The sequence below is a fragment of the Balaenoptera musculus genome, chromosome 4 (genome assembly GCF_009873245.2).
Source record: "Balaenoptera musculus isolate JJ_BM4_2016_0621 chromosome 4, mBalMus1.pri.v3, whole genome shotgun sequence".
In the NCBI taxonomy this organism is placed as follows: domain Eukaryota; kingdom Metazoa; phylum Chordata; class Mammalia; order Artiodactyla; family Balaenopteridae; genus Balaenoptera; species Balaenoptera musculus.
The window spans coordinates 22,247,233-22,520,358 of NC_045788.1; the positions used below are offsets into that span (position 1 = coordinate 22,247,233).

The 273,126-nt window shown below is 40.0% G+C and overlaps 2 protein-coding genes and 1 pseudogene across 12 annotated transcripts; 2 read left to right on the forward strand and 1 right to left on the reverse strand.

Moving 5' to 3' along the window:
* Nucleotides 1-11,435: 11,435 nt before the first annotated feature.
* On the forward strand, nucleotides 11,436-87,127 carry ZBTB38 (zinc finger and BTB domain containing 38). 8 transcript variants are annotated; one of them, XR_005019688.1, is made up of 5 exons: nucleotides 11,436-11,721; nucleotides 12,932-13,006; nucleotides 30,847-30,912; nucleotides 31,498-31,858; nucleotides 38,557-38,744. XR_005019688.1 is itself a non-coding variant. In XM_036850312.1 (5 exons), exon 5 carries the CDS (start codon nucleotides 80,551-80,553, stop codon nucleotides 84,142-84,144), a length of 3,594 nt encoding a protein of 1,197 aa, XP_036706207.1. In that variant the 5' UTR covers nucleotides 11,457-11,721; nucleotides 12,932-13,006; nucleotides 30,847-30,912; nucleotides 44,883-44,987; the 3' UTR covers nucleotides 84,145-87,127. The 8 variants fall into 8 exon arrangements, 7 of the variants coding, with proteins under 7 accessions (XP_036706207.1, XP_036706209.1, XP_036706212.1 ...); XM_036850312.1 differs by lacking the exons at nucleotides 31,498-31,858; nucleotides 38,557-38,744 and adding exons at nucleotides 44,883-44,987; nucleotides 80,551-87,127 and having other exon boundaries at nucleotides 11,457-11,721; XM_036850314.1 differs by lacking the exons at nucleotides 11,436-11,721; nucleotides 12,932-13,006; nucleotides 38,557-38,744 and adding exons at nucleotides 28,770-28,812; nucleotides 44,883-44,987; nucleotides 80,551-87,127.
* A 37,109-nt stretch (nucleotides 87,128-124,236) lies between these two features.
* On the forward strand, nucleotides 124,237-237,751 carry RASA2 (RAS p21 protein activator 2). 4 transcript variants are annotated; one of them, XM_036850478.1, is made up of 25 exons: nucleotides 124,237-124,390; nucleotides 147,891-148,008; nucleotides 152,329-152,432; nucleotides 161,709-161,803; nucleotides 171,155-171,231; nucleotides 186,885-186,932; nucleotides 187,429-187,512; nucleotides 189,183-189,255; nucleotides 192,528-192,604; nucleotides 194,443-194,544; nucleotides 203,789-203,945; nucleotides 204,317-204,465; nucleotides 205,080-205,194; nucleotides 205,624-205,698; nucleotides 206,145-206,268; nucleotides 208,601-208,707; nucleotides 213,406-213,489; nucleotides 213,923-214,000; nucleotides 217,435-217,508; nucleotides 218,065-218,171; nucleotides 233,404-233,486; nucleotides 234,142-234,350; nucleotides 235,015-235,118; nucleotides 235,481-235,670; nucleotides 237,167-237,751. In XM_036850478.1, the coding sequence occupies exons 1-25, from the start codon at nucleotides 124,261-124,263 to the stop codon at nucleotides 237,195-237,197; spliced, it is 2,595 nt and encodes an 864-aa protein (XP_036706373.1). In that variant the 5' UTR covers nucleotides 124,237-124,260; the 3' UTR covers nucleotides 237,198-237,751. The 4 variants fall into 4 exon arrangements, with proteins under 4 accessions (XP_036706373.1, XP_036706374.1, XP_036706375.1 ...); XM_036850479.1 differs by lacking the exon at nucleotides 186,885-186,932 and adding an exon at nucleotides 220,633-220,644; XM_036850480.1 differs by lacking the exon at nucleotides 186,885-186,932 and having other exon boundaries at nucleotides 218,065-218,174.
* Nucleotides 199,682-200,237, reverse strand: LOC118894331 (annotated as a pseudogene).
* Nucleotides 237,752-273,126: the final 35,375 nt, after the last annotated feature.

The following is a 273,126-nucleotide window of genomic DNA, read 5'->3' on the forward strand; positions in this document are numbered from 1 at the left end:
AGTTTGTGCTTTATTCTCTAGGTAATGGATGACCACTGAAGGTTTTATTTTTTTAAATAGCTTTACTGAGATATAATTTATATACCATACACTTTACCCACTTAAAGTATACAGTTCAATGTTTTTTAGTGTATTCACAAATATGTACAACCATCATCACAGTCAATTTTAGAACATTTTCATCACCTCAGAAAGAAATCTTATACCCTTTGTCTGTTGCCCCCTAACCCTCCATTCCCATCCCAGGCCTAAGAAACTACTAATCTATTTTCTGCCCCTATAGATTTTCCTGTTCTGGACATTTCATATGAAAGGAATCGTATGATATGTGGTCTTCTGTGACTAGCTTCTTTTGCTTGGTATAATATTACCAATGATGGTGTAAGCAACAGAATTCTCCAATCAAAGTGGCTCTAGAGAGAATGTTCTAGATGCAGGATGGTGGAAGGGGGTTGGAAGGCCAAGGAGAGCCATTACGAGGCCATAAAAGTAAGTAGCTGTTATGGGGTCATGTGAGTGCTCAGTAAGGAAGCTTTGGGCTGCAAGTAAGAAGACACTGAACTATAAATGGCTTAAGTAACAGGGACATATTATCTTACTCACAGGAAATCTGGAGATGGGAGTTTCTAGATTTGATCCATGGCTTACCAGTGTTGCCAAGGACCCACATTCTTCCATCTTTCTCTCTATCATCTTAGTGCAGTGGCTTTTGTGCTCTGACTTTTCTCCTCATTGTTGCAAGATGCCTTGTTGCTCTTTAAGGTATCGCCTCTTCATATAGTTGCTTATAAAATATGCATCTTTGTTTTATAAGAGAGCAAACTTTTTCCCTGTAGCCCACCCAACAGACTTCCCCTCATGGACCACTGGTCAGGACCACAGCATATATCCATGCCTTAGCTTAGGTAGGCCGAAAATGTGCCTATGTGACATCGTCATCTTCTGTGATGCGGGGTGGTCTCTGCCAGCAAGAAGGAAGGGAGATGGAGGTGCTCTTGGGTAGGCAAACAACGATGTTTGCTACAAGGGCCAAAGAAGAGTCAGGATAGACCAGCATCTTTAGTCCAACAAAGGACAGTCTTTCCTGAAGATATGAGTGACCAGCAGGGTCAAATGACACAGTGAGGACAAGAAGGATCAAGGCCAAGAAAAAGGTGATGGAATTGGTTCGTAGTTGGTTACTGGTAACCTTTAATTACTATCTTCCAGTAACAGGAACGAAGAAGATAGTAAATTAGAGTTTGAGAAGAGAGGAGATAGATGGCAAAAAACAATGGGACCTTTTATTTTATATTTTTAATTTTTTTAACACTTTTTTTTAATGTTTACTTTTTTTTATTTTAATTTTTATTGATTGATTGATTGATTGATTATTTATGGCTGTGTTGGGTCTTCGTTTCTGTGCGAGGGTTTTCTCTAGTTGCGGCAAGTGGGGGCCACTCTTCATCGCGGTGCGTGGGCCTCTCGTTATCGCGGCCTCTTTTGGTGCGGAGCACAGGCTCCAGACGCGCAGGCTCAGTAATTGTGGCTCACGGGCCTAGTTGCTCCGCGGCATATGGGATCTTCCCAGACCAGGGCTCGAACCTATGTCCTCTGCCTATGTCCTCTGCATTGGCAGGCAGATTCTCAACCACTGCGCCACCAGGGAAGCCCAACAATGGGACCTTTTAAAGAGAAAGCAGGAGAGAAATCGGGCAACAGGATCAAATGAAAAGTGTTTTTCAAGATGGGAAGATTCCTGTGGATAACAAGATAACTTACTGAGATGCTAATTTGTGGTTTTTGTTCTCACTACCATAGGTCATGATCATGGAGATTTAAATAGTGGAGTAAAATAAATAATTAAAAATATATTTCCAAATTAGGAGTACATTTGTTTAACATTAAAAGCAAAAGGGATCTTAGGCAAGACATGAAACACAGAAGCCATAAAGGAAAGTGTTTGACTACATACCGATTTAAATGTGTTGTATATGTAAATATATACAACACACAAAGTCAAAAGACCAGTGATAGAGAAAAGTGCGTATTTGCAACACACAGCTAATATGTGCCTAAAGATACCTATATTAGGTATCAAAGAGCACCTACAAATTGATAAGAAAATGACAAACAAATCAATCGAAAAATAGGCAAAGGCTATGGAAAGGCAATTCACAAAAGAGACATACAAATGGTCAATAAACTTACTAAAAGTTATTCAAACTCACCCGTAATACTAACCCCTATACAGTGCTCATTATAAGCCAGGCACTTTTCATAGAGCTTTACATCTATTTACTCACGTAATCCTTATAGCAACCCTGTAAGGGGGTACTTTGATTATCTCCACTTGACAGATGTGAAAAGTATCTTAAGACTCTTGATTAAGGAAATACAGCCATTAAGTGTCAATATTTGGGCTTCAGACTCTGTGCTTTTAACCACTATACTTAGAGTCAGGGAAATGCAAATTAAAACAAAAGCAAGATGCCAATTTTTACCCATCAGATTGGTAAAACTTAAAAAGAGTGATAACACACAGTGATGGCAAAGACATGAGAGAATGTTCAGTCTCATATATTGCTGGTAGGAGTATGACTTGCTTCAGCTTTTTTGAGAACCATCTGGAAATATCTATAAAATTAAAAATACACACAAAAAATTTGAGTCAACAATCTCACTTTGGACAATCTATTCCATAGGAATAAAATATGAAAGTATAAGTGCAAGAATATTTATTGCAGCATTACTCTAATGGCAAAACAAACAAATGAACAAAAATATCTGGGAAAAAAACCTCTTTGTCTATCAGAATGATTGGGCAACATATGATTGGCCATACCAAGAGTTAGATCACTCTTTCCCAAACTTGAATCAACCTTATACCATTAAAACATTCTTATTTGAGTTGGCTTCAGAGTTCTCCAGAGGAACAGAACTAAAAGGAGTTATATTATCATATATATATATATATATATATATATATAGAGAGAGAGAGAGAGAGAGAGAGAGAGAGAGAGAGGGAGAGAGGGAGAGAGAGGCAGAGAGACAAAGAGAGAGAGAATATGTATTATAAGGAACTGGTCACAGAATTATGGGAGCTGAGAAGTCCCATGTTCCACCATCTGCAAGGTGTAGCCCCAGGAAAGCCAGTGGTACAGTCCTGAGAACCAGGAGAGCCCATAGTATAGGTCTCAGTCCAAGGGCAGGAGAATATCGATGACCCAGCTCAAGCAGAAAGGCAGAGAGAGGCCAAATTCTCCCTGCCTCTGCCTTTGTGTACTATTCAGGCCCTCAACAGATTGTCTGATACTCACCCACACTGGGGAAGGCCATCTGCTTTACTCAGTCTACCAATTCAAATGCTAATGCTAATTTCATCCAGGAACATTCTCACAGACACACCCAGAAATAATGTTTAGCCAGATATCTGGGCACCCTGTGATCCAGTCAAGCTGACACATTAAATTGACCAGTACATGGGAATTTGTTATGAAATGAAGTTTTTATAGCACCATAGTCAATAGGAAACCGATATTACTTGCTGTAACTAGAAAGTATCTATAATAATTAATACGACAACAACAAAAGGATGTTATTCATTTCTAGTTAGATAGCATGGCCTACAGAAGATCTTAATCCTGAGCCAAGCTCTCTGCAAAAAAGTGAACTCTCAAGTGTCAGAGAGATATTAAAGACACACACCACGTGATGCAGTGTCATTTAATGCCTTGTTATAGGCCATCTAATCTCCTTGGAGCCCACAGTACCGAGCAGCCCCAACTTCTGGAAACATACAGGAGATCCTTATCTGAAGGATCTGAAGAGAGATTCACAATTTACTAAATTAAAAAAAAAAGCAAATTGTTGACAATTCCAGCTTTTGTACAACAAGCAAAGTTAAAAGAACCCTCCGTATATGGATTGAAGTTTGTCTTGGTGAGCACGTGGAGAAGTGGATGAATGTCTTTTTTTTAAAATATGATTATTTATTTATTTATTTATTTTGGCCTCTCAGCATGAGGGATCTTAGTTCCCTGACCAGGGATCGAACCTCTGCCCCCTGCAGTGGAGGCATGGAGTCTTAACCACTGGACCACCAGGGAAGTCCCATGAATATCTTAAGTATTACCACAGGACATTGCCATTTTTGTAAGTCAAAAATGATCTAAAGTTGGCATTTTAATATAGTTCCACCTAATAAACCACTAAGGATGTTAACATTGATTATGTGAAGGAGTGATGGAAAATCTTTTATTACGTTGCTTTTAATTATAAGCATGTATTGCTTTTGAATTTTTCTCAATTCTAATAAAAACACTTTAAAAGGAATGAATGAGAGCACTTAGCCTGAGCTGTCAAAAGCTGTGAATAAGCTGCAAGTCTTTGTTTATGTGTCAATTATATCTCAATAAAGCTGGGGCGGCGGGGGGGAGGAAAAAATGCAAGTTCTTGGGAGGGTCACACCATTTCTCTAATCCACCTCAGCACTACTGACATTTGGGGCTGGATAATTCTTTGCTGGGGGTATGGGGGAGCTGTCCTGTGTATTGTAGGGTGTTTAGCAGTATCCCTGGCTTCTACGTATCCCTGACAGTAACATCCCCCCAGCCCCAACCAAAAAACAGCCAAAAATGTCTGCAGACGTTGCCAAATGTCCCCTGGGGGCAGAATGACCCTGGATGAGAACCACTGCTCTAGTCCTCAATTTCTCATCAGTGACGGGAGACCTTGAACCAAGTGCTTTCCACGATCCCTTGAAGCACCAGCATTCCCTGATGGCGTCAACATGGATGGAATCTAGAAATGTGCTTTCCAGAAGCTGTTTTCCTCCATAGCCACTAGGGGGAGCACTCTGCAATACAAAGGCCAAAACAGAGCCCTGGGGGAACTTGTTTGCCCCTCCTCCTTGGACTTTGCTGTCGGTTCCCAACGCCCCAGCCTTTAATAAATAGCCTTTGATGTTGAGTGATGATAACCCTTAACCACGAGGCATGAAGAGCTATTTGTCTTGTGATTTGTGCCATAAAAGTCGTTGTTTTAGATATGGTGGAAGAGCGCAAAATGTTCTTTACTTTTTCAACATTCTTTGTAAGGCAGTTAGATGAATCATACCACAAAAAAGAAGCTGTGCATCTCCATGAGGAGAGTCTGTGGGACAACGAGGCTAAAAGGTGAAAGATCTAGTTCTCTTCCTGGTCCTGCCACTTCCAGGCTGTGTGATGTTGGCCAAGTCTCTTAACCTTTCTGGTTATATATAAGAGAGCTGAGGAGATAGGCTGAGAAGTTACTTACTTAAGGTTAAATACTGAGTTAAATGGTCAAGCATGGATTTGGACCTGATCTGTCAACTTCATGGGATAGTTGTGAGAATCAAATGAGATGGAGTAGGTGAAAGAGTTTTGAAAAATAGAAACCACCATGCAAGTTCAGGGTGTGCATTTGCAGATACTGTGGGAGTGAGAAGAGGTGATAGCTAAGAGATAGCCTGGCAGGGGTGGAGGGTGGGGGGAGGGAACTGGGTGAGGGTAGGTCCAAACAGGTTACAGAAGATATTCCTCCATCAAAGTGTTATAAATTACAGGAAAAGGCCTCAATGTCCCCAAATCTTTTACTACTGACAGGACATAAGGTTTCAATCCCCATCAAAATGAACAGGCCACTTGGAGGGGTGTTACTTTACGCTCTTGTGAGATATTTATACACCTTAATGAAAGTGAAAAATCTATTCCAGGGGACTTCCCTGGTGGCGCAGTGGTTAAGAATCCGCCTGCCAATGCAGGGGACACGGGTTCGAGCCCTGGTCCGGGAAGATCCCACATGCCGTGGAGCAACTAAGCCCGCGTGCCACAGCTACTGAGCCCACGTGCCACAACTACTGAAACCCGTGCGTCTAGAGCTCCGTGCTCCACAGCGAGAGAAGCCTCCTCAGTGAGAAGCCCCCGCACCGCAATGAAGAGTGGCCCCTGCTCCCCACAACTAGGGAAAGCCCGCATGCAGCAACAAAGACCCAATGCAGCCAAAAATTAATTAATTAATTAATTAAAAAAAAATCTACTCCAACACTGATTTTTAAACTTTTTAAAAACCCTGAACCACAGTAAGAAATAGGTTTCACAGAGAGACCCAGCTCACACACGTTATAAAACTGAAACAGAAGTCTTACGTGTAATGCACTTGGAAATTTTCTATTCTGTTTTCTTTTGTTCTGTCACTGGAAACCAATGCTCGTTTTGACACAATAGACAGTGGGTCTTGACTTTCAGTTTTAAAAGCATTGTACCAGAAGTTTTCATGGGAGAAGAGGAGGAAACATAGGGTCCTGGTGCTGGGTAAGGGAAGAAACAGAGATATGACCCCCAAACATGACTCAGGGAGCCTCAAAGATGAACTCTTTACATTTTTCTAGGGGCTGATTCTTTGAGGAGGAAGGAAAAAGAGCAAAAATCCCAAATTCACCTAAATGAGTGAGGATGGGCCACTGAGCAGTAGCCTCCAGGCTCGATTCTCAGAGGTCCTGATCTAAACCCCACACCATTAACGTAAAGTCTGGATGGGCGTGGTGTAATCACCACCACAACAAAAAATAAAAACCCTACCTTTATTGAGCCCTTCTTATACATCAGACATTGCACTAAGCACTTTATATGAGTGATGGGACAAAAATTAAGCTTGAGTGCTCCCTGATTTTCCTTTCTTCCTGCTCACTAAGAAGAGTTCTGGCTTTGCCTGTCCAGTTTCTTTTCCTGCCCCATCAGAAGAAGAACTGGACAGAAGTAGAGGGACTGGAAGAACACTGGTTAGGGCTGGAGAAAGAGCTTTGTAGGGAGCTTGGGAGAAAGAAGGGGAGGCTAAAGCTGTGGGGTATAAAGGGCTTGCATATGAGGGGAAAAGGCTGTGAAGAAGAATTGCAGGGGGCTCTGTATGATGTTTGAGAAATGCAAGTATTGAATATAAGTTAATTTGAAGTTACTTTTTGACGACTGGGCTGGATTTCTCAGACTATAACATCATCCTGACACTGGCCCAGGTGGGTCATGGTCTTAATAGGGTTACATAAGCACTACCTTATTTAATCCACATTACAAACCCATGAGGTGGTGTTGTTTTTTGGTTTTGGGGTTTTTTTTTCAGACTAGAAAAGGAGGCTGGTATAGGCTAAGTAACATTAAACTCATACAGCTAATAAATTTGGAAAAATACTCCCCAAGTTGATCTATAGGTAGAACACGATCTCCGTCAAAATCCCAGCTGGATTTTTTGCAGAAATTGAAAAGATAATCCTGAAAATCATATGGAAATGCAAGGGATCCAGAATAGCCAAAACAACTGTGAAAAAGAATAAAGTTGGTAGACTCATACTTCTGAATTTCCAAACTTTTTATGAAGCTACAGTAATCAAAACAGTGTGGTGCTGGTGTAAGAACAGACATCTAGATCAATGGAATAGAATTAAGAGTCCAGAAATAAACTAATATTTGTGGTCAGTTGAGATTTGACAAAGGGGTCAAGACAATTCGTTGGGGGAAAGAATAGACTATATTTAAATAACTTTTAAAATTCTAGATCAGTTTTAGATGTATAGAATTCTTGTGAGAATAGTCTTTTCAACAAATGGTTCTGGAACAACTGGATATCCATGTGCAAAGAATGAATTTGGATCCTTACCTTACATAAAAATTAACTTCAAGTGAATCATAGACCTAAACGTAAGAACTAAAGCTATAAAACTCTTAGAAAACTCAGGTGTAAATCTTTATGACCTTGGGTTAGACAACAGTTTCTCAGATGTGACACCAAAAGCACAAATGATAAAAGAGAAGATAGATAAGTTGGACTTCATCAAAGTTAAAATTTTTTTCTCCTTCAAAGACTACCATAAAGAAAATGAAACACCTACAGACAGGGAGATGTATCTGTAAAACATATAACTGACAAAAGCTTTGTATCCAGAATATATAAAGAACCCCTACAAGTAAAAAATAAAAAGACAAATAATTTAATTAAAAAATGAATAAAGGATTGAATTGTCTAATTCGCCAAAGAAGGTATACAAATGGCCAATAAGTTCATGGAAAGATACTCAACATCATTAGTCATTAGGGTAATGCAAATCAAAACCAAAATGACATACTACATCACACCTAGTAGGATGGCTAGAATCTAAAACACAGACAATAAGATTGTTGGTGAGGATGTGGAGAAATCAGAGTTCTCACACATCACTGATGGGAATGTGAAATGGTACAGCTCTTTGGAAAACAGTTTGACAGTTCTTCAAAATGTTAAACATAGAGTTACCTTATGACCCAGCAATTCCACTCCTTGGTATCCACCCAAGAGACACGAAAACATTATGTCCACACAAAAACTTGTACTCAAGTGTTCATGGCAACACTATTTGTAACAGCCAAAAATGAAAACAATGTGTTCATCAGCTGATGTATGGATAAACAAAATGTGGTTATAGCTACACAATGGAATATTATTTAGGCATAAAAAGGAATGAAGTACTGATATACTCTACAACATGGGCAAACCTTAAGAACATTATGCTGAATGAAAGAAGCCAGACACAAAAGGCCACATATTGCATGATTCCATTTATACGAAGTGTCCAGAAGAGGCAAATCTACAGAGACAGAGAGAAGATTAATGTTTGCCCAGGACTGTGGGGAGGTGGAGGCAGATGAGGAATGACTGCTAGTGGGCACAAGGTTTCTTTTTGGGGTGATAAAAATGTTCTAACATGAGGTTATGGATCACACACTTCTATAAATAGACTAAAGTCCATTGACTTGTACACTGTAAGTGGGTTAACTTTAGGGCATATAAATTATACCATAATAATAAATTGATTTTTAGAAAGTGATTGAGATGAGAAAAATTGGAGGCAGCAAGTACAGACAAGTCTTCTAAGTCTTTGTTGTTGTTTTTTAAATTTCCAGTATGTAACTGCATTTGTTGTACCAAAGAGGAGGGTTCTCCAGATGGCGTAGAGGTTAGGGGTGTCGCTGTACTTACATCTCTGTGTCCTCAAATAGATGTTTTGCCCAGTTCTCTGATTTTATCCTCACTGTTAGAATCAACCCCAGAGCATACAATGCAAGGAGCTGTGTCTCACTTAAGCTTATTCGTCATTTCTCCTTCTTTGCTTTATCTTTCTCTTCACATTATCCTGGTCCCACAAGGTAGATTGAAAAAAAATCAGCCTCTGTTCATCTAATTAGAGAAATAAATACCCATGTATATGAAGCAAGCAAGGCCATGGAGCCTTTGGGGAAACAGCAGGGAGGTGCCCAGGGGCATTTTCTGCACAGAGAAGAAAAGAATCAACAAGCCTTTGCCAGAATTGCCTGGAACTTAAAGCGCTCTCCTCAGCCCAAGGTCAGGCTCTGTGCAGACGTTGACAGTGACCCGGGTTGCTGCTGCCTTGATCCAAAGCATGTGGCTTTCTCTCTTCTGAAACTCACCTCTGCTAATTCCTCCTGCCTGGGGAGTCAGACCCCACAGCACAAGTGAAAGTCCTCAGAGTGGCAACTGGCAGCAGTTCCAGGAACAAAGCAACGACGTCCCCAACGATCAGAGGGATTGATTTCCTGAGCCCAGGAGAGGGATCCCGTGACCAGACACCCAGCCCCATGGTGGAAAGGAGAGCCGCGGAGTGGCATCACTGAGGAGGCCAGAACCTCTCTGCCCACTGCCACAAGGGGCTGGAAAGTCCTGGCTTTTATCTTCCTCTTGGAATCATGGAAAAGTACAACCACAGAATCATGAACCATAGAGGGAGAAGGTACCTCGAAGGTCATTCTTATCCAGGGCCCGGATACCCCCATAAACGGATGTTCTCCCCTTGCCAGCCCTCCTCACCTTGGCTCGAGCACAGCCACTGACGGGACTCTCACTCCGTCCCAGAAAGGCAGCCGATTCCTGGTAGGGCAGCGCTCAGGGCAGCGACTGCCGTTGTCAGGTCCAGCTCCGTTTCCTGTCACTTCCAGCCCCTCCTGGTGCTTTGAAACCACATGGCAGTTCCAGCTCTTTCTCCAAGTCTCGGGGTCTTTGAGAACGCGCTCGTGTCATTCTTCCCCGTTGTCTTCACGTCTGCCGCAGGCTTGTGCCTTTAGCTGCACTCACCCTCCCACCCACACCCCTGAGGCCAGGGGGCAATGAAGATAAGTCTGGGCCTCTGAGCTGCTCTGTCCACTGTGCCCTCAGACCCTGCATCCGCCACGCACCACCAGACCTCCCTAGCTTTGTCTTCTGGTTCTAGCTCCTCACCGCCCCTTGAACCCGACCAGACTTGCCTGCCCCCTGCCCCACCCCCCGGCCACTCTGAGTATCCAAGCTTCAGACATCGTGTTGACCCATCGAAAGAGCTTGAGGCCTACTACCCTAAACAGATCATCCCTAATTGCTCCACTATTTCCTCATAGGATGTGGTTTCAAGCCCCATCATCACCCTCATTTCCCCTCACCTGGACAGGCTACTCTTGGTCAATATTCATTCGTTCGCTCAACCACTCAGCAACATGGTTGAGAACACAGGGTTTGAGATCAGATGATGCAGACTCTGCCCCTCACTAGCTATGAGACTTTAGAGAAGTGTCTTCATGTCTCTGAGCACCTCATCTGTAGAACTAGGAATAATAATAGTACCTACCTCATAGCTTTGTCATGATAAAAATAAACGAAATAATCTCTAAAGCACTTAGCACAGAGGCTCCAACATTCACTGCAAGTATTCGATACATGTTCTTTACTATTTTATTTTAAAATGATCATTCACTTATACATCATGTGTTTACTGCGCCCCGTGGCAGGCACTGGGATATAAATACCCCTCTTAAAGAGAGGGGCCCCCTTCAATCCAGGATGTGCAAGCTTACACTGGTACCCAGAGAGCAGAGAGCGGAGGCCCAGGGTCATGGTACAAAGGCAGAGAATAGACACTGAGCACTGCTTGCTGCCCAGGGTGGGTGACAAGGGCACTTGCCACCTTTCCAGATCTCTTTGAGTACCACAGCAACTCCCTGGGTAAGGTGGCACCACAGGGAAGCGGGGGGATGCCGGAGGGTGAGGTGAGAAATCCCCAGAGAAATACCCTCCCCTGCTTCTTCTTCAGCAGAAAGTGGCCATGCCTCTACCATGCAGGAGGGCGATGTCCCCTGGGGAGGCCTTGCTGAATCTGCCTGGGACGGTTCCGGAAGTAGGAAGGGCGGCCGGGGGTGGGGAGGCGGCAGGAATGTTCTGGCCTGCTGCTCGTCCAGGCGAGTGTCCCGAGAGGAGGGCCTCTGGACATCAAAGATTCCTTTTGTCCCCTTCCGAGTGGCAGGGCAGACCGGCCACTGGCGATGACTCAGGCCTGGCCCTGACGTCACCCACGCCCGGCCACTGGCCTCCCTCTGCAGCCAGGAAACTGGCTGGGGAGTGGCACTCGCAGACTGCAGCAAATCTCAAAATAAGGAGGCGACTGCCTCTCTCCTCCTCCTCCTCTCCATCGCCCCACAGCACACCTTTCTTTCCTTTTCTGCTGCTGCTTTTTTTCTTTGAAGCCTCACGGAAGGTTTTACTTATAGATCAACTTTCAAAATGTAGGAAGTCAGAATGGGTGACATCATCAGAAAGATATGTGGAGCTGATCTCGACAAGAAGTGAAGAACCCAGAGCAAGAAGGCGGTTATAACTCCTGAGTCCAGGGAGTTGGCAGCGTCTGGGTTTCAGAGGAGCCAGCGCCTCCGAGTAAGTGAAGGCCACCCCCAGACCCCCTCACGCAGCGCCCTTCACTGTGGGGCGCCATCTTGTTCCCTGACACCTGTGCCTGGCAGGCCCCAGCCCGGAGGGAGGGAATGGGGGCTGCATCTGGGAGACCCTCCGAATACGGCACCAAAGGGATCTCTCTGATCTTTTTCTTCTCCACAGGACCAGACAAGAATGCGTTTCCTCTCGAAAAAAAAAAAAAAATATATATATATATATATATATATATATACACACACATATATATATATCTGTGTGTGTGTGTGTGTATCTGTGTATACACACACACACACACACACACACTAAGGCTGAATTCTGGGGAAAATGGCCCATGTCGTGCCTTCCACCCCGTCACTCCTCTTGTTTTGTTTCCTCTTCCTCCTTCTGCCCTAGTGCTCTGTTTTGGACAGCCAGAATGTTTGTTCAGTTCTGAACTATTTGCTTCCTGGATCTTATACCAAGTAATCAGACACAAAAATAAACCCTGTTCTAGGCAAATACGTGCCCTGGGCCGTCAAATGGTATTTTCGCACCTAACCTGTTAAAAGATGGCAGCTCTGGTAAGAAAACAACCACAACCAGCTGCCTTTACCCAGCGTGTTTCTGGTTGCCTGTGGCTGTTCTGGTGTGTACACCTCCACTGTCTCACTGCCCTGTTTACAGAGAGCTTATTTTCATTCCTACGTGTGCCATCACATCTGGGATGATATTAAACACAAAGACAGATTATAATGTATCTTTGGTGTCTGTTTTAATTTCACCTAAAGAAATCTTAAGTTTTTGCATAGCTTGTAATTTTACAAGCTCTGGAAGTTTCTACCCAAGAGAGTTAAATTCCCGAGAGAAAAGTTTTAACGTGTACATAAGAACTGCAGAGCACACAGACATAGAAATCATACCCAGTTCTCCTGGCTTCCAAAGACATCTCCTGAGTCATTATCTAGTCTTTGTACAGCTTACTTAGCAGAGAAGAATTGTTCTTTATAAATTCAGTTTTATAATGATGGGGTGGGAGGGTATTTTAAAATGTATCTTATGTTATGAATGCAATAGGGAAGCTCGTTGCTTACTGAAAAAGAGTGGCAGATTTCTTTATAAACTGAAAACACCCTTTGGAAATTAACCATGGCACACCAATATATCTGTTTTGTAGGTCTTACATTTTACTTTTTGTTTTATTTTCATATATCAGGTTGTCTTGAAGTGAGGCTCTGCTAAACCACTCTTCTTCTGGCTGTAAGAGCTGAATGCTGTGACCATTAATTTGGTGAGTGTCATTTGTCCCTAATGGCTGCTTAAATTTAGTTTACTAAATCTATTTTTTTTGCTTTGCAGTAAGGTTTAAGGAAAGGGGAGAAGGCACAGGGACTTCTGCACACAATGATAACAGCTGTATCAAAGAGGGTAATAGGAATAGTTAAGATAGGCTAATTGCTGTAATAGACCGAAAAATGTATAATGACTCAAACATAATAGAAGTTTATTTCTTGGTCTTGTAACAGTAGAGGTTAGTGGGGCAACTCTCTTTCATGCATTTATTCAGAGACATGGGTTGAGAGAGGCTCCACCTTCTGCAGTATGTGGTTTCCAAGGTCACCTGGGATTGTTTCCACTTCCCAGTGGAGGAGGAAAAACAGAGTGTGAAAAGGTGCACATGGAGACTTTCATGGCCCCTGCCTAGAAGTGGTGCACAACACTTCTACTAATACGCTATTGGCTAAAATGCCGGTCACATGACCACATCTGACTGCAAAGAGGTCTGGGAAATGTAGTCCCTGGGGTGGGGAGCAGCCACTTGCCAGTGACAGCTCAGGAGAGCTTCTGGAGAAAAGAGGTAGTCTTCTCTGGTACAGCATAATAAGGAACTTAGAGATGCTCAAGGATAGGACAGCAGAATGAAGCAGTGGGAGAAATAAACAGTGATCAGATATTTAGAATTCTCTAACAGACACTCTTAGGTAAAGAGTGGGCAAGGAGCAGTGGGTGAGATTTTTCAAGATGCCTCTGTCCATTCTGACCCTAAGCACTTACATGAGCGCCATCAGGCCACCACTGGCCAGTGAACCACGAAGGACATTCTTCCCCCTTCCCCCCGCCCCAAAAGGTCCTCTTGGTCTAGGACCATTCTGGCTCAGTTTCCTGGTCCTGGGTGTAGTCATGGTTGTTGGAATTGTCCAACAGAATTCTGTTCCACCAGTGGTCACTAGGAAAGCTCATAGTTTCTTTAACTCATGGTTCTGTCTGCTCTTGTGGGTGTTGGGAAGCTACCCTCCTCCAGATCTTGGCATACTTTTTAATAGTGGGAGGTAGTGGAGGGAATTCCTGACAAGATGGGATCTTCAAATCAAGTTATTAGAGAAACATGTAAAAGCAGACTAAAATGGCTCTGGCTGGGGAGATTAATGCTCCCCAAAGGATTTGATATACAATTCTAGCTTTTTCTTTTCAGCAAAAGTTGCAAAACATTTACTGAAATAATGAGTGGTAAGGTTATAAGCCCTGTCTGAAGAACCCTGAATTAATTTGATATTTTATGTAACCTTTTCATCATTGTTGGTCTTAGTGCAGTATCCCCCTCGCTGGTAAATATCAGAAACCATATGGTGGTACCTCTATGATGGTCCCAAGGCATCATAAAGACCTCCAATAAAAATGGACTATATGTGCTCACTTCAACAGCACACACACTATAAAAATGGACTCCAGTCCTTGCCTGAGCTGCCTGGTACCTACTTCTCTAGTTTTGTTGTCAATATCTGACTAGACAGTCCGTTTTCTGATTATATTTTACCCCTGGACTTGACATTTCTGGCACTCACACCCACACCCTGAAGAATATACATTGTCCATTGTGTGGGAAGGCCAGCTACTGGCTGGTTTAACACAGCTCTCAGGCTCTCTTGGAGCCTAACATCTGGCCTCATCTCCTCTTACTGCTGCCTCGCCTCTACCCAGCCCCCTCACATCTGGAGTGGGCTAAGGAGGAGTGGAATAGAAGAACAAGTTACTTATTGCAAAAGTGCTTCAACCTTTGAAAGTCCATTTTCTTGGTTTGGTGGGTCCCAGAAGTGTCTACTGGGCGGAGAGAGCTGGCTGGGCTAGTGGCTAGTGGAGTAAACTAAAGATAAGACCAGCTTGAATGGGAGAGTACAGTGCCTGTAACAAGGGAGCAGCCAGGAGGAGTAAGTTGAGAACAAGTACCAGGTTTCAAAAGCTGGAGCCAAGTGGGGACGATCTGTTGCTGCATGTACAAGCCTAAAGGAGTCTGCCAGGAAGGGCAGGGCCAAAGGCCATGGTCAAGGAGGAAAAGGAGTCAGGGTCCATTCACTGGGGAGACTCTTAGTCATAGCTTGTTAATTTCAACTGCCATGTGATAATGACTCCTCAAAGCACTAAGTATGCAGGAATTGGCAAATGAGTGTGTGTAGAAGGGGTTAGCTGGGGTCAACCTGCTGATTTTTAATGTCTAGCTGCCTAGCATGGCAGAGAGAGGAGTGCGGCCGCCAAATCAAAATTTCATTGCCACCAGCACGAACCCTCCACAGGGAATTGGTACAGCACACTGGGTGACACCACGGACCCACCAGCAAGGCAGCGGTAACAAATACACACTTTGTAAATATTTTGATCTTTGACATTTTCAAAAAAGCATCCAAGTAGACATTACGGGGAAAGTTAGACTTTCTTGAGCTTCCTTAACTTATAATTTTATATTTTATTTTACCTCTAAATTTTTTTTGTTGAAGTATTATTAATTTACAGTGTTGGATTTGTTTCTGGTGTATAGAAAAGTGATTCAGTTTTATATACATAAATTTTTTTTTTTCCGTTCTTAATTCCATATGAGGGATAGAATTCAAATCTGGGGACTCATAGTCTTTTCAGAGCTTAGGTCATCCCTGTTGATTTGTGATACGCAGATGTGGTCTGGGCACAACTGGCTGACGTAGGCAGTGCCTGGACCAGTTTGTTATTTTTAACCCCAGAGGTTTTATACTTTTCATGGCACAGAAGTACAAGCTCCCCTCTTGCTCTGGGTCAGCATTATGAATGTCCTGTTACTCCCTTTGGAGGATTTTGCAATCAGGCCACGTCACAGACACCAAAGCTAAGAATTCACGGTAATGGGGCTTCGTAATTTCTCATGCTGAAATCCCCTGACTTCTTGTCAAGAACGCAGTTGGAAAACACCACACTGAAGGCTTCAGGGTTTTGTTTTTAACTCAAGCCTCTGGTTTTCATCAGAACTTTATAGCTTCCTCCTGCTTCCGAAATGGTATTTTTAAAAAATGTAAAACTGAGATTCTGTCAGAATAAGTAAGGTAATATATGTGAAATGGTTTGGGCAACTTAGGAAAATGTGTGGCAGCTCAAGTTGTTGATGAAAACAAGTACCATAGTTATGGTCAGCATTGGCGTTTGGCTTTTGATATTGCTATTAATACTGTAAGTATCATATTTATTTATTTTTTGGTCTCTCTAAATTGACTTTCATCTGGAATCCTTAGCACCACTTCCTTTATATATATACATACATATATATATATATAAATTATTTATTTATGTTTGGCTGCGTTGGGTCTTCGTTGCTGAGCGGGGGCTACTCTTCATTGCGGTGCGTGGGCTTCTCATTGCGGTGGCTTCTCTTGTTGCGGAGCACGGGCTCTAGGCGCGCGGGATTCAGTAGTTGTGGCACGCGGGCTCAGCAACTGTGGCTCACAGGCTCTAGAGCTCAGGCTCAGTAACTGTGGCGCACGGGCTTAGTTGCTCCGTGGCATGTGGGATCTTCCCGGACCAGGGACCAAACCCATGTCCCTGCACTGGCAGGCAGATTCGGATTCTTAACCACTGCGCCACCTGGGAAGTCCCCGCACCACTTCCTAACTAGCCAAAGCACGTGGTGTAAAAATTTCAAGGACATTTGAAAAGCTTTGACTCTAGGCCAGGGGCCTAACCACGAAGCTTCTAATCTTATTCAGAGACATTTGACCTGGGACTCACTAAGATCCATGAGGGAGGGTATTTGAGCCATCTCTCTGCCAAAAAAAGATGCTTCCTGGCATTCGATGGGGCTCCCAGTGCACCGGCCAGAGGAGAGTTTGAAAGCACTCCACAGAAGCACTGGCCCTGGGTGGCGTCTCCCAAGCCGGAATAGAGCCCATCATCTGTCCAGAAGCCCGTAAGCAGAGTGCAGTCTCTCTGCTTGGTGTTCTGGGTAGGGGCCGGGGGGATTACACACAGAGGCAACAAGCATGAGATCAACCCAAGAGCAGTAAAGATGTTGTGGAAACTGTGAATTCCCTTCCACATTCCAGTTCCTATAGTCTGTTATCTTCAAATGCAGCAGGAAAGTAGTATCTAGTGAAAAGGACTTTCTCATTGACCCAAATTCCTTGGCATCGACTATATCAAGGTACTTTGCAAAAGAGAATGTAGTTTAAAATTCACCCCAGTACCGGACTCAGTCTGTCTTCCAAGTCCTCTTGCAGCAGCGAGGCCATGGCTGGTCTGGGCTCCTAAGAGGCCACTCTTCCTTCTCTTTTCACTCTACATGAGGCAAATTCCTTTTCTTTACTTTTAAAAAATTTGTAAAAAGAACCATAACTAGTCACTATACAAAATCTAAATCTGGAAAATACAGAAAAATATCAAGAAGAAACCAACAATCTCTAGTAATCCAACAACCAAGCAACAATTCAATATTAACATGTCAATGTATTTCTTTTCAATTTTTCATATATATTCTTTTTTTCTTTTAAACATTACTGAAATGGTATTTTATATGCTTTTTTTCACCCCACTTAACGTTATGTTGTAAACATTTTTTCAAGTCACTAAATGATTTTGAAAATTTGATTTTTAATGGCTGTGTTTCCATTGCATGGATATATCTTAATTTATCCATTCTTTTTTTATGTACATTTTTATTGCCTCTAGTGTTCCGCTATTATAAACACAAAAACATTCTTGTAGATAAATCTTGGTGGACACCTTAGGCAAAATTCCTAGAATTGAATCAGTAGGTCAAACGACCTATTTTTAAAGTTCCTAATGCACATTGATAAATTAGCCTCTAAAAAATTACCAATGTCTATTTCAAAACCTAAGTCCCCTTCAGTTTCTCGTGTTAAAATGCATGCTCCTAGCCCCCAGTGGCATCAAAAGCTCTGAGGAGGGGGCCTAGGAATATGCATTTTAATATACCCTCCCAATCCTTATGCACATTAAGGCCTGAGAACTATCGTTAATGCTGCATTCAATTCAATAAACATTCATTTTCAGCAACACTTATTAGACAGAAAATAGTTAACCCTAAGCTAATATATCTAAACCAGAATTTAACTTAAAGGCTCTTTTTGGCTTCTGAATTTTAATTTTAATTTCTCCTTAATCGTGGTTTGGTATAGTTGAAAGATTATCAGCTAGGGAGTTAGGAAACCTTATCGTAAATATGAGGTAACTGAGCCCCAGAATGCTTAGTTTACTCACTTATGGTTGTTACCCAAAGATTTAGTGGCAAAGGTAGAACTAGAACTTGAATAAACAAAGGGCCCGGATCCACCCAACCTCTGGGTAGTGTTACCAAGTCCAAGCTCAGTAGTAGTAGCAGTAGCTCGCCACACGACAGGTCAGTAAATCGAGAGAGGAGGTGTTGGGGCAAAGGGATGGTGACTTTATTCAGAAAGCCAGCAGACTGAGAAGATGGTGGACTAGGGTCCCAAACAACCAGCCTACCAGAGTTAGAATTCAGGCATCTTTTATACTAAAAGGGGAGGAGGTGTGGCTAGTCGTTGCAAACTTCTTGGTGTCGGAATCCTTTGGTCCTGCAGCTGTCCAAGTAGGTCTGGTCACAATGTTCCTATAAACCTCCAACAAGACAAATGTTATTCTCTCTTCTGCAACTTTTTATCTCTATGTGAATGGAGAAGTGTTATACCTTTAAAGGTCAGAGCCTTGAGAATGGGCTATCACTTATATTTCAGGCTATGGGCAACACTGTTTTACAGAACGTGCAGAGGCAGCATGACTAAGCACAGGCCACAGAGCACAAAGGTTAGAGCTAAAGGAATAGATCCACTATGGAGTCAGGTTTGTTCTTCTCTGTTACAGCAGTAGAGACAAGGCGCCGAGAGAAGACTGACCCCTGAAGTGAGCGCTTGCTTCCACCAGGGAATTTTTATCTGCCTTCTGATAGGCAGGGCATACCTCAGGACATGTGTGGGCGGCCCAGACCCTGCAAGGGTCACCTCATGAGACCACTCTGGGCCCTGAACCCCGAGGTGGTAACACTTAGACCAAGGAGGACACAGGATAGCCACACGGATCCAGACCATGAGGGCTGAGTATGAGGTTGGGTCCAGAATCAGAAGCCAAGAGAACAGTGCAGGGGCAGGCAAGGGCAAGACTCATACTGTGGCAAAAGTTAGGTCGCAGCAGCGTGAGTTGAAAAGACCAAGCCAGAGCCGGGGGGAGCTGCCGTGCATTCAGCCTGGAGGATGGAGTCTCATTACCCAACCTCACGGTCAGGCAAGGTACTGCCCCAGTCTGCGCCTGCCTCATTATATCCGAAAGGTGCTGTGGGCTGGGCTGCCTTCTGACAGCAGATAAGTAGGAGCACCTGGCCGAACGAGGACAATGGGCCAGAGAAGAGGTACCCAAGAATGGAAACTTGGAAAATCCTCTGTTACACCAGAGAACGTAGTGAACAAACAACAACCAAATTTGAAAATTCTCACCACCTTCTAAGAGGAAGTGTAACTATCCATCTTATCTGTATAACTCTGCTCAAAGCCATCAGACCATACCCACTGGTCACCTGATAGTATCTGGCTGCCCTTCCACTCATTTTATCAATACTACCTCAACTTCTGGAGGGTCACTATCGTATCATTTGACTTTTGGCTTCAGCCTCCACAGACTGCTCAGCCCCCAACAGTCCCCAGTTCACGGTCAGGTTCTATATATCACCATTTAGGTTCCTCCATGCCCAAGTTCACGTCCATGTCCTGTGAATGCACCAGGTAAAGCACAAGAGCCAAAAGTCAAAGGAGCGCCTTCGTTCACTGCACCCATCCTACACACAGAAGCATGAAGGAATTTGCCTAGGATCACAGAGCTTCCCTGCTTCTGTGCACGATCTCCATTATCTCTTGGCTGTCCCCATGCAGGATCACTGCCCTCCTGATTCTTGGCCTCCTGGTCCAAACCTGTGGAGTCAGGGTCATGATGGGTATGGATTCTGGGAAGGTCCACAGCCTCCCTTGAATCAGGGGTACAGCAGATGGAAGGTGACTTTCCAGACATGGCTGGGCCAACTCGAGTCATCGCTATGAGGCTGGCCCTTTACAAAGCCCATTTCCCTGGTGTCCTGAGCAACTTCCTTGGCTGAGACACCTTCTGCTATGCACATGGAATTCTAATTGCTGGCAGGACCTGGATCCCTAGGCTAGGAAGGTCCATGGGGTGGTGACAGCAGTGCCTCCAGATCTCACTCCCAGGAGGTGGAAGTCAGAGTTCCGTGACATCCAGACAAAGTGTCCGCATGCTGCTGGAGAGTCTTGAGTGGTCAACAGAGTAGGAGGTCCAAGGGCAAGAACTGTTCAGTGTGGCCTGTGACATCTGACAAGTGCCACTGGTGGTCCCATCCTTACCTGTCTGTGCTGACTCCATGTCCGCCCCACCACCACCCTGCCGGAACAGACACACATCCTGCTAATAAGTTACCAACTTTAGGAATAAAAAGCACTTATACAGTCTCTGGCCAAAGCTGCAGGAGGACGCCAGCCCAGGCAAAGTCCGTCACTGCCCCTTGACTGTCATATCATGGCCTTCTTATTACCCCATGGGAGCAAGTATCGCTGGTATCAAGTCTGCCTGCTGGGCCAAGAGGTACTGCCTCAAAGAAGCCCAGCATTCCCAGATGGCAATGTCCCACTACTGCCGTCAAGAGGAACCAGAAAAACCTGAAACCTCACCCCGTATCAAGAGCCCCATTTTCCATCATCGAAATGCCAGACAGCCCACATTGCTGTGTGGACAAGTATTAGGAAAGCTGGAACAGTGAAAGAGATCTGAAGCCATGCCATTCAAGCCCTGAAGGCCCCACACTTGACTGCCATCTTGACTGGGGACCATCAAAAGGAGCCCCTATGCATCTATCAGGATGGCTAAAATAAAAAATACTGATGTTACCAAATGCTGGCGAGAATGTAGAGAAACCAGATTGCTCATACACTGCTGGTGGGAGTATAAATGGTTCAGCCACTCTGGAAAACAGTTTGATAGTTTTTAATAAAGTTAAACATACACTTACCGTACATTCCCACTCCTGGGTATTTACAGGCGAGAAATGAAAACTTAGGTTCACACAAAAACCTGTACATGAATATTCATAGCAGTTTTATTTGTTATAGCTTAAAACTGGACACCTACCACGTGTCCTTCAGTGGATAACAAACTGTGGTACCTCCATACCATGGATTACTATTCAGCAGTAAAAAGGCACATCTTCCCATCCAACATGAACGGATCATAAGGGCATTCTGCTGGGTGAAAGAAAGCCAGTTCCAAAGGGTTACAGACTGCATGATTGCACTTATGTAACATTCTTAAAGGGACAAAATTACAGTGTTGGAGAACAGATCAGTGCCAGGGGTTAGGGTTGGTGGAAGGTGGGACTATGGTGGGGTAGCACAGGAGTTTCTCTGTGGTGATGGAATAGTTTTGTATCCTGATTGTGTTGATGGTTTCTCCAATCTCCACATGTGACAAAATTTCATAGAGCTCTAGACACACAGACACACACACACACACACACACAGAATGCATGTAAAAACTGGTGAAATCTGAAGTAGTAGTCTGTACCTGAGTTACCTGTGTCGTACCAATATTACTTTCTGGGTTTAGAGAATGTACTACAGTAGTATCAGATAATGCCATTCTGGGAAGACAGATGACATCATACAGTTACTGTACTATTTTTGCAACTTCTTGTGAATCTTAAACTCTTTCCCCAAAAATTATTAAAAGCAACTTTTTAAAAGTTTTATTTTAGGTTTAAAAAAAGGAGGAGGTTGTTCCTCACCCCAAGGAAGGGGGATTCAGCCACTCCACTGGTTTCTCTTTTATGAGCAACTCCTATTGTTTATTTTGCCGCTTTCTAATTTATGGTTAGGCGTCTACAGCGGCATCCTGGTGGCTTTGGCCTCACCCTCTGCTTCTCAGAGTCAATCAGAGTCAGCCCATCTCAGACCCAATCAAAGCTCGTCTTCCAGCACTGAGTGTGAATGTTCTCCCCTCCTCCACCCTGAGACTGTAACTTCAAAGACTCAGATCTAAGAAATGGTCTCACGGTGAAAAATCGAGGACAAATCATCCTTCTCACCCCTGCACGGTCATTTCTTTTCTGGAATGGCTCTATGTCTTCCCTGTTCTTCATACAGATTATTCTCTTCACCTTCACCAAATGGCCCCCTCCTCTAATGGAAGGAGATTAACCCTTCTCTGCCCCCTCTCAATCTCATTCCGCTGAGGGCTTTCTCTCACCAGCTCTGCTCTCTCCGGGCCTCGTGCCCGCAGCTGAACGCTCCAGTGTGAGATGACTGCCTTCCCTTTGAAGCATTTATGCCTCTGTCAAACACTTTTTTGCCAGACTTGGCCCTGGGAAGACAGTTTTGAAATTAAACTTATCGTGAGCCCCCTGGGTTTGCAGTATGGAATCGCACAAGGCCCTGGGCATTTAGGTCGAGGGGTACCTGCTGTGCTCACTACCTTCAGGGCCTCATCTTAGTGAAACTCTAGCATTATTTATTCCCTTGTTTTGTGGTGGGGTCCCCAGCACCACCTAAGATTGAGGCTGTGCACATGAGACTGATGTCTATGTGACATCCTGTCCGGATATGACAAGACACACACACACAAGCCACTGTCCCCCAGGACTGGCCTCAGGCCCTAATTTCCTGCCATGCCTTATTCATCAGGGGCAGCCATCTCAAGAGACCATGGTGAGAGGGACATAGGTGTACGTGTCTTAGGCCTGGTTGTGAGCTGTAATCAGGTTGCTGGGCCAGAAAGGGGACTATTCGAATTGTTGCTCTTCAGTGGGCGTTGGTGAATCTCCTAGTTTTGCACCTTCTGGTTTCAAAACCATACTGAACAACAGAAAATGAAACCTGCAACTTATTTTTAGCTGCTTATGCTAACTCATGAGATTTTTCTTTGCAAACCAAATAGGACAAAAGCCTACTTCAGCTGGCTGAACTTAATCTGAATGACTTAATATAGCAATCAAGCCTATCACCTCTGATACTTCTCAAATAACACTTGGTCCCAGGTGATATTTTGCCTAATATTTACTATTTTGCTAAAAATTATATTTAGTTGAGCTTTAAAAAAATTAAGTATTCTATAACATTTTCTTCTGAGAGGAACTGGGAAAGAAGTTATAAACCCTCTATACTGGAATCTATTCATTAATTCACTTATTCTATAACCATTTGTCAGGCACCTATTTAGGTGAAAAGTGGATTTTTTAAAAAAAATTGAGCCAGTGTGTTGAATTACAAAGAGCAGAATACTAGTAATTAAGGAATACGGCTTTTATCCTGGTTGCTGAGGTCTTCAGATATCACAATCTCTTTGAATCTGATTTTCTCCTCCCTCAGAGAAAGGGTTCAGGGGCTTCCCTGATGGCGCAGTGGTTAAGAATCCGCCTACCAATGCAGGGGACACGGGTTCGAGCCCTGGTCCGGGAAGAAGATCCCACATGCCGCGGAGCAACTAAGCCCGTGCGCCACAACTAATGAGCCTGTGCTCTAGAGCATGCAAGCCACAACTACAGAAGCCCACGCACCTAGAGCCCGTGCTCTGCAACGAGAAGCCATTGCAATGAGAAGCCCGCGCACCGCGACGAAGAGTAGCCCCCGCTCACCGCTACTAGAGGAAGCCTGCGCGCAGCAGTGAAGACCCAACGCAGCCAAAAATAAATAAATAAATAAATGAAATTTATTTTAAAAAAGAAAAAGAAAGAAGGGGTTCAGATGACATCATCTGAAGTGCCTTGCCCATCCTATAATTCTGTGAGATGCGCTATGCCATTGAGAGCCCGAGGAAACGTTGAGGCACATTTTGGAGGCAGTGGTGTGGTCGTCAAGCCACCCTTATTTCTGTGTCCCCTTTCCCTGTTATAGGAGGGACAGATGTAAACAAAGCCTGTGGTCTGCTTGCCAGACAACTTGTCCCCCCACCCCCCTGACTTGGTAAACAAGTGATTAAGAACTTGAAAGACTTCCATAGGTATTTTTAGTCCCCAGATCCGTTCCTTAACTCATGGAACAAGTTCTCTAATTTTAGGAAGTGGTTTCAAAGGACAAAGCTGAAGATTCCACTGGTGGTGGTGGGAGCTGAGAAAGGACCCCTAATTTGGTGTTGGTTAATCAAGATCCTACCCATATAAGCCCCTCCATTGCACCTGGCAATGCTCTAGGTGCTGTGGGAGATACAGAGATCTCACAGGATGCCAGCCAGAGACGTGAGTAAAGGCAGGTAATTCAACACAACAAAAACATATTGTGCTTTTCTCTTTAGTCCAACGGAAGTGAAGATTCACTGAGGTTTGTTAGGCTGCTCTGGTGAGAAGAGGTTCATGGTTGTGACCTTTCCGAACCACAAATTCATTCATCTGAGAGAAGAGAAAGCAAATGAATTTGTTCCCAGGTTGTCTTGGAATATTTGCTGCCCAGGATGAAGAAAGGTATGAGGAGAGGATTATGTTCTCACGTGGGGTAGATTTTACCCATCTGTAAGAATTCTTCCTTCTCCACTTTCATTTACGTCACCACCTTCCCTCTTCAACCTAGTTGCCTGCTAATCTCTCTAGAATCTGAAGAAACTCAGCCTTCTTGCTGAATGTCTTTTGCCAATTCAGGATCTAGAAGACCCTGCTGTTTCATTTGCTCTCCATCTGGGGAGTGGCAAACAGTGACGGCTGCGAATGAACGTGTGACTAGAGATGCAGGAATGCTCTTGATCTCCATGGGCACGCAAGGTCTTTATTAGTGCCACATTTCCAATGCACTGCAAAATGAAAGCAGGGACTATTCTGCTGCTAAAGCTGAGGTAGTGACATCGAAAATGGTGGTGAGCCATGCTGAGGATATTCCCACGGGACAGTCTGAGCTGAACTAGCTTGGGGTGGGATGTTGTCCACCACAGTCTCCCTGGCAACCTTAAGTCACATACCACTTTTTCTCGGTTGAAAACCACATGGTTCACATTTCCCTTCTCCCTCCAACTCTTTCCTCGAGGGTAACCTCAGTTTGGTCCCCAAGGCTTGCTGCCTGGTCCTTGCCATCAAGTGTGTACTCCTTGCCCTCATCTTACACAAGTGCTGATGGATGGAAGGGAGAAACCTCATGTCTAAGAATTGGAGCAGGCTTCCTGGAGCTCAAACTCCTCACGCATGTCCATTCACCCGACCCTTTGTTCTACTGCCTCAGGACCACTGAGAGAGATAATCCTCCTCTCATATTCCGAGCAGGGTGGAGCTGATGGAGTTGATTTGAAAGCCCCCTTTACAAGCCATCTGGCTGGCATCTAACATTACTGCCAATGAGTGAGACAGTCATCTGGTCACCTAGCCAGGAGGCAGGAGACTTGGAGTCCAGCTCTTGGCCTAACCAACCTAGGAAGCAAGCAAGCGGGGCTGGATTTTTTAGAATCACAAACCTTCAGAGCTGGAAGGGATCTTAAATGGGGGCAGAATGTACAGATGTTCACATAGAGAGGCAATCATTAAAATGATTCATTTGAAACACTAAGCTTGGAAAATCTCTTACTCAAAAGTTAGGCTTTTCAAAAGTCCATTTTTAAAATATGTTGGGGAAGGAACTCATCATACGGACTTAAGTTGTCTGTTCAGGACAGAAATCTATCTGTGAGTAGAAACCAGGTCAGTCTTTTTTTTTTTTTTTAATTTATTTTTTTAACATCTTTATTGGAGTATAATTGCTTTACAATGGTGTGTTAGTTTCTGCTGTATAACAAAGTGAATCAGCTATATGTATACATATATCCCCATATCCCCTCCCTCTTGCGTCTCCCTCCCACCCTCCCTATCCCACCCCTCTAGGTGGTCACAAAGCACTGAGCTGATCTCCCTGTGCTATGCGGCTGCTTCCCACTAGCTATCGATTTTACATTTGGTAGTGTATATATGTCCATGCCACTCTCTCACCTTGTCCCAGCTTACCCTTCCCCCTTCCCATGTCCTCAAGTCCATTCTGTAGTAGGTCTGTGTCTTTATCCCCGTCCTGCCCCCAGTTTCTTCATGACCAGTTTTTATTTTTAGATTCCATATATATATGTTAGCATATGGTACTTGGAACCAGGTCAGTCTTGATTGTTATACTGAGTTTTCTTTGATTATTTATTTATTTATTTATTTATTTATTTATTGGCCACACGGCGTGCAGGATCTTAGTTCCCTGACCAGGTATCAAACCCGTGCTCCCTGAAATAGTAGCTCAGAGTCTTAACCACTGGACCACCAGGGAAATCCCTCTTTGATAATTTAGATTAGAATAATCTAACAACTGGATAACAAGTTTATTCACAAATGCAGGCTTGTAGAAGAATTTTAATACAGCAAATGGGTAAACTCACTTACTAAGTGTGTGATCTTGGGCATAGTCTCAGTTTCCTCATCTGTACCATGAAAAGACTGGACTTCATTAGGTGAAGTAGTTTGCTCAAATGGATATGTAAGCTTTTCCACTTATCTCACCTGATAAAACATTTCCAAATTATGACAAATCTCTGACCAAAACTGTTATCCTGCTTTCTATCCTTAACTTTCCAACATGGTCTAGTTAATTCCTCTTCTCTTATTCTTTTCCACCTGCTGGTCCAAACTGTCTCCAGTTGGTACCCACAATTCCCAGGGCTTGGAGAGTTGAGGCTGGTTCATCTAAACAGGGGTAGTCCTGGCTCCAGGGAGCAGGGCTCCCCTCTACCAGGAGTCTGCACAATCAGAAGATTCCTATTGATACATCAGGACAGAATGTGGATGGAGGAGGTTTTATCCTTTTAGGATTGGTGGAAAGACCCAGACTTTGGAATCAATTGGACCGGGTTTGAATCCTAGCTCTGCTATGTGTGACTGGTAATCTCAATTAGTTCCTCACTTAAAGTTGATGATAACTAATACCCACCTTGCAGGATTATTGGGTTAGAATTAAATAATATAATATAGCTAAAATATTGAGTACATAGTAGGTTTTCAATAAATGGTAGCTACTATAGACTTAGCTCTGATCAAAGTAGAAAGCAGAAGTCCCTGCCCAGATATCTAGGCAAAATGTAGATGTTCAAAGTAGCATTAGACTTTCCTAAAAATTTAGGCTAAAATATCATCCAAAGGCATTTTTAGTCATTGATAAATTAAGTCACCATGTTGTTTCCATGAATATCCCACAAACAAATGTAATAACCAACCTCATAAAAATGTTTAAACTTTTTAAATTCTAAGAACTTAAACAAAAATGTTACATCTGGTAAACATTTTATTTTTAAAAATTGAGATTAGGAAAAAAAAATCAAGATTAGAATAGCCGAACCTGATAACAAATTTTACCCACAAAGGTTGAATATCTATATTAGGTATAAACGGAAACCAGCTGTAGTTTTTAATGCAGTGAATGGAGCAAAGAAATGTGCAAACCAATCCAAATGTTTATAAACCAAGGATTCCTTGGGGACTCAGTGCCCTGACTTTATGTTTTTTTTAAACAGAGAGTCAAGCTTTGTTCATACTTGAATTATGTACTTTGCATAAGTCATGCAATTTAACTTTAACCCACAGGACTGAAAATAAAATGAGCTCAGATTGCAGAAGGAGACTGTAAGCAAGTAAGGGCATTAATCAAAGTGAAAGAGGCAGCCCTTACTGCTAGCTCTGTCCTTCTCCAGCCTGCTCCTGCCGGATTATTTTGGGTTCCTTGTGCTTGACTCATCAAAGTGGCAAAAACAGGTTAAAATTTTCATCACGGAAAAAGGATTTGTCTGTTAAATGAACGTTTGTGCCTATGCCCTGAGGAGGTTGATGAGCACACAATTTTTAAAAATCATAAATGAGTGCATACCCTTGCCACTTGTAATCACGACAAAACTTAAGTAATTTGGGCATGAGCATGGTTTTTTTTTTTTAAGTGCAAAACAGGATTTACTAGTCGAGAATGTCTGTCTAAACAAGCTCATGCATCTAAATGCTTTCAACTACAGCTCAAATTTGTTTAATACAAGCAGGTTCGGTCAACGAGCCACATTTGCTCGTTGAATATTTTGGAACATCACAAAATAAAGCGATACGTGGCTTTTAGGCTCGATTTGACAGACGGTAGACAGAGAACCCCACTGGGAGGTTTGGAAACCACTTGCCCTGGCATCCGACTTACAAGCACCAGTAAGGGACCTGACCGCATTCGCCACCCTGCCCCTGTAAAGCGGACATAACACTATTCACTCATCTTGTGGGAGCCTGATCTGGATTACTGTCCTTGTCACTGTCATTTATTATCTCAGGCAGAGGAGGCAGCGACTTCATTCTATGTGGTCAGAGTAGATTCCATATCGTGTATCTTTAGCTTGCATGATAATAATTTGTATTTTAATGTGAATGTCTAGCTTTCAGGTGTTATTAATGAGGACTATCTGGACAGACACCAAGGGCATCAAATGTCTAAGTGTTCACTTCAACCTCCTCCAACCCCACTTTAAGGACCCCGCTTTATAGACGACCATATATTAAATTGGTACCTTGCAACTGAGCGTTATAAGCTCACTAATTCTCAACCTCCATGGTAAAGGAGGAATTAGCCTAGGGATACTCCATCCTAATTTTCTGTCGCTGTCAATGCTAACCAGAGCTCATAGAGCAATGATGGTGGGGGCGGGGAAGATGGGTCCACCATCGGGGTTAGACCAGGAGCTACTGTTTCCGTTAAAGCCACGTTTATTTCTGGAATAGTTGTGGGAGAGAGATGTGCTCCAAAGCGAAGAGGACTCGGAGTGGTTCAGGTATGACCGACCATCTGGACAACCCAGCTCAGAGACTCTAAAGTGTACGGGATAGAGGTGGGCTGGATACTTTCCATACATTGAGCTAAAAAATCACTTGGGTTCGGTGGAAGGAGACAGAATGAGAGCTAGAAACAAAAGATCCGGCTGTGAAACCTAGTACCTAAGTTCAGATGTTCAAATACATTTTCTCCTTTAAAAAAATTCTGGGCAACTTAAATGTTTTGCTAACCTGATTATTTGCAGCCAGTTCTTATAGAAGAAAGAGGCAACCCCAGAAAAGATTAATTCATTTTTGCACGTGTTAAAATTAATTAACATTAGCATATTTAGTGATGCAATAGGCAATTAAAGACTTTTGGAGAAATAAGAAGAAGAAAAACGTACGTATTATATATTCAAAATCAGTCTCATAACATTTTCTAAAAATGTTGGCTTATGTCCAGGATCTAAGGCTGGGGGTGGGTATGGTTTCTTTGTAGCTGAAGAAAGAGTAGAAAAGAATCTGTTCCATTTCCTTAAAAATAAAAGACTTCATGTTTTATACAGCATGGTAAATGAAATGCTTTTCTGATTTTTACCTGCCAGCAGGATCTGGAGGAAATTTTCCTAGCAAGCTATGCTGTTTTCCTCTCTTTGGGAACATGGTGACACTGGTTTTGTAGCAAAACAGTCTTTGCTTATTAGGCATTTCTTCAAAATCCTGAATAAGCAGCTCTTTCCACATTTTTTGTTCCACATGTTAAACATTTCATTGCAATTTGAGCTTTGTCTGTGTGTGTGTGTGCGCGCGCGCGCGCGCGCGTGTGTGTGTGTGTGTGTGTGTGTGTTGATAGGAAAGATTGAAAGGGGATGTATAAGAATTCTTGAAGGTTTTTTGTTTAAAAAATTAATTCCTACGATTATGTATTGGAGTCTCTACAGAAGGTGATTCCAATTTATTACATACAGCCAAAGTAAAGCCCATCAATCTTGAGCAGCGGCAGCAGGGAGGGGATATTGAAGAAGACATGAAATTCAGTGTTTGAGTAGATGAGATTTAATTTTCGGAAAACATTTCACTCATAAAACAGATAGCACCCCAGTGTCAGCCCTGACCTCCATGATGTCAATGTCATCGTGGGAGCGTAGCTAAGCCTCAAAGTAAAACAAAGAAACATTGCATGTCAGCTCAACACCATTTCTTCCCTTACAGTATGTACAATATATATACACAAAGCCATTTGGTATTTCTGTTAATGGCTTGTTACTTTACGTTCTAGCTTTTGGAGGGGGAGGAAGGAGAAAATCATTCTGCATTTCCTAGGTTCTGAGCAAGTACAGTATGCTGTTGCGAGACTTAACATTATTTAGGTCAGTGTCCTAAGGACAGCTTTTATTTTATCGTTCGTGATGGTCAGCTATACATCGAAAGGAACTCAGCATCAGTTTATTTTTCTGTAAGTGCTTTTATTCTGCTTTTAAGTTTAAGCAAATTCATTCACATTTTAATACCATTCCGACTGGGGAGGTGTCTGCTGTTCTGTACTGCAGATACATTTAGCAGAATACATTTACACGGCTTGTGGTTAGAGGTTATAGCACGGATACAGACAGCTGATCATGCATTCTTCTACAAGCCTGCCGGCACCATTTAGGATTCTGAAAAATAATCTAGAAATGCTACACCCTTTATAATATTATTCTTTACTTTGCAGTAGCTTAAAAGGTTTGTGTTTGTCATTGTTGCTAGCCATTCTATGAAATTAACAGTCTATAAAATGCATCCCGAACCAGATACATACTGTATTGAAAGCTTTCTTCAAGAAGAAGATATGACAGTATTCATTCCAGCTTATTTTCTTCCTTAGCAAAAGGATTGTTTGATTCTCAGAAGCAGAAGGGCACATTCATTGTGCAGCAGCTCTGCTGAACTGTATGAAATGCCTTCTACTGTCTGGTTGCAGAATTTGGAGTTTGCTAAACAGTGTTTAGTGATTGGGCTCATCTTGCATCACCAGTTGATGACATTTTTCTTTGTTCCCTCCTACCCAGTTGAACCAAGACTCTGAGGCTGATATGCAATGTCACTTACAACATTAATCAGACACTGCATTTAAGGTGAGCTGTCCCTTGCCTCCTCCTTCCCCAGTGCTCGTGTGCTGCCTGCAGTGCGTATCTTGCTTCTGCGAGCCTAAGATGGCAGGCAGGATTAGCCGTGCTTGTGCTGTGTGTGCATGCTGTGTATAGAATTCATTACACGTTGCCTAGTATTTCAGATGTGAGTATGTAAATGCTCGGGATGCCATATCATCTGGTAGCGAAGACTTGTTTTTGCCTCATTACAGCCTTAGCTATTTCAGCATCACCTTTCAGCTCCGATTCATTTGCTTCTGGATGTTTGCTTTTCATCACATTCAAAATAGAATTTTACCTTTTTTTTTCTAACAAAGCCAAAAAAAAAAAAAAAACCCTAAAAACAAAAACAACAACAAAACTCTGCTACCAGATGGTGTCTCCCCTTTCTTCTTGCATTTGCTGTCTTTTAAATAATGTATGTTGTATTGTTAATTAATGTGAATATCAAATTAAACACTTGAAACTTACATGTTTATTATGCGGGTAGGAGGCAAGGTGGAATCTATTTTTAACTCTTATGCACTCCATGGTGTACAAACAACTTGGTTCTCAAATTTGTATTTTCAGTGCTGGTATCAGTGGTTTGATTTTCAGCAGATGTGACAGTGGCCTTTGCAGTGGTCAGCTCCAGGCTTTGAACTCTCAGAGGAGGAAGGGAAAAAAATTCAACACGCTACTTCCTTGGTTGCAGCCTCAGAGAAACCTTGGATGAGAAACTTCTTTTTTCAAACCTGTTTTCCTGTTGATAAATTCAGTTCTCGTGATCACAGTACATTCAAGCTGTTCTGCGTATGGTTTTGTGTGTGTGTGACAATTGCATCTAAAACTTGAGAGCAAGAAGACGGAGAAATCAGTTGGTCTCCATCGCTTTACATAAAAATGGCTGAATGTCTTGTGATGCTAGCACTGCATTAAGTGATACATACAGGTAGGTTGAAATTTGCATGTTTTATAGATTTTTTTTGAGCCATGTAGCAAGAACATTAAATAGATTAAAATATGACTTTTAAAACAAATTAAATAAGACAGTTGTAATTGGGAGGGGAGGGTATTCAGTTGGATGGCCTTTACTATTCAGATACTATACAAATATATAGCTTTTATGAACTTATAAAATGATTCTGCTATAAAAGTGAGGTGATTCCTCCTAAAAAATCATATATATGATAGGTGTGGCGCCATTAGACCACAAAAGAATTTTTTGAAAAGTCTGTGGATTCAGCTCCATTTTAGCTTGAAACTAAAAATAAATGGGTTTCTGGAGATAATTTTGAACAGCGCAAATAAGCTTAATAAGAAACATTTAAAATATTTAAATTTTAAGAAGCGGTCTTTAAACGTGTTATATGAAAGATGAAAATAAAAACTTAGAGGCTTCCAAAATCAATTTTAGATAATGTACAAGAATAAATGCATTATTTGTATATCTATTATTTGGGGAGATGAGGAATTCCAATTTTAAAGGGGGAAATATTAAATATAGGTGGCTCTGTTAGAAGAAAAATAGCCTCACTGAATGAAACAGAGTCCCTAGAATGGTTCATTGCAAACCATACAGCTGTGGTTCTGTAAGCACCAAATTCTGGCACTTTTCAAAATAAATTCATGGGTTCTTTCCTTTGAGCTTAACTTCTCAAATATATTTTAGTTTCAAATTAACACTGGGCCAGAACCTGTTTCTTTAGTAACCACATCTTATTTTAAAATGCAGTAACAGATATGCAAAAGATAGTCTTTAAAAAAAAATGTTTCATGAAAATTTTGCAGTTCTTTTTCCTCTCATGTAGAGTCTGAACTGGTTTTAGACGTTTATACATGCGGTCTTCCAGCCTTAAAAATTAAGCCATATTTCTATACATAGAAACCTTGCACAGTAAGAGCTTTTTCTTTTCCCCTTTGTGTTCAGCACTTTCAAAATTAAGGTTTTCTTTGTCATGTGCTCCGGAATGCTGGTCAAGGCTTGTGTGCAAAGGTGTAGTTTCATTATCACAAGTTCACCAGCGCCACTGAAACAATAGGTATCTCAGAAATTCTGAGAATCAGAAAATGCTTATGCTTTTGTTTTGCCTGATCCCTCCATTGGTAACCGCCGAGCTCTCAGTAGAGAAGGACCCAAACCCAAGCCCACCCCAGCCCCAACTATAAGTGCACATGGAGCCTCTGGGCAACCATCTTTGTAGGTGTGTTAGGAGGGAGGTGCTGCCAAACCCAAAACCTCCCTGAGGTTTGCTCCAGTGTGTAGAACATTGAGCTGCACAACCATCTGTGTAAACAGTTGCTTTATCTTAGCAGTTTGCCTAATATTCCAAAGCACTGTCTATAAAATCAAACCTCTAATGGACTAAAGATTTGTTGTTGTGGTGGTATTGTTGTTTTGAGGCCAACTTAAATATTTTGCTTGGAGTTTTTTCTCTGGTTCAATTATATTAGAACATGATTCATCTCACAGTGATTTTGCTCTCTGGGCTTGCCATGAAATATCCTTCCTGCAATACCTTTTTTTTTTTTTTTTTTTTGCTGTTTGGGAGCCATTTTCCTTCTTGCCTGTGACTTAAAAAGACTAAGTACATTTTGCATATAGCATCAATCAGAGGATCGTAAACTGAAGGGAAATGTCGGAACCCTGATTCAGCATTGCCTGTTTATTTTAGTATCAGTAGCATTAACAGTTGCAGTAGGATCAAGCTAATTGTCATTCGGTCTTGAGCAAATAATGAGCCCAGCATTTGTAATTAAAACACTATTGCTGTTCGGAAAGATTACAACTCAATGTCTTCTATTCTGATAGGCCGGTACAAATTAATCATTTTGAACCCGTTTGAATCTTAATCACAAGATTAGATGGATTCAATGGAATTGTTTTACCCTACAATTGAATGCCTGAGAGATTCAACAGTGTATTTCTTCTCTGTAAAATGTCGATCCTTTTGTTTTTAACTCAAGCATGGTTGTGTTACCTTGTAGATTTTCATACCTCATGATTTTTTGTGGCATTATTCATTTATGTGGCTCTTGGTCTCTCCTAAAAGAATTTTAAACACAAGTCAAGGAGCTTGAAAGCCAAATAAGACTGTTGGGAAGTATACTGTACCACTGTCATTGTAATTAATAGACCAGTGAGTGGAAGAATAATTATTATTTATTACTTTGTTGTATTTCGCCTTAATGCTTTGCCTTCATATTTCACCAGGCACAAAGCTTTTCTAAACTTACCCACTTACAATTATCATTGGATTTCCTGCCGATTGTAGAGGATGGCACTTATCCCTTCTCATTGTTGAAAAGGCAGTGCTTAACCCATTTATACTTTTTGGCTAAGGTGTTTACACTGGGCAGGCCAGAGCAGGTGCGACAGGAAGAATGTGCAAACAACTGCCTTGTTCTCACCAAAACAAAATGGGCAAATCTGTGGTTTTCTGCCTGAATGATTTGTAGTCTAAAATTCTCAACTCTTTTTTCGGAGAATAGGAATTGTTTTTCCAAACCTTAACTCAGTGAGATTACCAAGATGGCATCTCTTGCTACTAGAGGGATGTTGATCTACCTCAGCAATTTCCATGGATCCCCCATAGAGGAAATGGGTACCCAGACCACGTCTTAGGGCTGGTTGATATGGGGAGATGGATCTAGAAAGACGATCTTCTCTTTAATACGCTAAGCCTTTGAGTTCCCTGGTACCATATGGTTCATTCTAGCAGCTCCCTTCCAAGGGAAATGCTGTTCTTAATGGCTTTCTTGGTAATTAAACATTCAACAAATATATTGAGTACGTACTACATACCAGGCATATTCCAGAGGCTAGAAATACAGTCATGAGCAAGAGAGACCAGGGCCTGCCTCTCATAGACCCACGCCTAGTGTGGTGGAGTGGTAGGGGCCAGGGGCACAAAAATAAATATGTAAACAATTAATTGGAGAAGACAAGTGCAAAGGAGAAAGAGAAGACAAAATTAAAAAAAACAAGGGTGTGTTGTTGGGAGGCGGAGAGCCACTTTAGAATGGTTGGCCAGGGAAAGCCTTCCGGAGGAGTGGTATTTAGGTGGAGACCTGGGTGGTGAGATGGATCCAGACAGGTGGAGGGCTGATGGAGAGTGTTACCAGGAAGAGGGGTGTTCATGCTCAGACCACAAACTCCTTTCTACGAGTAACTGCCATTATATGAGAGCCAGCTCTGAGGACTTGGTGCGTTGAGCCTGACTTAGGTAAGCTGCCCGCGAAGCAAGACGGTGGGCCAGGCCCGCATGGCTGGTTTTAGTCAAATTCCCAGGACTCAGTGCCAGCAGAGTCACTTCCTTTGACCCAGACCCACCGCAACACGGTCTCAGAACGTGCAGTGAAGTTCTGGACTTTGCAGTCCTAGGTGGTATTGAAATTTGGGCACAGATTCAGTGCTAACCCAAGAAATCCACAGAAGAAAGGAATCCCCGAGCAAGGAAATTTCTGGGAAGCCTGTTGCTTCATTTTTCTTAAGAACTCCAGAACTTCAATTCATGGCAAAACATTGAGAGAGCCACTTCCTTTAATTTTTTTTTTCAAAGGCAGGAGGTGGAAGGGTCTATCCCATCTTGCCAGTAAATTGTCTTTGACCTTTGACACCTCAAACACTTCAGTTTCTGCAGAACTCTGTCTGCTGGTGGCTTTCTAAAGACCTCACTGCTTGGAGTGTTCTTTCTCTATTTGAACAAATAACACTAAGGAAATTCTTCAGAACCAGAACTCTTTCATGCCTTTTAGGTTCGTCTGCTAATGAAGCTCCAAGAACAAAGGGATAGGTTTGCTCTACACCTTAGAAACTATAAGACCCTTCAAAGTCTTCTCAGTGTTTCAGAAGCACCTTCTAACACTGATTCACAATTTGGTGGGCTTTGCTTATCACAAGTTAGAAGTGGCCTGGCTGACTCCTTACATTTTGTTTGGTTTTGACTAGCCACGAAACATTCCACTGCATGAAGAATGTTCTAGTTCTTTGTAGTAGAATATTGCCCATCAGTGGGGAGGGGCTTCAACTGTTCAGTTCACTTCTTCAGATATTTGTTGAGCATCTACTGTGTGACAGGCACCACTACAACCCAGGCAGAATGGAAATGTGACACGAAATTCCCTGTGAAGCTCACGTCCACTTTCACAAGGCTAGGGGGTTGTATGGACAGGTACAATTGTATATCCTCTCTGTTCCAGAAAGAAATGAATGGCATGCTGTTCTCTTAGTGGCCTTTTATACTGTTTCCTGAAGGCTAGCCTTCAGTTTGGGGTCATCTCAACCAATGGAGAAGATGGTTCTTCCCTGGGACTCTGTGTCTCATCCTCAATCACCTTCCCAAAATGTCTTGGTTCCTAATAAGCCACCGTGTGTCTGGCTGCCCTTCTCCAAGCTGGTCTGCCTGCCCTAGCAGGTGACCTCCATAACGGCTGCCACTCTTTCGCATTCATGAGCAGATGTTAAGTTGAGAAGGCCTTGAATGCAAAAATTTGAATTCGTGATGCAGGCAAGATGCTTCTGCCTTTTTACCTTCCCTGACAGACAGTGGGGGTCTCCCTGCTGGCCGTTCTGCTTCTGTGGGAAGCAGGTAAATCAAAGACCAATTGCCAAAGCCCTTGTCTTTGTTAGGTGATCCCAGCATGGCACTGCCATGGCCCAAACATCTCATTGACCAGAAAATGGCTCTTTTGATCTTGTAATTCATTTTGCATCTTTTCCTTTAATGACTTTCTTGCTTCTGCAGCTATTCCTGTTCAGGGTTCGAGACTAGCATTTGTGTCTACAGTCACTATATTTGGCCTGTGGAGGAAGTTTGTTTTCTGGTTCGGTTTTGTTTTTAAAATGCCACTATAAATATTTTTTCTGCGTTCATAAAATGCTGTGAAGACTTTCATGATTCTTTTTATATGATTAAACAAACCTCTTCCTTACCCCGTGGTCATTGCTGCCAAATAGATATTTTGAAATTCCTTTTTTTTTTTTTTTTTTTTTGCCTGCTCAAATCTTCTACCCTGTCTGAGGCCTTACTCTAATTAAGGCTTCACAGTCCTGCCCATCTTCCCCAGCACCGAGCATGACGTAGAGTCCCTGCCCCGAGGGCCTTACAAGTCAGTGAGACGAGAAAACAAAAGCCACCAGCTGAGAATGTGGTTAAATCCCAGAAGGGCAGTGCCCTTGTAATTTTTTCCCCTTTTCTCTTGTTTCTTGAGCTGTGGAAGGGAAGCAGGGGACCTTTAGTAGGGAGAGAGAGGGTCATCACTGAAAGATCAGAAAATGCAGGATATTGGGGAAACACTGTGGAAGGGCCATCTCGGAGGCAAAGTGGGGAGAGGGCAGCAAGGAGGCGGGGAGGGGTGTGCGGAAAATCAGAAAGAGGGAACAAAGCAGGCAGTCAGAAAGCAGGCTGCCGTGCTGCACCCTGAAGCTGGGGGCGTGGGGTACAAGGGAAAAAGAGTGGGAGGGGTTGCAACGAGTAAAAGGAGGCTGGGAGAGCCCCTGAGATGCAGGCTGCGGGCCTGCTGTGTAAGGACTGGGTGCGCTCATGTTCTGTCTGGCTTCGGCCGCAATGTTGGCCTTAGGGCTTAACTGTCCCACGTTGACTGTTATGAAAAGCCCGCAGATTGGCATCCTTAAGGGTGATTTATCCCAGAAGCTTATGAAGTCTCTATCCCAAGGCTCCTCTTCTACATGCTGAGGATGCCAGAGACCACCCCCCAGCCCTGCTGCCGTCACTTGACTAGATCTGGATTAAACTTTAAATGAGCAGATTTTTACATGGGTTGTGACCAAATGCTTTTGGTTTTCCACAAAGCTCAGCCTGGAGATAGACCCAAAATACCCATTTTAAGCAGCAGACTTTAGAAACTCTTTTGCCCGAAGTCATGTTGCCCTCACAGGTGTGCTGCTCTGCTTTTGGAGCCCCCAAAGCCTGTCGTCCTTGCTCTTCACCCACCTTTCCAGGCCCTGGTCTGAGTGCCCGGTAAACCATCCCCAGTGGATATTCTGATTGTTTGAATTCCTTGGTCTCCAGGAGCACCGCCCCTGCTGGCACACCAGCACGTAATGCTGCCATCATCCTGTACTTCTTGCTTAGCTCTTACGGGAACGTGAAGCACAGACTTCAGTTGCTGTGTGAAACTTAGACTCACTTTATTCTGTCATTGAGGGAACTGTGGCCCAGAGAAGTTGTGATTTCTCCAGGTCACTCAGAGAGTTAAGTGGCCACGCCTAACTCCCAGTCCAGTGCACTTTCTGCTAAACCAAGCTGCTTTTAGGTCACATGGGAAGCCCAGTTCTAAGCCAGAGGTTGGCAGACTTTTTCCGTAAAGGGCCAGATAGTAAATATTTTAGGCTCTGTGGATCAAGGCAAAACTGAGGATGATATGTAGGTATTTATATAACAACAAAGAAAACAAATTTCTATGAACTCTTTATTGATGAAATTAAAAACATACTAATATATAATACGAAGTATAATAATAATTATATATATTTTATATATATATATACACACATAGTGCCATAGATACAGAAATGATTGGCCGTGCCTGTGTCCCAATAAAATTTCACTTATGGACAATGAAATTTGAATTTCATGTAATTTTCATGTCATGATATATTATTTTACTATTGAATTTTTTTTTCAGTCATCTAAAGATGTCAAAACCATCCTCAGCTTGAAGGCTGTACAAAAACAGGTGGCAGGCGAAATTGGCCTGTAGGACGGACGTAGTTTGTGGACCCATTTTCTAAGTCAAAAGCTGCAAGCCGGGGGACCATTGGTCAGTCCAACCCATATATGTACTTTGTTTGACTTCTAACAAGAATTTTAATTGAATCCATTGCCAACTTTGTTTTCTATTTTTTGAATTGTATTTTTTACTTGTAATTATAAAAGTAGTATATATTTACTTTGAAATAATTTGGAATGTTAACATTTTGGCGTGCATTCCTTCAGTCCTTTATCTATGCCTGGCGATTTTTTTAATAGTTGAGATAATATAGACAATTTTGTATCTTCTTTTTATTTACTTAATATCATATCGTAAGCATTTTATATCATTGTAAAGTCTTTCATTAACATAATCTTTTAAAACTTTATTATGAAAATCTTAAACACGCATACAATATGAAAAAACTAGTTTAATGAACCCCTGTACAGTCCTCGCCCAGCTTCAACCATTCTCAATGGCTGGCCAATCTTGTTTCATGTAAATCCTCTCCTGTATTATTTTAAAGCAAATCCCAGATCATATCGCTTTATTGCTAAATATTTTAGTATGATTCTCTAAAAGACAAGGATACTAAGAGAAGACGCTTTTTTTTTTTTTTTTTTTGAGGAAATAAATGCTAAACTATTTAGGTGTGGAAGAGAATGTTTGCAACTTACAAATGATTCAAGAAAAAAAAATAGCTAAAAAGATATGATTGGAGTGTATATAATTTTTTGGTACTATTCTTGCAACTCTTCTATAACTTTGAAATAGTTCTAAATAAAAAGTTTTAAAAATATGGAATCCTAAAAAAAATACATTAAAAAAATGTCGATTAGTAAGAAAGAAAAATAACCACATGATATCGCTTTACAAATGAACTTATTTACAAAACAGAAACAGACTCAGAACTTACGGTTACCAGGGAGGAAGGGTTGGGGTAGGGAGAGTTACGGAGTTTGGGATTGACATGTACACACTTGCTTATATAAAAAAAAAAAAAAAAAAGGAAGAAAAAGAAAAAGAACCACAGCATCATTATCACACCAACAAATAACAAGAATTCTTTAATAACTTCAAATATCATAGTCAGCATTCAGATTTGTCCAGTTAGGTCATTTGAAAAAAAAAAAAAAAAAAAAAAAAACTTGTTCAAAGCACAATTCCAAATAAGGTCCATACAATGCAATTAATATTCCCTTAAATTTCACTTCATCTATAGGTTTCCTTCCCCCTCTTTCTTTCATCCTTGCTACTGTCATAAAAATTTTGTTGAAGAAACAATTTGACTCATAGAGTTTCCTCAAATTGGAAGTTTCAGATGACATTCCTTGGTGCTGTTTTTTTTGTTTTTAAATTTAATTTTACTTATTTTTTATACAGCAGGTTCTTATTAGTTATCTATTTTATACATATTAGTGTATATATGTCAATCCCAATCTCCCAGTTCATCCCACCACCACCCCCCAACTGCTTTACACGTTCCTGTGTCTCAGAGACTTTCTGTAAATTGGTCATTACAGCTAGAGACCCGATCAAGATACAGACTATATTTTATATAAAAATCCTGATTTGGGCTTCATTGGAAAATTCTGCAGATCTGGCATTCCCACCTGGCAACAATTGGTCTGGGGCTGGGTAGTGACAACCCCATTCCCCATTTAGGTGGGACATGAATGATCCTGTAGACCCCAGTTCCTACTACTTCCTGCCTGGCTCCCAGGGGCGGGAAGCTGCCACCCGCATTCTACCCACTGCCTCTGCAAGGCCCTTGGTAGACTTCTCAACACGACATCACAGGAGGCTTTTCAGGAATGCGGTGGAGATCAGAGAAGATGATTTGGACAGGGACTTTCTTAAAATGCTTAAAGGGAAAGAGAGAAGCAACCATATAAGAGGAAGCCAAGCGACAGAACTTGGTGAGTGAGTACCCAGGATGAGGGGAAGAGAGAAGTAAAACAATAAATTAAATTAATAGTGTGTGAAGAATGCGAGGCGGAATGAGTTACAGATTCCTAACCCATGGTGGGAAACAAAGGAAGCAAGTGGGTTTCAAAGGGACACACCTTAGACTGTTTTCTATATAATGATAACATTGAAACCTTAAAAAAGAGAAAGAAGGGGGGCACTAAATAAATTGGCCAAGAGTCTTCAATCAGAAAGCTGAAACAGGCAGTTGTAACATAACAGAGATCATGTGGGGATTAAATGAAATGAGGTACAAATCAAGGACAGCTTCCTAGAAAAGGCCGCTAGAAAAGGATCAGGAGCCATGCTGGGGAGATGTTGAAGAACTAGTAGAAATTTAAGAGAGGAGAGAAGCTTAAAAGTCTTAGGATATTTTTTTCTTATTTGCAAATGCATTGAAATGAAAAATATTATAAGGATATGAAAATATATCACATTTAGTTGTTTTGAAAGGAATAAATTTTTACAGAAAAGAATAAAATTATGACAAGTTGGGACGTTCTTGGAAATTTCCAGATAATTCCCCATACTAAGAAGAATGATTAAGAGAGAGAATCTGTGACCGGTTATGAGGAAGGGTGGAAAATTTTGAAGGACAGTCTGATTATGTAAGTTTTAGGCTGTGGTGTTTAAAACTGTTGCCGTGATATTTTAGTTATTAATAACAATTTAGGGGAAATCTACTCGCTTTTGGAGAAACATTTGGCCCTAGTGAGAAAGAAATGCCACTGTTTATGAATTCCCAAGTGGATGTAAGGAGCCATTCACTTGCTAAGCCTCTTAGGAAAGCCAGAGCCGATTTCACCCTTAACAAGCTGTTGACAGCATCTGACCAAGGTACCACCTGGAACATGTTAGCAGCACAGAAAGTGGACTGTGAAGTCAGACCTATATTTAAAATCCCTTTATGTCACTCACCATGTGACCCTGGCAGCCTACCCATGGAAAATTTCCATGGTATAAAAGTTGCTTTACATACGGGAACTACGATTCTTACTGCTTGGATGGTAGGAACTTAGAACTCTGAATACTTGACCTCAAGCACCGACAGCCGTATGCAGATGCTTCACGCGTGTTATCCCATTTAACTGTCAAAAAGCCCTACGAGATAAGCGTAATATGAAAATCAGCCCCATTTTACAGATGAGCAAGCCAAGGCTCAGGGAGGTTAAGTAACTTGCCTAAAGTCACACAGTGAGTAGCCTTGTAATTGACAAAGCTGGGCTTTAAACCCAGGCAGGCAGAATCCAAAGGCCAAATTGCCTCACTCTACCACCTCCCACCTTCCAATCGCTGGGCAGCACAGAGAACAGCACCTCATACTGGCACTTCCCAGCTAGAAGTTCCTAATCCCCATGCCTTAGTTTTCCCAAAAGCCTCAGTGGAAACATATAAACTTGCAATCAGACCACAGATTTCCTTAGTTTGGAATCCATGATTAACAACGTGTTCGCTCAGGTTTTGTAGCTCTGATTGGCAATTACGTATACAAAAACATTGCAGGATTGTTGGTTTTTTTTAAGTACGAAGATGAATCATTAGTTAATAAATGCAGTTTAGTGGAATAGCTCTTTCTGAACGTGGCCCACGGAGAAAGAATAAAGGGCACTTGGCTTTGAGGAGATTGCGACCTGCTCGTGTACATGTGTGTGCAGGTTGCCCAATCTATCAACCTTCAAAACCCTGTCTTTATTTTTAAATTACATGATGCTTTAATTTGACTTTAAGTCAGTATATTTCTCTGTGATTATTAAAATGTTTTAACTGCTTTGTATACAATAATGGAATCTCCTTTATTCATCAGAATGATCACAATCTTAAAACGTGATCAGGAACTAGGATGCAGAATTGTGTACACTGTATTCCAAGCTAAAAACAGGATGTAAGGCGTGCAAAGAACCTACTTCTTATCCTTTATAAATTGTAACCTGGGAATGAATCTTTTCAAAAGAAAATTTTAAAATAAGACTCATACTACCAAAACGCAGGGAACATGGATGGTTTTGTAGAAAACAAGCAAACAAAACCTGCACATTAGAGCACTAGACTGTTAGCTCCTCCGCAAGGCGAGTTTGTGGCAGGCCTCAGTAAATACTTTCTCAATGAGCAGTCCCTGAATCTTGGACGAGAGATCCTAGCAGGCAGTCAGTGCGCTTTATTTAAGGAAGAGGCCCGGGTCTTTTGCGTGAACTAGCTTTTATAGCACGTTAGGAAAATCAATCTAGGCCTCTCCTGTCAGCCGTGGGAAAGCGCAGGTGACACTCGATTCCCGAGAATTTAAATTAAAACTGCAGTTGACTTCTCTGAAGCCTGCCTCTTTTAAATGTGCAAGGGTTGGATGTTCTCTGGGATCTGGGTGCAGAATCCAGGGTCCCCTCTGCGGAGCCAGGCCTGGTTCTGATAGTGGCTAGGCTCTGTGGCCGTAGACGCCCCAACTCGGCTGCCCTCGCGGCAGGTTCTGAATTGTGTTCTCCCCCGATGAGAGGGAGGCGGAGGCCGCTGCTCCCTTCCTGGCGTCTGGGGCCGTCGTGGGTTCCCCCCACCCCGCCCCCAGTCGCACCCAGGTTGGGTCTGAGGCCTCGCGGGGCCGTGGTGCGTCCCTCCGCCGCGGCCCCGCCGTGTCCTCCCGAGGCCGGGTCCTGGGCGCGTTGATGCTCCGACATCCGGCCCGCGGCTAAGGCCGGGGAGCCCTCTTCCCGGCCAGGCTGCGTCCCCAACCCCGCGCCGGGGGCGGGCCGGGCCGGCCGAGCCGAGCCGCCGGCGTCCATTTTCTGGGCGGTGCTGCGAGACGCCGCGGCCTGACTCGCGGGTCCGGAAGCGCCATGGACCCCCGGGGAACGCGCTCGCGGGGCAGCGGCCGAGCCCTGTAAGTGCCACCGCAGGGGCCGTATGCGGGACGGGTGGGCGAGACGCGGCCGGCCCGACCCCTCTTCTCCCAGGAGGGAGCCTCGAAACCCGGCCGGGAAACGCTGGCGCGGGGCTGGGAGCTCCGCGGACGTCGGAGAGCCGAGCTGCTAGGGCGACCCGGCGCCCGCAGGTGCCGGGACGCCCGGGCCCGCGCCCTGGGGGAGGGGGTCCAGCCGCAGGGTCGGGCACGTTACGCCGCAGCGAGTGGCCCATCTGCGCGGCTGTGCTGGAAGGCGGGGGGCCGGGGACAGATGCACACCCAAGGGCTGGGGACGTGACGGGCGCCGGTCCAGCAGGCTCGGGAACTGCGCTAACAGCCGCATCTCCCCTCTCCCGGACTGCGACTTGGACCCCGGTCCTGACCCATCGGGAACCTGAGCATTTACTTGGTCGAACACCAGAGCCCCTGGAATTGAAGGGGACGTGCAAAGGCAGGGCCCTGCCCCCAGGGGCTTGCAATCTCAGCCTCCTACTTCGGCAGTAGTTAGGTCTCTTCTATTGGTACAACACGACCGCCCGCTGTTAGCCACTTCTTTGCAGGGTATATTATAAATCACCTGAGATTTTAGTCTGTCCGCGGTGCCACTTTATAACTCCTCTGCTATAGGTAAGTGACTAATTCCATTCTGGACTTTGGCCCAAATTGAATATCTCTTCTAAGGATCCATTATGGATGATACGTATTACGGTGCTTCATACATATTTTAAAGGTTAAAGAGTTTTCTCCTAATTATGAAGCTCAACTGCTCGGTCAGGTTCTCATGGTTAAAAAGCATAGGAGGATTAAGTCCGCCGTTTCAGAGAAACTTCTGGTGAGGTACTATCTCTGAGTGTAGTGTTTTTCCAACAAGAGTAGAGACCCATTAGGAGATTGTGAAATTAGTTTAGTGGGTTACTACCGGATTTTTTTGAAGATATAGAATATATAATGCAATATAAAAAATAATAGAATAGACTAGAAAATATCGGAGTGCATTGCACATAATAAGAGTAAGCATTGTTTTTTAGGCTTTGGGGTTTCAGCTTATATAACATGATTTTTAAAAACGGTGGGTCACTGTCAAAAAGTTTCTAATCCCTGACTAACAGGTTCATAACCCAGGATTTGGAATCAGTTGAACCTGCATTTAAGTCCCAGGTCTAACATAAACTAGCTCTGTGACCTTGAACAGATTCCGTGACCTTTCAGAGCCTCTTTACGTAGCTGTAAAAATGGGGGAATTTCTCCTGTGAGGACTATATGAAGTCGCGTGTGTCAGTCACTTTGCCCAGTGCTTTACTTACAGTAGGTGTTCAGTACACAGGCTAATTGCAATCACTTTTGTTGCTGATATATTCAGTCCTGGCACCCAGTTATGGGACACTGCTCTTTTTCTTCGTTTTAGATCTCGATGTGGTGGAGATGGAGGACTCAGAACCAAGGATTTCCAAGTGATTTCTTCCAAAGCACGAGAAACTAACTCTGTTAAGCCTGCTCTGTTCTAACTGAGGTAACTGAATTTGCATCTCTCCGTACCCTACATGAAATAGGAAATTTTTTTTCTGAGGGACTGAACCACTCCCAAGGAGCTTATGATTTGTTGCCAGCGATCCACCAGGTTTGGGGATTACAAAGTGACAGTGACATTTAGGCGAGCTGTTGTTAAGGAGACATGAAGGGGGAACTAAGGGCTTCTCATTCCAGTTCTGCCAGTGACTGTCGTGGGAGCTTCTGTAGGTCTCTTCTTCAGGCCGGAAGGACCCACCGACGTCACTGAGGCCCAGAGAGGTTAAATGACTTTTCAGAGAGACCCAGTGGGCTGGGTGGGGACAGGCCTGGAGCTCGCATCTCGATTGCTCAGTCATACAGTCAGCTTCTGGGCCTGCTGCAGGGTGACCACCGTGCTAGGCGCTGAGGATACAAGCGTGAAGAGCCCTCCCCCGGGACACACACTGTTTGCACAGATGAGTATTGACAGCCCAGAACACTAAACTTCACCTTTGAGGTATAGAGAGGGCCCCAGATAGTGATAATAACAACTACCATTTATCAAGCACTTCTGTGTGTGAGTGCAAGGCAGTGTGTTAAGGGCTTTAAGTGCTGTGTTTTTACTCACTCCTCACAATACCCCTGTGAAATAAGGAAGAAGAGATGTGAAGGATTGAAATGTGAAAATGCAGGCCGGTCATAGAGTGCTTTGTATCTCAGACCACACTTAGGATGCACATTCGGTATGTAAAGCACAATGCTAGGACCATGAAGTTCAAGGGAAAGTGCTTGCCCTCTAGGAGCTTATAACCTTAACTCCAGAGAGGTGGAGTCAGGTGGGCAATGCCTGATATTAGCTCCTCTCCCCTTCACCTGCTTCCCCGGCAGTCAGTTGGAGCGGATCCGGAAGAGACCAGAGTAGTTGATACATCATAGTTCTGGCCCTTCAATGCAAGTTTTCATTTTATTCAAATTTGACATACATTTCCATCCACCTGTGAATACATACGCTTTCAATTTATAAACAATAGTAAAGGGCTTCTCTGAATTCATTTGTTTATTTGTTCATTCAACAAATGTTTATTGAGCTCCTACAAGGCACTTACTTGGGTATTCAAGACCAAACATATGACTATGTTTTTACAGTCATGATAATGGTCATGCGCATTCTCTTAGCAAGGAATTATCGTTCGACTATTAGAATTTTTCTGTTAACGTGCTAGAATATTGGCTGCAAGGATGTTGGAGATTAACCCATAAATAGGATTCCAACTGGATAAGTAGGAAAATCTTTTTTAAAATCTTCAGAAAGGAATTTCTTTTAATTTTTTGATTCTGCTGTTACTGTCACCTTTACATAGAGGCCTTTTCTTTGTCCACTTAACCTATCGGCAGAGGAAAAAGCAGTTTGGCAAGGGGGCTTTCTTTGACTTGAAATGCTCTCCTCTTTTAGCTTGTAGGCCACACAAGACACTGAATGTTCAGAAGTAAAGCAATTTAAGAGATACTTTAATTTACAAGGTACAGAGTTAGAGGTAGCACCAATGATTGCATTAAGTAACAGAAATCAGATTGTAAGCCTTGAATGCTACTTGTAATAAACTTAAGCTCCAAATGGAACAAAGGAGATGTTGAGTATGAATGTACTTTGCAAACTTCTAGGAATTCTATAAATGTCACAGCAAATATTTATCGAGTACCTACTATGAGATCGGAAGGAAAGGCAGGGCAGAAACCAGAGACAGGGAGACCAGTTAAGACAAGTACCACCGTCCACCAAGGAAAAGACAGGGTTGGGGGGAACTCAGGGAAGACCGGAAATGGGTGATAGCAGTGAAACAGGAAAGGAACAGACGCAAAGGGAAAAACTGACACAATCTGACATCTGATTTCCAATCTACTCAATTGGAAATCTGAGTAGAGATGAAATAGCTAAAGTTGACATTGAGATTTCCAAAGCAGCAGTACCCATGAAGATACTTGGAAGGAGGTGAGGGGCTGAGTTTGAAGTGTTGAAGTATGATGTCCCCCAGACGATCAGGGACTTTGTACCCTGGAGGAAGGCCAGGGCTAGTTTGGGAGACACTGGGTTGTGAGAAAAAGTCGAGAGGTGAGAGAAGAGATTTTTCCGGTGGGAGACTATAGGGAGGCAAAGCTTGAGGGTGGAGCCTTATGAGAAAAGAAGGACCTAGGGAGGACCTAGAGAAAAGTCTGGCAAGAGAGTGAGGAAGAACAAGAGAAGAGGGCTCCAGAAGCCAGAAGAAGGGTGTTTCCCAGAGGAGGGAGCCTGGAGTGTTAGACGCAGGAGGAGGCGGGATGAGGCCCAGGAGGGCCATTGGTTTGACAAGTGGTAGATCACACATTTGTTGGTGTTTTCCTTTCCTTTGTTGGTGTTTTCCTTGCAGAATGAATATCAAGTGGTTTCATTTGCAAAAAATTTGTAGCTTGTGCAAATTAAGAGTCACTGTTAAATTTGATCCTTGCAAGCCCCAAAACACATTTCTGATTACTAAAATTCAGGCTGTTAAATGTGGTTTTAATGGTAGTCATCCACTTTATTCTGTTGTCAACAGATCGACCAAAGACGATCCGTTGATAGAAAGCTCTTTAAAAACTACATTTCTGTTGACGCAAAGGTTTCTAACAGTAATTAAATTTGTATTTTGCCTTTTACCATATGGCTGTTGTATGACATGAGACAGAGAGAGAGAGAGAGAGAGAGAGAGAGTGTGTGTGTGTGTGTGTGTGTGTGTGTGTGTGTTTTCATGGGCATATGAGCTTAGTACAATGGAATGAGAAGGCTGGGGTTAGATAAATCTAGTTTCACAACCTAGCTGGGCCATTTTCCAGGGTTGTGACTTCAGAAAAGTTACTCTCTAAGCCTAACTTTTTCCATCCATAACTCAAATAGGATTATTTTGAAGATTGAGTAATATATAATTTGGTCAGGATCTATACCGTAGTAGGCAATTAATAAATGCTGATTCCCTTCCCCTTACAACTTTTTTTAGGTATATATATTTTTGCATAATATTCATCTATACCCAAAGGCTTATCTTTATGATTTATTTTAGTGTGTTAGTTTTGTCATGGAAAGAACATACCTCCCACGATAGCTAACCTATCCTGTGAGAGTTCAAGTGACCAGCAATTTCGTACGGATAAGAATCCCCTTGGGGAATTTATTAAAATGTAGGTTCCCAGGTCCCTAGCACAGAGATTCGAATTCAGTAAATTTCAGGTGGGACCCCTGAGAATCTTCATTTTAAACAAGCACCGCTGTGATGAAGGTTAACAAATGCCAGTTTCTAGGAAGCAGAGGAAGGGTGTAAACCTGAGACTTGATAGGCTGATTTCAATTTCGTAGAGATATGCCTGTGCTCAAAATTCTTATATTTGTGTTATTCATGTTTACGGATTATATTTGCAATGAGATAAACACACATGGATCCCAGATGTCAAGGAACGGTGGTCTTATCGCACCGCACTATCGCCATCCGCGGTATATCCGCGGCAGTACTGGGTGACATACAGCCCCCAAATCATCTTCTTTTCCCTGCAGAGTAAGTGGTGACACCCTGTCGCTATGCCCAGAGTTGGCAAAACCAGTGTAACTTTAAATGTTGTTACCAATAATATATTTAATGGCAGTAACAGTGCACAATCACGCCATTAAAATATTTTGATGCATTTGTCTATCTGACTCTGTGTCTTCTGGTTGATAAACATCTGTGTCATTATATATCCTTTGTTCTCCGCATCTTGGAATCATATAATTTTTAGTTCACGTTGTTCCCAACCTCATTTTATAGATGAGAGAATAATTTATCCTTTTTTCACCTCCTAGCCATTAAAATATTTTGATGCATTTGTCTATCTGACTCTGTGTCTTCTGGTTGATAAACATCTGTGTCATTATATATCCTTTGTTCTCCGCATCTTGGAATCATATAATTTTTAGTTCACGTTGTTCCCAACCTCATTTTATAGATGAGAGAATAATTTATCCTTTTTTCACCTCCTAGTCCCAGCTCTCTTCTTTGCTTATTCACAGGAAAGGATTGAGACATATATACATGCTTGATGTTAAGCTATGTATGGAGAATATAAAACATATTTGACTTGTGTATGGTAAATTGCGCTTTACGTTCCTTGTACGTAATTTACAAATCAGATGACTCAATGGGGATATGTTTATTAAAAAACTATACTGAGTCATTTTATAACTGTTGGCATTCCATTGATGGTTTGCTTCTTTTGGAGCAGGATGCCAATGTCCTGGAGCCTTGCCTAGAATCAGGGTTTCTCCGTCTATACCCATAGCCCTTGAGGAGAGAAGACAGAACTGAATTTCATGAAGTCCATTCTATACCTTACGTGCCTTATCTCAGCCATCTTATTACAATCTCCAAATAACCTGGTGTGGTAGAAATTGAGGCAAAGAGGTTCTGTAATGTGGCAGATGTTGTAGAGATGAGATTTTCACACCCTGGGCTCTTATCTGGCTCCAAAGTCCAGCCTCCTCTCTCCACACCCCGGGTAGTTTCCCCAGCCACATACTGAGAGTATGAAATAGATCATTGTTCCTGATTGTGGCTTAGAGACCCTTGTCCCTGGTATTACAGTAACCTCAGAATTTTTGACAAGAAGCAAATGGACAAAGGTAATGTGCAAACTTGAGTTAGTTCAACAAATATGAACTGTGTGCCAGGTATCAGATCAGGACTCCACCCTCGTGGGCCCTCCCTATCTTTGTCACCTATTCTTATCTACCATCCAAGTGCTGCTGCAGGCTTTTCTTTTAGAGTGAAGACACCAATGGATTTCTGCACTGATAAGATCAAGATTTGTGTCTTGCTATAGCTATCCCTGTCCCTGTGTGGGGCTGAGTGTTCCCAGAGTGCTCTGTCACTTTGAAAGTTTAAAACAGTTCCTTAGGGGATTGCCCGGAGGTGCACAATAAGCGTTTGTTGATTACCCTGTGAGACCCTGAGGAAGTCTACAGGGGGTGAGGGAAGGAGCCCAGAGCCCTGCAGAGGGGGTCTGGGGAGAGGTCAAAAGACCACCGTGTACGAGACCGGTCTGGAGGCTTGGCAGTTCTTCCCGTGACCCACTGTGCAACCTTGGGAAAGAAAGGCATGTAACTTTGCTGGCTTGATTTCCTCAGCTGTAACTGGAGAAGGTTTGGCTCAATGATGGCAAAGGCCCCTAAGCAGAGGTGCTGAAGCGAGCATATGGTAACTCCATGTCTGAGGCATGCCAGGGGTCCCGGATTGCAGAGCTTCTTCCGACTGTCCTCGAAGGGATACTAGTACTGGCCAGACCTCAGGTTCTGCCTTTACCCCATACGCTTTTGAGGAAAGTGCATGAATTTAAGAGTGAGAGAGATTGTCCGCTTTGGAGGAAATAAGGATTTTTACTGGCTGGGAATCAATCAAAAGGTGACAAAATGGGAGGTAGGGAATCACGGTTTGAAATTTTATGGCTAGGAAGAGCCTTAGAAATAAACTAGCCCAACCTCTTCGCATTCCACATAAGGGAACGGAAGTGCAGGGAAGTCATAGGATTTGCTCAGGGTCACACCGCTAGTGGCAAACGGGGAACAGAAGCCAGTGTCCCTTGCCCGTCTGGTATGCTGTCTGCAGAAACAGGTAGGTCCTGTCCTAAGGCAGATTATCAGGAGAGCAGGAGGCGGCAGTCAGTAAGCAAAGCCTAAGGAGGCACCGGCACTCTATGACTATTCTGTTGGGGAGAGCAGCCTATCATGCCTGCTGGGCTTCTCACAGACATTGCTAAAAGGACACTACAGTGCACACTTTCCGTCCCATCGAAGCCCTTGGATTCTTGTCAGCTAAGGTAATGAAGAACACTTCTTTTTGATCTGGGAGAGGCAGAAGGCTGTCTCCTGTTTTTTAAAGCATTTTCCCTCTCTCATTTAAATGAAAATCGCTAAGGTCTACCATAATGTAGTTTCGAGAGGAATGAAACATTTTCTCAGGGAGTATGAAGAGGAAGACCCAGCTTGCACACCCCATGTTGCTGGCCATGCCTATGTGCGTGTTCATCGCAGGGTGCCCTGTTGTCATGAGAAATCCAGTGGCTGTACAAATGCTACAGGGGCATCCTGGGGTTATTTCAGTAACCCCTGAAGGCCGGCTCTGTGCCAGGTGAGAGAGATAGGAGCTGCCACTTCCTGCTTTGTGAGTTGGATGTTGTTTCTAGGTCCCGTTTTGTTTGTGTTAGTTTTCCTGTTCGTGTGTTAGAACAACTTCTGATTATTTGCAGGGTTGATTACCACTAGATAATAAGAGCAGCGATTCAGTAAAAAACAAAGCTGAATTTATTATCTTACCAGGCAAGAGAGACTGGCGTTCAGAATCAGTCTCCCCAAACGTAGAAGCATTTTTCATGCAAGCATGGAGATTTCTGATTAGTTCTGATAGAATGCTGATTCACTTCTAGACCAAAGTGAGGACTTTCTGTTTTCAAAACCTACTCGGCATTCTGGTCTGTCCCTGCGTAGACCTATTTATTCTGGTCTTGTGGTCCTTGACCCGAACTCGGAGAGCAGGGGTGCCAAGGTCTCGGGTGGCCCTTGGTGCTCATGCGAGTGGCAGTAGGCAGTCACGGCTGCGTCCCGGGTGCCTGCTGCAGATTCCTCGTGTCGTGTGTTCTGCCCTTTCCTTTGCACTAATGCACGTTCCACCTTTGCTTTAAAACGGGAAGGGGTGGGAGGACCACTTTGAGGAAGCAGAAGGCGCTGGGATACATGGAAAAAGTGATGACGTGGCAGTGAAATGAAGCCCCGAATGGGGTTTTACTCAGATGTTAGAGAACTGGCCTACCCCGGGTGCTGTGTTAAATCAGGTTAAAAAAAAAAAAAAAAAAAAAAAAAAAACCTGACCTTTAAAGTTTTTCCTGTCAAGGTCTAGCAATTCTGGAGTTTCTTTAGCCCCTGTACCCTGCAAGTTGACTTTTTGCACAGAAAAAGAGTGAAATATTCTCTCAGAAATTACCTGGGAGAACGTTATTTTCTCTAAATGAATATGCACTACGAAGTGAGTTCTTACCTTGTTTTGTTGTTTATTTAATATTCTTAATATTCATCTTTGTTGTTTGACGTTTTTTCAGGAAATCACTCAGGAGCTTTGTACCATGTTCGAATGATCTGTGTTAAGACTTTCTTTTCTATTTAATGATAGGCGTTTGCAATAAGATGATTTGCGCGTCTCTCTATTTTAGGAAATACTTTTCGAGGCCTTTAATTTTTTCTCTTTTATGAAGCTTAAACGGGAGTCTTACATCCAATCCTAGCAGCTACCTTCCATTAAAAATGACCTATTTTTCCCCCCATGAGGTTTCCTGACTCAGGGAGGAAAATAAAAGTCGGGTGATTAGTCATTGTGGCGTTCAGCAAACAAATACTTCGGAGGCCATGATTTATGTTGCTGGTCGGAAAAAGAGGTTATATCTGTCTCTAGACAATGACTCCTGTGAAAGGTAAGTGCCCTGTGTTCCCAGAAGGTCCCCAGAGTGCCCCTGTTTGTTGCGTTCAGGTTTCTAAAACCCGGTGGCCATTTTCTGTGAGTTTGAATCCCTGTGTTAACTCCTCCCCCTGTGGAGTCTATGAGCATTTGTTTTCTAAAATGAAAGCACAGGCAGAAACTCGAGCTGTTCTACAGAACAGCCTGTTCTTTAGATTTTTTTTTTTTTTTTTTAAGATCAGTGTATCTAAAGCATAATTTTTCTAAACAGTCTATTGTGGGTTTTTATCTACGGTGGGTTTGGGTTTGTTTGGGGAATTTTACTTTTTTTTAAATGCAGACAACATATTTATTGATGTAATTGCTCCCTGTTCGCCTCAGCCCCAGATAATTTCACTCTGAAACAGGTGAGCAGGGAAACTATTTGGATATCTACTGCCAGAAACCTTCATTTAGTTTTAATCAAATTTCTTTGGGGGTAAAATTGGCAAAAGCCAACTGGAACTTAGTTCCTTTCATACTCTTCCCTCCCCCGCCCCCCATCCCTGCCCAACAGTTTTCCCCAGTCAGTTTCTTTTGTCTAAACCGTCGTGCATCCATTTGTGTGTCTGGCCAGAGTTTTTGTAGCCTTTCCGCAGTACAGAAAAGCTTCTTTGCCTCTGGTTGTATGTCAGACTGGCCGGTGGGCTTGCTTGACAGCCCTGCCAGTCACCTGCATCTCCTGAATCCTAGTTTGAGGTGACTTTCACAATCCCGTGCTGCCTCAGAGATCTGTGCTGTCATGCCTGGCCTCTTTCCAGAGATTGCGGTATTGCCAGCAGTGGCTTCAAACTGGAAAAAGGGGAGGTGGAAGAGAAATGATGGAAAACATGGGAGGAGGGATTGTGGAAAACAGAGGAGAAGGAAATGTGTGTGCAAGGAAAGTATGTACGTGGACTCAAGTAAATATCTGAGAGCCCAGGTCTATAAAAATGATCTCTGTGCATTGGCATTTTGTGTCTGGATCCAGGTGGGGAACCACTGTGAATGTGGGGCTGTCTGTTGATGGTGGGGAAGAGGCGTGGTAGAGCTGGGCAAGTGCACCGGCAGCTCGGGACTCCCCTGGCAGTCCAGTGGTTAAGACTCCTTGCTTCCACTGCAGGGGGCGTGGGTTGGATCCCTGGTCTGGGAACTAAATCCTGCATGCCGCATGGCGTGGCCAAGAAGGAAATAAAATAAAAAAATAAAGTATAGCTTTAAAAAAAAAAAAAAAAGAGCGTTAGCAGCTCTTCTCCAGGAGGGTCCCCCCCAGCATGACAGATGCTTAGACCGCTCTCCAGACCAACTGGGTCGGCTCTGCACCAGCCCCCTCAACATCTCTAGAGCGGGGTTTGCTTCCTTGGCTTGACCGCCATTGTTCCATTGAATACTTCTCTGAGATTCCCTGAGGACACTTGTGATCTTGCTGGATATGCTTTATTGTGTTGACCCCATTGTTTGACCTCCAGGCTCCATTTCTGTGATCTAGTTTCTAGAATCGTTGTTGTCTCTGTGACGCTGTGATGGAGCATGGTATCAATTCAGAATACTCTGACCCACTGAGCAGCTGTGCATTCTCAGCAGTTACTGCTTCCCTTATTACATCACCTGCTTCTGCTGAATATGGAACCGAACGCTCTATTAAAATGGAGAGCTGGGTGCCTCTGAGAGTGTGAGTCTGATTGTGTGGAGGGCTGATTAGGAGTTATCATCCTCCTTCTCGAAGCTTGAGCAGACTGTATCATTAAAATGATTTTAGGGAATTCCCTGGCGGTCCAGTGGTTAGGACTCAGTGTTTTTACTGCCAGGGCCCAGGTTCAATCCCTGGTCAGGGAACTAAGATCCTGCGAGCCGTGCGGCACAGCCAAAAAAATAAACAAAAATTTTTTAAAAATTTGACTTTGAAGCAAAGTGGAGAGTTTGATACCTGCCCCTCTGTCCCCCAGGACTCAGTAGGAAATTTCCCACATGGGAATGAACAAACTGGAGGGATCCTGAAGAAATATTATGTGACCCAAATATATTCCGTGTTGAGGCTTCCCACCACCTCTTCTTCATTGAGATGGAGTACTTTGGTAGTTTTGAAAGCTTGAATACTGATATCTCACCATTTACATTTTAGGAGGGCTATGAATCACTGTATGGAGATTGATATGTTCCAGGCTTAAGTGATCTATCCTTATGTTATAGATTAGGGTCTAAAATTCAGATACATCCAGGGACAGGAAGGTAATATGAATGTTCAGTGTGGGCTGGGTATAGGAAGATAGAATGGTTAGATCGTGGCAAACTGGAGGGCATTAAAACGTTTTAAAATACTGTGGGGCTGAATGAAACAGGTCTGCAGGCCGAATTCAGCTTCTGGACTGCTGCTCTGCATGGCAGTTACAGAGCTACACCATCTGACTCCATCCACCAGGCTGGGTTTCCTCAGTGGCAGCTTGCCCAGTCTTCCTGCAGAGCATTGGGCGTGGAGCTCTCCAAGACCCAGCCCAAGAAAAATTCATGGCTGTTGAACCTTCTCCATGTCACAGCAAATAAAGGAGCTACTCTGGATATGAAGCGTGTCCGTCTCATACAGGCAAAGTGATTTGCAGCAGCGGAACACACCTTGTATGTCGGAGGACACCTGGAGAGGCATCAGACAGAGCAGCCTTGACTAAGCTGCCCAGCGCTCAGTGTGCCCATTTCAGGATGGAACAGGAAGGACCCACCAATGGAAGCCCCGCCTTACCCGGCCATGTCACTCCCAGGACAGCTGAATGGAGCCAAGCCTGCAGAGGCTAACCTGGATGGTATTGGGCCATGGGGTGACAGCAGAGGACAGTGGGCATATCTTGATATACCTGGTCTCTGACATTGACCTGCTTGGCCCAAGGTTGCTTTCTGAAATATCAGGCAGTTAGCAACTTCCTAACTCGTCCTAGGCTGGGACAATGTGAGAATTGTCCTCTCTCTCCGTTGACACTCTGTTGACCTTCCGCACATCCTGGAATTTATAATGCCTTCCCTTTTTTCTAAACATCTTTTAATCACTCTCATTTTCGTCAGCTCTCTTGGTGCTAAGTGAGTCATAATGTCTGCAAAGCACTTACTTAGCACAGGGCCTGGCATGTAGAAAGTGCTCAGTAAATACCAGCTCTTATTGTCATTGGCATCGTCATCACCGCCATTATAACTCTTGTCATTTCCCCAGTGGATACGGAGACTTGGTTTCCTTAAACCTTAAACCTGGTTGTGTACCTCTGCCACCACCATCCTGACATAAAGGAAGACGGACCCCGCACACATAACCCGCTGTGTCGGAAAATGCGCTTCACGTGATCCCCAGCTCACTCCTGCGCGCTAATGTTTGGGGAGCACTGCTGTAGGCACCATGGTGAAGCACAGAGACAGGCTTGCATAGAGATTGGTCCTTGTGGACTTGCTAACTAGGCGGGGTACTTTGGGACAGTCTCACGGGTGGACGCTGGGGAGGGATGTGCCTTTACATTATACGGTAGGGATGTATGATGGGGTGGTTTTGACCACACTAAGAATCTGATTCTGAAGGCTTCGGTCCCCTGGCTGTGACTTTAACCTCAACAAAGTACCTGATTCCTACCCCCCACCCCATTGACCTTCTGGCCATGCAAACCCTGTTGCCAAGAAGGGAAATTCCTGTATTAGAGGACAGACAACCTTTGTGCATCAGGGAGCCGACACCAATAGTAAAAATGTAGAACTTTAAAGGTAGAACATGTATCGGTGTAAAAATGAGGGGCAAGCCAGTCTCAGTGAAGATTTTGGGACCCTGGTAGGTGATGAGAAGGGAGGTGTAGCTGAACGTTTTTTTAATGTTGGTGACCGAGAGTATTGCCTGCTCCTAAGAAACATTCTGAAAAGTAGAAATAACCGATCCCATGCTGCCATGGTGGCTTATTGTTTGGACTGGAAGCTACCAAGGTGGTGAGGAGAAAATGGCCACAGGACCTTAGAGATGAAATCCTAGCTTCATATCAAATTCATTTAGTTTAGAAAGTGAATTAACTAAAAGCCTTTTCAGCCCCTCAAAGCTCTCGCCTGTATTTTGAGGGTAATGTGGTCTAGCATTTTGTTAATTCATGATTGTGGTGATTCTTTTTCCTTTCTGTACTGTACTTTCAGATGGCCTGAGGCACTGGACACTTAGTGGCCTGGGGTCCTTAGGGCTACATGAGACTCGGAAGTGGAACTGTATACTTAGCAGTTCCTGAAATGGCTCTCTCTTTTTTTCTTCCACCTCTTCCTGCCACTGTTGGGGAACTTAGCTTGGAGATCTGGCCCCCAGTCCCCTCTCCCATCCACCCAGATGAGTTATTGCTGTGGTGTCTGGTAGCCTCCCGGAAGATATGTCTAAATCCCCAAAGCTATGTCTAAATCCCCAAAGCTGTGAATGTGACCTTTTTTGGAAAAAAAAGGTCTTTGCAGATGGAAATTTTTTAAGGCTCTTGAGATGAGTTCATCCTGGGTTATCAGGTGGGCCCTGAATCCAATGACAGGTGTCCTTATAAGAGATACACAGAAGAGGGACACATAAAGAGGATAGGGCCATGTGAAGATGAAGGTAGAGATTGGAGTTATGCAGTCGCAAGCCAAGGAACCCTGGAACCATCATAAGCTGGAAGAGTCAAGGAAAGACTCTCCCCCCTGGAGCCTTCAGAGAGAGCTCAGCCCTGCCAGCACCTTGATTTTGGACCTCTGGCCTCCAGAACTGTGAGAGAATAAATTTCTGTTGTGTTAAGTCCCCAAGTTTGTGGTAGTTTGTTACAGCAGTGTTTGGAAACGGATACAGTGTCAAGCCTAGCCTTGATTCGGAAGTGCCTGGGAACTTGTGAAAAATCAGTTCCTGGGGTCTTACCCTGTGGCTGTTCTGATGCAGTCAGTCTGGGGTGGCACCAAGAAACTGAATTTTTAGTAAGAGCCTCCAGGTGATTCTGATAGATCCATTTACCCTCTCAGTATTGGTAGTCCTCAAGTTCCTTCTTTTGCCCTATTTCCTTTTTAGCCGCTTTCCTTGGGCATTAACCACGCTTGTGTGTGCAGCGACCTCCGATGTGTCAGTGCACGGCACCAATGAATCTCCACCCCAGCTTCCTTTCAGCATCACGGCCCGTCGTGGAGGCCGGTTGGTGGAGAGCGCCAGCTGCGTCTTCCACGGGCTCCTCAGAGGGAGCACAGACTCGTTCTCCTCCTTCCAAACCAGCTCTTTGGTCCGGTTCCCTGCCTGTTAATGGCACATGCGGGCAACAGAACTGGTGTGTCAACCTTCATTCTCCCCTCTCTCTTTCTCCTCCAATGTCCAACTAGTTGATGCTTCCATCCAGATCGCTTTCACTTCTTTCTCTCCTTGTCATCCCCACCTGTCTCCTTACCTTCTTTCCAGATCCCCTCCAGACATCCTTCTCATCAGACTGTTCCCAGAATGACCTGTCTGCAAACGTGTCACATGATTCTTGCTTCAAATCTCGTAAATGACTCACCATTGTCCAGGCTGCACGTTAGAATCACCTGGAGAGTTTTTTTTCTTTTTTCTTTTTAATCCCAATACCTAGCATCCACCCAAGACCAAACAAATCAGAATCTCGAGTTGGAGCCTGACTGTTGGTATGTTTTCAGGTTCCCGTAGGTGATTCCAATATGCAGGTAAGGGTTGAGAACTACTGGGCTAGAGGATCGAGTCCAAAGTCGATGCTTTCTTCACGACTGGGTCCCTGCCAGTCTCTCGCTCTCCATCTCCCACCCGGCCCTGCCCACACCCCATGCCACAGACATCCCACCTCCTTGCCCTTCCCCAAATGCGTCATTCTATTTCCTGCTTCTTTGCCTTTGCTCGACCTTTCCCTAGAATAGAATGCCTTTTTCCCTCTTGGATTCCAAAAAAATGCTCCATATCTCTCAAGACTCGGTTCCACCTCACCCTCCCTGACTCGCCTTCCGCAAACCCAACTTAAGGCTGCCTGCTCCAGACCCCTGGTCATGCTCACTAGAGCACTGCCGTCATCGTGTAGGAGCTGTTTGTCTGCATGTCTTGTCTCCTCTATCGGACTGTGGGCTCCAGGAGGCTGCTGAAAAGGGAAAGAAAGAAAGGATTAAACAAGGCCGAGGGGACAAAATCATTCTTCTGTTTCTCTGAATCATTGTATCCACGCTGCCTTATGGTTCATCAGGCACTTTTTAGCAAACAAAACTACTTGGTTTTTTTTTTTTTTTTTAACTACTTGGTTTTAATGACTGTAATGCAGTTGTAGCAGTAGTGGTGGTGGTAGCAGTATGTAATTCCATTAAGTGAACACTTGCTAGCTGAGGTCTCTATAGTCATTGCCTCGTTTAACTATCATGATAATCATCTCAGGTATCATTCCCACTTTACCGAATGAATTAAACAAGATGCTGTATGGTCAGGTCATGCAAAATGGCAGAGAATATGAAGTAGAACGTGTAGGTGACCACTTGGTCAGCAGTATGTCTGGTATATCGACTGATCAGGAAAAACTGGTTTTATTGGTAAAAATAGCTAATGTGTAGTTTTTTGAGTGGCAAGTACACATTCGATGCTGAATTTGGCATAAAAAATACACAACCACTAAACATATCAATCATAAATGAGATGGTGGTTTATATTTACTAACATTTGGAATCACATAAATATAGTCTTCCTTTTAAGTGTGCTAGAAGGAATTTGTGACCCAGAGTCACAAGATCAGGGTTGAAAACCCAACCTTGCCAGTTACAAGCCATGTGGTGTTGGGATTTTGGCTTAACTTTTCTGAGCTTTAGCATCTTCATCTTTGAAATGGAAATATTATTTCACAGCCCACAGGGGTGTTATGAGAAAGGAGAGGAGATGGTGTGTATGGAAGTGATTTGTAAATAGTATAGGGCTAAACAGGACTAAGGCGAGGAGTTCTTGTCTTTGTGCTGCGTTTGGGTCCAGAAAGTTGGCGTTTGGGAACAGTCAGGACGGGGAAGGCGGTGTTTTTCTGGGTGAGCGGATATGGGCACTGGAACAGTTGCAGGCTGGCTGAATTCCCAGGTGCGGCAGGGTCTGAGGATGCTGGGATGGGAAAACACAAGTGGCCCAGGCTAGTTAGGGAGAATGTGGAAGGAGAAGGATGGTTGGAAATTAGAGTCTTGCTGTGCTTATTGATATAATGGAGCTGAGAGAATGTAATGGTCAGGGTTTTGCGTTGGGTCACTTGTAACCAAGGACCAACCCAGGGACCACAGATCAGCTCCAGGGGCTTGATGTCTTGTTCTTTTACTCGTAGGTTATTCCCAGCAATTTCACCCCCAGCAGCTCTGAGGTTTTCTGGGTCTCAGAGCAAAAGCTCACCTACCCTGAGGTCCTAGCGTCTCCATTCCAAACATATTAATGTATTAAGACACCAGAGTTTCTCTTCACAGGGTCAAGGTGACTTCGTGACTGTGTGGCTTCAACCTCCTTCCTCTTTAAAGAAGAAGCCGAGGCTTTATCTTTTTTATTCTAATAGATTGAAGAATATTTTCTAAGTCATCATCAGTATAACACTTCTGATCTTGAATCACATTCTGCCACTCTCCAGAGGAGAACATAGGAAACAGCTTTTTTGTCACAGACATCACCACCCTAAACTTACCTGAAAGTTTCTGGAGCAGGAGTCAGCATATCATTTTTAAGGAATCAGTAGGTATATTTTAAGATGGAATTGTTCTAAAATATTCCCACAGATTAGAGATAAGGGACCAAGCGAACACCATTAAATTTGACCAGAATGAGTGAGTTTTTGAGTATCAGTTAAAAAAATTCAGTCTTGGAAGTTGGGAAGCCAAAGAGGGAGAAGAACACGAGCACAGAAAGAAGAACTCCATGCCAAAAAAAAAAAATGCTGTATGTTATAAATAAAATCAGTTATCGTGCACGTACTGTTTGCTGTGCACTAGCACTGAATGGGTGTTCCTGTACCCATTGAATCCCCCCAGCACCCCAGGAGGTGTGTAAGATTTGCTCCATTTTATATGTGAAGAGACTGAGGCTTAGGGAGGTCAGGTACTTTCTGAAGTCCTGCTGTCAGCGAGCGGGTCCCAGCAGCTGCCAGTTGAGGAGTATGGTGCATTGTAAGGCGTGCGGAGCCAGAAGTGTAGAAACCTGTTTTGGTCACACCATGAGACCTTAGGCAAGTCATTCTACTTCTCCGTCCCTCCATTTTCTCATATCTAAGATGAGAGGGTTGGACTAAACAATCTAAAGTTCCTCATCTTATAAAACTCTCTTTGCTAGGGCATAGCAAAGGAATGGGAGATGCTTAGCCCAGGAAAGGGACATGCAAACCTTCCAAGGGCTGTCGCGTGGCAGAGTTTACAGTTGAGGGCCCCCCGTGAGGACTGCTCCCCTGAGGAGGAAATTCCCACGCTGGGTGGAGTGGTCCTCACCCCTGGTCTGCAGGATCTCTAGAATCCATCTGTGGCAAATTAAGAAGGAGTTAGAAGGCGCGCTCCACGAAGAAGCTTGCTCCCTTTGCTTTTTGTTATCTAAAACACCCAAGGTCTGTTTATTTTGAAGGGAGGCTCCCTCATCTGCCATTTTGAGAAAGGTTTGGGGGACTAGATTCCCAGTTACTCAAGACCCAAGAGCATCTCTTTGTGTGGACTCAGCACCATCTTGTGGACATGGTACTGTGAACTGGGAATGGACTCTGGTCACCAAATGTAAAGGAACCTCAGGACACAATCCTGAAAGAGTTGCTGCCTGGGAAAGGCTCTGTCTAGGGATCATGTTTTGAGGACAGGCTGCCTGCTTTCAGAGGTAGGATCTGCCTTGGGGAGTTTACTTTTATGACTCTAACCCTATTATTATGCCCATGACACCTGGGAGAGCTGAGTGGACAGGCTCAGTGACACAGTAAGCGGGACCTTCCCAGAGTTGTGGTACTGTACAGCCGGGGTCCTGTTTCCGGGGCGGCGGACAGGGGGCATCAGTACAGAGGCCGCCTCAAGAGGGAGCCCCGAGCCGCTTCCCCTCTGGCCTCCTTCCCCCTGTATCCTGCATCCGGCCGCACCTCTCCTGGTCTAGGACTCTGCCCTGCCCCCTCTCCTTCTTGCTGGTATTGATTGCCACTCAGAGCATAACTTACCTTATGGTGCTTCAAGGCCCCCTTCCCCAAGAGGTGAGGATGGAACAGATTGAAGGTGTGAAGGGAACAGAGCACTCGGGCTGAAAAATGCTTTGCCTTCCCCCACCCTGTCTCCTCATACTGGTGAGGCTAGCCACATCCATGTTCTTGCTATTTCTGTGTGGGAAGAAACTGAGTAATAATCTTATCCAGGGCTAAGATGACGGTCGAGGGCAGTCTTGCTCAATGCCTTTACCAGACTGGAAAGAGCAACCTGTGGCCCTAGAGAGGCCACTCGAGGGTAGAAGCTCTCTCTGGATGTTCAGAACCCCAGCCTCTTCTTCTCTGCTTATCCTTCACAGTGGGGTTGGTAGGGGGTTGGGGGAATATGTGTAAAGGCATGCAGGGCTCCCCAAGATAATAGAGTCACTGATTTTGCATTTGTTCATACACAGTTATTGGCTCTATTGATATTATATTACATCGTGATGCATGTACCTGTTCTTTAAAAGTGAGTTATTTGTTCTTTCAATGACATTACTGTACCCATATTAACATATGCTCCCAAGACCTTAGTATAGGAATGCTTAGTGAATTACCCGCAGTCCCTTATTTTGCTAAATATTTATTTTTGCACTTACCTTCCATAATTATGTTCTTCTAACTTCCCTTCTTTGGGCGTCAGCCTGGCCTGAGCCCCATAGCTCCTGACCGTCCAGCCTGCCCAGAGCTAAGTTGCCCGGGCTCCCTGGAAGCCCTCGAAGCCGGGGACACTCCAGCCCACTCATCTCGCCACTTCAGCCCCAGGGAAATCCCCACTTACAAAATGATCCCTGCTTCCAACACCCTTTCAACCAACAAGCGTTAAATTGGTTGCTATTATCATAATGAGGTGGGCCAGAGAAAAGGGTTGTAGGAATTGTTTTGTTTTCTGGAATTTTCATGGGAAATGATCAGGGCGAAAAAGAGCGATAGAATGAGATACTAGGTTTTATCTGGACTGTCTCTTCTAATCCTATTAAGAATTAAGTTGCACTATTATATCCATTTTATAGATTAAAAAAAACAAGTCTTGAGATGCTAATTAACTTGTTCAAATTCATACAGCTACTAAGTGGCAGAGCCGGAGTTTGAACCCAGGGGTATGTAAGCAGGGGTCCTGCTCTACCCTCTGAGGATAAAGATATCTCTACAGGAGGAGAAAGGACGGCCCCGGGAACAGGAAGGGGAAAGCTTGGAACAGCTGACTACCTCTGACAGTTGTCAAAACTTTTAATCAGGGACTTCAGTGGAAGCTTGAACCAGAATCCAAAATCAGCACATAAATGTGCAAAACCCCAGACTGAACCCAAATTTAAAAATTTTTTTTTACTGAATAAGCCGCAACCTAATGAATCCATTAAACTGAGGCATAAACTGTAAAGACTTTTAAATCAAAATACTGAAACATCAAAATGTTCTCTAAAATAAATCATAACCAAACTGACATATTATTAGGTCCCTAGTTTAAAATAAGAGAGAGGAGGTCTCAAGACTTTATCCCCGCAAAACCTCCTTGGTGTGAGGGCAAAGGAGCAAATGTGGTCTGCCAGGAGTCTAAAGAGACAGGAGACGTGATGAAGCAGAACACAGGGGAGGCTTTCTTTTTTTTTTTTTTTTTTTTAAATTTATTTATGTCTGCATTGGGGCTTTGTTGCTGAGCGCGGGCTTTCTCTAGTTGTGGCGAGTGGGGGCTACTCTTCATTGTGGTGCGTGAGCTTCTCATTGCTGTGGCTTCTCTTGTTGCAGAGCATGGGCTCTAGGCACGTGGGCTTCAGGAGTTGTGGCTCCCGGGCTCTAGAGCGCAGGCTCAGCAGTTGTGGCACACGGGCCTAGTTGCTCCGCGGCATGTGGGATCTTCCCGGACCAGGGCTCGAACCCGTGTTCCCTGCATTGGCAGGCGGATTCTTAACCACTGTGCCACCAGGGAAGCCCCAGGGGAGGCTTTCTTATGAAATAAAAGAATATCGCCATCTAAAATAGGAACGTGACCCCATAAACGGCCAGCACCTGGCCGTGTTTATATAGCCAAATTTGAGTGACCTTCTGACTTAAAAGGACAAGTGCACAGACTGGAAATGTATAGATGATTTAAGTATTTGTCTTAAACATTATTTTAGTTTCCTTTCTATCAAGCTTTTTACTGGAATTGCTAATAAATTGCAAATAGCCAACATGAATAATTTTTACTTAAAATTTTAATGCCTTCTTCCATAGGCTTAGAAGAAATGCTAACAAATGATGCAACTAAAAAAAGAAAATCATTTCAATGATACTGGTAACTAAATGCCCACATATGAACTAAGGCTCAGATGTAATAACTGCTCTCTGCATTAAAGAAGAATGATTAGTTAATGAGCCCCTCTGGGGTATTAAACACTGGGGTGGGGACTGGGGAACCCTGGGCGCACAGTGAAATAGAATACTTGTCCCTGCCATTGAGGAATTTCACATTCCCTAGATTTGGGGCCTGGGGGCCAAGACTTGGTAATACTTGCTCCTGCTGACATTTACCACTAATAATAATTAATTGGTAATAGTAATACTCATAATAGCGAATGTTTATTAAGCTTGATTTCGTGTCAGACATTAAGCCAAGCACTTTATAGGTATTATCATTTAATCCTCACGTTAACCTGGTAGATTCTATTATTAGCTCCATTTTGCAGATGAAGAAGCTGAGGTGCAGAGTTTAAGAAACTTGCCCAAGGTCACAGCCAGAATGTGACGAGAGCCACTTGACACCAGAGTTCAGGCTCTTAGCCATGGTGCCAGACTGGACATGGGCTGCCTTGTCCCAGATTATCCTTCGGGAGAGCCCTGTTTCAGGAGTGGACTAATACAGTACTCTGGGGTCCCTCAGCTCTCTTAGTTCAGTAGCTTTAATCTCCCCCCCTCCGCCCCTTCTGTGCCCACTTCTCGTGGTAGCCCCTGTGTTACACTCAATGACTGGTGGGTGGTAAGGCATTCGATAAATATTACCTTGAAATGGAAGTGGATCAAAATGATAATATTTATGAGTGCCAGCTATTACTTTGAAGTTTACTTTTCTTGAGAAAATGAAAGTAGAAATTTATGGAAAATTCTGCATTTCCCTGAAGTGTTCACCCCAGGGCCATCTGGTGGTCCATATGGAGTCTTTGTGCATATCGGGGAGATGGCTTCTCCTGGCAGGGGATGCAGCCCTCACCAGGGTACATGCCTGGCCAAGCAGGGCGCACACTGGCTCTCAGCCCCGCCCTTGACCCTCACAGTGTACCCCAGGACATGACCTGTCCCCCTGCACATGGCAGCCCTGCTCAAGTCCAGGCTACCGATTGCCAAAGCGCTCACACACTGGTAGGTAGGCTGGGGTCGTGAGCATAGGAGCCTTTGATACCAAGAAAGAGCTGGAAAAGCTAAGTGCTTTCTTTCTTGGTGCTCCTGAATCTGCAGTGAGGAGTGTGGTTTTGGGGTCACCCTGCCCGGATTTTAATCCCAGCTCTACCACTCACTGGCTAAATAACCTTGGTCGAGTTACACGGTCTCTCTGAGTCTCCGTTTTCTCATCTGCAGAATAAGGTTGCTGTGAGGTTTCATCGGGATGGTGTGTACGGAGTGTGTAGAACAGTACCGGGCACAGGGATGCGCTCGTCTGGTGTTGCGGGCATGGCACGTGGCTGGCATATTTAGGTGAACTTCCTCCTTCACAGAATGCGTCGAGTTGGGGATGTTGGCGCGTTTGTGGTGGATTGTCGATGTCACTTTAAAGCAGTCCTCAGGAAGGCTGCCCAGAGGGGCTCCAACACGAGCAGGGGACACAGTGACCTGATTCTTCAAAGTGTAATTAGAAGTCGTGGACCAGCTCGTGTGCATAACATACCTGGGTAATTTTCAGCAGGATGCAACAAGCCTGCCTGCCCAGACCCTGTTCCCGAAACTGATTCAGTGTCAACAGTGTCACCTGGCGCATATTCTTCTTGAGGTTCCACAGGTGAGCCTGAGGTACGGCTCCGCTGAGACCCACCATTATAAGCTCACATTACAATGCCTTTTCCATCTTACTGTTGGTTGCCTGATGGGGGAAGAGGGCTTGTGTATGCCTTTGGAGTGGGTCACAGACTGGTGTACCAGGAAGCACAAGCATCCACAGTTTGGGGACCCAGAAGCAGGCCACAAGCCCAGCTGTGCTTCACTTAGCCCAGAACCTTCTCCAGATCAGCTTCTCATGAGAGGAGGCTGAGTGAGGGAAACATTGGAAGGAACTGAAAAGTGGTTACAGGGAGTGGACACCTCTGGGAGTGCTTGAAGGGAGGACAGATACAGAAGCAGGGTCCTTACAAACACCCAACCCCAGGGCCTTATGCTATACCCACATGTTGACAACTTTAAATTTTTAGTATTTAAAAAAACAGTTAACTTTTTTAAAGTTTGTTGCTAATTCAGTCCAAGCACTCAGTAGACAAAAGGCCAAATCCCTGGAGCTTAAAGGCGAAAGAACAAAATTCAACTGAGTACATTTTAAAGATCTTACTGGCTTTATTTAGTGATTCATGAGTCAGGCAGCATGCAGTCTAGCAGATAGAATGGAGCTCCAAAGAGCTATACAAGGTGACAGATTTTATTGGAAGAAGGGAACAGAACAAGGAAATTATACTAGGCAAAAAGGTGGGTTGATTATTGCAAGGTTCCTTTCCTTATAGGGGATGACGGGGGTTGTCAGGCGGATTACCTAACTCGTGCCGATCAGTCTATTCCTGATTTAAGCTGATACCTAGTTTAGGATTGTTTTGCAGGAAGAGCCAAAACTTTAAGTTAAGTTTCCGTTTGGTGACATGGGGCTTAGCATAAGCAACTCCATTTTGGGCCTGTTGTTTTGTCTTTAACAGAACAAATCATATCATTAGAGCTTAAAGGAGTGTTCTTTTCCTGTCTTAGAGCCAAAGCAATAATAGTAAGCAATTGCAGTGTTTCAAAGCTGTGTTTCATTGTTTTAACTTGTGTGAGCAGTAAATACTTTGTAGCAGTGGATGGCCCTGGCTTGTCTTATCCAGCTCAGCTTCAGGCCAGCAGAGTTGATATGTGTGTGTGTGTGTGTGTGTGTGTGTGGTTTTTTTTTCTTTTTTCCTTTTACAATGTCAGAACAGCCTTTTTGATTTTTTTAATGTTCAACAAAGGTGTTTCTCCCTTTTAGCATAGGTGACAAATAGTAGGGCAGTTCGCGTTGACCTAATGCTGGATTCAGAAAGCTTGGTAATAGTGCCAGGTATGGTGGGCTCTAGAGAGCTTACTGTTTGGGTGGTTTTTGTTTTTGCATTTATTTCATAAAGGTTTATCAGCACTGTTATGTGCCACGTGTGGTGCTGGGAGCTAGGGGAGACTGTGGTAAACAGTCTCACAGCCCTCACAGAATTTATACTCTTGTGGTAAAGCACACATTTGTCAAATAATGCTTAATTACAATAGTAGTAAGTACTGTGAAAGAAGAGTATGCTGAGAGTATAGGACAGATGCACCTGATTGAGGGGGAAGGGATTGTTGGATAGAGATCAGGATAGGCTGCTGCAAAGGCATTCTTGGCTTCAGAAGCAGCATGTGCAAAGGCCCTGAGGTGGGAAGATCCTCACACATTCAAGGAACAGAAAGGAGGCTGGTGTGGGTTGGAGTGGCAGGAAATGAGGTCAAATCACAGAGGACCTTATATGCCTTAGTAAAGATACTGGAATTGCGGCTTAGGGTTTTAATGAGCCTCACTGGCCATGCCTCATCTCCGTGTTGGCCAGGAGACTCTTTTCTCTGTCATGGAGAAGGCTCGCTCCCAAAGCTGGCCCCACCCTGGAGATGTTCTTCCTCTAGAGCTCCCCTGATGCTTCATCCCCACTGGTCTCATGCTTCCTCCTGCCTGACAAGTCCCCGGCATGAGCCTCGTGATCCCTGAGGCCGTATCATCCCCAGGCCCATAATGAAAGGGTAAATCTAAGTACTCGTGGTGGGTGAGTACCCAAATGAAATGAAAATGAAAACTCATCTTCCTGATGCATTCGCTTCAGATTAGTAAATCCTGGCAGCGCACGTCCTTGGCTTTTGTCTCTCGAGTGCTTGGACTGAATTGGCAACACACTTTAAAAAATCAACTTTTTTTTAATACTAAAGATTTTAAGTTGGCAACATGTGAGTATAGCGTAAAGGCCTTGGCATTGGGTGTTTAGCAAATTCTGGGCTGTGGGGCAAACACCGTGACTGACTCCGTGTTCGGCTGGCACCCTGTAAATGCCTTTTTCCCCGTTACTGTACACCCGGCCAGCCGTGATGGGCCCCAAGCCCACGGCCCATCATCTGGCTATGCTCAGGTTGCCCCGGGAACTGCCGCCCGTGGTCAGGGGTCTGCTTGCCTGAACTCTGATCCTCAGCTGCCCTTTTTTGGGGACCCCTCTGGCAGATTCTGCTTCATGTCAGGCAACATTTCCCAGTGACTTCTCGGCATGGGACCCAGGCAGGCTGCCGCCGACGGCCTTAGCTCTTGAATCTCACCTGGGCCTGTTCCCGGCCGCGGGCTTCCGCAGTGGGGATCCTGTACAACCGGCCTGCAGCTTGAACTTGGTGCAGAGCCATTTTGTGCCGGAGACAGCGAGTCAGCTGTTCTGACTCCCCTCCTGCTCTGTGTGTGCGCACGCTCCTGACGCAGCAGAGTGCAGGCGGCTGGGCGCGGTGCCGCCCTCAGAAATTACAACTCGGCTGTAAGCGAGGCACTTCTCTGGGTTCAGTTTCCACATCTATACTGTGGGCATGAGAGTAACAGCTTCCATATGGTGAGCACCGACTCTGTTAACTCATTTAACCCTGTGAGTTCGTAGTAGTATCTCCATCTTGTGTGCCTTCCTCGCAGGATTATGAAGGGGATTAAGTTAACGTGAAGTGCTTTACAACCTGACATGTATCAGATGAAAGCAATTTTATTCAGAATTGATTGGGCGGAATTCACACAGATGAAAATTGTAATTCGCAGTACTCCAGTGCCTGTCCGTCTATAGTGCTGATTCACAAACGTGTATCTGTTTATAGTACAGATCGTTCATTTAGTACATGAATATTTACTGAGGGCCTGCGATGTATCAGGCACTGTTCTAGGTGCTTAAGGTACATCAGTACAGAAAATCAAAGATCGCTGCCCTCGTGATGCTTAAGTTCTAGCAGGCAGACAGATAATGAATAATGAGCGCATTGCGAAGTGTTTGGGGATGTTAGGAGTGCTGTGCACGAGAAACAAGCAGAACAGATAAGGGGGGCCAGGAGTGCAGGTCGCTTTTCTCATCAGGGTGAGTCTCTGCTTTCAAACATTTCCCGAGTGCCTGCCGTGCCCTGTGGCCTGGAGACACAGCAGTGAATGGGACGAATAAGGTCCTTTCCCTCCTGGAGTTTACTTTCTGGCAGGTACAGTGGACAGTTAACAGGCAGGCAAGTACCTTGTGATAATTGTGTGGCGTGAAGGAAATAAACCAGGCGATGCGAGGGCAGGTAAAGCCGGGAGCAAATAGAGAGACGGGGTGGGCCTCTGAGTTGACATTTGAGCTGGGCCTGAAGTATGAGTGAGCCAGCCCCGGGGCAGGACCGGAAGCAGGGCCAGGAGAGAGTCGGAAGGTGGAGTCAGCCCAGGGAGGCCTGAGTGTGAGCACAGAGCACGGGGCAGAGGGACCGGTGAGTCTGGGGAGAGTGGCTGGGACCCGTGGGCAGTGCAGGGCCTCGCAGGCCACAGCGAGGGGTCTGGATTCTACCCTAACATCTGGGGATGACCGCTGAAGGGCTCTAAGTAGGGCCTGACTTGGATCTCCTTTGTGCTGTTGAAAGGCCGCCCTGCGCGCTGTGTGCCTAAGCAGTTCTCTCCGTAGTCACAGGTGAGGAGGACGCCAGTCAGTTCTCAAGCTGATTCCCGCCCACATTCATCGAACCCCTGCTGTGTGCCAAGCACTGTGTGTGGTGCTTTTCATGTGCATTTCTTGGTTCACTCCTCTCTGCCCGATTTCTGATTTGTCCAGAAAGAGTCCATGCAAACTGTGATTCATTGTCTTGCAGGAGTCCCCCAAAAGCTGGGGTACAGGGGGAGCCGGGGATGGAGAACAAGGGTGCAATGGCAGGTGGATTTAGGTGGTTTAACACCAAAGCAGCAGTTGGTCTCTGTCCTTTTTTAGGATAACCCATCTTGTGACTCGCAGGAGGTTCATTGTTGTTCAGAAGCCAGAATGTACAACAGTTCTTCCCTCCACCCTCCCTGACAGGTAGAGGTCAACTGAGAGGAACAGGGCCATTCAATCAGCTGGCCCTTTAAGAAAATGGTATTTGGCTTTTGAAACCAACTCTAGATGATAAGCTCACCCCTAAACTGAGAAGTTCCAGGGGACAAGACCCCTTGTCCCGGTCATTCTGGTAACTCAGTTCCCACAGCATTCAAATTTAAAATGCCTTTTCACATTAGCATCTCTAAATGTCAGTGGAATTTGGTGGAGACAAGAAATGGACGCAGCGCTTCAGGGCTTCAGAGATAGACTCTCTAAGCCCGTTTGCCAGCTTTCGTAAGCAAGCAGGTGTCCAGGCAAGCTTGATGGTGAGGTGACCCCAAGGGCTACCCTAAACACTGCTGTGTTTCAAAAAGAAAAAAAGAAACAAAGCACCTTTCCCCCCTTTCATCTTTCCAAACTAGCAACCAGAAATATTTAACTGGGCACATTACATCACCCGTGAATCTGATAATACTCGTTCTCACAGTCTATATGCATGCAACTGCAAGTCTGGAGACCAAACATTTACCTATTCAAAATAATGTATTCAGTAAAGGTGTTTCAAGCCAGTCCCCCTCTCTGTTGGATGGACTCTAGCAGCTTCCTGATGTCAGTCTTTCCAACCACCTGAATTTCAGATGAAAAACAAACCTCCTTTGTTATACTACACCTTCTTGAATCTGATAGCTTACATGCGTGAAAGTCTGATAAATGCAGCTCTTCTCTGCTCCTTCTGGGCTGCATTTAGAAGGCACATCAGGAGGATTTTCCTTTTCTTAGACGTCGCTGAACTCTATAAAGGGCTTCTGTTTTGTAATCTGTTTTCGAGATCTGATGCGTGTGTTTCTAACACCCCGTCACGTGAGGAGGTCTGACGTAGCCACCCAACATGACTATGAGAAAGTGCACTGCAAAGATGTGTGTGGGATGGTGGAGCCAGATCACTGAAGCAGTGTCCTTTGTCAGAACACTTTCTGCAGAGAATAGCAGATCCATGCAGTAGATTCCACTTCAGTATGGGCCCCGCGCTGGCCCAGAACGGACTGTGAGTTTGACTTTTGCAGGATTCCAGGTGGGTATCCTAATACAGTGTGTTCTTTTCCAGTTGGGTTTTATTTCTAAGTGTCTTTTTATAGAAGACTTGTAGCAGAAAGAGGAGACAGTTGCTCTGTTGATTTAGTTTCGTTATTATGTACGTTAGGAATTGAGTGGCCAAGGTGCTGCAAGAGGGCTCTTGGCTTTTTCTCTGATCAGAAGATACAGAAAAGTGGGACTCAGTCTGGCCCTGGAGAGCGGCCTTGAGTAAGTGACTTCGAATTCTCACTAAGAATGCAGCCTGGACAGGGTTACTTCACTTTCCATCTGTCATGTCTTAAAGATTTGCTAATAAAAGTACACCAGATTTTATTAACAAGGTCTGTAAAGTTCTACATAATAGTTACACTGGTTAAACAACTTGAGGTTTTTCCATTTTTTTTTTTTTCTTTTGGTTGACATTGTGAGAGTTAAAATTTTTATGGAAACTATCATTTTTAAGTTTTTTGACTTCTCTGTATTTCAGTAAAATTGCCTTGTCAAATTTGGGGAGGGAAGATTTAATTAAGGTGGAAATACTGGAATTTGTTGGTTGGATCATTGCCAAGAATTGTTTCCTTTGATTTCAAATTCAAACCCAGGATGAGTATCCAGGATATAATGGGGAGGGGCTCATTTAGTAGATGAATGGATAGAATTGTAAGGGCAAACGGAATGCTGTGACCAAGCTAACCTTTGAGACTCAGAAGGCAAGGATTCAAGCAATGATAGATTGTGCAAACAGAATATAGGCGGCAGCCCTGCAAATCAAGGAACAATTTTCACCTGAGTGTGTAGTGTGGCAGGACCACACTAGGCAAATTGGTCCACCTGTTTTTCAGCCCTGCTCAAACTCAAGTGATAGATAGCAATCACTTCACGCTTGCAAAATTAAAGACAGCTGTAGAGGGTGTGTATATGTGTGACTGTAAGGTGTGTCTGTCTGTGTTTCTCTATCCCTTGGTTTTTCCTTCTGTCTCCTGGGTGTTTCTGCTTTGTATTTTAACACGCTTTCATTTATTTTGTCTTTAGTTCCTTTAGGCTTATATATGATTCATTTTATTGAGTAAAATAATTTCTAAATAGTATCTTTAAAAATGATTTTGAGCGTTGTCTTATAGGTTAGAGAAGTGGTTCTCAAACTTTTTATTCCCAGGACCCCCTTACACTCTTATAAATCTTTAAGGACCCAAAGAGCTTTTGTTTATCTGAATTATATCTATCAATATTTATCATATTCAAAAATTTAAATGAGAATTTAAAAACTATTAACTTATGAAAATTAACTATGATAAACCCAGTTACATGATAAAATGATGTATTTTAAAAATAACTATTTTCTAAAGCAAAAAATATAGTGAGAGACTTCCCTGGCGGTCCAGTGGTTAAGACTTCACCTTCCAATGCAGGGGGTGTGGGTCTGATCCCTGGTCAGGGAACTAAGATCCCACATGCCTCTTGGCCAAAAATCCAAAACATAAAAAACAGAAGCAATATTGTAACAAATTCAATAAAGACTTCAAAAATGGTCCACATGAAAAATATCTTATATCTATCTATCTATCTATCTATCTATATATCTATATCTATATATAGTGAGAAGAATGGTATTGTTTTATGTTTTTGCAAATACGTTTGACCCTTGAACAACACAGGGGTTAGGGGCACAGACCTTCCATGTGGTCGAAAATTTGCACAGTCTCCCCTCCTCCATATCCACAGTTCTGCATCTGTGGGTTCAGCCAATCGCGGATCGTGTAGTACTATAGTACGTACTTAGTGAAAAAAATTAGTGTGGATCTGAGTGGTTCAAACCTGTATTGTTCAAGGGTACACTGTATCTTTAATATCTGACTTCAGAGAAAGACAGTTGGACTTTCAAATCTGCTTCTGGATTCAGCTGCAATGTGTTGTTTTAGTTGAGTTATACGAAGAAAATCCAGCCTCACACAACTAGGTAATTGGAAAAGGGAGAAGTTTTTAAATAATCTTTTCAGTTAATTTTGGATATTCTTTGATACTACACCAGAACTTACCAGTGGGAATTTCTTAAAGGTTAATTGCAACATGGAATCCATATCAATGAACTTTCTGTACTTTGTTACATTTAAATCCACTGCTCTCTCTTACACCTTTTAGCCCCTGCATGATTTTTTTTGGCAATATGCATTGGTCACTTGGAAAATGTTGGTTCACTGAGCCATGCATATCTTCCAGATTCATTACTCAGTATCCAGAAACCACTTTCATTACATCACCACCAACATCATCAGAAAAATCATTATGTACTGAGGAGTGTTGAGCTCATTGTGGTAGATGCAGGTTTTCCAAAATTCTGTTCTTGCTTCAAAGTCTTCTGTTCCTGGCAACAAAGTGGCTACTTACTTGAAAGGACAGACTCACTTAGTTCATTTTCAGGGAAGTGTTTGCCCAAATACCCGTGTTTGAATAGCCATGGTTTGTCTTACCATTTTTTTCAAGTAAAAATGGTGTTACATGAAAAAAAAAATTGTCTAGTTCAACTCAGAACTCAAAGAAACACCCAAGTACTTTTTCTCAAGGCAGTATGCACCAGAAGTGTTTTATGTGTACCTCCCATTTTATCACACAACAGTAAGAAGACGTATAGTCAAGGGTCAAGATTTAATAAAATGAATAATTTTTACTCCTTAATCCAAGTGTTACTGGCTTGATGTTTGCTAAGTTGCTGGAAGTTTTCCCCATCTTTGCTTTTGCACCATTAATGCACATGTCAGCATGATAAATAAGATGAATGACATCTTAGTGTTGTCATGAAGGTCGTTTGTTTTTTTTTTAACGTCTTTATTGGAGTATAATTGCTCTACGATGGTGTGTTAGTTTCTGCTTTATAACAAAGTGAATCGCCATACATATACATATATCCCCATATCTCCTCCTTCTTGCGTCTCCCTCCCACCCTCCCTATCCCACCCCTCTAGGTGGTCACAAAGCACCGAGCTGATCTCCCTGTGCTATGCGGCTGCTTCCCACTAGCTAGCTATTTTACATTTGGTAGTGTATATAAGTCCCTGCCACTCTCTCACTCCGTCCCTGCTTACCCTTCCCCCTCCCCGTGTCCTCAAGTCCATTCTCTACGTCTGCATCTTTATTCCTGTCCTGCCCCTATGAAAATAGTTTTGACCTCAAGAACTTGTCGATAGGGTCTTGGGAGACCCAGAGGTCCATGAAACATACTTTGAGAACCGCCAGGTTAGAAGGAAACTAGGGGGGAAAAAAAGAACAGGAATTTATTTTTATTTTCCTGGTAATTTTGCTTTCTCTAGACTAGAATTTGGGTTCACCTAGGTCTAATTTTTAAAGCTTTAAACCAGAAAGCTTTCTAAGCACAATATGTTATTTAAGCCATTTGCTGCTCGGGGTCTGAGGAGCCAGTGCGTTTCTGCTCACTGTCAACATCAACAGTGCGTTGTACCCGCCCTACAGCCGCAGAGGGTACCAAGATGAGCTAGGTTGTCCCTGCGCTCAAGGAGCAAACAGGGAAAGATAGAAATGTGGACAGACGCACAACATTACATGCAACTATAAAGGTAGGAACCCCAAACTAGAAATTCGTGAGGAAGGAGGCTGACCAGAGGAGGTGTCATCTGAGATGAGTGAATGATAGGAATTGCCCGGCAGAGGAGCTGGGGGCGAGGATAGAAGAACCTCAAGAGGAAATACAGTTTTTCTTCTAAAGCTTCATACAGACAGAGCGTAGAAATCCTTCCGAGTCATGAGAAAAGGACCTGTATAGGGAGTCCCTGTGCTGTGGGTGTATTGAGGAGGCTGGCATGGGGAAGGGGGCTTCTGCCTTGTACCTTAATCCACTTCTGTACTGTTTGAATATTTTACCATCAGCACAGATTTATTTTACTTTTCTAAAACTAGTTAATTCTAAAAGTAGGTGAAGAAAAGTCATTTTAATCATCAAAAGCATCTTATTTAAGTGCCCACCTTTGCATGAGATGAATGTGTATTGTATAAGGCTGGAATATGGCAGGAGACAAAAGCAGCAGCAGATTCTAAATATGCTAATTAAGTAGAACTTCCCAGTGGCATTTATATGAAGTATAATTATAAAGTATGTTTATCATATATTTATAAAATTCTTAAAAGCATTTACATATTTATAAAGTATACTTTATATAAATGTACATATACATAATTATAACTTTAGAATTTTATATTTAATTTATATAGAGATATATATTTTGTTTATATATTTATGTATATGAAAACAGGATGATCATTCATCCTCATTTCCCAGGGTACAGTCCCAATGTATACCTGTTGCCCTGGCATAGTTTTTAGTTGCATCTCCTTTCTCTCTCAAGTATCCTGTTTTTTATTTTTATTTTTTTAAATTTATTTTATTTTTGGCTGCATTGGGTCTTCGTTGCTGCATGCGGGCTTTCTCTAGTTGCGGCGAGCGGGGGCTACTCTTCGTTGTGGTGCACGGGCTTCTCATTGCAGTGGCTTCTCTTGTTGTGGAGCACGGGCTCTAGGCGCACGGGCTTCAGTAGTTGTGGCATGTGGGCTAAGTAGTTGTGGCTCGCGGGCTCAGTAGTTGTGGCGCACGGGCTTAGTTGCTCCTCAACATGCGGGATCTTCCCGGGCCAGGGCTCGAACCTGTGTCCCCTGTGTTGGCAGGCGGATTCTTAACCACTGTGCCACCAGGGAAGTCCAAGTATCCTGTTTTTTAGATGCTGAATTAAAAGTTCAGCCTGTTTGATGTGCTTATAAAATATATTTACATACAGCATATGTTCATATAGTTATATAGTCATAGATTTATTGATATGTGCACGTGGATATATATGTATGTGTACTTATGTGTTTAGAAGGTGTATGTTAAAAGCTATTACAGCTAAAATACCAACTCAAGAAAATAGTAACATAAGTCAGATGACCACAGTTATCTAATTACAAATTAGTTTACTTTTTTAAAATATTGGCTTACCAAAATTTTTGCATTTACATCATTTTTGTTAGCCTTTTTCATGCTTATTTATTCCATCTCAGCTGTACTACTGAAAATAATAAATATACTGCACGAAACTTGCTTTTTTGAACACGTTTTAGAAAATTACGTGTAAATTGAATCTCATCTGCTTTCCAACTTCTGTTTCTTTTTCTGAAGTCTGTTGTGGGCTTTCCATTGGCAGGAACTCCTAAGACTTCTGTTTTCATTTACTCTCAGTGAAGAAATATAACAGAGGAGAAGATCACTTTAATTTTTCTTAAGTCAAAGAATACTATTTTTGGTGAGAATGACTGCCTCCCCCCACGAGCTCATTTATGTCTTAATTCTAATTTTAGGGATATCGTTAAGTATGTCTGTTCAGAACTGTGGGTGCAAAGTGATTCTGCCTAATGTTCGTATCAGTTGCACAAACCAAACTGCCTAAAGGGGCCGGGCTGGGCTTTTTACCGAGAGAAGCCGCTTGGCGGTAAGTACTTGGACAGGTAGCACGTGCGTGCAGGTGACAGTGACACAGGGACACAGCCACGCGGTTGCCAGGCAGCCAGCAACCCCTTCGCTGTCCAGTCTTCCTATTTCTCAAGAAAAGATATGTTGATTTTTTTGTTAAATCTTACTGGTTTTCAACAGGAGCTCAGTTTTTCAAAAACATGGTTCCAAAAACCATGTGGGTCAAACACAGCCTGTGGGGACCAGCTGTGCTTGTGGCCTACGGTGGGTCCCCTGTGGTCTACAGACTTCTAACTTATTTCTTTGTTGCACTTTGGACAGGCAGAATATGGCTTGAAATTGCATCTTCAACAACTTTCACCGCTTTTTCACTTCACATTTGCGGATTTGGATTCCTTGTCCTAAACCGTTACACTGGGAATTCCCTGGCGGTCCAGTGGTTAGGACTCCACGCTTTCACTGCTGAGGGCCCAGGTTCAATCCCTGGTCGGGGAACTAAGATCCCACAAGCCGCGTGGTGTGGCAAAAAACAAAAAGCAAACAACAACAACAACAAAATAAAAATAAAGTGTTACACTGACTCCTAGATTACAGGCTTCTTGTGGGCGTAAAACTCTCGACTGTGCCTTTTTCTGACTGAAATTCCTTTTCCTCAGCTTTGTCCATATCTGCAAGGTTTTGCTGGGCTCACACCCGTTCCCAAGCCACTCTCCCCTGACTCCTGAAACCTTCTCCCAGCGCTCTTGATCCTTCACCTTCCCTGGGAATCTTTGTTTTACGGCTTTTCATGAACACATCTTATTTTCCCTGCTATACCCCAAACCTTTGGGGGCAGTATTTTTGTTCTGCTAGCAGCCCTGGCTTTTAGTGTCAGCTCCCAGGCCTGTTTCTGGCTGGTTGATAAAAAACCACCTGAAGAGCCTCTGAGACAATGTGGGAAGGAGGCTTGTCAATGTTTACTCGGTGTGCCTTTCCAATTTGTTATCATATGAATGTATTACTTATTCACGAAATAAGGTACAAAAGTACATATGGATTCCAGGGTCTCACCCCAGCTGAATCTGTTCCAAACCAGAATCTCTGCAGGGGCAAAGTAGGGGGAATCTGTAAACCTGTACTATTTTAAAGCTTCCCAGCTGATTTTTTTTTTTTTTTAAGTATTTGTTTATTTTTTTATTTATGGCTGTGTTGGGTCTTCGTTTCTGTGCGAGGGCTTTCTCTAGTTGCGGCAAGTGGGGGCCACTCTTCATCGCGGTGCGTGGGCCTCTCACTATCGCGGCCTCTCTTGTTGCGGAGCACAGGCTCCAGACGCACAGGCTCAGTAATTGTGGCTCACGGGCCCATTCCCAACTGATTTTGATGCATAACCAGGTTTGGGAACTACTGTCCCAAAGCATAAAGTAGGTATTCAGTAAACATCTGTTCAACAGAGAAATGAACTCTTGTCTTCCTGTAGCACTTAGCCTGATGCCTTGTACTTAGCAGTTGTTCAATAAATATTGGTCGAGGGAATTAAAGTAAATTTTGAGTTCAGATACTAACTCCCCCAGTCTCACATTGCTTAGGTGTGGGTGGAGCCACCCACTCCTTCCCAGGTTCTCACTCTGTCTGGGGTGGATGGATTAATTCTTACCTGGACCACTAGGACGGCCTCGCTAGCTGGTTTGCAGCCAGCTGGCCTCCCTCTGATCCTTTCCACACACTGCAGCCTAAGTGATCCTGAGTGATTTGTTTTAAACTCAAATCTGATGATAACTTTTAATGATAACTAGTACTTGCAATATAAAACTTGCTGTGGGGGGTCCTCTAGAGCCCGTTATGGTCCGTTCTGACCCTTCCGAACAGGAGAAGGTACGAGTCAGGAGAGGAAGTAGATGCTACAGGGGGCCCAGAACAGAGAGACCTCAAGGAAGGCCAAACAAGCACCAGCCAAGTATGTTATTGATCTATAAGCCAGTGAAGGATAGACTCCTGCGATCCATTCAGGGCACAGAGGAAGCCATAAAGATCCCCTTTTTTTAAAGTTTATATTCTTTATTTTTTTGGCTGCATTGGGTCTTAGTTGTGGTTTGCGAGATCTTCATTGCGGCACTCGGGCTTCTCTCTAGTTGCGGAGCACGGGCTTCTCTCTAGTTGTGGCGTGCAGGCTTCTCTCAAGTTGTGGCGTGCGAGTTTTCTCTTCTCTAGTTATGGCACGCAGGCTCCAGGGTGGGTGGGCTCTGTAGTTGTGGCACGTGGACTCCAGAGCGCGGGGGCTCTGTACTCTAATTGAGACGTGTGAGCTCAGTAGTTGTGGTGCTTGGGCTTAGTTGCCCCGAGGCATGTGGGATCTTAGTTCCCCGACCAGGGATCGAACCCAAGTCCCCTGCATTGGCAGTTGGATTCTTTGCCACTGGACCACCGGGGAAGTCCCAAAGATCCCTTTTCATTTAATTTTATTTAAAGATTTAATCCCCCACATCCCTAGAAAAGATTCATGGAAGGTTCCACTTAAAGGCAGGGGAAACAAGAGTAAAAGAGCTATCCCTAAATCAAGAAAGTGAGACAGTAGTCACACCAGAAACCCAGGCTCACAGTGGCTACAACAGGCAATGGTAAACATTAGTTCTAAGCATCCTCGTCTGGAGAATTAAGAGAGAATAAACGTGGTGAGTACATTGTTCTCATTATCTGAATAATAAAGAATTTGTTAGTAGAAATGCTCTTTTTCCAATGGCTGAATGAGATAAAAAGAAGTTATCGAATGGATTCTTGTATAAAGGACACTAAATAACATAATGGGCAGAGCTTATAATCCTTACAAAAAGGTAAAAAGAGATCCTTTATGTGACCATCTGGTCTTTTCCAACTGAATAAATGCCGTGGGCTAAACGTTATACTCCAGTGCTAGGAAGACATTGCCACTGGGAGTGAAAGAAATAGCAGCATGATATATGGCTTTCTGGACATCATGTGATTAGAGATAGACTTGATGAACAGCTGGGTAGTATATCCTTTAGACCAAAGGGGGTATTTTGGGGGGTGGGGGGGTACAGTTTAATAAGTGCAGGAGTGATTCATTAGTGTGTAGTGGAATTAGTTTCGTGAGTTGCTGTTAGCATTTTTTAAGTGAAAGAGAACAGGACAGAACAGACTGCATCACACATAGTAAGGGTAAGTTTGTTTCATTTCTGTCTTAAGTCACTGTGTACCATGTATTTTTTACTGTGGGTAACTCTGAAAGCCACTGCTTTGGATTGTCCCTCACTAGAATATTAGTGGGTAGGCTCTGGCCGTTCTAGGCTCACTATAGAACATAGAGGATAACGAGACCCGGGCTCTGGGAACAACCGAGGTAGGATTCTCAGACCAGAACAAGAGCCACAGTGCCTTTAAATTGTGCTAATTTAGGAACCTGTGACTAGACACGGTATTGTAAACTCAGAAATATACTTTCCTTGTTTTGTTTTGTTTCCTTTTTGATTGAACACCCCAGTCTACTTTGGCTGTGATAAAAGCGAAATCAGAAGGAACGGGATGGGTCCCCACAAGGAGGGGCCAGAGGGCAGGGTGCCCCTAGTGGTCAGACTTGGTCATGCAGACTGAGACTTTACAGTGAGAAACCCTTCAGAGCCACAAATCAGGAATGGCTCCTCCAGTTCTTGCTTCTTTCCCGAGCAGCCAATGCCTTTACTCACAGGTACTGCTTACTTAGGGAAAACTTTTAAAAAATCGTTTTCCTGCTTCATGAATTACGTTTGGATCAGATCATCAGGGCGATCTTCTGAAATAAGATAAGGAGGCTTGTGGTAGGACCATGGCAATTGCCCGACTCTAAGAGTTCAGTGCAGCAGCCCTGCGTGATGATGAGACCTTTAACATTTGGCGGGGGAAACCTTTCTCCAAGCTACAACTTTGGAGAAAGAAGGAGAAAAAGTTCTGGGAGGATTTCCAACTATAACAACTATTAGCAGTGGTATGAGGAACAGGCTGGGGCAAGATAAAGATTAAGCTTCTAAGGTTGACTCCAAGTCTTGGGAGCAGCAACAGAATGAGATTTAAAAAAAAAACATTCATTTTCATAGAAAAAACGTTTTTCAAAGAAACTGAAAACAGCCTACAAATAAAGGAGCTCCTTGTGGAAGGGTCTCTGACCATTTCTCTCCTCTTGTTTCAGATGACAGTCATGTCCCTTTCCAGGGACCTCAAGGACGACTTTCACAGCGACACAGTGCTCTCCATCTTGAATGAGCAGCGCATTCGGGGCATTTTATGTGATGTCACTATCATTGTGGAAGACACCAAATTTAAAGCCCACAGCAATGTCCTGGCTGCCTCAAGCCTTTATTTCAAAAATATCTTTTGGAGCCATACCATCTGTATTTCCAGCCACGTCCTGGAGCTGGATGATCTCAAAGCCGAAGTGTTTACAGAAATCCTTAATTATATCTACAGCTCCACAGTCGTCGTCAAGAGACAAGAAACAGTCACTGATCTTGCAGCTGCAGGAAAAAAGCTGGGAATATCCTTCTTGGAAGATCTTACCGATCGCAACTTTTCAAATTCCCCAGGTCCTTATGTATTCTGCATTACCGAGAAGGGAGTGGTTAAAGAAGAAAAAAATGAAAAAAGGCATGAAGAACCAGCCATCACTAATGGGCCAAGGATCACAAATGCATTTTCCATCATCGAAACAGAAAATAGTAATAACATGTTTTCTCCACTGGACTTGAGGGCAAGTTTCAAAAAGGTCTCCGACTCCATGAGAACCACCAGCCTTTGCCTGGAGAGGACTGACGTCTGCCACGAGGTGGAGCCCGTGCGCACCCTCGCCGAGCACTCCTACGCCGTGTCTTCCGTGGCCGAGGCTTACAGAAGTCTGCCTGTACGGGAACGGGACAGCAGTTCACCTGGGAAAACAGGTAAAGAAAACTGCGAAGCTGTTGCAGCAAAACCGAAAACATGCCGAAAGCCAAAGACACTCTCCGTACCCCAGGATTCGGATTCACCTCCAGAAAATATACCCCCCCCTCCAGCAACCAACTTGGAAATGAATCAAGAAGGAAGTCCACAGCCGGCTGCAATTCTTTCCCTTTCAAAATCTCCCAACAACAGCGAAGGAGAGGTCCATTTTCCCAGGGCAGATGAAAATAAATCCTCTGATGTCCCCACGCTGCCAGCCACAGAGGTGCCGCCTCTCATTTACAATTGCAGCTGTTGTTCCAAATCTTTCGACAGTAGCACTTTGCTCAGCGCCCACATGCAGCTTCACAAGCCAACCCAGGAGCCCTTGGTGTGCAAGCATTGCAACAAACAGTTCAGCACCCTCAACAGACTGGATCGGCACGAGCAGATCTGTATGAGGTCAAGCCACATGCCCGTTCCTGGAGGGAATCAGCGCTTCTTAGAAAACTATCCCACCATTGGGCAGAATGGAGGTGCATTCACAGGTCCCGAACCTTTATTATCTGAGAATAGGATTGGTGAATTTTCCAGTCCCGGAAGTACCTTGCCAGAAACAGAACACATGGTTAAATTTGTTAACGGGCAAATGCTCTACAGCTGCGTAGTATGCAAACGTAGTTATGTGACTTTATCCAGCCTCCGAAGACATGCCAATGTTCACTCGTGGAGAAGAACGTATCCTTGCCATTACTGCAACAAAGTGTTTGCATTGGCTGAGTACAGGACAAGACATGAGATTTGGCACACAGGAGAAAGGCGGTATCAGTGCATTTTCTGCCTGGAAACGTTCATGACCTACTATATACTCAAAAACCACCAGAAGTCTTTCCATGCCATCGATCATAGACTTTCCATCAGTAAAAAAACAGCAAACGGGGGCTTGAAGCCTAGTGTCTATCCATATAAGCTTTATAGGCTCCTGCCCATGAAATGCAAGCGGGCTCCTTACAAGAGCTACCGACATTCTTCCTATGAAAATACTCGAGAAAACAGTCAGATGAACGAGTCTGCACCCGGCCCCTATGTTATTCAGAATCCGCACGACTCTGAGTTGCCTACTCTGAATTTCCAGAACAGTGTAAACACCTTGACCAGCAGTCCAGCCATCCCACTGGAAACACCAGCACGTCAGGATGTACCCACTTCCACCAGTGCGCAAAACGCAGAGGGTACCAAATGGGGAGAGAGGGGAGAGTTGAAAGTTGATCTGGACAACAACTTTTATTCAACGGAGGCGTCAGTTTCTTCCACTGAAAATGCCGTCGGTTCAGGCCTCCGGGCAGGGGACGCGCCCGTGTTGTCTGTGAGTAATGGCAGTGAGAACTCCACCTCTGTGATCAGCTACAGTGGCTCAGCCCCCTCGGTCATCGTGCACAGCAGCCAGTTTTCATCGGTGATAATGCACAGCAATGCCGTTGCTGCCACAAGCAGCCACAACCCCAGAGCCCCTTCAGACCTGGCTGGCAGTCAGACCCCGAAAGACGATGGCAAACCCGAGCCGGACAAAGTGGGGAGGGTTGTCAGCAGACCCAAGAGCATGAAGGAGAAAAAGAAAACCATCCTGTGTAACAGGGGAGAAGTACCAGAGGAGTCCAGATACATTGCTGATCCTGGAGGGTCATTGAGCAAAACCACAAACATCATTAAAGAAACTAGTAAAATTGAAACTTACATCGCAAAGCCTGCTCTCCCGGGAACCTCCACAAACAGCAACGTGGCGCCCCTTTGCCAGATAACGGTGAAAATCGGGAACGAAGCCATTGTGAAAAGGCACATCCTAGGATCTAAATTGTTCTATAAAAGAGGGAGGAGGCCCAAGTACCAAATGCAGGAGGAGACTCCGCCGCGAGAGAGTGAACAGGAAACCAACGGAGACAGCCCGATCGGGCTCTGCCAGTCCGAGTGCGTGGAGATGAGTGAGATGTTTGACGATGCCAGTGACCAGGATTCCACGGACAAACCATGGCGCCCTTACTACAACTACAAACCCAAAAAGAAATCCCGACAGTTGAGAAAAATGAGGAAAGCCAACTGGAGGAAGGAGCATGAAAACAGGAGCCCGAGCAGCAAATGTAAATACCCGGCCGAACTGGACTGCGCAGTGGGGAAGGCTCCCCAGGAGAAGGCCTTCGAGGAAGAAGAAAATAAAGAGATGCCCAAGTTGCAGTGTGAGCTCTGCGACGGAGACAAAGCCTCTGGGGCTGGGAATCAAGGGAGGCCCCACCGGCATCTCACGGCCAGGCCTTATGCGTGTGAGCTCTGCTCCAAGCAGTTCCAGAGCCCCTCCACCCTGAAGATGCACATGAGGTGTCACACGGGAGAGAAGCCGTACCAGTGCAAGACCTGCGGACGGTGCTTCTCGGTGCAAGGTAACCTACAGAAACACGAGCGCATCCACCTGGGCGTGAAGGAGTTCGTCTGTCAGTATTGCAACAAGGCCTTCACGTTGAACGAGACCCTCAAAATCCACGAAAGAATCCACACTGGTGAAAAGCGATACCACTGTCAGTTCTGCTTTCAGAGTTTTTTGTATCTCTCCACGAAAAGGAATCATGAGCAGAGGCATATCCGGGAGCATAATGGGAAGGGCTATGCCTGCTTCCAGTGCCCCAAAATTTGCAAAACAGCTGCTGCCCTTGGAATGCACCAGAAGAAACACTTATTCAAAAGCCCAAGTCAGCGGGAGAAAACAGAAGGTGACACGGGCCACGAAAACTCAAATCCCCTGGAGAATCCACATTTCATTGATTCAGAAGACAATGACCAAAAGGATAATGGACAAACCGTTGTTGATAATGTCCTTTGAATGGTGATACTTAGAAAAATCTTCGAAACTATAAGTTGGTGGGTTTGAGTTTTTTTTTTTTTTTAAGTTAGCCGTTTTCTTTTGTTTCTGTTTAATTTTGTTCACATAACAGTCATGAAGGAGTGAAATGTAACAAAGAAAATCTCATTTGTGAAAATTCCAGAAAAAGGATCCTAATATCTACTTTGGGTTTTAGCATTAACTTCATGCAAAGTACACAAAAACAAAGTAGCTGAATCTTCCAATATCCCAGGTGTCCTGTGAAAGTTTATGAAGTTCTCAGCTATGATATTTCTGCCAGTCGGGGGAAAGAAAAGAGTTTAATTTTAGCGTAATTTAAAACTTTCTGCTAAGTGCTAATAGGAACTGGCTGCTGAACTGTCTTTAGTCACTGGAGAAAATAAGGGTCAGATGTCATGAAAATGTCATCTTCATAAATAAGTTCAAAGGTAAATGAGCTATGACAGTCATTATTCCCAACCAGCTTCTATTAAAATTGTTTAAATTAATGGATACATATGAAATAATATAGTTGAAAATATGTGTGAAATGAGTAACCCGAGTAGGACATTCATACATTATCTAGAACTACTTTTCTGCAACACAAACCTTGTAAAATACATATATAAATCACTCTAACTTTTAACTGTCCATGTCCCCTGTAGTGAATTATAATGATGAGCAATAGATCTGCAAATAATGAGGACTGATGTAAAAATCAGTAGAAAGCATCTTGAATATTACTTAAGAGCATGTGTATGCTTTTAGATGGAATGCTGTTCTCTTGAAGTTATGGCTGAGTTGTTATTAGAACTGGTCTACTCAAGTCACAGAAAACATAGGTCATGCCTTATCCATGGGGGAGAGCCTTCCCAGAAGTTACCTGTGGTTACCTGTGCTGTGCTGTATATTACTTTTTAGTGGCCTCACTTCAGAAAATGAAGAAAGGTCAAATTCTTCTGAAACTCCCTGCAGTCTTCCATCCGTCACAAGGCCATGGACATGGAGGTCTTTCCAGATAGATTTAACCAGTCTCAAGGGTTCAAGTAAAACCTGACGCCTTCCATTGCCACTGAAGGAGTGTCCAGGAAATTTAGCGCAAAGCATGTGTACGGTGGTGAATTCCCAGGCACTTGAAAGTGACAGAGAACCCAATCCCTACAATTGTTACCCTTCTTGGAGATTATGCAGCCCACAAATACATACTATTTAAAAAAAAAAAAAAAGGACAAGAGAAACACACACCCCCACCCCACCCATTAATGACTTGAGGGGGCAGAGGGAGTGATGACCTTCCTTGCCTCGAACAGAGCTTTGTTTTTGGGGGGTGGGGAGATAGAACGTGGAGTGACAAGGTTCCATCACTTACTTACATGACTCAGAAATACATCCACAAACCAGATGATGCCTTGTCTTAATGTTTGCAGGCATCTAGCCCGCTTGCTAAAAACCACTTCCGTTTTTAATGTTCTTTTATGCTGACCCACACCATCAACACTGCCCTCAAAATCTAACTGCCCTATAGGATATTCCGTCACGTGGACTAGGTTCCTGGGAGGCTGGAAGTCATGATTCTTACTTTTTAAACTGCCAGAATAGGAGAGAGAGAGAGAACATTCTTACCCTTTGATGACCAGTATGAGCAGAATCTGGAACCCGGTTCAAGGATGACCTGCAGCCATTCATGTTCATGGGATGTGATAGCTGGAAACCCAAGATTACCCAAGGTTGCAAGGTTACCATTGTGAAGAAGTAGCTCAAAGGACTCCAGATTCTCTCTTCAAGCGTTGTGATATCTCCATGAAGAAGACTTAATAAGGATTGGGGTGGGCAAGAAAGCATTTAAACACCCAGAAAAGGACATGATCAAAGCTGACCTTTTTATACTATAGTACTTTGCTGTTAAATAACCCCAATATTGTATTTGCATTTATCTTTTGTTCATCTGCTTTCACTTACAAACAGTATTATGTAATAGAGGAAAATGGAAAAATGCAAACGAGTTCAACTTTATTTTATACATTGTATATATGTATACCTGCACTATTCATTTGGGTTTTGTTAAAAAGATAGTTGCAAAGGGCTTATGAATATTTGAATTGATAATTAGAAAATTGAATAAGCAATCCTGTGATCTACTAATTTGTTTTATCTCAATTAGGCGTATGAATCAAGGAGAATTACTGTGTGTTTCAGTCATTTTGATTTGAGGTAACTCCAAATACAGAATTATTACTTGTACTGATGTCTCCCAGCCCTTCCATGTGGATATTTTTTAAGTGGACTTGTATGCTGATAATTCTAGACCAAAGTAAATATGGCAGAATATTTATACATGAAAAAATAATTTTGCAAATATTTTCTATAATTGTATTATTCGTTTAAAATGTTGATAGCTTGTGTTAGTTTCAGGGAGGGGTGTATATTTTGATAAAAAAAATACTTGACTTTGTAATTCTGTATATTCTATACAATTTATAGCAGAGCCGTTTTAAGACAGCCTTGTCGCATTTTTTGTTAATTGTGAAAATTTTATTCTAAGTGCTGTTTATGCATTGAGTACATAACGACCAACTAGAATTAAAGTAAGTGTGAACAGTGAACATACTGTATGCTGTACAAGATATATTGTAATTTGCTGTTTTAGCATCTGTATTTTGGTTAGAAGATATTATTAAATACAGATGTTAAGGGTTGGAAAAGTCTAATTTTATTTTTAGAACTAATGGATATAAATTTGTTTTTGCTTGATTAAAATAGCTTATTCCTATGTTGTCTCTTTTTAAACGTTTTAGTGTTAATTATTTTGTGCAGCCAAGCAGCTATTTCATCTGTGTGAGTCACAGCATTGTTTCACATATGAGTCATACGATATATTTCTGTTTCCTTTCTTGTTTACATTCCATGGTACCTGCTTACATGCTTAGGACTCAAATGGAATATGACATTAAAAAAAAAGCAGAATAAAAGAGACTGAACTCTTGTTATCATTTAGTGCTTTGGATAGGCCTGATCTTACGATAAATCAGAGTGTTGGAAGTATTCTGCTCTAGACATCCACAGAAAACACATTACACTTATTAACTACCAGATGTTCGACAACATTCTTTCCATGGGCTATTTCATTCAGTCCTTTCCTGACAACCTTAGGAAGTAGACCTCATTGTCTGCATCTTATAGTGACATTGAGCAGATCCCACAGCCAGGCAGTGCCAGGATCGCAACCCAGGGCTGCCTGTCTCCAGAGCCCATGTTTTTGTTCCTTCTCAGCGTCCTAGAGGGAAATGCTTAATGTAAACTCAACGGAGAGTGAGGAAAAGAGACAGCTTGTGATGCAGCTTGTGATGGAAGTTGTCACGATGACAGCTGTAAAGAGGCTCAGCCTCCCTGGACTCAGCTCTCATTTACTCACTGAGGCCTCAGTACTTTGGGCATTTGGTTTCTCTTATATTTGAGGATATTGCCCTATGAACTCAGTTTGTAAGAGTTTGTACACCTTTTTTTTTTTTTTTTTTATACAGGGTGAAATTATAATGCTATTATAAACTAGTCATTTTTCACATAAAACAATCTGTGCCGTCATCACTTGCAACCTTAGCTAATTATCTGCAAATACAGGCAGTCACGATGGGTGATGTGACAGGAGGGCCAGTGGCTCAGGCAGCACAACCCATCAGCAGCACAGGGAAAATAACTCAAATTTCCAGCCCTAATGGCTGGCCCATAGCATCAATTTTGTGTTTGAAGAGCAACCCAAACTGAATTCTCCAAAAATTCTCTTAACTACTCTCTGCTAAAAGGAACTTAATTATCTATCAAAACAACAGAATTAATATTGAAAGAATTTGTAACAGTTGGGAAACTAACTGGATTAAAAGCATAAAAACATCACGCAAAACAGTCCTATTTGTACATATTCTTTTAATGATTTCAGGTCTTTTCTTTCCTATCGCTCACCTTCCTCTTTCTTCATCCCCTATTGACTGATTTGGTTCCACTTCCTGTCTCTTATCAGTTCCTTTTTGCAGGGGCAGCGATTCTTCCATTTCAAGTTCCTCCTTACCTAAGAACTCACCTCCCACCCCCCATCCTGGACATCTATTAATCAAACTCCTTTGACCCCTCCCTCCCTCCCTCCCCAGTTTGCATCCTTTGACCCTGATTCTTCAAGCAAGATGGTCAAGGGAGCAGGCAAGTTGACTCAGTGTGCAATTTTTAAAACTCAACACTCCAAATTTAGACAACTAATGGAAGAACCAGTTATAACAGAAATGTGATTACATTTTTATTATTTCATTCTTGACATCTGAGATATCAAGTAATTCTATTTAGAATATTATACTGAGAAGTCAAAAACATTTTTCAATAATCTTTATGTGATGACTTCTGTGTAATTATGAGTATTTTATTCCTGTTCCAAGAAACTTTGGTACGTATATTTAAAAGATGTAACATGCTAACTTACAAAGAATTTTAATTCATTTACTCAAAATGTGCTGAATTTTAAGTGTCGGGAATTTTGTCAAGCCTACAGAGATAGAAGAGGTAGCCTGTGACTTCAAGGAACTTGAGTCCGGGGAAGGAGGCAATAGATGATCACAAGATAAGCCCTGAGCTCCTAGGGGCTCAGAACCAAAGCTCCTAGCTGGGGCTGATGGAGCCTGGGCTTCCCAGTGGGGACAGGTCCAGGTAGCTGTGACTAAAACAAAGAAACCACAAGTGAGTGTAGACCCTGCAAGCCTGGGGTGTGGGGTGGTGAGTCAGGAGAGGCATGTTAAGGACACATCACCAGGGCCTCGTGGGCCTGCTGTCTAGCCTGAGGGTAGAAGGACCATGGCAGGGTTTGGGGGGAGAGCATGAGGGGCTGAGTGCTAGGAGATGAGGTCAGAGAGGTGTACCACAGGTCCAAGCAAGATGAGGAGCCATTGTAGGGCTTAAGCGGAGAGGAAACCATCTGATGTGTTTAAAGGATCACGCTCACTGAAGTGTAGAGACCACAGGACGAGGCAAGGGTGGGTGGGGAGATCAGATGGGAGGCTGGGGCCGTACAGGTGAGAGATGACAGTGGTTTAGTTAAGAGTGGGCATAACGAAAGCGTTAAGACTAGGTCACGTTCTGGATAGATGATTTTTAAGTCTTTAAAGAATTTCAAACATGCAAAAGTAGAATAGTACGGTGGACCCCAGTGAACCCGTCATCCAACTTCAACAATCAACCATTCACAGCCAATTTTGTTTTATCTGTACCCTCACCCGCCTTCCCCTCTGTACTGTATTATTTTGAAGTAGATCTCAGACATCATACCGTTTCATCTGCAAATACGTTCATATTTCAGAATGTACCTTTGTTAAAAAGTAAGCGTTTTCAATATAACTATACCATTATAACCCCTTATAAATCCTTAATATTATCAAATCCATCCGTTAAAATTTCTGATTGTGTCATAATTGTCATAATCTTTTTTGCAATTTGAATCAGAATCCAAATAAGATCCCACACTACACTTGGTTGATACAGCTGAGTGTCTTTTAATCTTCGGTTCCTCACATCTCTTTTTTTTTCCCCCTTTGCAATTTATTTTTGAGGAAATTAGGTCCTGGAGAGTTTCTCACGGTCTGAGAAGTAGCAAGACAACTTGCTAGGTTGGGTTATGTTCATCCGTCAGGAGGCACATACAGTTTAGCTGAGATAGGATAGGTACTTTGAAGATAAATCTGATAAGACTTGCAGGTGGTTTAGGTCCCAGGGGGTGAGGAAAACAGAAGAGTCAAGGATGACTCCAAGCTTTGGGCCAGAGGAATTGGAAGGATGGAGTCACCAGCAGACAACTAGATACACAGATCAGAATTTCAGAAGAGGGGGCAGGCTTCAGGTATGGATCTGAAACTTATATTTCATTCATTCAAAACATATATGAGCTAGGTAATGGGACTCCAAGAGTGGGCAAAACAGATAGTCCCTGGAGCTTGTGATCTAGTGGGGAACATAAACAGATAAATAATTACAACTGCAATAGGCGCTGTGAAGAAGAATTACATGGTGCTATAAGAACATCTAATGGGGGGACCTAACCGAGTCTGGGAGTCCAAGGGACATCCTTGAGGAAGTAACTTCTGAGCTGAGATCTAAGGGATTAATGAGAGTTGAAAGGGGAGAGGGTTTCCAGGTGGAGGGAATAGCATGTACAAAAGTCTGCTTCTAGAGGGAATACAGTGCCCTGGAATCAGTGGTGCAAGAGAGTGCAAGAGAGATAGGTCTGAGATGAGACTGGAGGACAGGAGCCAGGCTATGCAGGCCTCCCAGGTCATGCTAAGGACTTGGATCTTATACTAAGAGCAACAGAAAGCCACTGAACTGTTTCAAGCAGTTTGGGACACAAAGAGGTATTTTCATCAGTTTTGTATTGTGAAAAATCACTGTTGCTGAAATGTAGAGAATGAATTAGAGGACGGTAGTAGCCGGGAGTAGAGCAGTTAGGAAGCTACTGCAGGCCGGAGATGATGGTGGTGTGGATTGCATACAGGCAGTGAACATAGAGAGAAGGGGGAGGATTTGAGAGCTATTTAAAAAATCAGCAGGACTTGATGTTGGATTGATGCGGGAAGGAGGACTAGGAAGGGTCCAGGATGACCTTTTGGTTTCAGAATTGTTGAAACTATAGGAATGTAAGGTGTCCTCTATGAAGCTTGTACAGGAAAAGAAGACAGAATCCCGGAAAACACCAGTTTTTGAAAGATGAGTTAAATAAAAGCCTTGAAAGGCTGAGGCAGAGACGGGGCCGAGAAGTTAGAGGAAAATGGGGGCTGTGGCGGCCTAGGAAGCCAGAGATGAAGAACCTCTAAGAGAGGAGAGAATGATCAGTTGTGTCGAGTGGAGATAAAGCCAAGTAGGGAAAGTCTGGGAAGTGCCCTTTCGCCCTCAGCAACTGGTGACTGGTAGTGAGGTGCTGGTAAATGGTTACCCCAGCCCTGTAGGGGGAGAAAGCTCGATTTATAGTGTGTGCCAGTGTCTGTGGTGTGAATACTCTCACCCTGGATGATTTTAAGCCACAACATGGTGTCAGTAAACATGAAGTTGGGAAGAGAGGCATCCAATGGGCTCATGAGAGCCGGTATGAGCCTGCCCTAGTGACTCAGCTGGTGATCTTGGCACGAGTGGCTCCAGCGTGGTGGTGCAGGTGGGAACTGAGGGGTGGATGCGAGAGTGGAGGTGGAGAGAGTGAGGGAGACTCTTCTTTCAAGAAGCTTAGCTCTGAAGGGGAGAAGAAAGACAGACAAAGGCAACCAGGGTTTGAAGGTTGGGATTCCACCTGGTGGAACAGGGCGGAACAGAGGATGAGGAGGCAAGGGAGTTGAGAGTACTAGCGGGAGACTGATTGTAGCCAAGAATTGTGGAGCCTGGGTTTAATGTAAGGAAGTGCAGACCTCGATATCTGACAGACACAAATGGAGGGTCAGACATGAGGTGTCTCAGGAAAGGCTAAAGGATCTACATTCCGTGTAGTGAAGGCTTAGAATTGCAGCAGTTTCCAGGTTCAAATATTTATCTAGGTGTTTTTTTCTGGTTTTTTCACTGCTGTGTCTCCAGTGCTTAGAACATGGTCTAAGAGAGTAGATCTTAAAAGTTCTCATCACAAGAAAAAAGAAATTATAACTGTGTATGGTGATGGTTTGTAACTAGATTTCTCGTGGTGATCATTTTGCAATATACACTGTTGGGCTCAGGGCAGGCCATCCCAAAATATGCCACAATGGCACATTGATTATTTTGAATTAAAGTTACTTAAGAAATGACCAGTGCAACCCGTTCTTATATGGCCTCCCATGCAGTTGTAGTCAGATGCTGGTGGGGTGGAGTCAACTAAGGGCTTGACTGCACTGGGCATCAAAGCAGTCACAGCCAGCCCAGATCCAAGAGGGTGGAGGAACGGAGTCCACTTCTCGATAGGGGAGAGGCGGGCACGTACGGGGAGGGAAGGGATTGATGGCAGGCATCTTTTTTTTTTTTTGGCTGTGTTGGGTCTTCGTTTCTGTGTGAGGGCTTTCTCTAGTTGCGGAAAGCGGGGGCCCCTCTTCATCGCGGTGCGTGGGCCTCTCACTATCGTGGCCTCTCTTGTTGCGGAGCACAGGCTCCAGACGCGCAGGCTCAGTAATTGTGGCTCACGTGCCCAGTTGCTCCGCGGCATGTGGGATCTTCCCAGACCAGGGCTCGAACCGGTGTCCCCTGCATTGGCAGGCAGATTCTCAACCACTGCGCCACCAGGGAAGCCCCCAGGCATCTTTTTTATTTAATATCTATTTATTTATTTGGCTGCACTGGGTTTTAGCTGTGGCACTCAGGATCTTCGTTGCGGCATGAGGGATCTTTAGTTGCGGCATGCATGCGGGATCTAGTTCCCTGACCCAGGATCGAACCCGGGCCCCCTGCATTGGGAGCACAGAGTTTTAATCACTGGACCACCAGGGAAGTCCCATGGCAGGCATCTTTAGAGACAAGCTACTGCAAGGGATAATTCCCTTGAGAAAACCATGGCACAGAGAAGTTAGATAACTTACCCAAGGTCCTACAGCTTACCCTCTGTGGAGTTAATCCCAGGCATCTGACTTCCACAGCCTAATAGGAGAGGCAAAAGGGTTCTGGAGCCCAAGAGCACAGCACAACCTCTCATAGCAAAGCTGTGGTGGTGAAGAGCACAGCATTATCCATAGTAGAACCAGAGAGTTCCTGGGGTTATCTATCAGGAGTTTGGGAGAGAGGAAGAAATTCTAAAAATACTGTGAATGGAAAGAAATGAGGAGAGTACAAATTGGGCCAAATTTCAAGGATGATCTAAACAAGGCTCTTTTTATGTTGGGGGTGAAAATACGGCCTTGTGTGCCCCAAGGCAAATGGAAGACTTCATACTTTTGCTTGTCTCTCTCCAATTAGGAAATGGAATTGTGTGTGTGTGTGTGTGTGTGCGTGTGCACGCGCGTGTGTGTGTTGTTTTTCCTATAAGTAATTACCATCTAAAACTTCTAGGCATCTGCTCAAAAGGGTCAGACATGGGGGGAGCCTGTAGCTGGACCAGAAGAGGTAGAACTGAGGTGTAGAGCAGCCTCAGAAAGGTTTTTCAAGCTCCTTCAGCGCCCCCTGCTGTACAATGTCATAGCCCTGAAAGTCTGGGTCGTCGCTTACTTTAGGCAGGTCCTGGCCCTCTACGGAAGGACAAGGAAAGGACATCTCTACTTCAAAAAGCTTACTCACTTCACTGGAGCAATGGGGTGTTGCCAGAGAGAAGCTGACTCGTTCCCAAGTGGCCTGTTTCCCTCACCCTGACAACCTGAGAGAGTATATAGTTTAGGTCCTGTTAATTTCTAGCTTCTCAGTTTTACTGGGTCAAAAGGCCAGGTCCCGCACATTGACTTGGATGTGCCCAGCTCCTGTGTACTTGTGGTGAGTGGGAAGAGTGGCGGGCCATTTCCCAGGTATTTTCTGACGTTTCTCCTCCTAAAGAGCAAAGGTGAGAATTCGGGGCCACTCTTTCTGTCATGTCTCGTCACAGTGAGAACCAGCCTCCTGTTCTGCTATCGCTCGTGCTGATGTGACAACGTTCCAGCCACTGGGAACTGCTCACCACTCAGCATCATTCTGACACCAAGTGAGAGGGCCCTGCCCTGGCCTCCTCCAGAGGTCCCCTCCCCTCAGGACAAAGAGTCTGCAGGACCAGCAGAGATGGGCCCACCCAGAATCTGCACCATTCCCCAGACCGCACTCAGAGTACCCCGGACCTGAGAATTCCCTGTCCCCTTCCGGGGCCTGCTCAGGCCTCTTCTCTGCCAGTGTCACTCTGCCAGGTCCCAGGGATGGCAAGGGGCAGCTGTTTGAAGGGGATTTGGACAGAGTTTGGGATGTAGTTTTCGGGTCCACATGAGGCCCCCGGCAATGTGGGAAGGAGCAGAGTTGAGGTTAGGAAGGTATGGGAGGAAGACCAGGGCCCAGCCCTTCTTGTACTGCCTCATTCCAGCCCGGAACACCAAAGAGATGGGAATTCCAAATTCAAACCTGGCCTTTCAGTTCGTTATGAAAGTATGTTTGTCAAGGGAAGAGAGTAGAGCGTATTTAATTAAGAACTTGTTAGCCTGATTTATAACTTTTAAATATTTTGATATATGATATATACACCTCCATCTATGTGCTTGCCCTCAACCCTGCAAATGTTTGGGCACCGTTCCTCAAAATGCCTGGCTTTCCATCACACTGTCTGTGTACAAGCTCTGGGCCATATTGAAATGTCCATCCCCACCGCCACCACCCCCCTTATCCACAGGCATAATCATTTCTCAATATCTAGGTCCAAAACCCCAGCCCCTCAGACCTCTGCTGGCCTTCGCCTCAGTCCCACACAGCAATCTGAGATCATTCGTTTTCAACTCCAGCCCTGCTATCAGACAACCAGCCCCTCCAGGCTGAGCCCAGAGCTGGCTCATTTAGCTCTACGTTTGCAGCGTCAGAACGGCGCTCTCAAACATGAGGAGCTCCGAGTCCCCATTCTAGGGTGACCAGCCCTCCCAGTGCATCCAAGAAGGAGGGTTTTCCCGAGATGCAGGACTCGAAGTGCTAAACCAGCACAGTCTTGGGAAAACCGGGCTGATTGGTGACCCTCATGGGGAAGAAGCTGTTCAGAAAGAAACAGGGCATCAGTGGCCAGGACACGAGTAGAACAAAGTGGCAATTTCAGTTTGAAACAATTAATGGGACTGTTGACTTTCCACCATCCACCCCTCAGCCACGAGGAAACTTCTAGACCACACAGAAACCTAGCCAGGCTGTGCAGGTCTGGGCTGGGAGAACGGAGGCGCAAGCATGGTTAAAGATGCTTTTATCTTTATTCCTTGGAAGAACCTTGAAAGAAGGTGTTGTTTCCACGATTTAATACTTAAATTATTCATTTAAATGATTTAATTTAAAGAATTAAAGGATTTTAGTAGGGGCAACTCCTACTAAAATCCTTCAGTTATTTCACAAAGACTCCCCCTAGTCTCGTTTCTCTGAAGAAACTTGTGGGGAAACCAGCTCATCACGCAGCTTCCAGATGCCCACACAAGGCATTTCGTGGAGTACACTCTAAGGGTAAGTGATGGCCTGTCTCAGTCTTCCCAGCCCTCTCTCCCTCTCCCTCCCACCCCACCCCGAGTCCCCCATCTGTCCTTCCAAGTGGGGTGGATGGGTTTTCCTGCTGAGTCCCTTTCTATTTTTATCGTTAAAGCACCTGAACTTCCTTTAGAAACCACCCCTCAATCCCTTATTCCTCAACCCTACCTTCAGACCATGTGGGGAGCAGCGAGGGCTGAGTGGGTGGGAAATACAAGACTTAGTTTCTAGTACATTGTATGTCTACGTCTCAACACAAGAACAAAGAAACTGAGTCAGGATCTTCTCAATTGCCATAGACAGAATAGTTGGCTTTAAGCAAAACTGGATCCAAGGGCTCAGGCAAAGTTATATTCTCTCTCTCTCTCTCTCTTTTCTCTCTGCTCTACTTTCCTCTGGCTTCAGTCTCAGGCTGGTTCTCTGCAATTGATGGTAAAGATGTCCATGCTGAATGGAATAAAGTTTTCCTCCCCCCAAAAAAGTCTTCAAAAAGAGCAAAGACATTTCTAACAATAACCTCCCCCAACCATCAGAGTCTGGATTCAAACCCAGGACATCCAACATCATGGTTGACACTCATAATCTCTACTAGTAGGACACATTGATGTAAAGTCAGTCATAAGGACCGCAAAACACACAGCATTCAGCTAAAACTGAGCTAGGCCCTGTGCCAGATGCTTTCATCTCTATTCCTCAGAAGAACCTGAAAAGAAAGTATTGTTTTCACCATTTAATAGATGCAAAGGTCCAAGTCCAAGGCCTTCACCACTCTGAGCAATGAGAATCGACATAGGAAATGAGAACCCAGTTTCCTGGCAGTTCCTCGACCTCGGGTGAAAATTGGAATCACGAAACAGAAGCCTTCTCTCTCTCCCCGTCACCTCATCTCTGTGTCCCCTTCGTGTTCACATTTACTCAGTTCTCTCTGTGCTGGCTGGCCTTCTCTGCCTCTCCCTGCCCGCAGTGGAAGACGCTGGCCATCTCTGCAGGACAGGCAAAGTCTCTATCAGAGACTGATTGCCATGCCTGTGTCCTAATTGCCAATTTCTGGAAGAGGAAATCTGATTCCCACCCTCCGCAACTCCCCACTGAAGGGACTGGTTCCCCGCAGTCAGTTTACTCCTGGTCCGATGAACTCTGGTTAAAGGGACAGAGCCCTGTTAGGAGATGGCTGCAGAGACCCGACCTTGAGGGTAAACCATGATCCATAATCAGAGGTGGCAGGTGGGCTGGGAGAGGCCCTTGAGTGCCCATCACGTGGTCCCATGGGGACAAGAGCTGCTTAGTCAGTAACTGCATCAGTGTGACCCTCAGAACCTGTCGTGGTGGCCTCGGCTTTGCTGCCCAGCTTTCTACCCCAGTCTCCCACTGCAGTTGTACCCAGGCAGTTATAAAAAAGTCTCATGGGGCTTCCCTGGTGGCGCAGTGGTTAAGAATCCGCCTGCCAATGAAGGGGACACGGGTTCGAGCCCTGGTCCGGGAAGATCCCACATGCCGCGGAGCAACTAAGCCCGGGCGCTACAACTACTGAGCCCGCGTGCCGCAACTACTGAAGCCTGCGTGCCTAGAGCTCGTGCTCTGCGGTAAGAGAAGCCACCGCAATGAGAAGCCCGTGCACCGCAACGAAGAGCAGCCCCCGCTCGCCGCAACTAGAGAAAGCCCGCGCGCAGCAACGAAGACCCAACGCAGCCAAAAATAAATTAAAAAAAAAAAAAATGTCTCCTGGCAGGGAGGTGGGCTCAGGCCTTACCAACAGCCGCGTTTCACAGGTCTTTGTGGGTGAGATGGCGCAGGACAATGTGAAGTGTGGGATTTGGTAGAGGTATTTGTAAAGGATGCCTCATCCTTACATAAAAAAGTGAACTTATTTTGACAGAGTGTCTTCACCTCACTTTGTCAAACTGCAAACATGTTATTCTTAAGAAATTTTATACGCTTGTTTATGTGAAACCTGTGTTTTTAATGTGTTCTTTTTGAGAAAAGTATTCCTTAAAAAAGAAAGAAAACATGTTTATATCTGGAAAATGAGTCTTGTAAACAAGCCATTCACATTTGAGAGAAAGCCGATGGAGGCAGGTTAGGATCTCTGCTTAAATTCCTGACTGCTGTGACCTCCAACCCCCTGGTAAAAGTTTTAGCATGAAAACCCAGTCTGCCCTACCCTCTCTGAGATCAACCTTGTGACATCTCTCTGAATACTGAACCAGACACACAGACCTGAAGGAGACGCTATCCCTGTGTGGACCAGAGAGGAAGATCCTGCCAGCAGAGGTCACTGAAGCTCCAGCTGGGACTCAGCAGGAGAGCCCATTCCAGTAATGTGCCTGCCCCTCTTCCCTTTCTAGTAACTTGCTCCCTGATTCACTTATTGAAGGAAATAAATGTCGTTGTTGCACTGACCCGGTGCGTGCATGCTATCAGCAACTTTCTCAGTAGTACCTACCTTTTGATATCCCGAACCTAAGGGTTTTTAGATTAACACTAATACTCAGAACGGGACAGACAATAACAGGACATCAGGTTCTGCTTCAAACTTGGGTTGTACCTGACCACCATTCCAGAAACTAGTTACACTTGCTTCTTACCTGGATGACTGGGAGGTGACCCCACTGCTCATACACACACAACCCCCCCCACACGCACCCACACACACACACACACACGCACCCACACGTGCACACACCCACACGCACCCACGCACACACCCACATGCACACGCATGCACACACACAACACACACACCCCCACACACACACACGTGCACACACGTGCACACACACCCACACGCACAACACACCCACACACACACCCACACACACGCGCACCCACATGCACACACACACACACGGCTGAGGGTATGTGCAAATACCCCTAGAGTAAGGCTGGGTGCCAGGGTATGGCATGGCGTGGTACACCCAGAAGGGTGAAGAGAGAAGGTGCTTGCAGAGAATGAGGAGCATCTATGAGCCCCTTGTGGGCCAAAGACTAGCCATGGACAATAGCTGCAGACCACGGACCAACTTGCCAGCGCTCTCAAGTGGCCACCAATACAGCAAAGAGATGCCACCACTGGCCATCTACACATTAAGGGTGGAAAGGAAGAAACTACATTTGTAGGATTGGGGAGGGCATAATAAAGTACCTGAAAACCACTGAATTGCCAGATGGTAGCACCTGTCTCGTATATTGGCCAAGGCTAGGATGCTGCCAGTCTCAGAGGCCAGGTGAGAATACCACCTTTGTAAGCCATTAGGATATGTGGACTGTTCCCCACGCAGGCAGCCAGGTAATTGCACGTCACAGCCACTGGCCAATCGATGTGTGATGGTCCCAGGAAAGCAGAAGGAAATACAGAGGCATTGTGGCAGCAGGAAACCATCTGGGAAGGGGAGGTAGCTGTCCATTTGGGAAGAGTTCTGAGGAAGAAGCATGTGATCTAGGCCTAAGCTAATCAATGCCTTGCATTTCCATGGTCACAGTGATTGGCTCAGCAGTGTGCACGTGACCAACTCAGAGCCAGTGAGACTTAGCAACTCCTGGAAATGCTGTAAGAGAGAAGGCATGATTCTCTCCTGACTGGACTTGGAGCTAGGGAGATACAGAGTCTGGAGATTCTGCTTCCTCCTTGCCTGGAGCTGAGTGGGGCCACCTTGGAGGTCCTGAGATCATGACTATCTCAGTGGAAGAACCTCAAGACAGAGGGAAATTGAGTCCTGATGACACTGTTTGAGCCCTGAATCCAGACACACCTGAAGTCAATGCTACTCCTGGGTTTCCAGCAAGGCAATGGACTCTCCTTGTGCCCATTAGAACTGCACTCCTGTGTCTCCTGAGGTGGGAAAGACGAGGCAGGTGTCCTCTGAGCAGGTTCTGACATCTGATACCCTTAGGATTCCTGATAATGCCAGTAGATCTGAGATAGAGCCAGTCAGCCGGGGCAAGCTGCTCAGGCTCAAAAGGTCACTGGAGGTTGTTCTCTTACAAACATCCAGACCATTCTGAATCTTGGCGACCATTCCTGACCCCAGAGTGGGAGCCAACAACTCCAAGGTATGAATTCGAGCTCTAAGAACAACACCAAGAGACCAGCATTAACACTGCTCGTCACCTGTAGAAAACAGCACACACTGAGAAGCCTCTCCTTGAAGTTAAAGTTGAAACTTCAACTTAAGTTTTAGAAGGGCTTCCAGCTGGAGAAGGATGATAAATTAATTGGCTTATTCCCATGATTACTAATTTAAATATGTAAAGTATCACTGATTTTCCTTTATTCAAAGTTCTGCCTTTATTTCTTTGTGTGTGTGTGCGTGTGTGTGTGTGGCGGTAAAAAAAATATCTAGGGTCATTTTGTTCTTTTCTGCTTTTCTCTCTTTTCTTTTTGAAAATCTCACATGTGCAGCTTGATCGATTTAACATATGTAGACCAAGTGACTCATCTTCTCTGGGTATGTGTCCTCATCTATCAAGTAAGTGAGGCAGCATTTCTAAACTCTCTCTTCAGAGACCTCTTCCAAGCCAGTGACACCCATTCTGCATGTTTTCTTAATAAAGTTTTTTTTAATTTTTATTTTATTTTATGGCCGCTCGGCATGTGGGATCTTAGTTTCCCAACCAGGGATCGAACCTGTGCCCCCTGCATTGGAAGCGTGGAGTCTTAACCACTGGACCATCAGGGAAGTCCCCGTTATGCATGTTTTGATGTAATAGCACCTGTATCACGACTGCAGCATGACTTTTACCCCACACCTGACACAGGGGCCCTGCATGATTGAAACGGGATAAATCTTTGTTAGGCTGAGTTCCCCCAAGGGCCACCTTGACACTGCCTCCAGAAGAGCCCAGCTTTGGGAGCAGGACGCTGTTAGCCAAAAAGCCCATGGCCTACAGGACTGCCACACTTGTCACAGTGCACACAGCCCGTGGCTAAGGGAAACCAGGGGACCCCATCATTGCCACGCTGGCAAATGCTCACACAAAGGGAATTTAATAGGTATTTACTGGATGGATGGATGGATGGATCTCTGTTCCAAATCCTTCAGGGAGAGGAAAAGGACTAAACAAAGAAGAAAGCCAGTTCTGAGGTAAGCAGGCTGTTGTCGTGACAGGAAAGGGGATTCCCTGGCCATCCAACCTGATGCTTATTGTTCAAATCAATTTCCAGTTCCTCTGCAGTGTAACTGCACAATCAAACTCCCTGGAAATCCTCTGGAGTCCAGCATCTTGCTTTAAGCCATAATGAAACCAGAGTATTTATAAATTGTTTGCTAAAGGGTTGGCTTTATGCCTAATGATGTTAGATCCCCTGGGTGGGGGGTGGGGGAAAGGCATATATATCTGTTAAGAGGCTTCGGATTGCAATCCACAGAAAAACGAACTTAACAAGCAGTCTCAACGTAGGCAATTCTGAAGTTCAGTTGTGTCAACAAGGACTCAGGCCTTTATTTACATTTGTTAATGCTGTCCGTAATACCTACCCTCACAGACAGAAGATGGCCAAAGTCAGTCCAAGCATCGGACTCTTACACAAGTCCAAGAGCAAAAAGAAAGGGCAGCATGGCAGGGCTTTTCTCCCTTCCTCAAAGGCCCTCAGCGACCCACAATTTAGACTAATCCTCGGTAAAGAGGAAACAGGTGTTCGCAATAAGTGTTATCCCCCGAACTGGGCTCATGGTCACCAAATGGCTGCATAAAACCTGAGCTCTTTGAGCCCAGCAGGAGAAGAGATGAGTTATAAGTGAGCAACCAACATGGCTGTCATAGCACGGCCACATGCGCAGTCACTGGCGATCATCCAGGCGAATCCAAATTGAACTAAATAAATTATTCTTTAAGTTTAAATAATCCACTTCCATAGTAAAATTGGATGACAGCCATGGACCAGGCAACCAAGGGCTCTGTGTAAAAAGCTCTGGTGGCTTCTGGAAGCTCTCGGTGACAATGAGGGCCTTCTTGCTCTGTTTATCACAGCTCCTCTGCGGCAAATGCAGAGACTTGATAAGTGTGCTTGGCCTCTTCCTGGGTAAAGGTCACGGCTCTCGGAGAAAGCAGCTCATTGTATGGCCTTACAGAACAGTCATCATTTGTTCCTTCTCAGTGAAACTCAGCAGCCTGGGAACAGAACTGAGCACCCTTCAACTTCCCTGGCCAGCTCTGACTCAAGAGCACACCCACGGGAGCCTGGATAAATGGCCCCCGTGAGGGAGGCATTGGGGGGCGGGGTGGGCAATGACCCTGGGAGGGCCAGAGGTTGAGGGCAAGGGGTGATTTCCCAGGAAGTACCAAAAATGCCACCTAAGAGGCTCATGTACTAACAATCTGCCTTTTATTTCCACCCTTTCTCAGTAGTTATGGAGGCAGGACCAAGGCTACCCTTGGTGCAGGGTGTGTGCATGTGTGTGTGTGTGTGTGTGTGTGTGTGTGTGTGTGTGTGTGTGTGTGTGTGAGAGACCAGGAGCTGGGTATGTGTGTGAGTGGGAGGGAAGTGGGCAGGACCAGAGCACCACAGATCGAGTGGCACCTGCTGTAATTAACCCACCCCCGGGGGTCACCCTGGGTAGAGTGCCACTCCTTTTTCCTCCCCCACAGGGTTGGGAGGAGCCCATGAGACAAAGTGGGTAGAAGAATAGGTATATGTCGCGTCCTCTCTGGGCCTCTCTTCTACCTTCATCCATGCTCGGCTTCTACTCTCATCCTTTCCCGTCGTCTGCAGACATGACTGCAGGAGTCAAGAGGCCACTGCCCCAAGAACAGGCTATGTGTGCCACTAGAGGCACCCAAGTTTACTTCAGTATAGATGAATATTTTCGAGTTTAATAGATATGCATTTGTTTACTTTTCATTACCAAACAAAATTGTAAGTTGTATGGTGGTCGTCAGAACTCCATTGGTTCTTGAGCTCTTCCTCCAGGAAAAGAATGTTGAACTCCCCCTAGTACTGGAGGAAAGCAAGACCCAGATGGAGGGAATTTGAACGAATGGCATCTTGGAGCGTAAAAGCAGTGATTTCAGTATTAAAAAATCAAGTCTTTGGGCTCCTCTACATCATACTTCTGTTAAATATGTGTCTCATCTGGAGCACTTTCTATTTTTACATTAACAAAAATCTTGTAAATTACTCAATGGAAATAGCTGCTTTCTAGGGGATCATATAGGGAGCTGGTAATTTCTGGATTGTACCCTGATATCTAATTCCACTTTCAGCTAAGTCTTTTAATAAATCTCTAAATGTCTTTCTTTTTATTTCCTCACCCAGGAAATTGCAGGACATTACTGACATTTCAACGAGTTTTTAGTTAAGAATTTTAAAGGTAATAACCATAGCCTTTCAAAGAAAGTTTCATTGAAATTAAATTTCAGTACCCCAGGGACTTCCCTGGTGGCCCAGTGGTTAAGACTCCACGCTTCCACTGCAGTGGGCATGGGTTTGAGCCCTTGATGGAGAACTAAGATCCCGCGTGCCACGTGGCCAAAAAAAAAAAAAAATTCAGTACCCCAAATAAAAAGCTACATCATATACAAGATTACATAGCTCACGTTTCTGTGCCAATCTTTTTAATAAATTATTCTTTTCTCATTACAGACTCAAGGTAACTGAGATATCTATTGTCCAGTCCTAAGAAAAACAAATTTCTACTGATTTTGGGTTTAAAGACTTCACCAAATCCGTTATATGATAACTGTGAGTAAAACTATTATTCCGCCCCCTGCCCCCTATCTTGGAAAACCTCTTCATGGTGCTTCCTGGACTTAATACTTTTCCATGTAAAAAATATTTTCATATCACAGAAGCTCAAGAAATGTTTCCCACATTTAGTGTTCTTGTTATAACAAGTATTGCCATCCCCTCAGTCCCACCCCATCCTCTTCCAACTTTTAAAGCAATTGTCTCAGATAGAAAATGTCTCTCAGGAATTCCCTGGTGGTCCAATAGTTAGGACTCGGCCCTCTCACTGCTGTGGCCTGGGTTCAATCCCTGGTAGGGGAACTAAGATCCCAGAAGCCGCACGGTGCAGCCTTAAAAAAAAAGAAAGAAAGTGCCTCTCTTCTTCAGTGGAATTTGAGTTTAGGGTCATATCTTGTTTTCTGGACCTCCAGTCACTAAGAATGTACATATAAGCTTAAGGTATTTAAATTACTATACACACACACACACACACACACACACACACAAATAACATCTATTTTCACATCATGATAACTTTTTAAAGTGAATTCTTTCTTAAATATGAGAACAAAAGCAACAAAAGAAAAAAATAGATAAATTGGACATCATCAAAATTAAAAACTTTTTGCTTTAAAGGACATCATTTGAAAATGAAAGAAAGACACCCCTCAAACTGGTAGAAAACATTTGAAAATCATATATCTGATAATGGACTTATATCTAGAATATATAAAGTACAGTTACAACTCAATAATAAAAAGACAAATAACCCAATTTAGAAATAGTCAAATGAGACTTCCCTGGTGGCGCAGTGGTTAAGAATCCGCCTGCCAATGCAGGGGACACAGGTTCGAGCCCGAGTCTGGGAAGATCCCACATGCCCTGGAGCAACCAAGCCCGTGCGCCACAACTACTGAGCCTGCACTCTAGAGCCCGCGAGCCACAACTACTGAGCCTGTATGCCACAACTACTGAAGCCTGTGCACCCAGAGCCCGTGCTCCACAACAAGAGAAGCCACCGCAATGAGAAGCCCACGCACTGCAACAAAGAGTAGCCCCAGCTCGCCGCAACTAGAGAAACCCCGCGCGCAGCAACAAAGACCCAATGCAGCCAAAAATAAATAAATAAAATAAATAAATTTATGAAAAAATATAGGCAAATGATCTAAATAGACATTTTTTCAAAGAAGATACACAAATGGCTAGTAAGTACATGAAAACGTGCTCAACACCATTAATCATCAGGGAAATGCAAATCAAAACCCCAATGTGATACCACTTCACACCCAATAGAGGGGCTACAATAAAAAAGAAGGATAATAGCAAGTGTTAGGAAGCAGGTAGAGAAATTGGAACCCCCATGCACTGCTGGTGGCAGTGTGAAATGTTTCAGCCTCTTTGAAAACAGTCTGGCAGTTCCTCAAAAGATTAAACATAGAGTTACTATATAACCCAGTAATTCCACTCCAAGGTATATACCCAAGAGAAATGAAACTATATGTCTACACAGACTTGTACATGAGTGTTCATAGCAGCATTTGGCTATTCATAATATCCACAAAGTATAAACAACCCAAATGCCCATCAACTGATGAAAGGATAAATAAAATGTGGTGTATCCACACTGTGGAATAATATTTGGCCATAACGAGGAATGAAGTACTAATACATACTACAATATGGATGAACCTTAAAAACGTAACAATAAGTAAAAGAAAAATCCAGACCCAGAAGATCCCATATTACATGACTCCATTTATATGAAATTTCCAGAATAGGCAAATCGATAGAGATATAAAGTATCCGTGATTGCCAAGGGCTAGCTGGAGGGAAATGGGGAGTGACTCCTGATAGGCATGGAGTTTCTTTTTGGGGAGAGGAAAATATTGTAAAACTGATTGTGATGATAGTTGTAGAATTCTGTGAATATACTAAAAACTGTTGAAGTATACAACTTTCAATGAGTGAATTGTATGGTGTGTGAATTTCGCTGTTACTGAAAAGTGAATTATAAGTAGTAACACATTTTAAATAATCAGTGAAAAGATTTTCCCCTCTTTACAGCTGCCTTAATTGTCTTGTGTTCAAGTATTCTGAAACACCTTGATGAACAATATGAAAGGAGATACCCTTTAAAATATTTGAAGCGTCTTACAAATATAAGGAAGTACACACAAATGTTGATGCCATTATTATCTGGTCAATGTTTATTAACTCCTTCATATCAATTCTTAATAAATACTTGTTGAATAGGATGTAAAGGGGTGAATCAAAGTTCTAATAGTTGTATTTTGGGAAATAGTGAGATGATTCTAATAGTTCATTTGGAAGAAAAAACAAACAAGAATAGGTAATAAAAATTCCAAGGGGAATAGTAATAAGGAAGACTTAGATACTGAAAGTTATTAAATAATTATTGGAGTTAAATATGTGTGGTATTGGCACAATAATTGACAAGCTGCTGGAACAGAAATAAAAGTCATGAAATTGATTTTTATGTATAAGATTATGAAGTTTATAATAAAAGAAGGAACAGAAACCAATGAAAAGAAAGTGGTCTATTAAACGCATGGTGTTGAGATTACTTCCTATTTGGGGGAAATATGTGAAGCTTGGTTCAAATGGTACACTCAATTTCAAATGAATCAAAGAGCACAATGGAAAATATAAAAATCAGAAAAACAAAATAAAACTGAGTACACATATATCTGGTCTCTGGAAAGAAAAGATATTCTGAGCAAAAAAGTGGTGATAAAAATTATCACAAAGGAAAAGATTGAATTTGGATCCATAAAAATTGACAATTTCTATGAAAATATTACAAACAAGGCTACACACACACACAGACTATGAGAAAATAGCAGCACATCACATATACATACAAATGGTTCTAATCTGATGTATGTAGATATTTCCTAGAAATCAATAAGGAGAAAATATGCTTTTCCTCCTACCTCCCCAAATAAAGGATCAGAAAGAGGTTCCACTTCTGATATGGAACCTGGAGCCAGGAAAGCAAATAAAAGATAAAATATCAAATACCAAAACATAGGACTTTTAAAAAGAGTTTGGAATCTGTCCAGACTAGCAAGCCAACATTTCCTCTTTGACATTGACACGAGAAAACCACTGACAAGAGACCCTGGGAACTCAGCATCCTTTAAGTCAATATGCATTTCTCCTAAAACGGACAAATAGGCCAAGGTGTGCATATGTGTTTGACATACAATGTTTGAAAATATATGTGTCCCTGTAAAGTATTAAGTAGTAACATCTTTGGCCAGGATTCCATTAACTGCTATGTTTGCGCTGTTCCAGTGTAATAACAAGTGTTTACGATAATGACTGAGGAACTGCATGTTCCTGAAGTTCCCTTTCAATAATCTTTTATTGTGCTGTCACACCATGGCTATAGAATGTATTTCTAGCACAAATATCTGTGTCTTCGAGTCACTCATGCATACATGGCTCATAAGGTAATTCTAGTCATTGCCCCACTCCCTGACTCCTTCTGTGTAACAGAAATTTTACTACAATTTAACATAGAAGATTCCTTTATCTGAAACATGGAGAATGGAATTCAAGCTACTATTTAATAGAGAAAGAGTAAGAAAACGGTACATTTTGGTGAGGAAATGAAGTCAAATTTTTATTTTATTATTATTAATTTTTTAATAGATCTTTATTGGAGTATAATTGCTTCACAATACCGTGTTAGTTTCTGTGGCACAACAAAGCGAATCAGCCATATGCATACACATGTCCCCATATCCCCTCCCTCTATTTATTTTTATTTTTATTTTTTGGCCTTGCCGCAGGTAATGCAGGGTCTTCGCTCCCCCACCAGGGATCAAACCCGTGCCCCCTGCAGTGGAAGCGCGGAGTCTTAACCACTGGACGGCCAGGGAAGTCCCGAAGCCAAAGTTTTAAAATGTAAAAAGTTTCAAATGCCAGAGAAGATCCTCAGTCGGCAAAAACTAGATCGGACTACAACGTGTTTATTTGTAAACAGATATGCGATTGAGCAAAAAGCTGGATTTTCTGTTTTCTCCAACAGGTGGCGCTGCACTAGCACCCTGCCTCATAAACACAGGCAGGGGAAAGGCCACGGGGAGCCACCAAGCCCACTTCCTGTAGCAGTGATCATGGGATCTATTATTTATGTTTGACTGTGGCCCTCGAGGACCTCCCTCCATCACAAGACGTAACCTAGCACAGGCCCACACACAGAGAGGCACTCGGTGACGGGTGTTTGAGGACGATGACTCCAATCATTCTTCCTACATTCATTTATTCGTTCACTCATTTACACAGGCAGTAAATATTTATTGAGTGCCTATCAAATATCGGCTGGGCCCCATGCTTGGGGCTGGAGATACAATCGTGAAGAAATTACATGAACCCTGTCCCTGTGGTTTAGTGGAGGAAACAGACATTACTGAAATGCTCACATTAATGAAATAATCACAAAGTGCGGTAAGTGATCCCAAGGAAACGTACAAGCCATATAACAGTACAGACACCAGGATAGGATGAATCAAGGCAGAAAGGCGGCATAAATATGGACGAACTTCTGTACAGAATGAAAGAGGGATTGTCTGAAATGTTAAAGTCTGCCCTGTGACTATGGATTAAGTTATTAGGAATATATGTAGCACTCTTTAAAATCACCCACCACCGGGCTTCCCTGGTGGCGCAGTGGTTGAGAATCTGCCTGCCAATGCAGGGGACACGGGTTCGAGCCCTGGTCCGGGAAGATCCCACATGCCGCGGAGCAAATGGGCCCGTGAGCCACAACTACTGAGCCTGCGCGTCTGGAGCCTGTGCTCCACAACAAGAGAGGCCCGCGCACCGTGATGAAGAGTGGCCCCCGCTTGCCACAACTAGAGGAAGCCCTCGCACAGAAACCAAGATCCAACACAGCCATAACTAACTAACTAACTAAATAAATAAAATAAAATAAAAAAAAGCAATGTTTAAAAAAAAAAAAAGATCCTTGATTTAAAAAAAAAAAAAAAAAAAAAAATCACCCACCACCCTTGCCATGGTCACCAATAGACACAATAACCGACAGACACAGAAAAAGTGCCCCATTCATCTCCCACTAAAGATTACACTTCAACCAAAGTCTGGGGTGCTTCCATATTTTCTCTCCTAAATGGCTTTCCTTTCTCTAGCCTCCCTCCCTCAAAATGTAGTAATTCCATCAGAGGCTGCACATAACCTACAACTTAAATTTCCCCAACATGGTTTTCTTCGTGTCAGTTCCCTTCTCATGAAAGAGTCAGAAGGTCTGACTCTCTCAAAGCTGACATTCCAGTTTCTCACCCTGTTACTGAAGGATCTCCATGACATGCTCTAACTTCCTTTCAGTCTGCTTCCCATAGGCCCCTATACAAATCCTGTAGGCATTTCTTAGTATACCTACCACCCTGGAATAGACATTGCCTATCTCCCTTCCCTGCCTCTGTTCCATGCCTTTGCTCCATGCCATTCCAGGCATCTGTGTAGCTTTCTTTCTTACCGATAATGATGCCTACCTTAAAACAAAACCACCAGCTTTTCAGGTGTTAAAGTCCTTTTTCAAAAAAAAAAAAAACACATTGATGATAGGAATAGGGGTTTGTTTTAAACATACTTGCTTGGCAAAATAAAAAGTTGATAACTCACTTGTGGAATCTAAAATACGACACAAATGAACATATCTACGAAACAGACAGACACACAGACTCACAGAACAGACTTGTGGTTGCCAAGAGGGGGTGAGGGGAGGGATGGAGTGGGAGTTTGGGATTAGCAGGTGCAAACTATTATATACAGACTGGATAAACAACAAGGTCCTACTGTATAGCACAGGGAACTCTATTCAATATCCGGGGATAAACCATAATGGAAAAGAATATGAAAAAGAATGTGTATACATGTATAACTGTATCACTTTGCTGTACGGTAGAAATTAACCCAACATAGTAAATCAACTATGCTGCAAGAAAATAATTTTTCTTTTAAATTGATAACTCTATGTTAGTCTTCCCATTAAAAACATTTTATTACATTGATCTTTTGAACTGTAGAATCAGGGAAGCACAGTGCTACAAAGAAGTCTCTCTTGGCAGGCTCTGGCCTGACTTCATTTGGGAGAGAAAATTAGCCCACACCTGGGAGGGCTGTCCTAGCCCTGAGGTCCTGTGATTCCAGGTCAAGAGACCTCAAGGATGGTAAACAGTTCTCCTGTCTGTTAAGATTTGCCCTCAGAGTTCTGGTTTCCTGTCTGAGGACCTACATCTCCTTCCGGCCATTCTCTGGACAGACGCAGTCTGCCCACAGGCTGCGGTCTTGGCCTTGCAGGCCTCTATGGAACTACCACGTTAGAACATGACATGTGATAGGAAAAATTATCAGTGTATATAATGGTGATAATTTCATTGTGAAATACCCAAATATGCTGCTTTCTTTTCTATCTCCTTACACTGCCCTTCCCCCTGCCTCGTATTTCCAGCGGTTTCCACTTGCCTCAGGGAGGTTTAGTGTTGTTACAGAGGGACACAAAGAAAAAGAAAAAAAAAATTAAGTATCAGCTTCCAAATAGGATTTCAGTATTTTTCCGCCAGATGATCTTAAAAGCTAGGTTTCACAAGGGAGAGAAAAGATGTTCTAGATTCCTTTATTTCTCTTGTTGGCATATCAAAAGTCAGTTTGATCATAGAGTTTACACAGGGAAGTAGACAAGGAAAAGAAAGAATGCCCACCCCATCCCTGCCGCCCCACTAGCCCTAGGTTGTCAGAGGTGATGCTAATCTCCCTTCTCCTGATTCCACCCAAAGTGGGCAGGTTTGTTAAGTAGGTGGGGGAAAGGTCGAGGGCTTCTGAAGCGTTCATCTTGGGGACTCTGGGAGGGGCTTACCTTGCAGGTCAGCTGGCACCCCCCAGGAGTGGCTACATCCCGATTTAACTCAATAGTACAGCACGATTCTGCAGGGAGAGAGGCAGAATCTAATTTCCTGGGCTGCCCCTAGAACCAGCATGGAATAAATTGGATGAAGGAGTTTCCACCTGGTCCATAGAAGAGGCCTGGAAAGTAGCTGAGTTGAGAGCCAAGAGACGGCCACACCTCAGCCATCATGATGGAAAGGTGAGTCGGCAGCAAGATGCAGGGTGAACATTCTAGGCAAGAGCCAGATGGAGGGTAAGGGGTCTGCAGCAGCAGCCAGAGCAGCGACAGAGTCATCCGTGAGCTTCCAGGAGGAACCAGACCATGGATACTGTAAATACAGCCTCAACGGCAGGTCCTCACTGAACTCCCAGGGATGGGTTAGATACAACCCAGGAGTGCCCAGACCACGCCCACAGCAGAAAGCAGCAAGGAAGCGGAAGAGGCTGCATGCATCTGAGGGTTCCATCTTCTGCTGTCTGTCTCTCCAGGGTTTGTTAACCCCAGCAGTTGCCCGAGAGACGTAGCATTTTTTACCTAAAGAGATGGACCCTTTACCTAAAATGTCTATTTAAATTGTGCCAGAATAGTTCTCCTTCTATTTAGTGGTTGGAAGCTGGTAAGAAAGATGAGAACAATTTTGGAGAAATGAAATGCTACATCTTCTTTGCACATTTGTGAGTAGGGTGAAAAAATCTGCAACTCTTCACACATGTGAGTGTTGCCAGCTTTCCCCATCCTCCTCCCCACTGCTAAATTTGGTGCTGCTAGAGCAGCTCAGTTCCTCCCATCCACCCACACCCAACTGTGGAGAAGAGCTTGGAAGGTCCAGATCAGATCTTTGGAGAATCAGGGGAAAGGAAGAGAGATCGAGTTGGTGTAAGCCACACGGGTAGATTCTAAGGGAAAAAATGGAGAGTAGGGGGCATGAATGTTGTTCAGAGGCATCAAGTGGGAGTGGGAGGAGGCCACAGAGGGATGTAGGGAGAGAATGGGTGGGTGAGAGCTGCTATTCTGGGGAAAGAGGGTGAGAAATGGATGGTTGGATATTAGAGAAAAGGAAAGGTGTTTTGATAAGAGCTGCTCTAGATTACATACTGACCCTTATTTATATTCCTTGAGATGAAGAGTAGAAATCCTACCAGGACTTTGCTCCTTAGAACCCCACCCACTCAGGGACTGGACCATGTGGATCTCAGGTTTGACAGGTCTCTGACTTACACACACAATGACCCCGCTGCTATATAAGAGATGTGTTAATGTAGAGCAGGGGGTGATTTTGCCTCCCAAAGGACATTTGGCAATGTCTGCAGACATTTTTGATTGTCACCACGGGAAAGATGCTAGTGGCATCTAGTGGGTAGAGGCCAGAATGCTGCTAAACATCCTACAATGTGCAGAACAGACCCTATAGCAAAGAATTATCTCAGCCAAAATGTCAATAAGGCCACAGTTGAAAAACTCATACAGAAAAATGGAGGAAACAGGCTGTTGTTTCCTTACATCTTCTCTTCCCAAAGACCAAATGAAAGACAGCTTTTTTTTCCATTTTAAACATTTCAAGTTTGTGATATTAATTCTTAAACAGCACTACATACATACAGTAATATCAGTCAAATCATAGAATTCAGGTTCCTAAAAACATTTAAGGTAGGAGAATTTCTATTGAAGAATTCCACACCCTGTGAAAAAATAGAGTTGAATATGAAGGTTTCTAGAAAATTCATGAAAAGCCCTTATACATATTTTTATTCTTAATATAAAAATATAAACCTAGCACACCAAATTAAATAGCTATCACATTTAAGACATGATCATATACCCAGAGAAAACCATAATTCAAAAAAACACATGCACCCCAATGTTCATTGCAGCACTATTTACAATAGCCAGGATGTGGAAGCAACCTAAATGTCCATCAACAGAGGAATGGATAAAGAAGATGTGGTACATATATACAATGGAATATTACTCAGCCATAAAAAGGAACAAAACTGGGTCATTTGTAGAGACGTGGATGGACCTAGAGAGTGTCATACAGAATGAAGTGAGTCAGAAAGAGAAAAACAAATATGGTATCATAACGCATACATGTGGAATCTAGAAAAATGGTATAGGTGATCTTATTTGCAAAGCAGAAATAGAGACGTAGATGTAGAGAACAAATGTACGGATACCAAGGGGGAAAGGGGAGGGGAGGGAGGAATTAGGAGACTGGGATTGACACATATACATTATTGGTACGATGTATAAAATAGACAACTGATGGGAACATACTGTACAGCACAGGGGACTCTACCTAATGCACTGTGGTAACCTAAATGGGAGGGAAGTTCAGAAGGGAAGGGATATCTGTATGTGTATGGCGGATTCATTTTGTTGTGCAGTGGAGGCTAACACAACGTTGTAAAGCAACCATACTCCAATAAAAATTACTTAAAAATCAAAAGACGTGATCAATACGAGCAGTCACGGTTACTCTCCATCTTTTGCTCACTCCTAGAGAATTCTCAGAATCTAGCTCTCCTCCCGTCCCACCGCTCAGCACACTTTCACTGAGATCCTAATAAATTTCTTCTGTGTTGTTCCAGATAAGACATCTGCTAAAATGGATTACTGGGAGTAAGGATGTAGCCACAAGCTGATAAAGCTCCCTGGAGATTTGACCATAGTAACAAGTATGAAAACAACTTGCAAGTTTGAAATCAATTTTCCAGCTTCTACAACAACCCACAAAAAAATGGAAGATGGTTAGATCTAGCCCACTACTAGACAACAGTTCATGACCCATGAGATTCTGCTCTCCTCAGCTACCTCTGCCAAAAAATGAGCTGCTTGTGACATACACAGGCCCAGCCCAGGGGAAAGATTGCAAACCCCAGACCCTGCCTCCTTCCCTTCCACCTTCCTCATCTGACTTCTGAGACGTTGCCTTTTCTTTGCATCTAAGCTTTCTGCAAAGCTCAGGCTCAGCCCAGCACGGTTATGTGGTCTGCTCTGGTTTCCCTTGTGGGTTTTAAATTCAGAATTCTGAGCTCATTTATTAGCAGCTTCTCTGAACAGGCCATCTCATTCATTTGCTCATTCATTCATTCATTTATTCATTCATCATTCAGCAATCATTTAATAAGTGCCTTCTGTGTTCTTCCATGTTTTCTATGCACAAGAGAGGCAAAGACAAATAAAATATTGTCCAGTTGTAATAGGGAAAAACAAATCTGACTCCATATTGGACCGTTTCTTTTACTGTAAAGTTTGCTGTTGCTTTTGCTACAAGTTAAGAATGTTGCCTATAGTCTGAAGTATACAGGATAGCCCGTTCTTAAGGCTCTGACCTTTAAAGGTATAATACTTTTCCATTCATATAGAGATAAAAAGTTGCAGAACAGAGAATAATATTTGTGTTGTTGGAAGTTTACAGGAACATCGTGACATAATCTACCTGGACAGCTGCAGGAACAAAGGATTCTGACACCAAGGAGTTTGAAACAACTAGCCACACCGCCTCCCCTTTTAGTATAAAATAAGCCTGAATTCAAATTTGGGTAAGATGTTTCTTTGGGACACTAGTCCACCATCTTCTTTGTCTGCTGGCTTTCTGAATAAAGTCACTATTCCTTGCCCCGATGACTCGGCTCTCGATTTATTGGCTTGTTGTGCAGCAAGCAGTATGAGCTTGGACTTGGTAACACAATCTTTGAGAATCTTACATAGAGGTGAACAAATGGAAAGGTAAATGTGCTTTGGGCATTACAGTGAATGTACACACAGGGTACTATAGTGACACCAAGAAAGAAGAGGCCAGTTCTACAGAGCAAACCAGATGAATCTCCGGTGTTAGGCGTTATTGAAATATTTTCAGTTGAACTTATTATTGAAAGATAAGTAGGTATGTTGGTGTGGTGTACAGAATTGGCTGTTTACTCTGAGGCTATTGCTCCCTTTTCTTTCTCACAACATTGGTTTAGTTCAGGTCTCAGGCAGGAAAGCACTTTGGGAAGGAGAGTCCATCTCCAGATTCAGGGGTATTGATGTTGATCAGGCTAAGACAATTATACATTCATCATGATTGCAAATGTGATGTTAAGGAGAAGACACCTGGTCCGGGTTGGAGGGAGTGTAATGGTGGGGGTGACTTCCAGAAAAACTGTCTGGGAAGGGTTTTCCCCTCTAATAAAAAAAAAGAGAAAGAGAGATACTTTAGGAGAAAATGCTCATTCCTGTCGTTGGATGTTGAGATGTTTAGAGCTGCAGCAGTCATCTTGTGCTCATGAGGTCAAAGCCAGGAGAATGGCAAAGAAGCTAACTCAAAAGCTTGATAATGTTGAGTTGATGAATTAATCATCCTGGGGCTGTGTACCTAAGGACTACCCACCAGAAAAAAAATTTATTGTGATAAAATATACATAACATAAAATTTACCATCTTAGCCATTTTTACATGTACAATTCAGTGGTATTAAGTATAGTCATATTGTTGTGCAACCACCTCTATCCTTCTCCAGAACACCATTCATCTTGCAAAACTGAAACTCTGTACCCTTCAAACAATAACTCTCCCTTCCTCTCTCTCCTCAGCCCTTGGCAACCACCATTCTACTTTCTGTCTCTAGGATTTTGACTACTCTAGGTACCACATAAAAGTGGAATTTTTCAGTATATGTCTTTTTTTTTTTTTTAATGAACATTAGGTTCTTGTTTATTTTTATTTTATTTTTTTTGGCTGTGTTGGGTCTTCGTTTCTGTGCGAGGGCTTTCTCTAGTTGCGGCAAGCGGGGGCCACTCTTCATCACGGTGCGCGGGCCTCTCACTATCGCGGCCTCTCTTGTTGCAGAGCACAGGCTCCAGATGCGCAGGCTCAGTAGTTGTGGCTCACGGGCCTAGTTGCTCCGCGGCATGTGGGATCCTCCCAGACCAGGGCTCGAACCCGTGTCCCCTGCATTGGCAGGTAGATTCTCAACCGCTGCGCCACCAGGGAAGCCCAAGATATGTCAGTATATGTCTTTTGATGACCAGCTTATTTCACTTAGCATAATAGCCTCAAGTTTCAGCCATGTTGTAACACATCAGAATTACCTTCTTTTTTAAGGCGGAATAATATTCCATTATATGTATATACCACATTTTGCTTATCCATTCATCTGTCAATGAACATTTAGGTTGCTTCCAACTTTTCTCTATTGTGAATAGTGCTGCCATGAACATAGGTGTACAAATCCCTTTGAGAATCTGCTTTCAGTTCTTTGGGGTATGTACCCAGAAGTGGAATTGCTGGATCATATAATAATTCTATTTTTAATTTTTTTGAGGACCCATAAGGACTTTTTTTATGGACAAAATAAACTGTAACCGTTTAAGCCATTTTCTGACAGTTTTTCTGTTACTTGCAGCCAAAAGCCTCCTACCTAGTATGGTGAGGGGGTGGGGTAGGGAGGATATCTTGGACAAAGGGCGCAGGTGGAGTGCAGCAAATCTGCACAGAACCACCTGGCACATTTAGGAAGCTGCAAAGAGCTCGACATATCAGCACATAAAGTGCAGGACTATATCATTTGTATTTGTTGTTGTAGCAACAGAACCCATCCTAGTTAGGTTAAGCAGGAAACAAACGCATTAAAGGTTCTGGGTAACTAAGAATCTCTCGGAGGGTCAAAGAGTCAAGTGGAAAGCTTTTCATCTAAGAACAATACCCAAGTCACACATCTGGTCAACATACGCAGGCACTGTGGTTTGCACAGGATACAGTAACACAGGCCTCTACCTTTACTGCCTGAGGTCTTTCTGCTATGATTTACTGCCTTCACCAACAATGTCCTCTTCTTCCTCATATTTCTCTCCTTTGAATTAAAGTCTCTCATGGCTAAAGCTCCCTGGGGGAAACTGAGTCACATGCATGCGTCCCAGCTTCAAGAGAGACTTTGACCTTCAGAAGGTGGGACACAATGTTCTGAGGCTCATTCAAATTCAGTAGGAAAGAGTGCTGTGATTGATTAACAGTGTGTGCCATGGGTATGAGAAAGGGAGATGTGGGAGCGTATTATGACTGAACATCTGTGTTTCCCTGAAATTCATGTTGAAGCCCTAAAATATGTATTGTGGAGTGTGGCTGTGTTTAGAGATGGGGTCTTTAAGGAAGTAATTAAGGTCAAAGGAGGTCATAAGAGAGGGGCCCTTATCCAATAGGATTAGTGTCTCCTTACAAGAAGACACACCAGATAGCTCGTTCTCTTTCTCCATGTGCAGGCATCAAAGAAAGGCCATGTGAGGGCAGAGCAAGAAGGCACCATCTGAAAGCCAGGAAGAGAGCTCTTACCAGAAATAGAATTGACCACAACCTTGATCTTGGACTTCTGGCCTCCAGAACTGTGAGAAAAGAAATTTGTGCTGTTTAAGCCATGCAGTCTGTGGTATTTTGTTATGGTACAGAGTTGTAGTACATGTGTCATATGGTTCCCATCACTGCCTGAAAACCTCCAGTTTGCAACTACTTCATTAAAGATTTTTAGGTAGGAAAATGCAGATTGGCATTTTTGAAAGACAGCTCTGGTGGCAAAAGTGGGTAGGGTGGGGAGAGGGATAGACAGGAAGTAGAGAGCCTACTTAGGGGTGTCTCAGTAACTCAAGGGAAAGATGATGAGAAGCTGAGCTAAGCAGTGGTAGTAGAAATGGGGAAGAAGACCAGTTTGAAAGGCATTAAAGGGGCAGAATCTATAGGATTTGGTTATTGAACGCAAAAGACAAGGAAGAAGAAACAGTGATGACTGCCTAGTTTCTAGCTTAGGCAGTTGGCCAAGTGAAGATGTAATTCATCCAAGCAGAATACGGAAGGAGGAACATGTATGGGGAGACAAAGAAATTCGCTTTTATTAAATATCCAGTATCAGCCCACGAGATACTTATTCATGACATGGGAACACAGTGACCTCACAGGACAAATCTGGCAGACACCATCTTAACTAAGAGATCAAAGTTAACATCATCAGTAGTGGGATAGGTGGTCACCAGGAGCTTCCTGAAAAGATGTACTGAGAAGAACTCAATATTGCTTACGTAGTATTCCTACCAAAAATGCACAACACACACTGGGGGATAGTCTGCAAAATAACTGGCCTGTACTGATCAAAAGTGTCAAGCTTGTGAAAGACAAGGAAAAACTGAAGAATTGTCCCAGATTAAAGACGTATAATAGCTGAATGCAACTCATGATCCGGGATTTTCCTTTTCTGTAAAGATCGTTATTGGGACAGTTGGTGAAATTTGGATAAAGCCTGTAGATTACCTACTATATGGTATCCCTGTTAATTTCCTGATTTTGATCATCGCGCTAGGTCACATAAGAGAACTCTTTTTTCTTTAGGGTATATACATGGAAGTATTTATGGGTAGAGGCACCACATACTCTGGAATGGTTTCAGGAATGGGTGGAGGGAGGGAGAGAGAGAGAGAGAATAAATGGCAAGACCGTAAAGTAAATATTTTAAAATGTTAACATTTAGAGAATTACGTAAAGGGTATATATAAGCCTAAAATGATATCTAAAGAAAAAGTGTTTTGAAAGAATAGATTTTTTTACTTGACAAGTTAGGTATAGGTGCTTGTAGTTATCAAGGTTCAGTGCTTTTTTTGACTGAGTAAGCATTCCTCCTCCAGTCCTGGAGAGTGAGCCCTCGGCAAATTCATCTCCTGGGTTCAGGTCATCTAACCTTCACGCACTTTTGTAGGCCTCTCCAGTCTCCCTGGAAGATATACACTAGCAGGCCATCACTCTACTTTCCCCAGGAGCAGCCAGTCATTCAGATTCTGAGACTCTACACGCCCTGGGGCTGAGAGTCCCCTGGACCTAGGCCCTCCTGAAGGGAGCATCCTTCTCCTGCTGTCTGCAGTTTGCAGGAGCAGGCTGGGGTATGATGCCTTCCTGGGTCAGCCTCAGGGTTCCAGTGCCATCAAGCTCATCATCCCTTGTGCCTCACCCTTTTGGACTATCCTCCTCTCAGGAAGTCAGCGAGGGTCTCTGGACCACTCCCTCCCAACAGCTGGGAGGCCTTCCCCAGCCAGTCTCCTTTAAGGTCCATCATTTTCTTCTGTGGTCTGGGTGTGATGAGTGGCATGATTAGCCTCTCCCGTCTCACTTTCCTGGTGTGACAGGACAGTACTCACATCCTAATATGAGAGGCCAGACCTCCTATGCAGGATCTGCAAGAGTCGGGGGGAGCCATTCCATGGGCCGGCTTTAGCCATCTTTCGCTCTGGCCTATAACAGGAAGAGGGTGGAAAAGTCTTCCGGAAAGAGTTGTTACTATGCTATGGCACTTCTCCATGCCCTTCTTGTGGGCAAAGGCAAAGAGGGTGTTTCTTACCAAGACAAGTGAAAGTGACCTCCAAGGGACTCCTCATTGCACCTGGGGGTGTCCCTGGAGTGTGACAGACCTGAGAAATCTAAAGGCAAGAAGCTGAGGCTACTGCCCTAAGGTAGCAGAACAGCAGAGCAAAAGTGAGAGAGAAGGAGGGAGCTTCCCATCCACTAAGAGGGTGCACAATTCCCAGGAGGGATTGACTGGAGACATCACTTAAAGAGCTTCATCCAAAGTGGAAGGTGCCAGACGGATTGACCCAGCAGAGGAGTGGGCTGAGGAAATCTAGGGGCCAAATGTTTGCAGTTATCAGCTGCTGGCTGGAGGTGACATGGCTAGAGTTGAGATTCAGAACAGAGAATCTCCAGGAAACCCACCTAAGTGATCCATGAAAGAAAGGCAGCTGTGAGCATCGTCCGACTCAGAGCGCGGCAATGCCACATCATGCCGGGAAGGTCATCTAAGACGGTATCATTCCCCATGCCCTCTTCCCCTGGACCCTGCCTATCCCCAAGGTGTCAGCAACCTCACTGAGTGCAGAAGGAGCCCAGAAAAAAAGGCAAGAAGTCAACGTCATCCTGCCCTCCACCTGTAAACCCTCCAGCCTGGGACAGGTCTAAATCTGGGCAGAGGAGAAGCCTTAACTTTGAAGTGAGAAGTTTTGATTATTAGTCTGAACTAGACAGTTAAATTACTGTCATGAGACATTTTTGATAATTAAAAGTGATGGGACAAGCAGCCTAACCTGTATGAGACTTGACCGAGGGCTGGGACAGAAGCAGTTGCAGAGCAGGGAGAAAAGGACATGGAGCCAGAAATAAAACCGTTTTGTACCCACAGAATCCTGCTTATGTAACCAAACGGCGAGTGCAGGAATTGCTGGCTCTGACTCCCCAGTCAGGCCCCCTCTTTCTGGAGTCCTTTTTGTCTCCAGGAGCAACCTGTTCCCTTCTTTGTTCAAATAAGATTCTCCTATGGTTCTTTTCTGGAGCCGGTGTTGCTGCATGGGGGCTAAGCACCCAAACAGCTTTTGCACCTCCAAAATACCAGGCAAGCTGCTCAGAAGTTCCTCTCACCCTCGGGAATGACTGACTGCCTTTCAGAACTGGGCTCTCCCAACCTTTTACGGCCGGGAAAACTGCCCAGTGGTAGACAGATCCTCCTAGGATGGCACTGGAGTGGCGCGATTGAGAGTGTGTACTGTAGTCAGAACTGAAACCGCTCCCCATCCCAGGTATCCTATTTCCTAGCTGTCTGACCTGGGGGACTTTTTAAACCTTTCTGTGCTCAGAGACATAGAATAACTACAACAACAAAAGCAACAATAAACAACCGTTAATATCTACGCGTATGGGTCCACGTGAAGAGACTGGCACAAATAAGTGCTCAATACAGAGCACTATTAGTTTCCGTGTTTTGCCAGAAGATAGAGATACTTTTCAGAGATGTTGCTCTTGGGCTTGTGTTATTGAATCTCTCTCCTTATGGATGTTTTCCCCACCACTGAGTTTTGCTGCTGAGGAGTTTTTGGGCCAGTTCTGTAGCCAGCTCCTTTCTAGTTCCATCCAAGTCTCCTTTTCTCCTCCTTCAGAGTCTGGAAGAACTCAAGGGCATCATCTATCCAAGCACCACTCCATTATTGTCCCTTGGCCCTGGGGAGGGAACGGGGTGGGGGATGACATTTATCTCCAACCTGCCATGAGTATAGCCAGGTGGGTCTCTAGCCCCATCCTCCTTTGATGACCGCTGAAGGTACAAACTCAAATGTGTACCAAACAGGCAAGTGATGGGGTTCTTGGCCTCAGAAGACCTTAGCTATGCCTTCAGAGCATGAAAATCAGCTGGGCCCTGGTCCGGTTCTTGCCAACTGGATGCAGCATGTCTCCAGGGTTCATGACGAATGGACGACTCTGACCAGACAAATACAGAAATCTCTTGAGTACAGAGTAGGAGATGAAACAAGTGCATGATTGTCCAACTCTCCAGTTTTCTTTTCAGACTGATTAGTGCATCAGTCTAAAATAACAAGAAAAGTGCAGTGGTGGCGTAGTGGATATACCATCACAGTGCAAAAGGAGGGAGGCTGAGAAACAACTGAAGTCAGGCAGGCCTAAGGGCATAGACTGTCCCATGCTCCAATATTCAGCCTTTCAATGTCCTGTTCCAGGAGTTGAGCAAATCTGAAAATATTTTTAATGGAGGAGCTGGAGGCTGTAGGGTAAAAACGTATGAGTAGTTTTGAAGACATCCCTGTTATGGCTCTGTTTGATCTTGAGGTGAACAGTTAAAAGTACATTTTGAATATTCTGCAAAGTATTCTGAATATTTAAGGTCTTACCTCATCTTCCACCACCCTAACTTATCAAAAAGAAAAATACTGATTGGATGTAGAGGCTAATTGTACAATGTAACTGAGTGTGTAATGCTTGAGATACAAACGGTACTCTAATGAGATGAATGGGAAACCAAGTCGTCAATGACCAAAGGAACTTGCCTCCCCATCAGTTCTGCTTCATGTGTGTAAAGCCCTATGGAAGTGATCTACATTTAAATATTGAAAAGCAAGCACATTTCTCTTCCCCTGACTCACCAGGAAGAAGGCGAATAAATAACTCAGGGCCAGGAGATAGCCCTTTATAGTGCCATGTCATAGGTTGGTGTGTGCTATTGTTGATTCAAAACAATGCTGTATAACTGACACATTCTGGGATTAGTTTCTAGCTGCGGGACATATTTTTATTAAGAGTTTCCCTACCTTGGACACCATGAAGCCAGCCAAGTTATGGTGAAAGACTGAACAGGTTAAAAACTGGTGAAGAAATAGGAAAATACAAAGTAGTGAATGGAGGGGGTAGAGATAGGAATGAGGGCCTTTAAACACATTCATTAATAATTTGAGGAAGGAAGTGAAGGGCAAGTTTGTGTATGATGCAATATTGTTCCAGTTACTAAACATCATGAAGAAATGAGAGGAACTCTAGTTGAATTTAAAACACAATGCAAGGGCGATTAAGGGAGGGGGATGCAACAGCCTTCTTGTCAGAGTGAGTAAATCTTTTGAGTCTTTACAAAACCTTATTTCCCAAATATTTTACATTAAGGAAACATTGACTCTGCTAAAAATCTCTGCAAAGCAGATCAGTACCAGCAAAAGAATATTAATGTCCTTAAACATTTATTCAGAATTAGAGTAATTAGGAATGATTTTGGATGAAGAAAAAATGAAGTTTCTGAGTTTTAGTGAAAGAGTATGATAATTCTGAAATCTGCAACAGGAAGGCTGCCTGGGAAGAAAAACGTGTAATTTTACACTTCATGTAAAACTGTTTTCAAACAATTTAGTGATAGAGTTATGGACCTGGGGTTAAGCTAGTGAAAAGAAAGGAAATTAGGAGAATCTGTACAGATGTTATTTTAAAGAAAGGAAGAAACCTTTAAAAACTAGCTTTTAATTTTAAATTATAGGTTGTTATTAAGGTTTCCCATTCCTATTTTAACCATTTGGACAGGTATGAAAATGAATAATTGATACAAATCAGAATTTCCCAAACAGGAAAATTTCACGTCTGCAGAGGAGAGGAAGTAAGTGAGCTAATATGATTCAAATCATTCATTCAACAGATATTTATTGGAAGAGTTAAAAAAAAAATGAATCTAGAAGAAGAGATAAACAAGTACACAGGTAACATAACACCAGGCAGAAAGTGATCAATGCCATAAACAGGTACAGATCAGAACCTCTGTCTGTGAGAGAAAAAGAGAGATGGATGGGGCAGCATTTGGTCCGGGAGGAGGAAGGGCCCTCCTAACAGAGTCCGGCTGGTGGGAAAAGTGGCTCGGTGTGGCCGGAGATAAGAGGAGCCAGGTAGGCTGGGTCCAGGACCAACCCTGAAAGCTCGCCCAAGGAATGTGAACTTTACTCTTCGTCGTTTCTAGTACTGTTCATGACCTGTACTGTGTAGCTTGCTGCCGGCTTAAGGGATGAATGAAGCCATTGATGCTTTTTTGAGCAGACAAGTGACAAACTCCAATTTTTGCTTTAGAAAGCTTAAGTGATGTGTAGGAGGAAGGAGAGGGACGGGAGACCTGTTCTAAGAGTTCCAGTCAAGAGCCGGGGGTGATGTTTACTGAGTTAATCCTGCTACCTGCCCCGCATTCCACTAGATGCTTCACACACACTCTCAAGAATGACTTAATCCTGAGAATCACCCTTTGAGGAGGGAAGAGTAAGTATAGAATTCCCATTTTACGGTTAAAAACCAGGTTCAGAAAGACTGCGTAACTTGCCCAAACATCACACATGTAAAAGTGATAGCATTAGGTTCCGACCCAAGTCAGTCTCATAAGCTCCTTCTTTCTGAAAACAAAACACACACAATACACTATGACATGTTGACACTACTCAAATGAGGATGGTTTTAATAAGGGCAATGACAGGGAATGGAAAGGAAGGAAGAGAGAGGAGAGATTGCGGCAGAGTCAGAAGGATGTGGCAACTGAAAACTATATGGGGACAAGGGATTCAAAAAAGAGTCAAAGTTTCTAGCCCAGGTAAGAGAATATGGCTGTGAACTCCGATTTGGAAATGAAGGTAGGGAAATTAAGCTTCGGACCTATTTTTGAAATGACAGCAAAACATTCATATAAGAGGAGGTAGGTTCACTTTCTTCAACATGTGTAAAAATCACACAGGGGTCACTGGCAACACACGCAGAATTGGAAGTGTCACTCCTCGGCCACAGACACATACCAAGGCCGTTCTCTCCGGCTGTCCAGCCTTGGCCCAAGCGGCCTCTGCTCCTTGGCCCCTTTCCGCCTCTCCCCCTTTGTCTTCAGTTCATCCTGCAGTACATTTCCCAGGAAGGCCTTCCCTGACCCCAGTTTAATCATCTTAGTTCTTTTCTCCCAGTGCCTCTGCCCTTCTCTGTGTCTCCTCCCAGACTGAGCTGCTGGAGAGCTGGGGCTGTCTTCACCTTGGCGTTGTGCAGTCTCTGAAGCTATCATTTGTTAAGTCTGACCCTCAAAAAATATTTGTTGACAGACTGATTCCTATTGTTGCCCTAGAAAACAACTACCCTGCCCTATCAAGTCACAGTTTCTTCCTTCTTAGGGCATTGCAGTTAACCTCAAGACTAGGAAATCATCTTCCTCCTTACATACCAGGGTATTATTCATGCAGTTTACTCACTGCAAAAAGTTCCCTTGAAAAAAAAGCTAACAAACTAGTCAAAGATTTACGAATTTCCTAGTGTCAATCAACTTTTCAACAAGCTCACTTATGGGCGGGGGGATGGGAGATGCGACCCGACCCTTCTTTGCTCTTTGTTTCCCAAGTACCCAAGCGGTGGTAGAGGCTTCAACATTTCTCTATGGGAGGGTCTCCGGCGCTGCACTCAGGTTGAGATTGGGGGGAGGGACCTTTTTTTGAACCAGCTTTTGCGGAACGAACAGTGTTCTGACTTAAAAGTAAGAATCTGTGTGCGTGTGGCGTCTGGTTTGAGGGTGAGGGCATGTGGACATTCCTGGCGGAGTCTCTAAGGCACCTCGGCTCCTTCTGAATAAGGTAGTTTGGAGGTCCACGCAACTGTCAAATTCCATTCTCTTTTCTTCCCACAGGGAGTTCCCTTGAGCATTAGATGTGGAAATCCGCTGACGGCGGGGGGCGGGGGGGGGGGGGAGTCATTCCCAGGAGGATTTGGGGAATCTCGGGAGGGCCGGTGTTTTCTCAGTGGGGTTTTGAGGCTGCTCATAGCCACGACTCGGAGCCACACTTGGCTAGAGCCTGGGCTTTGACGGGGCCAAGAGGAAAGCCAAGAGGTGGGTTCGCGCCTGGCTGCCCGGGTTCGGGGAGAGCGGGGGCGGCGACTGCGGGGCCCCTGGCGGGGCGGGGGCAGGGCGGAGCGGGGCGGGGCGCGGCGAGCCCGGCCGCGGCCCGGGGGCGGGGCCAGGCGCGCGGCTCGCCCTCGCGGAGGCCGCGGCTGGGCTCCGCCTCGCCCCGCTACGCAGGCGGCCAGGCTGCGGCACAGGCCGGGCGGCACCATGGCGGCGGCGGCGGCGGCGCCTGCTGCTGCGGCTTCTTCCGATGCGGCGACTGCGACGGCAGAGCCGGAGGCCGGGGACGAGGACAGTCGCGACGTCCGAGTGCTGCAGAGCCTGCGGGGCAAGATCTGTAAGCGGGGGCCGGGGTGAGGGAACCCACCCGGCGGCGGCGGCGCCGCTGGCGGCCGCGGGGCTGAGGGGGCGGCGGGCGCGTGGGGGTGGCGGCGCCAAGCCGCGCTGGGACCCCGGGGCCAAGAGTGGCCTGGGCGGGGGCCGGGCGAGGCGCGCGGGGAGGGCCGGCCCGGGGAGGCTGGAAGGGGGGTGTGTTGGGGGAGGCGTCTCCCGGACGGGGCGGCGTGGGCTGAGGCTGCCCCAGTCCGGAGCGAGTGGAGAGCCGGGAATTTGCCGGGGACGGGGTGGGGGGGGGCGGGGGCAGCGCCGGCGTGAGGGGCTCGGCTTTGGGGCGCGGCCTGGAAGCTGGGACGCCCCGGCCCGGACTGCGGCCGGGGGCGTGAGCCGGGGGCGTGAGGAGCTTCCGGCTGCCCTCCTACGCAGGCCTGCGGGCGGCTGCTGGCGTCGGGAGCGGCCCCGCGGTGGGAGCCGGGCGGTAATTACCGGGAGGCGCGGCCGGAGGAGGAGGAGGAGGAGGAGGGCGGGGAACTGGGGCTGGCCCGAGGGGAGGGGGCTGCCTGTTTTCTGGGTTCACGAGCCGGGGCGAGGGTGGAAAAGGCGCCCAGGGCTGGAGGAAACGGGCCGCCCTGGGGCACGACTGGCCGTCGCACGGGTGCTCGCGAGTGAGCGCTCCGGGAGGGGCTGGGGCCGGACACCTGTACTCGCCCCACCTCGCTGCGGCGGGGACTTGAATCGAGAGACAGCGTGACTGACAGGGACTTCAGGCAGGATGTAGTGGCTTCCTGTGAGCAGGTCTCAAAACAGTCATCCAGCCCGCACTTAACCCACTTAATTCCTTTCTTTCTTATGCCTTTAATTGTTACTTTTGTGAGTGAGGCATCCTAGTTGCCTTCACAGTTTTGCTCAGAGGCCCTGAGCATTACTGTAGACAGACCATTTGAATTCAGTCATTTGGACATTTATTTTTTTAAAAAATGACCCTTTGGCGTCAGATTGCCAATTTTTTCACAGTACTGTAGTTTATTCAGAGGAAACACTTTTTTTTCGGCTATTTGTAAGATATATCAATACAGTTTACTTTTGCTCTGGTCGAAAATTAGCTTTGCTTTCTTGATTCAGTATCCTCAGATTGGAAACATGCTACATGCTTCACGTTTCATGTAAATAGCCCTTAGTCATGAGGAGTACTTTTTACTTTGTATGAAGAAAATCGAATTGCATTAAAATGGTTAACAATGCTCTTTCTTGCACAGGATGTAAAATTTTCCTCTTCCTGAATAGTGATATTATTAATTGAGGTTGGATTTCCCCACTATCCTTTTTCAAGTTGATCCCCCTTTCAAGTATTTGGGATTTTATTAAACCTCAGAAGCAGACATGTTAAATTCTCTCACCTTTTTATTTCCGGAAGTAGTGCTGGGGTTCTTAAGAGAGTACAGTTCTTAAAACCTGGAAAAATGACACCAGAGAATGAGATCTTGTCTATATCTAAGATCCCAACACAACCTACTAGGGTATAAAATCTTTTCAGTATTCAAGTTAAGTCGTATGCTTAATATTTGCATATATCTAATTTAATATTTGGGAAAACTATAAATGAATGGGCCAGAGCACCCCCCACTGATCTGATTTTTCAGATTTTCACTACTTTATATTTTAGTGTCACTTGATGCTAGGCAGTGTCTGTTGGAGTCTCGCTGATTTACATAACTGTGGGTTATACCATGGAACTACATATACACATATCTTGGAATTGAGAGTTAGGGTCGGGCTGTTTCCAGAAGGATTTAGCTGCCCTGAACTTTCACCTGCTCCATGGCAAAGATAGCACAGTAAGTGATATCACTGTGAGTGAAACTTGGGCCTACAAATAAAAAAACTCAACTTTGTTTCTATGGGAGAGCAACCCCACTACCCAGACTTGGAGATTGAACATCCAGTTTGCTGGGAATGATATTACCTCTTTAACCATAGTCGAAGTATTACATCTGTTATCGCAGTCAGCTTCTTGCTTTTTGAATTGCTCAGCTTATAGCTCAGATCTTGGAGTGTCTGTTTCATAGAAAAAAGGTATTAGGAAACTTATATACGCAGCTTCTCCCCATCTCCCCTCTCCGTTTCTCTGCCCTCCTTTTAGCTGGTGTAATCTAGAGTTGGTTGACCTTCAGAACCCTGTGAAGAGATGCTGTTTTCTGTTTCCCTGAAACTGACATGTGGGTTTTGCAGGTTGGGGGCTGGGGGGCTGGAAGTGTCATTATTAGCAGGTGCTAAAGTCACAGAAATGGGATGATAGCAGTTCTGACTGTGCAGATATTAAGCAGCTTGGGGGTGTGGGTAACTGTGTCAGCTTTCCTTTTCACCATGCTGGGAGAGAGACCTCGGAGGAAAGCCTGATGTGCCCACCAGCCTGGAGATGTGCTGGCAGATTCCAACTGCTGATTGAGAGCCTTTGACTTGGGGAATTATAGATTCATAGGTCTGAAAGTGAGCCTGAAAGGAAATGTTCTTTCTACTGGACTTGGGTAGGACCCTTCAACTCCAGATTATTCCAGCAGAAAGTGGGAGGGTTGGATTTATATCTCTCTAAAGTTCTAGAATAGTAGTCCACAACCTTCTTTAGGCGTATCACTCCAGTATTTATTAAATTTCCCATATATTTCCATATATCCCATGTATTCCCCGTATACTTCACAAGGTGAAATGACATTTTGTGGTCACTTTCAAACAATCAACTGACATTAGCAAATCCAGTGTTGCTACAGTATTTGAGCTTATGTGTGGATCCCTAATTCCTTGAGGTCATATTAGTGCAGTAGGAAACCACGGCAGCTCCAAATATTAATATTAAAGAGCCAGGTTTAGTTGTTGGATGTCTTCCGAGTTGTATGAACCTTTGATCAAGGAAAGCAAGGTTGTACTCCAGACTCCATCCTTTGGTGTGAACTCCTGTGCAATGAGTGGCCAGTATGTTAGTCCTCTTGAAGCACTTTGACATGGGCCCCATCCCCCTAAAAAACCCATACACAAGTGAAAGATGGGAGTTGGGGCTTTCTCCTTTATACTTTCAGGCTTCATGCTGTTATTTTGTCATGTCCTCCTTTTTGGTTACTGCTTTTTGTTAAGTTTGCTCTCATCCAGTTAAATCATGTTGTAAAAATGTTGCTCAAAGAGCCCAGACCACCTTATGCATGGGTTGACCTGCTCAAGGGAGACCAGATTGATAAGGGAGCCAATGAGGATTTGTGTGAACGTTGAGATGTGTGGTACAGTACGAGATCTGTGGGACCACGATACGTCCCAGAACTCACGTGGTCTCCCTGTGTAGGATCCGTGGGATATGGTTAAGTGCTTGAGTTTAGAGGCTTGGTCAGGTTAGTCACCTGGGTTTGATTCTTCACTTAATTTCTGACCTTTGTTAACCTCTGTGTGTCTCTCTGTTCTCTGTTAACCTCTGTGTGTCTCTCTGTGTAAAGTGGGGGTAGTTAAAACACCTCTTTCTCACAGGCTTGATTTGAGGATTAAATAAATCCCCTCCCCGATCATTCTCTTCATCCCCCCAGGAACTGAATCAGATATGGGCCATCTCTTAGGAAGGAGTAATAAAGTAGTAGCTAAAAACTTAATGTTTATTTTATGTTCTGGTCCAACATGTGCTGGCATTTCCTGATGTACAAAGCTGATTAAAATCAGGAGACTTGAATTCTGTTTCATACATTGTTAATTATTATTCATGTGACTTTAGGCAGCTCACTTACCTTTGAGCTTATCTTCCTCACCTTTAAAATGGGAATAATACCTCATCACTAGCCATTTTGTACATGTTGTTCCCTCTGCTTGGGAGTGTCTTCTCCTTTTTTCCACCCCATATTTATGTCAGGGAACTCCTACTCATCCTTCAGAAGCCTGCTCCGTGTGATCTCCTGACCAAAGCCTTTTTTGTGGGACACTGCTACCCTCATTCCTGGAGAGAATGTGTTAGGCCTTTGTACCGCTGGGGAATCACAAATTGTTGTTGATTTCCTTGTAACACAGTGTATAGAAATCATTTACTTCCCCCATTAGACTGTGAGTTCTTCCAAGGTAGAATTCATTCTTTTTTTTTTTTTTTTTTAATGTCCAGGTGTCAGCATGGTGCCTAGAACAAAATAGGCCTTTAGAAAATGCCTTACCTCTCACTATGTTATCCTGAGGAGGATTTGAGATACGTACTATATGTGAAAGTGTTCTGTAAATTTTACAGCTAAACAAACTAGAAGATGATAGTATTATTAAAAAAAAACTACATGGGTCTGTGGCAGGAAGTTCATCCCTTTCAAAATCACAGTTCCAACTGAGCTTAGGTTTGAATTGATGCCAAAGTTGCCGTATTAGGAAAAGGATTAAATTTATCTGAATGCTCTGATTGCTTATTATTAGGGGATTGAATATTATTACCTGACCGTATTCCATGAATATTGTTACTAATTGGTCCTGAGCCTGTGAAAGAAAAATCTAATACTCCCACCTTTCACATTAAATATTTTTATTTGTCATGGGAGGTTTCAATTTTTTGGTAATAAAATATAAATCAAAACATTTTATTGACCAATGCAATTGAATTGAGAGGGAGAGATTAAAAAGAGTTTATTCATGCTGAGAATTCATTATTATCAGACATTTGAAATGAGATGTTATTTAATAAATTAATAGAGATTAAAAAAGGGTTTGTTCATGCTAAGAACTCATTATTGTCAGAAATTTGAAATGAGATGATGAGTTATTTAAGATGGAAGAAGAATCCATCTTTCAGATGGATCAAAATGAGAGAAAAGGGTTCTTTGTAAAAGTTCACAGAGCAGTCTGCTAATCATTTGCTCTGAGGAGGACAGGACGTAAACCTCAATGAGTTCATAGAATTTTTCTTTTTTAACTTAGAACTCTTTGAATAGACTCTTAAGAGACTGTGGAACTAACGTAGCTGAAATAAAACTATCGTTTTATCCTTTAATCATAGATGCTAATCCTATTTCTTGCTAATGTGCTTTGTGAAATTATTTGACAATAATAGCAGATTATGTTTTATCTCCTAATGAAATTCTGTTTTCTTTTGAGTGCTGCTATCAGTTTTGTTGTATAGTAATCAATTAATGTAAATTAAGAAACTTTTTATGTATATAAAGAAATTTCTACAATACATCTTTAGTTTTGTATGTCATTATTTTCACCAAAATCCCTAGCTAAAATAATATACTTTATAAGGCTATACCAATAGACATGCAAACATGAATGAACAGTACTTGACAAATTTGTTACAGTGAGCTTAGTTCTAAGAATATCATTAATGACAGAATGACTTTGGGCAAATTCTTTAACTTTGCTGAGCTTCTGTTTTCTTACTTGTAAAATGAAGGGTTTGGTTGTGATCTTTAACATCCCGTCCAGCACTGAGTCTTTGATTGTTGCCTTTTAACTTGAAACATTTATTAATACTTTAAGACAGTACATTGGATGCTTTTATTTTAGTGCTTAAATGTGTTTAGTATACTTATCATGTGTAATATGCAATATACTGTAATAAACACTATACTAAATGTGTTTAGTATACTTATTGTGTGTAATATGCACGAAGATTTATTAGATAAGATTGTTTGAATCCTGACAAGTTTTTTTTTTTTGTGACCATTACTTTATTCAGCAGTACACAGTACACATCTGAGTGTGTGTCAGGGCACCAACCTACTGGACTGTGAAATGGGCCTAAGCAGTGAGTGAGATGAAAAAGGTTCTTACTAGTTTATCCTAAAGCAATAGTTGCTTTTAGACAACTGTATTCTTAGCGAATTATAAAAGTTTAGAGCTGGAAGGTAGAGAACATATCTTGTTCAGTCCCCTCACTTTACAAATGAATAAGTTGACACTCAGAGACTCCACTGTCACACAGTTAATGGCCTGTTGGCCACTAGTCCACTACTATCAAAGTTTTTGCTAAAATCATACATAGGATGAACTCATTAGTATGAGTGTTGCAAAAGTACTGTGTTTAATATATGGAGATTACACTGCCTATCTAATGATAATGTCCAGAAGTAGTAATAGATTTTCACTGTGCCAGCTACATACTCTCATCTGTTCCTTTTTAAGAACTTTGTGAAGTAGTTAGGGTTAGTGATGAAACTGTGGTTGTAATCTAGGTGGAGACTGAGGCTGGATGTTTACCTTTTTTTGTTATGCTCTAACTCAGCTGTTTTCAGACCTGACTGCCCATCGGTGTCACCTGTGAACTTAAAAAATTCTGATGCCCAGGCTTTACTCCAGACCTACTAAATCAGAATTTCTGGGGTGGTACCTGGGCACCTGTAGGTTTAAAACATTCCACAGGGTTTGTTAATGGGCAGCTAGGATGGTGAGCTTCTGCTTTTGCCCATTGAACAGACAAGCCACCAACTACCTGAATGTTAGCAACCTGCTATGCATGACCATTTAAAGGGTACCAGCGACTTCCCTGGCGGTCCAGTGGTTAAGACTCTGCGCTCCCAATGTAGGGGGCACGGGTTCAATCCCTGATCGGAGAAGATCCTGCATGCCGCGTGGCATGGCAAAAACAAAAACAAAAACAAAACAAAAAAAGAATAAAGGGTACCAGTAGAAAGTTTGGTGTGATCACAGGGAGGTTTTCATTTGATTATTTTTAAAGGTTTATTTGTTCATTTGATTAGATAGTACAAATACTTGGTACAAAATTCAAAAGGTACATAAGGGTATACATTAAAAAGTTAATTTTTCTCACTTCTTTTATTCCCCTAGCCATTCCCTCTTCAGAAGCAAGCATTACCAATTAATTTCTTTTGTATCCATACAGAGATTATTTAAGCATTATACTTAAATGTATGAGTATTAATAGCTCTGTCTCACCAATATACATATCACAACAAAATATACACATTGTTTGCATCTTGCCTTTTTACACTTAATAGTAGCTTGACGATTTTTCATAAATATATGTGTGTATATATATGGGGGGGAGGGAGGGAGGGGGAAACTGCCTCATTTTTTTAACAGCTGCATAAAATTTCATCATCTCTATATACCAGAGTTTATTTAGCCAGTCCCCTGGACTGGACATTTAGATTATTTCCAGTCTTTGCTATTACAAACATTACTGCAGTAAATAATTTTGTAGGTATTTTATTTTTCATATGAATGCATGTGTCTGTAGGATAAATTCCTAGATGTTAAATTGATGAATTGAGTGGTATGTGCATTTTTATGTTCAAAGGACAGTGGCAAATTGCTTTTCATAGAAACTATAACAGTTTATGCTCCCAGCAGCAATATATGAATGCCTGTTTCTTTACACCCCATAGTGTGTATTTTAAAACTTCTTGATCTTTGCTGGTCTGTAAGATGAAAAGGAACACCTAATATTTAGTTTTAATTTGCACTTCTAAATGAGGTTGAGGATTTCTTCATATTTTTTAAAATAAATTTATTTATTTATTTTTATTTTTGGCTGTGTTGGGTCTTCGTTGCTGTGCGCGGGCTTTCTCTAGTTGCGGCGAGCAGGGGCTACTCTTTATTGCGGTGCGCGGGCTGGTTATTGTGGTGGCTTCTCTTGTTGCGGAGCATGGGCTCTAGGCACACGGGCTTCAGTAGTTGTGGCACGCGGGCTCAGTAGTTGTGGCTCACGGGCTCTAGAGCACAGGCTCAGTAGTTGTGGCGCAGGGGCTTAGTTGCTCTGCGGCATGTGGGATCTTCCCGGACCAGGGCTCGAACACTGTCCCCTGCATTGGCAGGCGGATTCTTAACCATTGCACCACCAGGGAAGCCCCTTTCTTCATATTTTTAAGAGCCATTTTTTCCCCCATTTTTTGGTGTTTATTTGGTTTGCCTTTTTTCCTGCTGGATTATCAGTCGTCTTACTGATTTGTGGGAATGCTTTATGCAGTAAGGAAGTTAGCTATCTTTTTAGCGGAAAGATTTTTTTAAATTTAGATGCTTTGGCTGATGTCTCTGTTTATTCTTGAGGAGAAGTTGGTTATGAGATCCAGTGAGGGCAGTCTTTTGTTTGTTTCGTCTACGTATATAATTTCTGATATTAGAATAGAGATGGAAAAAGAATTGTTTGAGGAAAAGTAAATGAAGACTTAACTATAAACAGGAGCTGAAAGATAAATAGATTGGGAGAAGATACTTGCAGCAAATCATACAGGAAAAAAAAACCCACTTATGTAACACTTATACTGTGCCAGGCACTGTTTGAAAGCACTTTAAGTCCAATAAAGATGTTTAAAAAAAAAAAAAAGATAAAGCACTTTAAGTATGTTAACTAAATCCTCACGGTGACTCTATAAGTACAGGTATTATCCACATTTTTACAGATGAGGAAACTGAGGCGCGGAGGCCTTAGTTTAACTGAGCCTTAGTTTAACTGAGGCTAAACTAAGTAACTTGTCAAGATCAGACAGCGAGTGAGCCATGGGCAGACTAGCTCTGTTACTCTTAGCCTACTATCTGTACTCCTTATTTGTTAGTGTCCAAAGTATATAAAAAGTTCATCCAAATTTTAAAAAGGAAAAGGCCATTAGAAAAATAAAGGATATGAATAGGCATTCCACAGAAAAGAAGATACAAAAGGCCAGTAAACATAAGAAAATACTGGAAAGGTTTAACAAAAATTAATCAGGGAAATACAGATTTTAAAAAGTCATTAGTTTGTGAGAAAAGAAGAGCTCATTGATTTCAGTATTTGGTGAGGGTTTAGGTAAACAGGTACTTTCTTCACTGTTGCTTGAGTTTAAATTGGTAAGCAGTGTTGGAGAGCATTTTGGCAATATGTTAAAAATTTAAGTGTGTATACCCTATGCATTTCTACTTCTACAAATCTGCCCTACAGAAACACACGGTTGCAGAAGAGGTATATACAAACATGTTTAATGTTACCTTGTTGGTAAAACAAAACAGAGGCAATTTAAGTGTCCATCAGTAGGATGATGGCTAAGTAGTATGTTCATATACATATTTTATAACAGCTGAAAAGAATGAGATGTATCTATAGTATGAAAGGAAAGAACTTCAAGAGGTATCGTTGAATAAGAAAGAAGCCAGTTGTTAGGGTGGTATGTATAGTTATATGTGACTTCTGTATATGTATATGGAAAAATGCACAGAAAGATGTTTGAAAAGATAAACAACATTGGTTATGTCAGTGGTGGACAAAGGGAATTGGCCTTATAATGGTTTACTTTTCTGGAGAGTGTATTTATGTATGAGGAATGTTATCAAAAAATGACTATTTGTATAAGTGAATTTTATGCAATATTTGTCTTATTCTGTGAGAGCCTCTCTTTCTCTGTTGAAGACTATCCTATCTGCAAAAATAAGGGCAACCAAATGTTAGGTTGGGTAACATTTTGAGTGCACATAGAAATAAAGTCAATTTTTTGGGTAACTTTTAATTTTGATACAACTTCGCACACACAAAACTGTAAGAGTAATACAGTGAATTCCCACATGCTCTGCCTGTTTTCACCAATTGTTTGTATTCAGAAAGTTGACTTTAAAAAAAATTCAGTGTTTTGTTTCAGAGGAATATAGTAAAAAGAATAATTTTGATCCCTTAAAATATTGTTAACATTTGTGTGAGTGGTACAGAACCTCTTGGTTTTGAATTTGGGCAGTTTTATTTCTTTATTTTATTAAATGTTTATTTATTTATTTGGTTTGCTGGGTCTTAGCTGTGGCTCACGGGCTCCTTAATTGCAGCATGCGGGCTTCTTAGTTGTGGCATGCCAACTCTTAGTTGTGGCATGCATGTGGGATCTAGTTCCCTGACCAGGGATCGAACCCAGGCCCCCTGCATTGGGAGCGCAGAGTCTTAACCACTGTGCCACCAGGGAAGTCCCTGGACAGTTTTATTTTATAAAAAAATTTTCTTGGTAGATGGGGGAAGTGAACTAACATTCGTTGAGTATTTACTCTTTTCCAGGTGCTGTGTTAGGATAATTTGTAAATTATTTCATTTAATCCAATTTCATGAAGAAGTTTGTTATTAATTCCTATTTTAGCAAAGAAGCAGACGGAAAGGTTATTTGCTCAGGGTTCAAAGGGGCAGGGTCAGGTATTCAGAAGGTCTTTAAGATGCCAAAGTCCATGTCCTTTTCTCTACCAAGTTGCCTGTGAGTTGGTATATTGGGAAGAACTGATGAGTACATTTCTGTTGTCAAGAAGTTAATAATTATCCCTAAATTGGTTATGGTCTAATGTCAATAAAATTAGAATGTTGGAATGCTATAAAAATTTATCTTTAGTACTGTTTTCGGGTTTCACAAAAAATGTTATTCTTCTGTCTGCTTGGCTGTGCTCCTGTGGGTTTGTGCATGTTAACGGTTCTCTTAGAAAACACACACGTGCACACACACACACACCCCATATACATGCACCTGTGTGGGTGCAACTTCTTTATATCTAGGTGCAACTTTTTTTTTTTTTTTTGAAAAACTCTGGGTCATGATTGAGTCCCATTTTGGCTTCCTTGATGCTGTTATCAGAAGTAGTAGCCTTATCCCATATATGGCCTGTCCATGTAGCCCTTAGCTCTGTCACCACCTGGCTTTGGGCCTTTCATTTGCTTGCCATACTAGTCTCTCTTGGTCAGCTTAGGAGCCTTTAAGTTTCTTGTAGCTGTAGGGACCACTGGCCTATCCTAGGAGAGATTTCTGCCATATGTGCTTCTGTTTGGTTTGCTACTTGAGAAGGGGGCTGTAGGGAGCTTAGGGATCAGCACACGTTCAAAACTGAAACCAGAAGTGGGCAAGGCAAACCACAGGAAGATCCTGCCTGCAACTTGGTGACGTCTCTCTATAACCCATGGAGGTTTCCTGGCAATACCTTGCGAAACTTGCCTTTTCATGTACAGTAGTTTCCTAACTTCTTGTTCCGGCCTGAGCTTCAGTCGGAGGTGATTACTATGATAGCAATATAGATAACTGTATGATAATTATTATGCACATGACTTGTAAAACAATTGGCCCCTAACTATGTTCTGTAGACTTTCACACTGAGGAGCTGCATCTTACCTAGTAGGGCATTTTGGAGGAGTTGCCATGGAATTCATGCTTTAACCTTGACTTTATGCCTTGTCAAGGGTTGTACTTTATGTTGTTCAGGTTTTATAACCACAAAACAGTTCTTTGCTCACTGAGTTTAGGCTAGCCACCTAAACTATACTGGATTCCTGGAGTCCTTTGCCCACTCAAGTGCTCACTGAGTGCTGTTACCTCGTTTATGTTTTACTGGTGATTGCACAGTACCTTATTTCCATGATGGAGTAGGAGTGCAGTGTTAGTGAAACTTTATTATTCCCTGTTTCTTTGACCTCCAGGTCCCAGGGTGATATCATAGTGCCTGTTCTTAGGTAGAACCAGATTTCTGCTAGGAATTATGTAATGTGTTGATTTTTTTTTAAGATTACCAGTTGAGTGGGATTATAGAATCTCAGATTATATTTTTGAAAGGTAATTTATCATTTATTGGGAGTGAGAAAAGTTGCTTGACAATCTAGTTATCTGATCATGTTAATTTATGCATTGGAAAACCCTACTTACTAGTAGATATTCCAGCAGTCACCATATGCCTATTGGTGTCTCATTCTCTGCCTCAATAGTATCATAAATATAAATGTATAACTTTCCAGTGGTGCTTTCGAGGTGACAACTAGAGAGCGAAATAACAGCTATGTAACTTTTTTCTCTTCAGTGGTTCTTAGGTACCCCCCCCCCCTCCTTTTTTGTTACTGTACACCTGGGGCAATCTGACATACTCTGAAGAGGGTGAATAGGAAACCTTTTGGAAGGTCATGTGTGATTACGGCAGTTTTTCTCTTCCTTTCTCCATTGAGAACTGTAAAGATAAAGGAACGAGAGAGAGCTCTTGTGTAAGATTTTTTATAGGAAGTATTTATTAGGTATCTAGAAATTGGTTGAATGATAAATGAAAATGTAGCATGTTGAAAACATTTTCTGCTACTTTCCTAGTAATCACCTAACCTCTCTGAGCCTCAGCTTCCTTTTCTATAAATTCGTAATGGTAGTTATTCTAATCTTACAGAGTGGTTGTGGAAAGATTGGATGACTTGCTATAGTGCCTGGCACGTTGTAACGTAAGCAGTGGTGATAATCGGTAAAGTATATATTCATAGTTTTCTTGATGAACAGCTCTTTAATATAAAAGTATATCCAGTTTTTCTAGTGTTTATGAGATTAAACTGGCCACGGGTAGCAATATCTAAAAACATTTGAAATCAGTGTTGCCACGTGCATTTTAAAACATTTCAGGTGTTATCTCTCAAGATCTTAAAGCTACGGGAGCCTAGAAGATTAACTAGTTAAGGCATTGCAAACTCCAGTCTACAGAGACCAGGCATAGTGAAGTTAAAGCCAGGTGGGGATTGTTAGGATTTCGAAAGAGGGTGTCTATCTACAGTTTCTACTCAGAACCACGTTGCCAGGTCTCTGATTATTAAAGAGAAACCAGAAATACGGATTTATTTATTATTAACTCTCCCAGTTTCTAGATGTTGGCTACATTTTTCCTAACACTATGCAAGCCAGACAAAATAAATCTCTGGTTAGCTGAACCCCAAATTGTGCCCCCCCATTTGAAATAGTTCAAACCCCTCATTTTAGAGATGTGCAGCCCGAGGTATAGAAAGGTCAGGTGTTTGTGCATCTATTTCCTCTAGTAGAAATGTATTATTTCTTTAATAAAAGTCTCATTAAAAAAAAGTGAGCTTCTCTGGTGTATCTAGTTGTTAAATTACAGATTATCTTTGGTCAGGACCTAATGGCTTGAGTGAAGGGAATTGTGTACAGATGCTAATTTTTAGGAATCTCTAACCAAGGAGGGGCACTACTACTTACTATTTACTGAGTGCTTACTCTGTTCTAGGCATCGTGGTAAGTGCTTGACCTCAGCTAATAGTCACAGTAGTCCTTGAAGCATTATAATTACCTCTTTTTATGCAGGAGGTTGAGACTAGGGACATGCAGATCATTAAGTACGAAACTCATGTTGAAACTCGTATGTGTCTCCAAAATGAATTTGTTTAACTTGCACCAGTACTGTATATGTTTTCAGAATTTTGTGCAACTTTCATCTTACTGCAAAAATTAAAATTAAACATTATATGAAAATTTGAAAGACCTTATATGTTAACATTACATAAGATTGTCTTGGGACTCCCCTGGCGGTCCAGTGGTTAAGACTCAGCACTTTCACTTCAGGGGACACAGGTTTGAGTCCTGGTCGGGGAACTAAGATCCCGCGTGCCTCGCAGTGCAGCCAAAAAAAAAGAACACATATAGGATTGTCTGTTTATCTATAATTAGATGGCATAACAGCATTTTACTTTTATTCTAAGCTTGTCAACACTGAAACTGTTATATTTTTTAAGCGTATGTTTGATTCATTCTCCTTCACTCCATTTTTTTGTTGTGTATGTAAATGATAATGTTTGCATAGTTTTATATCTTCCCCCCCATCTAAAGGTCTAATCCTCTGTTTAGGTTGCTATTCCAGTTATTAGAACATCATATCCTGAGTCACTCAGGCCAAATTCTGTGAATTTTCTCTCTGTAGTACCTCTTCCATTTTTCTTTTCCTCCCATCTCCCCTTTATTCCCTCAGTTTAGGCCCGGTAACTGTTAGTAATTTTCCTGAAGCATAGTTTTGATCACACAGAAACTTTTAGTGACCCCTGTTGCTTCCTGAATAAAGTTGAAACTCCTTAGCTTGGCATTCCAGGTTCTGTTTGATGCCATCTTTCCCTTACAGTCTCATCCTTTCTTATAACCTTTCACCTCTCTTTACGCTTTAGCCAATTTGTACTATTCACTGCCTCCTTGAAGGTACTCCTCCTGTTTCCACCTCCCGAACTTGTTCACATTGTGCCTGCCTTACTCCTGGAATGTTATCCCTCCATTCCCAGTTTCTGTATTTAAAAAAAATTACTTGGAAGAAGTTACTGTGAAGATTAAGTGAAATAATATATATGAAGTCCCTAAAAAAATCTATGTGTAATGTATTATTTATTTGATAAATGAATATAGTGAACTATTATGATTTAGCTTTCCTCCCACTCCAAATAATCTTTATCTTCGAATCATCTTGTCCAGGACCCTGGCCCTTTGCAATTTCTCTTGGCAGTTAATCACGCTGGCGGGTCTGTATTGGCTTTTATTTCTGTGCTTAAGGTATCCTTTGAAATAGATTGGAGATTCTACAAGATCTCTTAGGATAGTTTCAGAAGATCTCTTAGGATAGTTTCAGAAGATCTCTTAGGATAGTTTCAGAAAGGAATAGCTGTCTGTTCCTCTCAACACTGCTGTGTTCAGAAAGACATTAATAGGAATGGGAAGACTAGGCTTTGGAATTTGATTTCTGTCAGTTCACTGTACCAGTTGTGTAACTGTGAATTTTTTTTTAGTTTATAAAAGAGAACAGTAATGCTTATGTCACAAGGTTGTTGTACCAACGAAATGAGGTATTTGAGAAAATATTTAGCACTGTCTCGGAGCATGCAACTGCTTGATAAATATTTATCTTCTTTTCTTACTTATCCCAGTAGTGTTCCCCTCTAGGACACACAGAAACATGCATACAAACCTATAGATATAAATGCATGCACACAGTCCCCCCAAAACATACACGTAAGCACATATATGCATACTCACATCCATGCCCAGAAGCATAACACTGGAATCTCTACCCAATACCCTGATATTTGGAATTCTAGTCCTAGGTAAAATTTATATGGTAGGCTCTGGACCTGTGACCTTTGCACAGAATCATTGATCTTGTACACAGAGAGTTGGCTGTCTTTCTATTTCTGTTAATCTAGGTTATTGGTTTTGATTCCCAATGGTGTTTATCTTCTTGGTTTAAATTGTTTACTTTTTGCCAATGACTAAAAGCTATTTTCTATAAAATATTTACTTGTCTCCCCTCTTTCTTCAGGTATTTATGCAGAAGTTACCTTCTGGGTGGAGCCTTCCTTAGCTCCCCTCCCTCTGCCATTTCATGTGGTGCCCATTCCTGCTTAATACTAACATACCATTTAAATTTATTTGTCTTATTTATTATCTGTCCATCTGTGTTAGTTCAATGAGGACACAGTTTTCTCTGTTTTTCTCATTAATGTATCCCTGGCATCTGAGTAGGCACTCAGTAAATGTTTGAATGTGTGCATTTCAGGACTGGTTTGTTTGTTTTCAATATATCTCTGTATTAACACTATAAAGATTCTTAAATTTAGTGCTTTTGGTAACTGTATACAGGAGACATTTTCTTTTTAAAACTTTGGAGAAATTGACATGGATAAACTTACATCAAACTTATAAAAAGAAGTTTATATGCAATTTTATAATTCGTGATGTGATATTAGAACCTCTTTTTTTGCCCATGCTAAAGTTATAAACATACACATACTTATACTTATTCAGTAGATATTTCATTATTTTTTATAAGCTAAGCATGATGCTAAGCATTGGTCCTGTCCCTTAAGTTTATATTCAGCGAAGAGACATGTAGCAGTCTCCTTTGCTGGTTCCTTCTTAACTCTCCTAATGCAAAATGATGGAGAGATCTGAGGCTCAGTCTTCAAATCTCTTTTCTTTTCTCCACATTTACCTTCCTTGTGATCCTGTATAGTCTTAAGGTTTGACATATAGTATGTACTTGCTAATGATTCTCAAATTTTATCTCTAGCCAGCACTTCTTTGCCCACTTGCATTTGCACTTGGATATCTAATAGGCATCTCAGACTTAACATACTCAATACAAATTCTTGATCCCTCTTTCCCAACAAGAGACTCTTTCCTCTGGAAGTGGCATCTCTGTTCATCCAGCTGCTCTGGCTGAAACCCTTTAAGAAGTGATCCTTGACCCCTTTTCCTCTCACACCCACATGCAAACTATCAAAAATCCTGTTGGCTCCATCTTCAAAATATATGCCCAGCTGACCACTTCTTTCCATGCCAGGACTGCCCCCCTAGTCTCAGTTATCTCTAATCAAAATTATTACAGTAGCCTCCTATCTAGTTTCCTGCTTCCACCCTTTTCCTTCTGCAGTGATTCTTCAGAACAAAAGTTAGATCATGCCATTCTTCTGCCCATAATCCTTCAATAGCTTCCCATCTCATTCAGAAAAGCCTAAGACTTTCCATTGGCCTACAAGACCCTATTTAACCTGTTTCCTTTCCCAATCCTACCTCATCTCTTACTGTTTCCTCGCTCTTCCTATTTTGCTTACTGTTTTACAGCCATGCTGGCCTCCTTGCTATTCCTTCAGTGTGCCAAACTATCCTGTCTCAGGGCCTTTGCATATTTTATTGTTCCTGCTAGTCCGTCTCTTTCCCCAGGTATCTGCGTGACTCATTCCCTCATTGACCTCCTTCAAGTATCTCCTCAAATATCTTCACAGAAAGGCCTTCCTTGAGTCCCTGTATAAAATAACATTGCTCTCCTCCCTCTCTACCCTCTGGGCCTGGCACTCCCTAACTGTCTTACCTTACTTTATTTTCTTCCATGGCAATAAATATTATATACTTACTTGTTGAAGAGTTTATGACGCTTGTCCCCGCTGTCTCAACTGTATAAAAGTTCCATGTGGGCAGAGACCTAGTTTTGTTCATTGTTATATTCCCAGCATTTAGAAAGGTGTCTGGCATGCTGTAGGCACTTAATAAATATTTGTTGAATGAAATACAAGTGCAATACAATACGATCCTTAGAGTAGAACTGCATATAAGATGCAGTAGGGAATAGAGGAAAGGGTGACATGCCTACCTAGGAGTTGAGGGAAGACTTTACAAAGATGGTCTTAAGCAGAGCTTTTGGGAGGAAAAAAATCAGTTGAGAGCATCCCATGCAATGAAGATAGTGTTGCAAATGTACAGGGGCATGAGAGAACACAGTGTTTTCAAGGAACTAAAAGTACAGTACTGCTGGAGCATAACTTTTGGGGGTAAAGGTTAAGTAGTAGATGGTGCCAGATTATGCAGGATTTTTATGCCAGACGAAGGAATTTTAGGTTTATCCTGCAAGGTGGGCAGTGGTAGATATGGAGGAGCCATTGAAGATTTTTGAGCAAGGAGTGATATATATGTTTACATATCAAAAAGTAACTGGCAACAGTGTGAAGGAAGGGGATCAAAGCTAAATACAGCATTTTGTTATATACTCTGTATCTGAAGTTGCAAGATATGTATGATGCAGAGAAACAATTACTGTCACGTGAATGGGCAGGCGGCTATTTCATTTTATGGTTGACAAAACCAGTGATGTGTAGTGTGAAGGTGTTCTTGGCCTACTTGCAGTACATCTGTGAGGGAGAAGAAATGCCCGGTGGAGGATTAGTTCATCTCTAAAAATCCATGCTTTAGGAGAGAAGATTTTTTTTAAAAATTTGGTTAACAATTATGTTGTAAGTCATGTAGAGTGAAAAGTTCTTAAAGAGTACCAGTTATGAATTCAACAAGAAATGGTGTTGTTACAGAGTATAAGATGTTGTGCTTGAAGGCCAGCCTCCTTTCTTCATAGAGGAACGGTTGTTTCGTCAATAATATGCCTCCTGCTCTTGATTCATTGTTGAAGGAAATAGCAACAGTTGTAAATGTAGTCAGAGCTATACTATTTGCTATAGGGCCAATAATACCTCTGTCTTTGTGGAAGTATCTACCTTTGCATATTGAAGTACCCTGGCATGCACAGAATTTTTAAAATCAAGAATAAGCTAAAATCATTTTCTACTTTCATTCAAATGCAAGTAAAAACTATTTCCATTATTTCAGCTGTCTTGCTCAAGTGTCGTATCTTAGCAGTATATTGAATGTCTTGAACACATTTTAATCTTTTTACTTTAGAGTCAAAATAGGATGTGTAAATTTAAGGATAAGATGGAGGTACTCAAAATGGTGCACATGGTTTGGATGTTGAGAATTTGGCACTCCCAAATTCATGGAAACATGATATTGTATTATTGAGCATGTTTTCAAAACCACATCCAAATGCTGCAGTAGGAAATGAAGAAATGTTTTCCAAAGGCAGATACAACCATGCAGAGAGTTAGGATCCATTTGTCTCCATTTCCCAAGTTGAAGCATTCACCTTTTGAGTGTGCTCTGCTATTCAACTCATTGCCTAATGGAACACTAAAAGTGGTTGTCAGTGAGATACTGCTTTATAATTTCTGAGTCCATGTTTGACCCAGATAGCCACATCTAGTTGAAAGACTCACCAAACTCGGATGACCAGTAATGTGAGATGGGACTTTCAAATTTGTTAGAAAAGGTAGAAAGGATAAGAAAAAAAGCTAGTCAGGATTAGGTTACAGAATCAACTCTAGCTAGTGTAAGCAGAAAGAGATTTAATAAAAGATTTTTTTTTTAAATAAAAGATTTTAAGTGGCTTACAGAATTGTTAGAAAGACCGAAGAAATAGACTCTAGTCCAACTTTCAAGAATGACATTCAAAAGCCACATTGCATCTGGGCCACGAAGGGATTTACTACCTCTTTTTGGATCAGAAAGGTGCCTGCAAAATTAGGAAGTTGTAACTTTTAGCTGCTAGTCTTAGAACCTTGCCACCTCTACCATGATCAGGAATCTTCCACTATTAGGAAACAGCCAACAACAAGCAACCATCTTCATCGGTAAACTGTTGTCACTGCTGCTCGCTCTAGAAGTAGGTTTTATTATTATTATTATTGTTAATATTATTTTTTGGCCACACCGTGCGGCTTGTGGGATCTTAGTTCCCCGACCAGGGATGGAACCTGTGCCCCCTGCACTGCAAGCACGGAGTCCTAACCACTGGACTGCCAGGGAATTCCCCTGCTGCTGCTGGCCCTAGAGCTAAGCCACACTGGCCACAACCTGTGTGACAGAATGGATGCCTTGTACCCTTCTTCTTGATATCTATGAAACCTGTGACTGGATACAAGGACTGCAGCCAGTGCTACTGCGGGAAACTTGGACATCTCCATGACAGTACTTGCTAGTAGAAGCAACATAAATGCAACCTCTCTTCTTTTTTGTCCTACAAATTTCCAGCAAGTGCATCTAATTAACGGAATTTAAATCACATCCACAACCCTAACTACAAAATAGGCTGGGAAATGTAGTTTTTAGCTTTCTAGTCTCTGCAGTACAGGCAATCATACGCCAAAGGACATTGTAACAGATGATGAACACTGACCCACCATATCTGCCACAGATACAGACCCTGATTCTCTTGAAGGCTAGCCATCATCAAATGCGCTATAGATAAATTGAGAGTGATGGCACATAATACCATCAAATAATGTTGAGAAGCTTACAAGTATTTGTATTTTAGTATATTTTTAAAATTGTTTTATAATGACATATTAAAAAAAATGCCTGAAATTGGTTCTCCACCTGTATGATGAATTTAGTGGTCTGTGGATGCCCAAAGTTACCTGACATTTAAAGTGTGGGTAGTGGATGAAAAGCCTGAAAGAGGGAGTTCAAAAAAAAAAAATTAGAATGGGTTACCTAAGCTGAGGAAATGTCAGTGTTATCAAACACTGAAGCGTGATTAAATAAGGTGGGACCAGAAGAACAGTCACTTGATTTGGTAGCACTTAATATTATTAGTGTTCTTGAAAGTTCTAGTAAAGAAATAGGGTCAGAAGCCAAATTGTAGGTTTAGGCTGTGAGTAGGAGGGGAAGGATTGAAGCAGAGATTATAGAATAAGTTTTCCGGAAGCTTGCCTTTTAAGGAGCAGTAGTTTATTGTTTGTTTGGTTTTTGTCCAATGCACTTGCTTATTTATATACAATAATTAACTAGAACTAGTGAGGCCCTGTGAAAATATCACACACAGGACAGGTATAATCTTCTAAAATTCCTCACTTCTTTGTGTAGCTTAATATAAAGTGTGTGCTATTAAATTAATCTTTCTGCTTAGAGATATATTGAGTACAACATTATTTTTGTTAATTCTCTAACCATTAGTTACTTCACTTTTGATTTTTTAAAATAAAGTGACAGTTAATTACTTTGATGTATGTTTTTTATAAAGTGCCAGTTAATTACCACTGTATTTTGGAGTTACAGTTTAAAGTCTTGATAGCTGACTTAATCAACATATATTAGCATGATTGATTGGTGATCTGGCATTGATTAGATGAATTTACTTTTCAGTGTAGTTTATTTTGAACATTAGTGACAGATATTCAAAGATTATGAAAACTGCTTTTCTAGGAAGTGATGTTGAGTGCATTTTATATATTACGTAGAACTTGTATTTTAATTATTCTGAGTAAATGTCTGATAATGTCAAGTTCATTGGATTCTGCAGACAAAATAATCCCCACTGTCTCCCTCTTAGAAAGGTGGGCGGTGGAATATGTGTACATTTATATAGTGTAGTTTTCTTAAATCGCACTGGTGTGAATGAAACAGCAACATGTTCAAGGGCAGTGATTTAGTATTTTAAGATTCCCTCATTAGATATGGAGCATGTTTATTATGATTTAATTCCAAATTTGTTTATATTCCAGGCCCTATATGGTGACCTAGGTGGATTTTTAGTTAAAAAAAAAAAAACAACAACCCAGACCCTCTGGATTACACAGAGGGCAGATGGCAAAGAAGGAGAGACTTAAAGGAGAAGGTTGAAAGTAATGAAAACAGAATTGCTGGGCAGTGTCCTGGAGTGAGAAGGAGGGAATGGGGTAGAGAGAGCACAGGTAGGTGGATGAGCTATAGATAATAGGGGGGGACATGTAGTCTTTTGAGGAAGAGAAGATGGATGGATACAAATTCAAATATATATTATTTTTCCTGTTAGGAAACTAGTGAATTTGTAAAGGCCAACCCATATTAGGCAAGTTGGGGGTCATTTAAAAGATTAGATTCCTTTATTTTGACTTGAGATGCTTATTCTATGACGTGGTAACTTGATTTCTTTCCCCTAATCTCTCAGTGACAAACTTAATAACAATGAGTATCTTACTGGTGCCTTTCCATTGATTTTTCTAATTTTATTTTATTCTACTTTTAGTTTTCGAGAATTCTGTTTTATTCGGTGGACTTACTCAGGACTTAAGCCTGAGAGACAGCCTCTCAGATAGCTCTCAGGGACTGTTCCCTGATTTTTCTAATTTTAATTAAAAAAAATCATTTGTTTATTGAGTTTTTCATAGGTGCTTCTTAAGTTTCTGCTAGACTTCTTTAAAGGATATTGGTTTAAATGGCCTTTAGTTTTATTTATTATTTTTAAAATATTTATTTATTTATTTATTTGGCTGTGCTGAGTCTTAGTTGCGGCATGTGGGTTCTCTAGTTGCAGCATGCGGGATCTTTAGTTGTGGCATGCGGGATCTAACCTGGGCCCCCTGCATTGGGAGCACGGAGTCTTAACCACTGGGCCACCAGGGAAGTCCCTGGCCTTTAGTTTTAAAGTTGGTAAGCAGAAAGAGACTTGAGTTTATCTAGCCCAGACTTTCGTTAGGAAAACTGTTCTTCAGAGATTTGTCTGAAGTCATTTGTCCACCTAATAGCAGAGGTAATACAGGAACATTGGTTTCATGATTCTCAGGGAAATGCTCTTTCCCTTATGCCAACTACATTGCTTTCCTAATTTAGTACACTGGTGTCTGATTTCAGCACCCACAGTTTTGTGTGTCCTTTTAGCCAATGAGCATCTCACAAGAACTTCGAAACTAGACTTACTTGATTCTTTAATATTCATTCAGCAAATATTTCTCGGTATTTAACAGTCACTGTTTTAGATCTTGGGGCTCATTAAGTTCTCAGGCATTGAATGAGGGAACCAAGAACTCTCAAAGAATGAGGGAACCAGAAATAAACACTTAGGTAAAAATTAAGAGTTCCAGATAGTTGTAAAGGCTCTGAAGAAAACAGAGACATAGAATATGGTAGCAGGATTATTAACTTGAGATAGAATAGTCAGGAAAGGTTTCTGAGGAAGTGACATTTGAGCTGAGACTTGAACGGTAGGAAGAGGCAGCCATATGAAGATGTAGGGTTAGAGCATTTCAGGCAGAGGCCCTAAGCTCGAACAAGCTTGACATGGGTGATGAATGGAAAGAAGGTGAACACTGGGGAGAGTGGGAGGAGAAGAGGTCAGAGAGGAGAGGACAGTTCAGTAGGGCTGTGTAGACCATGAAAATGGGCATTTAGAAATGGAATTGTATTCTAAGTGAAATGGAATGGCATTGGAGTAGGGGGGTAATTGACTTGAATAGTATGCTTAAAAGATCATACTCCTTGATGGAGAGTGGATTGTAGGGTGATACTAATGAAGGCAAGGAGAAGTGGTTGCATTTGGGATTTATTTTGGAGTTCTGCTGGATTTACTGATGGACTGGACATGGGGGTGGGAGGTTTGGGGAGCATGGTGAGAAAAAGAGAGGAAGATGGTGGTAGAGTGGGGGAGGAGTGGGTTTTAGGGGAGGAAATCAGATGGTTTGTCTGGGACTTGTTAAATTTGAGAAGCCTACTGGATATCCAGGGAGGCAGTTGAGTATTCATATCTAATGTTGAGGAGGAGAAATCAGGCCTGGAAACGCATATCTGGGAGGCATCAGCATGAACACCATATACTGAAGGAATTTGCATAGGGAAAGAAGAGAAGGTAGTCCAGAACTGAGCCCTGAAGCATTGCAGCATTTAGAGATGAGGAGGGAAAGAAGTCAGCAGAGGTCCATGATGTAGGAGGAATGCCAAAACTACTGTGTTGTGGAAGCCAAGAAAAGAGTGAGTTTTAAGGAGGGATGTTAGCATTCACTTATATTAAATAAATAGTGCTGTCAGATCAGGTATGATGAGGACAGAGAAATGCCATTGGGTTTGGCAATATGGAAGGCATTGGTGACCCTAGATAGAGCAGTTTCACTGTTGTCATGGGGTTAAAAGCTGATTGGAGAGGGTCAAAGAATGAATGGAAGGTGAGGAATTAGAGACAGTGGCTAGAGATGATTGTTTTTGAGGAGTTTTGCTGTGAAAGGGAGTCTAGAAATGGAATGATATCATGAGGGAGGAGACGGAGTCAAGGGAGTTTTTTTTTTTTCTTTTTGTGCTTTTTTTAAAATTGGGAAATATCAAAGTTTGTTTATGAGCTGACAGGAATGATCCAGTAGAGGGGAAAATTAATGATACAGGAAAGGGGGATTCATTGTGGAGACATGTCTTTAGGGTCGTACTGGTGGGATGGGATGAGGACATAAATGGGGACATTGCTCTTTTCTAGGATCAGGGATGCGGTGGTATAACATGACCTCACATGCCCCTTTACACACAGCTCCTCCCTTCGTCTCACCAGATTCCTTTAGACCAAGTTGATTATCTTTCTTAATCACTAATTTTTTCTTCTGTGCTATATCTTTTATGTTCTTTTGGATTTAATGTGTCCCATATAAGGCTTAGCATGAGGCAGCTGGTGATATTTAACACCAGTTTTAATTTTTGTGCCAACAGGTGAAGCGAAAAATTTATTGCCATATCTTGGACCCAACAAAATGAGAGATTGTTTCTGCACCATAAATTTGGACCAGGAAGAAGTTTATCGTACCCAAGTTGTTGAAAAATCTTTAAGGTTTGTAAAAAATTGGTAAATTATCATTCATATGATATATATTGAATAAAAATTTTTACACATTTTCCTGACTGTAATCATCAAGAAGACTTTCTTCATCTGAACCTTTTATTTTCCTTTTAGATTCTGAGCTCATTTTTAGAGTTACAGAATCTCAGAGTTTGAAGGAACCGTAATGTTCATTGAGCTGGACTAAATGCCTTATGCTTAGTTCCTCCCGACAATTATTTTTGACAAGTAGTCATATGGCATTTGCTTAATAATGTTCCAGTGACGAAGGAGTTCACTGCCTCCTAAAAGCAGCCTGTTAGGTCTTAGAACTATTCTGACTCTTGAAAAGATCTTACATTTAATTTATTAATGTCTGTCAAAAGGAGAACCTACCATATGCCAAGAACTTGCTGGGTGCTATTTATTCATACATCCACAAGAACAAGATAGCCACAGTGCTTGCTTTCATGTGGCTTTTCATTGCCTCAAAATGTATCTTCCTCTTAATTGTTCCTAATTCTGTCCCTTGGATTTCTGGAGAACGAGTTTAATCCATCATTCACGTGACACTCTTTCAAGTTTTTGAAAACAACTACCATATACCTCAGTTTTTTCTCTAGGCTAAATTTTGCCCACTCATTTGAACTTTTCTCAAAGTACATCATTATTTTATTTCTCTTGAGAATAAATTACCCCTTAACATTTATAGAAGTCACTTAACTAAGTAGGGCATTGTAAGGCAATGAACTCTTAGGTAGATTTGTCATTTTTTGGAAGTCTAATAGCACTGCGAGAGTATCATAGTAAATTATAATTCATAAAATTGAAATGTGCCACCTCTTCCCTGTAATAGTGTTTGTGGATATAATTCTAGTGCAGAGCTGTACTGGAAGGATGCAGTCTTGTTCAGAGACAAGAGTTAAATTAAGGGAATGAAGAGTTGTTGGAATGAACGTATGGTGGATGAAATATTTAGTAACCCAAGGAGATTTGAAGTAATGTACTTCACATCTTTAATCGTAAATCACCTATCCCTGTTGTATTAGAATTTGTAATTATTTATATAAATGATGAAACTGAGTCACCAAAAGCCTGAATAATTTGTGCATGTAATAAAGGAAGTTAGAAACAAAACTGGGATAGGGACCTGAAACTATTTAAATCTCAATTTGTTATTTAATGTATGTTGATTCCATATCACACAAAAATCAGTTATATACAAAACTAGTAATTTTCAATAAATTGAATATTTGTGGTAGCTTCTAGTATGTAATATAGCTTTGTAAATGAGTAACTAAAATAAGCTTACTTTTTTTCCAAAACTCTTGCCTGCCTTTCCAGATATTTGTGTGGGGGAAATGATAAAACCAAGTATTTTTATCCATCTTAAATTATTATGCTAGATGCATAGCAACTTGGAAGATATTTTAAGGCTAGCAATGGTTACCTTAGGTCATTTCAATATAATTAGACTACATGTTTCTTGGATTCTAGGTGCCTCCTAGCATTCTTCCTTGTGGAATAGGGTGAAAGAATTTGTAGTATAAACCCTTGCTCACCTTGCTTTCATTTCAGTGTTTTCTACCCTTGTGAATGTTGTGATAAGCTGTTAAGTCAAAAGTCAGTAGATATCATTTAGATCTTTTATGGGTTCTGAATATTATAGTTTTTATAGGTAGTCTGGATATAGAATTTTTCATGGCAGGTAAGTAGGAGTCACATATGGAATCCATAGCTCCTAAATCTCTACCTCAAATCCTTTTAAGAAGTAGGTGGTCTATAAAACAACTTGAGTAGCAATACTTCTTGTACCTATTGCTTCTCTTCCCCACACCAGGAATTTCCTTAGGAGTGATATGCAGGATTATAGGTCAGTGATAACAGTAGAGTATTGCTTTATAAAAAAACTATATGTCTAGTTATTGCTTATAACCAACGTTGTTGAAAACATTTTTTCAAATGGATTGATTAATTAATTTATTTATAAAATAAAGATGTGGGCGCCCAGATGTGGGGATTAGATTGTTGAGATTGTGATGATACAGTGATACAGATGACTTAGTGAATAATTCTCATCTTGTTCTTATTTGGCTTTAGAATGTGTTTTAAAAATAATATTTGAGTGTGGATGTGTAATATATAAAGGAAATTCTCAATTGTATATAAAATGATGCAAAGGAGAAAAACACCTAAACCTGTCTTTGCCTAATAGTTGTTTTTCTGTTGATTTCTGTATTGAGACTAATTGGAAAGACTATTTTGACAGACCACCTTTTAAGTTTATTTTGGTTACATTTGAAGTGAAAAATATATTGACAAAAGTTGACCAGGTATTATAACAACTAAAAAGCTAAGTCAACTGTTTTCTGGACAGGGTCAGAAATGACTTCTTTAAGAGTCATTTACTTTGCATTTTAGCTTCTCTTTAAGTTGTGAAAACTTGAAGAGATTGCATTTTATGGTGACATTTTTAAAGTACCTTTTGTTCTTTAAACATTCTCAGGAAAGAGGTACGCTTGACAAAAGATGTTAACTAGAATTTCAGAGATTCATTTCTTCATAGGAGAATTTAAATATCAAAAGAGCATTCTTAAAATGAACTTAGAAATATAAGCTGTTTCGTAGGAGAAACTCTTAGCAACTTGGGGGTAGACAAAGATTTCTTTACTTAGGATGCCAAAAGCACCAATCATAAAAGAGGGAAACTGATCAACCGGATTTTATCAAAATCAGAGCCTTCTGCTCTTCGGCACTGTCAAGAAAATGAAATGGCAAGCCACACCTAGGAGGAAATACTCTGACAAAGGGCTTGCATCCAGAATATATTAAAACAAACAAACAAACAAACCAAAAACCCAATAAGAAGACAGACAAACCTTTTAAAATATGTGGAGGAAGCTCAAACAAATAGTTCCTAAAATAAGATATACAAATGGGCAACAAGCACAGGAAAAGATATTCAACATCGTTAGTCATCAGGGAAATACAGTTTAAAACCATTTCTGTCACTACGCATTCTTGAACATAATGTGTCACGATAGAAATCAGATCACTGGTTCCCGTGACAGTATGGAGTGAGTCATTGCACAAGGGAACTTTGTTCTTTATCTTGATTGCGGTAGAGATTACACAGGTATATACATTTATCATGTCACATTCACTAGAATAGCTAATTTATTTTTCGAAACTTTTTATTGAAGTATAGTTGATTTATAATGTTGTAGAGTAGCTAATTTTAAAAAGACTTTCAGTAGCAAAAGTTAACAATGATGTGGAGCAGCTGGAGCTCTCATACATTGCTGGTAGGAGTGCAGAATAGTACAGCCACGTTGGAAACAGTTTGACAGTTTCTCATAAATTAAAAGTTCGCCTACCTTTTAACTCAGCAATTCTATTTTTAGTTACCTGTCCAAAAGAACTGAACACATAAAAGAGCTTTGTATAAAAATGTTCATAGCTGCCTTATTTTTAATAGCCCAAACTGGAAACAACTCAAATGACATCACTAGGAGAATGGATTGTAGAATATTCATAAATGGAATATTACCCAGCACTTAAAACAAATGAACTAGTGATATACACAGCAAGATGGAACAAATATCATAGACGTTAAGCTGAGTGAAAGAAGCTGGACACAAGTGTACATACTATTTGATTCCATTTATATGAAATCCTACACCAGATCTTTAGTGCTAGAAATCAGATCACTGGTTGCCTGTGACAGGTATGATGGGGTAACTGCAGAGAAACAAGAGGGAACTTTGTGGGGAGTTGCAGTGTTACTGTATCTTGATTGGGATGGACGCTATACAGGTTTATAAATTAATCAAAAGTCATTAACTTCTGTACTTTAAATTAGATTTTATTTTATGTGGTTTATACCTCAATAAAGTTGATTAAAAATAACGTATTTTAATTTTTTAAAGTATGTTTTAAAATAACATTTTACATAGCATTATTCATTTTAGGTGTTATGTATTATTGTGGTTTACATATTTTTGAGATGATGATGGTGTGAATGACACTGTCCTCAGCTCTCATTTGTGTCCACTTTAGGTGAGCATGACCCCAGGCAGTTACTGGATATTCTGTCCACAGGACTCCAGAAAATCTGTTTGTTCAGAGCCCAGCCTGGCAATCGAGGTCCTTTCAGAGTTCAGCTTGGTTTATACAGGGTTTAGTTGAAACTTAGCATAGAGAATTATTTTGGAACTCTTGAAGCTTTTCTTTATGGTGTTTAATCTGTAATTTTAATTTATTTCATTGAAAATATTATAGGAGGACACTGTTGAATTTAAATTTAATGAACTTTCCCCCTTTTCTCTCTAGCCCGTTTTTCAGTGAAGAATTTTACTTTGAGATTCCAAGAACTTTCCAGTATTTGTCTTTCTATGTTTATGATAAGAATGTTTTACAAAGAGACCTTCGTATAGGTATGTACTATTCAGAATTGTCTTTTAATCACAACATTGGTGTTTATATTCATTCTTTCTCTAAGTATAAAGTGTTGAAAACAACAGAATAATATATTCTCAACTTTCTAATCCTTTCCTGTAGACTTCATGTTCATTTGTGGATCTGATTTTTAATTTGAATGCTCAGCTTGGGTGACACTTCCTCAGGGAAGTGACATAACCGATCTCCCCCTACTCATGGTGCCATATGTTTCCATAGTACCTGGTGGGTCCCTTTTTATAGTATTCATTATAGTTGTTCATCCGTTTGTTTGTTTTTCAGGTGTATCAGAGTCTATTTGTCTACTTCTTTTATGTTATTAGTAAAGCTTGATCCTGGGTAGAACTCTGATTTATATGAATCTGATTTGACAAATCAGTTTGTTGTTTAATGTCTAGGTGCTCTAGTTGAATATATATGATATTTATAAAGGCAGAGACTGTCACTGCCGGAGTGCGTTATATTTAGTAAATGCTCTGTAAATATTGTTGAATGGTTCAAAGAATGTTTTTTACAAAGATCACAGTATTTGATCCCCAACAAAGAACATCTGTTTTTGAAGTTTTTCTAATAGAAGTCATAATTCGGTTTAATCTAGTCATATTCTTCTCTCTGGCTATATTGGTGACTGGTAACTGTTTCTTAAGTAATTGTCTGAGGTATGATCTGTAGGCATCGACTAGGACAAAACTAACTGGCCACATACTGTCACGTCCATGGTCTTTGCACCACTATCTTTGAATGACAGGTAGAGGTCTGTAATTTACATGCATTACTCTCCTATTTTAGTGTCCTGAATGTCATCATCTCCACCTCTCCTTTCCCATTTGAAACATGCTCATCTCCTACAGTTTAATGATTACGCTTTATTTGGCTTTGACCTCTTAACTACCGTCTAATTTGTTTCTGCTTTTGCTATTGAATTCCTTAACAAATGGTCTATATCCTTCTGCTTACTACTTATTTCTTTTTAAATCGCTATAACCTGACTTCATTTTTCTGACAAACTTGTTTTTGAAGTTTGCCAAAAATCATTTTAGAGCAGATAAAATAACCTTTTAAAAACAATAATACTTTCTCTTAATTGTAAAATTATTACATGTTCTAAGGGATTGGTAATGACTCTGCGTAAGAACAGCTAGAGTTAATAATTTGTGTATTTCTTCCCATTCTTTATTTCACACATTTATATTATTACATTGTACTGTTTATTCAAGTTTTTTTCCTTTTTCATTTAATATCATCTAATGATCCTTTTCCCACATCATTAAATATTTTTCACAAGTAATTTTTAAAATATCCTTTCTATAGGAATGTATTATTTTAACCACTCTTTTCATGGTAGAGATTTATGTTTCCAGATGTTTGTTACTCTAAATGGTGTTGCTATGAACATCCTTCTGCATACATTTTTGCATGTCTTTTTTCTAGGATAAATTCCTAGAGGTGAAAATACTGAGCCAAAGCGTTTGAATATTTTTAAGTTTTTTTTTTATATATATTTTTCCATTGGCTCCCAGAAATATTGCACTAATTTACATTCCCCCAAACATGACATGGGCGTAATCATTTCACCATACCCTGGTCATTCTTGGATATTATCATTGAAAAATTATTTTTCTAATTTGATAGGTGAAAGAAATATTTCATTTTAACTTGTATTTTCTGATTATTAGTGAACTTGAGGAATTTTTCATATGTTTATTGGTCTTTTACATTTTTCTTCTATGAATTAGTTGTTAATTCTTTTGCTTATTTTTCTTTTGGATGGAATTTTATCTTTTATTTATTCTTATGCATCCATATTTGATAAATACGTTAACTTCTGTCAGCTATATACATAACAAATACTTTGTCACAAAAGGCATTTTCATAGTTTTCAATCCTCATCTGCCTCTGTGTCACATTAGACTCTTTGGATTGCTTATTCAACTTGTTGAAAGCCAAGGAAAAGGCAGTTTAATGACATTGTATTTCCCTAGTTGTCTTCCTTCTGACTTCTTATATGTAGACTTTTCTCTGTGTAGCAAACCCTTAATTATGGATCACCCCTGAGGCTCCACCCTTAATTCAATTAAACAAACATTTACAAACACTTGTCTATGTGGCGTACAAAAGATGGGGATACTAAGGTGAATAAGATTCAAGTTGCTCCCAGGTTTTCAGGCCGATTTATACTCTAATACTAATATATTTAATAGGGTCTGTGCTGGAGGTAGGAACAAAGTACTTGGGAGCACAGAGGAAAGAAGAGTTAATTTTGTTTGGTGGAGGATTAACAGAGACTGCCTAGGTAGGAAAAGGAAGAAGTTTCAAGATAATAGGGATTAGCAGAAGCAGAGAAGAAAAAGTGAATCATGTTTGTGGTGTATCTGCTGGAAAATGTAAATTACTTAGGCCAAGGCTGGTAGAAGATGAATCTGGGAATATGAATTGGACCAAGTTGTGGTGGACCCTCAAAGCTGTGTTAAGGAATTTGGACTTTATCCTGTTGACAGTAGTGTTGATCCTTTTAAGAATGAGGAACCTTTTAAAAATCATATATAACTGCATATACGAATATAGTTTTGTAGTTTAACAACTTCCTGTGGTGTAAACAATAACTTTCAAACTACAAACTCAGAGTCTATAGGTTACGTATTTAAAGTGTGTATACATATATATACATATATATAACTATATATACACGTATTTTTAAAGTATATAAACATCTACTTTAAGTATGCCATCTGTAGCAGCGGTCTCCAACCTTTTTGGCACCAGGGACCAGTTTCATGGAAGACAGTTTTTCCATGGACTGGGGGAGGGGTACGGTTTTGGATGATTCAGGTGCATTACATTTATCGTGCACTTTATTTCTATTATTATTATGTTGTAATATATAATGAAATAATTATACAACTCACCATAATGCAGAATCAGTGGGAGCCCTGAGCTTGTTTTCACTTGCCACTCATCGACAGGGTTTTGATATGAGTCTGCAGGCAGTTGATTTATTATGGTCTCTGTGCAGTCAAACCTCTCTCTAATGATAATCTGTATTTGCAGCCGCTCCCCAGCACTAGCATCACTGCCTCAGCTCCACCTCAGATCATCAGGCATTAGATTCTCATAAGGCGCGTGCAACCTACATCGGTCGCATGTGCAGTTCACAGTACGGTTCGCGCTCCTATGAGAATCTAATGCCACTTATCTGGCAGGAGGTGGAGCTCAGGCAGTAATGTGAGCGATGGGGAGCGGCTGTAAATACAGATGAAGCTTTGCTCGCTTGCCCGCCGCTTACCTCCTGCTGTGCGGCCGGGTTCCTAACATTATGGGTCCGTGGCCTGGGGGTTGGGGACCCCTGATCTATAGTTTATGCTTTAGAATGGAGAGAGGTTAAAGGCAGGGAGGCCATCAAGGAGGCTATTATCAAATGAGATGAGTAGGGTAGTGGCAGTGGAAATGCAAATGAGGGAATGTACTTCACAGGAGTAGCTTTAAATAGGAAATAGGTACTAAGAAGATAAAGAGGATATAAGAAGGGAAAGAGTTAAAAATGGTCTTGTTTCTATGGTTGTCATTAACTGAGATAAGGAGCATTCAGGATGGGGAAGGGAGAGGATGACTTTGATTTCAAATAAGTTAAATTTCAAACAAGTTAAACTTGCATTACCTGGGGAGTATCTTGGTGGACATGTTGGTTGACTGTTGGAAATACAGATCTGAAGCTCAGAGAAGAAATCTGGATTTGATGTGGAGGTATGGATTTGAGAGTTGTTAGCACTGAGTGATACTTGAAGCCTCTGCTGGAATGAATGAAATTGCCCTGGGAGCATTTAAGGAGGGTTGCAGGGAAAATGAGGCTTTAGTGAAGATTGATAAAATGTATCAGGAAGTTGGAAGAGAGATAGAAGAGATGAATATCTCAGAAGGCAAGGAGATCTTTTAATGGCAAGACTAGAGAGAGGTAGCGTAGGGTAAAGATTGGATAGAGGCTGTTGGTGATTATTAACGACCCTTGAGAGAGTGTGTATCTTTGATTGACTAAACATTTTAAGAAAATGTTTTGTAATTTTCATTACCTATTTACAAGTAGTCATTATGTAGTATTTCTTGGAAAGGCCTTTAGTTGAGGTTTATAATTATGATTTCCAAAAGTTGCCCTTGTTTTGTTTTTTTATTTGTTTTTAAAGTAAAAATCAGTCCTTTGAGGAGTGGTATCAGAAGGCCATAACTTGGTGTGGGAACTGGTAAAAAAGAAAAAAAAGTTTATTCTTATTAAGAAATAAAATTTCTACATTTAGTAGAAATTGTTTTTCCTTTTATAGATAGGAATTATTAAAGTAAACACAGTTCGTACATAGCCTTTAATTTAAAGTTGGAAAATAATCTGGATATTTTCACTTACAAATTTTTACATTTTTTTACTTTAACGTATTTTTCTTTTGTCATTAACTCATAAAGTTAGGCGGCAGTTTGTTTTTTTTAATTTTGAGCTACTGGAAATTGAGTTCCCTCATTATTTTATAACTGCGTTGCCCAGTTGTAGGCTAAACAGTGCCATAGCATTTTCTGGGAATGAAATTTGAGCTAGGGTTGAGAGAGCCACCTTTTAAACTTAAGAAGATCTAAGAATGTGTACTTGTTGAGTAGCTTTAAAAGCCTGTTTGTTTTTTATTTTTAATTGTATAATAATATATGGATATTTTCCTTTTTGTAAAAAAAATTTTAATTATAGTATTACAGACAATTAATTTTGGCCACTGACCCCCTCCCAGTCCCCTTCCTGGAAGTAATAACTGTTATTAATATGGGGCATAGTTTTTCATATTACGAATCCTTATATGCCAGGAACAGTTAGTATGAAAACTTGATTATAGGTTAATTGAAAACTTGAAACATAGGAACCATGCTGCAAAAAGATAGAAAATTGTAAAATTAAGGCTTTAAAAGTCTTTTACTGTGTGATATATTGTCCTAAGTTATAGTGTCTTCTTCCCTTAAAAAAGGAGAAAAAGAGAAGAGAAAAACTTTATGTAAGAATAAAATTCCACTTCCAGTGAGGATCGTAATAATATTAAAACATATATATTTAACCTTCTAATGTGTATTTTCTAGTTATTTTTGTTTTCAGAGGGATCTAGGCTTAAGCAGTTAAACCATGGTTATCTTAGTAGACTGGTTAACTTGTTTTTCTTTCCCCATGGTTTAGAATGTTATAAGAGAATTTCACTAGGATATTAGAGACCTGAATTCCATTCATGACTCTATCACTAACTGCCTTTGTGACCTTAAATAAGTCACTCTACGTTCTTAGGCCTTGTTCACCTATAAAATAAGGTTGGGTTTAAGATAGTGAAGGTATTTCTTAAACCCTTTGAATTGTAATTTCTCCTGGCATTTAGCTCTTAAGTCAAACCTACTGTTTAAAAATTGCTTATGACTACACTTTTGTGTCTGTTTGCACAGGGACTGTATCAGTTATCTATTGCTACATAACAACTCACACCCCAGTACTCAGTGGCTTAATTTAGCAATCATATATTTGCTCATGATTCTGCAGGTTGTCAATTTGGGCCAAGCTCAACTGGGTGGTGGTTCTGCTGGTCTCACCTGGGGTCACTAATGTGCACTTACCTGAAAAATTGACTGGGCTGAATGATCTGACCCATAGGCCTGATGGCTGGTGCTGTCCATTATCTGGGCCTTCCACTCCACATGGTATTGAGGTCGCAAGAGGCTAAGCCCTACTGCAGGTGCTTATTAAGACTACTTGCATTACATTTGCTGATGTCCCATTGGCAGAAGTAAGTGGCATGGCCAAACCCAGAGTCAGTGCTGGAGGGGACCACACCGTGGCATAGAACAAGGAAGTATGATTTATTGGAAGCCACTAATATATCAGTCTGCCGCAGAGACCAAAAGGTATCAATCTAAACCCTGTACACTAAGGCATCTAAGTGTTGCCATCGATTGAATTGCTGTTATTGATACTGCCAGAATTTGTTCAGTCCTCTGGTTCTTTTTCAGCTTGTATAGGCAGTCACACTTATCGCTACTTTTATCTACCCTTTCAGCCATTTCTACTAGTAGCCAAGTAGGAACAAGGCCATCAAGATTTTGCCGGTTGGTGATCTGTATCAGGATGAAATTTCTAAGAATATGTTGTGCCTAAAAATGGGGGCCTAGTATAATATGATATTTACAGATGGTAAGAAAATGCTGCTTAGAAGTGGTAATGGAAAGCTAAGAATACTTTTTTTTACTTACAGACCAACAGAAATGGTTTCTGTGTCCACAGTTCCTTCATTTCTTTTTGTGTTTCCTCTCCTTGTCTGATTTTAAGGAACTAATATAGCGTCTGGTATATATTTGTGTATATATGTGGTCTAAGCTCTTTCTGTCTATGGGTTTGTCAGTACAGTGGGGAAATGAAATGGTACCTTTAAATAGTGTGTTGGGTATTTGGTTCCTGGGGTGGTTGGTTGATTATTTATATATTTGTTTATTTTCAATGTTGGTGATCTCACAGCTAGTGAAATAATGAGTTAACTTTGTTTAATATAGTAAACATTAAACTAAAACACTTTGGAGACCATTGGAGGCATGGAATAGGTTTCATTAGAGCTGAGAAAGTTGTTTCAAACACAGAGGAGGTAAATGAGATGTAGAATTTAAATAAATTGCCCAAGATCACACAGCTTAATAAGTAACAGAATTAGTGTTTGTAGTGTCTGTAGTGTCTGTAGTGTAGATACTACAGAGTTAGTGTCTGTGTTGGAAGGAACATGAACAGGCAGGCGTACCTTGGTTTTGAAATCTGGCTTTAGCACTTGTTAGTGGGCAGGTTTTTGATATCATTCAGCTTTCCTCATCTGTAATATATCCTCTTCCCCCAAGATTGTTATGAAGATTAAACAAAATGTGTAAGAATGTTTACTACCTGGTAGCTGTTCAGTAAATGCTGGCTTTTCTTTCAGTTCAGTGCTCTTTCCACTGTATCAGGCTACCTACCTTTAATATTTAATAGCTGTCATCTAACCTGTTTAACTAAGGATAGCTCACAACGAATAAGAATGATGAACGATTTTTTTGGTCTTATTTGTATTTCAGACACTTGTTCCTCCCCTCCCTGTTCCTCTCCTCTTTCTCCAAATTCCTTTCCCCTTTACCCTCCCACCTTTCTCATTCATTGTTTTATTCATTTTCCCTCCCTCCCTGCCCTCCTAACCCTTCTCTACCCTGTTTGATTCCCTAGGGCTGATGACATATATTTCTTTTTCATATGTTATATTGCCTATTGAAGTGCTGAACATGTTGGCAGGTATCCTAATACCTAATGACTTTAAATATTTTTCTTTATTTTTCTCTGTTGTTCTTTGTCAGTTTCTGTGACTTCTTGAGATCATGTGTTCTTCCATGCTTCTTCAGGCTGACTAAATCTTTACATTTTAGAAACTGACATCTTAAAAGGAACTTGATAAGAATAAGAGCTGGCAATGAAATTGCAGGTTTTTCTCAACTTACAAACGGCTTATTTATATGGCTAGTCAGAAAAGAGTTTCCCTCTCAAAAGACAAGAACCATTCAATTCTTTTGTGACAGTGAGTACCATGGATACATGAGACATGAAATAGGAGGAAGAGGGTCCTTGCCTTAGGATTTTTTTTTTTTTTAACCTGTGAACTAAGAGAGGATTCTCTTTTGGGAAGGCACTTGTGACAAAGATGTGTTTCCAGTGATCTGAGTTGTGAGTTGTAAATTGAACAGGTAGATTCCTACTCTAGTTTTTAGAAGCATTATTGGTTAAATAGACTTTGGTTAAGGAAGTCTGGAAATCAACTCACCATTTAAAATACAAAGCCATTGTGATTATTTGTTGAATGAGTAAATGCATCAATCAAACCGGAAAACTTCTGAATAAACTTTTTTAAAAGCCCTTTTTTTTAAGTTGGGGGCTTGCTTTAGTGATGTTTGTATGCATTATACATGCACATGTATGTACATCTACATACACATTCATAAACTATGTATAAAACTAAAAATCCTGGAAATTGTAGAATAAGGGTCTTATAATATTAAATTTTTAAATAATAGCTTTATTGATGTGTTATTTACATGCCATAAAACTTACCCTTTTAAAGTGTGCAGTGCAGTGGTTTTAAGTATATTCACAGAGTTGTGCAACCATTACCACTGTCTTAATTCTAGAATAAAATTTTAAAGACAGTTTTTCTGTGTTTGTTTTCCTGTTATGCCTTTTCTTTCCACTTGATACACAAAAATTGATACATCTTGACAGAAATTTTTTTTTACTGTTTTCTAAAAGTTTTCAAATGTTGAACTAAAAGACCAAGGTGGTCATAAGTGAAAAGGGTATGAAGTATAATTAGGGTACTTAAAATGAAAATTCTTGTTTGATAAAATAAAAGAAAGTGAACTATTTTTTACTTTAGCATATGTCCTTTGTTGAAGCTTTTGTGTTGAATGTTGGAATAAATTGTCGGTCATATGCAAAACTATGTCTACTTCTTAAAACTTGAATTGAGGAAGGAAATGCTTTGTACCAACATGGCAAATACTTCATTATAATAAGAACATTTCTGTTTCTTCCTCTCATACTACTTTGTTCATTGTACTGTATCTGTCTCTGAGACGTAGAAACTCTTTAGGGAACTGCTTTGATTTTTTTGTGTGTGTGTATGCATTGAAGCAACATAAGCGGTGTTTACAGTGTTTTGATAAAGCAAATTTTTAATAAAATTATTTTAATCTCATAATTTCAAGTCAGTTTTCAAAATTATTAGTGACCATATGATACTGTTTTTCTGTTCTCTTAATTGGAGCTTATAAACTCTTATTAAATGCAGATATGTCTGCTCAGACAGAACATATGGTTTATTCGTAGTGTTAAAGAGTTGAGAGGATTAGTTTGCACTATCATTGTACATTGCTTTTTATACTGATGAATGTACTCTGGGTGAAAATGTGAATCTGAATAAGTACTAAAAAAACGCAGTTGCATATAAATACAACTGCGTTTTGGTCTAAACCCCTAATTCAAAATGGCCCAGAGAAGGGTCTGCCAATGGGTAGAGGGAAATGAGGCACCTTTTCAGTTTTTAGGATATAGAAAAATGCTTTATGAAAATGGATTTTTTGATATCAACAGATACAAATTATTTTTAAATGTTTTCTACAAAGTATTATATGTAACAGCGCTAATGACTATATATAATATGTTTCCTCATTGTTTTACTTATTTCTTACAGGAAAAGTAGCCATCAAAAAAGAAGACTTGTGTAACCACAGTGGCAGAGAAACTTGGTTTTCACTCCAGCCTATTGATTCCAATTCAGAGGTTCAGGTAAATACTAAGGATTAAGTGATGAAAGAGATGGTCACACACAGAAAATGAGTGAAAAACGAACTAATTATACTAGTTCATTTAGAGAGAGCTTAATCATACCTTATTTTAGATTCTGGCACCAAACATTATAGACCTCTGAGTAACAAATAACTGGAAGGAAATGCCTCGCCACATGAAATCAAGAATAATGTACGTGTATGTGCACGCGTATGTGTTTGGGGGGGTTATATTAGGACAGTTTTTTTCCTTCCTTCGTTCTTTTATTTGGGTCACAGTAGCAAATTACTAATTTTTTTAGATGGGGAAACGGTTTTAATGGAAAAGGTATGTTTTATTAACTCTGAGGAGAATCCTTAGAAGTCTGTGATTTATTTCATCTGTACTGACCAGGATGCTCTCTTTACTCTCTAATACACTAGACTTGGGAAAATGTTATTCATTCAAACCATGCCTGAGCCCACCATGCAGAGCCTTCATTCCCATACCCACCCTTCCTTTTGTTCATCTTTCTTTTTATTTGAAAGGGTATCATTACTTATTTTAAAGCTCTTCTTTCCTCTTGCCAAAATAAGAGGTCTTAAAGATTCTATGTGTGAATAAAAATGTGTTTAGCCATGTAGCTTAACTTTTGTATTTGTTTCTGAAAAGTCTGAGTTACTCTTAGAAATTATTTCTATCTAAAGGGAATCCTTTTTTTGTAACCCTATTTATTTATAAAATATGATAAGGATTGTGAAACCATTTCCCAAGGGCGTAACTGCAAGCAGAATTCTTCTTCTCTAAAAGAAGTTATAATTTGTCACTGTGACTCAAACAGAAGTTTAAGGCAAAAAAAAAAGTACTGCACCACACACCCACAGGTATTTGCAAATAAAGTGCCTGTGTCTGTTTCCTCATAACCTCTCAAGCATTCTGTTTGCTTAAATTCTCAAAAAATTAAGTATTTGTTTGCTAAAACCCCTTCTTAAGTACAAAATATAATTGAAACGTCTCCTGTTTTTCCACCCTACCCCATTTTAATGTTCTTTTCTTTCCATTTGACAATAACTTTTATTCTTATCCCAGTTATACTGTATGGTAAATGATCCAGGTGAGAGGCAATGTGATGAAGTGGAAAGGGTTTTAAAGTAGAAGTCTAAAAATTGAGGTCCTAATTTTCATATGTGGTTATTTTACTGACCTTGAATTTTATTTCTATAAAATGGGAATGAAAGTTGCCATGTTGACTCATATGATTGTGAGAATTAAATGAAATACCTTTAAGAGTATTTTGAAAGCTGTTAATAGTTATACAAATGTAAAATGTCTGTTTACCACCAGTCAGTCAGGTGTCCATTTCCCTAATATGCCTTTACCGAAAGGCAGACATGAAAGTTTTGAAGTGCTAGTTTTTCTTTTTAATGGTTTTAACAAAAAAGAAAGATAAGAAAAGGCTTTGAGAATTTGGTCTAAAATGAAGTTTGAGGATTATTTTAAGATGTAGTTTATTAAAGTCCATTCTTTTTCTTGTGGCCAGTGTTATTTGCTAAAGGATTTAAGGGACCCAGCTCTCCAAAGTTAGAAATTTCTATAGAATACTCTTTATATAATTATTGGAGATGGTTTTAGAGCTCAGTACTGGGTAACAGGCTTTTTATTTGATTGTATATATAAAACTCATGGCTGAAACACAAAAATCTGCAAACAGCATTTAACCGTTAGATATCATGACATTTTTTATTTGCTACGAATTATTTTCATAACCATGAGTTTTTAACCTTTACAGTTCTTTTGTCTTAAATGATAGTTGATTTGTAAGATCTACTCACTATTTAAAATAAATTTTAGAAGGAAGAGTACTTTAGGGGATGGGAGGGGGTGCATGACACTTATCACATTAATCTTGTACATTGGGAATATTGTTTCGCTCCAAAGCTGATCTAGGAATATTAAATCAACCTCGTGAGTCTAAAAAAGATAGAAAAGCAGCCTGATTCATACAAATCCTATTTTGTTAATGAATTTGTTCACTTGCATAAGTTTTATAAAATTTTATAAAAATATCATGGAAATAAGAGCAGTTGGTGGAGCCATAGGAGAAAGCTGTGAGACAGAGTTCAGCAGGAATTTAATCTAATAATTACTGTTAGTAATTAGAACAGCATATATCTAGCACAGTACTAAGGACTTAATATATATTATCTCACTTAATCTTCAGATTAGCATTATGAGGTGTAGGTAGCATTACCTCCATTTTATAGATGGAGAAAATGGATTCATAGAGGTTAAATGACATCTGCAAAGGCACAAAACTATTAAGTGATGGAACCATCATTCCCATAAAGAGCTTGTCTGATTCTAAAACTCCTAACCACGGTGCTTTACTACCTTTCACTATTCTGTACTGTTGGTCTTAAAAAGGCTTCAACATAGATTATTAAGAGAATCACTTAGGAAAATCTGAGTATAAGGCACAGAAGCTTACCCAAATTAGCTCAGAGAAATAGGGAGCGACATTAGAAAGTTCCTGGGAAGCTCCTTGGAGTATAATTACAAGAACTTCAGTATGGCCAGTGAGAGCTAGAAAGTTGTCAGGCATTTACATAGGAGCTGCATCCTAAGTGGAGATCAGATTTCTTAACTATGATAGACTAGATACAGTTCACATAGAATTATTTTTGAAAAGACTTTAATTTCTCATAAAGTAAACTAAAATAATGGGTGGTTTGTTTGTTTTTGGTTGACCACCACATAAAATAGCTTAGCTGGCTTGCATTTAGCACCACGGTGAATGAAAAATATATACTGTATCTTTGAAGTGTAGACTTCTCAACACAGCAGTAGATACTGCAGGAGGCACATAGGATTGAGACCCACTGATTCATTTCTCCCTACTCATGTGCTCACTGTGCTCCTTGAGTATAAGTGCTCACTGTTTAAACAGTGTTTTTCTTCTTTCCCTTTTATTTCGTAAAGTGAATAGTTAATGTTTTCTCTCTATTTTTCGCTCTAATTTTTTTTTTTTTTTTTTTTTTGGCTGCGTTGGGTCCTCGTTGCTGCGCACAGGCTCCTCTCTGGTTGCGGCGAGCGGGGACCACTCCTCGCTGTGGTGTGCAGGCCTCTCATTGCAGAGGCCTGTCTTGTTGCAGAGCACAGGTTCCAGGCACGCGGGCTTCAGTAGTTGTGGCTCACGGACTCAGTAGTTGTGGCTCGCGGGCTCTAGAGCGCAGGCTCCGTAGTTGTGGCTCACGGGCTCAGTTGCTCCGCGGCATGTGGGATCTTCCCGGACTAGGGCTCGAACCTGTGTCCTCTGCTTTGGCAGGCAGACTCCCAGCCACTGTGCCACCAGGGAAGCCCCTGCTCTAATTTTAATAACTGTTCACTGTGCAAAAGGAAGGGGAAAGAAAAAAAGCGTTGTTTAATGATGAGATTCCATGGTATTCTTTTTGTATGTCTGATGAGACTAACATGTCTCTCCCTTCTGCTTCTCTCTATAAATCCACTCTTATTTCTTGTTGACAGCTAAAAAATGCCACATCAGTCTTTGAGCCTACTTGAGCATACGGCCCCTCACCCTCTAAGGTCTGACTCAGTTCTCTGCCACAATTTAGAGAGAAAATTTGGCAGACTTGGGTCAGATGCCCACCGCGGTCTAATTTGATGTGACTGGGGATTAAAGTTTTGGGGCATTGTCCCCTAAGAAAGGGGTTTAGGTAGAGGAAATGATTGGTGTCTCTACTTCAGAGGAGATGTTTGATTTCCTAGCTCTAATTGGCATTTGTACCCAAAAGAGCTGCTAAATTATTGTTGTCTGAGGCCCTTCAACTGTGACATGAGAACTTCAGTATATAGGATTCCCTTCAGTTCTAAAGTTCTAGGGAAGTAACATGTAGAAACATAATCTAGCCCTCAGATGAAAGGATTCCATAGTAGTAAGATGGGTTTTATACCAAAACAGTTCAGAAATTGCTAAGAACACTAACCTCTTACCTTGAATTGTTTCCCAGATGCTTTATTATTGCTGTTAATGTTAACTGTTTTCAGTTTTCTTTTCAAACATTCAAGACAACATTAATAATATTTCATGAGTGTGTTTTGCTACACTTTTTTTTTCCTGTTCTTTTTTGTTTTGTTTTGCAGCGTTCCCCCTTGGCTTGAACTATTCTTTTCTCAACCCACTCTAATCTGCCTTCAAACCCCACAGTGGGTTGGAGGGAGAGCATAGACAGCTCTCACTAATGTTACGCATGACACTGTGTTAAGTCTAGTGGACATTTTTCAGTCCTCCTCTTACATGGTCTTTCAGCAACTTTTGATACTGTTGACTGCTCCCTCTTTTTCAAAGCATTTTCTTCCTTAAGTTTGTGGTCCTGGTTATCATCCTATTTCACTTGGTGTTCTTTCTCTGTATTCTTTGCCACGTAAACGAAGTTAATAGGAGTTGTGTTGGTGCCCCTTCCTATAAATCTTCTTTTGGCTTAGGTCATCTGCAGCCATGCTTTTAGCTATTTGGTCCTGGAACTCACAATAACTTTAAGTATTTTTCCTTTCTTTATTTTTTAGGTACTATGATAAAAAGTATGCCTTTATATAAGACTGATTAAACCAAATCTCTCATATGGAGAAGTTGGTGCTCTCATTAATTAAGGGTGTTTGTCTCACACAACTTGTACAAGCAGTAAATCCAGATGCAATATCAATCACATCCTTTTGATGTAATTACTTAGTTAATAAGTCTTTTTACCAACAAGCTTATCTTGAATTTCTGGATCCTGCCATAAGTTATTGATTGTTTTATAGGTTTTTTTTTTTTTTTTGGTGTGTGTGGGGTGGTAATATGGCCTCTGCCCTTGTTTAAAACAAGCAAGCATTTAAAAAAATCCAAAGATTATAGCCAATAATGCATAAATCAGGGGCTTTTTTTACATGCTGTTAAGACATAATGAGTATAAAGGTATCTTAAAAACTTCATTTGTAAATTTATAAACATGAAATAATAAAGGAATGAGCCATTCTAGATCATAATAAATACTTCTTTAAAGAGAAAACAAATCCATCCATAAACAGAAGGTATTAAGTAAAACCTTTATTTTTTCATCAGATAGGCAGTCATGTCCAAAATGATTTATAGAATTAATTACTATATATAAAAACATCCATCAGAAATCTAGAAGTTTCCTTCATATGAAGAAAAATTTTCATCAGTTGAAATATACTTGAGTTCTGTGGAATGATTGTTAAAATTTAATTTAATGGTCGTTTAAATTAATTTATTAATGTTGATAAAACAAAAAAATGTTTAGACTCAGGAAGTTTTTAAGTGCATGCATTGTGTTTTGCCCAAATACCTATATTCATTTGAATTTCCCAAATTGTATGCAGAAATTCACATAATATCTTCTAAATGGTACCAAGACTATACATACTATAAAATTAAAATAATCACAGATTTTTCTATGTGAAATTTTTGAAACAGTAACTGAAATAAAGTTAGAATATAAACCTTCAGACAGTAATAAGTTCCTAAATACGTTGCCTAATACAAATTAATGTGATATAATTGCTTATATCAACCTAATATAATTAGTGGTATGAAATATATAGAGAGTAATAACCTTTAAGTATCTGATTTATTTTTAAATAGAAGTATAGAATATAGTGTCAGATATTTGAACTTCCATTATTTTCTGACATGTGAAAGGTATACTATTTTGTCACTGAACCTCCCCTAGGAGGTTGGATAATAAGAAAGCTGTTGTGGACCGAATCCCATTGCATGTTTATCACCAAATATAGTTCCTTGTCAGCATCTTAACAGTTACCTCTTTGTAAGTAATGTCCCTGTTTTTTTTTAGTTGCCTTAGGATTTTCTCTTTATATTTTGTTTTCATCAGTTTTACTATGCTGCAGCTACGTGTGGTTTTCTTTTTATCCTACTTGGGTGTTCCTAGGGGCTCTTGATTACTGTGCCTTGTTGTCTTTCTTCAGTTTAGGAAAATTCCAGGCAATTATCTCTTCAGCTTTTTTTTTTTCCCCTGTTCATTCTTTCTCCTCTCTTCTGGGACTTCAGTTATGTGAATAATAGACCATTTTACTATGTCTCATATGTCTCTTATACTCTCTCCCTCTCTGACTAATCTATCTCCTATTTCACCAGTCCTCTTTTCAGCTGTGGCTAATCTGTTAAATACATGTTCATTTTGGTTATTTTATTGTTTAATTCTAAATTTTTCATTTGACATATTTTATACTTTCCAGGTATTTGCTGAGTTTTCATTTTGTTTTCTATTTCAAAAAAAGAAAAATCTGTCCGTTAACTCCAACATCTGTGTCTCCTGTGAATCTGCTGCTCTTTGTCAGTTTTTGATTTTTTGGTTTTTGTGTTTGCGGGGGGTGGGTTGGTGTGTGGTCTTAGGGCATGCTTTGTAATTTTTGATGGAATGCTGGACATTGAAATATGAAATATTTTAGAGATAACTTGAAACTCTGGATGATATTTTTTTCTTCCTCCAGGAAAGATTGACTTTTGCTTTTGGCATGTGGTTAGGCTAGAGGCCGATCACTTTAATCCAGTTAGGGATTTGGCTGATTCCAGGCTAGGTTTTACTCTTTGTAAAGGCTGATCTATGTTGTTCACCCTTTGTACTCAAGCATAGGCCTTCAAAGGTTCCAACAGAAAGCCTGGGTGTTTATGAGAGCCACTCTATCTTGGTGGGCCCTGGGCTCCCATTTTTATCATGCCCAGTTGAGATTGTGGAAAGTTTTGAGTAAGCTTTCCAACTTCTCAAGCCACTGCTGAAGTTAGGGAGGCCTTTGCAATAAGCTTCTTTGGATGCTCTACCAGCAACTTCTGTTTATATCTCATTGGCCAGAACTGTATCTTATGGCTATCCTTAGCCACTATCCCTGACTTCAAGGGAAACTAGGAAATGTTTTGCTGAACTCTCCTCCCCACCCCCCAAATAAACTTGTTTTGCTACAATCTAACTCTATAAAATGGTGACAAATGTAAGTAAAACTGAACTGTCATGTGAACATAGTAAGGAATACTAAATTTTTCTTAAATGTTTTCAAATTTGGGTTTCTAACACTAAAAAATAGCTTCAAATAATTTTTAAAACTTCTTGTTCATTTTTCTTTATTAGAAAGCAAAACACAATGGTAGTAGAAACTTACAAAATCTAGATGAACAAAAAGAAAAAAATTTGAAATCCTACCAACCAAAGATAAGTTCTATCAATGTTTCGGTAGATAGCCTTGTAGTAATTTTATATAGTAATATATATAGTATGTTTTATTTTTATAAATTAATATTATACACCCTCTTTTGTGACTTGTTTCTTCTACTAAGTATCATGTATATATTTCCATGTTAAAGTATATAATGAGGTAGTGTTTTCCAGTTTAGAAATTATAATTTCCTTAATTTAACTCATAATGCTTTTTAATTTTAGTGTTCCACCCTTATAGTATGTGTCTTGTGTCTGCTTGTTCTCTCCCCACTCTTTTCTTGACCAGGTTAATACGTAATTACGTTATTGTTGACTAATGCCAAAGGAATGTTCTGTTTAATAACAGCCAGCGGGAGTAATGAACATATTAGGTAGGCTCTGACTCTGATAATGATTCCTGGTAGAACCCCATTAAATATCTTCTGATTTCTAGTCTTGAGTGCTACAGTGCTGTGATTTTTAGTTGTGAATGAAATTATTATACTTTTATCCTACTCTATATTAAGTTTGTATTGTTTTAAAAATAGATTAGATCCTAGACATTTCCTGAGAAACAGTTGGGAGTGCCTTGTTAGTATATGGTTTCTACCATAAAATACATACATGTTAAAATGGTACAACTGCTTTGAGATGTAAATGTTGGTGCAGTTGGCTAGGCTCACTCATTTGTCAAGTGACACAGATGCTGGTGTGACAGCAAATATGATTCAAAATTCTGGTTGAGTAATATTATAAATTACTACATATCATGAACCTTCTTGAGGTCACTCTTGAATAGTAGGGGTTGTGAATATTAAATGCTGGACTAATGAAAGACCTATTTTATAAATTATGTATGGTTTTATAAATATTTGTGTCTAGATTTTTAGTGGAAGGTTGGCTAGATATAGTTCCAATTCCACCTAACTGCTGATTTTATGACAGCTATTGCCTTTGTTTTTTAGAGCTTAGCTTTCTCATGCAGACTTTTGTGTTGAGATCCATCAGTGTTTATCGCTCATCCGTCTAACCCTGAGATTTGTAGTTAGTGGACCTCAGACTCACTCTTGTATAAAATACGCCCATTAAAAATAGGCTGATTCAGGTTAGATTTCTGTGTATGTCTGAAAAGGTTGTTCCAAAGAGGAACAGTGACTAGATAATAAACTTTCCTATCTCTGATGAAATAACTTAACGTCATTAGTCCCTGGATATCACACCCCTGAAATTTCCACTTGGCAATGTGGCAATTTGTCTTGTCAGCTGGGTGGAGGTAATCCAACACTGATTCTTAACCAGTTCAGAATTGCTCACAACCAGTTTAGAATTGCTCATCACCAGTGGCAGGGTAGAAATATCAAGCTCCAGATTATATTGTTCCTAAGCCTTTGTTTCTTGAGAAGTTGATAGTTTGCTTAAAACTTATACTACTGAATTTTTTAAAAACCCATTTATTAATGGCTGTTTAAGAAAGTAGTCCTTTATTTTCATTTTCAGTATCCCATTTTTTCATCAGTGCTCTTGGCCATATATTGTTATCTTTTATTTATTGTCTGCCCAACTAGATTGCGAGTTCTTATAAGCAGCGACTTTGTTTTATACTTCTTTGGATTCTTACCCACTCCCACAGTGCCTCCTAAAATGTAGTAGATATTCCATAAATCTTAATTATTTGAGAAAAATAAGTGTTGACAAATTGAACCTTACTAGCTTTAACTTAGTTTTATTGTTGTAGAATTGTATGATTTCTCTGTCTTTTAATGATACTGTCTCTATACTTATTATCTTCTCTGGAAAAAGCATTCTGCATCTTGTAATTTGCTAAATGCAAAATTCCCTAAAATGTAAGTTTTATCTTTCTTTTTGATTCATGATAATTGAGATAAATATGTGTTGAACTGGGCATAAAATTCTTAGATTTGAATACCACGTTTGATATAAGCATTTGACTGCTTATTTTTCAGATTTTGATCTACATTGTTGGTTATTAGTCATTTAACAAGTACTTAATGGAGACAAAGCCATGTGCTAAGGATCACTAGTATTTAGTTAGTGAATAACTAAATATTATGGCTACCATTTGAAAAAGTACATACCTTTAATTAATATTTTATCAGTAAAATAGACTTCTCAGTTTGTAATTTTTTTTTCATTATAGGGTAAAGTTCACCTTGAATTAAAATTGAATGAACTGATAACAGAAAATGGAACTGTGTGCCAGCAGCTTGTTGTACAGTAAGCATATTTCTTTTACCAAGTCAACTAGATATAATTCTCCATTTTGTATTCTTTGAATTTTAAGCCAACTCCTTATTTTAAATACTTCAGAAACTTTTTTCAGAAATGAACTCTGCTATGCCATTTCTTTATTAATTTGTTTTCCACTTTATTTTCTCACATCTAGTCTACTCAGATTACATATGATGAGTCATTAATTCATTCAACCAGTATTTATTTAATGTGTGTTACATGATAGATATAGGATCACAGATAAACGTGTCTAACCACCTAGCAGCAACGAGTTGGAAAAGCTTCCCAGTAGAGGGCCTCTAGAAACTCTAGATATAACACAGCAGAGCATTAGGGACCTTGGGGCTAAAACTAAATGTATACCTTGAGATTACCAGTATTGATTCTCACCTACTTTGAATTCCTTTTTTCCTCTTTTCTCTCAACTTACTTTTATCACCCCGACTCTAATCTTCTAACTGTTCTGGAAATCTGTTTCAGCCCAATCCTCCACCTTTTCCCTCTCACCCAAACCCTTCCTCTGTGTTGTCAACAAACAATGGGATATCCCTGACTTCTGAATGTTTTCTCTCTTTGTCTTAACTGATACGTGAATATCCCCTGAAGTACTGTTTCCTCTACTGCCTTCTCAGTCTGAGGCTATGTATTCTACCATACCCATATACCTTAGAGCCAGGGAGTAGGGTCAATATTACTCTCCTACTGCTGCTCCAGACTATAATTTATTCTCCTAATTATGAACACCCCAGATCCTTTGAGGTATTCTCTCTCTATATAAATATACATATTGATATTTATGTGCTTATATATATACATAAAATACTATATATAATATTACTCAGTTAATTTTTTCTGAACTCTTTTAAAGAAGGTTGCACATATTATGATCCTTAATATATCAGTGTGTATTTCCTAAGAAAAAGGATATTCTCTTAAATATAATATTTAAATGTACTTTAGTACAGTTATCAAATTCAGGAAATTTAACATTGTTACAGTAAAAGTATAATCTGTAGTTTTTATATTTCAATACTTTAATCTACAGTTACAATATTTCACTTTTGTCAACTGTTCCAATAATGTCCTTTAAGACATTTTTTTTTCTCTCCAAGAAAGGGTACAGTTCAAGATCATGTATTACATTCAGTTGTCATGTCTCTAATCTCCTTAACCTGTACTTTTAGCTATTCGTTGTCTTTCATGGTAGTGAGATTTTTGAAGAATACAGGCCAGTTGTTTTTTCACATGTTCCTCAGTTTGGATTTACCTACTAAAAACAGGATTTGTTTACAGTTTTTTCCCCTAGACTGAGAGCATATAGTGAAAGTATTTGGATTACTCTCTGCCCTGCTCAGTTCAGTTATGTTTTACATTTGAAATACAGTTAATTGGATTGATTTGGTTTGCATTTAGTTTAATGTTGTTTTCCCCCATCCTTTTTGGTTTACTTTTATTTTACTGAATATGTAGAATATCAGGATGAGTTCAAAAGTCAGAACTATACCAAAAGGCATTACTCAGAGATGTGTTCAGTCCCCTCTCTTTATATCCAGCTCTAGGCAACCATGATCTGATTTCTCTCCTTATAGTTTTTGTCTTTTCCAAAATGTCATATGAACAGATCTATATAATATATAGTCTCTTGTGTCTTTTACTTAGCATGCTTTTGAGATTCATCCACATTATGTATCAGGAGTTCATCCTTTTTTAGATATTATTTTCTTTGTTTCTTGCCATAACTTGGTAGATACTGTTGTCCTCGTTTTACAGATGACAAAACGATGCACGGATTGGGTAAATAAGCCCAGGTTTGTACAGGGAGAGTAGAGCCTGGATTTGAACTCTGGCAGTTTGATTTTTTTTTTTTTTTTTAATTTTGAGATAATCATAGATTTGCAAGAAATTGCAAAGTGCAGAGAGGTCCTGTGTACTCTAAACTTAGTTTCCTTCAGTGGTTACATCTTATATAACTATAAATACAGTATAAAAACCAGAAAATTGACATTGTATAGTGTACAGGGTATCATTTTATCACATGTGTAGATTTGTGTAACCACCACCACAATTAAGATACAAAACTATTTTATCACTGTAAATATTTCCCTCATGCTACCCCTTTATAGTCGCAACCACTCCTTCCCCACCCCCATCCCTAATCGTTTGCAACCTCTAATCTGTCTCCATATCTAAAATTTTGTCATTTCAAAAATCTTACGCAAATGGACTCTTAATAGTTTGTGACTTTTTGAGATTGGCTTTTTTCCACTCAGATCCAGCCAGTTGTGCACAAGTTTCTTAAAGATTGAATATAGTTGTGTCACTTTTTAAAATCTATTTTGCCAATTTCTGTCTTTTATTTAGTGAATTTATACATTTATTTTTAATATAATTATGGATATGTTAGGCTTAAATCCACCATTTTATTTTCTGTTTTCTGTCCCCTCTATTTTCTTTTTCCTGTGGGTTACTTGAACTTGTTTAGAATTACATTTTGATTTATCTATAGTGTTTTTTTAATCTATAGTGTATCTCTTTGTATAGTTTTTTTAGTGGTTGCTTTAGGTATTACATTGTACATGTGTAACTTATAGTCTACTGGTGTTGACATTTTAGCAGTTAGAATAAAATGTAGAAACCTTACCTTTTAATCCTCCACCATTTGTAATATAATTGTGTTAAGTATTTCCTGTGCAACAGTGACAACCACATCAAAGTGTTATAATTTTTCTTTCAGTTATTAACACAATTTAGAAAAGAAGAGAATTCTAAGTCTATTGTATTTACTCATATTTTTGTTCTTTCCATATTCTTTCCTTCCTGTCATTTCAGGATCCCTTCTTTTATCACTGTCTTTATGTTTAGAGAATTTCCTCTTACCATTTTTTTAGGATAGGTCTACTGGTGACACATTCTTTTAGTTTTTCTTCATCTGAGAATGTCTTGATTTTTTTCTTGATTCCTGAAGGATATTTTCACTGGATATAGAATTCTTGGTTGATAGTTCTTTTTTTTTTTTTTTTTTTCCCAGCACATGAAAAATGTACCACTTCCTTCTGGCCTCCATGATTTTTGATGAGAAATCCACTATCATTCAAAGTGTTTTTCCTATGCAGGTTTTCCTATGTTTCTCTCTGGATGCCTTCAGGATTTTTTTCTTTGTCTTTAGTTTTCTAAGTGTTTTAGTTTGACTATAGATTTGTTTGGGTTTATCATGTTTGATGTTGGCTCAGCTTGAATCTATATGCTTATGTCTTTTGCCATATTGGGAAACTTTTAGCCATTATTTCTTGTTAAATTTATCAGCCCTGCCAGCTTTCTCTCCTCTCCTTTTGAGACTCCAGTGGCGTGAATGTTAGATCTGTTATTGTCCCACACATCCCTGAGGCTCTGCCCTTTTTTGTTCCGGTCTATTTTCCCTCCGTTGTTCATATTGGGTTATTTCTGTTGTTCTGTCTTTAAAAGCTCACTGGTTTTTTCCTCTGTCCTCTCCATTCTACTGTTAAAGTCAACTATTGAATTATTTTTATTTTGGTTATTGTATTTTTAAGTCCTAAAATTTCCATTTGGTTCTTCTTTATATCTTTATTTCCTTGGTGAGACTTACTATTTTTTTGCTGAAACTTTCTATTTTTTCATTTATTTCAAACATGTTCATAATTGCTCATTGAATCATTTTTATGGTGGCTGCTTTCACATTTTTGTCAGATAAGTCCAACATCCATGTTATCTCAGTCTTGTCATCTGCCAGTTGTCTTTTCTCATTTAAGTTGGAGATTGTCTGGTTTTTCATATGTTGAATGGTCTTCAGTTCTATCCTGGACATTTTGGGTATTATATAATGCGACTCTAGATCTTGTTTAAATCTTCTCTTTTAGCCAGGCTCCTCTGACCCTCTGCTGGTGGGGGAAGAGGAGTCCCAGTTTCATTACTGTCAGGTAGAGGTAGAAGTCCAGGTTCCTGACTCAGCCGCTCCTGATAACCCTGGGGGAAGAGTGAGAAGTTTTCCTTGTTACTGCTGAACAAAAGTCATAGTTCACGTTCCCCTTAATTCCTTCCTGTTACCACTTTGGTGGGATAGGGAGGAGTACCTTTCTACTGCTCCACGTGGCCTCCACTGACACCCTGGTTGGGAGGAGTTAGTTACCCCTAGAAAGTGGTGAAAGTCTTGCCTTCCCACTCAGCATTCTCTGACACCACCCTGGCGTGGAGGGAGAGGAGTGCCTCATTGGTGCTGGCTGGTGATGGAAATCCAGGCTCCTCATGTGGTCTCTACTGACTCCATGGGAAGAAGGGGCTCATTACAACCTGTCAGAGGTAGAAGTCTAGGCTCTCCCCTGAACTTTTGGCCTTTGTTGATGGGGGTGAGGGTGGATCCACAGTGTTTCTCATGGTGTTTGATTGGAGTAGATGGTTATTGTCTAAAAATGGTTTCTATCTTGCTAAGCTGCCCAGTTCCTGGTCCTTTGGCTAGAGAAAGCTGGCTTTTCTTGGGGCATTTTGTTGTCTGCTCCCATTGGTGGGTGTTTCTGGGTTGGTAGCTTCTCTAGCACTCAGTCTGGGATATATAAAGTGTAAGAAAGCCCAGGGAATTCACTGCTGGGTTCCAATTTCCTTGGGTCCCAAGATCTCTAATTGGCTTGCCTTCTTCTCTTCACCTTTCAGTTTTCTTATGTTTGTTTAACATCTAGGGTTTTTAGCAGTGCTTAGTGGGAAGAAGAAGGAGGTGTGCATGTACTCCATCTTGTCCTAGACCTGGAAACCAGTCCATTTCTTTTTACTTACAAATAGTGTTCCTTTGTATGGAATTTGTTTACCCATTCACCAGTTGATGGATATTTGAATTGTTTCCCATTTGAGGCTATTATAAAGAAAACTGCTGTAAATGTTCACAAACAGGTCTGTATGTGGACATATGCTGATCTGCATTCTTTTCTTCCTTCTCTTTTTCACTTAAGCCTCCACTGTCCATATTCACTGTCCGTACAGCAACAGAACTCCAGCAGTAGTTTTGTGGAACTTACTGCTGATTTCTCAACTTTAGAGGTATTTGAAGTTTGTGGTATTTTCGTTTTTTCAGTAATGCTCAAGGCATGGTTTTATGTATTGTTTTCTTTGTGCTCCTTGCTGAACTACAGTTTTGGGGAGTAGTGTGTGGAAAGGTTCATATCCCAGCAGTTGCTATTATTCTCCAGACCTGGAAGCTCCCCACTGTAGCATTTCCTGAACTTCAGTAAGACCTCCATCCGCTAATCTCTACCACATTTCTTACCTGCTCCTATTTTTACTTTCTTCTAGGTCTTTTTCTATGATCTGTCACTATAGTCATTTTCTTACAGTTTCCCTAAACTCCCCTGATCTTCTCTTCCTTTTATATTTATATCCCTTTTATATGAATGAACTCAACTTCTTCTGTGTTCAGTCTGCACCTGAATATTGCTGGAGAAAATCACACAGAAAGACTAATTTTACTTTAAATTCATGATCACAAACCTCACATGGATACTTACAACTATCACGGAGTTTTACTGTGCTTCTCTAATACACCTATGAGATTCTCCATCGCTAAAGACTGCAAATTGGTCACATCTTCCTGAATCCAAATCTGCAAACCTGTATTGGCCTCCATCTTTTTGTCCTTATGTTTTAGTCGATGAGGTGCTCCTTTTCTTGTTGGGAGTGAATTCTTCCATCTGAACTCTGGATTCTTTCTCTTTCCCCTACAAAGGACTTTGCTCCTTCAGTTATCCCTTCTTCTGTTTCATCAACTTTACCTGCTCTTTTAGATTGTTCTCACCAGCATGTAAACATGTTCTAGGATCTTCCATTCTAAGAGACATGCCTTCGCAGACCTCATCTCCAGCCCCCTCTCCCAGCTACCATCCCCATTTCTCTGCTCTCCTTTGAATGCAGACTTCTCAAAGTAAGATTGTCTAATAGATATGGGTGTGTGTGTGTGTGTGTGTGTGTGTGTGTGTGTATACACTAGCTCTGAGTGTTCACTGAGAAAGCCTGCAAACAGTGTCATCCCAGTAGCAATGAGCATACTTAGCACCTGTATCTTGACTTCTAAATACCATTCTCTAGTCAGCACTATGCACTAGATCTTTCTGTGATGATGAAAATGTTTATGTCTTAACTGTCCAATACGGTGGCCACTAGCTTTGTGTGGCTTATTGAAAACTTGAAATATGACTAGTGCAACTAAAGAGCTAAATTTTAAATTTTGTCTAATTTTAATTAATTATAATTTAAATAGCTAAATGTGGCCAATGGCTACAGTATTAGAACTGCTCCAATAAAAAGAACGTGGAGGGGTTTTTTTTGTCTTGTTTTGTTTTGTCTTTTTAGCAGTGACTAGTTTCAGGGTTTGGGCAGAGAAAAATACAAGATGAGCCCAGAGCATCTATGGAATCAGAAAGTAAGGAATTGCTCAAAAAATAATGAGGGCATGTGGAAAGGATGTTGAAGTCAACTTGAAAGAGCTCCAAATAACCAAATCTGGGACAATTTGATCATCAAAATAAGTAATGATAATAATGGATTAAAACCTGTAGAATAAAATAAATATCCATGAGCCAGTGCTGATACAACAATTAAGTAAATACACGGGAGAGAAAGGACTGCTTTTCCTTATTGATGAATATAGGACAAGTGATGGAAATAGAAACATCACTATTAGCAAACACTACAATAATAATTAGTGTAGGGACGAATCATCTAGAGATGCTAAATAAGTGAGCATAAGTGTAATGACAAACAGCATACATGCATAGTCTCAAAGACTAACCCTGTAAGATGTCTGATAGGTACCATCTTAACTGAGTGATCAAAGTTAATGTCACTGATAATGAGACATTCAGTACCTCCTGTTAATTTGCATTGAGAAGGATACCAAGATGCATAACCTCAGTCTAATCATGAACAGACATCAGACAAGTTCAATTTAAGGAATATTCTACAAAATAACTGGCCAGTACTGGCAAGATCATGGGGCAAAGCAGGAAAAGTAAGGAACTGTTTTAGGATGGAGGAGACTAAGGAGACATGAGAGCTAAATACAACTTGTTATTTATTATTAACTAACATCGTATCCATGTTAGTTTCCTGCTTCTATAATTCTATTCTGATTACACAAAATGTTAACATTGGGTGATGGGTATACAGGAACTCTGCATATTATTTAACAACTTTTTGGAAGTCAGAAATTATTTCAAAATAAAAAGTTTTTAAAAAATTGTCTACACCTTATGCATTCAACCCAGATCTTTTTTCTAGCTCCAGACTTACATGTCTACCTACCTTCGATGTCTCACAGCATTGCAAATTTAACACATTTAAAACTGCTATATTGATTCTTGTATCTATCCAGCTCCTCCCCACAGCTCAAGCCAGAAATATGGGAGTCACTTAAAATCTTTTCTCCTCTCTCTCCCCCAAGATTGGATCTATTTCTTACTGATTCTATAAAAATTTTTCTTGAATTTTCTAATTTTTAATAATACTTACTGACACCTCCTTATTTCAAACCACCAATCATTTCTTACCTTGACTATTTCAATAATCTTTTAGCTGGTCTTCCAGTCTGCAATCCATTCTCTTTATAAGCAGCCCAGAGCAGTCTTCTGAAACATAAACTAGATCATGACAGTCCCCTGCTTAAAACACTTAGTGATTTTTTTTAAAATTTTATTTATTTATTTATTTATTTTTGGCTATGTTGGGTCTTCGTTTCTGTGCGAGGACTTTCTCTAGTTGAGGCGAGTGGGGGCCACTCTTCATCGCGGTGCGCAGGCCTCTCACCATCGCGGCCTCTCCTGTTGCAGAGCACAAGCTCCAGACGCGCAGGCTCAGTAGCTGTGGCTCACGGGCCCAGCTGCTCCGCGGCATGTGGGATCTTCCCAGACCAGGGCTCGAACCCGTGTCCCCTGCACTGGCAGGCAGACTCTCAACCACTGCGCCACCAGGGAAGCCCCAACACCTAGTGATTTTTGCAGTGCTTTTAGAATAAAATCCAGTCTCCTTACCGTGGCCCATAAGAACCAGTGACCCGGCCTGCCTCTTTGATTTCATTTTGTGGCGTGCTTCCTCTTCATGTGCTTGCTGGCCTTCTCTCACTTCTCCAAATGTGACATTACTCTTCCAGCTCAGAGATGTACGTTTGCCTTTCCTTTTGCCTGGAATGCCTTTATGCCCATTCTTCTTCCAGCTGGTTCATTCTTGTCCTTTAAGTTTCAACTTAAATATCACTTACTCTAAAATAGGGTACCCTATTCTTTTTCTTCCATAGCACTTGCCAGTATTTCTAATTATTATTATTTTTCATTTATTGCTTGTTATCTCTTTCTTCAGGTAGACTCTGTGCTCCATGAGGGCATGGGCCGTGTTTGTCTTATTCACCTCATGGCCCCAGCATCTGGCACTTAATAGGCACTAAATAAATTTTAAAACAACTAAATGACGAAAGGTAACACTGTCTTCTTAAAAGATGAAGAGAAAGAAGCTTGCCTAGAAAAAGTGAGGGTTTTTTTTTTTCCCCCAGAAGGAAAGAATAGTATAGGCAAAAATATGGAGGCAAGAAACAGCATGGTGTTTGTGTGTGTGTATAATTAAAAGCAGTTTGATGTTGCCTAATATATGAACCTTGAGTCAGAGATTGGTCAGAAATTGGTAAATAGGCAGGAGCTAGATCTTAAGAGGCGCTTATGTACCATGTGACCTTATAAAACTTATATGAGCTTATGGAACTATTGGAAGATTGTAGACAATAGAGTATGGACAAATTTGCATTTTAGAAAGATCAGATTTGTGACAGCAGTAAGTATAGAAAGGTGAATCTGAAGGGTGTTAGGGTGATCCAAGTCAGAGGTGATGGCTTCTGTGCCAGAGCAACAGTTGCAGATGTGAGAAAAGAGGCCAGAGGAAGTAATATTTAAAGAGTAGAATCACTGAAACTTACTGATTGATTAGATATAGAAAGTGAGGAGGAAGGAGAATTTAAGTGTGGCTCTAGATTTCTAGATTGTGTTGCTTGGTGGTGGTGGTATGCACAATGAAGAGAAAATACTGGAAGAGAAGCTGCTTTAATAAGAGATGGTAATGAGTTGAGTTTTAGCTGCTCTTGAGCATCTAGGTAGGGATTTCATTTCCATCAGGCATTTAGATATAAAAATCTTTAACTCTGTGGTGAGATCTCATATAGAAATGTATGGTTGATGGTAGTGTGGCCATCAGAATAGATGTGATAGAAGTAGGCTTAAGGGAGGTTATGTAGCATAAAGAGAGCAGTTGACTGAGAGCAAATCCAGCAGTAGATGTAGAAAAACATGTGAGGAAAACATGAAGGAGACAGATAGGTGATATGAGGGATGTTAGGAGAGTGAGGGTCAAGGAAACCAAGAGAGAAGAGGTTTTCAAGGAGAGAGTGATCAGGAATATTGCATGCAGCTAAGAAGTCCAGTGAGAGGAGCCCTGAAAAACATGGATAGCATTTGACACTCAGGGGACCTTAATGAGGAGACTGTCCATAGAATGACAAATGCAGAAAAAACTGGGTTTCAGTAGGGTGAGGAGTGGAGTGGGGAGGTCAAGAAATTTGGAGAGAAAAACAGAAAAATTAGATAGGTACAGAGTGACTTGAAGTCCAGGCAGTGATCTTTATATTAGAGAAACAGGCTGAGGGAAAGAACCTGAGGAGAGAAACTTGAGACAAATTGAATATATGGTTGTTGCTACTATATGGAAATTTTAAAAATTGTTTTGTATCCTGTAACCTTTTTACATTCACTTATTAGTTCTACTAGCTTTTTAAAAATAGATTCCATTGAATTTTGTACATAGACAATTGTGTCCTCTACGAATAGAGTTTTACTTCTTCCTTTTCAGTCTGGATACCTTTTATTTCTGCTTCTTACCTTATTGTACTGGCCAGAACCTCCAGTACGATGTTGAATAGAAGTTGTGAGAGCAGACATCCTTGTCTTATTCCTTATCTTAGAGAGAAAACCTTCAGTTTTTTACCAGTAAGTACAATGTTAGCCGTCCTTCATCAGGTTGAGAAAGTTCCCTTTTGTTCCTAGTTTGCTGAGAATTTTTATCAGGGATGGATATTCAAACAATCTTATGCTTTTTTTGTTTTCATTTGTTAATATGGTGAACCTTGTTGATTGATTTTTGAATGTTAAGCCAGCGTCCACTTGGTCATGTTGTGTTAATATTGTCATGTATTGCTGGCTTTGATTTGCTGAAATTTTGTTAAGGATTTTTGCATCTCTGTTCATGAAGGATATTGGTCTGTACTTTTCTTGTAATGTCTTTGTCTGGTTTTGGAATCAGGATATTAATGGTCTCTTTGAATGAATTGGGAAGTATTTTCTCCTCTTCGATCTTCTGAGTGTCTATAGAATTGATGTAATTTATTTTTTATATGATTAATATATGAATTCACAAGTGAAGCCATCTGGGCCTGGAATGTTTTTGTTTTGTTTTTTGTTGGAAAGGTTTTTAACCAGGAATTCAACTTCTTTAATAGATACATAATTATTCAAAAAAAATTTTTTTTAGTAATTTTGGTAGTTTGTATCTTTCAAGGAATTTGACCATTTAATCTGAGTTGTACAATTCTTTGTATAAAGTTGTTCAGTTATTCCTTTTTAACCCTTTAATATGTGTAGACTTCATGGTGATGTCCTAATGTTGGTAATTTGTGTCTTCACTCTTTTTTTCCTAATCAGTGTAGCTAGGGGTTTATCAATTTTAATGACCTTCTTAAAGAAATGGCTTTTGATTTTATTGTTTTTATATATTTTCTGTTTTCTCTTTTATTGATTTTCACTTTTATTATTTCTATTTATTTTGGGTTTAATTTGCTCTTCTTTTTAAAGTTTCTTTTGATTGATGCTGAGGTCAGTGATTGGAAATCTTTCTTCTTTCCTTAGTGCTATCCATTTTCACCTAAGTACTACTTTAGCTGGATCCCACAAATTTTGATATACTGAGTTTTCACTTTCATTCATTTAAAAATACTTTATAATTTTTCTTTTATTTTTTGACCCATGGGATTATTTAGAGGTAAGTTAATTTTGTTTCCAAATATTTGAGGGTTTTCCAGATATCTTTTTGTTGCTGATTTCTAATTTAATTCCACTGTTGTCAACATATTTTATATGATCTGAATACTTTAAAGTTTACTAAAACTTATTTTTTGTCCCCAAAATATAGTTTATATTGGTACATGTTTTGTGTGCATTTGAAGAGTGTTTTCTGCTTTTGGTGGATACAGTGTTTTTTATAAATGTTAATTATGTTAGGTTGGTTGACAGTATTGTTTAAACTTTCATTCTTAATTGCTTTATTGGGTGTTGAAATCGCTAACTATTTGTGGATTTGTCAGTTTCTCCCTGCAGTTCTATCAGTTTTTGCTTCATTTGTTTTACAGCTATAATAGGAACTTATTAACATTTAGGATTTTTATGTCTGCTTGATAAATTGAACTCATTATTATAAAATAACCCTCTTTATTCTAATATTGGTAATATTCTTTGTTGCAAAATCTACTTTGATATTAATATAGCCGCTCTGGCTGCCTGGCTGGCTGGTTTACTTGCCTTCTTTTTTTTCATGTTTCTAAATTTAATATTACAAGATTTTTAATCTAACTTTGATTTTATACTGGTATCTCTTTCCTCTAACATTGGAAATCTTAATCCCTAACTTTACATAAATACTTAACAACATAATTATTTATTTACATTATCTTTGAAGATATAGACAATCGATTCAAAATAATAATACCAGTATTATCACTGATAATTAGGTTACTGAATGAAGTTTTAGAGGTCTTACTGCTCTGTTTGTTCTAAGAATATAGACTATATCACTAAGGATATAGAATCAAATACTGTACTCTAGTCCTTTGAACTAATTCCCTTTTTTTTTTTAGTGGTTTCTCAGGTTTGTTTTTGTTTTTTCTTTACTTTTTAAGGGTTATTTCTTAAGTTTAATCTTACTTTTGAAATGTAAAAGTTTTCTATGTTGCCAAACTCAAAACTATATAAAGGTATCTTTGAATAAGTCCATTCCCAGTCCTCTACCCTCCTAACTCCTATACTTAAAAGTTTTGGCCTTTCATTCCAGTATTTTTACAAGTACAAGCAAATAAATATATGCACATGTATAAATAAAAATTAAAATATATTCGTTTTCTCACTCCATTCTTACACAGAGTATAGAGTTCTGTAACTTCCTCTTTTTTCAGTTAAGAATATATCCTGAAGATCACTCCATATCAGAGTAATTAGAGAATAGATTTACCTCATTCTTTTTGACAACTACCTAGAATTCCATCCTATAGATACCATAATTTAGTCAGCTAAACCCTTGCTAGTGGACATTTGGGTTGTCATTACCCATTAAATCAGCTTTCTTTTAATTAGTATTAGTATGGTATATATTTTTCCACTTTTTTTACTTTTAACTTAATTTTATCTTATATTTAAAGGAGTCTTAAAGGCACTGTATAACTTTTTTTGTCCAATCTGAAAATCTCTGCTTTTTAATTGGCATGCTTAGGCCATTCACATATCTATGTAATGTGTCTGTTACTCTGTCTTCGTGTTTACTAATCTTTTCTTCTGCCATATCTAATCTTCTGTTAATGCCACTCAGTGTGTTTTTCATGTCAAACCTTGTAGACTTTCAAAATTTAATGTCTTCTGTGTCTCTACCAAACATATGAAATATAGTTATAATAACTTTTTTCATGTCCTTGTCTACTAATTCTATCAACTGTGTCATTTCTGGATCTGTTACTATTGATTTGTTTTTCTTTTTCATCATGGGTTGTATTTTCTTGATTCTTTGTGTTCCTGGTTATTTTCTATTGGATGCTAGATATTGTGAAGTTGCTGGATATTTTTGTACTCCTATGAATATACTTGAAGACTTAGTTACTTGGAAACAGTTTGATTCATTTGTGGTTTGCTTATAGGCTTTGTTAGATGGAACAAGAGTGGCCTTTAGTCTGGGACTAATATTTTCCCACTACTGTGGCAGCACCCATAATTACCAGCTTTTTACTGTGGCCCATGGGATCTCTTGCTAGTCATTTGTGGGCTTCTGGAATTGTTCCCTCTGCTCTTCTCTAATGGTTCTTTCCCCAGCCTCAGAGAGTTTCCTCACATGTGTATGTTTATCAGCGCTCAGCTGGAGACTCCAGGTATGGGTGGGTGGGGGGACCAGTACTTTCATAGCTCTCTGGAGGTTTCTTTCTCTCTGTGCAGCTTTCTTTCCTCCAGTACTCTGCCCTGGGAACTCTAGTCACTTTGGCCTTCCCCAGCTGACAGCCCTTCCTTTCTTCTCAGGGAGGCCATCTAACAGTAGGCTGGGACAGTTAGAGGGCTCACTTTGTTTATTCCCCCCATCAGAGATCACTGTCCTGAGCTGCTGATACTACCCTTTTTTTTTTTTTTTAAGTGTTTGAGGTGGGAGGATAAATCTGTTCCCTGTTACTCCCTGTACTACGTACTCCTGTATGTAGAAGTTAATATTTGTCTTTTAGTTAAAAAAAAAAAATCCAAGGAAAACAATCAGATCATTCTGTATTATAAACAAGTTTGGACTAAACTTATTTTCCTTTGTATTCCTAAAAAATGTGTCAATATCAAATACGTTATGTGTCATATGTAAATAAAATACAAGATAATTTAGCATACTAAGGTTATTTTAACATTCGTTTTCAGCTTATCCATGGTTTATGACGTGAAATTGCTTGATTTTCCAATTAGAAGAATAGTTGTATCCTAGGTAATTAGGAAAATATTTCATAACATACGTAGCAAATAAAATAATCTGTATTTAATAATACTACTTGTGTGTCAGAAAACCCAAGTTTTATACTTAGATTTAAAAATTGAGTACTTCTGATTATTTTTATAGACTCATACTTTTGGATTATGGGTATTGTTTTTTTGGTTTGTGGGTATTCTTATAGAAGTGTTTGTATACTGAACAGCATTTTTCTCATTTTTTTAAAATAAATTTATTTATTTTATTTATTTATTATTTTTCGCTGCGTTGGGTCTTCATTGCTGTTCATGGGCTTTCTCTAGTTGCAGCGAGCAGGGGCTACTCTTCGTTGCGGTGAGCGGGCTTCTCATTGCAGTGGCTTCTCTTGTTGAAGAGCATGGGCTCTAGGCGCGTGGGCTTCAGTAGTTGCAGCACGCAGGCTCAGTAGTTGTGGCGCACGGGCTTAGTTGCTCCGCGGCATGTGGGATCTTCCCAGACCAGGGCTCAAACCCGTGTCCCCTGCATTGGCAGGCAGGTTCTTAACCACTGCGCCACCAGGGAAGTCACCATTATTCTCATTTTTTTTTTAATTTTATTTTTTAAAAAATTATTTATTTATTTATTTGTTTGTTTGTTTTTGGCTGAGTTGGGTTTTTGTTGCTGCGCACAGGCTTTCTCTAGTTGCGGCGAGCGGGGGCTACTCTTCGTTGCAGTGCACGGGCTTCTCATTGTGGTGGCTTCTCTTATTGTGGAGCACGGGCTCTAGGTGCGCGGGCTTGAGCAGTTGTGGCACGCGGGCTTGAGTAGTTGTGGCACGTGGGCTCAGTAGTTGTGGCTCGTGGGCTCTAGAGCGCAGGCTCAGTAGTTGTGGCTCACAGGCTTAGTTGCTCTGTGGCATCTTCCCGGACCAGGGCTCGAACCCGTGCCCCCTGCATTGGCAGGCGAATTTTTAACCACTGTGCAACCAGGGAAGTCCTCTCAGTGTTTTTATACCTCATAAAATTATAGTGAATTTTTATGATTAAGATTTTACATAATTAGTGTTTACATGAGGTAAATTTGGTATTAGAAGGAAAGTAATACAGTATATTCAGGCACCGTGGGACTGTAGGAGGACTTAAATTTTAGAAATGGGGTTAAGAAAGTAGAAGTTGAGTCTCGGCCCACTTCTCACAAGTTGTATTACCTCTTTAGCCTTACTTTGTTACTTTCTCACGTAAGCTTTTTGAGCCTTACTTTCTTCTTTAAAATGGCATGATGATACCCTTCTCAAAGGCAGTTGTGAGAGTTTGATGCATTTTGTGAAAATAAATAGTAAACTGCAAATACTATATCAAAATCAGGTATCATTTTGAGGTTTAGCCTGAGAAGTGTAAATTTCAAACAGTATGTACAGTGGGAAAATTTGACTGTACCCAGGCCTGACATTAATAACCAGAATTGTTATCTTGGCCTGTACTTTCTTCGGTTAGTTTCAGAAATTTTTTAAATTTGATTTTTGATACCCAATTTAATAGAAATGAGTCATATTATCATTTCTTTCTTTACTCGGCAGCACACCATTTGCACCTCACCCACGTATATGATCTGTGGGTTGTGGAGAGAAATTAGGATGTTGCTCAATAGCCCACATCTTTCAACAAAGAATACTTTTCACTAACACTCAGGAGTTTCTTGTAGGCACTGGGAAATGCACACCTTTAGATGCTAAACTAAATTCGTGAACTCAATAAAGAGAAAATTTGAGGAGCAGGTCATTAAGTCAGATTCTGTGTTCTCTGTAAATACCAGTGACTGTGTTGTCATGGAGTGGATGAGACGACCTTGGTTTTTATGGTCTAAAACTTTTTCTACAGAATGATGCAGGAGCTGTTACTGAGAGTCAGAATAAAAGCTGCAGAACTGTATGTGGCTTGCCCTTTATTTATGAATCAGATTTTAAGTGGAAACCACAGTTGTTTCCTTGTTTCTCATTCATGCTTTAGCAGAGGATGTGATGCCACAGATTTGACTTGGTTTGTAGTGTGTCCTTTAAGGTTCACACAGCTTTCTTTTCCTTTTTGGAAGCCACAATAGTTTTAATGTATAATCAAACCACAGCGTGTACCTTGTTGGATAGACCTTGTGTATATCCAAATATTATTTGGTAGTCTCAGTACTGACTGTGGTGGTCTAGTCCTATTTGGAAATACAGCGAAAGTAAATAAATGCATATGTACATATGTTTGGGTAGGTGGTATATAGGCATACAACTTCAGACATGTGGAAAACAATTTTAACCCTTTGAATGTATTAATTCGTATTTAAAGATAATGTTTTAGGTTGTTTAACTTGAATATAAATGTTTTATGTTGTTTAACTTGAATATAATAACATTAATTTTTCTTTATGCTTCCTTAGTGTCAAGGCATGCCATGGGTTGCCTCTCATAAATGGACAAAGCTGTGACCCTTATGCAACAGTTTCTCTTGTGGGCCCTTCTAGGTAATGTTTATTGAATTAGTATTAGATTTTTAAGTTTTAAAGTTTAACAATTACAAAATTAAAGTTCTAAGAGAACTTGCTAAATAGCTATTTATGACACAAAGTAACGAATGCTTTGAAAGAAAAATCTTCAGTTAGTTCTATTATTCACTTGCAAACAATCAACTCCTATTTTTATAAAAGAAAATGAGTGCCATTTCAAATCTGCCAGACTCTTAGGCTATGGGGAGCAACCTGTGTCTTATAGTAGTTAAAATGTACTTTAAAACATAAACCTGACCTTCATTCATCATCAGCTTTCCTAGTTTCAAACGTCTTAGATTTTTATTGCAGGTAGAATCCTGTTTTAATAAATGCTAGCTCAAAATAGCAAAGGAATTTCTATATTTTTATCTGGAAAACAACTCAGGACTAAAAATACCTTTTTTGCTCATGGCATCTGTGCTGTACAGAGAGAATTCCAAGCTGTAGACAAACTGCTGAAGTACCAGAACATGGTGAAGTACACTGTATCATTGATTTTAATTACTTATGATAATTTATGGAAAATCTATCACACTTTGTAGTATTTTCTATTTTATAATTTCATTATGGTTTCTTTCAGAGCCTGACTAGTCTGAAATTTGTCTACAACTTGAAGGTTTAGAATCAGGAAACAAAGAGCATACTATTCCCTCTACACAAACACATGTATATACACATAGACATGCACTGCTTCTTCCCAACCCCAAGCTATGTATTCTTATTTTTTTAGAAAATCACCAGTAAGTCACTTTGAAAAATGTGTTTGTCCCTATGTATGTAAAGCACCATGCCTGGTACTTATTGGGTTCTCAAACAATAGTATCCTATTATTATTATAGATGGTTTTATACTTAAAAATATAAACCTGACCTGTTTGCTAAAAGCAGGTACTCAATCCTATAACATTCATACTATCAGAGGGATTGAGTTTTGTGTGTTAAAAATGTTTAATCTAGTGGAGCTGTTTTTGGTTTTTGTTCTTGTTTATAATCAATACCTAATAGATTCTTTAGTGTAATTGCTTAGTAATGTACAGATAGAAATTATTTGGCTTGTGAATTTGTTTTAAAAAGTCACTGTTGGTTTTGATATTGTACTGTCATTTGGAGGATGTTACCATTGGCGGAGGCTGGGGAAAGGTAACATGGGACTTCCCTGTACATTTCTTTGCAACCTCCTCTGAATCTGTAGTTATTTCAAAATAAAAGGTTTTTTTAAAAAGCCACATTGTAGCTGAAGCCCAAGAAGTAAACTAAGAATGCTTTTCGTGTTCCTCTGGTATTTTTCAACATAGATAAAGGTACTCTGAATCTCATTGTCTTCCTTCTACCATTTATTTCGAGTTGCTTGTGTAATAGAATGTGTTATTAAAAACCCCTGAAATAAGGTTGGCAGTCAATCTAGTATAGCCATAGAATAATAAAATCTTGGCATATATCAGATATACAAAATTTGTGTATTCTTTGATTTGAGGTTTTAGAGACACCTCAGTTTTTTTCCCCCAAGTAATATTTAAAGCTACTGCCTTCCCCGAGTCATCTTAACAGTTAAACAGAAAGAGGTCAGGCTCCCTGGTTGGAAATAGCATGTTTTATAATTGTGTACTATTAAGTTCTACAAGGTAAAACTCTACCACATTGGAACAGGAATGACCAAAAGAAGACAAAAGTAAAGAAGAAAACAAGCAATCCGCAGTTTAATGAAATCTTTTACTTTGAGGTAACATTTTGTTTTATTTAAATGTTAACATTGAATATTGAATGCTGATTTACTTCTTTTTTCAAATTCTGGCCATAGTCATAATTTTATTAACTAATGCAACTAAGCATTTCTAAGCAGTAGAACCACAGTGTAACACAGTAGAGGCCCAGTGCATAAAACAAATAAAGGCAGAACTCTGATTGATTTGAGGATGGGGAGATCTAGGACCACACCTACTCTTCAGTCATCCTCAATATCACAACCCCCTTCACACAGAACCCTACCTTATCCAGCCCCTGACCTAACATGCAGTGGCCCCAGGACTCTTCTGCAGAATATTATCTGAAAACCACTAGTTAAATAAGGACCATATCACTTGGTAGATCTGGGTTCTGGTCCCAGTTGAGTTTGAACAGATCACTACATGGGAGACTCAAATTTCTTATCCTGTGAAAGGATAATTTTGTAAGAGAAAACAGTAGCATCCCTACCTAACGCAGAGTTTTTAGGAGGTTCAAATGTGAAAATGCTTTGAGACTATAAAGTATTACATGATTAAGGCCTTATTATTAAGTTCTTTTTAGCTAAATCACTCTATGGACACATGCTTATTTTCACAGAGAACTTCAGCTGCCTTGAAGTTGCCCAAAATACAGTGCTTTGGAGTTCTTTACTGTGGAGCATTTGTTAAATAAATCCTTTTTCATATTATTAGAAAACTATAGGAAAAAAACAAAAATAATCAAACTCTATTCTAAAAGATTGTGTTCTACCCATAGAATATTTTGCAGTTGAGATTACCACGTAGGGAAGATTTGAAAAAAAGAGTTACGTTTTGTGCTTTTCCTTCTTTTTGTGTGTGTTTTTTTTGATGTTTCAAAGTAAAAAGAGCGAGGGCACATCTAGCCATGCCTGATTACTGTACTTTAATAAGGGAACACAGTTGAAGAAATGCCAAGATTGAAGTAGGAGGAATTGTGGGGGGTGGAGGCAAGGAAGAAAGAAAACAAAAGAAAGTGCGCCAGTGTGAGACGCCCCATTTCCCAGCTCAGGACTTCCTCAGTTCAGTTGTTCTGTACTTAAAAATGGCTGTTACATCTAGCCTGGAGAAAACCAAGAAGGGGCGACTTGCAGCAGCAAGCAGATGGTCTTTTGACAGTCAAGACCTGACCTGTTTGCTATGTGCAAGCATACATATTAGGTCTTGAACCATTCATTCAAAGGGCCCTTTGTTGAGTTGATTACAAAGATAAAAGTCCAATCTCTGTCCTCTAGTGAGAGCAGGAGACCCAAAGCGTACACATGCGTGCACACACGCAGCAGTAAAATGCAGTAGTAGATACTGGGTAGCTCTGCTCTAGGTGAGTTAAGCCAGAGGAAAGAGTATTAGAGAAGGAACATTTTGAGCAGAGACATAGAGACAGAAAAGCAGAAAGTTATGTCCAAAGAGTAGCAAGTAGTGATTTGACTAAAAGGGAATAATGGGGAGTAGGACCAACTAAAGAAAGGCCTTGAGAGCCAGGCTGAAGTGCTATGTTAGCCATTGAATGTTTTTGAACCTGGAAGTAATGAGTAATGCACTGTTTTGGGAAGAGTTAACCATGATCTGTGGGCCAGATGGCTGAGAGAGAGAACAGAGATCAAGAGACTGTTGTAGCTTAGGTGTTTTTTAAAAAAAGGAAAAAGCAGAAAGCAGGGGGGCTCTGATTCAAGAGAGTAATATGGAAATGAGAGGAAGAGATGGATGAGAAAGAAACTGCAGATGGCAAGATAACAAATTGGTTATAGAAGAAGAGAGAAAATGAGGACTCAGATGTTGTCTTCATGATTTCAAATCTGGAAAAATAGAAAAGTTAAGAAGGAAAACATAAGTGGTTCAGTTTGGGGCATAATGAGCTTGAACTCAGATATGTAAAATCCTCCCATAGGAAGTTCATGACTGAGATGGGTGATGGTTGTAGATAAAGAATCAAGAATTGCTTACAGCAAGTCAGGAAAGAAAGCCAAGGGAATAGAGGTATACGATAAAGGAAAAAAGTGAAGAAGGTTTGTTCTGCCACATATTAAGTATTTGACTTTGAGTATGTCTCTTAATTTCTGTACTTTAGCTTCCTCATTTTCAAGATGAGGATAATAAATCTAGCCCTGCCTGCTTCAGAGCAGTGTTCTGATGAATAAAAGAGATAATGGATGTGAAAGCACTTTGTACAGCACTGTGCTGCAGCTCTTAGAGCAAAATAAAATATAAAACCCTGGAGGAAACCCATATTTATAGATTCTGAGGAAGAAGTACCAGAGGAAGAAGCCAAGAGAGCAGAAGATAGCCAGGATAGTGCTGGGTGAACTCAAAGAGCAGAGTAGCTCTGGGGAAAGGGAGTATAGTTGTATGGTCACTTGTCCAGATAAAGCGGTCAAGGAAGGTGAGAGCTAAGAATTTCATCATCAGACTTGATGATTAAGAGAGGGGTTTGAGGAGGGTGATCTGTGAGGAAGTCAGATTATAAGGAGTTACTGTAGTGAGTGGGTGGTGAGGAAGTGGAGGCTGTAAGGATAGGTAACAGTTTTGAGATATTTGTCTGTGAAAGGAGAGAGATAGGAAGACCATAATTTAAGGGGAGAATTTTTCTTAGGCTTGAATGAGGTGAACAGTCTGGTCAAGAAAGCTGTAATTAAAATAGATCAAATGCTTGCTGCGTGTTTACTGCGTGCTTATTACTGCATACTGTGTGGGGACGGAGCAGTCTTAGAAGAGAGGAGGATCATCTCATCCTCTTGTTTGGAAGAGGATGAGAACGCTCATCAAGTAAACAGGCCTGTGTGGGAACGGACACGTTCAGGTGGACAGTAGTTGAGGAAGTTCCTGCCAACGGCCTTGATGTTTTTGGTAAAAACGTGAGAAGGAAGTGTACGGGTGGCATTGGTATCTTGAGAAATGTGGGAAGGTCTTCAAACAGTTCCTAGCCTATGCAGCTTCCCTGAAATAGAACACTTTTACTCTGAGTCACCAAGAGATTACATATGAGCCAGAGAACCCAGTGTTGCCATAGATTGAGTTGATAAGGAAGGGTATGGAGGTAAGGTTGATTTTGATATTCTTTTGCCACCTTATTCTTGCCACTCTGCTATTTCCATAGCTGTTTTTGTATTTAGCTTTTGGGTAAAATATTACTTAGGCATTTTCCTCTGTTTATAATATACACAGTCGAACATTTTAGGGATGATAGTTTTTTAAAGTTCATGTAAGAGAAAGATATTTAAAAATTTTTTTTACTAAAATATTTTGTTTATAGGTAACCAGATCCAGTAGTTACACCAGAAAGTCCCAGTTTCAAGTAGAAGAGGAGGACATTGAAAAGCTGGAAATTAGGTATGTGTCTTGGGGTTTTACAGAATTGCTGTGTTCTGTGCCAAAAGAAAATCCTAAATTTAACTAAAAAATGTGACTCAAGCTTAACAGAATTCTCTTTAGCAAGTTAATTGATGAAACTTAGAGGAATGTGCATCTAATTTAAATCCAAATAATCTTTTCAAAATCCGATTTCTTTGCACTAATAGTTAAGGTGTATTTATTTTAAAAATAAAATGAGCTAATTTTCACCTATTTTGTTATATTTTTAGTTTTTCCCAAATTTAATTGCTCCTTAAATTTCTAAATCATAGCATAATGGATGCAAAGAATATATAGAAAAGTAATTATATATTAGCCAATTTAGAAATAATTTTTTTATTCTTCTTAACATATCTGCTGTCTAACAGAAATTTCAGTGAGGTAAGAAGTCTTGTAAGATGATTCAACAGGTGCATGTGTTTGAAGTTTGTGCTATTTCCTAGGTCTTAAATATCTATGCTGTTTGGGAGGGGAAAGTTTTGTAAATGCATGTATAGGTGTGGTGTTAACAGTGTGTTCATCTAAAGGGTGTATTAATCACATGTTTGGAATGATCAGGTAATGTATTTTTCTAAATCACCTATCTTTACATATTAACTGGTTTTAATTGAGAAAGAAACTGTAGTCTTGTGTTGGTTTCTTTTCTCAAAAACAAAAAAGGAACTCTGTAGTCCTTATTTTTACAGGTTAAAATAAAGCGTAGACTTTGAAACTAAGAAACTTAAGTGCTTTCTTTTAGATTATTTAAGATAGTCACTTTCTATGCTTTTAAGTAAAAGCTACTACAGTATTCTGCTTTCTTAGTTTAGATAGTGAGGTATAAGACAATGCTAACATCTCTTGTTTTTAAGCATGTAAAATCATGTCTGGTACTTTCGCCATAAGCATCTTTGCCGTAGGCATTTTTGCCACAGACATTTTCGCCACATGACTAATTGGCCATACGTCAGCTTTGCTGTGAAAAATAAAATAACTGATTGACAGTTTGGTTTCAACTGGTTGAAATGTGTTAGCGTTTCTCCTGGTTATCGATGTTATTGATAGCTTCATTGAGCGGACAGGTGACGGTGATTTGCCCCAAGAGTTGGTTTCTTATTTTGAAACACACCACATTGGAGGAGAAAGAGTCTGAGGGCCTGAAAGGCACAGAGTCAAAGCCACATTTCACGTAGGACTTCGAAGCATCCATCAGCAGACATGTGACACTATGGCAAGAACAAACAACCGTGTGGAGGCTTCAGTACAAAACTCAGAAACCAATACGCATCCTAGTGTTTGGAAACGCATACCTCTCTTAACGAAGGAAGAAATTCTAGGAAAAAAGTGCAATGCTGAATGAGGAGACAAATCAAGAAGCAAAAACAAAAACAACGTGTGAAATACTGTGAACAAAAGGCTTGGAAGATAAGCGTTTAGGTACAGCCCACAAAATAGAATCAGTATTTGTGCAGCATTGCCATGAATTTACACACATTTTGAATGTATTCAAATAAATTTTGTATTTTGCAATAAAGTCTTTTTAATTTTGTTGTTTATTTTTTATGTTTTACGTTTGTGTCTTTTTTAATGTCTCTCTTATTTTTTTATTTTATCTTTTATCACAGAATTGCCTTTTGACCAATTAGTTATGTGGTGAAAATGTTTGCGGCAAAAAGTGCTTGAGGCAAAGATGTCTGTGGCAAAGATGCTTATGGCAGAAGTACCCAGAACCGTAAATTAATGCTATAATACGAATCATAGTAATTTGAAGCTTTTTGGTCATGTGCGTTCTCTTACACATTGTTTGCAAAAAATAAAGCCAGTTTTTAAATTTTCAGGATCGACTTGTGGAACAATGGAAACCTGGTCCAAGATGTTTTCCTCGGTGAGATTAAGGTTCCTGTGAACGTGTTAAGAAATGATGCTTCTCATCAAGCCTGGTAAGAAGACAAACATTGTAGTGAACTGCATAGTAGGTCATCCCCTTTCATGCACTGTATATGCAAATAAATGCTTACTTTGAGCATATTTTAAGTTTTTAATGGATAAGCCCAAAGTCATTAACACTAACTGATTTGGCCATTTATTTATTGTTGCAGAAATATAAGTACAATTATATTAGTTTTATGACTTGTCCTCTGGTACTGAGATAGAAGAACTGAATTGTCTAGGAATATTTTCCTGTTCAAAACTTAATCTTAACTCTAAAGAAAAAATATAAAACATTTCGAACATTACGTAAGAGTTGCCCATGTGAGAAGATGCTTGATCACAAATCAGCATCTATAGTTCAGAAGATGGGCATGGGAACTGTAGATGTTTGAAAGCAAAAGGTTTATTGTAGGGATTCAGCTGTTTACGGGATCTCACCAGTGATTTTCCTACCCCAGATCCCATTGAAATGCACCATGGATGGCTCTGATGTTATTTTCTAAATGCCTATGATCTAGATGTTGTTGAGCTGATCCAGTTAACACACTTTTCAGGAGCTCTAGTGGCTCAATATTGGCTACAATATTACCTTTTCGTGACTTCTAATAGTGACATTAAACTCATGTTAATGTTCGGACATTAAACTGATGTTAGTTTCCTTAGTAGAATCAGTGTGAAACTATTGTTTTTTTTCTGTCTACAGCACCTAAAAGTGTATATCCTTTCCCCTCCAGTAGGTTGCCCAGTAGCCCTCATGCTAGACTTGGGTTTCAACTGAGTATAAACAGCATGCCTTTCTCATTTGCCTCTTAAAGCCCCCTTTTTAGGGCTCGGTTTCAGTTGCCTGGAAGAGGAGTTGAAACTGAGTGTTCAGATGTTTCTTACTGTGGACAGCAGTCTCATTTGTCTTTAGGATTTTGCTTCTCCTGAGTGCCGTCAGGCATTTTTTCACTTTGGACTCTGTTGTCCTCAAACAGTTCTCCGTAGTAGACTGATACTTATTTCTATCTATCTATCTATCTTTCTATCTATCGATCTATCTGTCTATCCATCCATCCATCCATCCATCCATCCATCCATCCATCCATCCTAGGTCTTAGTTGCAGCATACGGGATCTTTAATTGTGGCATGAAGAATCTTTTAGTTGCAGCATGTGGGATCTAGTTCCCCTAACCAAGGATTGAACCCAGGTCCCCTGCATTGGGAGCACGGAGTCTTAGCCTCTGGGCCACCAGGGAAGTCCCTAGACTGATATTTAGAGTCTCAAAAATTTTGTTTTATTTTTACCTCTTGCTAATGCGGATCTAAGAGTTATTAGTCTTTATGGTGGCGTTTTGTACGCTGTAATTTCCAAAATGTGTCCATAGATGGAAACTTGGTCACTGTGAAAAATTGATGAACATTTGAGGCTTGTCATTCACCCCTGCCAATCTTCTTCCACCTTCTATAAAATTAGCATACTGTTTAAAAAATATTTATTCATTTATTTATTTGGCGCATCGGGTCTTAGTTGTGGCACGCAGGATCTTCGTTGCGGTGTGCGGGCTCTTCATTGCACTGCACAGGCTTCTCTCTAGTTGTGGTGTGTGGGCTCCAGAGCATACGGGCTCAGTAGTTGCGGCACGTGGGCTCTCTAGTTGTGGTGCGTGGGCTTAGTTGCCCCGCTGCATGTGGGATCTTAGTTCCCCGACTAGGGATCGAACCTGCATCCGCTGCATTGGAAGGTGGATTCTTACCCACTGGACCACCAGGGAAGTCCCTAGCATACATTTTAAAATGAAAACTTCTGAACTCAGTTCATTAAGTCTTTAAAATGATAGGCCATGCTATTTGGTACAAAATAAAATGTGAGTCATTGTGCCTCCCAAGGCCCCTCAAAGTGAACTTGAAATGTGCCATTATAGCCTTATTTTAAGTAACAGGTCTCCAGACAGGCCCTCCAAATTTGGCAAAATTTGTAGAACTACCTAGGCAGGATGTAAGAACACTAACAAACAGAAATTAATTTTATTCCCATAGATTTTTTTTTTTTGCTAATAATATTTTAAAAGTAACCTGCCCAAAAGTATGTGTTAAAATTTATACAGCATGAAATAGAAACATCTGCTAATTCATTTATACTTCCCTGCATGTAAGGAAATATAAAAATGTGAATGCAGTTTTCTTTTAAGTCAAATTAAAACTCGGCCTCCTCTGTCAATTGTAGAGCTGCAGCATCCCCTTGTGGGGTTGATGGTAACTACATGAAAACTCAGGAAAAGCTTTATTTACCTTCAGCATTTCAGGCATATTCTTTCTAATCTTAATATTCTAGCTCATTAGTGTTGATAATATCTAGTTTTAACTTTATCATATGTAGATCACAGAATTTGATTAGACTTTTTGAATAGGTAGTATACTCACATTGTTCACAGTTCAAAAGGTAAAAGTCTATCTCCTGCCCCTGTCCCCCAGCTAACCATTTTCCCTCTTCTGAGGCAGCCACTAGTTTGAGATTGTGGAAGTATTTTATGTAAGTATAGGCAAACACGGATATATCCTTCTTTCCCATTCATTACACAAATGTACACACTTTAAAAAAATTTTTATTTTATGTTGGAGTATAGTTGATTAACAATGTTGTGTTAGTTTCAGGTGTACAGCAAAGTGATTCAGTTATACATATACATGTATCTATTCTTTTTCAAATTCTTTTCCCATTTAGGTTATTACAGAATATAGAGCAGAGTTCCCTGTGCTATATATAGTAGGTCCTTGTTGGTTATCTATTTTAAATATAGCACTGTGTGTACTTGTCAATCCCAAACTCCCTAACTCTCCCTCCCCCCCACCCTTCCCCCCTGGTAACCATAGGTTCATTCTCTAAGTCTGTGAGTCTGTTTCTGTTTTGTAAATGAGTTCATTTGTGTCTTTTTTTTTTTTTTTTTTTAAGATTCCACATATAAGCGATATCATATGATATTTGTCTTTCTCTGTCTGACATAACTTCACTTAGTATGATCATCTCCAGGTCCATCTGTGTTGCTGCAAATGGCATTATTTCATTCTTTTTTAATGGCTGAGTACTATTCCATTGTATATATGTACCACATCTTCTTTATCCATTCATCTGTCAGTGGATATTTAGGTTGCTTCCATGTCTTGACTATTGTAAACAGTGCTGCAATGAACATTGGGGTGCACATATCCTTTTGAACCATGTTTTTCTCTGGATATATGCCCAGGAGTAGGATTGCTGGATCATCTGGTAGCTCTATTTTTAGTTGTTTAAGGAACCTCCTTACTATTCTCCATAGTGGCTGTACCAATTTACATTCCCACCAACAGTGTAGGAGGGTTCCCTTTTCTCCACCCTCTCCAGCATTTATTGTTTGTAGATTTTTTGATGATGGCCATTCTCACTGGTGTGAGGTGATATCTCGTAGTTTCGATTTGGATTTCTCTAAGAATTAGTGATGTTGAGCATCTTTTCATGTGCCTCTTGGCCATCCATATGTCTTCTTCGGAGAAATGTCTGGTTAGGTCTTCTGCCCATTTTTTGATTGGGTTTTTTTTTTTATATTGAGCTGCATGAGCTGTTTGTAAATTTTGGAGACTGATCCTTTGTCAGTCTCATCGTTTGCAAATACTTTCTCCCATTCTGTGGGTTGTCTTTTCATTTTGTTTATGGTTTCCTCTGCTGTGCAAAAGCTTTTGAGTTTAATTAGGTCCTTAATGGACACATACTGTATCATATTCTGTACCTTACTTTTTTTCACTTTCAATTTAGTAGAACTTCAGTAAGTATTTGTTGACTTTTTATAGTGATTAAGAGTATGGACTCCAGAACGAAACTGCCTTGGTTCAAATCCCAACTCTGTCATTAACTACCTGGGTGACCTTGGACAAGTTGTTCCACCTGCATGCCTTTGCTTTCTTTGGCTATCAAATGGGGATAGTACAAACAGTACCTGCCTCCCAAAGTTGTTAGAGGATGAATTGGTTTCATGTAAAGTAAGTTACAAGTGGGTATACCGTGGGTATAACTCAGGCTCTCATCATTATAGTTATTGCTGCTGTCATCACCATTATTCCACATCAATACATATAGAATTTCTGCATCTTTTTTTTTTTTGGTACCAGTATTCCATTGGTTTGTAATGGTATAAATAAAGAGAACCTTAGTTCTCTGATCATCTAGTTCAGTCTCATTTCACCAGTTACATCAGTGTCAGAGAACTTAACATGTGCAAAGCCTTTGTGTGATTGTACACACTGGTACAGTAATTTCCTCCTAAATGATCCAAAATGAACATTAAGAAAATAGATGCAAACATCTTTTCATGTTATAATTTAAAATTTTGAAAGTAAGATTCAAGTAGTAAATAAAACACATGGTTGGAGTTTTTTTCAATATAAGCACTTTATACAAATTTAAAACTAGATTAATATTTACTTTAAGATGAGTTGGTTTTCTAGTTTGCTAATTTTGGCACCTATCTTTAATCTCCTATCTTTAGTAAAACTCTGTTGATAATGATTATCTTTCTGGAACCAGAAATAACATTTAAGTATTAGTCATGGTGCCTCCGAACAGTTATTTTCCAGATTAGGCAGCATTAGACACAAATAATTGTAGTTTTTGCCTGCCTACCTCAATTTTAATTACACAGACCTTGTTAAAATTTTTCAAATGCCGATTTTTTTTCTGTTAAGGGGCTGTCAAAACTGCTGACTCTTGAGAACATTAGGATTGCTTTTTTGTCTAACTATGAATGAAAAAAGTACATGTGAGCAACTGAGTGCCACTTTCAGTTGATAACTTCTCTTTGTTTCCTGTTCCTTATTCTTTCAAACTGAAACACTTCATTCAAAAACTGAAGAAAATATACTTGAGGTTTTTTTTTTTTTTTTTTTCCCTAGACCTCAGACACACCAGATATCCTCTACTTAACAAATCTTGAGGTTTTTCTTTTTAGCTCTAATTCGTACAAGACTGCTTAATTCACCAGGGCTCCTTTAGATTGTTTAAATTGAGATTTTTGTAACAGTGTTTTAAAATAATAAATTACATGTACATAATTATATAAATAATGACATTATGTATAGTTATTTTATATATATATGTTTTTTAACTTTTACTTGCATTTATTTTTTTGCAGCATTTATTCCCGGGCCATAAGTTTTTGTTTCTTCAGTTTCTTCTGGGATATCTTTTTCTTCTGTGCAACCTCCTCTTCTGGTTTAGGAACAATCTGTTCTTTTTCTGTGAGGATCATCTCTATGTGGCAGGGAGAGCTCATGTATGGGTTGATCCGACCATGAGCTCTGTAAGTCCTGTGCCGTATCTTGGGGGCTTTGTTCACCTGGATGTGCTCAATGACCAGAGAATCTACATCTAAGCCCTTAAGTTCAGTATTACTCTCTGCATTTTTGAACATGTGCAGTAAAAATTCAGCACTCTTTTTGGGCCTCCGACCCTGTGTCCAGCCCCACTGTTTGGCCTGGGGCACACCTACGAACTCCACCATTGTAATGATGGAATGGCGCACATTGCTTCTGTAAAGTGACATCCTTCAGATACTTGGTGGCTTTTCAGATATGCATACACTTAATGGCCTGGGCAGTTTCACGAGCGTTCTTAAAGTGAACACGAAGATTTGAACCTCTTGATTTGCCTGATTTTTTGTGGTTTTCTGGGTCAAGTGAATATCGAACCATTTTTAGAGGTTACCTCAGGCCGTTTACCGGAAAAGCTATTTAATATATTTTAAGTGGTAACAGTTATATGTATATAAATGTTTTATAAATAACATTTACTGTGTACAAGGCACTATTCTAAGTGCTTTACTTATATAACTTCCTTAGGGATTAAATCAGTTAGATACTATTATTACCCCTTATTTAAGAGGTAAGGAAACAAGCACAGAGAGATTGAGCAGTTTTCCCAAGGTCATACAGCTGTGATTTGGACCAAACTCTTTGACTCCAAAGTTTGTGCTCTTAACCAATGTACCATAATAAATTTGTACTTTGGCATAAATACTTTTGAATATGTTTAAAACTCAAAAGTATTCTCTGTTTTAAGCTGTCAGCAAAGATTTGAGTGTCCCTTGCTTATAAAATATTATTAAAAAGAAAATCGAGTGAGTGGTCCCTTCTCATTTAAAAAAATGATCTTTTCAAGGAATGGGTAGGACAATTTTGAAATTCTGTATTTTGTTCAAGTAGACATGGGTGAAGTATTTTGTCCATAGGAATTTCTTATCCTGCCAAAGAAACCCAAGGAGACAAGTTTAAAAAGAGCGGCAGGAGCAGGCCCTTCTGGAGTTCCTGAGCATCCTAAAACAGTGTATGCATAAAAATGAATAACTGCATAACACTGCCCTAATTCCCTCTGCAAAGAATGTGCCATGTTAGGACTATAGACCTATTTTGCGGGTATTTTGTAGTTTTATGAGAGTACCAGAGGGATAAAGCATATTCCTTCCCCCAGTAATTTGGAGATAAGGGAATTAGAGATGCCCTCTGAATATAATTTCTGTAGAACAAACCAAAACAGAGTCTGTAACCTGACTAGAGTTTGAGGACACTGTTTAGGATGGATAGGTGCAGTCCCTGGGAGGCAGAGCCGGGTTTTAACTGTAACGCAAGTAATTTTATCCTTCCGTATATGGAAAACATGAGTTAAAATAGAAGGGGCAGAATAAAAATGTATCCCAAAGAGGCCAACATGGGTGGCGACTGCCCATTCAAGCACAGTCAAGGCGGTAAGGGGATTCTGTTCTAGAAGTATTGTTCTTTCCTTGGCAAAATTGTCTTAGCTGAGAGATTCTTAAGATTTCCTTAGATCTCTGTGTTGTGTCTCTGTACTCACCACAGCACCTTCTGATAAATAATTTGGCTTTCCAAATAGCTTACCAATAGGTAAAAAATGTATTGATCAAACATAAACAATTGTATTAACAGGTAAAAAGAGGTATTAGTTGAAGTAGGAGATGTAGATGAAACACTATGGGAAATGGTGATAATTGTTGAAGCCAAGTGATAAGTGCATGGGGTTGACGGTGAGGGTGTTGCTTACTAATATTATCACTCTTCTCCCTACTTTTGTGAATTAACATTTCCATAATAAAGTGTATTAGTCACAAAAAAGTGTGGGTCTCTTTGCCATTTGACTGTTGTACAGTCTTTCCTCGGTATCCATGGGGGATTACTTCCAGGAACCGTGAAGTTCAAACCCATGTTGTTCAAGGGTCAACAGTATTTCTTTTCATAAATTTAGTAATTGGCCTTCTATTTTAAATATATTAGTCTCTGTGCTCAGTCATTGCAATTCAGGTTCACTTTGAGATGTGCTGTTAAAACTAGGTATCTGAGTCTGCAAAGCTACAGAACATACACTGCATTGTTGGAAGCTGACCAAAGTGATGCCCACATCAGGATGCTTGGGGGTCAGCCAGCTAGACTTCCCTTAGAGGCACTTCAGAGTCATCTTTGCTAATAGCCTTATTTCCCATTATTTCCATAGGCAAATTGTTTAAATCAGTATTTCTCACATCAGAGACTAGAAGTTCTGAAGGTTGGTCTTCTGAGACAAGAATTCCTGTTTTGTGGGTAGTGATATAATTTCTGTATAATTTCTTCTCCTTATATTACCATTCCTTCACCTTTTAAACTTTGCTTGGTTAATTCTCTAGTTCTCTTTTATATCTTTATCATATCTTTCTGAAAGCTAGAATTCTATTAAAACCCCCTCTCTTCTATTTTTAAACAAGTTAGTCTATTAGGGGAAGACATCAAAAGTAAATATCAAAACTACTGACTCCTTTATACAAAGCATTCTAGCTAATGAGTGAAGGAGGGATGATAGAATTATAGTTATCATTTTGCAACCTGTGCAGATTAATGACTCTCGGCAGTGGTCATCAGTGATTGCTAATATCACAAAAAGAGGAAACAGTCAGACATTAGTGCCTCTTGGTGGGACTACACAACACTCTAAATGAAATGTTCTTGCCAGAATATGAAATCTGAATCTAACCAAGCCCCTAGATCTATCTACAATACTACAGGAAATACAGAGGAGACAAAAGAACATGTTAAATGACATCACAGAGATAGAGTTAACACAGTCCCAAGTCTGGAAAATTGTATAGATAAATTACCTGATTTCTTAGTGGTTAGAGGGAATCTATAGGTTAAAAGAAACTTAAGCTATCAACCAATTACAATCTATAAAACTTGGATTTGACTAGAATATAGAAAACTGTTTAAGTTTGGGAGAATTTGCATACTGATTGGATAGTAATGATTTTTAAAAGTTTATATATATATTTATAGTTATATAGTTGCATATACTTAAATATTTATAGATGAGGTTATAAAACACCTGGAAATTGTTTTAAAATAATGCAGGAGTGGGATGGGAGGAGTGAGTAGAGAGATGGCTAAAACAAGAATAGCCTTGAGTTGATAATTATTGAAGTTAGGTGATGGTACATGGGAGTTCAGTATGCTACTCTTTTTACTTTTGTATGTATTTTTTAATTTCCATGACAGAAAGTCTTTAAAAATAACTTAGATTTCTGGTTTTGGTCCTACAAACTTCTCTTGAGTTTTAAACACTTCTCTTTCCTTGGAATATTTAAAGCTGCCTCTACTTTTTACATATATATTTTTTGCCTTTTACTTACCTGAAAAAATTCATGTAAATCTGATTTTTGCAAATAAAAACATTTTCAATATATTTGCACTGTTAATCCTTTAATAATATAAAAATCCTTTATAAACCTTCTATCACTAACTTTTAAAAAATAAGTTCAAATTTTTACAATGTAGGATTTACCTTAAAATGAGATCACTTATACCTTCTTGTAGTACGTCTTATCTATTTCAACGAAATGTGTCTTTCTTAAATTTAGTTGGTAAAGAGTTATTTTTGATAATATGTTGGATTTTGTGTTTTATTTTTTATTTTTTTCCTAACCTGCAAGCTAATCAGACTCTTATTCAGTCCTTTTGAGATCTTGATTTTTGTATTATCTGTACTTTTTTTTCCTGGATTAAAATCTATTTTTAGCTTTCTATTTCAATAGACAGCCACTATTAAGCCTCTGAAAATTAATACTCTGCTATTTAATGAATTATCCTAACATTAAATATTAAATTGACTTTTTTGATTTAGTTTTTTAATAGCTTAGCTGTTTGTTTACCTCACCAACTTTGATGCCCATTACCATTGCATAGAATTGATTCTATTTTTACTTTAGGTACTTGCTACAACCAAGAGACAACGGAAACAAGTCATCTAAAACTGATGACCTGGGATCCCTTCGATTAAATATATGTTATACAGAAGACTGTGTGCTTCCTTCAGAGTACTATGGTCCTTTGAAAACCTTGCTGCTAAAATCACCAGATGTTCAGGTACTTTAAAAATCTTGTGTGTTACTTAATATGGAAAGGCTAAAATAATTCTGTAAATGATGAGGAAAAGATTTCAGAGTATCACGTTTTATTAAAACTATATATACATGTGTATATATGTATATACACACACACACTCTGTATGTATGTGTATATATATATAAATATATATATATTCTGAACCAGAGAGTACTGTATACCAATATCTGCTCCAAATTTCATCTCTGATAAAGATCTAGAAAATTAAATATTATTCTATACAACAGTTATCATTAATGAACATATTTGAATTACTTTTTAAAGGCTAATGATTGAATATTTAATCATGCTTCTTTGATTTTGTGCTTGTTTTCTACCTTTCTGTATTCTAGCCGATATCTGCCTCAGCTGCTTACATTTTGGGTGAAATATGTCGAGATAAAAATGATGCTGTTTTGCCCCTTGTACGACTGCTGCTCCACCATGATAAACTTGTTCCTTTTGCCACTGCAGTAGCTGAATTAGACTTGAAGGATACACAGTAAGAGTTATATTTTATTAAATGTTAATTATGTGCTGCTGTTGAAATTGGACCTTAATTTGCCAGATTGCTTTTGTAATCTCAGTTCTTTTGTATTGACCAGCCTTTCTGTATAGAGGTCTTAAAAAGAACTGCTTAGCAAGTAATAAAAGGCAGTTCTTTAAGTTAGCAAGCAGTATCCACCAACAGTAAAGTTAACAATTAAAAGATTTTTTTCACTCATTGTTAAAATTTCCTGTTACTAATCTTTGCTTCTTTATTGTAATGGGTCACATGTCACAAATAAAACACCAGGACAAAAGGGTTTTTTCCCCCTTATCCATTATGTGGCACCCTTACATGCCCATGTGTGACAGTAAAAGCAATTAGATGGCTTCCTGTTCCTGTCATAGTCTAACACGTTTTAGACACACACTACTTTTGTAGTTCAAATATAGGTTACTTTTTTTTGCTAACTTATTTTTTTGTTTTTGGTAAGTTTGAAAATCCTAATTGTAGCAGGTTGGTAAAAATTACTAAAATTGTATATATGACCAAAGTCGAATACCTCATTATTGATTTTACAGCCTTTGTTTATTACGCTTGGTTTCACCTTATTTCTATTTGTATTTCAGAGATGCAAACACAATTTTTAGAGGAAATTCCTTGGCTACCCGATGTCTGGATGAGATGATGAAAATAGTGGGAAGGCACTACCTGAAAGTAACATTAAAACCTATTCTAGATGAGGTACAGAATATAACCTCTGATACTAATAAGTTTGTCCTTATTATAGCATCTCTTTCATCAAGTTATCTACTGATGGGGATGATATATCCATTCACACATTACTGAAAGAACACAGGTGAACACTTTAGAAGTAAAATAAATGATTTACTTTTCCATCAATGGATTTTTACTTGAAGGGCACATTGTAGTATACTCTACATAATTATTTCTTTGTTATAGGGTTTATTTTAGCTGGAGTTTCAAATATATGAGAAATGTTTTTTGATATAGTTCTTTAGGCATATTGTATACATTATCTCTGGATGGGAGTTTTAAACTTCGTTACAGTTTTAATTTTTATAATTGTATGATCAGAAAAATAATAGTTATTTTCATTTTGCCAAATTATTTAGAAAAGAGCATTAGATGAAAAATTAATCTATTTTCCAGATATGTGAATCCTCAAAATCCTGTGAAATTGATCCTATTAAATTGAAAGAGGGAGATAATGTAGAAAATAATAAGGTAAGTCTTCGCTGTCTTCATAACTGCATTAAAATTGGTCTTAATGGTATACCTATCTCCCACTTATGTTGTAGTAATGTTATTTGGAGGGAAGCAGTGCTTTTTATTTGCATAATGCCCATACTGTTAGCAGCATTTCCTATGTCTAGTTTTTAGAATGTTATTTCCCTCATTTCTCTTTGGATCATTTTATTCTCTGCTGCTTCTTATGAATTTTATTCCATACATTCACCTCTTATATCTAACTAGTCTAAATCTGATTCATTAAATGAGTTCAGGATGCAATTGTCCTTTAGCTGAGTGCGTTTAGAGAAGGGAAGCAAAGCTTTAGAATACTAGATGGTGACTGCCTAATATATCTCATTTTCGCTGCGTTTTTTTCCATAAAGGCTATTGAAGATGTATAAAAGTCAAAATCTTAATGTTTACCTTTTTAAATCCTGCAGGAGAATCTGCGCTACTATGTAGACAAGTTATTCAGTACAATTGTAAAGTCAAGTATGAGTTGCCCCACTGTAATGTGTGATATCTTTTATTCTCTAAGGCAAATGGCCACTCAAAGATTTCCTAGTAAGTGCCTTGTTTTACTAAAATACGCCATTTTTTTTTTCTATACTTGATTTTTCTGTAGATTTATTATCTATTTGGTTTATGTGAATGTGTTCATGGTTTGTTAAGTATAGTCTTCTTTCATTTTTCAAAATAGTTCTAGCTTTTTAATGAAACATCTGATTTAATTTTCTTGTAATCTCAAAACAGAATACTCTTGTTTATTTCAATATAATAGCAACTTTATACAAGCAAATCAAAATCAACAGTAATTTTAAGAAAGGCAGAAATTTAGAACCCTGACAGTATATAAGTAAATATTTATACCAGCTGCTTATGAGACTGTTAAATATGATAAACAAAAACAGCTTTGTTATTTGTACCAACTACCTTTTCCACTTGCATGCATTCAAAATAGTGAGAATTTTTAAGTTCTGTACAACTGACTAGATTTGACAGTTTGAGAATGCTAAGGTTTTAGTGATGAGAGGTTTTTGCAAAAATGGTTTTAGACATTAGAAACATCTCTGTTGCAATATACATAGAATTTTGAGGTAACATATGTCAATATCTGGCATGCTTTAATTTTGCAAGAACACCTGTGTCAAGGCTTTGCTTAGAAACATTTCAATTAAATTAACAGTTGCTATCTCTGATTGTCAATACTTGGAATTATTCTAATTATATGCATCTCTAATAAGTAAATAAACTTACTATGGCTGTCTTTCCAGATCTGCCTGTAATGGGGGGGAGGGTAAGGAGGTAAGGCAGCTGCTTTAAATTATCAGTCTTATCCAGCCGTGTGAAACTGTAAGTTTATTTCTGTAACCACCTGAAGAGATTTTGCTATTTCATCATATTTTTTTAAGTGTGTTATGTGCACACAGGTGTGTGCAGTTATCTGCTGCTCCACTAAATTACCCAAAGCTAAAGTGGGGTTGAGTTGTCTAACTAACATGTAGATAAATTCAGCCCTAGATGTCTTTGCTAATTATAGTAAAAATATAAACAGTTAACTTGAAATAAGCATACTAAATCTAGACTTTGTAACGAAAATAAGGGGAGCAGAGACATTAGAGTATGGAAAGATGAAATGCCGACTGAAATTATATTTTTAAGTAGTGTGTTAGAGCATAATAACCACATTGAGGACTTAGTGAACAGGCACAGTGCTGGCCCGAATTATCTCCTCTCACCTACACAACACCACGTGAGATAGGTACTGCTCCCCTTCAGTAGTTAATGAAACTGAGGTTTAGGGAAGTCAAGTAATTTGCCCAAGGTCCGTGACATGGCCAGCAGGCAAGCAGGGTCTCACACCTGGGCCCAGCCCACTCCAAAGCATGCTACTAATCACCGTACTCTACACTACCCAGTGAATTTGGCCTTCCGTATGCATTAGCTGTTTAATTCTTGTTTATGTGGATAATCTAAAACACATCCTATGATTTTTTAATAAATGCAAACATATTTCCTTAACTATCTTTTTGTTGGCCTTAGATATTCTCAGTAGACTCCAGTAGTGATAGTTCTGTTCTCATAAAGTATTTTCATTATTTTCTCATTTGTTCTTACTGCCCTGGGAAGATGGGTGGGGAGTGGGGAGGCAGTCATGGGAAGCAAGTGTTATTAAAGAACTACACATTAGATGACTTGTGGGTGACCACCTGCTGAGTGACTTAGAAGAGTTAAAACTCAGACCAAATGCAGACATTGTTTCCCTCACCTGCGTCTCTACCATCTGATTGATTGTTGCGTTAAGTGTTGACTCCAGTCAGCAACAAAAGCTGTAGCTGAATGATCACAGCCACAAGTTGTCTTCAGTTCATCTGCATTTTTATAGGGAATATTCGTAGCTTTTTTAAAGTAAAGATTTCTGTCTAACTGTTTTTATTACATAAGCTTTAATATTGTCAAGATTTTTGAGGGGAAAATTGAAACAGTATCCTAAAACTGAAGACAATCGCCTATCTTAGTCTTAGGGGATTCAGTATTACCACTAGGTAGTGCTAGATACTACTTTTATTTTTGTTGTTGTAATTTCAGGAGTCTCTTCTTGCAGATGAGGAAAGAGGTATTTTTCCAAATTAAAATATTTCTGACAACCTAGCAGCTTTGTCTTTCACTTTCTTTATTATTTATTATTTCTTTCAGATTTTTTTCTAGTCATAGGATTTTTTTCCTTTAATTTAGTCATAACCATTACTATCATTTCATCCACTCAGTTCTTACTATACAAATTATATTTATCTCCTATTTAATTTACATGTTTTTCCAATATTTTTTACCTTGTCATCTTCGGTTTTTAATTCAGTGTTTTTGTGCATGACATTTCACCGTTTTTTTCCTGCAGATGACCCTCATGTTCAGTATTCTGCAGTGAGCAGCTTTGTGTTTCTTCGTTTCTTTGCTGTAGCGGTAGTATCACCTCATACTTTTCATTTGCGACCTCATCATCCAGTAAGTGTTGTTCTTCTCAAAGCTTTATTCCATTTTAATTTATTTTTATTAAAATAAGAAAAGATAAAATAACAGGCAAATTTCACTTGGCTATGTTTTCTTATAACGGATACTTAAATTTACTGGGCATTTTTCTTAGCCATTTCATTCTTTCAGAGAAGGTGGAAAATTCTGTTTTTTTGTTATTGTTGCTAAAAGATATGCACATGAATAATAATACTATGTTGGTAATAGCTGCAGCTTGGTGATGGGTACAAAGAAGATTCATCATCTTTTCCCTCTGCTGTTCTGTATGTTTGTAAATTTCCATAATACAGGGATGTCTCTTTTTTCTTTCATTAGTTATAGGTTTGGTTTGATCTTGCAGATATCTTTAAATCTCACAGAAATTTGAAGAGGCTCATTTCTGAAAGGTGTAGAAACTTTCATTGGAATGTAATTTGTTTGGTATCTCCATATTTTTACTTTTTATTCACCTGAGATGATGATACAAATATATGAGATTTAAAACTTAAGGCATATAATCTTTCTGTTCTGAAGTCATATTTAGTTACTTAAATCTGAGCCTGCACTGCATAGATTTACATGTTTCTTAACATTTTAAAATTCCTTATTTTTGCTGTTTCGGTTTCCTTCTCCTACAGTGTATTATTGCTAATTCTTTAACCTTTTATGTTCCAAACATTTTATACTCTTATCTAATTGTTTTTGTTGCTGATTTTTATAACAAATAATAATAATAAAAGCCAACATTTATTTAGTCCTTGCTTTGTACTAGGCCTTCTTCTAAGTACTTTATATGTTCTAACTTACTTAGTCCTCCCAGTAACCCTGTGAGGTAAATTCTATTCTCATCTTTATTTATAGATAAGAAAACCACAATTCAAGAACTTCTCCAAGGTCACACAACTAATAAATTATGATTTGATCTCACTCAGTTTGAACTGGACTAAGAAAGTTCACTGACTGACCCACTCAGTCTTCCCAGGCTGTAAGCTTACCCCTGTTCCTTCCTGCCTCTTAGGCAGTCAGGTGTTTGAGCACCTACAGTGTGTCGGATGCTGTGCTCAGCACTGGAGATGCAGTGATGAGGAAGAGACACTCCCTGCCCTGAGGAAACTCGCTAATACAGTGTGGGGAAGACACACAGGCTTTGGAGTTAAACTGGGCTCTGCGGCCACTGCTTCTCTTGACAGCTACACCTTGGCCACTTACTTAACTTTGAGAACTGAGTAAAACCATGCTGCTGTGGCGGCATCACACGCTTTCTTGTCAAAGAACAAATGGTCTCTGAGTAGCTACAGCGGAGGATTGGGCCAGTGCCTTTTGTTCATAGGGCTGTCCTTTCTGTGGCTGTGTTACTGAAGCTGTACAGGACTGTGGGGCAGCAAAAGCTTGATGACATTCTGGACATAAACAGAACTCCTACCTCTGAGCTTGTGACCCTGCCTTATATTCAGACTTGAATTTGCATATCCCTGTAACAGATGTTACAATAAAGTCCTTCTAACCACAGACTCTGTATTTGAAGTCATCTTTCCAATCAGTATGTCAGAAGGATTGCTTCAAACTGTCATATAACTTTACTGTTTGCTTTTAAGTGAGCCTTTCATTCTAATTGGGGAAATAAGGCAAATATTTAAGACACATAATCTAAAACTACATACATAAACCTAAAACTAGCACCTGATTAGTACCAAGTAAGGAGTATAGACAATCCGTACTATAGCAATTGAGAGCAAGGAATGATCCCAGTGACCTAAGGGTGATGACATTGTCAAGACTAGTATTGAAAGTTACAGAGTGGTTGAGGAGGAGAACCAATTAAAGGTCGTTAGATTTTACATTTATAAGTTCTTTGAATTTTGAGAATATTAGTAGAGTAGAAAAGAAGAAAATCCAATTGCAGAAGATGAAGGAATAAGTAGGTGAATGCAGTTTTACCTAGGAAATATATCAAAAGTGAGCTTGCCCTGCTGCTAAAAGACATGGGCAGATTCAAGCATGTACATGTGTGTGTGCATATACACATGAATAAATACTTCTTTTGAAAAACACGAATTTTAAAATATGGGTTATATTAACATTGACATGGTAGACCATTCTTTTGAGAAGTTTCATAGTGAAGAAGAAAGATTGAACTTTCCTTCTCATCCTATCCCCTAGTCTGTCACTGATAGCTCCTTCCAAGACTCAACCAAGGCAGACTTCTCTAACCCTTCAGTCTGGGTTAGGCTCCTCTCTTATATGTGCCTGTAGCACCCTGGGGCTTTCTCTGTCATGGCACTTTTCATACTGTTCTATAATCATCTATTTATTGTCTCTGCATGTGGACTGTCAATACCTTAACAGCAAGGGCTGGATCTTTTTCAAATTTGTGTATCCCAAGCACATGGCACAATTTCTAGGACAAGTAGGTGCTCAGTAAATGTTTGATAGGTGAAAGATGGTAGCTCAGAGAGAGAGCTCATCAAATGATGTCTTTTCCAAAAATGGGGAAGGCTATGTATGGTTTAAATAGAGGAGAAGAGACCAACAGAAAGGGAGAAATTAAAGACAGAAGGGGACTTACTAATATATCAATATACTGGATGATTCAGAAAGAGTGTCTTTAAAAGAAAAAGTGATAGGATAAACTTGCGGGGGGAAAGAACAGTTTCTCCTTTGAAGTATTATGGTGAATCCTATGAAATTGTTTTGTTTTTTTTATAGATCAAAAATAGTCAACAGCAATTTCACATGGTTCAGCTTAATATAAGGAAAAAAGGATAGGATATGTTGTTTTGGGGTGACAGAGTCAACATTTCAGTTCAATTTAATAAATGTAATATAGCATCTACTGTATGCTAGTGCTAGTCTGTGTACTAGGTGCCAGATGACTAAGGTCCTGGGCATCTATGAAAAATTATGATGGCAGATAGTAGCAGGGTGAAAATTTAGAACAGCTTCTTTGTAGAGTACACTAGGGAATCAGCAGTAGCTAAATGATATGATTGTCAAATAGTACTGAGGGCCATATTGGTGTAAACAAACCTCTGACATGCAGAAATTATGTAAAATATGGTTTGCTCACTTTTTTCCAGTTAAGGAAAATAATGAGCTAAAACATTGATTTCAAAACCAAATTTGAACAGAGAAGTCTTGATGAAATTCAGTTCAAGTTCAGGTTGTTAGCACATTGTTAAGAATTTTATATTCTTCAAAGGCAGAGAATTGGAGGGACCTTTTATAGATATTGTAGCTAAAATATTTTCTGGATGTTGTAGCTAAAATATTTCTGAATAACCTTAATTAAGGTGTGTAACTGTTTCACAAGTATATCGTAATGATCATATCTCAGATATTCCTTCTTTTCCAGAATTGCCTTACATCCTGGTCATCTCTTCACCTTCACAGTCACTGCCTATTTTCAGTGTGGGGATAGTAAAATATTAAGGAATGCCAACCAAACACTAAACTAAAGCATTTCTGTATCTAAATTTTCTTGAACGTGCCTTTTTCTTTTTTAATTTTAATTTAATTTTATTTTGATTCTTTTTAATCTCTTTTTTAAAATATTTATTTATTTATTTGGGGCCGCATTGGGTCTTCATTGCTGCACGCGGACTTTCTCTAGTTGTGGCGAGCGGGGGCTACTCTTCGCTGCAGCGTGCAGGCTTCTCATTGCGGTGGCTTCTCCTGTTGCGGAGCATGGGCTCTAGGCACGCGGGCTTCAGTAGTTGTGGCACACGGGCTCTAGAGCACAGGCTCAGTAGTTGTGGCGCATGGGCTTAGTTGCTCCGTGGCATGTGGGATCTTCCCGGACCAGGGCTCGAACCCGTGTCTCCTGCATTGGCAGGCGTATTCTTAACCACTGCGCCACCAGGGAAGCCCTTGAACATGTCTTTTGATGGCAGATTATGGGTATTTGAATCTCCAAAACAAAAAAGATGTTTTATATAGTGATAAGGGAATTGGTTATACAAATGGATGGATTGGTGGAAACTCATCAGACTATATACATTTAAAATCTGTTCATTTTATTGAATGTAAATTATACCTCAATTAAAAAAAAGAAAGGAAGCAGCAAGGATTCATTAGGGAGCACTGTTTAGTCAACTTTATTGATATTTACTTCTTTCTGGTAGATAGGCCTGGATAATAGACTCAAATAGTTACCTTCTGCTAAGATCCTACATAAACTAAGTGACTTCTCATTTCCTAAGTTGAATTTAGATCTTTGCTTCCATGGTGAAAAGAATTGATTGCAGAAGCCATAAAAGTATTGAATATGCTTACAAGTGGGTTGAATACAGAAAATTTGGAAACTGCCATTTTAAGTCATATGGTAGAAAAAAGTAGATGCCATTGACATTCCAAAAATGAACACAATTTTTTAGGTAATCCCATCTGCCATACTGTACCCTCCCCCAAAAAATTAATATTGATTAAATTATGGCTTTCAAAAGAAAGTATAACATGTCATTAGATATAATTACTTTGAGAGGAACTGTCAATTACATGTGGCTTCTTTAGTCTCTTAATTCCTTAGTTCAGTGAATTGTGCCAATCCTTAGCTAGATCTTAACTGGTTTGAATGAACGTTTTTGAGTCACTGTTTTAGAGCAAAGTAGCCTGTTCACTCTATTCTACTTTTTACACAAATTCTATTTCTTGAAAACCTAACAAGACTTTTTGTGTCTTTTCTGCATTCTTTAGGATCCACAGACAATTAGAACATTAACTCTCATCTCAAAAACCATTCAAACTTTGGGAAGCTGGGGGAGTCTGTCCAAAAGCAAGGTAAGTCTTTACATCTTCTGCTCTGTATTCACACTTCTAAATGTTGTTGTACCCTGTGATCCCTTCTCCCTCACTTTACTCCCTTTCAAATTAAAAACAAAGCAGAACCAAAAACATATATATGTATAGATGCGATAGTTGTCTTTTAGATGTTGTGTCTTAGTCACCTGTTACAGAAGACAGTTTCATTTAAACTAATGTGTCTAAGATGGGGTAGAGAGTCTGGTTAACAGATGCAAAAGCCTTTTGTTTATCTTTTTGTGCCATAATCATCCAGCAGCTGTTGAGAGAAATCTTCAGCTCCAAGCCCCATAACTCTCTTGAAATATACGATTGAATCCCTTTAGGCCCTAATCCTAAATTTAAAAATACAGTCAATTATATTCTTAGTTCTCTACTTAACATATATAAATTCTATGTGTTTTTCTCTTAGTCAAGTTTCAAAGAAACATTCATGTGTGAATTTTTCAAAATGTTTCAAGAAGAAGGATATATTATGGCAGTTAAAAAGGTATGATTGTTTTACTCTGGAAATATTAACTTCTTATCATATAGCATTAGGCAAATAACATTTTATATTGTTCCTAGGAATCAATCCCCAGTTTAAAAAAAATGTTTAACCTGTCCATCAAACATGAAAAGGCTGTCTTTTACTATATTTCTCCACCCATACAGAACTATGGGTTTTTCAGCTGTGAAAATACCTAAATGAGTTTTAGCAACAGCTACTATTGCCAGTGTCTTAGTAACACAAATGACAAATATCTAGAGTTAAGATTTCTTAACAGCAGCACTGTTGACAGTTTGGTTGGGCAGTTCTTGACTATGAGGGGCATTTTTGTCCATTGTAAAATGTACAGCAGCCCTGGCCTCTACTATTAGATGCCAGAAGCATGTTCCCAGTTTTTACAACTAAAAATGTCTCTAAACATTGCCATAAGTCCCCTGAGGAACAAAATTGCCTCTGATTAAGAACCTCTGGTCTAGGGGGAAAGACTTAATGGTACCTGATGTATAGTGGGCACTTAATTGCCATTGGAGAAAATATATGAATTATTGAATATCTTATAAACAGTATAGGCTTGTGATTAGTAACCTGAGGAAAGTTACTTTAATTTAAAATGTACAAAAGTCTATAGTATATAAGGTCATAACAAAAGAGCTGCAACAAACAGAAGTTGCTATACTTAGAAGTTGAGAATGTTTTGGGAAGATTTTTAATTTCTTGAGTCTTTAGTTCTGAATCACACCAAACAAAATGTAGCATTGTTACAAAACCCTAAAAATGTGTAAAGAAAAGTTATTTTGAAGTACATCTAAACTTAGCTTGAAGAAAGTACTGTATCTTATTTATCACAATTCTAACTTAATGAATCTAAATTAACATGGTTAGATTTTAAAGATTACATTCAATTTCTGTAGCATGATTCACAGGTGACTGCCAGGAGTATATTTTGTTTGTATTTTTTTATGTGTACTTTTACATTTCTTACAGGGACTCGTAAATGAAAGTGATAATTTAAAAAATTAAAGCCAGTTGGATTTTTTTCATCTTGAATCATAGCGCAAGTTCAACCAAAAAAAAAATTTTTTTTAAGCAACCATTGAATGCTTTTGAGGAGAAAGTCTCTCAAAAGAATAGGCAAAGAAAAGGCTGCCCTTTTATTCTCAGGACATTGTTGAAACAGTTTGTGGGACAGTGTAGGCAGACTTTTGTTGGCAAGATTATGATGTTCTGTCTTTTGTTTTGGGGTTGTTTTTCCATTTTTTATGACCTAGGCTATGGCAGCATCTGATTTCTTTTTCCTGATACGATCGGAATGTGTATAGTTGGTAATGTCAGTGGAGAAAGTATTTAAGGGTGGCCAGGAGTTTAGTCTGTTCCTGATCTGCTCTGAGTCACCCACTCACATTCTCATGCACTATCACTGTAGTACATCTCCTGTCTCACAATTACATAGGATATTTTGCCCTCATATATGAATTTTCTTTATTATTTACTAGTCTAGATATGTGCAGTGCTAGAAAGTACAAAAGCTTATGAAACCCAATTTCTCAATTAGTGGTGTTCTCACTAGTGACATTGATCACTGCTCCAGAAGAAAATAGTTTATAATTCTGAATCCTATACTATTTCCACAAAGTTTAGGAAAAATAACCTGAATAGGTCTGTAAACAGGCTGACCATATAATTTAGTGTCCAAAACTACAAAGTTTTCAAGAGTGAAGAGGAGTACTTTGATTATGAGGGGACCAAAGTTGTAGACAAGGATGGCCCTGAGCAAATTGAAGCCTATATTTACCCTGCCTATAGTCCATCTTAATTATTATGTTTTCTTTCACCTTATGTAAGTGGATTTACCTCATATTCCTTAACAATATAACAAATAAATAATAAATTTAATAATTACCATAAATAAATAATAAATATTTATCAAATAAGAAAATTAGTGCCCGCAGGCAAATATTAAGAAATGAAATATTCAAATAACTCTTTTCACGCTCCATTAGTGGATGGTTGATCTGTGAGAACTGAAGATGTAATAGGACATTTCTTTAGTTTCCTTGGATACTTGTTCTGTGTCACCCATATATAATTCAAAAGAAACTCTATTCTTGTTCTTTCAGTTACCAAGATTTCTTCCAGCAAACTAGAAGTAAACATTCCACTGGAAAATCCCACAAGTGGAGGTTCTGGTGGGCAGTCTACAGCCAGTCTTAGGAGAAAATGACTGTGCCCACAAACTCTACTTTAGATTATTCACTGGTGCCTCAATGTCATCCTTATTGGAATGTACTTTGTTTTTGTTTTAAACCCTAAGCGGGACAATGTAGAAAAGTATAAAGGAAAAAATAAGGACTAAACAAATAAATAGTTCATTTATGGGGCAAAATAGGATTCCTCTCTAAGAACAGGAATTGTTCCTGAACTACTGATTTCCCTCTCCCATGAAGAGAAGGCCACATGTCAGGAATCTCTTGACCAGTTGAGGTAGCATATTCTTGAAGCTTAAATGCTTTTCACTGGGTAGTTTGCCATTGCTAGATTTGGGTACTTCAAATTTTCTTGAGCCACCACATTCCCACATTTTCCATGGGAAGTTTCTAAATGGTTATTAGATTTTCAGTCTATTCCAAAGAACCCAATTATACGTTAGTCATAACTGAAATACTAGCTCTCAGGGCTAAAGTCAATTATATATGATGAAAGTCAGCAAACTTCTGTAAAGGGCCAGTGAGTAAATACTTTAGGCTTTGATGGCTGCGTAAGGGGACTGCCACATATTTTTCTTTGTTTTTGTTTTTACAACCCTTAAAAAATTTAAAAACTGTTCTTGTGGGCCTTACAAAAACGGGTTGAATTTGGCCTGCTGAGCTATACTTTGACAATTCCTGACCCACAGTATAGGTTCACAATCCTGTATCTGAAATCTTTGGGAACGGAAGCATTTCAGAATTCAGTTTTTCAAAGTTTTGAAAGATAATAGGTATATGCTATACATTATATAATACCCCAAGTGTGTCACACAGTAATGTTTATGTAGCACATTAGTGAATATTCACACTAAGTAGGATAAATACAGGCTATAAGTAGCCTTTCACCAGTTCAGGTTAAGTTACTGTAAATGAGTTTACTGTAAATCAAAAGCAAACCAAAAAACTCTTTGTACTCAGAGCTTTTTAGATTTCAGAGTTGCAGTTAAGGAATTGTGGGTTGAATTATTTCTACAGGGACATATGTTCTGGGTTTTAAGTAACTTAACAATAAACTTTTAGAATACCTGTCATATGTAAATTAGGGACTTCCTCTACAATTAAATACGTATTTTGCTTTATTCCTTAATAATGAAGAACTTAACGATATTATCTATCAGCGACATTGATAAACTGAATTTATGATGTACCTTATCACAAAGTGTAATATTTGCCCCTTTCCCCATTTAGTTCTTGGATGAAATTTCATCTACTGAAACTAAAGTGTCCAGTGGTACCAGTGAGCCTGTGCACCTGAAAGAAGGGTAATTTAATGAAATTAGATTTTAAAGTCATATTTCAGTATAGACATTAAGTAAGTACAAAGAGCATGGGTCCAGGAGTGAGGAAATCTGGGCTTTATTCTGTGCTAAAACTGCCTAAGTAACATCAATCAGGTAAGTCACCCTCACTATCCTATAAACTTCATGCCAGATGGGCATGACTTCTTGTCCATACACTGCTATAGTTGTTTTGCAAATATAATGAGGTTATGGGTGGTAGAGTAGTACTTTGAAAAAAGTAACAGCATTATTCAGTCTTAAAGTAGCGTTGTTTTCATTGGAAGTTAAAGGGGAAAATTACTCACTTGGCCTTTTTAGTTCTGGATAGTACAGTTGTAAATATCAAATTATTTAAGGACTTTATTCCCTTACTATGGCCAAAATAAATGCAGGAGTTATAGATGGCAAAGACATTTTCATAAACTTAATATAGTCTTTGACAGCTCTTCATGTCATTTAAAATTAAAGGATAATTCTTTGTTTTGGATTAATTATTTTAATATTTGTAGCTAAATGTTTACATCTGTTGTTTTGGCAGTGAGATGTATAAAAGAGCTCAGGGAAGAACTCGGATTGGAAAAAAGAATTTCAAGAAACGGTGGTTCTGCTTAACAAGCAGGGAGCTCACCTACCACAGGCAGCCAGGTAGTTGTGTTTATGCTCTGTCGTGGGGCTTTGCCTGATCCCCACGGAAGATTTCTTTCTCTGCTGCTTAATGTGACTAGTTTTTACTAATGTTACTGTATATGTAATGTTACATACTAATATGTAATGTTACTACTGTAGTACTAATGTTACTGTAGTTCATGGTTTCTCACAGTGATGTGTGCACACTAAAAATGTAATAAATACTTGACAAGTAACACCATGTAAATTACACTTTTCTCTCACTTTGAATGTCTTGTGTTACTAAAAATGGTGTTCCTACAGTATGCCCTGTTTTCTAAAAATCCCTGGTAAATCCCTGTTTTTGTAATCAATCTATAAGGAACAACAGATATTTTAAAACTCAGAATTTTAACTTCCAGAGTCCAATTGGTAAGAATCAGTTTCTAGTAAATGAGAGTGTTTCAATGGTTTGCCAAAAGTTCCCACAGTCATACCATAGGCTGTGATTCCTATTCAGTTAAAAGATTCATTCTAGACTATTGCCAAGCTAACTCCAAGATGAAAATTCTGGTAATTTTGCCCCCTGAAAAGGCACAAATTGGCTATCTGTTTGGGTAAAGAGAGCCATCTTCCTTCAGTGTGATTTGAGGGCTTCAGAGAGGCAAAGTTTGTCCCTCAGTGGACTGACATAGTGCTTAAAATCTCTACCTTTTAAGTTTATTCCTTTGGGGGTAAAGCATTATCCATAGAAGGCCACTAGTTTCTGATACCTTAGCAAGAATTTAGTATCTAGATCATAGATCACATGCAGTAAAATTCCTTCTGTTCAAAGTGGTCAGGATCCAAAGTTGTTCACTTAACCAGAAAGGTCAGTTAAAGCAAGAATCACTGAAAAACAAACAAAAAGATACATTCATACCTTAAATATTTATATGTTTGTTTAGCAGTCTTATGATAGCCAAGATCTTTTCTTTGAATATGGATCTATAGATTAGATTTCCCCTCTGTCTTTCTTGTGCAAACATAACTCTAATGCATCAGTTTTCAGGTTGATTTCTCTAAAGTGAAGCTAGAACTTAAATACTTGAAAAGTAGTCCAATTATAGGATCCTTTTAGAGTGTCATGATAGTCACCCTAAGTTTTTGCAGCTGTCTCACACCCATATAAATCAACTTTATTTGTGTGGGTGTTGGTCTCCTTTTTTGAAAAGCTTTTCAGAGTGTTTGCCTGATTTTCAAATAAATACATGCCTCTTGGTAGGCGGCACTTATTTTGTCACTTTACATAATGTTTAAGTAAATTATAATTACACCATGGAAAAATGGCATAAATATGTCTGGGAACAAACTCAATGGACTTGGTAATCAAAACAGCCTAACCAATGGAAACAGAAGGGTACAAGCTTAATAGTTAGTACCCTAGCAGCCACAAGCATTCAGCATCCCATGAGCATCATTCAGTAAGTTCTACAGAGGAAATGGAGAGTCTTGGTTAATCTGACAAATCTGTTTGTTAGGTAAAGATCTGTTAAGAGAACTTCTGGTATAGATTCTGAAATGATAAAACAAACACCAGACATAAGATACTTTCAAGAGAATGTAGACTCAATTAAGCAGAGTGCTTCAGTGGAGACTCTCGAAGAGTGAAGTGAAAAGAAATTTTTTTGTTTCATAATTCCTTAGGATCCTTAGCCAGAATGACTACATATGTCCAAATATATTAGTAAGACATAAGAGGCCAAATGCACTATATTTTCAGGCACGCAGATAATTTGTTGTGGAATATAAATATTCCAATGACTAAGGATCAATCAGCTACATACTTGCCCTTCCAGACAGCATTCTTTAAGCTAAGCATATTTTTAATGTTTTAGAAGTTACAGTTTATGTTGAATACTGTATATATGCTCTCACACATATGTAGCACCATTTTTTAAATAGCTGGCATAATATGCTAATTATGTTTATATCAGCAGTACACTGAAATAAAATTTAAGGTAAGTTAGTCATTCTCTGTGAATAAGTTGGCTATTTTCTCCTCATTTAAAGTGTTTTCTAATCTAAACCAACATTCTAAAGTCTTCTTTGGTTTAAGACTTTAGGAATCAGATGATAGCTTTGGACCCTTTTCCTCTAGAAAAATACATGAACAAATATAGACAGAAAATCTTGCATATAATTTCAGGGAGTTCATAGTCCCAGAGTCCATGCACAGTTCTCAAGAACTTCTGTTCTATCCAGTGATCTTATGATGATAAAATTCTCTAGAATGATTAGACTGCTCTAAGGTATAAAATAGACACATTAGAAGTTACATTATTTTCAGGCCTTAAGAAATTTAACATGTTGGAATGGCATTGGAGGAATGAGCTCTATTATATGAAGTTTCAAGATTATTTACCAAAGCGTACAGTTTTAAGCATCCATGCTTTTTGTTTTAACTATTTTGTTGGATTTTTCCAAAATGTATTACATGCTTCCCTGCCTTCTAAAAAAGAGTTCATTGAACGTAAGTTAACATTTTCTAGATGGCTTGGGGCTGTCATTGATAATATTAATTATTATATAGTACTCTGATTTAGTGATGTTTTCTGGGCTGCTTATGGGTGTGTGCAGCTGTTTACTTCCCAGCTACATGCCTTGGACTGCTGTGCTTTTTTGTGTTCCTGTGTTTGCTTTATACAGTTTTTCACTATCCCCTCTGTGTTCAGGCTGTCATCTTAAATTTCTTGTGCTGTCAGTGAACAATAATGTAACATCTCACTCCCACCTCTTATCCCCTACTTCCATTTTTTACTGCTAATATACTATGAGTGAGGATGTAGGTACTGTGTTTGTTAAAATTATGCATAAGATTAAAAGGCCTTGATTGACGATTTCAGGACTTTCCTCTGTGAATAAAATACATAGGCTTTGGATTCTCTCTTTGGTTGTTCAGCAAATGTTTTGCTTACTTCCTGTTTCCTTGCAGTTTTTTGCATAGCTAAGACTGCTAAGTAATTAGTCTCTTATTACACTTTATGACTTTGGTGTCTGAAAGAGCGCCTCCCAAATATTCTGTAACATAGCTTTAAATCATTGAGTCTTTCACTCTTTCCTCCTACTGAACACTAGTATTCTGAATCAAGTATTTCTACCACTTAGAATCAAATAATAGTTTTCCCGTTTACTGGAAAAGTAATTTATAGAATTTTCTCAATTTTAAGGGTTTTTCTCAAATAAGTTATTAAATTTTGATGCCCACTTAGTAATAGTAAGCAATTACTCTTCAATATCACTAAATTAACATGTGGCAAATGAATATCATAGGGCATTCAGTCAGCTATCAGTCACGATTACCTTGACAGTTTCTTATGGATCTGAGTGTGATTATGATTTTATATTGATCCACTATAACGTGGTCATCTTCTACAAGTAAAAGTTCTCCTAGTTGTATGCCGGAATCAAATGAGTTATTGATGTTCCAGCCTTTTCCTGTCTCATCCAGCCTCATCTTTTGCATTCTCCATGTGTCACTTTGCCAGACTGACTCCTGAAGCTCCTTTCATTTGTGCTCTTTTACATTCATGCTTTTGCAGTTGCTCTATCTAGAAATCCCTTTCTTTCCTTCTTTACCTGTGTAATCTGTTGTCCTTTAACCCTCAGAACAAGTGTCAGCTCTTTCTGGAAGTCGTTTTCATAAAGCTTCTGGCCACCTCAGTTGAGTATTCTCTTACTATGTTTCTTTAGCACATTAGTGATAACTTATGTCACGCTGTGTGGTCATTACTTTTATCTACCTCTTGCCCTAGTTTTTTAAAATCCTCAGTGGTAAGGACCATGTTTTTATTTCCTTCATTAAGGCATTTATTAATTTTTAATAAGTGGTTTTCTTCAGAGGACACCATGTTTTCCAGATATGCTGTTATCTGAATACATTAAGAACCACTGCTCTGGGTTTCTAAAATTTCTGCCAAGCTTACTACTAATAGGTTATTCTTTTAAATAATAGGTTATTAACAAATTCATCTCTGAAATTCCATTTGTGTTCTCCAAACTTGATTAGATATTGTCTACTTTTGGATGACCTGTTATACACAGGTACATACATCCAGCCTACACAACTTCCATATGATATCAGTGTTCTAGCTCATATAACCTATGGACAATATAAAAGAAGTTTCCATGATGTTTTAAACATGCATCTCAATACATTTAGGTTGACTTGGTTTTTACCTGCTCATATTTTCATACACAGGGCTCTGCAGTATTTTTTTTCTTTAATAACTGAAGAACACCATTGATTTGTCTGTGCATTATATTCAACAGATATTTTATTGGGTGCCTGCTGAGTGCCAGATTTTGTTCCAAGCTCTGGAGAAGACAGTAGTGAACAAAACATACCAAAATCCTTACCCCCATGGATCTTATAGTTTAGTAGTGATCGACAGTAAACAAACAAACAAAAGAATTTTATGCTATATGGGATGATTATAAATGAGATGGAAAAAAATAAAGCAGGGAAGGGGAATAAGAACTCAGGAGAGTTGCAATATTAAAAAGTCTAGTCAGGGAAGGCTTCACTGAGAAAGTGACATTTGAGCACAGACCTAAGGAGGGTGAGGGAGTGAGCTCTGTGGATAAATTTGAGGTAGTAGTGACGCAGACATAGCTAACAGCAGCTGGTACAAAGGCCCTGAAACAAGTACACCTGGAGTATTCAGGAGACAAGAGAACACATTTGTGACTATAAAAAAAAAATGAATGAGGGGGTAATCACAGGAACTGAGATCAAAAAGACCATGGAGGAGCTAGATATTATAGGGCTTGTGGATCATTGGAAGAGTTTGAATAAGATGGCAGGGCACTGGAGAGTGTTAAGCAAAGGAATGATATCATTTGAATTATGTTTTGATAGGATTGATCTCCCTTGCCATGTGGAGTGCTGTGTGGAGATTAGACTGAAGCAGGCAAGGAGACCAAGTAAGAAGCTACTGCACTAATTCAGGGGAGACAAGATAATGGCTTGGACCTGTTAGTAACAATGGAGGTTGTAAAAATAGATCACATCTTGGATCTATTTTAAAGATAGTATTCACAAGATTTGCTGTAGGGTTGGATATCAAGAGTAAGAGAAAGTCAAGGATAATGCCAGGGATTTGGGCTTACACAAGTAGACTGATGAAGTTGCCTTTTTAAAAATAGACATGGGAGTTCTGGTAATAGTAAAGAAGCTTGTACTAGACTAACTCTCTCATAGATAATAACTAAAAACTTTGGCCAGAATATATAAAACAACTCTCTGAAGAATTTGACCCTTGAAAGATGAGAACCATGCTGGGTGAGATTTATGTTTATTTGGCTTTTCCCCCTGAGAGAACTCCCAATCTGTGCGGTATGAGGTGGCTAGAATTCAAACAGAAAGTCATAGTTTGCTTTTTTTTTTTTTTTTTTTTTGGCTGCACCGCATGGCATGTGGGATCCTAGTTCCCCAACCAGGGATCGAACCCATGCCCCCTGCAGTGGAAGCGTGGAATCCTAACCACTGGACCACCAGGGAATTCCCAGAAAGTCATAGTTTTATTGCCTTGAAATGGAAAAGGACAGAGTTCAAGGCTGCCAGAGAAGGCAGAAATTGAGGAGATTAAAAGGAGGAGCCTTCCAATCTGCTTTGAACTCCCCTGAAATCCTCAGCTGACTCGAACTGCTCATGCTAGGGGGAACTTCAGAGAGGCTAGTGAAAAGCAATAACTGAAAGATTAAAAAAGATGAGCAGAGATCTCAGCTTCTTTCCTCCTCAGAGACAGAGTTCGGAATTTTAGAAGGCGGTGGTTCAGAAGTAAAGACTATGCCCTAGGATTAAGAATAAACAAAGTATCGTATAAACAAAGTTTAAAACCAAGCCTCAGAGTGATCAGCTAATGATGTAACTTTTTGAGGGAAGATAACTGAATCCACAGTCTCTACAATGTATTATTCTTAGTGTCCAGTATACAGTGAAATATTAAGTTTGAGAAGAAACAGGAAAATATGACACTAGTCAAGAGAAAAAGCACTTAACAGATGCAGACCCCTATATGATCTACATGTTGGAATTAGCAGATATGAACTTTAAAGCTGTTATAAATATTTCAAGGGTTTAATGGAAAAGATAGTCATCATGATTAAAGAGATGGGGAATTCCAGCAAAAGAAAAAAATAGAAACTATAAAAAGGAATCAAATGGAAATCCGGAATTGAAAAGTACAACATCGTAAATGAAAAGTTTATTGGATGGGCTTAACAACAGGTCGGAGATGTCAGAAGAAAGATTCAGTGAACTTGAAGACAGATCAATGAGAATTATCCACTCAAAGAACACAGAGAAAAAATATTGGGAAAAATGAACAGAACCTTAGTGAGTTGAGGGACAGTATCAGGCAGTCTAACATATGCATGATTGGCATCCTAAAAGAATAGAGAAAGAGAGAGGCAGAAAAAAATACTAGAAGAAATAATGGCCTAAAATTTCCCAGATTTGGCAAAAAACATAATATTACAGATCTAAGAAGATCAGTGAACACCAAGCACAGTAAATACAAAGAAAACTACACTTAGACGTATAATAATCAAACCAGGGCTTCCCCTGTGGTGCAGTGGTTGAGAATCCGCCTGCCAATGCAGGGGACATGGGTTCGAGCCCTGGTCTGGGAAGATCCCACATGCCGTGGAGCAACTGGGCCCGTGAGCCACAACTACTGAGCCTGCGCGTCGAGCCTATGCTCCGCAACAAGAGAGGCCGCGATAGTGAGAGGCCCACGCACCGCGATGAAGAGTGGCCCCCGCTCACCGCAACTAGAGAAAGCCCTCGCACAGAAACGAAGACCCAACACAGCCAAAAATAAATAAATAAACAAATAAATTTTTTAAAAAATCAAACCAAAGATAAAGAGAGAAATCTCAAAAGCAGAGGAACAAAAGACAGATTACATACAGGAGAACAATACAAGTGACAGCTAACTTCTTATAAAAAGCAACCAAAGCCAAAAGACAGTGGAATGGTGTCTTTCAAGTGCTGAAGGAAAAAAGCTCTCTACTTAGAATTCTAGTGAAAATTTCCTTCAAAAATGAAAATAATCCTTTAGATAAATTGTTAAGTAGACTTTCACTATATGAAATGCTAAAGGAAATTCTTCAGGCTGAAGTGACATAACACCATATGGAAACTTAGATCTACAGGAAGGAATGAAGAGCACTGAAAATGGTGAATATGTACATAAATGTAATAATGTCTGTCTGAATTTTTTTAAAAACAGCTGTTTAATGCAGAATTTATAACATTGAATTATAGAGTTTATAACAAATTTAGATGTAGAATATATGACAGTAGTAGCACAAAGGAAGGGGATGGAGTAAATTATTGCAAGGATCATCTATTTTATGTGACGTGACACAAGAATAATTTTAAGTAGATTGTAATGAGTTAAGGCTGTATATATTAATCTCTAGAAGAAAACTTTAAAGAAAAAAAGTATAACCCGTCTCCTCTCCCCTGCACAAAAAATAAATTTGGCAGGAGGGGAAGAACAGAGAAACAAAAATCGGATGGGCCAAATAGAAAACAAATAGCAAAATGATAGCTTAAGCCCAACTATAACAAGTAATTAGAATAAATGTAACATCATATCTAAGATCTGGAGCAAAGCAAGGATTATGCACTTTAATCAGTTCTCTTCAGCATTGTATTGGAGGTTGTAAACAATGCAATAAGACCCCTTCCCCCCAAAGAAGAAAAGGACATATGGAGTTACGTAAAAAAATCCTAAGGAATCTTCACAACAGCTGTTTGAACTGATAAGTGAATTTAGCAAGATCTTGGGATACATGACTTGTATATACAGATCAGTTGTATTTGTATAAACTGGCATCAAAATGTTAGAAGATGAAATTTAAAAAATAATACCATTTACAGTAGCAGCCCCCCCTTCAAAAACACCCACCTAAAATACTTAGGATCATTTTTTAAAAAATAAGTATAAGACTTTAAAGAAATTATAAAACATTGCTGAGATAAAATAAAGGAGATGTAAATAAAAGGAGACATACATCATGTTCGTGGATTTTAAGGTTCAATATTTTTTAAGAAGTCACTTCTCAAATTCATCTTGATTTTAACACAATCCCACTCCAAATCCCAAGTTTTTTGGGGTAAAAATTGACAATTTGATTCTAAAATTGATGTCAATGGGAAAACAAAGGACTTAACGTGGCTGAGTCAATGTTGAAAAAGTAGAACAAAGTTGGAGGACTAAGACTTACTAAGACTAGTAATTACTAAGTAATTCAAGTCTGAAATTTTGGCATACGAGCTAGAGAGATCAGTGAACAGAGAAGAGTCCAGAAAGACACACACACATATATATGGTCAATTCAGTTTTGACAAAAGTGTCAAGACAGTTAAGTTGGGAAAGGAAAGTCTTTTCAACAGATGGTACTGGAACAACTGGATAAACGAAGAGAAAATGAACTTCACCTTACCTCATACTACACACAAAATTTAATTCAAGAGGATCATAGGCCTCAGTGAAAACATAAGAGAATATCTTTGCACCTGTAGAGTATACAGGGATTTCTTAGGATATCAAATGCACTAAACATCTTTTTAAGATAAATTGAACTTCATTAAAGTAAGACTTTCCCATTCTTTATATCATCACTGCTTTTTCCTACCTTTTTGTTATGATAATGGGCATAAAATGTGTTGCTTGGCAGTTGAAATTTTTCAAGAGGTTGTTGGGATTTGAGTTTCTTTAAACCATAAGCTAATGTTTTTCACCTAATTTGGGAAATTTTTTACTTCTTCAGATATTTTTTTTCTGTCCATTTTCTGTCCTTATTAGGACTCCAAATATACTTACTCAGGCATGCTTGATATTGTCTCACAGGTCTCTCTGAGACTCAGTTTATTTGTCTTCATTCCTTTTTATCTTTGTTCTTTAGATTGGATAGTTTCTATTTACGTTCATTGATTCGTTTACCATCTCAAATCTTCTCTTCAGCTCATGTAGTGAATTTGTCATTCCATTTATTGTGCTTTTCAGCTCTAAAATTTCTGTTTGATTCTTTTTATAGTTTCACTTTTCCTGTTTAGAGTCCATATTTGTTCAGTCATTATTAGCATATTTTCCTTGAATTATTTGAACATATTTATAATAGTGGATTTGTTCACTAATAGAATAAATGCAGCGTCTAAGTCCACTTAGAGTCAGTTTCATTTGGCTTCTTTCTTTCCCAAGTATGGGTCACACTTTTCCTGTTTCTTTCCACATCTTATTTTTTAGTTGAAAACTGGGCTTTGTAGGTAATACATTATAGTGTGTCTGGATTCTGTTTTTTCTTCTGAAGAACTCAGACTGCAACGTCTGTTCTGTGTGTGTGTGTGTCTGTCTCTTTTTATCTTTCTCTCTGTCAGTGTATAGCTGCTGTTGCCTTTGCTCAGATTTTTTTTTCCCTAATCCTAACTACCTCCCTAGGGCTCTCACCTGAGCTTGCTCAGTTTAGTGGTCAGCCAGTGATTTGAGCATAGTGCTCAAATACCTGAAGCCAGTAAGTCTTCCACCCTTTATCACCTGAGCTGTTTGTGAATCGGAACACATTCAAAGGCACAGCAAATTCACATGTCTCCCCAGGCTTTCCACTTTTGCCAGACTCTCTGGGATGGTCCACATACATGCATCTTTAGCAGTCAGCCAAGGAAGTGGCAGGTTTATTATCTCAGCCTTTCTATAGCTCTCTTGTTTCCAAAATCTCACCCTTAAACTGAATTTGTAACCTCCAGCCAGTAAAGCTGTGAGTTTTCACTGCTCTGGGGAATTATGGAAACACTCTCAGGGAGGAAGACTGTAAATGCACAGTTCTTATCCTATGCGGTAGCAGTTGTTTGTTGAGTAAACACATCTCAGATTTTTACTTGCCTTTGTTTTCCAGTGCTCTGAAGTGGTTGTTTTTAATAATTTGCCCAGTTTTATACTTACTTTCTAAGGAATGGAATTACTCAGCTTCCTTACACTACTATCAAAAGATAGATTCACAGTTATTTTATTTCACCTGTGTTCCTTGGGACCGATATATAGCTGGAATTCTGTTTTTCTTGGGGTGGTAATGGTTTTTTAATGGAGATATAATTCACATAACCATAAAATTCACCCATTTAAAGTGTACAATCCATTTTTAGTGTATTCACAAAGTTGTGCAATCACCACTAGTTGCAGAACATTTTCATCCCCCCCAAAAAAAACCTATACCCGTTAACAGTCACTGCTCGCTCCTTCCTTCTCCCAGCCCCTGGCAAACACAAATCTGCTTTCTGTCTCAATGGATTTGCCTATTCTGGATATTTCATGTAAATGGACTTAAACAGTGTGTATGTAACCTTGTAAGACTGGGTTCTTTGACTTCGCATAATGTTTTCAAAGATCATCTATGATATGGCGTGAATCAGTACTTTATTCCTTTTATGGCTGAATAATATTTTGTGTTTGGATATATTCCAAATTTTGTTTATCAGTTCATCAGTTGATGTACATTTAGATTGTATCCAGTTTTTTACTATTATGAATAATGCTGCTGTGAACATTCACATATATGTTTTTGTGTGGACATATGTCTTCAGTTCTCTTGGCTATGTACTTAGGAGTGGAATCAGTGAGTCATATGGTAACTAACTTTATGTTTAACTTTTTGAGGAGGTGATGATGGTTTGAATCTAAACTGGACTTTAGTTATTTAATAAGGAAATTTAATACACTCACATTTATTGTGATTACTGTAATTGCTACTTTGTTTTATGTTTTTTGTTTATTAGGCTTTTCTGTTTATTGAGGGTTTTTCTCCTGCCTTTTTATTGGAATAATCAGTCCCACTCATGTTCATTCTGTCCTACCTAGTGAGAGAATTTGGGCATCCTGTTTCTGCTTTTAAATTGTTAACAGACAGGTTTAAACATACATGTTTACCTTGTTGTCTGCAGTTAATCACAGTCTCCGTTCAAGCTGAGAAAGAACATGAGCATACTTTCAATTTATTTTTCCCTAGCGTCTACCTAATGAAGTCATCTGAAATTTTAGTACTAGGTTCTCTTGTTTCTTTTTTTTTTTTTAACATGTTTATTGGAGTATAATTGCTTTACAAGGGTGTGTTAGTTTCTGCTGTATAACAAAGTGAATCAGGTATACGTATACATTTATCCCCATATCTCCTCCCTCTTGCGTCTCCCTTCCATCCTCCCTATCCCACCCTTCTAGGTGGACACAGAGCACCGAGCTGATCTCCCTGTGCTATGCGGCTGCTTCCCACTATTTTACATTTGGTAGTGTATATATGTCCATGCCATTCTCTCACCTCGTCCCAGCTTACCCTTCCCCCTCCCCGTGTCCTCAAGTCCGTTCTCTATGTCTGTGTCTTTATTCCTATCCTGCCCCTAGGTTCTTCAGAACCTTTTTTTTTTTTTTTTTTTAGATTCCATATAGATGTGTTAGCATACAGTATTTGTTTTTCTCTTTCTGACTCACTGCACTCTAGGTCCAACCACCTCATTACAAATAACTCAATTTCGTTTCTTTTTCTTCTTTATCCATTCATCTGTCAGTGGACACTTAGGTTGCTTCCATGTCCTGGCTATTGTAAATAGAGCTGCAGTGAACATTGTGGTACATGACTTTTTTTGAATTATGGTTTTCTCAGGGTATATTCCCAGTAGTGGGATTGCTGGGTCGTATGGTAGTTCTATTTTTAGTTTTTTAAGGAACCTCCATACTGTTCTCCATAGTGGCTGTATCAATTTACATTCCCACCAACAGTGCAAGAGGGATCCGTTTTCTCCACACCCTCTCCAGCATTTATTGTTTGTAGATTTTTTAATGATGGCCATTCTGACCGGTGTGAGGTGACAACCCTCAGAATGAGAGAAAATATTTGCAAATGAAGCAACTGACAAAGGATTAATCTCCAGAATATACAAGCAGCTCATGCAGCTCAACGTCAAAAAACAAACAACCCAATCCAAAAATGAGCAGAAGACCCAAATAGACATTTCTCCAGAGAAGATATACAGATTGCCAACAAACACATGAAAGGATGCTCAACATCACTAATCATTAGAGGTTCTCTTCTTTTACCTTTTTATGTTTTAATGATTTTTCTAACCATGCTTATCAATTTTTCTGATTTCTTTGCCCAGCACTATGTTTTATATAACGTACTTGTCTTTTTCCTGAATTCTTACTTATTTTGCAGGAGTATGTCCTCGGGGAATTATTTCAGATAGGCATTAGGGCTGATAAATTTTCTGAGTCCTTGCATATAAAAAAAAAAAAAGTCTATTTTACCCTTACACTTGGATAATTTAGATCGGATTTAAAATCATTTACCACAGAACTTTTAAGATACTTCTCCATGGTTTGCTAGTTTCCTTTGTTGCTGAGAATTTTGATGTCATTCTGATTCTTAGTCTTGATTCTTCTCCCTAGAAACTCTTAGGACTTTTCTTTAATCTTCAGGCTCTAATATTTTACTGCCCAGTGTCTAAGTATTACCTTTCTTCCATCCTGCTTAGCACTTGATGGATCCTTTCAATCTGAAGATTTATACCTTTATCTCTGGGACATTTTCATTGGTAATTTTACTCTGAACACTTTCTGTTCTGTTTCTGGAATGCTTATTAGACAGATATCAAAACTTCTAAATTCATCCATCATGGCTCTTAACATTTTTACTTTGTTTCTTTGTCCTTTTGTACTATATATTTAGAGAGTCCTCAGTAGAATCTTCCATTTTACTAATTCACCTTGCAATTCATTCCAGTTAACATTATCAACTGAAATTAACTCTGATAACATCATATGTGCCTGGAGCAGTGCACTTTCTCTACATATGCTGTATTGTCCAGAAATGAACAAATACAGCAGTTCTAGGATATGGGCATGCTTTTGTGTATTCAACAAATCTAAAGATAGAAACTTCCTGCAAATTTTTTAAATTCTCTGGAATCTCTGTGGTGCCCCATGTAGATTGGTACCGAAAGACATGTCTCCTTTGCCCCCTCATTTATTATACCCCTGATTTCCTCAGATGTTATTCTCTTTGTTGTATATGTGTCTCCTCCAGAGTGCTGATTTTCCTCATCTGTTTGGTGATTTTTTTGGCGATTTGCTCATCTTTGTGTTACAGACCATTTACCTGCTTGAGTGTTCAGTAGCTTACAGCCAGTGATTTCGAGGGAGGGACAGGAGGAGCTGCTGAGGGGCAAGGGTGCTAGTGCTTGTCTTCTGGCGTGGATGCTTTCAACAACCTGTGGCAGCCCTGCTTTACAGCCCAGTACGCATCCTTACTGCTTTAGCCTGGGGCTATGCCTCTGTTGACTGCTGCTTAGCACAAGGTGGCGGGGCGAGGGGGGCGGTGAGGACCTAATTGACCCAGCTGTTCCAGATGCAGCGTACCAATCAGTCGTCCTGATACGTGTCTGAGTGTGTTCCCCCTCGCCCCGCCAACTGTCTCTGTCCATGGACTCTGGCTTGAAGCTTTTCTAAACCAGTCCTCCTTTTACAGATGTCTTTTCCTACGTGTGGTTTGGGCTGTGGCTTCTTCCAGTTTACTCCCTTCCCACCTCCTCATAAATTTGATCTTGTAGCTAGCTCCCAGGAGACTGCTGATAGTCTTTTCTTATTTTCGCATGTATATATAATTTGTATTTGTTGAATTTAAATGTCGTTTCCACAGAAAAGTTTTCCCTACCTGCCCCATTTAAAGTAACTTCCCAACTACTTTCTATCATATCGCCTTGGGTTGCTGTCATTATAGCATTCATCTCTACCTAATATTTGTCTTTCGTCAGTCTTTCCAGACCTAAATGCTAACTTCATTAGGGGCCTTATGCATTCTGTTTACTCCTGTATCCCAAGTGGTTACAGGACAGTGTCTGGTATATAGTAAACATTCAGTGTATGATAGTTGAATTAAGTGACTTTATCTTTTAAAAAAATTGTACATCACATCTTCTTGAATTACACAAATTTTAGATTTTACATCAGGAACCAGGCTTAGCAAATACTCTGTTAACCTCTCTGTTCAAGAAAGAAAACCTTTATTAATCAAATTAGTGTCTTTGACCAAAAAGCTATACATTAATCCATGGATAATATAAAATATAAAGGTATTAGCCTCCAGCACTTCAACCCACATGTCATTAAAGCAAAGTTTGGTGGAAGGGGAAGCAAGGCTTTGATTTTCTAAGAACAACATTACAAAATGACCAGAAAAAGTCATAAATATATTTGCTTATAGTTTCTTATAGTTTCTATGACTATATGAATGTAGTTTATTCTCAAGTAAATTGTAAGTTGAAATGTTTTGTATCCTCATGCCACCTTATTGTGAAGCTCTTTTAGAAAACTCAAATTTCCAAATTCTTTTTTTTTTTTTTAATATTTATTTATTTATTATTTTTGGCTGTGTTGGGTCTTAGTTGCGGCACACAGGATCTCCAGTTGTGGCATGCAGGCTCAGTAGTTGTGGCGCTTGGGCTTAGTTGCCCCGTGGCATGTGGGATCTTAGTTCCCCGACCAGGGATCGAACCCACATCCCCTGCATTGGAAGGTGGATTCTTAACCACAGGACCACCAGGGAAGTCCCCAAATTCTTAAATTAGGTTAATGATTCACTCTACCAAATAAAATTTTACTTTTATTTCCTGTATCTCTTAGAGTAAATTTGGTAGCTCTAGTCAGCTGACCAGCCATTATGTGATAGTAATGAACAATTTTTCAGTTTCAAATCATTGTTCTGAGGGTTAATTCCTTAATTAAATATTTGATTGGAAAAGCAGAAAAATCCACTTAGATACAGTCAGATTCATTGTTTATTTAATAACTACATGAAAGAAAATTCCATGTCTCCGCAAGGTTTGAGTAGACCTTTATTGCTAAGTATATTTTCAGTCCCCACATAATTAGTGTTACAAATATAATAACATTTTTATTTTCTACATGGAGATCAGATTTATTCCATTTTTCCTTGAAAATGTTTTAATTTTATTTTTAAAAAAGTAAAGGAGGGAGTCACATTATAGAAAACAATCAAAATTCATTTGTTCCATAAAACAAAGGATACTTATATATGCACCATTTGGAAATCTGTAAGTTTCTTGTACACCTACCATCAAGAGAATGATCTTAAACCTTATAGAGTTAACCTCTCACCTCTGTAATTCTGATGGAAACTATTTTAATTTTATCCTACTTCTTTTATAATTTAGGCAAAGATGCAATTTACACGATTCCAGTGAAAAACATTCTTGCTGTGGAAAAACTGGAAGAGAGCTCTTTCAACAAGAAAAATGTAAGTTGCATAATTTAAAGCTTTTTAAACTACATATATTACTTAGCTGGAAATTTAAAAAGAGGTTTATTTTAGTATTTGTTATTAATCATTAATATCTTATAATCGGTGGCTAGAAATCTGTCTTAAAATTGTCCATTATTGTTGATGCTTTATATAGTCTGCCTCCCCTGTTAAGTTAAAGGTACTTTTCTCAATATTTGCGTATTCTCAAACTTCTCAGCTTGACATTCAAGTCTTTAAGAATATAGTCCCAACCAGTCTGTGCAACCTTATCTTCTGCTACCCTTCAGTACATACCAATACGCTCAAGTCAACCAAGATGATGTCCTTGTCTCTGTTTTCCCACTGCTTTGTCTTTACTCATACTTTTTTCCTCCATCTGAAATTCTGTGCCTTTATTCCTGATTATATGTTAGTTCCTTCCTTTGGATTTGTGTGACTTCTAAAAATTATACTCTGTTGTACCATTTAATACCATGTGACTCGACAGTTCCAGGGACTAACTTGCTTGAAACATAATAGTTTATAAGATACCTAAGCAACAGTTACCTAGCCAAGCAAACTAGGTTTCTCTTATGTACCTTTTTGTGTTTTGTACTGTGTTTGGTTTTTAGACTCTGTCACTAACTTTTTGTCTTAATTGCCTATGAAGATGTTCCAAGTGATACACACAGAGAAACCACTCTATGTCCAGGCAAATAATTGTGTGGAAGCTAATGAATGGATAGATGTACTCTGCAGGGTGAGCCGATGCAATCAGAACAGGCTCAGTTCTTACCATCCCTCTGCATATCTAAACGGAAACTGGCTCTGCTGTCTGGAGACCAGTGAAAACGCTCTCGGCTGCAGGCCATGTACTGCGTAAGTTTCTTTTTGATTAAAGAAGCAATGTTTTAAATGTGTTATATTCATACAATGGAATATTATTCAGCCATAAAATGGATTGAAGTCCTGATACATGCACGGATGAACCTGGAAAAGATGCTGAGTGAAAGAAGCCAGACACAAAGGCCATATACTGTATGATAACATTTACATAAAGTATCCAGAATAGGTAAATTTATAGAGACAGAAAGTAGATGAGTGGTTGTGAGGGACTAGAGGGAGGGAGGAATGAGGAGTACTAATGAATACAGGTTTCTTTTGGGGGCAGTGAAAATGTTCTCAAATAAATCATGGTTGCACAGGTCAAAAAAAAAAAAAAAGGGCAATGTTTAAATAGATGGGCAAGCTTGAGCAAGATACCGAGGAAGAAGGGCTTAGCCCTATAGACTTAAAAAGTAATGGGATGAAGCATAGGTAATGAAAGTGATTTCACTTTACAATTCCCTTCCTTTTGATTAGAGTCGCATAATGACCAAACCTCTCTTGGCCCCATTTTATTTAATTATCAAATTAGTCTAGATTCCTAAGGTTCCTTCTGCAAAATTCTGTGGTTCTGTTTTCAGTCTCAAACCATCAAAAGTCTTTAGCATGTTAACAAAGTGATATTTTTCCAATGTCTGTGATTTCATTTTTACCATAGAGGTGTCCCTGCAGACATCCAAATAGATATTGATGAAGACAGAGAAACAGAAAGAATTTATTCCCTTTTTACCCTCAGTTTACTTAAGCTGCAGAAAATGGAAGGTAACTATACAATTAAAATACTTTTATGTAACCATGATCTTTCATTACCAATGCCTGAAGTGTTGCTTTGGCATTTTCTTAAAGTCAAAGATACCTCATAGATTTACCAAAATGTTACTTATATGAAAGTTGACAAACTCCCAAAGGGAGCCTTTTTCATAGATATTCATCAAGTAAAAATACTGTTTTTGAATAAATGTGATTATCATAATTAATAAAATGTATGTATTTTGGTTATCTATGCATTTCCAGGGGAGATCTTCCCAGCTTGAGCCCCTTGAAAAGTTCTTATTTATACTATTAATACAAATTACATTTAATGAATTTAGTTGTCTGATCAGAGATTTTACTGCTTCTTGTAGAGGCTTGTGGAACTATAGCAGTCTATCAAGGACCACAGAAAGAGCCTGATGACTATTCTAACTTTGTAATCGAGGATTCTGTAACAACCTTTAAGACAATTCAACAAATAAAAAGCGTCGTAGAGAAGCTAGATGAACCTCATGAAAAGTATAGGAAGAAAAGATCAAGTAGTGCAAAATATGGGAGCAAGTAAGTATTTTTAAGATACTTAAAACATCTGCCAACATAGTTTGAGATTGCCTCTGCTACCCTGTACTCACACCGGAAGTGCAGGCCTCCTGCTTACCTTTGTCTTTCAGAACCGGCTCAGAACCTTTCTCTTGTACAAGAATCTCCCTGGCCACTCATACAGAGATCTTTGTCTTTTTCAGTTCTGGTATCATTTCATTATATTGATGCAGTACTTTGTCATCGCTTTTTAATGTTATATTCCAATGTAATCTTTGAATTGAATACTTAGTAGTTTTCTGTTTTTGTTTTGTTTTGCTGATCCTCTTCCTTCTTTATCTCTTACAGTACCTTTATACATACTAAGTACTAGAAAAAAAGAATCAGCTACGTAGTGCTGGAAGTAGTTTATAGTTGATGCTTTGGATCCATCTCAGATGCAGATGGACACTGGTGGAAACAGCAGCAAGAGTTAATATTTATTAAGGAGCTTACTCCTTACCACTGGGCACTGTGCCTAGTACTTTACATTGCATCAGTTAGATAGTGTTTAGCAGCAAGTAACAGAAAATCCCAATTGAAGTGGCTTAAATAATAGGAAATTTTTTAACCTCACAAATTAAGTCCTGATTTCTACAGTTGGTTAGCTCAGCTCAACAATGTCATCAAGGACGATCCAGCCGCTCAGCCATCTTCAACAAGATGATTTCTGCCTTCCTCAAACTTGTCCCCTCATGGTCACAGCTGGGCTGCAATAGTTCAGAGCCCCACATTTTTAATAATAGCAGCCAGAGGCAGAAAAAGCTATTTCCTCCTCAAGAGGAAGGAAACCTTGTCTAGAGTTACCCCTAGCTTCCCCTGAAACACAGGGCTGCCCAGTACTAGCGCTAGAGTCAGGTTTCGATTTGCACAGAGGTAGATAGGGAGAGATGGTTCTTGGAGCAGCAACTAAGTGTTTGCCACAGAGCACACTCTCTCATTGATCCTCACATCAGCCCAACAGGGTTATATTCCCATTTCACAGCTAGAGAAACCGAGGCTCAGGGAAGTTAAGCGTCTTGCACAAGGTCATACAGCTGATTAATGAGGGGGCTTTGAATCTTGGCCCCGCCATTTTAACTTTTTTTTTACCTATGTGGATTAATAATTATGTATGTTTTATAAACAATAAAAATCAGTTTGACAGGTATAAATATTTGTGTTCTCCCTAGATAGAAGGCTCAGTACATTAGGAAGATTAGTGTAAGCATCCTAATACTGTCTTTTATACATTAGTATACTCTGTTCTCTTCCAACAGTAGTAATCCAGTTTTCTTGGAGCCCCGGCAGGTTTCCATATGAGGGCCTAGTCAATGCTTGACCATCCTTCTTAAATAGTATTCTCCCCCTGTACCCACACACACTCCCCCTGTACCCACACCCCCTTTCCCAGCTGTATTTTCCTCTGTTAAAAAATACCAATCTTTCTTGTACTAAATATTTTATTTGTTCATCTTATTTTCTCTATTTTTCTCTAGGGAAAATCCAATTATTGGGAAAACATTTTAAGAGTTTGACCAATTGACTCAGAAGAACTGGAAAATATTATTTTTGTTGGAGTTTTTCAATTCATCATATATTTTGTTCATAGTATTTAAGAATGAACATTGGCTTCACTGTCAGTCACCTGCATTCACCTTGTATTTAATATTTAATAATTGAAATTAACTGTTTGGGAATCCTGGTATTGATGTGTTCCTAGAGAATTTAAAACCCAAGATTCCCTTCATATCTTACATGTCGAAAGCCATGTTTCTGCAACTTCTTTTTAATAGAAAGAATCTTCCTAAAGAAGCTTTGTAACAAAAGGAGAACTCCTCCATAGCAAGAAACCATTTCTTCTTGTAACACTCTGTGTTCTGTGGACTTTTCACTACCATTAGTGCCTGCTCTATACTGCCAACATTGTGTTTTACTGGAATATTTCAATCCATGACTATTCAGAGCTTTCCATTTAGTTCATCTAGACCCTCCCTCTTCAAAAAAAAAAAAAAAAACCTCCTTTGGTCCATTGGTCATTACAGATTACATTAGGAACAGCGACAGAAATGTTAGAAACCTGCCAGAGTATCCTTGAAAGCTGGTACATCTTTTGTCTGTTTAGAGATGATGCAAACAGAACTCAGATAGGAGAAATCAGGGAACATGTACTGTTGTCTGCATCTTGTTTACATTTGGGATGAGTGACGGCAGATGAAATAAAATGAGACCACTAAATTTTTTTCATTGTTTAAAGGTACTCATTTTCTTGATTTGAGAGTTCAGGTTAATGTGACTTCTAAGGACTTCACTTTTGAAAAAGAAGAGAAAGTAAACAATGGGAAAAGGTGGTGGTAAACTCACTCGACTTCACTCATTACTCCATTATTATAAGGACCACCACCATAGGACGCCCTCCTGCCAGCGTGAGGTGAGATCTAACTCGAGGACAGTCACTCGGCGCACTTTACTCATCTGGGCCACCCCAGATTATACTTTAGATACTCCGTGGTATCTAATCTTTATGATCAGTTGAATGATCAGTGTTTAAGTCTAGAAATAGTGCTTTCCTGAAAATGTTTATATTTCACTGCTGTTTTCTTATTGCCTGCTAGCCAAATGGAATTTGGGCAAGCAACTGTTCGAATCCTATTTTTCCCTAATTTACTTTTATCCTTAAAATCATAACTGTAAATAAGCAATCGAAGCAAGTTGCCACCTTGAAGTTAAGAGGGATGCACTTTGCTTCATCAGTATTAAAAACCATGGTACTCTTCTTTTGTCTTTTTAAATTCAAAACATTTTCTAAATGTGGTACTTTGAACCTTGGAGTATTTTACATGTTTCTGTTTAAAACTGTGACTACTTATTAATGTAAATCTAGCTAGTAGTGCTTATTTTGTTTCCCTGAGCATAAGCTATATTTCAAGATACACTTTGCCAATTATGTTATTGGTAATTGTTTTTAAATTATAATGTTACTAGGTAATTATTTTTAAAGACCATTGGCACACAATCAAAGTTGTTCCATAAATGATTATAACGGAGCAATGTCTCTAATGTACAGGTCTCTAAAGGACCTGTAAAAATCAGTTGTTTTTATTTAAGAATCAGTCCTAGTCTGCATTATGGTAGGTCATTCCTGGCCCATTTTAAAGACAAGTTTGAAAAGTCTTTTAAATTTTATGAGCTTGTAGATTCCATAAACTACACTGATTCATCAGTGTGAAAGAATTTTACCATTTAATAAATTTCTCACTTTTGAATTTCATTCAGATTGAAATTTCATTTTAAGAGTCTCTGAATGTCTGCCTGGAAAGGCCATGTGAACATTGCCAGGTACCACTCATTACTCTCTAGTGGCTTCTTTAGTTATATTCTTCTAATATTTCTAATGTTAAGCCCTCAGTTATGACGGTTTTTAAAGATCACAGCGTTCTCAAAGGGACCAAGGCTGTGTGAATATGTAACTCAGAATTTGAAGAGTTCAGTTACTAGTTATTTTCTTCACATGACACTTTTTAAACAGCCAGTTTGACTGGAATTAATAACCACCTTGGCACAGCCTCAAAACAGGTAATATGACATGAAATTTTCTTTGAAAGTCTTCTGAAATAAGAGACCACGTCAGTGGGACCCCAAAATAACCAAGGTACTTACTTGCTTCCAAGGGCCTCCTCATTCCTCTGCTGTTACTTATGAGTACTTTGATTTTTACTACCTGATCTGCTTTCTCTGCCTTTTCTAAACTTGAAAAAAATACATGGCAGCTCACTTTACCCTAAAACCCTGAAAACCCCACGAAGGAAAGAAAAGGATGATATGGAGAAACTCTTGCCATAAATGCCAATTCTGGTTCTTAGTTTAGCCATTTCTATCATTTGAAATTATGCTGGTATGTTGCTTGTTTTGTTGTTGTTATTGTTTGTTTTGTTCTTTATTTAGCTTTGTTTTTTTAATATTCATTTAATATGATAATGGGCAATAGCAACATTTTTTTACTCCCAGTAATATAATTTATCAAATTGAACTCTTTTCTTTGCCAAAGAAAATAAATATGTTTATCACGGGTAGTGGTTAAGTGTCAAAACAAGGCTTTCCTTATTGTACAAAAAAAGATGACGAATGATGTGGCTTTTGTTTTTGTTTCTGAAGCCTAATTTCATTCATTTATCAGAAAGGCTCATTCATGCCAGGTTTTAGAAGACAGATTTTTTTGTTTTTTGTTTTTTTTTTTTTAAGTAAAAGCACCTTTAATTTGTTCTAATGGTACATCCTGTAAAGACAAAATGCTACAAAGCCTTTTAGGTGTCCTTACAGTATGTGAAAAATACAGGACTCATTCTAGAGTTAAATTGCCAGTCTTGATTGATTGATTGATATTATCTGCTTCCATTTTTATTAACTTGGAAATTAATGTTGCTAGTAAATATTGGTTTTTACAGTGTCCAGTTTGAAAATGTAAGTTATCAAAACTTAATGTAGTGAATTTGTGTAACCATGTTGTATTGTTGAGAATGTATTTTTATTTAAATTTTATTTTCTTATCAAGAGTATTATAAAAATTAAGAACTTTTGTAGCTGTTGCTTGGAAATAACTCAAATAAACTACAAGAAGCCTGTCCACTCTTTGTGTGACCTTACTTTTTCACTGATGTAAGAATTTCTTCTCATTTAAAATTATTGTACCTCACCTATTTATTAGGAAGGGAATAGCAGAAGTGAGGAGTCCTCAGTAACACAGAACAAACCATCTGGAAAGGGTGCAGTAATCTTCTGCATTTATCTAGGCTGATTTTTGATGGACTGAGGTCCTTATTTATTCATTCAGCAGACTTGTTTTGAAGACCTACGGTGTGCAGGTGCTGTGACGGATCCTATCATTCCTGAGAGCCGTGCACATCTGGTGTGTGTGTGGGAATATATTCCCCTCTTTTCTGAGTAAATAGTTTAGAGCTGACTTGCACCCCCAACGAGAGAAGCCAGAATCTTCCCCATTACTGCCTCAGCAGCCTCTTAGTATCCTCAAATAAACCTCCATAAAACCTAGTCCCTGCAACTCCAGAGGAACTGAAGGTTAACAAAGAGGAAGGAATAGGGTTCTGAATCTCTAAACATCTTGTTTTTATTGAAATACCAGAATCCCGCTCATACTAGCCCATGTGTTAGAATAGACCTTAGAAAAATCAGTAAGGACATAGTTGAACTCAACAACATCAGTCAACTGGATATAATGCACATCTATAGACTAGTTCCTTCAAAAAAAAAAAAAAAAAGAATAGACCTTAGAATAGAAACATCAAAGGGTTCTGTGTGGGTTCTATTCTATGACATAACAAACTAGTTCTTTGAAGAGAGAGGGGGCAATACTTCTGTTGGGTTTCTCTTTAAGTTTCATGACTCCAAAACAAGAGACACCTAAGGCCAAGCAGAGTCCCTTTATGTTCCATTCGCTGGTGTAAGTTTCTCTACTGCCCCAAGTCTCAATGACCATTGTGGCCCTTCAGAGAATACCTGCCTTGGATAGAATGACATACTTCAAAAATAAACTGATACATGTCCAGGGACCTTGGGTCATCATTCCTCATTATGTATCCTCACCTGAGGTTTAGTCTTTTGTGGCCGAAAGTCTCATTCATTGGCTTGTCATTTTGCCATTTGACTTCTCAGTTTGGTGAACCATTTGCCATCATATTTTAAGCTTATACCTAGATTTTATATTAACAGCAGAGAAGGTAACCTGTTTAAAGTCCTATTAAGATTCATTCAGTTTTCTGCCTTGTATGTTAAATCCTTTTTATTTCATACTATCAAAGCCTTTGCTTTCTTTGCATTTATCTACTTTTTGACATGGTCTTAGATACATGAAGTTTTTGCTCATGAAGGAAAATTCTGTCTGGAGTGAACAATATTGTTTTCCAAATTTAACGTATTTCTCAACTCCACCCAGAACTGAGAAGGCCACACTGCACTGTTACAGAAGCACCCATCATTTTTAGTCGGACTCAGTGCAGTGTGGGGTAAGTGACCCCTCGAGAGGCCTATCAGAATCTCCCTGAGGAGATAGAGGGCTCAGGTGTAGTTTGAAAAGGCATGAGTCAATATAATTTTTATACTTGAAAATGCAAAAAACACCTACTTTTGTAATCCATAGAACAGAAAAATCAACAAAATATTGACTGGTACAAATAGCATAGGTGAGACCATGATCCTGGTCATTACCTGAAGGCCCTTTGCAATATGGAGGCTGAGATATTTGTGTTAATGCGGGGCATTTGTTTTTAAAGTTTGGGAAACACTGGAATATGGGCTAAATTCCAAATCCTGATCCCAAGTCTCTTAAACTCTTCATCAGAAGTAGTTGTCAGGAGTAAAACTACAACCAAAATCACCGCCTCCTTGGAGTTTGCATTCTGGGGCGAGACGGAAGATTAAACAGGTAAAATATGTCAGATGGTGGTAAGTATTATGGAGCAAAGTAGTCAAGCGGGGAAGGGAGACGGAGTGCTGCATGTGGGACCGAGAGGGCTGGGATACAATTATAAAATTAGGTGGTCAGGCAAGCCCTTACAAGGTAGGTGACATTTGAACAAAGATCTGAAGAAGGTGAGGAAAGGGAGTCTTAAGGATATGAGGGGAAAGATCCTTCCAGGCAGAAGAAAGAAAATGTGTGGTGTGCTCAAAACAGCAAGGAGATGATCAGTGTGGCCAGAGCGAAATGAGTGAGAGGGACTGGTAAGAGCCCGGGGTGAGAGACCATTTTGATCAGTGGCGTAACATGATGAACTTGGCTGTTTTGGATTGCTCTGGCTGCTGTGTTGAGAAAAGTCTCGCAGGCGTAGGAGGCAGCAGGAGATTGGGTAGACTAGCGTCCTATTCATGTGAGATTCGTATGGAACCACAGAGGACCCCGAACAGCCAAGGGGATCCTGACAAAGGAGACCAGCAGCTGGAGTAAACAAAAGAGGCACACGGGCCAGAGGAATAGAATAGAGAGCCCAGGAATAAACCCACAAATACGTGGTCCGTTGATTTATGACAAAGCTGCCATACAAAGGACATGCAGTCGCCAAAGGACACGTTCCCCAATAAACTGCTTGGAAACTGGAACATCACAAGCAGAAGGACACTGGACATCGTCTGCTTCGCCCACAAAGCTAACTGAGATACAGTTATTCACATCAAGCCCTTCCTTTGCTGGGTCCTCTGATGACGGACCTCCAGCAGTCAGCCATGCACAAAAGATTCTCCTCAATTTTTCATCACTTTTCCTCCCATGGCAGCACCTTGCAGCAGGTCCTAAAGAAACCGAGATCCACTCAACGTGGATGCAGACCTGCATGTCCTGAAACCAAGTCCCTGGTACGTCCTAAGGAGACCCAGCTCCTGTCAGCTGTGCACAGAGCCAGGTCTGTGGGCGGATCAGGCAGGCCCTGCACTGGTAAGAGAGACGGGCTTGTCGCCCTCTGCTGGCAAACTGGGAATTGCAGGCCGCACCCACTCAGTTTAGTGGAGGCTGAGTTCGCTGCTGGCGGTCCTGCCGAATCCACTAATGTTTGGGAATAAAGATAGATGGAGGCAATGTCCCACGAATTCTCAAAAAGAGTTATAGAACAGTTAGAAACCATATGCAATGAAATGAATATAGATACAAACTTTACAACTTACACCCAAAGTCACTCAAAATTGTCCACAGACACATTTAGAAATAAAACTATAAAAATTATAGACGAAAACATATAAGAAAATTGACATGGCCATGGATTTGGTCACGTAGATCATGAGCTTCGAATTTCATGACAACACGTAAAGCCCACACCCAAAAGGGTAAGAATATTCATAATATGTGTTCTATAAAACAAAAAATTTCTACTCAGCAAAATGCCTTATTCAGAAAGCCAAAAGACAAGCAACAAACTGGGAGAAAGATATTTGCAAAATACATATCTGATAAAGAATTTGTACCCACATTATACAAAAATCGATAAAAACAAACAGCTGCATTAAAAATGGGTAAAGATCTGAACAAACACCTGGCCAAAGAAGATACACAGATAATAAATAAGTGTACAAAAATATGATCCACGTCGTATACCATTAGGGAATTACACATGAAAACAATAAGACAGCACTACACACATATTAGAACTGCTAACCTCCTCCCAAAAGGACAATACCAATTACTGGAGGATGGGTCAAAACAGCAACTCTCCTTCATTGCTGATGGCACACAAATATGGCCGCTTGAGATACAGTTTGGCAGTATTTTCCAAAGCCAAACAAGTCTCACCCCTTGAGATCCATCTTTATGCCTCCAGTATTCACAGAACTGCTTTGAAAACCTATATCCAAATGAAAAAAGAACAATATTATGCACAGAAGCTCTACTCATAACGTCTAAACCTTCCAGGAATCAGGGTTTCTTCAGAAGATGAATGCATAAGGAAATTGGGGTACATACATGTGAAGGGGAGACTCGGACACCCCAAACTGTGGAATTTCAATAGACCCCAAACAGCTAAAACAATTTTGACAAAGAAAATCAAAGTTGGAGGCTGACACTTCCCAATTTCAAATGTTTGTACACAGCAACAGGAAATAAAACACTGTGATACTGGCATGAGATATACATAGAGATGAATGGGATTGAATGGAGATCCCAGAAATAAAGCCACCTGTATAGGATGAACTGATTTTAGACAAGAGTAAACAGCATGAAATTGGGGGGAAATGATGTTTTCAACAAATGGTGCTAGGCAATTGGCTATCCATAGGCAGAGGAAGGAAATTGGACCATTTATACCACATATGAAAAGTATCTCAAAATACATAAAAGGCTTCAATGTAAATAATAAAATTTCACTCAGCCCCATGTATTCATGTGTTCTACATCCATGTTTTCAACGAACTCCAGATCAGAAATATTAGGAAAAAAAAATCCAAAAACTTTCAAAACGAAATACTTGAATTTCCAAATGCCCACAACTATTTACATAGAATTTACATTGTATTTTAAATATTTATATAGCATTTCTATTGTATTAGTTCTTATAAATAATCTAGGGATGATTTAAAGTATACAGGAAGATGTGCCTAGGTTATTTGCAAATACTATACCATTTTATAAAAACGACATGTACATCCATGAATTTTGGTAACCGCTGGGAGTCCTGGAACCAATCCCCCACGAATACCAGGGAAGACTGTAAAATCTCCAAGAAAACATGAGAATAAACCTTCATATACTTGGACTTAGCAATGGTTTCTTAGATCTGACAGCAAAGCACAAGCAACAACAACAAAGAAACAGATTGGATTTCCTCAAAATGGAAAACTTTGTACATCAAACCAGAATGGAAGAAAATAATTCCACATTATATATCTGATGGGTCTTTATCCAGTATATATCAAGAGCTTTTATTGTACAATTCATGAACAAACAAGCTGTTTTAAATATGAAAAAAAGACTTAAGCAGACCCGTCTCTATACAAGACATGCAAATGGTCAACAAGCAGATGAAAAGATAGGATGGAAATGCAAATCAAATCCACAATGCAATAACTACTTCACATACACTAAAATAGTTATAATCAAGAAAATTAACAATAACTAATATTGGCAAAAATGCGGAGACATTGGAACCATTAATCATTATTGTGGACATGGAAAAGAGCGCAACCTATGTTTTCAATATGAATATACAATTACCATATGGAACAACAACTCCACTCCTAGAATAAATAACAGAAAGTATTAAACACAGGTGTACACATCTATTGATAGCAGCGCTGTTCACAATATTCAAAAGGAAGAAACAATGCAAATGTCCACCAATGGGTAAATGGATAAACAAAATGCAGTTAGTCCATAAATCGCCGTATTATTCTGCCATAAAAGGGATCAAGAGAAATGGTGCAGTGGAAACTAGTATGGCAGTTCCTCAAAAACTTCATTAGAGAATTAACGTACGATCCATTAATTCCACATCAGGGTATATACCCAAGATATTGAAAGCAAAGACTGGAACAGATATGGGTACAACCATCTTCCTAGCAGCATTAACCAGAGTAGCAAAAGGTGGAAGTGAACAAAGTGTCCATCCATTGATAGATTAATGGATAAAGTGAACGTGGTGTACACACAAAGGAATGTCACTCAGCCTTAAAAATTCAGAAAATTCTGACATGTGCTGCAATATATATGAACCTTGAAGCCATTAGGAGAAGTCAAATAGCCCTGTCACAAAAGGACAAAAACGATATGATTCCACTTATAGGAGGTATCCAGAGAAGTCAAATTCAAAGGAAATATTTAAAATGCAGTTGCCAGGGGCTAAAGGGAACTAGTGTCAAATGGCTACAGAGATTCACCGTGAAAATGGAGAAGTTCTGAACGTGGATGCTGAGGTTATTTGTACAACAATGTGAATGTGGTTAATGCCATAGAATTTTGCACTTAAAATGTTTTAAATGGTAATTGGTATGTACAATTAATCACAAGAAAAAAAAATGAAGTCCTGATACTTGTTACCATACAGAAAAGGCAAACCAGATCATATCCTGTGCACTTTCAATCCATCAAGGTTGTGAAGTTGATGAGATGTATCAGTCATGGTTCCAAAAGAAGAAAACAGGATCATAATGCAAAAAGACGTTTCCCTAGGTTTGAAACAGCTGGTGAGGGCCGACCTGAGCCTGTGGGTTGGATTTTGATGTGACCATACGTTAATTTAAGTGTCTGACAGAATGCCATACTGTTTTCCACATCCACTGCACCATCTTACTCTATTTCTGTATATGGCAGAATAATATGGGAGTTTATAGATCTACCCTGTTTTGCTTATCCATTCATCCACTGATGGATATTCGAATTGTTTCTACCATTGGGCCAATGTCAACAAGGCTTCTATGAATATTCGTGTACAAGTTTTTGTTTGTACACCTGCTTTCTATTCTTTGTGGCATATTTGTAGGAGTAGAGTTCTTGAACCCAACTCTAATTGTACTTTTATCTTTTTGAGGAAGTGCCAAACTACTGTACATATTGTCTGCACCATTTTACATTTCCATAAGCAATGTGTCAGGGTTCCAATTTCTCTACATTGTTGCCAGCGTTTTAATTTGTTTGTTCTTGATTATGACCATTTATTGTATGTGAATGGATGTCACATTGTGAGTTTAATTTGCATTTCCATCATGACATGAAAGAAATATACCTAAGAGGGTTTTATTAGAATCTCAAACCTCAGGATCCTGCTCAGTAGACATAGCTGTTGCATAACCAAAAACTATTAACATTCCCCTTAAGTAAAATTTAAAAACCATTAAGCACAAAAACGATCCACCACAATTCATTACAATACCACACCACTCACAATTAACCCAAGCCCACCATAAATCTGTGAAGGTTTTGAAGAAAAACCTACAAAACTAACTACCAAGATAGTGCTTAAAATAAATACAATCTATATCATCATTATTCTTTTTTTTTTTTAATTAATTTATTTTTGGCTGTGTTGGGTCTCCGTTGCTGCGCGCGGGCTTTCTCTAGTTGCTGTGGGCGGGGGCTACTCTTTGTTGCGGTGCATGGGCTTCTCATTGCGGTGGCTTCTCTTGTTGCAGAGCATGGGCTCTAGGCACATGGGCTTCAGTAGTTGTGGCGCGCGGGCTCTAGAGTGCAGGCTCAGTAGTTGTGACGCACGGGCTTTGTTGCTCTGTGACATGTGGGATCTTCCCAGACCAGGGCTCGGACCCGTGTCCCCTGCATTGGCAGGCAGATTCTTAACCACTGCACCACCAGGGAAGTCCCTGTCATCATTATTCTTACATAGAATGTAACCATGGCCAATGACTTGAAAAATCATCATTATATTTCAACTATAGGAACACTAATGCCCAACATTTAAAAGTCCCACCCATTAATCAAAATTGTTAACAATGCATTTACTGATCTACCAGCCCCATCAAATCTCATCATGATGAAATTTTCCTTCCCTGCTTGATATTTATTTAATTTTACAAATCTTAACACGGTTATTCCTAGCAATACATTATACATCAGATACAATAACTGCCTTCTCTTCAGTTAAGCATATCTACTGAAACGTAAACTACGGATGAATCATCTGATATTTATATGCAAACCGACATTTCCTATTCTTTGTTTGCTTATTTACCCATGTAAGGAGGGGCCTGTATTATGGATCTTACACCTTCCTAGAAATATGAGACATCAGAATTATCCTACTATTTAAGTTAATAGCCACAGCATTTATAGGTTATGTCTTACCATGAGGCTAAATATCCTTTTGAGGAGCCATGGTCATTACAAATCTCCTTTCAACAATTCCTTACATTGGCATTAACCTAGTCAACTGAATCTTAGGAGGATTCTCAGTTGATAAAGCCACCCTTACCCTATTCATCACCTTCCACTTTATCCTTCCATTCATTATTGCAGCTTTAACAGTTCTTCACCTATTATTCCTTCATGAAAGAGGCTCTAACAGTCCAAGAGGGATCTCATCCTATATGGACAAAATCCCACTTCATCCATACTAGACAATTAAAGATATCTTGGTTACCTTGTTCCAATTAAAAGCTTATTAATACTACTACTAGTCTCACATGACCTTCTAGGGGACCCAGACAATGATATTCCACCTAACATCCTCAACACTCCCCCTCACATCAAACAAGAATGATACTTCTTATTTTCCTATGCAATTCTTGATCCATTCACAACAAGTAGGAGATGTACTAGCATTAGTCATCTCATTCCTCATTTTATCAATCTTCCCAAAACTTCATACAACAAAGCAACAAAGGATAACATTATGACCTCTTAGCCAATGTTTATTCTGAGTACTTGTAGGGCACCTATGAACATTAACATGGATTGGAAGACAAACCATTGATCACCCTTTTGTTATCATCAGACAAAGGGGATCTACGCTATACTTTCTTAGGATTATAGTCCTCATGCCACTAATAAGCATTATTGAAAATAACCTCCTAAAATGAAGAGTTTTTGTAGTATATTTATTATTTTGTTCTTCTAAACCAGAAAAGGAGAGCAACATAACTCCCTAAGACTCAAGCAAGAAGCTCCAGCTCCACCATCAGCACCCAAAACTGAAATTCTACTTAAACGATTCCCTGAACAACTTGCTTCTGGGACATTAACATTACACTAACATTCCTATGTACTTTGTGCATTATGTGCCCTTCCACATATATAAGTAAGTACATATGCTTTCTCATACGTAATACATATGTATAATCATGAATTATCTACTGCATGTGTATAAGCATGTACATCAGCTTACTGATACTACATAACGCATTAAACATTTCAATTCACATTAGATTCCAGTCCCCACAAATATTCACAGGGGTAATTGAAGTGACTGATATTATATAGGACCTATGTTTATCATACGTAACACATAAAATCAAATCATTTCCACTCAGCATGTTTATCATAACCTGTAACCAGAGCTTAATCATCTAGCCACGATAAACCATCAACCCACCCACAAATATGCCTCTCTCCCCATTCTAGGCTCATGAACCATGGGGATTCCTATAAACGAACTATATCTGGCATCTGGTTCTTATTTCAGGACCATCTCACCTAAAATCACCCACTCTTTCGCCTTCATTAATATACCTCGATGGACTAATGACTAATCAGCCCAGGCTCACACATAACTGGTTTCATGCTTTTGGTATTTGGAACTGGTGTGGGTGGGGAGGTGCTGTGACATGCTATGGCCATAGCGACCTTCATGCCGTCTAGAAATTTGTAGCTGAGCTGAAACTGAATATTATTTTCCAACATCATCTACCATCATATATTGTTTTTTGTTTTTACTTCTTTATTGGAGTATAATTGCTTTACAATGGTGTGTTAGTTTCTGCTTTACAACAAAGTGAATCAGCTATACGCATACATATATCGCCATACCTCCTCCCTCTTGCGTCTCCCTCCCTCCCACCCTCACTATCCCACCCCTCTAGGTGGACACAAAGCACCGAGCTGATCTCCCTGTGCTATGCGGCTGCTTCCCACTACGTGCCCGGCTAGCTCAGTCGGTAGAGCATGAGACTCTTAACATCATATGTTATTGAGTCAGTGGTCACAGGATATTGAGCAATTACACACTTCTGTACACATGCACACTCATATCAGGTAAATAGCTTGCTTAATCAAACCCCTATCCCTGCTAATTCTCATAATTTATATACAATTATCACCCTGCCAAACCCCCAAAACAAGTCAAAGCATAGAACTATATAAGATTCAACTAACTCATTTAATAAACCTACTGCCTTCACTTCACCAACCCAAAGTTAGTATAACTACAAACTAGCCTCCTAACTCTAGTAATTCCATTTTAGAATTACTAGATTCTAGAATCTAGTAATTCCATTGAATTACTTAGATATATAAGGCTTATATAGACAGACATCCCCCTCAACCTGCCATTTACCTTGAATAAAATTTAAAATAAAAATTACATTTTAATAATCTCCACAAGAAAAAAATAAATATTTCAATACTAATTTTAACACAACCCAAACTAGTACATTGAATATCCATGCATCAATTAAATACATAAATGTGATATGTACAAATCCTACTCAACTGTTGATGGAGTTTAATAATTAGAGCAAGGCACTGTAAATGCCTGGGTGAGTTTACTAACTCCATAAACACATAGCTCTGGTCCTAGCCTTTACATTAATTTCACATGAAATTACACATGCAAGTATCTGCATCCCAGTGAGAATGCCCTCTAAATCAAAAAAGATTAAAAGGAGTAAGCATCAAGCACACTAAAATGCAGTTCAAAACAACTTGCTAAACTACGCCCCCATGGGAATCGACATTGATAAAAATTAAGCCCAGAACGAAAGTCTGGGTAAGTTATATGAACTAATTAGGGTTGGTAAATTTCATGTCAGCCACCTCGGTCATAAGATTAACCCAAGCTGGTAGAAATCCAGTGTAAAGCATGTTAAAGATTACCCCCAAAATTAAATGATGCCCTCGCTAAGCTGCAAAAAGGCATAGCTAAAATAAAAATAAGCTATGAAAGTGACTTTAACATTTCTGATTACAGGGCAGCTGAGATCTAGACTGGGATTAGTTATGCCACTATTCTTAGCATCAGAGTACTACTAACATCAGCTTAAAATTCAAAGGACTTGGCAGTGGCTCGTACTCCGCTAGAGGAGCCTATTCTATAACTGATAAACTCTGATGAACCTCACCAGCCCTAAATATCACCAACCTCAGGATACCCTGGTAAAGAACAATACCGTAATAAGCATAATTATCAGACATAAAAACGTTAGGTCAAGTTGTAACCTATGGGAGGGGAAGAAATGGGCTACATTTTGTACCTTAGGAACATAAGATAATTTCTACGAAAGTTTGTGTGAAATAAAAAACCAAAGGAGGATTTAGTAGTGAATTGTGAGTAGAGTGCTTAATTGACTCAGGCCAGGAAGCACACACACACTGACGGTCACATCCCCTCCAATATCAATGACTTCATATCCCAGTAATAAGTTCCAGACATATAAGAGGAGGTAAGTTGTAACGAGGTGAGCAGACTGGAAAGTGTGCTTGGGTGCATGCAGGTGTACCTAGTTTACCCCCAGGAGATTTCATTCTGCATGGACACTTTGTACTAAAACTAGCCGTAACTTCCCACCAGATTCAACTATCATAAGTAAATTAAACATTCACTCAACATCTAAAGTATAGGAGATAGAAATTTAAATTTGGTGCTCTAATAAAATACCATAAGGGTATGAGGATAGAAGCATTAAAATACCAAAAAGCAAGGCTTACCTATTTTACCTTTTGCATAATGATTTAACTAGAAAACTAACATAGAGAAGTTAAATCACCTGAAATCAGAAGAGCTCGTTATGAACAGTTTACAAGAACAAACTCACGTCTGTGGCAAATAGAAGAATTAGGAGTAAAGGTGAGAAGCCTAAGAAGCCTGCTCGTTGCCCAGAAAATTTCAACTTTAAGTATTACTTTAAAAACATCACTTTTAACATAATTTTAAATGTTATTCTAAAAAGGTACAGCTTTTAGTTACAAAGTTCCCTAGAGAGTAAGCATAAACAATACCATATCTGGCTTAAAACCAGCCACTAATTAAGAAAGCATTCAAGGTCAACCACATATTCATCGTAATACCAATAGTATACAAACCAACCCCTAAGTTAATAAGGGACTAATCTATTAATTAATAGAAGCAATACTGTCTATATGAGTAACAAGAAATACTTCTGGCATAAGCTTATATCAGAATGAATAGCCCACTGATAGTTAGCAGTAAAATAAACCTAAACCATTACCTAATTATTTATTAAAACCATTATTAACCCAACACAGGCATGCATTTAAGGAAAGATTTTTAAAAAGCAAAAGGAACTCAGCAATCACAAACCCTGCCTGTTTATGAAAAACATTAACTCCAGCACTTCTAGTATCAGAGGCACTGCCTGCCCAGTGACACTTGTTTAATGGTCACGGTACACTATGTGTGGAAAAGGTAGCATAGTCATTTTTTTCTCTAAATGAGGCCTTGTATAATTGGTCACACGAGGGTTTTACTGTCTCTTTTAATCAGTGAAATTGACCTTCCCATGAAGAAGTGGGAATAATATATGAGAAGACCCTATGGAGCTTTAATTGATTACTTAATCCAAAAAAATAAACAATAACTGAACTTTAAAGGATAACATAGCTTTTAACGGATTAACAATTTTGGTTGGGGTGACCCTGGAGAATAAGACAACCTCTGAGTGATTCAAATTTAGACCAACTCGTCAAAATGCTTTATCATTATTAATCCAAAATATTGATAAGTGGAATAAGTTACCCTAGGCATAACAGTACAATCCTATTCTAGAGTTCATATTGACAATGGGGTGTATGACCTTGATGCTGGATTAGTACATTCGAATGGTATAACTGCTGCTAATGATCTATTTGTTCAACGATTAAAGTCCTATGTGATCTGAGTTCAGACTGGAGTCATCCCAGTCAGTTTCTCTTCTAGATTTCTCCCAGCATGAAAGAACAAGAGAAATAAGGCCTTCTTTATAAAACATCTTTGAATTAATTGATGATATAATTTCAACTCAATTAATTGATACATACCCCACCATAGAGCAGGGTTTGTTAGGGTGGCAGAGTCCAGTAAATTGCATAAAACTAAAACATTTTTCCGCAGAGGTTTAAGTCTTTTTCCTAAGAAAATATATATAATCAGCATTCTTTCACTCATTATTCCACTTTTACTCACTGTAGCATTCGTCATATTAATTGAACAGAAAGTCCTAGGCTATATACAAAGCCAGAAGGGACCACACATTATCAGCCCTTATGGATTATTACAACCCATTGCTGATGCAGTCAAATTATTTATTAAAGAACCACTATGACCATCGATCTCATCAGTTTATGTATTTATTATTACATCCTCAATAATGGCTCTAAACTCTGGCTCTCACAATATGAATTCCTCTCCCCATGCCCTATCTGCTAGTTAACATAAACCTAGGTGTGCTATTTATAGTAGCTATATCAAGCCTACCCGTTTCTACTATCCTCTGATCTGCATGAGCTTCAGATTCAAAATACACAGTCATCGGAGGTCTACAGGCAGTAGCACAGACAATCTCATAGAAGTAACAGTAGCAATTATTCTCTTATCAGTCCTACTGATAAATGGATCATTTACACTTTCAACAGTAATTATTACACAAGAATGCCTTTGACTAAACTTCCCATCTTGACCACTAGCCAGAATGTTTATCTCTACTGTAGCAGAAACCAACAGAGCTGCATTTGATTGAGCAGAAGTAGAATCAAAACCTGTCTTTAGCTTCAATGTAGAAAACGTAGCAGGTGCATTCACCCTGTTCTTCCTAGCAGAATATGTCAATATCATTATAATAAATATTTTCACAACAACCCTATTTTTAGGAGCATTTAACAACCCCCATATGCCAGAATTCTATACAGTCAATGTCATCCTTAAAACACTCCTAACAGTCTCCTTTCTATGAATTCAAGCATCCTACCCACAATTTTATTGGATTATAGTTGCTTTACAATGTTGTGTTAGTTTCTGCTGTACAGCAAAGTGAATCAGCCACACGTATATATGATCAGCATATATATCTCTTATGAAAAAATTTTACCACTAACATTAGCCCTGTGTATATGAGAAGTTTCACTACCTGTCATCACATCAGGCATTCTACCACAAACATATTACGTGTGAAGAAAGAGTTACTTTGACAGAGTAAATAATAGAGGTTTAAACCTTCTTATTTCTAGAATCATAGAAATTGAACCTACCCTTAATTTTAAATTCTTCATGCTACCAGTTTGTACTACATTCTATAGTAAAGTCAGCTAACTAAGCTATTGAGCCCATACCTCAAGAATGTTGGTTTGTATCCTTTCAGTACTAAGAAACCCTATTGTTTTTACTATCATTCTACTGACCATTATCTCAGGAATTATCATTGTAATAACAAGGTCGCACAGGTTACTATTACCCCCATTCTAATAAAAAAAAAAATTTAACCTGTAAGTGTGAGGACTAGAAAATCTAAGGCAACCCAATTATCTAATTCTAATTGGGCTAAGGAATTTAGGGGTGTCTGTTGTGCTGCAGTGCAGTCTTTTCAGCTATTTGACCAATGGTGGCTGATAAATTTCTGATCATCTCTTTGTGTACATACACTCCTGCATTAGGAACCAAGATGCCACATTTTGCCACCAGTGTCTTGCTATCTCGCTAACATAGATTGCTTGACTCTGTAAAGAAGAAAGAAAGGAGGTTCTTCTCTTTCCTGATGTATAGACAACAGGATAGCATAATGTTCTAATAAACATAAACCTTCTATTTGTCAGCTATTAAAACATTTTTCAATGAAGTAAGGGAGAAAGGGTGGGGGTTCGGGGTAAGTTGCGTTCAGTCTCTAAGAACTGAAGATAGTATCAGATAAGGAATGGACATATTAATATGTTGAAGAATTTAAACTTGAAAGATTAGGTCAGAGGGAAGTTGGTCTGGGTGAGTGGTAACATGAGGAACATCTGAAAAGTCAGGGATAGGTATTGTATTATGAAGGGCCTATCCCAGTAGATACGCTTTGTGACAGCTTTACTAAAAAATTTTCTTCCCATCCTGAATACTGGGGCAAAAGTATAGCTAGAAGTAAAAGAGTAACTTTCAATTTTGATAGGGAGACAAACATTTGAATAACTTCAATTGAACCAGTAGGATGGGTCTCACAGGCCTGGCCTGGATTCTTGGGTCATCTGTCGACCACTGTTGCCGTCAGCTTTTCGTCCTGGCCTGATGGTTGTTTTAAGGTGTTTGAGGTTAGCAGTCCCCTCTATAAACCAGTCAGATGCAGAAGCCCCTTTTAAGTGGGAAGTATGAATTCAAGAGTTCATTCCCTTCAGTTTCACTGTGTATGATCTAGTTAAGAGTACCTGATAAGAATCCTTCCCTTTAGGTTGGAGATAGTCCTTTAAATGATATCTTTTCCAGCATGCACGATCTCCTAGGTGCAGGTCATGGAGCACCTGACCTTCATCCAAAGATAGATCACTGTGATCAGATTCAGAAATGAGCTTCGAATATCCTTTTAATAATTCAATTAAACTTTACAATAATGTGACATAACAACAAAGTGGCTTCTTGGATGTAAATACAACACCTCAGTATATATAAAACCTCAATATCCACAAAGGTGTATTACTGAAACAATTTTTCTCTCTAAATTATCTTCATTTTGACCATAGTCGATTGAGATTTTTTTTTTTTTTTGCAAAATATGTCTGGTTTCTATACACTTGGCCTGATTATTTACATAAGTGTAATTGATCATATAGGCTCTGTTAAATTTGCCTTTATTGGAACTTTTCATAAGGGATCTCAAATTGAAGTTTTAAAAGGCCTCTCAAGGCCAGGAAAGCCATACCATTAGATTCTACCTGCAATACCTACGGATTTAGGTGCATTCCTCCCTTCTCAAGTTCCAAAATATCTTGAGGTTCTTATTTCTGCCAGGAAGTGGCCTTCCTTTTTCACTTGGAAAGCCTACTAGGAACTGAAGAGATTCTAAATTCAGGAGGAATCAGGTAGAGAGAAAAGATAAATGCTTCCATTCTGGTAACAAACGTATGTTTTACCAAACTGCTATAAGTCATAATTAGCTTAAAGGGAAAGGTTTTCTTCTATCTGGAAAACAGAGGTTAAAAGCCAGTAATAGTTCCGACAAAAAGACATATAGGGCTTCCCTGGTGGCGCAGTGGTTGAGAATCTGCCTGCCAATGCAGGGGACACGGGTTCGAGCCCTGGTCTGGGAAGATCCCACATGCCGTGGAGCAACTGGGCCCGTGAGCCACAATTACTGAGCCTGCGCGTCTGGAGCCTGTGCTCCGCAACAAGAGAGGCCGCGACAGTGAGAGGCCCGCGCACCGCGATGAAGAGTGGCCCCCACTCGCCGCAACTAGAGGAAGCCCTCGCACAGAAACGAAGACCCAACACAGCCAAAAATAAATAAATAAATAAATAAATAAAAAATAAAAATAAATTTTAAAAAAGTCATATAAATTATAATCATATTTATCAGTTCATTCAGTCCCATGTAATTAACTTTTGTTCTGCTTGAGTCCAGTTTTTCGATTAGTTTTGTTTACCTCGCCTGATGACTAAGGATAAAGTTAAGAAGTCGATGAGGTTTTGTTAAGGCTTGTATGATTCGTCCAATGAAGTGGGTGCCGCCTTGTTCACTGGAGATTGTGTAAAGTATACCAAGTGGAAAACACATTTTCTAACAGTTTCTTTATCATTATGAGTGCATCAGCCTTGTAGCCAGGGAAGGCTTTAACACATCAAATATGATAGGGTTTTCCAGGGAGCCGGGAAGAGCCAAGAGGCTATCGTGCATTTCCCACAGCCCTGACTGTTTAATTAACAGCATTGCTTACCCATCTTAATTTCTGATTTAGGAGCAGACTGTTGCCATGTTACAAGGGCATCAGGATGGCAAAAGTCTGGCAATGAGGGTTAATTTTTTTGTAGACACAGAATGGACTTTACCTACAGGAGCTATAATCTTGACATTCTGTTGTTGCCTTTGCATGAAAGGGCATTTCCCTAATACTCGGGTTCAGTCCCTTTAGCATGAGCCTCAATTTTGATGACAGAGAACATTCTATGTCAGGATGTATAAAATTTCCAGGAATTTCATATAACTTCTGGAACACTGATAATACATACTTTAGACATAATATAAAGAAAGCTTTTTTGTAGACCTTTTTATGATGGCCATTCTGACTGGTGTGAGGTGATACCTCACTGTAGTTTTAATTTGCATTTCTCTAATAATTAGCGATGTTAAGCATCTTTTCATGTGCCTTTTGGCAACTCTGTGTCTTCTTTGGAGAAATGGCTATTGAGATCTTCTGCCCATTTTTTGATTGGGTTGTTTGTTTTTTTGATATTGAGCTGCATGAGCTATTTGTATATTTTGGAGATTAACCCGTTGCCAGTCACACCATTTGCCAATGGGTGTGTGGAAAAAGGAACCCTCCTACATTCTTGCTGGGAATGTAATTGGTGCAGCCACTGTGGAAAACAGTATGGAGGCTCCTTAAAAACAAAAAATAGAGCTACCGTATTATCCTGCAATCCCACTCCTGGGCATATATCCAGAGAAAACCATAATTCAAAAACATACATGCACTCCCCCTTCTGGGTACCTGGAAACGTCGGGCCCGGGAGCCAATTCCTGCCGGGGACGCGGGCCCGGGCAGCCACGGGAAGCCAAGGCTCCTCTTGGCTGTGACAATTTCTCATACTTTCCTCATTTTTGATGACCTCGACAATGTTGAGGAGTACTGCCCTGTTCTAAAGGCTCAGTCTTCTGCTTCAGTTGGCAGAAAGGGAAAGAGACAGTGGAGGAGCCACTTCAGATTCATAAAAACCCCAGCTTAGAGGTGTTTCTAATGCTTCCCAAGCCATCTCTATTACTGATGGTGGCAGGGGCAGTGCCCTGAAATTTTCCCTGAAGGAACAGAATTTAACTTTGCATCATGGATAAGAAGTAAAGATCAAGATTCTCCGTATGCATAGCCAATTATTTCTCCTGTATTTGTTGAAAAGACTTTCCTTCCCTCCATTGAATTGATTTTTTGCCATTGTCAGAAGTCTTTAGAACATATAAGGGAGTTGTCCATCCTTTTTTATTTCTGGTATGGAGTGATGGAGATCTCCTCTAGCACCCAGTGCTAAGGCAACATTTCCAATTTGAATATTCCATTGGTCAGGCTGCTGCAGGAGGCCCGGCTTTAGGAAGACCAGCCGTGTGGCTGACAGAGTCTTGGTGCTCCGGCCGGGTGTCAGGCCTGAGCCTCTGAGGTGGGAGAGGCGAGTTCAGGACACTGGTCCACCAGAGACCTCCCGGCCCCACGTAATATCAAACAGCGAAAGTTCTCCCAGAGATCTCAATCTCAATGCTAAGACCCAGCTCCACTCACCGACCAGCAAGCTACAGTGCTGCACACCCTATGCCAAGCAACTAGCAAGACAGGAACACAACACCATCCATTGGAGAGAGGCCGTCTAAAATCATAATAAGGTCAGAGACACCCCAAAACACACCACCGGACTCGGACCTGCCCACCAGAAAGACAAGATCCAGCCTCATCCAGCAGAACACAGGCACCAGTCCCCTCTGCCAGGAAGACTATACAACCCACTGAACCAACCTTACCCACTGGGGACAGACACCAAAAACAAGGAGAACTATGAACCTGCAGCCTGCAAAAAGGAGACCCCAAACACAGTAAGTTAAGCAAAATGAGAAGACAGAGAAACACAGCTGTTGAAGGAGCAAGGTAAAAACCCATCAGATCAAACAAATGAAGAGGAAATAGGCAGTCCACCTGAAAAAGAATTCAGAGTAGGGCTTCCCCAGTGGTGCAGTGGTTGAGAATCTGCCTGCCAATGCAGGGGACACGGGTTCGAGCCCTGGTCTGGGAAGATCCCACATGCCACGGAGCAACTAGGCCCATGAGCCACAACTACTGAACCTGCGCGTCTGGAGCCTGTGCTCCACAACAAGAGAGGCCGCGATAGTGAGAGGCCCATGCACCGCGATGAAGAGTGGCCCCCGCTTGCCGCAACTAGAGAAAGCCCTCGCACAGAAATGAAGACCCAATACAGCCAAAAATAAATAAATAAATAAATAAATAAATAAGAGTTATCTAAAAAAAAAAAAAAAAAAGAATTCAGAGTAATGATAGGAAACATGATCCAAAATCTTGGAAATAGAATGGAGAAAATACAAGAAACATTTAACAAGGACCTAGAAGATCTAAAGAGCAAACAAACAATGATGAACAACACAATAAATGAAATTTAAAATTCTCTAGAAGGAATCAATAGCACAGTAACTGAGGCAGAAGAATGCATAAGTGGCCTTGAAGATAAAATAGTGGAAATAACTACTGCAGAGCATACTAAAGAAAAAAGAATGAAAAGAATTGAGGACAGTCTCAGACACCTCTGGGACAACATTAAACACACCAACATTCGAATTATAGGGGTCCCAGAAGAAAAAGAGAAAAAGAAAGGGACTGAGAAAATATTTGAAGAGATAATAGATGAAAACTTCCCTAATACGGGAAAGGAAATAATTATTCAAGTCCAGGAAGCACAGAGAGTCCCATACAGGATAAATCCAAGGAGAAACATGCCAAGACACATATTAATCAAACTATCAAAAATTAAATACAAAGAACAAATATTAAAAGCAGCAAGAGAAAAACAACAAATAACACATAAGGGAATCACCATAAGGTTAACAGCTGATCTTTCAGGAGAAACTCTGCAAGCCAGAAGGGAGTGGCAGGACATATTTAAAGTGATGAAGGAGAAAAACCTACAACCAAGATTACTCTACCCAGCAAGGATCTCATTCAGATTTGATGGAGAAATTAAAAGCTTTACAAACAAGCAAAAGTTAAGAGAATTCAGCACCACCAATCCAGCTTTAGAACAAATGCTAAAGGAACTTCTCTAGGCATGAAACACAAGAAAAGGAAAAGACCTACAATAAAAAACCCAAAACAATTAAGAAAATGGTAATAGGAACATACATATCAATAATTACCTTAAATGTAAATGGATTAAATGCTCCAACCAAAAGACACAGACTGGCTGAATGGATACAAAAACAAGACCTGTATATATGCTGTCTACAAGAGACCCACTTCAGACCTTGGGACACATACAGACTGAAAGTGAGGGGATGGAAAAAGATATTCCATGCAAATGGAAATCAAAAGAAAGCTGGAGTAGCAATTCTCATACCACACAAAATAGACTTTAAAATAAAGACTATTACAAGAGACAAAGAAGGACACTACATAATGATCAAGGGATCAATCCAGAAAGAAGATATAACAATTGTAAATATTTATGCACCCAACATAGCAGCACCTCAATACATAAGACAAATACTAACAGCCATAAAAGGGGAAATCGACAGTAACACAATCATAGTAGGGGATTTTAACACCCCACTTTCACCAATGGACAGATCATCCAAAATGAAAATAAGGAAACACAAGCTTTAAATAATACATTAAACAAGGTGGACTTAATTGATATTTATAGGACATTCCATCCAAAAACAACAGAATACACATTCTTCTCAAGTGCTCATGGAACATTCTCCAGGATAGATCATATCTTGGGTCACAAATCAAGCCTTGGTAAATTTAAGAAAATTGAAATCGTATCAAGTATCTTTTCCGACCACAACGCTATGAGACTAGATATCAATCACAGGAAAAAATCTGTAAAAAAATACAAACACATGGAGGCTAAACAATACACTACTTAATAACCAAGAGATCACTGAAGAAATCAAAGAGGAAATCAAAAAATAGAAACAAATGACAATGAAAACACAATGACCCAAAACCTATGGGATGCAGCAAAAGCAGTTCTAAGAGGGAAGTTTATAGCAATACAATCTTACCTTAAGAAACAAGACACATCTCAAAAAAACAATCTAACCTTAAACTAAAGTAATTGGAGAAAGAGGAACAAAAAAACCCAAAGTTAGCAGAAGGAAAGAAATCATAAATATCAGAGCAGAAATAAATGAAAAAGAAATGAAGGAAACGATAGCAAAGATCAATAAAACTAAAAGCTGGTTCTCTGAGAAGATAAAATTGATAAACCATTAGCCAGACTCATCAAGAAAAAAAGGGAGAAGACTCAAATCAATAGAATTAGAAATGAAAAAGGAGAAGTAACAACTGACACTGCAGAAATACAAAGGATCATGAGAGGTTACTACAAGCTACTATATGCCAATAAAATGGACAACCTGGAAGAAATGGACAAATTCTTAGAAATGCACAACCTTCCAAGACTGAACCAGGTAGAAATAGAAAATATGAACAGACCAATCACAAGCACTGAAATTGAAAATGTGATTAAAAATCTTCCAACAAACAAAAGCCCAGGACCAGATGGCTGCACAGGTGAATTCTATCAAACATTTAGAGAAGAGCTAACACCTATCCTTCTCAAACTCTTCCAAAATATAGCAGAGGGAGGAACACTCCCAAACTCATTCTACGAGGCCACCATCACCCTGATACCAAAACCAGACAAAGATGTCACAAAGAAAGAAAACTACAGGCCAATATCACTGATGAACATAGATGCAAAAATCCTCAACAAAATACTAGCAAACAGAATCCAACAGCACTTTAAAAGGATCATACACTATGATCAAGTGGGGTTTATCCCAGGAATGCAAGGATTCTTCAATATACACAAATCAATCAACTTGATACACCATATTAACAAATTGAAGGAGAAAAACCATATGATCATCTCAATAGATGCAGAGAAAGCTTTCAACAAAATTCAATACCCATTTATGATAAAAACTCTCCAGAAAGTAGGCATAGAGGGAACTTTCTGCAACATACTAAAGGCCATATATGACAAACCCACAGCCAACATCACCCTCAATGGTGAAAAATTGAAACCATTTCCACTAAGATCAGGAACAAGACGAGGTTGCCCACTCTCACCACTATTATTCAACATAGTTTTGGAAGTTTTAGCCAGAGCAATCAGAGAAGAAAAAGAAATAAAAGGAATCCAAATTGGAAAAGAAGAAGTAAAGCTGTCACTGTTTGCAGGTGACATGATACTATACGTAGAGAATCCTAAAGATGCTACCAGAAAACTACTAGAGCTAATCAATGAATTTGGTAAAGAAGCAGGATACAAAATTAATGCACAGAAATGTCTTGCATTCCTATACACTAATGACGAAATATCTGAGAGTGAAATTAAGAAAACACTCCCATTTACCATTGCAACAAAAAGAATAAAATATCTAGGAATAAACCTACCTAAGGAGACAAAAGATCTGTATGCAGAAAATTATAAGACACTGATGAAAGAAATTAAAGATGATACAAATAGATGGAGAGATATACCATGTTCTTGGATTGGAAGAATCAACATTGTGAAAATGACCCAAAGCAATCTACAGATTCTATGCAATCCCTATCAAACTACCACTGGCATTTTTCACAGAACTAGAACAAAAAATTTCACAATTAATATGGAAACACAAAGACCCTGAAGAGAAAGAAAAACGGAGCTGGAGGAATTAGGCTCCCTGACTTCAGACTATACTACAAAGCTACAGTAATCAAGACAGTATGGTACTGGCACAAAAACGGAAATACATATCAATGGAACAGGATAGAAAGCCCAGAGATAAACCCACACACATATGGTCACCTTATCTTTGATAAAGGAGGCAAGAATATACAGTGGAGAAAAGACAGCCTCTTCAATAAGTGGTGCTGGGAAAACTGGAAGCTACACGTAAAAGAATGAAATTAGAACACTTCCTAACACCGTACACAAAAATAAACTCAAAATGGATTAAAGCCCTAAATGTAAGGCCAGACACTATAAAACTCTTAGAGGAAAACATAGGTAGAACATTCTATGACATACATCACAGCAAGATCCTTTTTGACCTACCTCCTAGAGAAACGGAAATAAAAAAAATAAATAAACAAATGGGACCTAATGAAACTTAAAAGCTTTTGCACAGCAAAGGAAACCATAAACAGGACGAAAAGACAACCCTTAGAATGGGAGAAAATATTTGCAAACAAAGCAACTGACAAAGGATTAATTTCCAAAATATACATGCAGCTCATACAGCTCAATATCAAAAAAACAAACAACCCAATCCAAAAATGGGCAGAAGATCTGAATAGACATTTCTCCAAAGAAGGTATACAGATTGCCAACAAACACATGAAAGGATGCTCAACATCACTAATCATTAAAGAAATGCAAATCTAAACTACAATGAGGTATCACCTCACACTGGTCAGAATGGCCATCATCAAAAAATCTACAAACAGTAAATGCTGGAGAGGGTGTGGAGAAAAGGGAACCCTCTTGCACTGTTGATGGGAATGTAAATTGATACAACCACTATGGAGAACAGTATGGAAGTTCCTTAAAAAACTAAAAATAGAACTACCATATGACCCAGCAATTGACTACTGGGCATATACCCTGAGAAAACCATAATTCAAAAAGAGTCATGTACCACAATGTTCATTGCAGCTCTATTTACAATAACCAGGACATGGAAGCAACCTAAGTGCCCATCAACGGATGAATGGATAAAGAAGATGTGACACATATATAAAATGGAATATTACTCAGCCATAAAAAGAAACGAAATTGATTTATTTGTAGTGAAGTGGATGGACCTAGAGACTGTCATACAGAGTGAAGTAAGTCAGAAAGAGAAAAACAAATACCATATGCTAACACAAATATATGGAATCTAAAAAAAAAAAAAAAAAAGGGTCTGAAGAACCTAGGGGCAGGACAGTAATAAAGATGCAGACATAGAGAATGGAGTTGAGGAAATGGGGAGGGGGAAGGGTAAGCTGGGACGAAGTGAGAGAGTGGCATGGATATATATACACTACCAAATGTAAAATAGATAGCTTGTGGAAAGCAGTCACATAGCACAAGGAGATCAGCTCGGTGCTTTGTGTCCACCTAGAGGAGTGGGATAGAGAGGGTGGGAGGGAGATGCAAGAGGGAGGAGATATGGGGATGTATGTATATGTATAGCTGATTCACTTTGTTATACAGCAGAAACTAACACACCATTGTAAAGCAATTATACTCCAATAAAGATGTTTTTTTAAAAAAAAGTTACATGCACCCCAATGTTTACTGCGACACTATTTACAATAGCCAAGATATGGAAACAACCTAAATGTCCATCAACAGATGAATGGATAAAGAAGAAAGAAGATATGGTATATTCCTCAGCCATAAAAAAGAATAAAATAATGCCATTTGCAGCAACTTGAATGGACCTACAGATTCTCACACTAAGTGAAGTAAGCCAGACAGAGAAAAACAAATATCATATGATGTCACTTATATGTGGAATCTAAAAAAAGATACAAATGAAATTGTATACAAAACAGAAATAGACCCACAAACATAGAAAACAAACTTATGGTTGCCAAAGGCGAAAGGTGGGGAGGGATAAATTAGGAGTTTGGATTAACATATACATACTACTATATATAAAGTAGATAAACAAGGACCTACTGTATAGCACAGGGAACTATACTCAATATTTTGTAATAACCACTAAGGGAAAAGAATATGTAAAACAATACACACACACACACACTCACACACACACACACTCACACACACACTTACATATAATTGAATCACTTTGCTGTACTCTTGAAACTAATATAACATTGTAAATCAACTATACTTCAATAAAAAATAAAGACAAAAAAATTTAAATTTGCAAAAAGAAAAAGAGAAGGCTTAATGTTACCTTTTACTTGACAATATTTCCCATGTAATATAATAGACCAAATAAGCATAATTAGTTTAATATCTCTCTTGGAGACACTTCAGGACAATACCAGTTTCTTTTCTCTTAACTAAACTGATTTTCTTTTTTCAGTCCTCCTTTTACTGAAAACACACATCTTTTTCCACCTTGAATACTTAAATGTCTACCTTATTATTTCTACTAACTTTATTTTATTTATTTATTTTTAAATTTATTTTTGGCTGCTTTGGGTCTTCGTTGCCACACGTGGGCTTTCTCTAGTTGCGGTGAGCAGAGTCTACTCTTCGTTGCGGTGCACGGACTTCTCATTGCAGTGGCTTCTCTTGCTGCAGAGCGCGGGCTCTAGGGCGCACAGGCTTCAGTAGTTGTGGCGTGCGGGCTCAGTAGTTGTGGCTTGCGGGCTCTAGAGCACAGGCTCAGTAGTTGTGGCCCATAGGCTTAGTTGCTCTGTGGCATGTGGGATCTTCCTGGACCAAGGATCAAACCTGTGCCCCCTGCATTGGCAGGCGGATTCTTAACCACTGCACCACCAGGGAAGTCCCTATCTCTACTGACTTTAAGTACGTGTATAATTTTTAACCCTTAAAAACCTTAACCCCTAACAAAAACCAAGAAACAATCCACTGTGAAATGTTTGTCATACCAGCATTTCCTGATTGGCAAGCTTCTGAACATATTCCACAACATTTAGAAACATATTTTCTCATAGCATGATTTCTTTTCTCAATGTGGTACAAGACGTGTGTCCAATAAACCCAAACATCTTTAGTTTTTCTCTAATAAGAAGTCAAAGTAGGTCAATTTAGATATGCTTAGCAATGAATGTTTCAGTATTTTTATCTTAATTGGAAATGATCTGAATAGTCTGTGAATTCCCATCACTTAATTTGATTTAGCTAAAAAGTTAAGTGACCCAAAATCTGGTGAAACTCTTTTTAAGTATATAAACCATAAAACAGTCATTTTTAAAGAGTTCACCTAAAAGCTTTCATCCCATTTATCTCAGTTTCATTACTTATGAAAATATCATCATACTAAGTTAATTTTCTTTTTTACAAATTTTGTAACAAAGATCACATGAACTTTTAATAAACCTAGGCACCAAATAAAAGTATTAGACTTGACTCTAAAGACATGTTCATATTAATCAAACCAACAACTTAAACTTGTTTCATTTGCTGAAGACTAGTCCTAGATCGCATGCTCCTCTAAAACTTTGGGTCAGCTTTTTATAACATTTAGAAATATTTGATTTGTAAGTGCTTGTTTTTAAGTCAATTAGATAGAGCTCTTTTACAAATTCCTTTTGGTGATATCATCTGGATGTAGAAACAAATACTTATGACATACAGACAGACATACACACATCCAGATAGACATAGAAATCTCACAGTTTTCTTGCTTGAGCTTTAAAATGTCTTTTTATTCCCTTCAGTTGTACCTTCTACTAATTGAGCCAAGGCTGTAGTCTCAGGCAATGTGGGCTGTCTTTGCATTGCAAGGACATGATAAGAGTTATAACGTCAAGTTTTCCCCTAGGACTACTCCTATTCTCACAGGGTCAGAATATTGATAAGATGTTATATCAAGCCAGCTTTCTTTAATTGTGCATGCAAATATCAGTTTTGGAATGTCAAAAGAGTTCCATCCTGGTCATTTTGGGGGTTCAATAAGTACTTGCAAGTATTAGCTCCGTACCAATTGTAGAAGCCAGCTGCAGTTCCAGTTGGTGGTTGCCTGTCCAGGAGCTGGTAGGCTTTAGAAGCACAATTTCCCAGTTCACTCCAAAATTTCTTCCATGCCTTCCTGCTTAGACATTCCCCCTAGGTCCCTCATCTTGAAGTACCCCCCGTTCCTCTGCCTAGGAATCCCCCCAGAGCCTCTTCACCTAGGAAATGTACCATACCCCTTCAAGACTCCAAGTCTCAAGGTAACAGCTCAAATAAAAGTCATGGACTCTCACTTAATACAAGGAGATCCAGATAAGAGGAAGAACTCGCCAAAGCACCCAAGGGTGCTTTGAAGCCAGAGGGGCTCAAATGGCCCATGCTTGGTCGCAAGCAAAAGTCCAAAATAAATTCCAGGTGAGTTTTTCTGATATCCTGCCAACTACACCAACTAATGGTGTTGGTGAAAATAATCAATAAACAATCTATAACAGGAATAGAGAAGAGTTTTATCTGAGCCAAACTGAGGACTATAGCCCAGAAGACAACCTCTTAGACAACTCTGAGGAACTGCTCCAGAAAAGCATGGTTTTCAGTACAGTTTTATATCTTGTCAAAACAAAGAGCATTAAACAAGTCAGATATACATTCCTTCAAGGTTTCAAAAAAAAGAAAGAAACGAAAAGTACACATGTGCACAGCAAGTCAGTATGGCCTTGGCACCTGGGAAAGAGTCAGCACTGCAGGAGTACAAGTCCTGGCATCCCAGGAAGGGAGAAATTTAATCTTTGTTTTTAACACAGACGTTCTTTACTTCTGGTCCATGTGCCCTTTTCTTTAATAATTAAAGCACGTGTACAAAGTATGTTTGATAGGAAAGCCCCCCTCCCAATGCCCCCATGTGCATGATGTCTGTTCTTTCAGAAGCACAGGGTCTCACACAAAGGAGACCCAGGGGGTTGCTAATCCCCCACTCCTGATGCTGAGCCTGGGGAGAAGGAACCCCACTGACTGGCCATTGGGACCCTCTGAGGAAAGAGGCGCTGGCCCCATCCGAGCTGGGGCTGTGCTGAGGGATTGGAACATAGAAGTCAAGTCAAACCTGGAGGCCAGACCAATAGGACGGGCACCGCCCTGCCCCCATCCAGCTCTCTAACAGCAACACTGAAGCTTAAAGGGGACCAGGGCAGATGACTGACTATCACGGAGGCCGAAGCTGGACCCTGAATGGGGCTAAAGATGGTGTGAGGACATTACTGAGACAGCTACAATGATTGGAAGACAGACTATGTGTAGGACATTCTGCTCCATTCATTTAAATACCCAAGATCCAAGAACTTTACATGGACACACAGGATTGTTTGAGCAGGTGCATGCTGCCATATCTAGGGCTCAACTCAGTCTGCAACCAACTTGCAAGTGGCTCCAGGAAACACACACAGGTGTACACACACAGATGCACAGGGACACAAACTATATATGCACTGCACAGCACAAATATATGCACAAACTAGCATATGAACATAAATGCACACACATGCATAGCACACATATGCACATGCACCAATTAACATGTGCGTGTGCAAATGCACGCCAATGCACATGCATAGCACATGTATGCACACAGGCACATGCACGTGCAGAGCACACACACAGGGAATAAAGTGAATGCCGTAAAGCGTTAATTCCTGAACCCAAGTGAAGCTCGTATATATTCTTCCTTTTTTTTTTTTTTAGCTTTGATGTTTTTCAAAATTCCAATGGCATATTTCACAAAAACTGAACAAACAATCTTGACATTTTTACGGAAACACAAAGGACTCTGAACAGCCAAGGGGATCCTGAGATGGGAGAGCAGCAGCTGGAGGAAACTCACTTCCTGACTTCAAACCTATTGCAAATCTACAGTAACCAAACAGTGCAGAGATGGCACAAAAGGAGACTCAAGGGCAAGAGGAATAGAATAGACAGTCCAGGAATAAACCCACAAATAGGTGATCAGTGAATTTATGACAGAGTTGCCAAGGACATACACCAGGGAAAGGATAGTCCCCTCAATAAACTGCCTGGAAAACGGAATATCACAAGCCAAAGAAGGACACTGAATACCACCTGCACCACACACAAAACTAACGAAAACCTACAGCTTTCCACATCAAAACCTTCCTTTACTGGGTCCTCTGAAGACGGACACCCAGCAGTCAGCAACACCAGCAGTCAGCAACACACAGGAGGCTTCTCCCTACTTTTTACTCAAAATTTCCCCACACAGTGGAATCTCCCAGCAGGTACTGAAGAAAATGAGCTCCTCTCAGTGTGGGTGAGGCCCCAGTGCTGTCTTGAAGCCAAGTACCTGACGGGTCCTGAGGAGACCCAGCTCCTGTCAGCTGTGCACAGAGCCAGGTCTGTGGGCAGAACAGGCAGGCCCTGCACTGGTAAGTCCGGTGGGCTTGTCGCCCTCTGCTGGGAAAATTGCGAAATGCAGGCCGCACCCACTCAGTTCAGTGGAAACCCAGTACCCTGCTCAGCATCCTACTGAATCCACTAAAGTTTGGAAACACAGATGAATGGAGGCCAATATCCCATGACTTCTCAAAAATAGTTGTAGAACAATTAGAAACCATACGCAATGAAATGAATGTAGACACAAACTTTACAACTTACACCCAAAGTCACTCAAAATTGTCCACAGACATATTTACAATATAAAACTATAAACATTATAGAAGAAAACATAGAAGATAATCTACATGCCATGGGTTTCATCATGTAGATTATGAGCTTTGAATTTTTATCACACAACACGTAAAGCCCACACACAAAAGAGGAAAAAATTTAAAACATGTACTTTCTAAAATTAAAAATTGTTACTCGGTGATACCAAATTCAAAAACCAAAGGATAAGCATCAAACTGGGAGAAAAGTATTTGCTAAACACATATCTGATAAAGAATTTGTACTCACATTATACAAAAATCGATAAAACAAACAGCTGCATTAAAAATGGGTAAAGATCTGAACAAACACCTGGTCAAAGAAGATATACAGATAATAAATAAGTGTACAAAAATATGATCCACGTCGTATACCATTGGGGAATTACACATGAAAACAATAAGACAGCACTACACACATATTAGAACTGCTAACCTCCTCCCAAAAGGACAACACCAATTACTGGAGGATGGGGCAAAACAGCAACTCTCCTTCATTCCTGATGGCACACAAATATGGCTGCTTGAGATACAGTTTGGCAGTATTTTCCAAAGCCAAGCAAGTCTCACCCCTTGAGATCCATCTTTATGCCTCCAGTATTCACAGAACTGCTTTGAAAAACTATATCCAAATGAAAAAAGAACAATATTATGCGCAGAAGCTCTACTCATAATGTCTAAACCTTCCAGGAATCAGGGTTTCTTCAGAAGATGAATGCATAAGGAAATTGGGGTACATACATGTGAAGGGGAGAATCGGACACCCCAAACTATGGAATTTCAATAGACCCCAAACAGCTAAAACAATTTTGACAAAGAAAATCAAAGTTGGAGGCTGACACTTCCCAATTTCAAATGTTTGTACACAGCAACAGGAAATAAAACACTGTGATACTGGCATGAGCTATACATAGAGATGAATGGAATTGAATGGAGATCCCAGAAATAAAGCCATCTGTATAGGATGAACTGATTTTAGACAAGAGTAAACAGCATGAAATTGGGGGGAAATGATGTTTTCAACAAATGGTGCTAGGCAATTGGCTATCCTTAGGCAGAGGAAGGAAATTGGACCCTTGCCTCATCTCACACACAAAAAGTATCTCAAAATACATAAAAGGCTTCAATGTAAAAAGTAAAATTTTACTCAGCCCCTTGTATCTACTGGTTACACATCCATGGATTCAACAAACTCCAGATCAGAAATATTAAGGGAAAAATTCCAAAAATTTTCAAAAGGAAAAACTTGAATTTTCCACATGCCAGCAACTATTTACATAGAATTTACATTAAATTTACAACATTTATATAGCATTTATATTATATTAGTTCTTATAAGTAATCTAGATATGATTTAAAATATAGGAAAATGTGTCTATGTTATTTGCAAATACTATACAATTTTATATAAAAGACTTGAACATCCGTGGATTTTGGTAAGCTCTCGGTGACCTGGAAACAATCTCCCACAGATAACGAGGGACAACTGTATAAAATCTCCAAGAAAACATGAGGATAAACCTTCACAACTTTGGGTTTAGCTATGGTTTCTTAGATCTGACAGAGATGCACAAGCAACCAAAGGAAAAAGATTGGATTTCCTCAAAATTAAAAAACTGTGCATTGAAAGAAGCAATCTAGAAAGTGAAAAGACAGCCCACAGAATGGAAGAAAATAATTCCACATTTTATATCCGATGAGTCTTTACCCAGTGTGTATCATGAATTCTTACAACTCATCAACAAAGAAAAACAACCCAAGTTTAAATATGGACAAAGCATTTAAATAGACACTTCTCCACATAAGACATGCAAATGGACAGTAAGCAGATGAAAAGATAGGATGGAAATGCAAGTTAAAGCCACAATGCAATAACTCCGTCACACACTCTAAAATGGTTATAATCAAGAAATTTAAAAATAACAAATGTTTGCAACAATACAGAGACATCGGAAACTTTAATCATTACTTGTGGAAAGTGAAAAGGGTGTAACCTATTTTCTGAGACGCATATACAATTACCATAAGGTTCAACAACTCCACTCCTAGATAGATTACACAAAGAATTGAACACAGGCGTACACATTTATTGATAGCAACATTGTTCACAATAGCTGAAAGGAAGAACTAATGCAAATGTCCACCAATGGTTAAATGGATAAATAATATGGCGCTTGATCCATAAACTGCCATATTTTTCTGCCATAAAAAGGAATCAAGAGAAATGGTGGGGTTTCTGTGGAAAACAGTATGGCAGTTCTTCAAAAACTTCAGAGAATTAACATACGATCCATCAACTACACATCAGGGTATATACCCAAAAGATTGAAAGCAAAGACTGGAACAGATATGGGTACACCCACCTTCATAGCAGCATTAACCAGAGTAGCAAAAGGTGGAAGCAGTCCAAGTGTCCATTGGTGGATGAATGGATAAACTGAATGTGGTATACACACAAAAGATTGTAAACTCAGCCTTAAGAACTAAGAAAATTCTGACACGTGCTACAACATATATGAACCTTGAAGTCATTAGGAGAAGTGAAGTAGCCCTGTCACAAAAGGACAAAAAATGATATATGAGGTATCCAGCGAAGTCAGATTCAAAGGCAGAATACAGAATGTGTTTGCCGGGGCTGTGGGAAATTAATGTCAAATGGCTAGAGAGTTTCATCAGTGCAAATGGAAAAGTTCTGAATGTGGATGGTGAGGACATTTGTACAACCCATAAAAACTAACCACCCCCATGTTCCGAGGCCTCTCACCTTCTGAGATGGCCCACACTCTGTGGAGTGTGTTTCTCTCTAAATAAATCTACTTCTTACCTAATATAAATAAATAAATAAAAATTTTAAATAAAGATTAAATTTTAAAAAGAGACAGAAAAGTAGAGAAAACATAAATCTTTGCAAAGAAGCCAAGCCCTACCCAGATCCTGCTCACCCAGAGTGATGATGCAGTTTGCCTTTGGAGGGTTTCACATATTTTTAAGGGGCGCTGTGTTAAGATTATATGAGTAGCCACTATGTCTTGGGTGTTGCGGATGACCTGGATGTGGTGGAAACAGTGGGATTTCTAATTCCAGTTTTACATCTCAAACCTCCAAAACACTCTTATAACTAGTAAATGAATTCAATGAAGTGCAGGATTCAAAATCAATACACAGAAGTCCTATACACTAATAGTGAATTGTGTTGTGCTCCTATACACTAATAATGAATCATCAGAGAGAGAAATGATGAAAACATATTTACAATAACATCCAAAGAATAAAATACTTAAGAATAAATTTAACCCAAGACATGAAAGAACTGCACACGGAAAATGTAAAGACATCAATGAAGTAATTGAAGATGCAAGTAAATGGAATGATATCCTGTGCTCATGAAAATCATAATAATTTCCCCATTTGGAGGTTATGTGCTGGTTTCTCTGGAAGAGTGTCTCTCTTCTGGGTAAAACACACTGGAGTATTTTGTGTGAAGTGGCAAGTGCAGTAAAGAAAGGAAGGCTCTGGGATCCAAGCGTGCAGATAAACAGTACTTTGTTCTGCTGTTGCAAGTTTTCTGTAGGTTTGAAATCACTGGAAAGTCAATAACTTTCCAAACCACATTGTCACACTTTTTTTTTTTTTGAGATGGTGGAGAGGAAGAAAACATTTATTTAGATCAGCCAATCACTCTGTTTCCCTTACAGCAAAAGCCTAAGAGCAGCTCAAATTTTGTGAACACTATTCTCTTAAAAACACACACACACAAAAAGACCCCTAAATTCAAAAGTAAAAAACCATTAAAAAAAAAACCCCAAAACTTAAAAAACCTAAAGAGAGCCTCTCCTGAGCCACCTCAAAATTGAAACTGTTTCCTTTTTCTTCTACTCAAGAAGTGCAGGCAATGAACTAATTAAACATTTACGTTTCAATTTAATGACGCTCTCCATGTGCTCTACTTATGTTTACTAGGTAGAGCTGAAGTAGATGTTTTGGCTATAGCCCATCTAGGGTGCCAACATCACTATTTTATAAATCGCTTGCTAGTAGCAA

Bases quoted from the DNA above. Each gene is read 5' to 3' on its own strand.
- ZBTB38 (XM_036850312.1), top strand. From the start codon at position 80,551: ATGACAGTCATGTCCCTTTCCAGGGACCTCAAGGACGACTTTCACAGC.
- RASA2 (XM_036850478.1), top strand. From the start codon at position 124,261: ATGGCGGCGGCGGCGGCGGCGCCTGCTGCTGCGGCTTCTTCCGATGCG. The intron at 171,232-186,884 runs GTAAGCATATTT...CTTTTTCTACAG, and splicing joins TGCCAGCAGCTTGTTGTACA to AATGATGCAGGAGCTGTTAC. The intron at 235,119-235,480 runs GTAACTATACAA...TGCTTCTTGTAG, and splicing joins TAAGCTGCAGAAAATGGAAG to AGGCTTGTGGAACTATAGCA.